Genomic DNA, 288,358 nt, shown 5'->3' on the forward strand with positions numbered 1-288,358 from the left:
AATTTTAGGATTATAGGATATTACAAACCTTTGTTTTGTCTAAATTTGATTGTTAACCGGCGTTTCTGCGGTCTTTGTAATACTGTACTGCAACTGTAATTATACAGACTAGGATTTGGATAGACGCCGGGGAACTTGGCATATGTATTTTCCTGTAGACTGTAGAATACCGCGTAATATAACAATACTCAGAACAGCCACGTCGTTTGTACCTGTCAATGCAACCGAAACGTATTTCCACGGACATATCAGAAATGGTTCACTCTATAAGAAAATGAGCCGGACAAAAATTATCAGAAACATATTTCTCCTACATTAAAACCTCTTCCTGCAAGGAAGTAAGCCGAAAAAATACGTTCAAATACTTTTTTATACTATAAAGGCTCGTTCTACATCGATCTCAGTAAAAAAATAAAAAAAATGAAACGTATGGTTATCGAAAAATGATCCCTTGTGCAAATACGTACTGAAGTACCTTTTAGCATAGTTATTTTTCAAATACCATATATTATGCCAATGCATTGTTGCAACATACACATGGAGTCAGCGGTGGAATTGATCGTCATGTTTTGTCATTATACCTGGTGGTCCACCAGCGCCGTACTATCTACTTATAAGTGTCCCGCATGCACTAATAATAAATGGGATGTATAATATTTGAATTTCATAGGGGTATTATTGCCTCAGGAAGGTTAAATAAGAATACGAAGAGATAACAACCGGATGGCCTCTCGCTGTGCTTGTTCTCAGCGCTACCTGCCTCATACGCCCCCTTTCGTTAGTAAGTCTCGTTTTCGAACGCTAAGTATCAGGCTCGTATTTGGTGCAGCAGTATAGTTGTTGTTAAAATATCGACAAAGGCTGGTGTGTTCAGAAACGACGAATACATAGGAGTGATTTTAATCTATGGAGAATCAGGTCCGGATGCAGCCGAAGCTCGCAGACAGTATTTGCAGGAGTTTTCAAATAGCCGCCTGCCTTCTATATAAGTATTTTACCGAAACGAGTCGCTACTACGAGCTAATGGATCGTTCAAGGTACATACCACATACAACTCTTTGGTAGAGTGAAATGTCTGCACGTGTATAAATCAATGCGTTATTAAATATTTTATACGCCTTTGGCGTATTTACAAATGAACCCTGTTCCAGAACGTGTGTAGTATTTGTTTCACATCCGAAATATGTCAGGTTGTAGCGCGCCTTTGTAAACCAGTGATTAGGCATCCCATTCATCATCAGTGCATACGGAACTCTTGTACCGTAGCAAGTACGGGGATGGAGGGGCATACCTCATCCGAGGTAGAAACAATGCACTAGCCAATGATGTAATATGTATGTGCATAGAAGAAACGTAAACTAATGCACAAATTTAAACTCTACAAAATTACAAACTAAGCTGCGCAAAAATTAAAACAATGCAGTTAACTTCATCCTTCCTTGTATCTCAATCCTGGTTTCAAAACGTCATGCAAAATTCAGCTGAATAAAATGGAGTTTGGGGCATATTTCTCTAGAATTCCCCGTTTCTCCCATTCCTATTAGGGTCTATTCGAATAACACAAACTGTAGTGGATGGGTCCTGTCTCTCTCCTTTACCTTGAAACGCCAAGATTCATTCCTGGTTTATCCAAGGACTTTTAATCCTAATCTAGTAACACTACATTTTGTTTTAAGCAATGGTGGAGAAACTCGCAAGGAGTACTGAATATAACACAATGCACTTTACAATTTAAGGAAAACAGGCTGGCCTCATTGCTACTCCTTTTATCCGCTAACAGCTGTCAATCAACTCGACGTGGAGTTCTGGAATCTGTCCTAATGAACTCGTTTACCGAAGCTCAAAGTTCGTAACCCTGAAGACTACTGAAAGAACATACAGTCGGTGAAGAGCTTGAACCTTTTTTGACTTTGGAATAATGTTGTTCCGTTTCTAGCACCAGCACAATTCTTCACTACTTTTCTCTTCCACGCAGGCAGCGTTCCATTATCCTTAAACATCATTTCTTGAAAATAAGAGAGTTCTTGTATATTATTTTTCCTTGCATTAAACACAAAATTTTTAATACTGTGTTGCATAGGAATATCAAGAATCACGAGAGAAGTTAAAAATATTAACGAATTAGAATTTAAACCGTAGAAATTAACCTTTATTGCATATGTTATAAAGGAATAGCTACAAGTATTCAGAAGGAAAAACATTTACACAAAATAAGAGACGATTGCAGTTACTAGTGATTATTATTTTAAGATTTCAGCTCCTCTGACATAAATCGAACAAGATTTTCAGCTAAACAGAGTCAAAGAAAATAAAAGTCTCCCTCTGCCTTAGAAACCTATTAGCGTCGGATTAAAAGGCGTTGGATAGGAAAAACACATACCAGCCTCGATATTTGTGAGTCTCTGAAAGACTCTCGTGAGATGGGAGGTTTAACTACGCAATAATGTATTGTCCGCGACGTTTGTTTGAAGTGCTCAGCATTAGATTAAATCCCCAATGAGGTTCAATGTACCTCTGCTAATGGGCACTTGGTCATACTCCAGGGGCTGGTATGTCATCTTGATCTCACTCACTGCTGAACCGTGGTGATTAACATTTCAGAGTGGTATGCCAGGCATATTGCGACCCCACTTCAGTCGAGATGGATGCCTGCCTGGAATACTTACGGCATTATATTAATGAACTATATTAGTATATACCTTTAATGATTAATAAGGCCCTCTTGGAAACTTCAAATATTTTGTGCGCTCTTCTGTATAGAAGTGGAAGGAGACAAGTTCGTTCTTAAATCAGAGTAAGAGAGGAAATAATACATACAAGGGAGACATTAAAGCAAGAAATCGAAACAAAAATGAATCATGGCACATACAGGCTAGTGTGAGCCTTAGGATGTCAAGACGACTGTAACTCAGCCAGATGGCCAGCAGGGTCAGCGTGACAGTACCCTCAACCACACTGCTTGTTTTCCTTACTAGGAGTTAATGAATTGAGACCTTTGGATTGGCTGGGATTCCTTAAGATGAGCTAGAGGAATAATACAAAGATGGCCCAGCTAGGAATCGAACCTGGAGCTTTCTGAATCAAAGGCCACTATGCTGAATTTTCATCCAAGGAGCCAAACACTCTTCTTAGTGAAATATGGTGACTATATATATTTTACTATTGCGCACACTAGAGCGTAGACACGTAGCTTAGAGACTACAGTACGAAGCGGCGTTCTCGATATTGTCCTACCTGATGTCAACTGATCACAGGTCTTCATTGAGTGTTTGGCATCATGCTTGGCGTGGTTTACACGGCTTGATTAAAAAGTCAGAGTGAGTTATGAAGATCTTGGTTCATATTCCAAGATGAGCTTACCCAATTCTTTCTTTCCGTCTTTCTTTGGTGGGCTAGGAGCCTCAGTTTGTCTGGCCGTTAGTTGGCTGGTTTGAACTCGGCTCAGTCTTATGGTATTTTGACGTGATACAATATTACAGACTCTCTTTGACACGAACAAGGTACCTCAATTGATCTGCATTTACGACTTTCATCCAAGTGGCAGATTCCCTAACACTTGTGTACCAAGTCTTTTCTTAAATGATTTCGAAGAGTAGTAGTAGTAGTTGTAGTAGTGGTAGCAGTAGTAGTTTTCTTTTCACGGCTAGAGAACCCTGTCTAATAAAAAGCCAAAAATCTGGCTGGCGCGCAACACCATTTGGTTAAGAGATCGACAAAGAAACTGCTAGCTGATCCCTCAAAAATCAACGCACCGGGCAAGTTGGCCACGCAGTAAGGGGCGCCCAGCCGTGAACTTGCATCCGGGAGATAGTGGGTACGAACCCTACTGTCGGCAGCCCTGAAAATAGTTTTTCGTGGTTTCCCATTTTCACACCAGGCAAATGCTGGAGCTGTACATTAATTAAGGCCACGACCGCTTCCTTCCCACTCCTTGCCCTTTCCTAGCCCATCGTCGCCATAAGACCTATCTGTGTCGGTGCGACGTAAAGCAGCTTGCAAAAAAATCAACGCTGTCAATGGCTCTCTTACAAATGCCTTCAGTTACTGTCCTAGAGTCTGCATTGTAGGGGACTGTAAGAAAAGAAGACGCTCAAGAGAAAGAAAAAGAGACAGCGAAATCCATTACCGGCCAAAAGCAAAGAACGTATCACTTCGATATTTTCAAATAATATGAATTTAATGAACCCAAATTTAAGTTCTACTGCTTTCCCCACACTCAAGGGTGCAAACTGTGTCGCCTCTAAAAGGCACAAAGTAGGTTTTAGCACGTAAATCTAACAATATAATTATTCTTTCTTTCTTGGTTAATAGAAAGTCTGTTAAATGGCTTATATTACGTACATGAAGGTTGTGAATCACATGCAAACTTGTCCTCGGTGGAAAGCAAGGCCTATGACAAAGCTGAAGTTATGTAGTTCCGATCGACTAATTTGCTTCAAAGACTATCTGTCTCAGCAGTACGTCATGCACAAAACGTAGTCTAATACACAGTTCCTAATGTTAAAAACCTGACGCAAATACACCTCCGGGTCAAACGAGTAACTTCAAAATATAATGTAAAGAGAGAGAAAGAATATAAAAAAGAGTTCTATTCAGCTTGAGGGTATAAAGCGGGAAGGGGTATGTAAGTAGAACTCGTTTTATTGAAAATAATAAGCTGAGCCTTTAATTTTGTGGTTAGGAGAGCAGACTACTGTATGGCGCAGAAGGAGAACACAAAAGCGGGATAGAGCGAGCAAAAGTTCAACTTCTGTCTCTGTTCCAGTCTTTCTCTTGTATAAAAAGAGACCAGCGTACGAGGGAAATGGAGAATTCGTCGCTTAGAGAATATTTTTTTTCAACAGCAGCAGTTTGAAATTCCTTCCCGTTTTGTGTGAAGTGGGCCCTGCTCCGAGGCAGTGCACCAGAATGAATAAAAGAGCGACAGAGGAGAGTACAGCAGCAGGAGGGCGGGGGTTCCCCCAATTTCTCACCTGACTTCAGCCGAGTTTTCTGAAAAAGGAAAAGGGGTAAGGGGAAGAGAAAGAGAAGAAAGAGAGAAGTCATTCTCTTTGTCTCTCTTTTACTGAAGAAGTAGAAAGACGAAAGTAAACAAATGAAAGATCGACATTCTGAAGTCATGCAAAATTAAAGGGAAGACGTGGTTAGTAGTTGGCAGGCTCTAAATAGCACTCACATTCCCAAACGAGTTGAGGTTTTCCTTATATTAGCAGCGCTCTGTCGTGATGTGTTTTCTACAGGGAGGCTCCTTTAAGAAATAACATACCATCTACTTTAGCACCAGAGGATCACATCTATTGAAACGACGTAATTGTCCAGCGTGCTTCCTCTAAACTATATTATATTATAAACTATAAATCACTGTTCCCTTCCTATGTTATTAAAATTAAATTTTAAATTAATATTAAATTATTATTATTATTATTATTATTATTATTATTATTATTATTATTATTATTATTATTATTATTATTATTATTATTATTATTATAAATATGCATGACTCACAGGGGTGTAATCTTATTTCTATTATAAAATATTTGAATTGTGTTTAATTATGATTCTAATGTATAATAATGTCGGTTTAGTGTAAAAGAGAGCCTACTGGCCTTAATTTCGCCAATAAAGACATGTATATATCTCATTGGTAGACCACCAACGAAGAGGTATTCTACTGTGCTAGGAATTCATGTGAAGTTTCAACCCTCGCAAGATGGAGGAAAGCAGTATATTTCCCACCTTCCGAAATGTTAAATACAGCTTGATTCAAACGATCGTAGAAAGTAAAACTGTAGATAGAAAGGTACGAACTGTTTAACAATTGTAGAAGGAAAACGTGGGCGTAGGTGGAGAAGATCACCCTGGACATGGAACTTCCACCGTTGGTTCTACTATCCACAATACGGCAACCCTGTTATGAGAAAATTCAAAACTGAAAAAAAATTACTTCATGACGGTTACAAACTTTCTATGAGGAGGAGGAGGAGGAGGAGAATAAGAAAAAGAAGAAAAGAAGAAGGAGAAGAAGAATTACGTCGTGTTTCTCTCAATATTCTAGGTCTTAATTTCTCTGGATTTATATATCAGCGTGAAATATAATGTTTACCATTCTTCAGCGTGTGATTTTGGCTGCAAAAGCTATTCATTATCCCTTTATTTGTTTAGCTTTCCCTGAGGTGTCCACGTATTACAGACACTTGGGCAGCAGAAAATGTTCAGGATGTGCAATGTGAAAGAAGTCACTGTAGCTTGGAATTGAACTGACCAAATGTAACTTCCTACTCTTCTTGCGGTACGTGTCTTAATCCTACAGGCTGCGGACATAAGTTTCTACTAGGGAAGAGCTGGTCAAGTTGCCCTCCGCTAACATTCTTTCAGCGCGTGTCTCAAGCTCGTCGATACCGATCGATACTGATGCGATTGCTTGCCCAACCACCGTACGACATTGAAGCAATTTGAAACCTATTGTGAGTATATGATGGAGTCTTCAAGAGAAAATTCTCCCTCTGTATACAAAATTAAACACGTAAATGTGAGGAACACGAATTTGATGTTTATACAATATTACTGGGACTTCAATATCCATAGCAAACGTTCCACGTATTACATCAAGAATACTTTTCTGGAGCTACGAAGTGTGGGGATATAATCGGCCACAAAATGTCACTACTTCAATAAACGGGATAAGAAATAGCACATCGTATGGCTTAAAAAAACTGTTGTGAATACTTAGTTTTGGATACTTTTTTCTTTATATCTTGCTAGTTGTGTGACGTCGCATTAACTCGGGTAAGATTTAGACAAGGACGGGATAAGGAAGGGATAGAATCGATAAGAAATCGGTCGTGGATTTAAGTAAGTTGCAGCTCCAGCTTTTGCCTGGTGTAATAATGGAAAACTACGGAAAGCTAATTTCATGACTCCTGGTGGTGGGTCTCGAACCCACAGTGGCATCTCTCGAATGCCAGCTTACAGTTTCACAGCTCGAGCAGTGCTGCCAACTTGCTCCGTTTCAGCTTCTAAATTCTGTAATGCTATGATAGTTTATCGTTGTTATTGTGGAGGAGGTTGCATGATAGGTGAGTATGAACATCACCGGCTTCTTACCGAGGCAGCCGCGATCCGAATCTCACCCAATGCATGTGAGGATTTTTAAAGGAAAATTCACGTCCCCGTGATTCGGATTCTACGTAAAACTGAAGGTTCGTGGCTGTGACTATATCAACATTCACATACCACTGCGATCTTGTCTCTGTTGCCATTTATTGCTATATTTAGGATTTATATTTATCATGGCCACCAGGTCCATTTTCTTCCATCCGATTTGTTTTTACGTCGTGCCACACAGACAGGTCTTATGGTGACGACAGGTTAGGGCAGGGCCAGCAATGAGGAGGAAATGGCCGTGGCATTCATAAAGATAGATCTGCCTGGTGTGAATGTGGAAAATCAAGGAAAACCATCTTCAGAACTGCGGTACTGGGATTCGAACCCACCATCTCCCGAATGCAAGCTATCTGCTACGTGATCCACACAGCATAGTAAGCTTGCTCAGTGGTCGTTTTTCTTAGCCTTTGTGTAGCCTGTTTGTTGAAAATGAAAACCTACAACCTGTTTTCCAGTCATTGACCGGGTCAGGGATGTAATGAATGAATCATATACTGGCTATTAGTACGATGGGGTCGCCACTCCCAAAATTATTTATTAATGACTGATAGATGTTATGAAATGAGAATGGAGAGTGTTGCTGGAATGAGATAAGATATGGAAAACCGGAGTACCCGCAGAAAAACCTGTCCCGCCTCCGCTTTGTCCAGCACAAATCTCAAATGGAATGACCGGAATTTGAACCAAAGTTTCCAGCGGTGAGAGGCCGACGCGCTGCAGCCTGCTTGTTATTCTTCATTATTTGATTCCTACTGTTATGTTTGAGTTAGCAGTATACAGAACTTGGCTTTAGCAGTGCGTCCATTACTTAAACATTTCGTGTTTTTCTGGTAAGGAGTATGAGGGGTACGCTGATTGGTACTCCAAATCAAACCTCTGACTTAGCTCTCCGGTCCTCTCACGATACACACCAAAGTACAAATTACTATAGAGGTCAACGTCAACAATTTAATACGCACTTCTTCAATTGAGAATGTTTGCCGGCCCCGTGGTATAGAGGTAGCGTGCCTGCCTCTTACTCGGAGGCCCCGGGTTCAATTCTCGGCTAGGTCAGGGATTTTAATCTGGACCTGAGGGCTGGTTCGAGGTGCACTCTGCCTACGTGATTAGAATTGAGGAGCTCTCTGACTGTGAGATAGAGGACCCGGTCTGGAAAGCCAAGAATAACGGCCGAGAGGATTCGTTGTGCTGACCACACAACACCTCGTAACCTGCAGGCCTTCAGGCTGAGCAGCGGTCGCTTCGTAGGCCAAAGAATATATTATTATTATTATTATTATTATTATTATTATTATTATTATTATTATTATTATTATCGGCCATCCCCGTGATGTGGAAATAGCGTGCATCTCTCTGACCCGAAGGTCGCGGATTCGATTGCTGGCCAGAGTTACAACGTACTTCACTCAGCCTCTTGAAATTTAACACCAGAGGCACAGACACGTCAAAAGAATAAAAATAAAAACCAAGTCCAAAGTCCTCACGGGCTGTTGCGCCGGGTCTGCTTTGTTTGTTTACAATATTACTTTTGCTACTGAATTGGATTTTTATAAGTTCAACTCAGAAATGTTTTCTAGTGACGATGGGATAGGACAAGATACGGACCGGGAAGAAGAGACCATGGCCTCAATTAAGTTACAGCCCCAGAATGTACGCCTTTTGTGAATATGGGAAACAACGGGAAACCATAACCAGTGTTGCCGACATTGGGGTTTGAATGCACCATCTCCCGAAGCGAGTTAACAGATACACAGCGCGAACAGCGCAGCTAACTCATCGATATCATCATCATCATCATCATCATCATCATCATTATTATTATTATTATTATTATTATTATTATTATTATTATTATTATTATTATTATTATTATTATTTGACGTACACCGAGAAAGTGGCCGTGCGGTTGGGGTCATGCAGCAATGAACTTGCATTCGGGAGATAGTGGGTTCGAACCTCAATGTCGGCAGCTCTGAAGGTGGTTTCCCGTGCTTTCCCATTTTCACACCAGGAAAATGCTGGGGCTGTACCTTGTTTAAGGCCACAGACGCTTCCTTCCCACTTCTAGCCCTTTCCTCTCCCATCGTCGCCATAAGACCTATCTTTGTCGGTGCGGCGTAAAGCGAATAATAATAATAATAATAATAATAATAATAATAATAATAATAATAATAATAATAATAATAATAATAATAATAATAATAATAATAATAATAATGTTTGACACATCGTTTTAAACCAATACTTCACAGAATTTGATTTGATATTAATTATTTTAAAATGATCATATAAGTACATTTCCTAAAACTTGATCACGTATAATAGCTAGAAACGTGAAACATGATAAAAAAAATTAATGATGTATAAAATAAGAGTGTGGGTTAGAGGAAAAGAAAGGACGTGAACTGTGTGAAGAGAGAAAAACATCCCAGGTCTCGTACATTAACACCGTCGGGCACGGAAGATAACAAAGGAAGTCGGATAGGAAATACTCAGGAGAGGATCCTAGTGCAATTAACTGGAAGCAACACCAGTCTCAAATAGTGATCCATGGTGGCCGCGGACGTCTCACAAGTTACGATGAGCTCATGTTGGATCTGTATTTTGGACCAGAAGGGCGTCGACGATTGCTGGACTGTCCTGGTTAATTCCTCCATTAAAGTGATTATATGTTTATCTTAATACCAACCTCATATACACATAATCCACCACTCTGCTAACATTCACAGATAAACGTGATATCAGATCACTCTCGCTCGAAATACGAGTTTTTGGCATCAAGAAGATTCTCCGGTCATACAACTCGGCCAGATCCACATGTGCGACGCAGACTCACCCGTGACCTTCCGAGGATTTGAGAAGTGGCAGTACGCGGCCAAAATCGCGATAACAATTGGTTGTTATCCTGATTTGTAAAATTTCCATCTCGCTCCGAGATAATGAAGATGTATTAGAAATGTTTTTTATTCCTTCGATTATTAACCAATTCCAAACCCAAATAATAACAGATTGACTGACTAGCAGACACACTCAAACAACAGGAAGAAGTCATGTATATGAATTGGTCCCATTGTCACATAGATTACAAAAACAACATTGACCGAATCCCTCTACAGTACTCAATCGGGATACTATAAACAGTATTGTCACTACTACTGAATTCATGCCCTCTGATATATCGTTAAATAGTTTCCACTGGGCCATCGGGGATGACCACAGTCCGGATAGCCATTTAACCCAGGCATGCCTTCCATTTAGGTTTAGTTGAACATACTCGAACATGTTTATACCTGTAAGTTAATATCCACATTTGTCCCCAACGTGACCGTTAGAGGAGCACCATACAGCACTATAAATTAACAATTGAGTGAAGAAAGTAGAGCCTGAAGATTACCTTATCAAGGGCACGTTTTCGAAAAAAATAAGAAAAGATCAGGTGAAGTGACAAACCTGTTGTGACGTAAATAGAGAAGGACCCTGAAAGAAAACTGTCCTATCCATTTTTTGGGACAAAGTCTCATGACATTCGGAGGAATGGCTTTTAATATTACTTGGCTCTATTAAAGATGTAACGGCCCTACGATCTAAGGGTAGCCAGACTGGCTCTTACCTGGAGTGCCCCCGGATCGATTCCCAGTCATGTCAGGACTTCGTACTTGGATCTAAGAGCTGGTACGACGTCCATTCAGCTTATGTGAAAACAATTGAGGAGCTATCTGGCGATGAAATAGCGGCCCCGGTCTAAGAAGCTAAGAATAACGGCTGAGAAAATTCGTCGCGTTGACCACGCATCATCTGGTCATCCGCAGAGCTTTGGACTGATCACTTGTCGGTTGGTAGGCCAAGGCGTATCAGGACTGTAGAACTATGGGGTATCTGGTTCCTATTCGCTCATCAGTTTAAATCCACTTTAGTAAAAATACGACCGGGCGAGTTGGCCGTGCGGTTAGAGGCGCGCTGCTGTGAGCTTGCATCCGGGAGATAGTGGGTTCGAATCGCACTGTCGGCAGTCCTGAAGATGGTTTTCCCTGGTTTCCCATTTTCACGCCAGGCAAGTGCTGGGGCTGTACCTTAATTAAGGCCACAGCTGCTTCCTTCCAACTCCCAGCCCTTCCCCATCCCATCGTCGCCATAAGACCTATCTGTGTCGGTGCGACGTAAAACCACTAGCAAAAAAAAAAAGTTAATACATATGAGGATCATTCGTTATTCATTACTGGATACATGAAGAAATGTCAGTGTCGCATGGCAAATTCCTGAACACATTTCTGGTGGATTCCTCCTTATACAGTATATTTCTTGAAAATATTTCCACATTTAAAGCACAAGTTATAAAACATCTGGATAAATATAAATTCATCATAAATATACGAGTACACGATAATTCAATGTAACTATTCTTACAAAACCGATATATTTGAAGTCATCAAGCTTTAATATTATCTTTGAGTGATAAAAAAGAACACTCTGTAATTATTTTCTTATAGAATAGCACACCCCATTCTAGGATTAGGATTAAGCGAGTGAAATGCTCTGTCATCACTTTGGCATCTTGTCTCGTGAGGTTGCTGTATATTTCTCCAGAGTGTTAACATCTGAGAATTATGTAAATATTTCATAATACTATAGAAGGAAAAACATATTTATAGATCGTTAATTGTGACAAGAACTTGTGAAACAGAGAGTGGTGGCCATCTCCTAGAAGTGGGGCTCGGGGGCCTTATTCCGGGACGGATCATTACCATGGTGCTGACCCGTGGCGCTGGGGGGGGGGGAAAGGGGGAGTAATATGGGTCACCGGAGGGGCATAAGGCGAGCACCGTGATAATATCTACGCCGGGACAAAGGAGAAGCAGCTATCATATTAAAAACAGGAACAAAAGCACAAGGAATTAGCATGAAAATACAAATGGTTCGAGGGAACTGAAGGGTAAGGAACGTATGTGAAGGGAGGAGAAGCGGAGACATATTAAAATTTAAAAGTGCATGTGTGTAACGATAAAAAGATCTCTGTTTGGAGAAAAGATAAAGCGAGGAAGGGAAACCAAACTAGAGAAAGAGAATGGGAGCGGTTTTAGGGAAACTGTTAATTTCTGGAGACCGCTAGCATACAAAACTAGGAAATCCACAGAGCAGCTCCTCTTCGATCATGAAGGATGCCCCATAAACCTAATACATTTTAATAATAAATTGTTTGTTTTTAACATTTTATCCTTTTGACTTTGTGCTCATCGCATTGTTGCCAGTGTTTTGTTTTTCTCCCCCTCTTCTTCCGGAAGAGAGATTCAGTGTAGTGTTATGTACCTGAAGAATGTGGACGATTTGGTTTTCATTTCTTATATGTACTTTGCACTGACAATTTATATTTTTGTATATGTTATGTGAGTGTTCCTTGTACATGAAGGATGACCAAATGTTGTACCAACAAAGGTCAAATAAATAAATAAATAAATAAATAAATAAATAAATAAATAAATAAATAAATAAATAAATAAATAAATAAATAAATAAATAAATAAATAAATAAATAAATAAATAAATAAATAAATAAATAAATAAATAAATAAAAAACAACATTTTATCCGAGACACTCATAGCAATCCGCATTGGCTCATTTAATATATAATTTTAAAGACATATGCACACCTCAGGAATTTACTGCGTTTATCGTAAGAAGGTACTTACATAAAAGAAAAAATTTGTTATTGTTTGGCGAAAGAATTCATATTTAAACATACTGTAGTTATATACAACATGCAGAAATAGTATTTCGCTTGTTTCATTAGGACATCGAGGTTATTCTTGGATGTAAGTAATGGTGATCAAAATTATGATACAACATGATGATATTTTTGAATAACGCAATTTGAGTTTCAAGATTTTAACGTTTTTTTTTTTTTTTTTTTTTTTGCAAAATTCACTATAATTTTCCCATAATACTACGATAGATGCTTAACTCGAATTTGAGATCTCAAAATACTCACATCATGAACTATGTTTTGAGGTCATGATCTCTTTTCAGCATCCTTATACAATTTTTCAAAGTTTTGTTTTTCAGTCACATTGCTTGAACGAAAAATAAATCCATTACTTACTGCATTACGTTTGTCCTACGTGTGGGCACATCAGCCCGTCCACCTTCACTCCTTTTGGACACATTTCTTACACCACTGACATTTTATCATGGTCCGGATTAACAGATATATCTTTTGGCTTTTAGGAGTGGGAAAGAGAGAAATTGCAAAGAATTGTAACGATTAAGAGAGAAATTGCAAATCATTTTAACGTTTCGCGAAGACTTTGCTGCACATCCTTAGAGAAGAGAATTGACCAACCACGTCTGCGACGGTTGTAACGAACGAACTTAAAGGTTTCTACAGTGTGCTTCTTTTGCACAACAGAACTCCATAGGGTATCATGTCCTCTCGACTAGTTTCATCTTGTTTGAGTCTACACTAATAATAATGTTACTGGCGTTACATCCGGGTGTTCGAAGACTACGGGGTGCCAGAAGTTTCTCCCGCAGGGACTTTTTATGTATCAGTAAGTCTACCGACACGAAGCTGGCGTATTTGAGCACCTTCATATATTACTGGACCCATCCGGAATTGAACCCGCCTATTCGGGCTCGAAAGACCAGCGTTCTGTCCCAGCTTCAGAAGTACAATACCTATCGGACGAAAATTCAGCTCCTTTGTCAACAAATTCTGAAAAATGACAGTAGTGGAGAATATTTTCCTCGTGCCAGCAGTGAATAGTTGATATATAATTCACTCCTGAGCATTCTAGGATTTCAGAACAGACACTTTTCTATTCATCTGGGGATAGAAAGTATTGGATTATTATTATTTTGTACATGCACAATGTAGGGGTGGTAGATGTACGGATGTGCCTCCATCCCTATATGTATGTTTACATAAACTATACTGTGTGGACAACTTTAAATGTACATATTTACACTCCAAACTCTGTACTCTTAGAATAATAATTATCTTGATTTATGCTATGCATCTGCCTGCTGTCATTTCTTGATGTATACAGTACTTTTGCATCCATCTCTTGGCACAGGCCAGAGCAAAGTGTAGCTTCCACTGAAGTCCCAGTCTCATCCATGGCTGTGACAATATGGAAGCTGCTGGGGTATGGGTGGTGCTGATTAACGACATTCCGAGTGTCATGAAAGGTATTGCTCATGGGGTTAGTTGTGCTACAATAGCGCTGTCTGGCCCAGTGAGGAAAGCAATGGCAAATTACCTCACTCCTCATCTTGCCTAGTACGCCTCATTTTGGTACTGCCATTGGTTTTTGCGGTTTCCCTATAACTGCATAGCCTTTGGTGATGCTATTTGAGGATCCAACCAGCCTCTGGGCTGATGACCAAACAGACAGACAGATGCTACAGAGTAAGAAGACCCAGTCATGTATACCCTCGCTCATACCCCTGTATACTCACTCATTCACAACAATTCCAACGCAATACAGATTTACCCACATTCAACTGTAATTACACACATCTATTTTGAAATTCTAATTTTTACCAGTTATGTACATCACATATGGGTTTCTACTTAGATATACATTTTCTTGGGAAGAAGAGTAACTCCTTGGCCTCTCTTAACAGAGTGGTAATTAAGCTGCAGGCGGTGGAAAGGGGAGAAGTGTTTGTTGTCTGTCAGGGATTTCTGAAGGAAGGCTACGTCAATTTGTTTACATAACGAGTTCACTGGTGGCCAATGACCTGGCTGTGTTTAGAGAGATGTGTTTGTTTATTATACGTTCAACAGGCGCTGGACACCTAGTTTCCTCATATTTTCCGTTGGTCGTTGCGTACCAGGAAGGAAGACCATAATATGGGCCGCACCAGGGAAATATAAGCCATTCGTAGGGCTTCACTTCTTCATCCCGAGAGACATCTAGGACTAAGCCTAGTGCTCTGTATGCCTTACACCTCACTTCCTCCATGTGCTTATTCCATTTTAAAGTGTCTGTAATATTAATATGATTGAGTTAAAAGGCGGTAGTTTGATTCCACATAGAGTAGGCTGGTTCTGGAGTGGTTGTCTAGCTCTGCGTAGTCTAGCTAGTCTAGACTAGCTTGAGAAAATCCCTTCCATCCTTGATTCGTTTTAGGGTCTGGGGCTGATGACTATGAAAGTTTGCAAATTCGCTTAATGAGATATCTGTGAAGTTTGTGGGAATTCGGAACTCTAATTAGGTGTCCACCGTATTTGTCTGAGGTGAGTGGATAAATAAAACATAAATCATTATTGGTCAGGGATAGGACTTAAAACTGCAACGATTCAGATCTCCAGTTTCTCTTTTGTCTGTTGAGTAGTAGTAGTTGGAATTAGCGTATATAATTTTGCCATCCATTTATTCCCGAAATAAAATTTTGCTTTCTCCAGGTAAATTAGAAATAATTTGTTAGAATACACACAATTTGAATTCCAAAAAAATTACGTATTTTTCTGCCAGTTGAGGGGCCGGGTGTGGTCAGTTAATGACAACCATGAAAAATCAGATGTAGGCCTACACCTGCAGCTCATTACACAGTTTAAAAACAAAATTGTAGTTATGGTCTAACACCGGCCGTATAGACTACAACGTTATTTTACATTATTGATGAAGGGAATGTGAATCGCTCATATCGGAATCTACATTTCTAGACTGTATGTTTGCACCATCATTTACAGAAAAATCCAGTGGAGTGGAAGTCCATTGTTGAAAATATTTCCTGAAACTGGGAATTCTGGGAAGTTTGATCACATTCATTTATGTAAGAATGCTACTTGTTTTTCGATTTCTGTGTTCAACAGGTATAATACTGGAAATATATCTTGTAAAAAGGACGTTATCCTTACTTTAGTGAGCTATTCTCAGACAATGAAAGATACCAATCATTATGGAGCGGGAGAAACAGGTCACTCTCGGTACGCAAGGGCTTGGAATCATGGGTTATGTACTCAGAATTCGGAAAATTTTTGAAAGGTAATATAATTTCGAAAGTTTAGCAAGTTACTTACTCCTAATATGAAGTTATGTAATATAATTATAGAAGTAGGATCCATAAGGGATACTACTTGTGTTCGTATGTCGAATATGTTCAGATATCACGATGTCCTGTTATGCCCATTTGTTGGTATAGCCTGCGTTAACACATGTATTTAAGCTTTTAGCAAACTCTTGGGCAGTGTCACGTCTATTGTTCATTGTCTTTGGAGCAGAATTTTTCTTTCAAGATGACGAAACACTGAAATGGGAGCCACACTTTATTTATCATCGAAGACTATACTTAGTGTAGTAACAGACAGAACAAAGAGACTGAGAAAGTTGTACTGTGTAGCTGTTATCTCGCATCCGGGAGGTAATGGGTTCAAAACACAGTGTTGACAGCCCTGAATATAGTTTTCCGTTCTTTCTCATTTGCGCACCAATCTGTACCTTAATTAAGGCCACGGTCTTTTCCTTCCTAGTTCTACCCCTCTCCTATCCCATCGTCGCCATAAGATCTGATTGAGTCTGTGTAGCATAAATAAAATAAAAATAATAAACCAAAGAAAGAGGAAGAATTAGCCACTTCTTATATAAAACTTTTTAATTGAGACTAGGCCTTCATCCAGATGTTTTACCCCTCCATAGTGCAACTATTAGCTTCATGATTGGGGCATGGGTTCAATTTCAGGTACTATCAGAAAAGAGCTGCACCAGTTCGGGAAGAGGACACGAATTTTCTTTACTATTCAGGTGTTTGCTTCCAACGCCCCATACAACAATTGAAAAGTGCACAAGAGAAACGTGTATTTAAAATCTGCACTTTCAGCATTTATGTATTCATGTAATATGTTTATTTCACTTTGAGTGTAAAAGGTGTCTTCCTTCAGAATAGGTATTAGAATGCCCTAAACATTAATACCAGCAAAATTAAATACGTAACCAGGAAAACCTATCCCAATACTAATTTTTAATTTAAAATATAATGTCTGATAGGTCTTTTAATAGTTTAGAAACCGATTCTACTTCAGAAGCATACAAAATATATAGACAAGAAGTAATTAACTTGGCTAATATATAATATTGAGACAAGCAAAAACATTTATTTCATTACAATATTTATGAGTAATTTCAAAAAATAGGCACGGAGACTGGGTATAAAGCCATAAATTTTGTTTAGTCTCATCTGGTAAGTGTCCTTCATTTCGACTTTATATTTTATCTTCTATTAGACCCATAAATTGTCGAAGAAGGCCCATTTAAACAGTTACAGCCCTCTTCCACTTTATTTTCTATTACATTGGAGTCTCCATTACATAGCAGCCGTATCTTTCCCTCCTAAGCCTGGAAGACCGCCAATTTAATCCATCCCCTCTCTCTCTGGCTGACTCGGGTGTGCTATATTATATTTTTTGGGTGGCGATGGGAGAGCAAAGCACGACTCAGATGGTCTGTTTGTATGTGGGGTTCTACAGAACAAAAGTGGGTCTCTCTGCTTCTTGATTTTCATTCCAGGAGCGCCTGCCAAAACCACCAGTTGCTATGCTAGCCACAGGAGAAGCCTGTTGCTTGCTTGATCCAACAAGTTGCAGTCACCCTCTGACCTCATTCTACGAGTAATATCCTAGCCATCAAATATAAATGAAGTCACAGTGGGGAAATGGATTATATTCTCAACTATTAAATAATTAATGGATTATATTCTCAACTATTAAATAATTATACACGGTAGCAACTGTGGTGCTAATGAGTTCTGTGGCCCAGAATACTACAGAGGAAATTTATCGACAGGGATGCAGTGTGTTACAATGTGGCAGAATACGTCCATAGTTTCTCCGTACATTTATACGGGTATTAATATATGACATCTTTGATAATAATAAATCATAATAAATAATAATCATTCATTATTGACCCTATCAAAAGAAAGAGACAAAGAAAACCTCCCCGAAGAAGTGCATGAAGAGAAGAGTGTGATATAAAATCAACCATCCCATGCTATCAAGACAAATATAAACTTTTTTTTTTTTTTTTTTTTTGCTAGGGGCTTTACGTCGCACCGACACAGATAGGTCTTATGGCGACGATGGGATGGGAAAGGCCTAGGAGTTGGAAGGAAGCGGCCGTGGCCTTAATTAAGGTACAGCCCCAGCATTTGCCTGGTGTGAAAATGGGAAACCACGGAAAACCATCTTCAGGGCTGCCGATAGTGGGATTCGAACCTACTATCTCCCGGATGCAAGCTCACAGCCGCGCGCCTCTACGCGCACGGCCAACTCGCCCGGTCAAATATAAACTGTTATCCATTTAAATTATAGGATTAATTATTGGTGTTAAAGGGACAATGTCCTTGAGGAATATCGACTTCTGTAAGAAATTTTGTATGAGATGCATTTTAATTTAAGAAGTGTGTCTATGCACTCTAAAGGGTTCCGCAAGTATATACAGGAACCGTTTATATAGCCAATATGGACTTCATTAGCATTAGAGTCAACAAATGAAATTTGTATTTAATAGAGTATTAATGTAATTTCAATATCATGTAGATTAATCTAAACAAATTATTTTTTACATTTCAGTTTTATTTGTAGGTGCTCCATTGTTTTTGCGTCTATATCCTTATTGTTTTTTAAACTTTTTCAATCTTCGCAACAATCAACTGTGATGAAAGCAAAATGAAATTCTAATTATTATTTAACCATCAAGAACATATCCTACAAATATGAAGTCGGATTTACAGATTAAATTATCCCTCGATTTTGTTTTCAGCCCAACTTTCAGTTACAATAGTTAAAGCTGGAAATACTCGAGATATTTTATTCATTAATTGCATGTAAGTAACATAAGATTACAATAATGATTGCTCCGTACTTTCTTCTGATTCTACAGTTTTCACATTTACGACTGAAGATTTGCCGCCATGGCCCCTCAGCTAGTGTTTAGGCCTGCCTTCACGATGAAGCTGGGAATTCGAAACGAGCTCGTCCTGCACTGAGAAGAATTGTATGTAGAAGAACAGAGAGCTCATAGATTTGAAGACACTAGTGCCTTAAGAGGCAGAGATTGTCGTTGTCCTCCTGCATTTTCATGATTTTCTCTTCTTTCTGTAGTTCCCTCTTCCTAGAACTTGTAATTATGTTTATCCTATTTCGCGTTCCAGTTAATGTTCGTACCTTTCTGAAATAATAATAATAATAATAATAATAATAATAATAATAATAATAATAATAATAACAATATAAAATGGACTAGAAAGATCCACAGTGGATGATCGGATCTAAAAAAGTGGAGAAAGCATGCGGATTAACAGAAAAAAATAATACAGTAACAAGTGTATATCCTAGAATGCCAAAATAAAACCTACAACACCTTAGTTAAAACAAAATGCCTGTATGCCAGTGAATGCCTGTTGAAGAAGACAGAGGTCTTAGAGGATGAATCCTCAGAAAAAAATATGGGCGCTGTTCAAACTGAAGGCGGATGGAAACTTCAGGGTAACAAAGAAGTTTACCAGGAGGTGGAGAGAATATCTGAGATTATGAAGAGGATTAGGCTGACATTTCTTGAGCATTTATACAGAATGCATGGAAATAGACTGATCAAACAGGTATTTTATTACTTCTAAACAAACAAAAAACCACTGCAGCATGGACGTCATATATAAGCCATGTATCATTAGTATTATTATTAAGATATTTTCAACTTTCAATGACCAGAACGTTTTTTTAGCTGATATATTTCGGTCAATGTCTTCTATGTAATTAACCCTAAACTGAGTAATCATTGATCGAGTGAATGCAATTTTTAAGCAACATAAAGTCAGTTATGATCACACGGAAGAACAGAAAGAGCAATGGGGTGTAGAGACACATTCACGATGCAAACACAAGCTAACCGTAAACCTAGCGTTACATTCAAAATTGTCACCTAGTTTTCTCTAACGATTGTCACCAATATGTTCAAAGTAAACACAACAGTAAAATCAGGAGCTGCCGTACTTTTACAACCAGATTTACATATAAAGTGTGAGCTAGCCAATCAGAACATTATTAACAAATCACGGATCGAATAAGAGAAGAGTTGGAACATAGGGGAGTTACGACTTTTTGATTTCCCCGCTGAAAAGGAAAATGAAGGGATACAAATCTGATTCCGTGCAAGAAAAATATGGTCATGTCGCGAGTTATGACAGCACTTCAGTCACATATACACTGTATATCTGACTGGATATTCGTTGCCTTACTCTCCTCAATGTGAATAGTCATAGTCTACAGTATGTTCGGTCTGAGAATAAAGGAGAGCTCTGATTGGTTGGAGGTTGGAATGAAATTGCGAATAGCTTATTTTTTCAACCACCATCATAAAAAAAGGGTTGTTGACCTAGATGTCGCAAACCATTGCAAAATACAAGAATGTTACTGAATAAAAATCATCATCATCATCATCATCTGTTTACCCTCCAGGTTCGGCTTTTCCCTCGGACTCAGCGAGGGATCCCACCTCTACCGCCTCAAGGGCAGTGTCCTGGAGCTTCAGACTCTTGGTCGGGGGATACAACTGGGGAGTATGACCAGTACCTCGCCCACGCGGCCTCACCTGCTATGGTGAACAGGGGCCTTGTAGGGGGATGGGAAGAGTGGAAGGGATAGGCAAGGATGAGGGAAGGAAGCGGCCGTGGGCTTACGTTAGGTACCATCCCGGCATTCGCCTGGAGGTGAAGTGGGAAACCACGGAAAACCACTTCGAGGATGGCTGAGGTGGGAATCGAACCCACCTCTACTCAGTTGACCTCCCGAGGCTGAGTGGACCCCGTTCCAGCCCTCGTACCACTTTTCAAATTTCGTGGCAGAGCCGGGAATCGAACCCGGACCCCCGGGGTGGCAGCTAATCACGCTAACCACTACACCACAGAGGCTGATCTGAATAAAAATACAAGAATAAAAACCCTTGGCTTCTAGAACTCTGCCCCATTCTTTGTTCATTTCAGTCCCGTTAGCTCTGAAAAATCTGCGCTGCACGTTGAAGTAAGATAAATATACATTCAGAGGTGATGGTACTAATAATCTGAACATCTATCTGATGTCATATTTTAACTTTATTTGAAATTAACGTGGGATTAACGTGCTGTGTGGTAAGGACTCTTCTTCATTTTATTCCTGGACAGTTTCCCTGATTTTCTGGAGTCGGCACTTGATGGGGATTTGGACCAGTTTTACGGCCGGATACCCTTTCTGTTGCCAACCCTATGTAGAGGGGTGTATTCACTATTACGTGTTTGTGTAATGGTTGTTAGTGTGTTGCAAGCGGATGAGGAAATATGTATTAAGGCAAACACGAAGATCCCCAGGTAGAGTAATTAATCATACGCTGTTCTAATCCGCGAATCGATCAGGAATCGAACCCAGATCCCTCTGAACCGGTGGCCAGTACGCTGACCATTTCACTAGGGAGCCGGACTCTAATCTTGAAAATGCGAGTTATGCATGAGAAAATGTAAGCGTGGTGCAGTATAGTGATGATCATGCTTGTTTAAAGGGGCTTAATATCTCAGACGCAGAGGAGCAGGTTGTAAGGCGAATTTTAAGCTTTAATCTGTAAACTGTTATGATCATCATTTGAAGATTTCTTTTGCTGTTGTGCGCAATTGTTATTTTCATTGTCGACCAGAATTTGTTCAAGGCTGTGCATAAATTGATTGTTGATTTGTTTAAAATATACTAGTTATGCTATTGGTGGCAAGGGCACAGGTGTTTCGAGGTTTCTTCATCTCCCAGACATTGTTTAAAATCGTCAGAAAATCTGATATCCAGGGTATGATTATTTTCTTACAGTCTGAAGATTGTATCTAATAGCATTTTATTTTCAGAATTGATTTCCTGTTGCCGTGAGGGTTATTTTAAGAGTGATTGCATTTCTGTCTCTTGATAGATGACAGTTAAACACAAAATATAGGTTTCTTTAAGAAACTTAACACGCATAAAAAGTACTGAAGAAATACATCGTGCTGCTGAAGATCGAAGATCACTTTTGATATAGATTGCCAACGTCCAAGAGACTGGGAAGAACACGCAGAAGGAGAACAAAAGGGGCATTAAACATTATTTTTCCACGTCATTATTTATCTAATCATCTGTGCAGTAGCACTTTTCTCTGTTATAGTGGATGCACTATCAAGACAATGTTTTTATATGCCGTAATTGTTATGTTAACTACATGCTTGTGCTTAATCATATTCTTGTGTGTATTTCCGAGCACTCTGTGATGCAAAGCTTCGCTCTAATGAACATTCAGATTGAGATAACGAACCAGATATGTGACTACAAGTGTCTCGTATGTTGAGTTCAGATGTGAAGTTTCAACAAGTGGTTCCACCAACTGTCACACGACTTAGAGAGAGAGAGAGGGATTTTACCATTATTTTGTGTTCTATGTGTTGAAACACATCGCGTGATATGCCTGCGTGCAACAAGTAGCCTCATGCTAATGTAGAGCTGTTGAAAAGTTTATCTACAGAGATCATCAGCTGGGCTACATTCCTGACTCCTACTATGATGCCTAATAGAGTGCAACCTTCTTGCATGAAGTACAGAAAGTCCCAAAGGTTGGGTAGCAGGTAATTTAATACGAGTGTGTCCGGGAGGAAAAAGCTACTCGTTATTGTATTTGTAAGCTTTTGACGCTTACCAGAAAATTGGTAGAATGATTAATTAAAACATCGTGAAATTAAAGGTAATAGCGATGCTGCCGTAAAAACTAGTCAAAATAGTTTTGAATGCAATGTGCTATATCGAAGTCATTGTTTGCAATGGGATGTGGGAGGATGATAAATCAAGACATGACAACATCATTGCATGCCTGCAAGTGATACATAGGTATACTTACCATCTTCAGAATGTCCATGTTAATATAATATATAATTTTATTTATAATTGTATTCCCGTATGCCCACTGAAGTTTTCATCGAGACCTAAATTACAAACGAAAGTTGTCCACTCGCAACAGATATTCATTTCATCAAACAAACAAACAAAAAAAAAATGAAAAAACCCTTTCACTAGAAAACATGATACCGTACTTACTAGTTTATATCGTTCTCTGTACCCTTTTATCTTTCACCACCGTGCTTCACTATCTACAGGATGATGGCAGGCATTATGTGGAGGCTTCATTGAACTTTGTGATTATCTGAAGAACTCGAGTACTGTTCGTTAAAACTGATGAGCTACAGTACATTTTTAAAGATGATATCCTCTACTTCACTGTCATAATTACTGACAACTGAAGCCCTAAGTAAACCGTCGTTATTTTGTTGGCTTATCGTATCAGCAGCTGTCCAGCATCAGATGATACTCTAGCCTCATCCTTTTCGAATGAATTGCTTGATATAAACAGATTAAGCTGTCAAACAATTTGATAGAGTTATTCCATTATAAACAACGCTGAAAATGATATTATATGATGTGGTTTTAAGTGTTTCGTTGGGTTAAACATTTCACTGCACAGAACGGAGGGTATTTGAGTACGAATATGTAATGTGAACATTCCAGTTGTTTACACTATGTACATATTGGAACATTATTTTCAAGCCCTTATATCCTGTGCCAACTTAGCTCACCAGGCCTTGATGTGTCTGAAAACTCTTTTTCGCATAAATGTCTTCTAGAGACCGAGCAAATTGTCCGTACGGTTACGGAGCTGTGAGCTTGCACTCGGGAGATAGTGGGTTCGAACCTCACTCTCGACAGCCCTGAAAACAGTTTTCCGTAATTTCCCATTTTCACACCATGTCAAGGCCATTTACTTCTCACTCCAAACCATTTCCTATCCAATCGTCGCCATAAAGCAAACTGTAAAAAAATATTTAAAAAAGTCTTCTAGAGGGAACGGTATGTAAAACTTACTTTGGTAAAATTATATACTTGGTGTACTGATTTAGTTAAGGGAACCATTCCAAGCCATAAAGGGAGACAAATATGATTCATTACATTATTTGGACATCTCTGATTAAACTGATGTGCAACTTATTATGAGAATCGATTTGGATCCAATTTATTTTCATTAAAAATATCTATTTGCATTCCAGTAAAATCTTTAAATGTTGACATGACACTCCTCAAAACGAAATATTTTAAAATGGACTCACTAGCTAACAGTTATAGTTAGAGAATTCTAGTCTTTTAAGTTGGTCGCACTGCCAAATGCAAACGGCTAGCAGTTGATGGATTGTCGTTATGATTTTAAGGCATATTTTTTCAGTGCGCTGTCAATTACAGTTCAACAACTTCCAAATTTAACTTTCTTTTCTGAAAACCTACAGTTTTGAAAACATATCTTACCTTATCTCTGGAGCCATAAGGCATAGTTCTGCAACATTTACAGTGACGAAATTTCAGTACATAAAACTGAAAACTTAGAAAATCTGGAAAATAAATTCATTACTGAAATTTTATTAACAACGTTCTAGATTTCAATCAGATATAACGATTTTGTTTCAAATGTTCAGTATTATCTAAAGATACAGTGTCTCTAAAATGGCTTTAAAAGTCTCGAAATACTGCTTCTCGTGGAATACGGGAAAATTCAGTCTGTCTCACAAGGGGGCAATCCCTACTCGTTACCACCGATTTCGCTCAAATTTATAGAACATGCAGGGCTTGGCTAGAAATGGAAGTACCCTATGTGGGAGCTCCAGATGGCCAAGCGTATGGAAAATAAAAATAAAAATAGAAATGTTGACGCGGCTCTCGCACCGTATAAACCACTTACGTCAATACGCTTGCCGAACAGTTGTTGACGTAGCGGTAAGAGCTCGGACTGGTAATTCGATGGTCGTGGGTTCGACTCGCCGTGTGGAGATTGGTTTCTTCTGTCAATTTTTATATTATTCATTTTCCAATTAAGCAAAGAGGTAATTCATTTAATTTATTTATACGCAAAAGGCACAGAAAAGGTAAAAAAAAATGGGATTTAATTGTAGACTTTTTTCTACCTGCGCCAAGAATCTATTGTTTGTGTACAGCCGTCAGTACCTTTAACTAGATAAATATTCCAAACGTGAACGCCAAAAAGGCTTGATTAAGCATTAATTTTTATTAAGCATCTTAATGTTTATGACAGCCCTGCGGCCTGGAGGCAGTATTCCTGCCTCTCACCCGGGGGACCCAGTTTCGATTCCCGGCATGGTCAGGGAATTTTACCTTGATCTGAGGGCTCGTTCGAGGTCCACTCAGTCTGCATGAATAAACTGAGGATGTATCTGACAATGAAATATTGGCCCCGGTTTAGAAATCCAAGAATAACGACCGGGGAGATGTGTTACGTTGACCACGCGTCACCTCATAATTTGCAGGCTTCCGGGCTGAGCAGTGGTGACTTGATATGTCAGAGCTGTAATGGCATGGGGTTTGTTTGCTCACTCGTTATACTGTATATGCATCGATTTGGAAGGAAGGAAGGAAGGAAGGAAGGAAGGAAGGAAGGAAGGAAGGAAGGAAGGAACGAAGGAACGAACGAACGAACGAACGAACGAACGAACGAATGAACGAAAAGGAAGTATGTAATCACTCATTCTAAACGGATATAATATTATAAAAAACAATCTGAGACTGTGAAGATGTTCAGAAGTTCTGCTAGCATTAATTCAAGTTTTAAAGTTCTTAAGAAAGGTGTTCGCTAAACAAAAAACTGAAATAGTTCATCACATATGGAAAACTAGCGAATATCGTTCGTGAATTCGAAGCACGGCGCGGGTGAACTTAATGCAGTACTAATGCTCGAATTAATACTGATATCTTTGGTGAAACAACATCATCATCATCATCATCATCATCATCATCATCATCATCATCATCTATTTATCCTCCCGGGTCGGCTTTTCCCTCGGACACAGCGAGGGATCCCACCTCTACCGCCTCAAGGGCAGTGTCCTGGAGCTTCAGACTGTTGGTCGGGGATACAACTGGGGAGAATGACCAGTACCTCGCCCAGGCGGCCTCACCTGCTATGCTGAACAGGGGCCTTGTGGAGGGATGGGAAGATTGGAAGGGATAGGCAAGGAAGAGGGAAGGAAGCGGCCGTGGCCTTATGTTAGGTACCATCCCGGCATTCGCCTGGAGGAGAAGTGGGAAACCACGGAAAACCACTTCCAGGATGGCTGAGGTGGGAATCGAACCCACCTCTACTCAGTTGACCTCCCGAGGCTGAGTGGACCCCGTTCCAGCCCTCATACCACTTTTCAAATTTCGTGGCAGAGCCGGGAATCGAACCCGGGCCTCCGGGGGTGGCAGCTAATCACGCTAACCACTACACCACAGAGGCGGACGAAACAACATCAAAGTACATTAACTGAACTTTATCGTGTGTTAACACTGGAAACTTTATTAATACTTCCATTACCACACATGCCACGGACACGACTACATGTTTAATACAACACATGCTATTTAAATGTTAAGACGGAAATACCTATATGCAAATACACTCATAATTTATAGCTGTGTGTGTGTGTAGTTAATAGAAAACATTTACAGTAGGTCAGGTTCAAAATTTTAAGTCACTGATTTCTTACGGCATAAAATAAAATCCATTTCTCACCTGTGTACCATTTTAATGTGATGTAAACAGCGTGTTGTATCACTCCGCACTGCACTTGAGTCCACTCATATCGAGGTAATATCATCTGGTTGGAATCGTACTCAGAGAATATTGGACAATGAACAATTTATGTTTCCAGTTATGGATGATATACAAAATTATATGTTTAAGGAACGCTTAAGTAGGGTATCATTTATAGGATTGATAACTGTATCACTTGATACTCCGCTTGATTGAAAGCTGGGTGGTTACAGGATATTTAATAGAGAATTCGTATACAATTCAGGTACCTTTCATACAGAAATCTGAAAACTTTAGACAGAACTACTGTACACTCAGACACATAAAAGGAGCACTCTGCACCTCAACGTTTTCAACAAATCGATTTGTATACCAGCTATCAGGAATGTCTTCCTTCATGGAAGACTGGATGACAATTTATAATCTGAAACCAGCCCCAGCTACCATACCATTCCTAGACGAAAGCCTCCAGGAAACTGCAGAAATAGACACAGAATTTCTTAACACTCCCGTCATGAAAAATGATGAATGGAGAACAAACAATTTTGAGCTACATCACATCTACACACGAGGAGAAATTTATTGCTTTCTTCATCGTATTTGCATAAAATATGGTTTTCAGCAGGTAGGCTATCCAGCGATTGTGGTTGTGAAATCTGCGGTTCGCCACCTATACCACCTGTTCGACTGCACACGAAGAACACTACATTTTTCTCATTATGCAAAAGATGGAACCTTGTACTGCCAGTGAACTTCTATACTTTTAAAATATTACGTACACATTACGTTTAATATTGAATAATTTCAATAGGGAATTCAGTATAAATATATGAGTGTAGCATGAACCGATTTATAGTAAAATTTGTTTGAAAAGTTCATAAAGAATCTCATAATGAATAAATCAGGCCGGGTTAAAAATTAAGTGACAAAAAATGACAACATAAAGAGATAAGGTGACAAACACTTCAGTGTTAAAAATAAATAATTTTTACCATACATATAGCACATCCTTTTAATATTTAATTCACTAACGTTTGTTATTCGTTATCTAAATAAGGGTTGTTAATAACGTTACGTTTTTCATATCTAGATAGTGTTGTAACGATGTTTAAAGTGACCGCATCAGAAAATTTATATTTACCACATTTTGACCAACAAACATCCCAAATTCTTATATTAAAAATACTAACTTCATATATTGATTTAACTAGGCAACACAGATCACGGTTGCTAAACAGAATATTAAATATAGCAAGACATAAATCTCCATTTTTAATGTAAACCCCCAAAGCAGGAACTCATCCAATGAAACCAAGACATTATTTTGACGACAATTAAACTTCCGAGCTGGAGAATAATGAACTTTTTGCAACAATGCATTATAATGGGAACAGTGCTCTGAATTCCAAAGCCTAAACTAACTCCGAAAATTTGCAACTACAGCATATCAAAACCTTAGTCTAAATTAAACTGAGTGATTCTAAACTATATAACTAGTTAATACATCACATTGTTTGTAATAATAGTGACCAGTTTTAGCTTTAAGAATACAAGGATTCATAAATGTATACTGGACATTTCCCAAAATGTTACTTTTGCACAAATGACTAAATAATGTCCACACTTAATATTGAAAGCTGGTATTACATTCCTACAGCAAGCGAGGCGAACGAATTCTGATGGAAGTCGGAGAGCACACCGCTGAGGAAATCAACTTTAGAACTGAATACTCACATGGAGCAAGGAAGTAGATATGGTTTCTTCATTTCCTATGGAAGTAAGAGACACAGTCATTTATGTGGAATACATTGGATTAAAAACGAGTTCAGGAACGAACAACATTACAATTTCGATCTATTATGAAGAAAATTTGAAAGCAAAGGGAATAAAAATTCGAGATTGTGAAATAAATTTACAAACGAAGGAGTCACAGGATGAAGGGGATTACTTCAGAATCGTCACAAAGATGAAATTTGTGACAGAGGAGATGTATGTTATTAATAATAATGTTATTGGTTTACGGGTTTTCAGAGACGACGGGGTGCCGGAGTCTAGTCCCTCAGGAGTTTTTTTTACGTGCCAGTAAATCTACCGATACGAGGCTGACGTATTTGAGCACCTTCAAATACCACCAGACTAAGCCAGGATCAAATCAGCCAAGTTGGGGTCAGAAGGCCAGCGTCTGAACCGTCTGAGCCACTCAGCCCGGCAGGATGAATATTAAAACATTGTGTGGTTACATTCGTGCGAAGGAAAAACGTTACGTGAATTTGGGTGATGGTCCACTTTAACATTATTATTTGGTATTTAATTTTTAATTACTTAATATTATATTTCAAATATTTGGTTTGAAATATATTGAAATTCGCTATATTGTAGAATCACTTCGATATCAGGTAATACATCTACAAGAACATTTTATGGTAACATTATCGATATCTAGTCTTCATTTAAAGTTTGTAGAAGGTCAGGGTTTTTGTTTATATAACTTATATTTAATAATAATAATAATAATAATAATAATAATAATAATAATAATAATAATAATAATAATAGACATGATACTGTATAGGATTTTGGCCTTATGCTGTGTCAAGAAAATAAGGTGAAATTCTTTACGTTTCGCAGAGAACTGTGCTCTGCGTCGTCAGAAGAAAATCTCGACTGTCCACGAGAAAGGCTTCTTAAACAATGACTTTTTGAAATTTAGACGTTATAACAAAAGTGGAAATGGTACGTTCATTCGTCACCAGATGGCTCCCCAGATGTGGCACAGCGCTAGCGTTCGAAGCGGAAGCTAATCGAACCATCAGAATCAGTCTAAGGGGGTCCCATAACTTGTGTACGTAAAATATGACATTGATACAAGCCTGGAATTAAACATATGACGATGAGGAACGTACAAATTTGGAAAACACCGAGACGAAATAACAATAATGAAGGGACAGAGAAGGGTACTACCTACGTAAATCCTTAATGGCTGGCAACCAGGTATTACTTAATTGATAGCCAGTGTCCCTGTAGAAATTGTTAGGATTTCTACGTATTTCTACAGCTTCCTGTATAGTCCTGGACTTGTAGTGTCTAGTGCGGGTAAGAGCTCGAGCATCTTGGAACATGCCATCATGACCCGATGATAGAGCGTGCTCAGCTATTGCCGATTTGTCTGGCTGGTTGAGACGAATATTACGTTCATGTTCCTTGATACGGGTACCAATGGACCGGCATGTTTGGCCGATGTATAACTTACCGCAAGTACGGGGAATTTCGTATACTCCAGGATGTAAAAGCGGGGACAATTTGTCCTTGATTTTACACAGACTGTGAGAAATTTTAGTGGCGGTACCAAACACGGTTTTTATATTGTGTTTGTGGAGGACCTTGGAAATTCGATCTGTGGTGTTGTAAATGTAAGGCAAGTAAGCAGTTCCCTTCACTTCTTCCTTCTGTGAGCTTTGCTTGGTCCTTTCTCTGGGATGCAGGGCTCTATGAATCTGCAAGTCGCTGTAACCATTCCCCTTGAACGTGACTTTCAGCGTGTCCATCTCCACCTGGATATTTGATGGCTCACAAATTCGTCTCGCCCTCTTGACGAGTGTCGTGAGATTGCCTTGTTTTTTGTGCTGTATGATGGTGAATTTAATTGAAGGATGTTGTTGATTTAGGTGTTTTAGAAATAGATGAAGTTTCTCAGGACTTTATGTCCAGACAACAAATGCATCATCAACATATCTCCACCATCTCATAGGTTGGACGGGTGCCGAAGCAATAGCCTCCTCAAAATACCCCATAAAGAAATTAGCCACTACGGGCGAATGTGGACTTCCCACAGCCACTCCTTCCGTCGGTTCGTAAAAATTCTCACCCCACAAGAATTAGCTGGAAGTCATGCAGTGGTAAAAATAGCTTAGCAATGCCCTCAGGGAACAGGTGTTCAATTAGAGACATGACCTGGTCAATCGGCACTTCAGTGAACAATGACTCCACATCGAAACTCACCAAAAGTGCATTAGGTCGAAGGGTTATTATTGACAGCTTGTTGACGAAATACTGAGAGTCCCTGATGTATGATTCAGTACGTCCTGTGTGTGGCTCCATGTTCCTTGGCACTGCCACTAAAATTGCTCACAGTCTGAGTAAAACCAAGGATCACGCACTTCTTACAGTGTTTAATGTGAGTATAATATTACTGGGTCCTATCATTGTGAGGCGGTAAATACCAAGATAACCGGTTACGTTGACTGAGCATATCGGCAGGGCAGATATTATGAGGGCGGAATTAATATTGTGGGTTGTATAGAACTGCACTGGAAGGGAAAGCTGAATCACACGATATAACGATGTTCACGTCCAGGATTAAAATAAAAATCTTAGAAATTGCAATTTAGAGATCGGGTGTAAATAGTGAGTAGGTGTAATTATAATATATAAGGTAGTAATAGATAAATTAATTTTAGCGAAGTTATGCACTTATCAAATAACTTGGATTGCAATAAATTATTACTCTCTCGACATTCTGGCGATCCGGAAGTAGGGGAGGGGAGTATTCTATTCTATAGAGCTCATCCACGATGCTGTCGAGAGGGACGTGTACGACCTGGGCCCTGCTCCGAACAATCTCTGTGAATTTTAGACACTGTGCAGTGGTCATGGATCAGTATGGCTCCTCAGTGCTTCTGGTATTGTGAGGTCTGTCTCTCACCATATCGCCACCGTGATCATGGCGAAAGGACGTGCTCCACGCTACTAGGAAAGGTATCTAAAATTAAATTGCTCATCAGAATGAAATCTGAGCAGTTGTGATGACTCTCTCGGGGAGATAATCGAAGGCCGCAGTGGCGGATATGAGGTGATACTGCATTTTAAGTGTCTAAGATAGCATTTCTCGAAAGGTGGCTGCCGAGGTATGTAAGCTGTTAACAGAGAAAAACCTTGGCTTCATAGAACCTAACTAATAACGACTTATCACGTAAATATTCAAATGTCTCAGAATTGTAAGACTTGGAAATTGCGTTCTAAGGGAGTCGATTCGAAATTAAGTCGAAATTCACAGTTAGAAAGAAGATGATGTGTTTCCATTGTTGTCAAATTATTTTTTCAGAACTGTAGAAGGGGAGGAGGAAATCATGCCCAACTGAAAAAAAAAACTTATTTGTCAGTAACATGGAGAGTCAGTTGTCTCACGAGAGGCGCTTCGTGGTGGCGGTGATGTGACTTCGTAATAATGCGACGGAGAAGAGGCCACCCGTGTTTACCACACGGCCGCCAGCTATACTCTACGATCGATAGAGGGGGCTTTAATTGCGACACACAAGCTAAAATCCATTATGCCATTTCCTTTGCCCCTCTGGCTGTCACTGTACTTTGATCCAAACACCTACCCTATAAAGCTGTTTCATTACTTTTTTCACTTTTTTTTGACTGGAATAGACTGAAAAATACAAAGGGATCACGAGCCTTCCGGTAAACTGAACATACGTACTAACGGATCTGGCGAACGAACGGATTTCTATGCTGCTCTTCACTCCAGGTGCTCAAAAGCATTCACACTCATCTTCCGCTATTTCAATTTAACTAATATATTATTTTCTATGTTAACGATTGCGGTACGTCAAGGAACATACCTTGAACACTTCAAGTCAGTACTGCTGACATTTTCACGTGGCAATAGACTTTGAAGATACAGTAACACTTCAGCGAACATAAGTAGAAAATATTGGGCTGAAAAGCAAATGTGACTGGGTTTCAGGACAGAATGGTCGCCATCATAAGTTGCATGGAACGGCTTGAGGCGGACAGGTGTAAGAGTGTTTGTGAGTAACACAGGATCAGACATGCAACCGGGCAACCGACTCGCTTGAAATGCGAATAAGAACCTAATATCTCTCTGGGGTCTCTCACAAGCATGCGGTATATAATAATTATATATACTGGCTGCTATGTACACGTCAGTGACGGGTCAGATTTTGCAATTGCAGTAATAATGATACATGGAGGAAATTAATGGCAGCAGAAGAGACAGCAATAGTCAGTGCAATTATATTTTTAATAAGTTTTAGGAGCTTAACATATTGTAGGTCAACACATTTTGTTTCCTTTTGCTGCGGGGATATTACGATGTTGGAGGTCTAGGCTTTTAGCACCCCTTTTTATGATTCGTTCTTCCCTCATTCTTCGAGTGATTGTTTTTAGGGACTTACGGCATTATACGCAACCACATTTAGGTTTTCTTCCGGCTCGGCGATATTCAGAAGAGGGTCTATTATCATACAATTTCAGCAGTAAAGCCATTTAGTAGATGAATGGCAGCAGAATAGCCTGAGCGCATCTCAACAACAGTCAGAGTAATGTCACTGTTGATCAGTTTTATGGTTTGGGACATTGCGGGCTATCACATTTGGTTTTCTTCCAGCTAGGAATATTAGAACATCGAGGGCATGAGAGTCTCCCATTCCCCCACCCCCACTTTCACGACACTCCTTTCTCCTCTTCTTATGATTATTATTCCTAGTTTTTACTATTCGTTTAACGTCCTACCGACACAGACAAATCTTTATTAGTTGCTTTACGTCGCGTCAACTCAGATAGGTCTTATGGCGACGGCGGGACAGGAAAGGGATAGGAGTGGGAAGGAAGCGGCCGTGGCCTTAATTAAGGTACAGCCTGGTGTGAAAATGGGAAACCACGGGAAACCATCTTCAGGGCTGCCGACAGTGGCGTTCGAGCCCGCTATCTCCTGAATACTGGATACAGGCCGTACTGAAGCGACTGCAGCTATCGAGCTCGGTCAGACAAATCTTATGGCGTCGATACGATAAGGGAGACCTAGAATTCGGAAGAAAGCTACAGTGACCTTAATTAAGATACAGTCCCATCATTTGTCTGGTGCAGAGGAAAAAAAACCACGGAAGAGATCTTCAAGGCTGCCGACAGAGGGAGGTTAGAACTCACTATCTCCCGAATTCAAGCCGATAGCTACTGTTTCATCAGCTGTGTTTGGAGCCTGTGTCGACGCGGTTTTAATGATGATACGTATGTTTATAACTGCAACAGTACGGTGTAAGATTGGACTAAATAAGGGTTAAATCAGTATTTTTTTGGAGTGTGTGTTGAAAATCTCGGATAAAATTCATTGTTATAATAGATGCCAAACTTTACGGGGAGTGAAGAATACAACTTTGTCTTCTCTTCCACCGGTGATCGTGTCTTAGCGCGTCGTCTGAGGAGGTATTTTGAAGCAGGTGTTCTATTTGAAAGTCACAAAGTGCTGCATTTCTTGTCGTGAACGGTGATGGAACATCAATAACTGGTCTTTCTCATATGCTTTGGACATGACAGTGATAGATTAACCGTAAGGGGGAGAGATATATGAGCACAGAGAAAGGACGTTTACCGTGTGTCGCGGTTAACGGTGAGAATCAGTCCGGTTCAGGCTGGCCTCGCTGAGCTCGTATGTGATATATTACCACTTTGTAGGCAGACGGATGACTAACGCGAGTACAATGTCTAGAGTGAGCAGTGTCATCTAAAAGTGTGCCATTAGCAGGCAGACGTTTGCTGCAGCACTTGCTAGAATTGAGCAACATTAAATCTCGGCTGAGTCTCATTTCATAAAATTCGCTACACGAAATGCATTAATAGAATAACTACTTTTCTGTCTCTTCGAAGGTTTAACGATTAAAGGTCGATAATTAGGATATTTTTAAAAAGAAGGAAAATCTTTAAGAAAAGGTAATTCCTAGCTCGTTCACAACATATTTAACATATTTAATAATGAAAAATATTTATGAACTAATATTAATGTACTCGATAATAATAATAATAATAATAATAATAATAATAATAATAATAATAATAATAATAATAATAATAATAATAATATTAAAAATAGCCATTTGTGTATCGTATTCGGTTAGGAGCTCACCTCCATTGTTAGTGGTTGTGTAATTGAAACAGGATACCGTAGTCTGAAGACTGCTTTTGTTAGAAGGTTTACGTGCATATTCTACAAACCTCATTTCACGAAAAGATTCCAGCACTCCGCCTTTTTAAAAACTGTTATTGTCTGGTGGGTAGCACAGACTTTAGAGTGCCAAGCCTTCTGAGCTCAATTGGCGAGTTCGAACCAAGCTAAGTCCAGTGGTATTTGAAGTGCTCAAATACGCTAGCCTCGTCATGGCGGATTTATTTGCACGAAAATTAATTCTTGCGGGACACATTGCCGGAGTATATAGAGGGACGTGACAATAGTAACATAATTATTGTTATTACTGTTATTATTATTATTGCATTAAAACTAGTATAGTTTAAAGGAATTTTGAACAATTTAAAATCCTTAATATCTGAAAAGCAATGATGTATATTAATATTTGAGTTTATTTTAAATAATTATAGCCCTTGTAGTTTATGTAACTTCGTTTCTATATAATCTTACAATATATAAAAAAATGGATGTATGTGTGTGTAAATGAAACATCTCCTCCTAAACCACTGGAGCAATTTCATCCAAACTTGGTACACTTATGACTTACTATTCGGAGGCGAGCACTGTTGGAGTAAGCCGTCCCTAGCACCCTTAGGAGTGGGGGCTCAGGGAGGAGGGTGTTAGGTATTACAAAATCGAAAATAATGTGGCGAATCCACAGTTTTCGGGGTCGCTGTGATGAATAGTGACACTCCGGATTTTTTCAAACTTGGCATAGGGATGAGAAAGGGTGAAGAAATAAAATGACCAATATGACCACAATCACCGAGATTATGGGTGTGTGTGTGTACTTTCTAGCATAGCTGTCAACTAAATTTCGTACTTACTAGCTGTAGAAAATGCTGTTGGGGCAAGACACCCCTAGAATACTCAGGGAAGAGGGTGAAATATCAATATAACTAAAAACGACCGTTATTATTGTCGAATCAATTGCTCTGAGGACTACTGATAATATCTCAACCAAACTCGGTACACATATGACTTAATGTCGGAGGACTAACCGCGTGGGGGTAAGACACCCCAAGCAATCTTAGTGGTAGGGGGTGAAGGGGTGAGATACAAAAATAATCGAAAGTAGTGTCGAATCCATAGTTTTCGCTTTCGCTTAGATGAATAGTGACACTCCGGATTTGTTAACGTTCAAGTTCAACACCCTTTGGCATCGTGGGTGAGAAAGAGTGAAAAAATAAAATTACCAAAATGACGGAAAGTATGGATGTACGCGTGTATTTCCCAGCATAGCTGTCAACTAAATTTAGTACAAATATTACCTATTATCCGCGAAAAATGCTGTGGGGGCAAGACACTCCTAAAATCCCCAGGAGAGGGGGTGAAATATACATAGGCCTATAACTACAAGCGTCCAGTAATAGTGCCGAATATATAGTTTCCTGGACTACTGGAGTGATTTGAATTTAATTTGGTACACTTATGACTCACTATCAGGAGACTAACTGCGTGGGGATAAGATACTCCTATCACGGCTAGGGGTAGGGATTGGAGGGGGTTAGTTATAAAAATATTAGAGAATAGTGTCGAATTTATAGTTTTAGTGGTCGCTAAATGACTAGTGACTCTCCGGATTTCGTTCAAGCCCAAGTTGAGCCCCAAACGGCAATGGGGTGGGAAGGGATGAAGTAGAGAAAATTTCCAAAGTGACCGAGATTATGGATGTTTGTGTGTATATTCCAGCATAGCAGTCAACTATCGTACAAATATTACCCACTATCTGTAAAAATATTGTGGTGGCAAGACACCCCTAGAAACCATAGAGAAGGGGGGTGAAATATAACTAAAATGACCTATAATATTGAATTCATCGGGACTACGGGAGCGATTTCAACCAAGCCTGGTACACTTAATACGTACTGTCAGGAGACAAACTACATGGAGGTATGACAAACCTAGCACGAGTGTGGGTGGCAGGGGGGCGAGATATAAAAATAATAGAAAATAGTACCTGATCCATACATTTTAGGGTCGCTGTGATGAATAGTGACATTCCTAATTTTTTAAAGTTCAAGTTCAGCCTCCTTTTGCACAGGGTGTGTGGAAACGTGAAAAAAGAAAATATCCAAACTGGCCAAGATAATGGGCGTATGTATGTGAGGGGGTGAGATACAAAAATCAAAATTAGTGTCGAATCCATAGTTTTCGTTTTCGCTTAGATGAATAGTGACACTCCGGATTTGTTAACGTTCAAGTTCAACACCCTTTATCATCGTGGGTGAGAAAGAGTGAAAAAATAAAATTACCAAAAAGACCGAGAGTATGAATGTACGCGTGTATTTCCCAGCATAGCTGTCAACTAAATTTAGTACAAATATTACTTATTATCCGCGAAAAATGCTGTGGGGACAAGACACTCCTAAAATCCTAATGTTCCAGCATAGCTCTCAACCAAAATTGATACAGATATGACTTATTACCTGGCAAAAAATACTTTGGGGGTAAGAGACCCATAGCACCCTAGGCTAGAAGTGAAATGTAAAACAAACAAATAGAAAACGACCGATATTTGAGTAGAATCCATAGTTTCTGGGGTCGCTGAGATCAACTGTGACACTCAGGGTGCCGTTTAAAATGAAGTTCAGTCCCAGCCGGCAGGGGGGTGAGAAGGACTGATGAAAAGAAAATGTCCCAAATAAACCGATTTTATAGATAGATGTGTGTATGTTCTAATATACCTCTTAACCAAACTTGGTTCACATATGACTTATTATCTGGAAGAAATTACTGTGTGGTAAGATACTGCTAGCACACCTAGGGGCGGGGTTGAATTATAGAAAATACGGAAAGAGGGGTGAAATATAAAAATAATTGTCAACGACATATATTAATGTAGAGTACATACAGTAGTTATCGGGGTCGCTAGGTGAATAATGACACGCCGGATGTCATTGAAGTCCTTGTTCTGGCCCCATCGGCATGGGGATGAGAGGGGGTTAAAAAGGAAAATGTCCAAAAATGTATGTATGTTTCTTCCAGCATAACTCTCATACCGTATTGGTACACATATGACTCATTATCTTAAGAAAATAATGGTGGAGGAAAACACCCCTAGCAAGCCTAAGGTTGGGGAATGGCAGGGGTTGACATGTAAAAGTAATAGAAATAACCTATATTAACGTCGAATCCATTATTTACGTTTCTTTGAGATGAATGTTAACGGTCCGGATACGGTTTAAGTCTACGTTCAGCCTCCACTGAAAAAATGGGGGGGGGGAAGGCTGAGGTGGGTTTAAAAAGTAAACAGTATAAATTAAGGGAGATTAGTGTTGAATCCAATGCTTTTGGGGTCGCAAGGCTGATTGATGACAGTCTCAATGAGAGTTGAAATCGTGTACATCGTATCTATAGTGCCATGGATAAATACGTATAGTTATCACTTATTCTTTTGACGGGATAAAATGCTTTCCATAAGGACAATGTTTTACTTGAAAATTAAATAATCTAAAACTTGAAATCGGACACTTCTAAATAACTCTAAAACTGAATAATAGATCGTAAAATATCAATCAATATTTCAAAAAGGAATGCTATAAAAATTCGCTTCACACATAACTAAGTGGTAATGCAAATCTTAAAGGTAAAGTTTCAAAAACTACCCGGGCAGCGCCGGGTACTACAGCTAGTAATTATTTATATATAAAATGTATGTAAATGACACGTCTCCTTCTAAACCACCGGAGCAATTTCAACCAAACTTGGTACACTTATGACTTACTATCTGGAGACGACTACTGTGGTGGTAAGCCGTCCATAGCACCCTTACGGGTGTAATCTGGTAAATAATGGTCTGCAATATTGTAAACATGCATATACTTCCATATGTGGATGTATATTTATGCATTGATGTCGATTTTTAGCGATCTAGAAAGGGTGTGTCTGCCATTGTAATTAATAGTTTACAAATTTGTAGTGACTGTCAGCAGGAGGGCGTCTACTATTGTAATCAGTACTCCCCACATCGACTTTGATTTGCAGTAGGATGGGTTCCTTCTCCAGCTCCTGTAATGAATAATTCCCTTCTCGATTTGACTGACAGAATGCAAGGGAGCAAACATTTTTTTCAAAACTCCTTTATCCGATTGTGTTTGGCAGTAGACAAGAGTGTACGCCATTATAAACAAATTTACCCACCTAAAATGTGACTAATGTAAGGCATATTGTTCTGGTATTATAATTGAAACTCACCAACATGGTGTGACTGGCATTAGGATGAGGAGATTGTCATTATAATGATAACAGCACAACTCAATTTTGACTGGCTGTAGGGAAGGTGCCTGCCATTATAATAAAAATTCCTTAATTGTAATCTGTCTGGAAGTAGGAAATGGGGTCTGCCATTATAATGAAAAGTCCCAATTCGATTGTGAATGGCAGTAGGCAAGTGGAACTGCCGTTATCATCACAAATCTGCAACTGGCACTAAACATTGGGAACAACGTGTGTGAACCTCACTATGCTGTTTCTCGGATAACGATAAGAGACACGCAATTTAAAAAAAATCTTCACTGCATGTACAGTATTTTACTTCGATATTCATGCACAAGGTAGAATACCGTAGCGAAGCACGGGCACATTTACTAGGCTATAATAATAAAATGAAGTGTTTTTGTGTGTGTGCCCGATGACCAGCCCGGCACGCAGAGATCTGACATTTTTAATATATGTAGATGGAAGGGGGTCCGAATGCACCTCGAAGAAGGATTATTAATTTTTGCTTTCGTTGGTGAGTTATGAGTGAAAAACGGTGGAAAACATGTACTGGGATATGACAATCCAACGTGTTTTCACCAGGATTAAATGCATAGATTCACTGTCACTAGGCAACTTACAAGGATAGTAGATAATGCAAGTTAAGAAGCCATTTTCATTCTCATATGGAGTGAGGGCATATGACGCTGTTGATGGTGATTCGTCCGTCGGATGGGCACCTGACTTGAGCTATTCGAGAGGAGTAGGCTATGTGCCAGCACCAGGTTTCATCCTCTTCATTCTTACTATCTTATCATGTCGATCATTTCAGCTCATTAACTCTTCTAGTAAGGTTGACGTCACATAAGTCATCCTGTCGTAAACATTCGCTACAAAGATTCGTCTCACTTCATACCCAAACCCCGCAGAGAAACGGGACAAGGGTTGGATATATATACATTTAGATGAAAAAAATAAGACACAAGATAGATAATAATAAACAGGGATAATACATATATCAGTCAAGATGTCATTTTAAGTCCGTGTCATAAGAAGCCATTTTCGTTTAGTGTTCGCAAATTAAGAGTTATATGAGTAGAGCGCTGTCAGAAGGAATTAGGTCTATGTTAACTGAATGTGGAAATGCAAGAGTTTCGTTAGAAACGTATAATGAAGTGAACGCAAGGAATATTATTACAGAATTCCCAATTCGACTCCGAATGTTGGCTGTCAGTGTAGGAGAGGTGGCGACATACAATTTCTAATCACTAAATTTCGTGGTAAAAGCCTGGGTTAATTTTCAAACCTCTCCACCATGTTCGTACAGGGTGAGCTATTTTATTTTGCTTTACGTCGCACAGACACAGATAGGTCTTATGGCGACGATGAGACGGGTAAGGCCTAGGAATGGGAAGGAAGCGGCCGTGGCCTTAATTAAGGCACAGCCCCAGCATTTGCCTGGTGTGAAAATGGGAAACCACGGAAAACCATCCTCAGGGCTGCCGACAGTGGGGTTCGAACCCACTATCTCTCGGATGCTAGCTCACAGCTGCGCGCTCCTAACCGCACGGCCAACTCGCCCGGCATATGGGGTGAGGGCATATGCCAATGTTGATGGTGATTCGTCCACACAGGTCGCCCAAGGGAGTCAAATATGAAGATCTGCACCTTGATTCTCTAGGGATCCCATCACACAATCCCTAATCTTCTTCTTATAGTAAATTTCATCCAGAAATTAGTGTTGAGGTGTAATTAAGGTTTGGGAACTATCACTATCCGATACCCGCGTTATTTTATATTCTGCAGTAGTAGTAGTAGTAGTGTATGACGATGAATATGTGGCTGAGTTGAGTAGCTCAAACATAGAAGCATTAGCCTGCTGAGTCGAAGTTAGCGGGTTACTAAGACGTAAAAACAACTGCATTACATTATGAATATGTGGAGTTTAAAATAAAATGTAACTGTCTCTAAATTTGAATAAAACTATTGTCCGTAAAGTTGCCTGGAGTAACTGGGGAAGGCAGCGGACAATTCGAGATATTGAAGGACACTTCTGGGATTGGAAAATTATATTTACCGATGGTCCATCCTCTCAATGGTATTTAGTATGTGAGCTTACCATACGGTAAACAACAACAAATTCTGAGTATTAAAGAATAACAAATAATAAAGTAGGGAACCTTTGTTTCCCAAAATCTAGATCGTTTTCGATTATTCTCCTCTCTGGATAAAATACGAATCCTTTAAGAAAATAGACATAATTTTATACTGCTGAATAAATAGTGTGAATTTGTGCTGGAGCTATCGACAAGTTACAAGTTGAGAATAATGAGACGTGATAAAAGCATTCAAATGGAGACGCGGAAGAGAATAATCGAGTTACTAATGAAGCTAAAGAAAGAAGCCTGTAAGTGAAAAGTGTCAGGCCTAAGTGAAGTGAATTGTGTCGGGGGAGACAGAAAGAATCCGGGAGAGAGGTACGCTATGATTAAGGGGAAACCGTCGGTAAGAAGCGAGTCAACTGAAACCATGAAAATAGAATTAAAAGTCTAATGGATGTTTTATTTCTGATCATGAACATTTACTATATCATTAATAAACGCACATAGAAGTCATAAGTCCATGACGTACAATGGGACACATGTATTGGGTACAGAAAGTAATCTTGCCCTTAGAGAGGTCCTGGGAATGTTAGGAACGACATAACGGACATTTTATTTTATTTACTTTTTAAAAAACGCTCCTGTGAACAACGCAGAACTGACAATCAATGTAGTGATAGTCATTTGTGCACACAGAAAAATTAGACACTGTAATCTGAAAGTTTACAAACCTGTTCAAACTGTCACTCGCCACATCTAATGCCCCGACGCAGTACTTCCTCCCACATTTTACGCTCCTATTAGAAAATTTCTGTATTTCGACTCCTGTATGGGCTATTTCAGTTTATGCGTAACCTTTTGAATCATCGGCACACTTTTTGCAAATCATTTAACGGTCCTTCGTCTGGCAATATTTTTTTTTTATTTTTTTAGAATTTGCTTTACGTCGAACCGACACAGATAGGTCTTACGGCGACGATGGGACAGGAACGGTCTATGAATGGGAAGGATTCGGCTGTGGCCTTAATTAAGGTACAGCCCCAGCATTTTCCTGGTGTGAAAATGGGAAACCACGGAAAACCATCTTTAGGGCTGCCGATAGTGGGATTCGAGCCCACTATCTCCCGGACGCGATCTCTCAGCTGCGCTCCTCTAACCGCACGGCCAACTCGCCTGGTGATGAACTTTAGAAACCCTGAAGCAACTGACGTATATCTCGAACTGAATAAATGTATTGAGACTTATAATTCATGTTCAAATACTTTTCAATGCAGAAGCTGTAGTGGAAGAAGTTCTTCGATTTTGATTTCACGAAGCGAGTGCGTAACTACCGTTCTCCACCTACCTGTAGAAAAAGAATATAATCTGATGGCGTACTCTTACACGTGCATGGAAAGGAAAGAACGGTTTTATGCTGTCAATAGAAGAAGCCATAACAGCAATTTAATGGTTCATTTCTTAAATCCTATTGTTTCCTTTGGAGCAAAGAACAAGCCTGAAAGATGTCCAACTAGTTCTGACTGTGGTCAGTTCTCGATATCATTGAGTCTTTACAGTAACCAGGGCTTCCTCTCAACAATGGCAGTTTTATGTGCCAGCATAGTGGTTCTAGATTTGTTTTCTCAGCCACCTAAGAACCCACATCAGTGAAGTTGATACACTCGAAAGACATCAGACTAGACATCTACGATGGTGATGATGATGATGATGACGATTGTCAACCGTGTGACTTCGGGTTTCCTTGGGCGACTCCTTTTCCGTGCAGCATGTAGATCTTAGTACAAGACCGTCCTCTCAATTGACCCTTGAGTGTAGCCGATCTATCAAACTCCTTTACCCAGCCACTGGTTATCATTTCCCTCAGGGTTGAGATTGCAACTACCGAGCTCGATAGCTGCAGTCGCTTAAGTGCGGCCGGTATCCAGTATTCGGGAGATAGTAGGTTCGAACCCCACTGTCGGCAGCCCTGAAAATGGTTTTCCGTGGTTTCCCATTTTCACACCAGGCAAATGCTGGGGCTGTACCTTAATTAATGCCACGGCAGCTTCCCTCCCACTCCTAGCCTTTCCCTGTCCCATCGTCGCCATAAAACCTATCTGTATCGGTGCGACGTAAAGCAAAAAAAAAAAAAAAAAAAGAGATCGCAACTATATCTGACCATTTTACGTTAATGATACCACGGAGATGGCGATTAATGAATGCTGGAGGCTTTTGGGGAGACTGCTTGCTGACTTTCCACGATTAGAACTCATAATAAAGAACTGACCTTTTGTTAATCTTGAATACTCCGTGAACTTCAAGGGTTTTTTTATTGTATTATAGGAATTTATTTACCACTCAGTTACATTCCAAGTTCACCAGTTCTGGAGAATACTGGTAAGTAAAAGTAAATGTTCCATGTAAGGTTTCTCGGCGTAATTTTGATATTCGCAATGATGAATGAATGCTATGCTCAAAGAAGTATACCTAATTATACTCAATGTGTTAAGGAATTAACTAGCAGAGCCCATATGAATGACAAATAATTGTATTGAATATTAAACAGCTAAATTCATATTTGACGTAGGTATGGATCATATGATGTATACCACTATCGTTACCAATCTAGGGATGTTAGGCATTATTTCTTATAAAATTATGAGAAAAGTATTTTCTAAATCAAAATATATGAGCATTAAGGATATTAAAACTCACTCAATCATGTTTCCATCCATCTCCATTGACTGGTTAGCGTTGCGTCCTTTGGTTCACTGCGTGATGGGTTAGGTTCCTAGCCGGATCGAGAAATTAAATAGCACATGGTTCTAGCTCAGCAAAGGGTCTTTATGTTTGTTTCAATATAATTCTCCTCATACAGAAGCAACTCACCTCACTACCAGAAACACAGTAGTGAATACATCCTTGCACAAAGGGGTGGCGCCAGGAAAGTTATCCTGCCGTAAAACATTGCCACATCAACATCTGCAGTACAGTTCACCACATATACTGTGGGAAAATCGGCATGAGAAGATTTAATCTCGCTGACGTGATTCTTATGCATACCTTCTGACAGACAGACAGACAGACAGACAGACAGACAGACAGACAGACAGACAGACAGACAGACAGACAGACAGACAGACAGACAGACAGACAGTAAACCAAATTATAAACCTGTTAGGTAGTACTTATTTAACTGGAAGTCGACAATGATATTACATAAATGTTTATATATATATTTTTACTAGCTGCTTTACGTTGCCCCGACACAGGTAGTTCTTATGGCAACGATACGATAGTAAAGGGAAAAGAGGGGGTCTTAATGAAGGTACAACGCCAGCATTCGCTTGGCGTGAAAATGGGAAATCACCGATAACCATATTGAGGGCGGCCGACAGTGAGGTTCGAACCACTATATACCAGAAACAAGCTGACAAGCTGACGACCCAAAGCACACAGCCACTTGCTTTATGTTATGAATTAATGAACCAGCACATATAAATAAGGGAGCCTTAAATAACATACCAATAAGCACTACAATATTTATTTAATTTCAATGCACGATTTAATTTAAATATAATATGCTGCTTATAATGTAGAGTAGTAATATCGAACCAAGATTTGGAACTACGCGAAGTTCGAAGTAAAGCAAACACTTGTTGGTTGAAGCGAGCGAGGCGGGCTGCAGCCTGAGTAGGCCTACTTGTAGGGGCTCCAGGGACCTGGTGGTAGGTACGGCGTGACTAGCTTGCCAAACCACACGGCACAGATGATCCAGAGGGGTGAGTCTGCAATCACATCACGTGCCTCCGCTTTGCTTTAGTTTTCGGAGAATAACCTGAGTAGTTTTAACAGTATGACTAGGATTCATTGAAGAGCATCATTCTTATCTATGATTAGTTCTCATTCACCTTACAATGTAAAATTACGGAGGCTGGCTTCTCATCCGAAATTTTGAGGTTTGAATCGCGATCATCCTGGGTTGAGATTTTCATCTTAAAAATCACTCGGCTTCAGCTGGAATAAGCTCAAGAAAGTTTTGTCCGGCTCCTTGGCTAAATGGTCAGCATACTACTCCTCCATTCGATTCCCGGCCGGGTCGAGAAATTTAACTGTGTATGGTTAATTCTTTTAGCTCGGAGAATGGGTGTTTGAGTTCGTCTCAATACACTTTTCTCATCTGTATAAAGTATAACACACTACCAATCACCACAGAACCACGCAAAATTATTAAAGCCGGCTCGATCCACCGATCTGCAGCCCTCGACGGCGGTCTTACATTTAGTTGCTCTGTGCAACTTGTTTATTGTGGTTCTGTGTGTGTTTTGTTTTAGTAATGGCAGTAAAATTACTTGTACCAGACCATGTCCTAATTAATATATACAATGCGCTTAAGTTTGCTGTCCTGATTTGCTAGGGACCCATTTGCAAGTATTATTCTATTAATGCTTCTCTCAACATAAGACTGGTATCAGAAAGGGCATCCGGTCGTAAAACTGGACCAAATTAACTCACGTGCTGAATACAGTAAATTGGGGAAAGGACAGGAAGAAGAAGAAGAAGTATTGAGTCTGGCTCCTTGATTAAATGGTCAGAGTTACTGGCCTGCGGTTCAGAGATTCGCGGGTTCGATTTTCGGGAGGCTCGGGTATTTTATCAGCCTATGGTTAATTCTTATGACTTGGGGAATAAGTGTATGTGATTATTTCAACATGAATCTCTTCATACACACACAAAATTACCAACCAACTCAGAAATACTTAATAGTGCGTGTATTACTCCACATAAAGTTGGCGTCAGGAAGGACACCCAGTCATAAAACTGGGCCAAACACACATCAAGTGCCCAACTCAATAAATTAGTAAAAAGGCCGGGAAGAATTGTGAAGCTATGGAAATAAAACGAACGTCAGTGGTGAAAATTCCAGATTAAGGGTGTGAATACGCAAGTTCGTGACTATGTCATATGTTTCTTGGATACAACGTAGGGAGGCTACCAGGGAAGAGTGATGAATAGAAAGGATATTTGCGTCAAACGTTCAAGTTACGGACTGTACGTACATACACACTTTTTAATAACGTATAACTACATAGTTTTAAGCTTGTAGTCCCGAAGTATAATGTAAACGAGTAATGAAACCGTATGTTTGGTCTGTTACGTTTTTCGCTGCCGGAAACTAGATGCTCAGTAAGAAAAACATCAAGAGGCTGGAAGATTACGAGATGAGGTGTTGGGCTCGAATGAAGTAAGTTGGACAAAGAAGATGAACCGCACTAAGGTGATGTACAAAGTACAAGAGAGTAGGCAGCCACTCAGTAAGATTAGGAAGCGACAATTCGGGGAGGTAGGCCATTGGATTCGGCATGACAGTTTAATGTGTGAAGTGACTGAAGTCAAAATACTTGGTGTTCCCGCAGAAGTAGAACCTTTTTGAAGACATTCCTCGAGACATACCTACCCTATGCAGTTGTTGATAACGCTGTTCTTGTATTATTTTTGAGCAAGTACGTCCTCGAACAAACGTATTACATGCTAATCGGGCTTCTTAACGCCCATTCAATTAATATTTTAAGAGTCGTTGGGATGTCGTTATTTTGTCCCATACGAGTACTTTAACGTACAGAAAATAACAGCGCGGAGTTGCTACATTTAAACCTCTCAGATGCTACCGACCTCAGATGAGACAGAATAACGTTAATAATTTCACTAGAGAGTTACTGTGTCCTTAAAATAATCATGGACTTGTCCAATTATATACAACTTAATACGTTATGTGGCAAGACACTAAAATTATTGCTCATCTGCTGCCCGTGTTTCCATAGTGACAACGTACAGGTATTTATTGTATATAATATTTTGACATATTGTGTATTCAGTCTTGTGCTGATTTCTGCAATTATGGTTCTTGAAACACGGGAGAAGGTGGATATTTCCAGTCATAAAGAGCGAGGCGTCAGAATGGATAGACCGTGCTTCACCAGGAGCGATTTAATAAGGAAACACCAAATAAAAGAACAATGTTAGCTGTCATTGAAAAGTTCCGACATAGGTGTACAGTCATGGTAATGAATGGGGACAAAAGTGCGCCCAAGAACCATCACCAATAACGATAATCATGGCCTTCTCCAGCAGGCATTACAGTCCACACACAACGGGGGAGTCAATTACCCTTCTGCAACGATACTTTGGAGATGCGTAATTTCTCGTGGAACTCCATCCTTTATTCTTCCAGCTCCCCGCATCTCACGACTCCAGATGCTTATATATGGGGCCTGTTGCAAGGAGTATTTCTTAAGAAAGATTGAAAATGAAAATCCTTAGCCTGTTTCCAATCACTCTGCCTGGTCACAAATGGAATGAATATAGCGGCGGGGATAGGAATTGTGCCGGCTGCCGAAGCTTGTCGAACTCCTATGGGGCAATGATTAATGACTGACAGATAACATTATACTGCAGAGTGTTGGTGGAATAAAAGATGACAGGAAAATCCGGAATACCCAGAGAAAATCCTCTCCCGCCTCCACTTTGCCCAGCACAAGTCCCACATGGAGTGACCGGGATATGAACCACGAAACCTAGTGGTGAGAGGCCGGCGCACTATCACCTGAGCCACGGAGGCTCCTTGAAAAAAGATTACCCACCTAAAAATATTCCCGAATTACGCGAGAAGATAACGTCATTTTTTGTGTCCTTGCAGCAACCTTTGTTCACTAAAATGTTCGATAATCTTCAGAAACGTTATGAACAATCTGTGGCACGTGATGGCACACATTTTGAACATATACTGTACTAACTCAATTAAATAACATTTCAGTGTCGTTTGGTTTGCTGTGTACGGTATAATTGAAGTACTACGCTCTAACGTCTCTTGCTTTGAACATACCAATTAAATCAGTGTTTCCAATTGATTAATGCACTGCACTGAATTACTAACCACATGCTTTATATCTCATGAAATAGTTATTACTAAGCATACCGCATTATACATACTATTATTTATTAAACAATCAGAATATGAACTATAACAACAATACTTACAAATGTACAATTATTTACATAGTCTTATATAGCTTGCGCTGTAGAGTCCACGACATCTCCGAGGTTTCCAAGATACGAGGTCAGAAGGCACTTTTAAACAATATATCATATTGCCTCTCTTGAGAAGATGAAGCTACACTGCACACAGGACACCTTTCTTCATTTCGGAAGTAGGTCAGCACATCTGCCATGATTAATTCGGATTCTATTCAGTGTCACCTATGTACTGCGATGTATATCAAGTTCCCATGGTTTGTTATCGACACGGAAAGAACTATGGACATGTGATGAGATGCTACTACACCGTTATTACAACCAGGCCTGACGAAGATTAAAATTATGTTCTGGAGTAAAGCCTATCAATTTGAACAGCATTATTCATTATCAGATGAAATGAGGGTACGTGGCTCAGAACTGACAGCCAGAATGTTGGTGTATTCCTACAATTTCGGAACTTGGCCTGTTTGTTTGCGGGAACTATTGCAGTCTATTAAAACTGCTGGAATCCATTAATATTATCCATGAATATATAATTTAAATTCGTGTTATCAACGAATTGTTCTCAAATATCTGAAATTCGATATATAAGAGAGTTAAACTAGAAAATATAATTGGTTACATGATCGTTTCTAATAACATTTGTAAAAATTATTAAAAAGCTTCTCTTCATGGACCAGAACATATCGACGAGTAATTATTGAGATTCAAATATCCGAAATTGTTGAAATGTAATATAGAATACCTTATTTTCTCTTTACTTCTAATTTTATTTTGAGCTGCTGGTTATGACAGAAAATCTGAGATATGGTTGAATATATTTATGGGAAATTTGTTTGTGGAAAAATTTTGTACAAAATATGTTTACCTAAGTCATTTATTTAGATATATTTATAAACTTTAAATATGACTAGAAAGTCTATTTACATAGAATTAGTATCCTGAAATGAGGATTTATAACATGAAAACGAGTTTTCAAATTGTATATATATTTAGTAATAACAAATAATCCATTACATTTAATGAACTGCGCTAGGATTGTGCTTAAGTTAATGCAATACGCGCTTTACTATACGGTAAAGTCATTCAGAATGAGATCCTTACTGACAGTCTTCTGTACTCGTTTACACTTCTTAAAAGGAAAAAACTGTTAACTTCGGCAAACCTTTCCAGGAATTCACAGTGAAGCGAAAGCAACAATTGTTACCAATGCCTAGAAATTTGACAATGAACAGACTCTGTGATCTTTACCTAAGGTGAAAGAACTAAACACATTTTCACCCTTGGAACTCGAGCCCAAGTCACGCTCTTTCTGGAGAGGTGTGTTAGACCTTCTAAACGACGGCTGACATTATGAAATTAACACCTTGTGGATGTCTAATAACTAACTTAGTAAGTGATATATTGGGCAATTAATTTGGAAAATGCCAACAGCCCAGTCAAAGGAAATATGCAATTAGCTTCAGAAGTAGTGACCGTTTCTTTAAAAGTCAGAGCATGGAGATTAGCGTCTTCAGCGGCGTTAGAGGGATTTTTTCATTAAACCAGACGTTATTTAATATATATATAGCTTACTGAACACAGCTTTGGAAATACTAGAAATTTCCAATTTAGACTACTTTATTCATATTTGATAACGAACAGCAACCATTTAAATGTATACTTTCAATGAACTCTCTTCATCACCTCTGTATTAAAGAAGATATCCACCATACAAGAGATTTATAACCGAACAAACAATAATACACTTAAAGTTTCACTTACACATTATCTAAGAAGAACCTTCAGCATATCTCACAAGGAAAGGTACCCAACTGTTGTCGCGCACATTTTGAACCTATATAGTGTGTTGAATAGACAATATCAAAATATGTATACTATGCAAATCACAACTGCTATGGGCAAGAAACATAGAAGCTAAGAGCTGCCAAATATAGACTAGGAGTACATATAAAGATAGGAATCCTCCTGCAGATTAGTCTACACGCGGCTGAATATTGTAGATGGGCGACTAAATGCATTCAGAAACGTTTACGTACAGGAAGTAAAGTACATAACGCACTTCTAGCAGTTCAAGTGCACCAGACATGAATGTCTTCACAGTGAGCACATCGAATGATGACAAGCTGAACGTAGTCATTTTTGAAAACAAAATTATTCCAAAACCACTCTCGAAGCTGCATTTGTAAGGTGTCTAAAACGATCCTGGGTGTTCATCGGTGATTTGAAGAAAGCAAATGGGATCAATTATTGTTTGAATCTATTTGCCGAAAGTTGGACGTGCACAAACGATTGAATGCGAAGTAATTGTTCTCTTTGCCTTACTTTAATTGTGGAATATAACACTATCGAATCTGTAATGAGGCGTACCAAACTTTTGAATGGACTGAAAAAAACAACGTCCACTGGTTGTACCAATTTTGCAGGGATCGGCTTCTTGTGAAATTCAACATCTTCTGGAACTGTCTCATTGTATAGAACTTCTTTATTTATTGTCCAAGAATAAACAAAAAGGAGAATTCGATCTCTTCCGTGCAAATCCGGCTATAACACCTGTTCCACGAACACTTTCAAATCCCATTTTTTCATGTTTGTTGATTTGCTAGCATATAATTTTACTTCGGGTAATTCAAGTATCATGCTCGCTCGAAATTCCTCACTGGGTTCCGAGATAAGAACATACATTTGTGGAGCAAGGGTGCCATCCATTAGAATAACAGGCATTATCATGTATGAATGGGTGGTTGCTGCAACTGAACCCACGGTTCCATAAATCATCTTTGCTTCTTTAACGGCAAGAGTTCTCCTAGAATGTAACTCTTTATAAAATCTTGACTGATCTGCATCAATTATATCTTCTGATGTTTAATTATACTCGTCAATGAAACGCCTTACTTACTTCCGTCACAAACTCATCAGTTTTCTCTTCTATACCAGCGGCATCACCAACAAATCTGCTGCCACCTTTATGCGTTATCCTGCGAGAAACAATCTTGTTTTTTCTCTTAAACCGCCGCAGCCATGATTTGAAAGATTTGAATGTTAAGGTGGTGTTTGGATCAATTTTAGCTTTAAAAGACATCGCCCAAATTAGTAACGTTCGGTCGTGTATAATTCCTTTTTGTTTTCGCATTGCAATGTATTGATCAAGTACCTCGTTATTTATTCTTTCTTGTAGCACCTTCCTGTTTCTGCTATGTCGTTTCAGCGACTTTTTGAAGTTTTCAAAACTGTCTTGTTTTATATTTTTAATTTTTGTGCCATTACGGTAGTGAATTAGACTCTAGGGGACAACAGTCAAGTAATCTTCAGGACATTTTGTTCTATTCTTCTTTGATGGTGATGGATAATACGAGGAAACACTGCCCTCATCATTGCCACATAATGATGGACCACTTTCTGAAGTCCTCCAGTTTTCATGCTGTATATCGCTGGATTATCCCCCAAATCACTTTTCAATATCGTCTTCATCGGTGAATTCTTCATCTATCATGAGAGTTCTATACTCTTCGTTTGCTATTTGCTTTACGTCGCATCGACACAGATAGGTCTTATGGCCTAGGAATGAGAAGGAAAGCGGTCGTGGCCTTCAGTAAGGTACAGTCCCAGCATTTGCCTAGTGGTTGAAAATGGGAAACCACGGAAAACCATCTTCAGGGGTGCCGACAGTGGGTTCGAACCCACTATCTCCCGAATGCAAGCTCACAGCTGCGCGCCCCTAACCGCACGTCCAACTCCCCCGGTCTCCATACTCTTCAACAAGAACGTCTTCATCAAGTAGCTGTTTTCTAATCTGTTCGAAAACTATGCAATGTAGGACTTAAGGAACACAGCCGGTTTCATTTCGTAACAGCCTATGCATACACCAGGTCACATTCACCTCTAACACGTAACTAGCAGACCGGTTCCGCGTCTAATCCTTTGCGTTTCATACTCCCCTCCTCCTCCTTACACTTCCAGGGTTCCATAGCACGTCAAATTGCATCAAATGTCGTTTCTGATGTTATGAATTATAAATAAACTGATCTCGTCCAAAATTCAGCGACAAAAGCTGGGTACCCTTCGTTGTCAGTTATTTTCGGAATCTCTGGAGCCACCTCGACCCTTCTTTATTCCATGGCTTTTCATTTTCACACCAGGCAAATGCTGGGGCTGTACCTTAATTTAAGCCACGGTCGCTGCCTTACCCCTCCTACCCCTTTTCTGTCACATCGTTGCCATTAGACCTATCTGTGTCTGTGCGAAAAGTAAATTATTAAAACAAATTAATTAAAGAAAAATGTGTATCCATGATAGGTATACAGCTACCGTAATTTTAAAACGTTCAGTCTTTTTTGAAAACCGTGCCTTTGTGATAAAATAAGGTATACCATTCTAATAACGTTCCATAGCACAGTCATTTAGTAAATTGGAATACTGATATTGTAGTACATGCAGTTCCTGAGCACAGTAATTGTTCTCTTCACGACTTGAGACAGGCACTGGTCTGAATCTGTTCTAAGCTTTTACCACATTGCACAGCGACAGGACAGTGTTACATTTGCAAGTTTCACGATGATCTTTTATGCGGGTAAGTTTAGCAGTGGTTTCCCTAGCGTCTTGTCCCTTCCACTTTCATCAGTGTCTACTGCAGGCCAGGGCACTTGCTTGCCATTATATATTCATGACTTGTGGTGAACCCGCAAGCCCGGGGAACCTAATTCCTCAAGTCTCCAACCAGTCTAGTGGTAAGATTTAATTGTTTAATATTCCGTTCTGCTCACCACACGATATATATCTACATTTACAACCCCTCTGAGGAGTGATTTTAGTAAGCGCCTTTCAAGAATCATCTAAACCAAATTTGACCAGACATTCAATCTCACTCTTCATCTCGCGAATGAACTAGGCTGGATAACTTTGCATCATCCTTTAAAACTGAATAATTTTCGACACTTGCCTTTGTTCACCTATCGTTAAAAGAAAACAAGATTTTAGTATACTGGAAATTATGGAGGTTAATTTAAATATAAATGCCTATTGGTGCGAGCATTTAAAAACATTCTCCACTTGTGACATCGTAGTACTATCAGATAGATCCACCGTTTAACTTCCCAATACCTTACGTATCATGCGGAACACTCTGGATCATTGGATTCTTTCCAAGAAGTACGAGGCGTCAAATGCTTTTGGCCACGTGCTATTATAACATACAATGGATATAACAAATTTGAAGAATAAATGATGTGGTAGATATCTTAATAACTTTATTTTAAACGTATATAAATCGAACGTTACCTCCATCTTCCTATACCAATAATGACGTTTTACAAAATTATATCGACCTCGTATATTGGGTCTCTACATTTCAATTATGGAAATTGATGTGGGACAATGGGAATGTAAATTAGATTATTTGTACTGAACTTGGTCAGCATACACCAGTAACTACAATTAGAGTTAAAACTTACAAGGATTCTCATGAATAATAAAGGAATGAAAATCCATTAACAATGTAACAACTCATTTGCTTCTTAATTAGCTTACTTTTTAATGTGTATGTATGTTGAGTGCTCAGCCCGAAGGCTGGTTCGGACCTCGACAGCTCAGCTAATCAAGTGTTATCACTTCTTAATGACATTTGATATTGTAAATATTGTAGGTATCACTGAGCAATAATAATAATAATAATAATAATAATAATAATAATAATAATAATAATAATAATAATAATAATAATAATAATAATAATAATAATAATAATAATAATTTGAAACAATAGTTTCTATATGAGTCGCCTATTTGGAAAACTGGCCACCTCCAAATGGTTAAAATTTTTCAGAAATCCGTGAAAAACGTATAAAATTGAAATAACGAGATTTGGAATTATTTTTATTTGCTTAATCGCTTATAAATAGTATTGTAATGAATATTACAGAACACCAATGTTTTATTTGTATAATTATTTGGAATATTTAAATTTCAAATTTAGAGATGGCCGAGTTTTCACCAGATGGAATAAACTGAAAAAATGAAAATGCACACAAAATGCTTGATTTAAAAGTTAACCATAAAATAAATCAATACATTGTAACAAGCCAATGTATTTACACAAACTGAACCAGAATTAAACATGAATTTATGTCATTGTCTACAGTGTGCTCACATGCAACTTCTCCATCTTCTGGGTTGTTTTGTGGAAGGTAATTATTATGAACGAGTTCTTTGTAAAACTGCAGCACTTCTATTTTTCGCCACTGAGTCCAAAAATGTTAGTCAATACAGTTTCAACATATTTTGCCTAACTCCAATTACTGATGAAGAAAATTGGCTTGTTAGAGGCCGAGTTTGCAGCTAATAGTTTGCTGTCTTGTGTAAAAGTAGACAGAAAACACGTTAAGCACAAAATATTGATTTCAGTTCTTTAGGAGATGTCCGGTTTTGCATATACACGACTCATATAAGCAATTCCCATCCTGCAGACCACGGATCACTAGGGTCGACGAAGAATGATGATTTAAGTTATATTATCAGCTTCTAAAAAGTTTTCATAAATGTTCAAAATACCATTTCATGGACGTAGGACTTAACAGTGTTGTTCCGAGTCCCTTCCCAAAGCCAGAGATGCTTTCATTCTACGTCCCAACTCATCCCCATACTCTGTTTTTGTAATAAAAAAGAAAACGCTATGGTGTGTCGGTTTTCATGCTTCTTGTGTCGTACTGTAGTAAGTTGTTTTGTCGGCAATGAATTTAAGTACACTCACCTTCAGTGTTAGCGATTATTGAAGTTAGTATAAATGTAAACCGATGGTTAAAATCGGGTTCGCTAGGCAGAATATTGAAGAGCTTTCATGTTCAACATACAGTGGACGAAACACATAAGTTCGAAACTACCACGAAAGTTAATGAACATGAAGGAAATTATTTTCGGACCTGTAGGTCTTAGTCGGATCGAGTTGATAATTCCCAATACGAAGCTGAAGCAAATTCAGAATGGCTTTGTACGTATCGTCTTCAATATTGAATCTACACTTATTAAGTTATTGAATTATTCACATATTTAAAGGACCGTGTTTCTTATATGCATATCTGTAAAGATTGTCTTTAACATCTTACTTCAAGACCATACAGTGGTACAAATTAGAGACAGACCAGCTTGCTTGTTGATGATGATTTTAAAATCTAATCTAATCTTTGTTCAAGTCCATTGTTCACATTAATCAAGTGTATGTTCGGGACAGCAGATTTACATCTAACACCTTCAGGTTTCTCAGCATCGTGCATCAAAGTTATAGATAGTCGTGATCTACTAGACAGAATACACTTTAACGTAAGCAAATCAATCTTGCGTAACCGGACGTACTTTTACAATCTCTCATACAACATATTAATTCATAAAAATTCGCCATTAGTAAGGATGTGTAGTACGTTTAATGACTTATTCAAAAACCACGACATAGACCTCTCAATGTCCCTAACAGATTTCAAAAAATGTCTAGTGATTTTCTTTAGTGAATAAACTTAAACAATCTTCACAATTAGCATCTCATAAAAAGAAAATAGACTTCATTACACTATCTCTTTGTCAATAATACAAATAGAATTCAATTGTCTATAAACTTCGAAATATTATTTTTACACTGTTAATCATGCAACTGACCTGTTCACATATGTGTGTGCTTGCACATAAAGTTCTAGTTCTTCCTACTTATGTAAGCAGGAGCCAGTAATTGCAGCACTATCTAATCCAGATATGTATAAAACCTATGGTAGTTCTTGTAATTTTTCTTCTAAATTTGTTTATTACAATTTTTGAAAATCTGTTGTTAATTTTTCGTGATCTTTTTCTGTTTTGCAATATATATCATTGTACTATATTTTGTAATGTCTGTTGTAATTGGAGTGCAACTCTGTTACAGACATGTGTAATAAATAAATAAATAAATGAATAAATAAATAAATAAATAAATAAATAAATAATAAATAAATAAATAAATAAATAAATAAATAAATAAATAAATAAATAAATAAATAAATAAATAAATAAATAAATAAATAAATAAATTTCAATCTCATTTCATCGCAAACCGAGCCCGGCATTATCAAGTTGCCAGCTCTCTTCGAAGGTCAGTTTTGTAATCACGTTTTATAAGACGAAATATGATACCTTAAACTTATATATTTATTTACTCGAGTCAGAAGCATACAATAGAATATCTTTGTTTTCGTTTTTACATTACAACTTAGTAACAATGAAACAGAAGGAATGTTTGCACATATATGCCAAAATGGTATTAAATAGTCTTTGCCCAAAAGTAAGCAACTGCGACTGCATTTTCTTGTGCCTTGAGCAAATCCTCCTCACTGCAAGAATCAGGGCAACACGAGCACTGACACAGATGCTTGGTAGTCTGCACCTCTCCGCATTCACATAGTGGTGACACATCCAAATATCCCCATTTCACTAAGTTATCCTTAGATTTTCCAACGCCTGTTCTTAAGCTTTTCAGTTATCTCCATGTGATGCAGTCCAAGTTGTGTGTGGTTGGTAAGCATTCAGCTCGTTTTGTCCACGTTTGAAGAGAATTGTTCTGGCTGCCCACAATTTTTCTCTGGCTTTCTTCGGCGATGTATTTAGTGGAGATGTTGATTGTAGGAATCTCCTTCTAGATTTAAATTTATCCTTTGGTGCAGTGTGTCTGTATATTGGATGCAGCTCATTTTCTTCAACTTTGTTTCTTTCGGCATTTGCAGCTACTTCCCGGCGTATACCAGGAGGAGCAATTCCTGCCATACGATACAGTTTGTCAACTGGAGTTGGCTTCAAACATCCAGTAATTATTCTCGCCACATCTACTTGCTTTGCATGGGCGGATTTATACCACACTGGGCAGGCACATTCACCGGCGGAGAAGCAAAGTACCATGGCAGAATTACGGACCACCTGAGGTTCAGCACCCGAATTACTACCAACAAGTTTCCGAATTATGTTGTTACGGGCTGACACCTTGTGTTTGGTGTTTAGGCAATGCTTCGGTAGGTGAGGGACCTCTCTAAGGTAATTCCTAGGTATTAGGGTGTAAAACAGTCCTCCAATTCAGTGCCTTCCCAAGTCACTTTCAGTTTCTTCCTTCCTGTCTGTTTCGAAGATGGAAAGCACTGACCTGAGTCTTTTGTTGGTTTGGCTTCAGGTGGTGGCAGTAGTTCGAAAAGGTTCCTGTAAGCATCTGATCTGCTTCTTCAAAATCACTTGTCTGTAGCGTTAAAGCAAGGTCGTCGGCATATATTAAAATTTTGGTTGCATGGGGTCTGGGCTGATTATTTGTATAAATGTTAAAGAGTATTGTTGACAATACATTCCCTTAGGGTAAGCCATTCCATGGGTCCTCCAACGGCTCTGACTTCCTTGGAATTCAACGTAAAATCTTTGGTTGTGCAATAAGGTGGCAATTATTCTAGTGAAACCAAAGCCCAGGGTCAAGCTGTAGATCTTCTGAAGCACTATGCGGTGTTGTACTGTATCATAAGCTGATGAGTGATTAATAAATGCCACTCCAGTGATCTGGCCCTTCTCAAACCCATACCTTAAATTATAAATTTACAGTATTTTGTAGTAGTCCACCAAGGGGGGCGTGACACTTAAAATTTTGGGAACCGCAACTTTATATCATTAATACTTTAGGAAAATGCACCAGATCTATTCTTTGGACAGAGGAGATTGAGCTAATGCCCTGATATTATTCTCTGGACTGAGTAGATTGAGCTACTGCCCGATATTAATTTTTAAGTTCAACGAACTACTGTCGAAGACGTTCGAGAATAATTAAAGCGTAGTAGAGTTGTGTCAAGAGGACATTTCTCCAGACAGCACGGCAGCGAGGTAAGTCCTGTTTGCATTTGCGCATGCATGAGTTTATTGGTAATGAACGATTATGCATGACGAACATGTCCCGCAGTTACAATACCTAACGAGGATGGATCCCTCAATATTAGTTCTGTTGTGTTATCTGAGCGACAGACGACCAAATTATAACACGTTTCACCTAAGGTAATCAGTGTAAGTTTATGACAAACAGATATTTAACTCATATACAGGTGAGCCATAATTGCCGTACCGTTTACTTCGTACTTGAATATTCAACGCTCATTACGTACTAGCAAATAGAAACCTGTCAGCTGTTTACCAGCCCCATAGAACGATTATATTACTTGCGCTCCTCCTCCTCGAACAGTAACAGTACATAGTTGCATTTATTTGGCTTTATAGGTCGAATATTACTGCTACTAAGCAGTCATGTTCCTTTTTTAAAACATCATCATTCATTCACATTCCGTTTCTCTAAATGAAATGAACATGACTGGTTTGGGATTATTATATTTTTCCTAAGACTGCTAACTATACGTAAACTGTTGAAAACTGAAGATTATCACAGCGAAAATTAGACGTAGAAAGAATTCTTCGTCAGCATTTTAATTTCTTAGCATACCATGTCTTTACAACGTTTCTAAATAAAATAATAATAATAATAATAATAATAATAATAATAATAATAATAATAATAATAATAATAATAATAATAAAGGTTTTTCGCCTAATTAATTTCTTAAATTGTTTTCGGAGACGCTGCGTTACCAGAATTTTGTCTGACAGGATGTATTCTACGTGCCAGTAAATATGCTGACACGAGGCTGGCATATTTGAATGCCTCCGAATACCACCGAACTGAATCGAGATCGAACAATCCAACTTAGGCTCAGAAGACCAGCGCCTTAACGTCTGAGCCACTCAGTCCAGCTTTTTATTGTATTTATATAAATACAAGATTAAATAAATAACATAATGAATATGGGTTAATGACGGCGTGCCTGTCTAAAATCGATGAACTGTCGAAGTGAATTCAATCAACTTCTCTGAGCGGTATTGCATATACGTGAATTACATTGGATGCAATATCTTATAATAAAAATGTTTAAAAGTGTGGAGTGACGCATAAATATTCTAAATTCTTGTTAGGTTAGGATGGGCATGAGTAAATGTTATATACAATGATTGGTACACTATAGTTTTCTCCGGGACATCAAAAATAATAAATATTCTTAGAAATGAAAACTCATTTCGCCCATTGATCCATTTTTAGGAAATTACGTAGGCTTAATATCGTCTAGTTATGTTCCTAACTGCAGACATGGGCTTCCTGAAGGCTAAGGTACTTAATACAAATTTATAATGAAGTTAATAATATTAGCTTTGCATTCCCATAAGCTACTATTGCGGTTTTCGGACACACCAGGGTCCCGAAATATTGTCCCGCAGGAGTTCATTTCCGTACCAGTAAATCTACCATTACGAGGTTGGCGTATTTGAATACCTTCAAACATCACCGGCTATGAGCCATGATCAAACCACGGCCGACTTAATGTATCGCTCTAGCTAGCCCCTAACCGGCCTTGACAATCGGGTCCACGCACTGTAATCGGAGTAGTTTCATAGCTCGACACGTGGCGCTGGCGGCCTAAGGTTCTGCGGTAGGAATGCATACCGGTACTCCTCTATGGGAAAAATATTGACTTTGCCGATTTATCGTAGTTTAGTGGTACGGAGAATGTTACATAAGTTAATACTGTTAAAATGATTAATCCTAAAGGTTACTTTCGTTGATATTTGCCAAAATAACGTTGTGAAATGAAACTGCGGAGAGATGGAGTAGTCCAGCTGACGTTCCGATATTAACTTTGATTGCCGAATTGTCTTAATTTAGAAGAATGAAGGCGTATGTTACATTGACTAACACTGATTAAATGATTAACCCTAAAGGCTACTTTCGTTGATATTTGCAAAAATAACGTTGTGAAATGAAACTGCGGAGAGATGGAGTAGTCCAACTGACGTCCCTTAACTGTGAGGAAAAACAGTAATCACTTTTATTATCCATAGCATTTCGATACATAGCAGAACTTACCACAATACTTTTGTCTTCTAATGTTAGTCTTGAGATTAAAAGTCATTGTTGAGTTAGAGTTTTAAAATTCCTTCAAGTGCTGCTGTCAGGAAGGGGACGTGGTCAAAACATAGAAGTCTTTTTTACACTTAAATATTCGCTGTATGGATAACATAAATATTTTGACTCAAACAGGAATATGCTTAAATTTCAATTTCAGTATAATTATTACAGTAGTTTCAAATTACATTTCATTCATACCTCGCACTAGAATTTTAAATAAAAATTCAGTGACAGAAATGTGTTTTGAGTAAATATTTGGTAAACTGTTCATTGCATAGGTAACACTTAGCTTCATACGTAGGCCTTACTGTCATAATAATAATGGTTCCTACTTGTCATTGTTTAAATGTTTAAGTTCAAATTACCTTGGATAAAAATGGTGCTGTGTTGCTGTCATGTGGCAAGTATGACTTCACCTAAAGTATTATTCAATGAATGAAAATTTTGGTGTAATCAATATCCGAAAATAAAAACGGAAAATTAAGCTGAAAGTGCAAATTCAAGGGTGGCTGTAGGGAGTTATAATAAAAACTTATGTGTTTCAGTCATCCTTCTGCTTGTGATGCCATTTCTGCTTCAGGCATGTCTTCACTTGATGGTAGTTGTTCTAAGGTGAACTGACATTTGAAAATGAATTTAAATAAATAAATCATAACAACATAGGGAGTCATCAGATTATGTTTTCGTAGATTTCAACGTAGTGTTCTCAGCTTGTTAGTTGTAGTGGGGGGCAATGAACGATTTCTGAAAATGCAAAAATTTGAAGTGATTTCCTGAATTGAAGGCTACAGACAAAAGAAGAAACGGAATTAGTGTTAGGGGCAAAGTTAAGCGAGAAATTGCTTCGCGCCACTCTTTAGTTTTGTCCTGCTCTACAGAAAATTTGTGAAATGATAGTGTCCTTTTTCTTCTTTTTTTTTTGCTAGTTGCTTTACGTCGCACCGACACAGATAGGTCTTATGGCGACGATGGGACAGCGAAGGGCTAGGAGTGGGAAGGAACCGGCCGTGGCCTTAATTAAGGTACAGCCTCAGCATTTGCCTGGTGTGAAAATGGGAAACCACGGAAAATTATCTTCAGGGCTGCCGACAGTGGGGTTCGAACCTACTATCTCCCGCTACTGGATACTGGCCGCACTTAAGCGACTGCAGCTATCGAGCTCGGTAGTGTCCTTTTGCTCTTTTACCTGTTCGAAGGACAAAAAGGCACACAGCAATACATGTTCGGATATTTCCAAACACAGTTAAAGAAAAACAAATCAAAACACTACACAATTTAAAAAAGAGAATTATCGTATAAATAAGAATTCTTGTTTAGGACGAAGTTACGGAGTGAAATCACTTTGAGCCACTCATTACAATTGTTCTTGTTTGCAGAAAATTTACATTCGAAGTACATAAAGGCGCACAACAATATCACCTATTCCAATATTTGTAAACACAATTTCAAAAATCAAATCACCACACTACACATTAACAGATAACATAATTACCACATATTTATCAAGTCTCAATAACAAGCTAACATACACCTCATTACGAACATATTACCAACACTTACGGCAGCAAAACAATATCAATGAAACTGGAAATGCGGCAATTTGCGGTATACAGCTTCTTGTCAGCGGCTTAGGTGGCCAGCGCACCAGCGGCATTATGGTGAAACTTTCTATTTGCAGCTTTATGCTGGGCTTCACAAGCGACTATCAAGGCCGGTATAAGGAGCGCAGCGAGGGATCCAGTCGGCCGTGATATAACCCACCAATTTGGTCTGTAAAGGCCGGAGCTCTAACGTCTAACCATTGAGCCCAGCAACTGAAATTTATGAATATGTGTAAAATGTTTAAATGTCTTCATGAATGAAGTAAAAAATTACATATCGACATGGCAAAGAGTTGGAGGCCTAAAATAAATTCTAATAACTGATTATCTTTTCAGAAGAAAGGGTTTGACCCGGAAATCTTGGGATCTGTTGGCTGACACTTTACTACTGAGCCACAGTGCCAAAAAAACGTAAAGGAGGGATATCATAAAAGGCATTACATATTCATAATGTCTCATTTCACAGCCTTCTCTATTAAGAATGTACCCCTGGGCCGATGACCTTGATGTTAGGTCCCTTTAAACAACAAGCATCATCATCAAGAATGTACTCTTCACGGCCCGACTTCGTGTAAGGCATGTCCAGGTCACATGACCGGTTTCATTCACGATCGCGTTCCATAGCCCCATAAAACATCACTCTCTTGTGAAGAACATCTTGCTTCAAACTTTTTTTATTTCCCTACCTCTTTTATACCTACTACACAATTTATCGGAGCACAACAGGAATGAATAGCCGGAAGGATACTTGGATCAATGGACCAATAAAAAACGAAGGACAAAATGGAAGGACATAAGAGATTTTTTGCTGTAAACACGCCAGGCTGGAGAATACTAATATTACAAACAAAATTGATGACAGTATAAAGTGCGAGATAAAACTAGACAATGGCAGTACAGTATGACGGTATTAAGAGAGGGTATAACCCAGCAGCGTTTTATAATCAATATTTCTTTTATATCATCACGTGCATTCAGCAAGGGAGATTGTAACTTGCTGTAATGTTATCGCACAGTAACATGCAGGACAATCAGATATTAACCTCAATAATCTGACGTCAGAGCTCAGGAAATGAAGAACGTAGATACATGATTGTCATGACCGTGAAATAGATCAACAACAATATTTATTGCTTGCAACAAAGCAAACATAGAGTTTATACATTCGAAGATTATTATTCGTCGAAGTCCACTTAAATAAAACACCCATGTATCCATACGATGTATTTTACTACTACTACTACTACTACTACTACTACTACTACTACTACTACTACTACTAATAATAATAATAATAATAATAATAATAATCAGCAGCAGCATAATTTATTTATCGTGTCAGAAGCGAGAAACATCACGTTAAAGAGAGAATAATACGTATATACATAAAATACTAAAAAAATGGAAAAAACACAAACTAGTGTAGAACTCCGTTAAGAAATCCAAGGGACATAAAAAATTGTGTCATTATAAACGAGTGTCGTAGTAACCGTGATTCATATTATAACCCTAGTGAGATGGAAAATGGAAAACAAAGTAACATAACTTCATTAGGCTTTACCCACGTCGCTCCGTTGAGGTTTTTGTAGCCACTTAATTTTCGAACCATTCTGTTCAATTCCAGCAACAATTTTATCCTTGCTTTTCCAAATCGTTTGGACTGTGGAATTAGCAAGGCAAAACTCACGACAGACGTCAGATTTTTAAATTCCATTCTCAATTTGGTGAATAACTTTAACTTTTCTTCCAACGTTAAAACTTTTCGAAACCAACTTTCACTCTGTTAGGTCGTGTTACGTACACTTAGTACGTGTTGAAGAGATGGTAGGTACAGAACAAAAATGGCCAACCGGACACCAGTGGGATCCGAAACCACAACCTCCCGATTTCGCGTCGGGAGGTTAATCGGGAGGTTATGGGTTCGTATCCCAATGGTGTCCGGTTGGCTATTTTTGTTCTGTACCTAACATCTCTTCAACACGCACTAAGTGTACGTAACACAACCTAATAGGTTGAAAGTTGGTTTCGATTACAACGCGGTCGTGAAAATTCGATATTTGTTAAAACTTTTCTTTTAGTAATCATGCACTTATAGGAAACTTGCAGTCGAAACTGACCGCACACAGGTACCGTTAATACCGCTAGAATTTGGGCGAGTTACAGTGGGGTAGGGAATCTGGCTGCATCACCAAGGTCTATAACAAAAGGGGACAGGAAAGAATTTGTCAGGTTGCCAGATTTCAACAAAGTATTTCTTAAAATTTATTGGTTCTTAGAAAATCGTATTCCAAACTGAGGTTGAAAATGACGTTATATGCGAGGTAGACGCATGTACGTTTGATAAAACACATTTCTTGTGAGGAATATTTCCGTACTACAGAAAAACATGACATTAGAGACGAGTTGTCGCTGAAACCGATGTCGTTATAACAAAGTTCATCTGTATCTTGTATGGTCTTAGGGTTAGACTGAAGAAGACCAAAAGATGGCCATTTGAAGAGCATCTTAAGCAGGTCTTCCATTAGGCAATGGGCTGGGCATGCACCACATTGCAATAAGTGTGCAGTGATCTGCTCTTCTCCACCTTCACACAAACTGAAATCAACACCGAATACCCACTTCTGCAGGTCTGACCTGTATTTCGTGACACCGACACTCAGTCTGTTGAGTGACTTCGACGAAAGAAGCCGCCATGTAGGATGAATTTCAAAGTGTTAGGTTCACCAATTAAAAATCAGAAAAAACACCCCGCTGAAATAATATATTTTTACTATTTATTCAGAAGAAAAAAAAGCACTTCTATACGTCAGCCATTCACATTTTTTTCAACACCCACACACACACACACTCTAACCCAGACATCTCTCTCCACTGCCAACCCCATCATATTAAATTTAATTTCAAATATGTTACCAACTCAACACAAAGTTATATTGCCGCATCTGGGCGTATCCTGGGCAACGGATTAGGACTGTTCCTAGACTGGTGGTTCTCTACCAGATGGCAGAGAAATGGATCTTTGTTGGGTGATCTATTATTTCAATCACCCCCCTACTTCCACCTGGTCTGAACTCGCAGTCTCCAGGTACGGACGCTGATGTTTTACCAATGATCCACAGTGGGACCTTGTAATATGTTTGTTCAGTCTGCTTGCCCTGGGTTTCATCGCGAAGAAAGCAATGGGCGACCACAGCACAGGTACGTAATAACATGAGCACTAACTACCTTAGGATTAAGAATTCGAAAACTATTGTACCATAATTCTAGCGGAAATAATATACAATTTGCAGCAGATGACCACCAAGGTAGATAAGATGGCTGGTTTTGTGGGTCTACCGATAAGTACGGAAAACAATGCAAATAAATTCAAAAAAGGTACTTGATACCATAACGGTATAGCAGCAGGAGCTGGAAGATACCGACCGATTCATATACCTCGGCAAGATTATGTGTAATAAAGAGAGCGCAGATGCCTATATCACACAGATGCTATGAGCAGAATTGGATAAGTCCTCGCGGTCTTCCAACAAATGAGCTGAATATGGATGCAACAATACTGCTACAGTTCTGTATGTCCAATATTATTCCGATAATTCTATATGGAAGTGAAATTTGGAAGACGTCGGCGATGTCAGCCCATACGCTCACCGTTTCGCTTAAACGGTGCCTCTGAGGAGTTTTAAAAATAAGTTACCATGATCACATTACGAATGAGGAAGTCCTGAGTAGAAGTGGCCGGGGTAGCTTGCATAAAGCCGTTGCCGAAAGAAGCCTGGGACATGCAAGCTATGTTCTGCGGATGAATAATTGTATTGATATAGATACCTTCAGGTGTGCACAGACGAAGGCCATGCAACACTTGGTGCCGAACATTTGCCCACTGGGATGAGGCACGATTCGCTGGAACAATCTCATTGCCCGATATACTACAGTACTTAGTATGGGAGGAACTACGTCTACATCGACAAACCCGAGTGAATGAATCACTCATGTTCATAAAAGCCGGAACACCTTAAAAGACTAGAGATAGGAAGTTCATATTCACAGGACATGTGCATTAGTATGTTCTGAAGAAATGATTAGTATTTGAAATATGTCGAATCTCTGGTTCAAGGTCCACATGGATATCTAGGCGCACCACCACTGACTGGTAAAATGTACCTGCTGCTCTCGTTGTCGCTATAAAACGAAGGTAATGGATCAGTGTGACCTGAGCAGAATGACTCGCAGATGTATGTGAGAACCGTACCGCCGAGTGAATGATTTTGAAAGAGAGCACATTATTGGCATGAGACGAAGGGATGCACCCATCCGGAAAAATGCTCTTCGTGTGGGACGAAGTGTGTCGGCAGTGCAACGAATGTGTACAGAATGGTTCACATAAGGCCGTAGAACACGACGAGATGGGTCTGGTCACACCACCCAGAACCCACCCCCTCCGAGAAGGTCGACATCTCATCCGAATGGCATTGCAGGACAGATCTTCGTCCTCCTCGGCTCTGGCGCAACAGTGGAGCAGTGTAACACATCGTACACTATCAGGAGCGACAGTCTGTCGCCTTTTATTGCAGTCTGTGTTACCGGTGCGTCGTCCACATCTTCGCCTACTTTTGACTAATGCGCACAAACATACTAGACTGCAATGGTGTATGGAACGACGTTACTGAGGACAGGAATGGCAGCAGATAGTGTTTTCGAACGAATCCAGGTTCTGTTTGTTTGAAAATAATGGCCGCATTTTGGTTCTCCGAACACAGGGGAAAGGCATCACATGAACTGCATTCGAACAACACATACAGCGCCAACTCAAGGCTTTATGGTGTGAGGTGCTACTGGGTACAACCACAAAGCACAGTTGATGCGTGTCCAGGACACTGTGGTGAGTTTGACCGACGTGAATGACATCCTGCGACCCGTAGCCATACCCTTTCTGCACCACACCCCAGACGCCATATTTCAGCAGGAGAATGGGCGACCACATGTTGCTGCACGAACACGTGCCTTCTTGTTGTCACAGGATGTCAGACTGTTGGCACTCCCGATCACTGGACTTGTCGACAATCGAAAATGTGTGGGATATAGTGAAACGACGGGTGCGGCAGTGACCCAATGCCAACCACCAAAGATGAACCGTGGAGCCAGGCGAATGCGGTATGGATGGCTATACCCCAGGGAACCATTCGCGCCTTATACGCGTCAATGCTATCACGCATGGAACAAGTTATTTGTGCCCACGGAGGTCCCAGTGCCTACAAGGCAATAGGACACATGCTGAACCTAGGTGACTGAAATGGTAATCGTTTCTGCAGAACATACTAATTAACATGTCTGGTGAATATGAACTTCCTATCTCTAGTCTTTCAAGGTGTACTGGTTTTTATGAAAATGATTGTAGTATACTAATAGCAGGGTGATTTCTGCTCCTGTATTTTATACCTCACCAACCAAGATTATCACCATCTCTCTGTGGCTTTCTTATTTTCCACAGTCAGGTATTCTCCCATTGTTACAGTATACTAAGTTAGACATCAAATGAACAAGTAGGTAAAACAATATCTTGACTTCCCAGGTATGATCAACAACATTTTGTGAGAAGGTTGCGAGCTCACTGATTAATACGTACCTATAATGTTGTGTTTACGACCCATTTTTTCTGTGAAAGCCAAGTATATCTTATTCTTAAAAAGGCTTGATAGCCATGTGGCATGGTGGTCTCGATTCGAATATTTTACCATGCATCTGGGATGTTGGAAATTAAAAGTTACATCCCTGTGTTATTGATTTCACATAAAACAGGAGGTTCTGTAGCTATGATCACGATATCAAACGCCACGTAAAACTACAAGCTTGATTGGTTTTATACTCGGAGGCTGACTGGCTCCACAACAATTTCACCATCAGCTCTCATATACATAAACTAGGCACCACAGAAGAAGCATGCTAGCGAAATATTTTCGTCAACAAGACAACCAGACATGCGTTTGTTAACTAACATGAACACGTCAAGACCCTACGAGTGGCACCTTCATACTGTCCATTAGTGGGACTGGCTACATTAGAAATTGTGTTACTCGCACAGCCCATACAATACCTCAGCTACTTTCAGATTGTCAAATCCAGGCTCAATGAGTTAAGAAAATTATTGTAACCCATGCCAGAAGAAATAGAGTATTACAAATATTATATCTAATCGGTGATAGACCGAGACTAAGGACGACGATAACAGAATGAAAATAGCAATAATATTAATTCGTATAAACTGATGGCAAAGATTGTACCAGGTCCTTTTTTTAGTGAAGAAAGGAAGGGAGATATTATTATTACTATTATTATTATTATTATTATTATTATTATTATTATTATTATTATTATTATTATTATTATTATTATTATTATTATTATTATTATTATTATTATTATTATTATCAACAAGAGCTGTCTTTTACCCTGTTGTAGACCTGAAATAATGTGTAGTATTGTTATTCGTTTTAAGTCCCACTGACTATCTTTATGGTATTCGGAGACGCCTGAAATAATGTAATTTACAGTCCGTTTTAAATGGAAAGCTGTTTCGGTTGGGGTCGTCTTAATGAAGTTAACATATTTTGATCCGGAGAAAGTGAGATTTAACACAGTGAAATTTTCCACGAAGTGCAGTGGAATGAGCGAGTGTGATAACGCGGCTACATACCAAGCTGTTGGTTGGACAGTTCTGAGTAGAATATCGAAGCCAGAACCTTTCCATTTGACACAGATTTTTTTTTTTGTTAGGGGCTTTACGTCGCACCGACACAGATAGGTCTTATGGCGACGATGGGATAGGAAAGGCCTAGGAGATGGAAGGAAGCGGCCGTGGCCTTAATTAAGGTACAGTCCCAGCATTTGCCTGGTGTGAAAATGGGAAACCACGGAAAACCATCTTCAGGGCTGCCGATAGTGGGATTCGAACCTACTATCTCCCGGATGCAAGCTCACAGCCGCGCGCCTCTACGCGCACGGCCAACTCGCCCGGTTTTGACACAGATTAGGTATAATCGTCCTGCATAACAACTTCAATATTAAGATTGCCCTGCCTTCTAACAGCGATGTAAAATCTACTGGATGGCTTGTAAGATTGAATTAATTTCATCGGATGAACTCACAGTGCATCAGAACAAATAGTAAAAATGCCAGCAATTGTAGATTCTTGTCAAATCTTCAAAAACCGTCTACATCGTCCGGAACTGATCGTAGGGCAGAGTTTACTCCACACTTCTTATCAGCCAAAGAATTTTATACAGGTGACGTTAAGAATTAACAGTCTGAAGACACGTGAAGGGAGTGGAGGGAGGGCAGGTTACCTATGAGTGCTATATTCAGTACATTATAATTTCGTCGCATTGAAGTACGATAGGTGCATCTATGGACCGTTGAGGCATTTCCTTAGAATTACATAAAAGATTCTTAATATCAATTATTTTAAAAGACTGATTAAACCGTAAACATATAGAAACATTCTTAATAAGAATTATTTTTAAAGAGCATGATAAAGTGTAAACATATAGAAATTAAGCTCCAATTTGAACCTTGTGTCCAAATATCATATAGATCTTTTTTACTTTGATCAAAAATTTGTAGAGTTGAATCCTCTGAAACGATCATTTATAGAGGAAGTTCGTCATCTAAATTTTAACCGTAGAATCGATCGTAATTCCTATCCTTGACTCTGAATAAATACCTAATATATGAATTAAGCCAGTATTAATTTTTCTTTTGAGATTATGCGAACTTCCTATTGAATTGTATATTATTTGCCTCTCGAAGAATCACCGAGGATAGATATATTATATAAGGCTTCTAATTTTTAAGAATGATCACCGTACGGACAATAATACACAACATATCCAAGAAATGTGTACTCACTGAGCTACCCTTTATCCTACTCGACAGGTTTCATAAGGTATTCACGTTCAACGATACCTTAATTGCTTCATTCCATACAACATCGTTCAAAAATGATTGCATGCTCGATCATCAATATTAATATTTGTAGAAGATAATACGTCTTCCGTCGTGTGGAATACAATACCTTTGTTTCAACTCCTGTCTAGCTTTGAGAGCACAGGAGTGAGTTTGCTGTCCACGGCAACTCATTCCTAGTCACAGTAGAATTTATTCATATAAGCAAAGACTCCCTCAGCTAAGTCACGGATGTGTTTGACTTAAACTTCAGAGAGCGAAATAAGACTTAATCGTATCAGTTTCCGTGCAGTCGAACAAGATTGAAGAGCAGCTCAATGAAACCACGAGAGTTGATACTGACACAGTGAGGCCCACTCCTGCTGCCTGTTCTAGCAACGACTGTTCCGTCAGATTTGAGACCACAGCGTGTGAGGAATCACCGTTTTACAACGCCTTACAAGATCCACCAGTGACGCGGTTAAGTCCTGGAAATCACCCTGGACTGCCTTAAATGTGCTTAAAATTTTCAGTGTAATAGCAGAATGAAGACAACGGTGGGAACGTAATTTTCCCCCTCTGACACCTTTCTGAACAAAAACCAAGCAAAGAACGTACCAGTTTTCCATCTTCCTCCATTAATTATTGAATTTTTCATGACAGTAAACCCTCAACCCCCCCCAACCCCCCACACAGGGAATGAGAGATAGAATTAGAATTTAAAGAATATTTTCCACTCACGTAATTCATAAAACTAATATCAAATTAATAAAATAACCACTGTGTGATTACGCTTTGAAAGCGTTCAAAAAGCAGTGAACAAATTTATATTTCAAGTGCTATAAATAATTGTTTCCCCACTCCAAGTAAACTTAACGTCCCATTTAAAAATGACAGTTTTCATTTTTGGGTAGGATACTGACTTTCAACATTTAAGATGTTCACATAAAGACGCTCCAGACTCCTTCAAATTACCTTCTTCAATTCGTCATAGATAAATCAACAAGAGCAAGAACAGTGATATGAATGAAAGGAAGAACAACGGAAACAAATATGGTTCTCTTTACGACTGATATTACAATTTTTTATAGGATATAACTTACGGTATATCATTGATAGGCTACAAGATTTTCACACTTCGAATTTATTGGCATTCTGATGGATGGTAGACGTGCTGCTAGGCAACTAATCTCTCCACTAACATGAAACAGATGTTGCAATAGTCAAAGTTACGTTTATTTCTACCTCAAGTGAATTGTGAAATTATTTACTGCGTTCAACACATACAAATAATTTTAGAACCTGCCATCCCAATGTGGAAAGATATTCATACGAAAATTTGATAAAATCTAGAGCTAAGATATTTTTCATCTTCGTTTCTAGACGTCTATTACAAAACTGTAAGACATGAGATAACGCACTTTACAATTTCCGTGACCTGCTCTACCGGAAGGCTTTCCAACACCTCAAAAGTGATGTTATAATCTCCAAGTCCATTAATTCTTGAATGGTAAAACAAAAAGTGTTAAAATGCTTGTGCTTTAAAGTTGTTTCAAAACTTTATTATCAAAAAGAAGTTGAGGGAAAGTTGGAATGTTCTGAAATTATGTCATATACATGATTGCAACTCTTGGGTGGATAAAGACAGTCTATTATATCGTTGAGCATAGTGCAGGAGGAAGGGAGACAGGGAACAGGAAAGTATATAAGAGAGAAAATGACACGCCCTTACAGCAAGTGTTCAAGATGGCGGAGCGGCGGGAGGGACACACTATTCGATCGACGCGCGCTCTGGCGTCTGTCCTCAACGGCAACAGCGCCGGTCTTTGTTCTCAGCTCTGTCTCTGTCTCGCACACAGTGTGCAATAGCGTTTTGTAAGCAAGAGCAATCAATAACTCAACTGCAGAAGAGGAGGAGGAGGAGGAGGACGCTAGGAAATGGGACTTACTAAGTGGCTACCTGTGGCGTGTTCCAAGCCAGGATGCAATCAAGACATGGAAATGAAAGTGCAGCAGGACCCCCACAGCAAGCTGCATGGATACGTGAAACTAAAAATAAAATCCCGTTCGGAGGCATGACAACCATATGAACTGATATGTCAATCTCCCCATCGAAGTAACACCACGATGCACGAAGTCGTTGGGATGATTATACTCGCTTCCTTTCTTGCTGTCAGTACTCCCCTTACGGGACATCAATTTGTATTATTTTAAGTTGTTGCTTTTCTTGATCTGTTTCATTCACTACTATGACGGTCAAGGCTAGACCATCTTTTTGCTTGCAATCAAGAAAGGAAGGCTATAATATTTCATGATCGTAGGAAGGAGACCTTAAATACGGCGTGGAAATCGGAAAAAAATAACTTTGCAGCTGGGATTTAAACCGCTGTCAACTATTTTAATAATAATGTTATTTGATTTACGTCCCACTAGCTACTTTTACGGTCTTCAGAGACGCCGAGGTGCCGGGATTTAGTCCCGCAGGAGTTCTTTAACGTGCCTGTAAATCTACCGACACGAGGCTGTCGTATTTGAGCACCTTCAAATACCACCGGACTGAGCCAGGATCGAACCTGCCAAGTTGGGGTTAGAAGGCCAGCGCCTTAACCGTCTGAGCCACTCAGCCCGGCCTCAACTATTTTAGAAGCCAGTGACGACGTCACTCGGCTATCACCCTAGTATGGGGTTGTGTATTTTTTTAATAGCAATATACTAAATCCTGACTCTAAATAGAGTGGCATAAAAACAAATAGAGAGATCACAGGATAAAGTAAATATTTCTGTTATTGTTTCTACGTCACACGGTCTCAGATAGGTCTTATAGGGATGATGGGATAGGGCAAGGCTAGGACGGGGAAGAAAGCGACCGTGATCTTAGATAAGGTACAGCCCTAACTTTAATCTGGAGTGAAAATAGAAAACTACGGAAAATCATGTTCAGTTCTGATAGCGAGGTCCCACCCCACCATCTGACGAGTACAAGCCAACACCTACACGCACCGATTAGTGCAGTAAACTCACTCAGTAAACATGCAGTATAGCCCTTGGATTGACGATGGCATAGGCTGTGAGTGGCCGTGAGTATCTTCATACACTTCATAAATACATAACAGAATTGATCTAAATTTTCATGTTTGTATCTGGATAATGTGGAAATAGTTAAACGTTGACTATACGAAGAAGGAAGGTTAATTAATTGCTGTGTGTTTGTTCTTTAATGACGAAATTCCTTCGCGTGAAATATTCACCGTCGTTATGATTAACTACTATTAATGAAATCTACCTGTTAACAACACCCAAAAATATTCTGAGTCATAGTTCTAATTATACAATGCCTTTGAGATGGCATATTATGGAAGATTATTGTGGATCAGCGGTAGAGTGTCGGCCTCCGGATCCCAAGATAGCGGGTTCAAACCCGGCAGAGGTAGTCGGATTTTTGAAGGGCGGAAAAAAGTCCATTCGACACTCCATGTCGTGCGATGTCGGCATGTAAAAGATCTCTGGTGACACATTTGGTGTTTACCCGACAAATTTCATTACATCTCAGCCATAGACGCCTAATAGAGTTTCGGTTTACTCGGTCTGCCATCTAGTGGGGGCCTAGAGTAAAACGGAACGTCGAAATTGACGAGCAGACAGCCAGATGGCGTCAAATTGAAATGTCTGCACACGGTAGCTGAGGCCATAGGATTATTATTATTATTATTATTATTATTATTATTATTATTATTATTATTATTATTATTATTATTTATTGACGAATATGAGGGCTATATTACTACCAAGAGAGAGACCGAATGGGTGCCTAAATTTCTAGAAAATAGAACTCAGGGAATTTGAGAAATTTAAACGTTATCTGATCCTGTAATGATAAGAGGGGATTCCCACAAGCAGTCTGGAACTCTATGTTTTAATAATAATATTCGCTTTACGTCCCACTTCTATTTCTATGGTTTTCGGAGGCGCCGAGGTGCCGGAATTTGGTCCCGGACGAGTTCTTTTACGAGCCAGTAAATCTACCGACACGAGGCTGACGTATTTGAGCACCTTCAAATACCACCGGACTGAGCCAGGGTCGAACCTGCCAAGTAGGGGTCAGAAGGCCAGTGCCTCAATCATCTGAGCCACTCAGCCCAGCGAACTCTATGCTTTCTGGTATGTATTAACAATATTAGTAAAGAACTGGTGTCACGGATAAGACTTTTTTTAGGATGGTGTAATACTGTATATAAATGAGTTGCAGGAGTGTGAATGACTGCAAGAAGATGTCAAAAAGTCATTAGACAGATAGCAGATGGTGATGGTGAGCGGGGTAAAGTCAGAAGTCCTCTCAGTTTTAAATACTTTGTTGATGGTGGGAGGGGGAGGGGTGGACAGTACCACATGGGGGTCACTTTAAGTACCTAGGTGTTAATATAAAGAAAGTTCTCCACTGGGGTAATCACATTAACGGAATGGTAAATACACGTTACGAATTTCTTCATATGGTTATGAGGGTATTTATGGGTTGTACGTATGTAAAGGAGAGAGTGTATAACTCAGTGGTAAGACAACAATGAGAGTATGGTTCGAGTGCATGAGACAATCACAAGAGTTACTTGATTCGAGAAGGAAAATATACAAACAAAAGCAGGTCGATTTGTTCTGGGTGATTTCCGACAGGTCCGCCTCTGTGGTGTAGTGATTGGTGTGATTAGCTGCTACCCCCGGAGGCCCGGGTTCGTTTCCCGGCTCTGCCACGAAAATTTGAAAAGTGGTACGAGGGCTGGAACAGGGTCCACTCAGCCTCGGGAGGTCAACCGAGTAGAGGTGGGCTCGATTCCCACCTCAGCCATCCTGGAAGTGGTTTTCCGTGGCTTACCACTTCTCCTCCAGGCAAATGCAGGGATGGTACGTAATTTAAGGCCACGGCCGCTTCCTTCCCTCTTCCTTGTCTATACCTTCCAATATTCCCATCCCCCAACAAGGCCCATGTTCGGCTTAGCAGGTGAGGCCGCCTGGGCGAGGTACTGGTCATCCTCCCCAGTTGTATCCCCTACCCAGAGTCTGAAGGTCCAGGACACTACCCTTGAGGTGGTAGAGGTGGGATCTCTCGCTGAGTCCGAGAGAAAATCCGACTCTGCGGGGTAAACAGATAAAGAAGAAGAAGAAGAAGAATATTTCCGACAAAAGAGTATTGTTACGAAAATGTTCCACACTTAAGGCTGGGAAGTCATAGGAGTAAGGAGACGAACAGCTGGACTCTGTAGTGTGTTCCGAGCTGTCAGGGCAGAGATGGGTTGGAATGCCATTATAAGATGAATAAGCTTGAGTGAAGTTTTCCAAAGTAGGAAAGATAATAATATTAAAGTTAAGCGTTGGAATTGAAGATTAAAAATTGGGGCTAATGCTCATTTGTTGGAAGATGGGTTAGGGATTGGAATAATTTACTAAGGGGTGTGTGTCTGTTAAATTTCCAAGTTCTTAGAAATTATTGAAGAAAAGGCTAGGTAAACAAGTGATAGGGAATCTGTCACCAGGGCGACAATCCTACATGCAGATCATTGGTGAATGATTGACTAATTGATTGATTGATTTATTGATTTATTGATTATGATTTCCTGAAACGGAATCATCACATTCAACCATCCACTAACAGAAAATTCTCAGCTATCCAACTGCCCCGCACAGTTGGCTATGGATATTTACTAGAAAATACATCCTAGCTATTTAATAAAAATAATAATAATTTGCACAATTACTGGACTAACTATTATTAATTGTGACCTTTAGGTACACGAATATACATTATATTCACACATATCTCAATAGCACGCGAAGTAGCCGAAACCATAACTGATGAAAATTGGTAAAAATTATTTGTTTTGACTAGTGTTAAGCGTACAGACGTCGACCAAAATGCGCTGATGAACGATATCTAATTTGCAATCAGTAAATTCACCAATGGCTTGGAATGTCTTGTGTTTAATTAAACATAATATTCCTCGCTTTTATAATAATAATAATAATAATAATAATAATAATAATAATAATAATAATAATAATAATAATAATAATAATAATAATAATAATAATAGTAATAATAATTCGCAATCAAATTTCAGATTGCTTTCCATGTAAAAAAATCCATAGCATTCTTTTCTAATGATTATTTTTTTACTTATATGCAGATATTTATTTTATATTTTGTTAAAGATTCCCCTAATATAACTACCACATGGCCCTGAGGTCCATTCAGTCTACACGAGAAATGAGAAGGAGGTTAATTCCTAGGGAAAATAGCGGCTGGGCATTGATCAAATTGCTGTACCGGTAGCCATTTAGTGCCAAAACTATGGGTGGTGGAAGCCTTTATCTTGCATTTCTCCAAGGGCACTCATAGCCTGCACGGAGATTGTTTTGCGTTCGTAATGTAACTTCAGTTCCTTTGTTATTATTAATGTATTTTAAGTTCAGTATTGCAATTCATGGCACACATTTTTAATAGTCGTAACGCTCGCTTCTGTAAATAGCCACATTTATATTTGAGATCGAAATCTCCATACATTAGTGCCTAGACCGTTATCAATAGGTGGTTGCTATTGGTTCCAGACAAGTAGCTTCAACAGGATTCAGGTCTGGACACCTGGCATGGTGATATAATCAGTACTCTCCTCCTCCTTCCAAAAATGTTTTAAGTTGACAGGCTACCTGTCGCTGTAGCAAATTATATCCCTATGGAGGAGAAACACGTACACCAAGTAATCCTACAAAGAGAGTCTGCAGGGGAGGGGGTAATTGGAAATTGAGCATAGAGCTTACAACCGAAGTTCAGAAAACATTCTACGCTACACAACAAGAACACGTAGTTCAAAGAACTATTTAGGCTGAGCCGCTGGATGCGGCCACATTCTAGCAGCAGTATAGAACAGACTTCGTTCTGATTAACTAATAGCACATACTGTACAATTGCTGAAATGAATAACCGACCTAAATCAGAAAATACTATCTTTATTTTTGAATATCTGTAATGTTTGTACTTGAAACGGTAATGGGACCGATGACCTTAGATCTTAAGCCCCTTTAAACAACAAGCATCATCATCATCATCATCATCATCATCATCACTGAAAGGGCAATGAGTTCATTATTAAATTCGAATGACGCACAGAGGGTGACTGGCGTATACTCTACATTGTGCTATTTGTAGTCCAACAACAGCAACAGAGATCTCTGCCAGGGAACAAGAATGACCACGGCCACTGTAGCTCAACCGTTAGAGCATCAGACGCGAAATTTTAAGGTTGTGTGCTCGGTACCGACCGGCTTCCAGCAGGCCACTTTTATACTGTTACACATCAACTCCTTTACATAAAGTATGTGCACTCGACGCGATCTAGAAAGCTGAAAGTCTATTTCAATTATCTCCTTTATTATTTAGGTTAGGACAAAAACAGTCTGGCAATCGAATATATGACGATAACTAGCTTGGAACTATCATATTCACATGGAGTTAGGGAGTACTCAGTTAAACTTTAATAGCTATCATTTTCTTTCGAAATATACCTGACTAAATTCAGCTAGATATAAACAGTATTCCCTTAGACTATTATGAATCAGGATTGTATATTAAATGACACGAATATAACTTACTTAGGTTTTGTTTACTGTTTCATGAAGAATATAATATTTTTGCGTCTGTCTTTTGCTACGGATCTATCAAAATGTGGGTTCCACCAAAAATCCTAAGATCAATTAATTATGGTTGTGTAGATCCAATCAGCCTCCACGCTTATGAATTAACAAACAGCCAGTTCACTAGTAATAGTAATTCCATTTTCTTGATCCTTCGTTATTTGATGTTGTTTATGATTTATTCTATTTTTTAAGTTAGAAAATTCGGCCGCCTGCTCTTGAACATAGTACAGTCGTTTATTTTAGCATCAAAGATTTTGAGCAGACATCTGATTATGAGACAGAATTTATAATTCAGATTCACAATCATTCCCATGTAAGGAAATCAACGTCCAACGTTGCACATGAGGATATCCATTGTATTTACATTTTATTATTTATCAGTAATTCTTTGAAAAATTCTTTCGGTTCATAGAACAATTACCCCTTTGATTCGTCATGAGTACATACAATAAATTAGTTGTACATGCATGTATCTCGTGCAGAGATACAGAAATGTCGAAAAATTTTATCTCTTAAATAGTATAACATTAAAAATACTATAGTTTCAACCCGTGGTTTTCCATTTTCACATCAGGCAAATGCTTGGTCTATACCATAATTAAGACCACGGTTGATCCCTGCCAATTCCCAATCCTGTCTTACCCCATCGTCGCCAGAAGACCATATACAGTAGGTATGACCTAAAACAAATAGCAAAAACAGAACCTAAATGCGATTTATGACACAAGAAATCCAATTCCAAATCACATTACAAATACAAATACTTCCGGTATAAGGTAACTACCAATATTGGAATTGTACTGCTTTTTAGTATGAGATCCCAATGACTTCTCTCTGTAAGAGGCCGGTAGTGTACTGTAGGAAGATGTTTGGCCTGCGCATGCGCAGCCGTAATCTTTCCCCCACCGTGATCTCTTCTGACAATGAGCCATGTGCGAGCTCCTTCGAAGTACTAGAATGAGTTAGCGACTAACGGGGTACAAGTGAAAAGAAAATTGTGTTAACATTTACTGACAATGTGAGAAAATGAATCTTTATTTTCGTTTCATATTATTCCTCGGTGAAAAATGACTGCTTTTTAGTTTGTAATCTATATTTTCCTATCTTTAAGCCAGAATGATATATAACTGTGAACGTTTTCAATCTTATTTGATAAACCGTTAGGAGGGGCGTGGATACTTTTTACACCGAGCTCGACAGTGCAGTCGCTTAAGTGCGGCCCGTATCCATTAATCGGGAGATAGTGGGTTCGAATCCCACTGTCGGCAGCTCTAAAGGTGGTTTTCCGTGTTTTCCCATTTTCACACCAGGCAAATGCTGGGGCTGTACCTTATTTAAGGCCTCGGCCGCTTCCTTCCCATTCCTAGGCCTTTCCTATCCCATCTTCGCCATAAGACCTATGTGTGTCGGTGCGACGTAAAGCAAATAGCAAATAGATACTTTTTACACATGAAAGAATAATTATTATTAATTCTTGGTCTAGCGGGTACTTTGTCTTCTATCCCCTTTCTAATTTCCTGCCAACAGCCATAGCCGTGTTGAGATATCGGATCCCGTGAGATCTCCGAAGTTAAGCAACATTGGGCGTGGTCAAGATTTGGATGGGTTGCCCCACGCAAACGGAAAGGAACTGGCCACCCTACCGTACGAAAACTCCGGCTCAGGCACACCTCTGCGGAGGTTCGGACCTGCCTTCGGGCAGAGTACACCCTGCCTTACCTCTACTTTTCTGATGAACTCTAATTTTTATATTTTACTAGCATCCGTATTATTGGAGTTAGTGACATGTTTGTGAGTCGATGCCAGTCTTGGGTATTTCCACCCAGTGCGCGTGCTGAACGCAAGTTAATTATAGTGATTTTTAATTTTCTCGTTGATTTACGTTCGCAGTTTACAGTGTACAGATTAGCTTAGCTATGGAGTGGCATTCTCGCGCAGCTTTGGTGTAGTCGGGTAAAATGTTGTTGGACTGCTCACGCCGATCCCATACGTTGATGTTTATGAGAGCTATTCAGATGCCGTAAAATGTAGCAGTCACCCTTCCATGCGGATTTTAGGCCTATGTTGCTTAATTCTGAATATCAACGATTACGATTTAAGGTACGAAATTATTAAAAAGAGTGAATATCGCCGGACCTAGTGTCGCTAAGCACAGTGTATCACGTCGTGGAGCAGATGAAAAGCAACAACGGTAGTTTGAACATTAGTCTGTTAGTGTAGTGTAGTTCAGTTACGGTAGAGAGAAGCTCCTCAGAAACCAGTAACTAGGAAATTATTGAAAATTAAAACAGTCATTGCCACTTTTAACAAGAAACTCCCGACGAATTCCAAGTATTATGTTTCGTAACATATTTGACTGTATTTATTATTGTGCATTCCTTCCCAGTTCAAGAGTTACCTGAGATACAGATGTCTACTTTATACCTAGTAATGGCAGTACACAGCTCTACTTAAGGCAAAGAGGGTCACTCTTTCACCTTAACGCTTCCCTTCAGAGGACACCTCCATACGTTGAGGCCACTGTAGTTAATAGGACGTAGAATTATTATTATTATTATTATTATTATTATTATTATTATTATTATTATTATTATTATTATTATTCGTCTTCTCTGTAAAACTATTCAACTAGTTCGTTATATTTATTTGATTAGATCCCCATAACTATGCACGTATTTAAAAGTGAATGAAGTTCCTACACATTCTTTTACAATGTTTTACTCGTACAACTTGCTTATGAGTAGTACAGTAGTAGTAGAAATAGGAAGAGGAGGGGAGGAATTCCGCGTATAAAATATGGACGTACGAGTGTTAAAACAGAATGAAAATGTTCTTTTATCTTTTCAAAGTTCTGTCATACCATCTTTAAAGTATTTCGGAATATTTCCTGTGTTTATATTTAATAATAGGCCTACCTGAGAAAAATACGCCTCAAATTCCCTAATTATGAACCAAATCTACACAACTCAATGACTGAATATCATAATTCTTTTCAGGATTATTACTTAAGTCATATTTAATGTATTTCCTCGTCACAAGGAAAGTTTCTTGAACGATATGTTTAAGTAAAGTTGTAATAGCAGTTAATTACAGCAAAAGGTTTAGAGAAATTAAATACCGAGCTCGATAGCTGCAGTCGCTTAAGTGCGGCCAGTGTCCAGTATTCGGGAGATATTAGGTTCGAATCCCACTGTCGGCAGCCCTGAAAATGGTTTTCCGTGGTTTTCCATTTTCACACCAGGCAAATGCTGGGGCTGTACCTTAATTAAGGCTACGCCCGCTTCCTTCCCACTCCTAGCCCTTCCCTGTCTCATCGTCACCATAAGACCTATCTGTGTCGGTACGACGTAAAGCAAATAGCAAAAAAAGAAATTAAATAGAAATGGATACATCATTTCCAATTTTGTATTGATAATGAAACGTCCAAATCATTTTTAATTTCGTGGCGTAAATAATCTGCACCACAATCCTTGAAAATTTAAGTTTCAATTTATGTAGCTTTAATGCAAGATTAAGACAAGTTCGAAGAAGAAAGAAATGTGATTACATACAAATCTCGTGTAGTATATACCAAAGTTGTAAACAGACTGCAAAATCTAGAATAACTTCATAAGAATTCAAGCACTATAGAGAGAGTGGATATAATTTAATGTAGCGTAATCAAGTATCATAATGAAAAAGGGAAGGGGTGCACTCATTATCTTCATTTATACGCTCGACTTAAGAAAGGAGGGATCAGCAGTACTTAAATAAATTACATTAATCTTGAACTGCATCAATACTGTTAAATTGCTAACAGTCAGCACAACAGATTTGTACTCATAAAAGATGAATTAATGATAGTGAGGATGAGATGAGATAGAAATATATCGGAAACATTGCTGCCAATCGTACTGTATGGACAATGGTCCGGTAGGTTTACAAGGTAGAGGACTGAGATTGGAGTACCGTTAACCCTTTGGAGTCGTACTCTGGATGTGTTCCAACAACACGATTTCTTAAGTCGGTACCCTTTTGACAGTCAAGAACAGCGTGCGTTAACGGGTCTTGCTTTTAGCAACTCTGGCGCATTATTATTCTATAAAGTAGCAGCTCACGATCTTTGGAATAGATACTTCCTGTCAAGACGACGAGCCTCTAAACGAAAAGTCGCACTACATCCAGCCACACATTCAAAGAACCGTACTGTGTGTAGAAACAGACAGAACAAACACCAACAAAATAACCCACTTCTTCTCTAGAAACTTTTTATTGAAACAAGACCCTCATCAGGGTGTTTATACTGATTAATTAACAACGTATAATTCCATGCTGAAAATTTCTACAATAGTAGCACTTCCTGGCCTGGTTCTGTGTGCGGCTGAAAAGTCTGTGAACGTTTAACCCTTTTACTATCAAATGTTGTTCACCCTTATACATGTCCCATTTCATATTTCTCTGGATGTATTGAAAATAATTTGAATAAGCTAATACATTATTTATATTTACGAATTTTATTTTTATGGAGTTTCTGTATATTCATAGAAACGTTACTATCAGATGAAATAACCCCGTGGTGAACAGAAGAACTTGGAGGAATCGCGACATTTGAAAAACACGTTAACTCGTGGTTGAGGCAGTTTAAGATTCGAGTTTACTCGAGAGTGGGATGGAAGAAGTTAATCGAAAGGATCTTCATTATCCTAATAAAAAGTTATAACTGATAAGTGCGTAAATGATGGTATTTTTAAATAAAGCCATGAGTAAATTAGATGAAATCCAGACACGAATTCATCTCACCCAATGTTCGTATAATTGGGAAACATAAAGAGAGATACCGGAATCGAATTTTCACTCCTTTCTCCAGTAATGTAGTTGACGAACTTGTAGTTCAGTAGAAGTCAATAAGAGATCAGGCCTTTTACATTGGCTCAAAGGAAATAATTCCAGGAGTTTCAGAATTAACATAAAATTAAATAGAAAAGAATTTCGCAGGCATAAGGTATAACGAATAATATTAATATTAACAATTTGTTATATACAGCATTCAATTCATCTACCAATTCAACAATGGTACGAGATGAAAAATAAGATTTTCTTGTCTAGAACCACTCTATTTTTAAGCCTTATCAGTTTAAGGGGAAAGGCAAAAATCAAATGTAACAAGATACATATTTTAATTTAGATGGTGTTACACATATACATAGTAGGCTATTATTTATGATCGCAGTAACATTTGAAAATTAAATTACATGGATACAGTCAGTAATAGAATTATTCTGGCAGATACACACCTTGTAATTCCATATCGGTATATCTATCCATACCCCTACATCCACTTCCAAAGTACATCTCATATTAAGATCCGACTTACTAGACAAGTGTGCTGTGAACAGTACAAAAATGGGACATACTGAGTTGAATAGTATTAAAATTGCAGCGGTTTTTGTCTTAAGATAGTGACGGGGAAATTCTAATTATCAATATGTCTGTTATTCTGTAATTATTTAAACATCTCTAAGACCCACAGTATAAATTTAAAGCACCGGTAACACTTGATATTTCCGAAATTGCACTACGATAACAAAGATATGCTTGATTTTAAATGATATACGAGTACACTATGTTCCATAAGGTTCATTTTCAAACCACATATGAAGCGAATTTCTTGCAAGCTTTGTATAAAACCCGCACTTTTATAATTTCATTTTCGATCAACGTCTGTAAACCGTCCATGTTTTGGAATTGCCTTGAGAACGCTAGATATTTAATTAAGAACCAAAGGCAACTTTTGGAGAGTAAGAGAACTAATGGCATATCGAATGCTTAAGGAAAATATTGACCCGCGAAGCGCTCTGATTGGCTACCTTCAGCAGCTGATAAAATGACAACGGTGCGAGATATCGAATTATTTTTCAAATGGTTTATCAGTATGACGAACCTTCTAACGCTCATATACCCCCAGTTTACGTTGTTTCCTACCGGTCTATATATATACAGGGTCTTTCATAAAGAATGAACTGATTTCGTAGGCTTATTGCGCAGTATTCAGGCCACGCCGCGGAACGAGTCGCCTATCGTTACAAAGGAAGTGGCCTCACATTTCTATTAGTAGTCAGTAGAGTGCTCCGCGCCTTCCTCCCCTCCCCTCCCTCCCCCCACCCTACCGACTCTGCTACGGTGAATTGGTCGACACACTGTTACGGATCGTGCTCTACTCGCATGGCCTCTCAGATCCCCAGACCATACTCCTTGTGACTTCTTCCTGTGAGGATACGTCAAGGACAAAGTTTATGTTCCATCACTATCCACTACACTGGATGACCTTCAAGAGCGGATAACACGTGTAATCAACTCAGTGGATCGTGATATGCTGCAAAGCGTCTGGGAGGAATTGTCCTATCACCTTGATGTGGTCCATGCTGCTGTGGTGGTCATATCGAACATTTGTAGGACTAACCTTGAACTCAGTCAAACACATGTGTCTTAGGTTTAATCTTGTACTACTGACTGTTGGGAAAATATAGCTTGATGAAATCGGTTCATTCTTTATGAAAGACCCTGTATATATGGATATATTTTAAAATCACATGTACATTCTCAGTACTTCCCTTTATATTCCCGTTAATGTCGTAATACAGAACATACTTTTCTTTAATTGATTATATGTTCATGTTTTAATGCTCTAGATTGTATATTTTGTTATTAGTCTTTCATTTTTAGAGTTATCTTATCAAATGAGGTTTAACATTATGTGTTCAAACTTAATTCTGTCAACTTTCTTTGATGTAGATAAACTTTGTCCTTGGCAGTCCAGAATGTCTGTAAAGTCGTTGTTTCTCAATAATTAGATGATGAATAATTTCATTCAAATGGCTGAAAATGTCAATGAAACTGCAAACCTATTTCTTGAGGCCAAATCTGTTTAGAAGGACCAAAGATACATGAGTCGAAGAATGAAAGAAATAATTTTGGACCTGCTCCCAACCCTGTGTGGAAATTAGGCTTTGGTAAGCAGGCCGATTCCGAAGTATGATTGTGTCCATAAAGCCAGTTTACGTCAGGAAGGACTTTGCAGACTTTTAAGGGTTATGAGTTCCGTTCATGGATTCATTACAACAACACCAGTGGTTTACAAGTTCTCCTTGCCATAACTACAGCCAATGACATCTGTCTGAAACATCGAGGCAAATACTACTGTGCCTTGCCCAATAATGGTGTGTTGGCAGCCGCATAGTGTCCTGTTGCGTGATGTGCGTCCAACTCTCGATGGCCATTGTAAGGTACATTTCTTACATCTCGTCCAGCAATATACTGCAAATGACTGAACTTTCTTCAGGATGAGCTGTTTAACGTTGGCGTAAAGTATTGAGTAATGTTACCATCGTCCAGTTAATGGCAATCGTCGACAATATGTTTGGAGGGAATTCGGAAATGTTATACGTGTTAGACACATTCTACACCAAATGAAGCAAGGTAAAGGCTTGGTGATATCTTTAGATATTAATACTTTTATAACTTTCCTTGCAATCTTAAGGCTCCCACGTTCTGGATATGTGGCAATATCTTCTAAGATACTGTGGAATATTATTGCTAGCATTGCCGTGGCGCAGTCGTCGTCAATGTCTTCTATTGCAATGTCCATAGCACGTAGCTAGAGTGGCTTACACTTTTTAGAATAGAACCGTATTGGGAATATCTGTGAGCGATTAAAATTGAATTGTTTTGGATATATTGGCAGACAATGAAACAGATAGCTAAGCGCAGAATTAGCATCGATTAGTGGGGAAAATTGTAGAAATTGAAGCTGGTGGATCGGTCAACGAGGATTCAAGCATGTATTAGTGGAAAGGAACAAGATACCAGTATTAAAATTGCAGATACTACGGCGTATAATATAAACTGAAAAAAGAATGTCCCGAAGTTTTAATAAATGTTCGTTTATATTTGTGTTTGTAATAAGTAAGTACTGGTAATATTTACATTAAGGTTGCTCACTGCCACACTTTGGTTAAATGTCATAAACTATTTATTGAAAAGAGGATACAAAACATCTCTTGATGTACGTATATAGTACTTATTTACATGTTATATAAACTATGTTGAAAACTTCCTCACGTAACCCTACTTATGCCTTCACAGAATAAATAACAGCATTATCGTGCAATTGTGAATAAATTCATTCTTACAATATTATTTAAATTATACTGCGAATATTAAATATATCAGGAGGTACTGTGATTCATTGACTCTCATTTGTATGAAAACAGTGTGTCCCATACATGAGATTACCGAATATTATACCACCACTTGTATTATACTCACTTGCAAAAAAAAAAAAATGGTCACAATGAACGAGATGTGCGAGTACAACGAAGGTCGTCACACCTTATTCTTATTATTATTATTATTATTATTATTATTATTATTATTATTATTACAGGCTGATTTGTATTCCATTTGTATCCAGTGCTGATTGCTTGCGTGGAAGAGCCTCTAGAATGTGTACGTGTCTCTCTCTCATTCATTGAGGCAAGACACCAAATAAAGCCTTAATAGCAGTATAAGCTGTGTGAACCACAGAGAGAAGTTTACGGAACACTCAGTTTGCCCCGATGTCACATTCGGCAAGTTTATAACCAGCTACATGCGTTTGAGAGAAGCCACATCATCGGACTATGAGAGGAACAATGCTAGTCACTTGAATCGTTCTGACTGCACTCTGCGGTGGTGTAGGACGCAAGGTTAACACACGCGTCGGGAAGACTTGGGTCGCTCCTGGCAGACTATAGCAGGGAGGAGTGGTAACACTTCACGGACGTCATTGCACACCATCCAGAGTCATGACATGGCAGCTGGCGATACGCCTAGCAAAACAGGGTCTGTCGTCGCGACGTCCCTTATGCCGTCCACCATTTCGACCTAAACATTGCCGAGCACGCTGGAACGCGAAGCACAGCAACCGGCGGGTGGTGTTCAGCGACGTATCACGGTTCTGTTTAGATACAGATTATTCGAGTCTGGATACGCCGTGGTCAGCGCAGAGTTCCGTGCCTTATAAAAGGCACACTGTCCCAGAGAGAAATGTCATTGGGTGTGGTGTCATTTCCTACGATATTCGCTCCCCACTGGTGGTGATTGAAGGAATCCTGACGGCGTAGCCATACGTACAGAAAATTCTGTGGCCGTGTGTTGTTCGTTTCCTGGTGCAGTTCAGCCCCATTTTCAGGCAGGATAATGCCCAGACTCACACAGAACGAGTATTTCTGGCCTGCCTTTGTGATGCGAAGATGATTCTTTGACCAGATTGGACGGCGGTTTCGGGCAGAGGCAACTAAGGCAGATTTGGAGGGTCACTTGCGCCAGCCGCGGCAGGATCATCCTCAAGAGAACATCCGGCGTCTATATGCCTCCACGTCCAATCGTATCACCGCCTATCAACGAGCTACGGCCGGTCCGACATCGTACATAGTGCAAACATTAAGTACTTGTTACCCTGCAATAATTGGTTGGTGTGGTGTTATACTGGATATTTTAGTTTTCTTTATACTATAACTTACGTACTCCAGCTATGACTGCTTTATGTTTATTTTTTTTACAACTGTGCGTAGGCCTACTACAAGTCCAAGTAAACATGATACGAATATAGAAGAAAGTTTCCTAGCTAGGAACAAAGTGGGCCGTGGTCTAAGCCCCGAAAAATTCTGCGATCTTCAGCCTTTTAAGATGTTACTGTATGTTAACAAAATGAAGGTTATTAAATAATTCACATCTGATATCTTCGGTGTCACCTCACAGGTTCATATTCATATTTTCAGTATTTCATCTTCGATAACCAATTTCAAAGCGTTAATATCCCAATGTTTTCTTAAGAGTCCAAGACGGCTCCTCTCCCACGTACTCAAAGAACTGAACTGAACGTAATGGCATTTACAACAATTTTCCACTGAGGCTAATGAACACTTTTATGCAGTGTATACGTTGAATAAAACGTAAAATTTTTCCAGGATTTAAAAACACATACCAACATATCTTATTTAATAATTATAAACACTTAGGTTTTATGAATATATTTGAGCTGAATGGAAGTACATTAACTATATATTTTTAAAAAGTTACACGTGCCAATCTCAAGTATTACAATGATTAAAGATATTCAAATGGTTTAACGTGTTTGCAGTAAAGAACTAGAACTAAACAGATGATGGACCATCATGTTTTTCTTAACTTATGCTAAAGGTAAGAAATCAATTTTCAAGGAGAAATAAACTATTAAGATTTTGAAACATTGTCTATCTTATTTAAGGCTAGATGTTGCAGTGAATAGCAGTGTGCACACAAATTCTTTGCTATATTAATGCGATTGATTGAAATAGACTTGTAATATTAATTCAAAGTGTAGAAAAGAGAGAGAGTCAGAGAAAGTAATTTTACACGACCGAAAGGCTAATGTATTGTCCCTAGACAAACAATATACTCCAAATACCTAACGTTCATAAACGTTTTGACGATTTGAAACTCTAGACAGATAAGCGTTACTTTGTTGAATGTAACACTGCATTATGGCGCTGGCAAGGTAATATCAATAATTATTTCAGATATTTCACAGTTGTAGCAATTCTGCTAAATGAATAACGTACATTTATTGTAGCACTTAAGGACCCACTACACACAGTACCTGTTGGGACATATATCTCGTTTCCAAACATTCCAGTGATAATTTTATTGACTCTGTGTCTTGAAGCATGACGAATCTAGCAAATATACATTTTTATAGCATCCTGTTGCGGACCGGATATCTTTAATTTTCGAATTAATATAGTCATTGTTTGATTGCAAGCTCATAGTTAATATGAATGCAAATTGAAATATGTAGCAAATTATCCCTCTTTCAAAAAGCAACACATTGCAGCCTAGTACAGTTTAGTGAATTTTGGATTTTTATAATAATATATCATACATTATACCCAGTAACTATTTCTCAAGGATAACCCATGTGACTGATTTTAGTTAAAATTAAATTAACATAATACATAATTAGGCATAGATTTCTGTGAGTTAGAGTGCATTATGTAGGCTCCTAGGTATATGTTCAATCATTTATGTCCCTATTAGGTCCACATGAATATAGTGAATAAAGACGGACAAGAAGTACAAAAATATAATTTTCTCAATAAATTCAAAGTTTCATGCACAATAATTTTGTCTAAAATACTGCATGTACTTACTACTTTCCCAAGGTTACAGCAAAACTGGAAACTTACCTGGAAAGAATGAAACATATGGCATTAATTTCTTGTGAAACGTTATTTTGAACATACTTTCTTTGAGGAAAAAATGCAGCAAAGATACAATGTTACAGTAGAATAAAGTGTTAGGTACCTTTCGAAAGGGGATGTCATATGGTAGCATTTGTAGTCTTAAATAGGAAAATCTTGTGTACAAATTAGCGCAATATATAGAAATATTTCTGTAGCTGTTCGCCTAAGTAGTGCAATGGTTGCCGCTATAAGTTCACGTCCTCAGAGGCCTCATACTGTCACACATTCGCAAGAGGGTTGATATATTATGAATAAGAAGGCACACACATCGCACCGGGTGTGCCTGAAAAGGAATACGGGGGCACGAGTTTCGTCCGGTTCCATGCCTGAATGATCAGAGCCCTAGCCCTCGGCCTCGGGGCCCCGGGTTCAATTTTAATCTTCAACGATTTATTCCCTAGGCTAGAGAAGTGTCTCTTTGTTGTCTCCAACATTTCTAGCATACCACACAAAATACTATCCTCCACCACAATAACATGCAATTTCCCATACGCGACAGACGCTATCCACCTTCGTCAGAGGGTTTGCCTTACAAGGGCTGCACTAAGATAGAAATAGTTACGCGATATTATTATAAGGAAAAATATCAAAATATTACTCTACATAAAATCGTCTCAGACATCACTTTAAATCTGCAATTACTGCCGCCGCTGCCGATATCCAGTTGAGGTCGCTCGGACCCCGTCAAGTACCCTCAGATACACCTCTCTCGCTACTATGAGAGGAGTAGTCGTCGTGAAGGCTTTTAACATATTAATAAGATTTCAATGTAAGCACAACCATTTTAATCATGCATTGCCGGTGTCACTCTGCAATGTCATTAAGTTATCTTAGAAATCTGGTACGATTACGGTGCTATTTGAGATATAATCTACCTTTCCAATTCGTACTAATTAAGGTGCGCTTTGTCGGAAATAAGTCTTTAATGCAATTTTCATTTTAATTTCTCCTAAATGTACGTCATTGTGTTCCCAATAGAGAACTGATAGATCACCGTGCTAGAGATAAGGTAACTATGGAGGTACCGTAAGGGTCTATCCAATAGGGGATCGTAAAATACACATTTTTTCAGGAGTCGGGAAGGTTGTCGCATTATGCGATGGATGTATTAACATACTGACATCGTGGGGGTCCATAAATCAATAAATAATCGATCAATCACCGTTGATCTGTATTTATAGCAGTCACCCAGGTGGCAGATTCTCCATCACTTTTTTACATAGCCTTTTCTTTTACGACCTTATGCTCTCAAAGGAGGCCATCCCTTCAATTTATTAACGTTAATAGAAGTCAAATTAATAGTAATAACGATAATAATGAAAATGTAATGGCGTATGGCTTTTAGTGCCGTGAGTGTCCGAGGACAAGTTCTCCCGTAGGCGACCTGCGTGTCGTGATGAGGATGAAACGACGATGAAGACGGCACATAAACCCAGTCCCCGTGCCAGCGAAATTAACCAATTATGGTTAAAATTCCCGACCCTGCCTGTAATCGAACCCGGGACCCCTGTGACCATAGGCCAGCACGCTAACCATTTAGCCATGGAGACGGACATAAAAATAATAATAATAATAATAATAATAATAATAATAATAATAATAATAATAATAATAATAATAATAATAATAATAATAATAATAATACTCAATGCTTAACATTCTTTCGACTAATATCGATCTGAAGAGACAATGAAGCGACAAAATTTTGCTGTTTTTTTCTTTAACGTGATCGTAAATTAACATACATGGCCCACACATTTCAGCACTCTGAAATACCACCCGAACGTATTAGGATTTCAAGGTAACAACGACGACCTCGGGAGATGAGTGCTTAAAACAGCGCTGCTTAACGTCCTTCAAATTAATTTGTAAGCTTTCTGGCAGTGTGATGATGAAACCCTTTATCTATTCAGCCGTGGTTATTATATTTGAAATGTTGTGAGGCAGCTAAAAAGAAATCCCGGTTGTTGCTCAATTCTCCTGAGAGGCACGCAGAAGCTTTACAGTTAATCAATATCGCGCGCTACAGAAATCATATTCTATGTCTTCCCACTAATTGCTCTAGAAAGAACACATTTTGATTTCAGTCTTATTCTCTGGTGCGCAGATGTCACATAATATCTTTTTATTAGTTTTCCAATCATCAGAGCTGATGACAACTATCATTTTAATAATAATAATAATAATAATAATAATAATAATAATAATAATACCCGAGTAGACAAATTCAAATACCTAGGTGAGATAATCACGAAAAATGGACTGGACAAAGGAGCACTTCAGGAGCGAGTACGCAAACTGGAAATAGCCTACCAAACATCCCGCACAATCTACAACAAAAAATGCCTTTCCCAAAACACCAAGATACGTCACTATGAAACAGTTCTGAAGCCAGTAGTTCTATATGCAGCCGAAACCCTGTCTCTAAATGCCAACAAAGGACTCCTTGAAGAACTGGAGAAAAAAGAACGCAAAATTGTGAGAGGAATCTTGGGATCAAAGTACAGAAATGGAATCCATCAAAAGAGATCCAACGAGGAAGTCTACAGCAAAATAGAGAAAATTACCGACACAATCAGAAAAAGACGGGCACGATTTTACGGTCATCTGAAAAGAATGGACGGAAGAAAATTAACTAAAGAAATATTTCACTTTTTTGATTCAAACCCCAAAATACCAAATACCAAAGAAGACCTGCAAATGCTACATATCTCAGCTGAAGACGCCCTTAATAGAGATCTCTTCCGCAAGGAAATATTGACGAACGGGCTAAACCGAGACGAGCAACCGAAGAGAAGACACGGTGCCCCTTGGACAGAGGAGCGCAAGCAGGCCCACTCACAAAAAATGAGGGAAATTTGGGCTCTAAAGAAGGCCAAGTTCAGTGTCAAATGCAACAAGACTTAACGTGGTCCTTGATGGCCCCAGCGAATTATACATAATAATAATAATAATAATAATAATAATAATAATAATAATAATAATAATAATAATAATAATAATAATAATAATAATAATAATAATAATAATGTTTAACGTTGGGTAGACAAAGTAACCAACAGGGATGTGCTCCTTAGCGTCGAGAAATCATATAAATCATATCGATGGCTCTTTTAAAATCTTGTATGTTCCAATGCTTCTCCTACCCCTTACCTATATAAATGAAGTTGTAGGGGTTTCACTGTCTGTAATTTCGTGTTTTTTTCAATTTTTCAAATATCTATCTCTTTTAGGTCAATTCAAGGCCGTATCAGTGGTTTTTAGCTTTCGTGTCTGTTTGTTTACTTGTTTATTCGTTCGTTCCACCACGGCGAAATGGCTGGATAGATCTCAACCAAACTTCATATTTAGAGAGGAAGGATTAGATATGAATATGATCTAAAACTCACTGACTAGACAGGGGTCTGTAAGAAAGCCATTTTCCTGATTTCCTGTAAAATTCGTGGACTATATGTGAATCGTCCCACCATTTTAAAGAACTTTTCTTTGTTCGTAATTTCGCTTACTCTTCCAATGACGGAGAGAATTACTATTTTCCGCGGGGCGTCATGCTTTGCATTGAGTGGCTGACAGATCGACAACAAATCAAAATGTGTTTGGCTCCACGTCAAGTCGCTAGGATTCGAACCAAGTATATTTGGTTGAAGCTGATTCGTGAAGATGTACCCTTCCTTCAAGAAAAGAAGGAGAGAATGCCCCTCAGCTGAGTCCTGGCATTGCTTCCACTTACTTGTGCCAGGCTCCTCACTTTCATCTATCCTATCCCACCTCCCTTCGTGGCCCTTGTCTTCATTTGGCCGACACCTTCATTTTTCGAAGTGTCTTCATTTTTCGAAAATGGGAAACCACGGCAAACCATTTTCAGGGCTGCCGACAATGGGGTTCGAACCTACTATCTCCCGAATACCGGATACTGGCCGCACTTAATCGACTGCAGCTATCGAGCTCGGTGATTTCAATCTCTTAGCGAAGGAGTCAGCATCACAAAGATGTAAATTTTCATTTTAGAATTTCCTGCTGTATTGACTGGGGTTCGAACCGAGGTCACCTTATCGCTCAGCTGTCATCACGCTCCTTTATAGGGAAGGAATTATTATCTTGACACCCGAGATAGATTCCCTCAAGAAGGTGATCTTCAATATCACGCACTCATACAGTCAGTGTAGCACCCAGAGTCAATCCAGAACTTGATCGGTGGCTCAAGTCCGTATCCTCTTTCTTCCACCACTCGCTGATTCTATTGAAAAGGTGACAATGGTTGAATAACTTTGTTGCTAGCTTCTCTGCAAGGTGGTGTACTTTAAATCCTCTTTATTTCAAGTCAGACTTTTGAAAATGGATGTCTCATCTCAGTGGTTTGAATTCGATGTAAAAATGTAGATTCGCAGCTTACAACATAAGGATTAACAGTTACCGGTACGTTAAATCAAAATGTGTTTGGCTCCACGTCAAGTCGCTAGGATTCGAACCAAGTATATTTGGTTGAAGCTGATTCGTGAAGGTATACCCTTCCTTCAAGAAAAGAAGTAGAGAATGCACTTCTTCAATTCTTACCACAATTTAAGTGCTGAAATCCTGACGATGGATAAATTCAATTACTCGAAAAGTGTTCTGTTGACAACTTTTCTTCTGATGTAGCAAATTTTCAGTGTAACGGTACTGCCATCTACCCACGATGGAGTGTTAATTCAATCTACGAGTAATCTCGGGAAGTGCAGCTCCCACTAACTTGTCACACTCCATATGTGTCCTGCCGGTATATCTGATGGCCTTTGTTGGCAAGTTGTGAACACTGCTTGTTTTAAGTTATTTCCATTGTTCACATTATTATCAGGAACACTTTTGATAAAAGAAGGAGAATTTACTTTCCAAGGTTCACTCATAATTTCTGAAACAAAATAAAGACATGACCAAGTAGGTATCGATATGTTCCATGTTAGGTTTGATGTCAAATGTGGCGACTTATATTTTACTACTATCCGTTTAGGGTTGTTCTAACATAAAAATGTTTTGGCAATGATGGGATAGGAAATGTACATGTCCGGGAAGGAAGTGGCCGTAGCCTTAATGAAGGTGTGAAAATGGGAAACCACGATAACTGTTTTCAGGTTTGCCGATATTAGGGTTAGAACTCAAACGCACACACCATATACAACATTGTCTTACACTATAAACCCCTGTTGGTGGGGGTGGTAGAATAACACCCACGGTGTTCCCTGCCTGTCGTAAGAGGCGACTAAAAGGGGCCTCAGGGGCTTTGAACTTTGGAACGTGGGTTGGCAACCACGGGCCCCTCAGCTGAGTCCTGGCATTGCTTCCACTTACTTGTGCCAGGCTCCTCACTTTCATCTATCCTATCCCACCTCCCTTCGTGACCCTTGTCTTCATTTGGCCGACGCCTTCATTTTTCGAAGTATCTTTATTTTTCGAAGTGTCTTTCTCTCCGATTAGTGTTATATAGAGGATGGTTGCCTAGTTGTACTTCCTTTCCTCTTAAAACAATAATCACCACCACCACCACCACCTCTTGCACTATAGTAATATGGAGTTTCGCATTAATGGCAGACGCTGTCCACTCTCTTAAGAGAGTATGTCTTACGTGGGCTGCGTCTGACTGGCAATAGCCACAGGATTTCCTTTTTTTTTTTTTTTACAGTTTGCTTTACGTCGCACCGACACAGGTGGTGGTGGTGGTGGTGGTGGTGATTACTGTTTTAAGAGGAAGTACAACTGGGCAACCATCCTCTGTGCATCGACACAGACAGGTCTTATGGCAACGATACGAGAGGAAAGAGCTAGGTGTTGGAAAGAAGCGGCCTTGGCCTTAATTAAGGTACAGCCGCAGCATTTGCCCGGCGTGAAAATGGGAAATAAGGGAAAACCATCTTCAGGGCTGCCGAAAGTGGGGTTCGAACCCACTATCTTCCGAATGCAAGCTGATAGCTACATTACGTGACCCAAACAGCGCAGCTACCTCCTCGGTCCACACATTATCATTATTATTATTACTATTATTATTATTATTATTATTATTATTATTATTATTATTATTATTATTATTATTATTAATATTGGGCCTCCGTGGCTCAGACGGTAGCGCTTCGGTCTCTTACCGTTGGATACCGTAGTTCAACTCCCGGTCACTCCATGTGAGATTTGTGCTGGACAAAGCGGAGGTGGGACAGGTTTTTCTCCGGGTACTCCGGTTCTCCCTGTCATCTTTCATTCCAGCAACACTCTCCATTATCATTTCATAGCATTTATCAGTCATTAATATCACCTTGGGAGTGGCGACGCCATTGCAATAACAGCCTATATCTGTGCCATTCATTACATCCCCAACCCGGTCAAAGACTGGAAAACAGGTTGTAGGTTTCCATGTTTCTTTACTATTATTATTATTATTATTATTATTATTATTATTATTATTATTATTATTATTATTATTATTATTATTATTATTATTATTATTACCGAACTGAGCCAAGATAGAACCAGCTGATGATATCTTACGCTTCAATATCACATAGTTATTTGTTAGCATTATAAAAAATTGGCCCTTATTACTATCAGGAACAGATAGATAAAGTTAAATAAAATTCCATTCAACCTCCTATTTTTCCGAACAGTCGGATACAGGCAGGCTTCGCACTTAGAAAGAATCCCCGGCGAACTTATATAATCGAACAAGAACCAAGCGTCACTAGTTTCAACATTCCAAGCTGATCTCTAGTGTCAATGTTGAAAAAGAATCGACATTCAGTGAAGAAAAAAAAATGTTACTAGTTAAGCGAACACCGAGCTCTATAGCTGCAGTCGCTTAGGTGCGGCCAGTATCCAGTATTCGGGAGATCGTGGGTTCGATCCCCACTGTCGGCAGCCCTGAAGATGGTTTCCCGTGGTTTTCCATTTTCACACCAGGCAAATGCTGGCGCTGTACCTTAATTAAGGCCACGGCCGCTTCCTTCCCACTCCTAGCCCCTTCCTGCCTCATCGTCGCCATAAGACCTATCTGTGTCGGCGCGACGTAAAGCAAATACAAAAAAAGTTTAGCGAACATATAGAGGGAGTTTGTGAACTTATTTATGAAATGAAGTTCTCAAGATGTCCTTTGTCAATACTTTTAACAGCACTGACTCCTCATTACCAAATACGTCGGCGCTAAATGTGCGTGTTTTTCTCACTAGGGGCAAACAATTACCACAGAAAAGCCGACGATTGAGGTCTAGTGGTTAGCGTGGTAGTTTCTAATACCCAAGACTGCGGGTTCAACCCTGGTCAACGTTGGAAGATTTTTAAGTAGGAGAAATGCATCGCACACTATGTCATCTATGTCGGCAGGTGAAAGAACCCTAGTGAATAAACGAGATGTTCATTCGGCTACATTTTCTCGGAATTCTAATTCATCTGCATAGAGTTTCAGTTCTGATGATAGCAGCACTAATTACAGTTAACAGCACTGGTATAAACTGTTATTGTGGACGAAAAGGCAAAATATACATGCAAATCGCTCAGGTGTTTTCAAATCAGGAGACTTGCATTTCGGTTGCAGCGTTCATACGATTTAACAACAGAAAAACCCACCTGGTGGCCATGATAGTGGTGGTGATGGTGCTTATTGTTTTAAGAGGAAGTACAGCTAGGCATCCATCCTCTATATAACATTAATCAGAGAGAGAAAATTAAGGGATCCCTTACGTCTTGAAATGAAGGTTTCGGACAAAGAAAAACAAGGACCACGATAGGCGTGAAAAAGAAAGGCTCCCTAGGTCTCCATACGGTAGAGTTGACCAAGGGAGGTCGGGTAGGATAGATGAAAGTGGAAGTAATGCCAAGACTCAGCTAAGGACACCGTGGTCGCCAACCCACGCTTCCAAGTCAAGAGCCTCTTACGACAGGCAGTGGATACCGTGTATATTATTCTACCGCCCCCACATATTGGGGGATGACCATGATAGTTAAGGCGTCACATCTATACGATTTAACACCGCGATTAGCTAGTTCGAGTCCCGTTGGGGGAAATCATTTTCGCAGTCAGATTGCTGGCTAACAGGGTAGGAGTGACGATGCTATATACAATTTCTAACTACTATATTGCGTGCCAAAAGCTTGGCTTCAGTTTCAAATCTCTCAGTAATTTTCATATGGAGTGAGGGTGATTCGTCTGTCGGATGGTGGCGTTAAAATTTGAGTAGAAGCCTTGGTGTTATTTTACAAAAGTAGGCTATATGTCGCAATGGATTTCACCTTCTCCCTACCTTATTACCAACATTTCACACTTAGTCGCTTCGTTCGTGGGCGTCAAATACAAAGACTTGCATAAGGTGATCCGAACATGTTCTCTCGGACACTCTCGGGACTAAATATCCTAAAATAAATAAACGAAAATCACCAGAACAACTCCTCTATTCATCAGTGGTAGGGGCATGATAGCCAAGTTTCATAGTCACAGAATTCTCACCAAGGCGGCCGCCGTTCGTATCCTGATCAATGTGAGCAGGACTTTCAATATGATTTACGTCGCACCGACTCAGATATGGCGACGATGGATCAGGAAAGGACTAGTAGTGGGGAGGAAGTGGCTGCGGCCTTAATTAAGGGACAGTCCCGGCATTTGCCTGGTGTGAAAATTGTAAACCATGGAGAACTCTGTTCAGGACTGCCGACATTGGGGTTCGAATGCAAGCTCACAGCTACGTGAGCTAAACCACGTAGCCACTTGCTCAGTGCAAGTAGGACGTATGGAAAGTAAAGTCACTTGCATGAGGATCGGACTCCACGTGAATCTGAAGGTTTCATGGCTATGATCTCGATATGTAGAGTACGAAAAACGCCAGAAAAAACCATCGAATGTTTCCTTCGACGCAAGGATAGGAATGGGCTTGAATGGGAAGGAAGCAGCCGTGGCCTTAATTAAATAACAGCCCCAGCATTTGCCTGGTGTGAAAATGGAATACCACGGAAAACTATCCTCAGGGCTGTCGACGGTGACATTCGAACCCACCATCTCGCGAATGTAAACTCACAGCAACGCGATCCTAACCACACGGGCAACTCGGCTCGATATTATTATTATTATTATTATTATTATTATTATTATTATTATTATTATTATTATTATAACAACATAGATGGCTGCCAACACTTAATATTACCTGGCGAGTTGGCCGAGCGATTAGGGGTGCGCAGATGTGAGCTTGCACTTGCGAGATATTGGGTTCGAACCCTACTGTCAGCAGCCCTGAAGATGGTTTTCCTTTGTTTCACGTTTTCACACGAACCGTTGCTGGCGCTGTAGCTTAATTGAGGCCACGGCCGCTTTCTCCTCAATCCTAGGCCTTTCCTGTCCTGTCAACGCCATAAGACCTATCTGTGTCAGTGCGACGTAAAGGCAAGTGTTAAAAAAACCTTAATATTACCAACGACAGGGAACAAATTATGTAACATATTACCTCTCAAGTTGTTTCAAAGATTCTTTTACTTTTCAGCCTTTGTTAGTTACCTATCTTTTAGGAATGTATGAAATATTTTCTAAAAAATATAGCAGAGATGTGGACTGAGTCAAATCTAAATGTAGAGCCGACCCAAACATTGGGAAATGGCCACGTAGGAGAAAAAGAAGAAGATGCTTGAAGGTTAATTAACGGGCTATTGTGTCATTCCTATAGTTTCTAACTCCTATCTATCGTAGAGCTGTTCATACTAACTCAAAATCACAGAGTTATCTACCAGTAATTATTTACATTAGTAGGGTAGAAAGTGGGGTTTTGTACGTATATGAATTGAAATGTTTCGATACGAATATGTGAAATTATTTCGCCCTTGACATATACACTATTTTATTTTGTAACCTAGAGAACGTATTTTTATGTAAATAATATTATAATATTAAGCTGAACTCATTAGGCTCGCCATTCAAACCTGTTGAAGTGTAGCCATGAGGTAAGTATTCTAGGTAACTGTTTTACATGAATTGAAAACTATTTCTGACGGTATTCTTTATGTTGCCAAAAGCTGAGTGCTGTAATTAGCTATAATATTGTAAAGTTCCACTTTCCACATTGTATTAAACAACGTTAACATATCAGATTGCCTGCCCCGTGCTGTAGGGGTAGCGTGCATCCCTTACCCGGAAGTCAAGGACTTTTACTTGGAAATGAGGGCTGGTTCGAGGTCTACTCACCCTACGCATTTTCAACTGAGGAGCTGTTTGATTGCGGGATGGCGGCCTCGGTTTAGAGAGCTAAGAATAACGGCCGAGAGGATTCGTCTTGCCGACCATACAACACCCCGTAAGCTGCAGGTCTTAGGGTTGAGCAGCGGTCGCTTGGTAAGTCAAGGCCCTCCGGGGCTGTTACGCCATGGGTGTGTCTTAACATGACTACAACATGTTAAAAATAGCTTACAGTTATTTCGTGATTGAAACGTAATACATTCGTCCTGTGAGTTTATAACGTAGGCTGCAGGAAATGTTTATTTTATATTGACCAATGTCACTATTTATTATGTCCGTATATAATTAAATTAATGACGTTTTAGATTTCATAATTAGCTCAACAGCAAAGAAAAAGGATACAGAGAAATAATCTCGCGGCAATAGAATGAATAATAATATTTTTACATAATGAATTCCATTAATAAAACTTAAAAACATACTGGTGGGTATTAAACCGAAATATTACAGAGCCGCATAGAAATAACTGGAGTGGGCTAGACATAATAATTATTTTTAACAAAGGGGCCTAGAATTTTGCAATATCCATTGATATGGATCGGTCGATGAAACAGAGCGGAGGAGGGGTGTGGCAACGACAGAGTTTAGGGGAAAAGGGAATTCGGATTAGTCATAACCAAAACATTTGTGCGGTTTCCAATATGAAATCACATTTCATGTTTATAATAGGGCCAATTAAATTAAACTCCATCATTAAAACAAGAGATGCACAATTAGCAGCTCTGGGGCCGCAGGTTAGTCGACAAAAATAGCTTTGGTATTTGTGCTAATTGGAATCAAAATGAAACCGATATTTTGCCGTGGGCTCGATATCAGTATTAGTTATGGTACATAAAAATGAAATACATATTTGAGTCACTAGGCTAGTTTGTAGTGCATGGCGCAACCTTCTATGTACTGTAGTTCGATTTGAAGTAGTTATGGCATTCCCTATATCTTATTCCGTATGGTACTGGGGATAATGTGATGTACAGTGCTTTAACACCTAAATATGTCATAAATCTTAAGTCGTCTGAAGATAGCAATTTGAAGAAATTTTTTAGAGATTAGTTGATGAAAACATCACGAAGTATCCATAATTTGACTTCTTCTTGAAGTAAGATTATGTCTGGCAATGGTGCTGAAAATGCCAACTGCCAATTTCTAGGAGGTTATATTCTCAGCCGGCCATGAATGTAAGAGATTTTGAGGCACTAGAAAGGGTTGCATTCAATATTACCGAGCTCGATAGCTGCAGTCGCTTAAGTGCGTTAGGATGAGCTTTCAATTAGACAGGTTTCAACCCAAACATAGGGTCATCCTCAGTAAAATACATTATAATAATTTAAAAGCATTAGACACACGATTGTAAAAAATGTTTTAAAAGTTTTACATAAAAATCATGATGAAATTTTAATATGCGGTGATGATCGCTATAAACGCTAACAAAACGTTTTAAAAAACACTATTTACAATCGTGTGTCTAATGTTTTTAGAATATTATAATGTATTTTACTGAGGATGGCCCTATGATTGGGCTTTAACATGTCTAATTGAAAGCTCATCTTAATAAGATGTGTGTTATGTATTGACTAGGAGGATATTTAAATACAATTTGACAATGTATAAAAAAAGTATGGGTGTATTTATGTATGCACGTATGTACAGATGTATGCTTTGTGAAGATCTGACAAAGGTCTACAAACGCAACGAGCAAATAACTTGACAGCAAGCTTTTTGCATTGACGTTTTCCCATACTACTGTATAGTACCCTATGGGGACCCATAACTGTTGCCACATATCTAGCTGGTCTCTACAACTTTCTAGGAATTCTACCAAAGATGTACCAGGTTCCGTCACTGGACATCGTGATCACTGAGTAAACAGCTGCTAACAACAATGTTACGTGAGCTAAGTTCTCCAAACAGTAATATAAATAAAACACGTCGGTTTGCTAAAGAACACAAATACAATTTTGTCAAGAGAACTAACTTCGCAAATTTTACAAACAGTCTTCCAACGGTACCCTGCAATTCCTTTACTTTCTTCTCTTTAAAATGGCACGAAGACTATAGAAGAAATCCAGTCAGCTTCAGGCAATTTGGGAAAAACTATTTGATGTGCACCGCTGCCCAATGTTTAAAGTGACCGCATAAACCAGAGCAGTTCAACACGTTAATTCAAAATACATGCATATGAGTTTGTTTCCATGTTAATGTACTAATACTAATAATAATAATAATAATAATAATAATAATAATAATAATAATAATAATAATAATAATAATAATAATAATAATAATAATAATAATAATAATAATAATAATAATAATAACGGCGTTTGGATTTTTACGATATTTAGGCTACCTATATGACAACGCTGAAAAACTATTTTATTTCACGAGATGGCTGAGAAACCGGAAGTCTGTTCGGCGACTTCCTGCTGACTTGTTACTTGTTATGTGTCACCAACGAATTTTTACATGCCATCATCGTACGGCAAGGAGCGCATAAGGTACTATTTCCGGTCCTTCAACAGTCCGATTTCTTCTGTCGGGTTTGAACTGTGATCTTCTTATCCATTGACTGAAATACGATCAGTATTTCACAAAGGGAGCTTCAGAGCTATAGTAACTTAATATACATTTAGTCTTCTGTATACAGAGTACTGGGACTGGTATTAAATTAGTACTACAATTATTCTTTGGCGTGAGGTCTATAGCTCATCTCAAAATAAACGTACATTAGTAGAGAACAGATGTAGGACGAACTCCGGACAGTGCTGGAAGGTCACGTACGGAACATGCTGTATATCACGCAGCCTCAGAGACGAGCGTAAAACAAACTATAAAAAGAAAACTCAATTCCGAACCGAATCGCTCGGCCATCTCTTGGAATCCCTCTGAACGAAAGGAAAATAAAGGTTTACGACTTCTCTGTTTTATTTTTATGAGCTTTTGAAATGTTTCTGACGATTTCATTCACAACAAGAAAAAAGACACATGACGTTTTGTCGCATGGAACTGACATGTCGCAGTGTCGGGACAACGCAGCTGCTGTTTCAAACGCACGGCTCTCGTGAGGTTAGCTATTTATTCCTTTCTCTATATCGAAATACAAGGCACGTTCAGGTCAACATTGGAGTTTTAAGTGCAATTATTTCATTGTTAATGCTTATCACGTATATGTTAGGAATATTATTAGCCATGATGCATACAATTCCATTTTAATATTAATAATTTACAATCATACCTCTAATAGCAAATCTGTACCAAGAAGATCCTCATGCTGCGCTTGCCAGGAGGAATCTCATTGAAAGAGCACATAAGGAACGAATATGTGTGAAGAATTTCAAGGTAGTACCCATCAGAATAAAGCTAACTAAGACGCCATTAAAGAGATTATTTAATTAAAAATTGACTCTACTGCCACCAGCAACATTGGACGAGATAGACCTCTAGCTACATGAATGTCAACCCTCTAAAAGCACATGAAGACGGTTGAACTAGATTTTTACGTCCCACTAACTACTTTTATGTTTTACGGATACCGGGCGAGTTGGCCGTGCGGTTAGAGGAGCGCGGCTGTGAGCTTACATCCGGGAGATAGTGGGTTCGAAACCCACTGTCGGCAGCCCTGTAAATGGTTTTCCGTGGTTTCCCATTTTCACACCAGTCAAATGCTGGGGCTGTACCTTAATTAAGGCCACGGATGCTTCTTTCCCATTCCTAACCCTTTCCTATCGCATCGTCGCCATAAGACCTACAGTATGTGTGTCGGTGCGACGTAAAGCCAATAGCAAGAAAGAATGGTTTACGGATACTCCGAGGTGCCGGAAGTTTTTCCGGCAGGGAACGAAAATTAAAACTCCAAAATTTATCCACTGATAGGAATCTAAAACGAATGATGACGTAAAAAAGATAGTGAGACAAAAACAATCAGTGGATCCAATTCACAAAGCCTAAATTACTGGGATTATTATCTAAAGGGTTCCAAAATCCAGGTCACCGGCCCCTCATAATGGCACTAACCACTGGGAGAAAGAACCATGGTGTTCCTCCTATAGTGTTACTATTCACAGGTAACGTAAACATATTTTTAATATACGTTCTAAGACTCTTCTTAAGACAGCAATTTATAATAGGTAGAAATTTTGAAGGGTCTTTTTCTCTACTCCTTTGTGCATAAGAACAGTTCTCGCTTCTTTTAGGTAAGATGGGAAAAGCTCTGTACTGGATATTATTGTGTAATTTGCTGTTAGAATACAGCTTTACTATGCTTTAGAGCTCTCATAAGAACTCGATCAGGGCTCGGCGAAATATGGATTTTGAATGCATTAATAGCACGCAGGACGTCGTCAGATGTTATTGTAGGATCATAACTCTCTTTTAAGTACGACATTTTAGCTTCTGTCAGGGGAGATAAATATTCTTCTCTAACAAACGCATTAGCATTAGAAAAACCTTCACTAAGGTATTCAAATATTTACTAGCATTACATGACGACTTATTTCCTTCAGTGATCGACCTAACAGCTTTCCTTCGCTGGTTGTAGTATTAATACTGAGTTTTTCATAAGCGTAATTTTTCACTTGTTTCATGTCCAATCTTTCCCAACGATCGAATGGTATTTGATGATTGTTTATCATTTTTTTAACGCAGTTTCCTTCCCTCTTTTTCATGCTTCATAATACTTATTTTCCGGATATTTTGGACCAGGGAAATATTGTTGATGTTTATGATGATGGTGATACTTGTTGTTTAAAGGGGCCTAACATCTTGGTCATCGTTCCCTAATGGCACGAAATGTAATGGCAATTTAAATCTTCTAAATCACCCACTGTCCAGAACAAAAACGTGATGATGAAGAATGAATGGACCGGGAGAGTTGGCCGTGCGGTTAAGGGCGCGTTGCTGTGAGCTTGCATCCGGGAAATAGTGGTTTCGAATCCCACTGTCAGCAGCCCTGAAGATGGTTTTCTGTGGTTTTCCATTTTCACACCAGGCAAATGATGGGGCTGTACCTTAATTAAGGCCACGGTCGCTTCCTTCCAACTCCTAGGCCTTTCCTATCCCATCGTCGCCATGAGACGTATCTGTGTCGGCGCGAGGTAAAGCAAATAGCAATTAAAAAAAAAGGATGAATGGATGGATATGAATTTAAAACAATCACTGGATCTGACCCACCTTCCCCAAAACTATCATAAACAATAGTATTACTGACCAAGGGGCTGCTTCTAAAGCACAATTCTGAATCGAGGATGCTTGTTGTCTAAAGGGGTCAAAAATAAAGTCCAACGGCCCCTCATAATGGTACTTACCGCTGGCATTTGTCAAGTTGCGGTACTAATCAAAAGTAGCGTAGACTCACAGTGTTCCACACATTATGATACTCACCTAGGTGTACTAATCGCAGACGGCGGTATTCCCGTGGTGTTCCTCACATAGTGGGTACTAATCACAGGCAACGCAGCCCAACGGTGTCGCTCATATAATGGTACTAATCACAGGCAACACCCAGACCCGTGGTGTTTCTCACAATGGTACTAATCACGGGTACTGTAAAACCCATACTGATTCACCTTCCGTTGCCACTAATCACAAACCTATTGTGTACCTAACATAGTGGTGTTACTCGCAAGTAAAAGCCACCCATGATGTACCCCGCGTGATGGTACTAATCACAAGTAGTTTTATTGTTGTGATACAATCATCCCTTTGTCGCCCCTTTTAGTCACCTCTTACGACAGGCAGGGGATACCGTGGGTGTATTCTTCGTCTTCGTCCCCCACCCACAGGGGGTGAGGGGAAATATTGTATTGATTCGACTAGGAAATCAGCAAGAAACTCACGAACTGCTTGGTTAAAATTTTCATATTCAGGAAAGGGAGAAAGGTAAGATGACCATTTGTCCAGTTTTGGTCATGGGGATTTTTGTCTTGGTCAGCATTGTGGTATGCAGATCATGGTGGTTGAGCGTTTTTTTTTTTTTTCTCTGAAGAATTATGGAGTAAATAGTTTGCTGAAATATGCCCGTGTTGCTAGGAAGTGCCCGGCTTATTGTGTATACTAATATGCAGGGTGTTTCTAAATTCCCGTTACAGACTTTGAGGGCTTGCAGTGGGGACCAAGACGGTTAAGTCTATCATAAGAACTTGTGTCCGGAAATGTATCGTCTTCCTGCTACCCGCAAAAAAACCCACCACAACACACGTTCACATCTCCCGCATTTTCAGCGCTCTGTCCGACTCCTGCTGCTTGCCGTCTGGGTCCAATCACAGGTGGGGCTCGATGTGACGACCGCCGACGTCAACACAGAAGCGGTACCTCCGTACAGTTCTCGTACACGCGATCATCAGTACCATCACCAATCCTTGGTCCTCCAACATCCGCCGCAGCCATAACCCGCGCCAGTAGGTCTTCCTCGGATTCCACAGGGGTCTCGTAAATCAAGTTTTCCTATGACCCCACAGGTAGTAGTCTAGCGGTGTCAAGTTGGGTGAACGTGCAGGCCAAGCAATCGGGCCTCCACGACCTGTCCACTGTTGCCCAAAACTTTGGTGCAGATGAACTACTGGGCGTAATGCTTACTGCTGTGTACGTAGTAAAGAATTACTGCTGTACTGTAGAATGAACGAATATCACAAACACTCAACTGAATGGCATGGAATGTTAGCAAACCTGTAGGGCTGACGTACGTACTCTAGTCAGTGGCGACGACAATGCGGGAGATTTGAATGTGTGCTGTGGTGGGTTTTTTACGGGTAGCGAGAAGACGGCGCGTTTTCGGACCCAAGTTCCTATGCTAAACTTCCCACTGCAAGACCTCGAAGTCCGTAATGGGAATACAGAAACACCCTGTATTTATATTGATTTCCACAATATGAATATTTAATGAAGCCTTGTGGTGTAGAGTAAAGGGAGGCATGTTCGAGATAGAGGGTAAGTTTGTAATAAATCTTTGAATAAATATCATGTGTTCGCTAGAGTGTGATGAAGACCAATGTGAGTAGCTAGAGACCTGTTGAGATCTCAGGGAACTAGTAGTGAAGTTGTAATTCTTAGTATGCAATAGGGAAGTTCATGATATCTTAACCGAGCTTGATAGCTGCAGCCACTTAAGTGCGGCCAGTATCCAGTATTCGGGATATAGTAGGTTCGAACCCCACTGTCGGCAGCCCTGAAGATAGTTTTCCGTGGTTTCCCATTTTCACACCAGGCAAATGCTGGGGCTGTACATTAATTAAGGCCACGGCCGCTTCCTTCCCACTCACAGGCCTTTCCTGTCCCATCGTCGCCATAAGACCTATCTGTGTCGGTGCGACGTAAAGCAACTTGCAAATGATATCTTGTTCAAAGTCTTATCACGAACTTACCTGTATCATGAATATACCTCCCTGTATTCTACCTGTGTTTGCATGGAGGAGCCATGCATTAGTTGTGATAGTTCTTTCGGCCATATTAGTGACCATACAATTTTATTAGGTGTGACTGCGTGACATCGGTGTCTTGGAAATCTTGTGTACTATCACTTTTGTCTAAATATTGTGCTAACTGCAGACATCGGCCTAGGTAGTGAATGTCTGTTCGCATAGTTTTCGTCCTTCTCTGTTGCTTACCTTCACAGTATTTGGGCACAAGTTTCTGTCCTTATTTATAGAACAAGATTAAGAAGATATATGGGCTCTATCTAGGTTTACATTCATTCCAAGTGCAGTAAATTGCAATCCACATAAGCTACAAACCACAGTATTTCTTGTGTTAGCGTTAGCTGTTGAAGTCGTTGGAGGTTGTTTTCCGGAATTAATATTCATTGGAAAGGGTCTTTAAAGTATGAACATGGGATATTGGTGGGAAGTATAAAACTACTCAGCTAATATCAAAGTGATGTACCAAGTTGTCATCAATAACTCCTGTGCGATGGCTCTCATAGGTTATGTCACTAAGTAGATATAATATATTATACATAATATATAAATTATATACCGTCGGGCTAGGAGGCACAGACGGTTGAGGCGCTGGCTTTCTCACCCCAACTTGGCAGGTTCAATCCTGACACAGCCCGGTGGTATTTGAAGGTGTTCAGAGACGTCAGCCTCGTGTCGGTAGATTTACTGACACGTAAAAGAACTCCTGTGGGACTAAATTCCCGAACCTCGGCGTCTCCGAAAACTGTAAAAGTTGTTAGTGGGACGTAAAGCAAATAACATTATTATTATAATAATAATAATAATAATAATAATAATAATAATAATAATAATAATTATTATTATTATTATTATTATTATTATTATTATTATTAATGTTATTATTAATTATATACCCTCACCAGCACTGATGTCCGACGCGTACGCTGAATGGTCAGCGTACTGGCCTTCGGTTCAGAGGGTCCCGGGTTCGATTCCCGGCCGGGTCGGGGAATTTAACCTTCATTGATTAATTCCAATGACCCGGGGGGCTGGGTGTTTGTGCTGTCCCCATCATCCCTGCACACACCACACAACACTATCCTCCACCACAATAATACGCTGTTACCTACACATGGCAGATGCCGACCACTCTCATCGGAGGGTCTGCCTTACAAGGGCTGCACTCGGCTAGAAATAGCCACATAAATTTTAATTATTATATCAGTACTGATACTCTACATTAGTATCAAATAAATCTGATTGGACCACTAATACTGTTTAAAACAGGGTACAAAAATACAAAAAAGTTACCATGAAGTGAGGTGCATCTTCGTAGCGATTTTTTAAAATAATCGAATATCCTTCTTGACATCAGCATCATCATAGGAGTTAATGCGACCAAATGAATGACGTGAAATATGATAGTAGGAAAGGAGAGGGTGAAATCTGGTGCCGTCACATAGCCCATTCCTATTGAATAGCACGAAGGGATCTGCTCGCAGATTAACGTCTCTATCCGACGGACGAATCACCTTCAACAGAGTGATATGCCTTCACTCACTTAACTTGATGTAATTATCCGATTCAAGTAAAATCACCAGTAATAAAATAGATCTGTTTGGACAGAAAATACAAACAACTACCTGTAGGATCGATCATATGTTGCCTTGAGCATAGATACCTTAGGGTAAATAATTGCAATTTTTTAATATAAATGGTTGTTAATCCTTTTAGTCTTTTATTCATGTGAAAGAAATATCTTGTTTTAATAATTTCAAAGGTTCTTCTTTGAGATATCGTATAAAACATACTAAATAAATAAATAAATAAATAAATAAATAAATAAATAAATAAATAAATAAATAAATAAATAAATAAATAAATAAATAAATAAATAAATTTTGCAATATTATTTTGCGTTTTACTCCAAGAGAAGAACACTGGATCTCTTCCCGAAAATTGACTTTGAAATACTGCTATTAGTTGTACGCCCTACGAACTATTTTTACGGTTTTCTGAGAAGATGGGTGTTAGGATTCTTTCCCGCTGGAGTTCTCTTACTACCAGTGAATCTACCGACATGACTCGTGTGTGAGCACTTTCAAGTACATATTGGACTGAGCCGGAATCGAACTTGCCATCTTAGCTTCAGAAAGTTAATGCTCTACTGTCTGAACCAACCTGTCCAGCAAAAAATCTTGTTTTAGTGTGTGACCGTATAATTGATATTTTCTGAACTACGGGGTTTGAAGTATATATATATATATTCAATATTATTTTGCGTTTTACTCCAAGAGAAGAACACTGGATATATATATATACTCGCTATTTTTGAAATTGGTTCTAACGTGGAGATGTTATAATGAGTCGCGTTTTGAGAAGACGTACTTCGCACATCTACTCCGCTACACTCAATCATGGAAGTACTGCTACTCAGTTGACTCTCATAACGGAAGGAACAATCGACTCGCTATAATTTGCTTCCAGTTACCACTAATGGAATATGGTGGAATATATTTTCTCGTCTTTAAAACTTTTCCGTGAAACGGTTACGTAAATTCAGCAGTCTATGCCATTTGCTGTGTTATTGCGGCGCTGACATGGGAGTAATAGAGGTGCATTAGTTGATGTAATTGCGTTAGGAAAGGACGTTAGTTCACTGTCATTACCTATCGATCTTAATGCAAATGAAGAAGGCAGGTAAAAGGCGTTCATAAACACGAAATTGAAGGCGCAATAACACGTGGATTCGCGTCGACAAACACGAGGGTAATTACACTCATGATGCAGTTGATCTTGAGACATCATAACCCCACTCCAAGGGCTCCCATTTTGTAAGAAGTACGTGACAATCATAGACGACTTCTTATAATAATATTAAACAAAATATCAATTAATTCCTCTAAGGTATTTATTCCATGTATTATACTTTCAGATGAGGTTTCCACTTCCGGAGGTGCATATGGCCCTGAGGTGCACTCAGCCTACACCAAAAATGAGTACCAGGTTAATTCCTGGGGGCAAAGGCGGCCGGGCGTAGAGCTAACCACTCTACCCCATCAAGTGCCGAGGTTACGGATAGTGGAAGCCTTTACCTTCCACCCCTCCAAGGGCCTTCATGGCCTGTACGGAGAAGACTTTGCTTTGCTTTTTTTTTATTATACTTTCAGACTTGAAAATGCAATCAACATTGAGAAACTTGAGGTACACAGTAGGATATGACTAAATTGTTATCTTCCGTTTCAAGGACTGGCATGAGAACGAACGACATTTATCATTCATTTTTATGATTTTTATTATTATCACCGTTGAATACAAAGCTATAGCTAATTAAACAGTAAGATTACCTCATTATAATCTTCATCATTTTCGAAGTTAAATTATTATTTCACAACTTCACGTAGTTTCCATAAACATTTGTTGCTAAAGGAAATATGCAAAGGTTAGCATGTTAACAGGTATCTAACCAAACAAGGTTTAACTAATGAAAAACCATTAGGAAAAAAGAAACAACTTTTGATTTTTTAAAGTGAATATCAAATAGAATGAATAAATTATGTGATTATGGCACACACACTGGATAGCCTATGCGTTCTAAATCTCAATCGGCTATGCTATACTGAGCAAACCTTTGCTGATCTGCTCTGGAGTTTGACAGTGTTCGTCATCAAGGTCGTTCCATTCCATTGTTGTTCCATACGTCCATCTTCAGACCATTTTCGGCAAGAAAGACATTGGATATTATATGTAATTTCCTAGCACCTTATTCCGACGATATACTCTGTGTTGAAGAAGTCAAACAAGTTAAATAAATCAATACCTGACCGGTTGAGTAGCACACTAGATTCGCCTTCTCCAGTCAAAGTTGCGGTACGTATCCTGGTCCAATTAGTTGGCATCATGTGAGGGACCAGCGACAACAGATTTATTGGCACGTTAAGGAGCCCCTTTTCAACAAAGGAATTACTGCTTCTCCCAAGACCGATATTATTCGAAGAGTCATAACAAAAATTATTATTATTATTATTATTACTATTATTATTATTATTATTATTATTATTATTATTATTATTATTATTATTATTGTTACGGAGTTATCCGTGGTAGTTAGAGGTGAAAGAAGGTGCTGGGATGAATAGGTCTCAATCTACGAAATTAAAGTTAATTTAAAATTTAACAAGGTTATATTTTCTTTTCAAGATCAATAAATAACAAATATAAAAGGTACACAGTAGCCTAGCAACCAATCAAGAATGTACAATTACGGTAGTTACAGGATTTGGGCTCGGAGACCCAGACACACAATTCTTGAGCAATTAGCCCAACTTTACTCGAATATACAAGATTCAACAAAAGGGGGAGAAAACCCCTATCATGCCCGGGGGCACTTACTCCCAATTACACAGTAAAGCCTCCTCGAGGCACATAGAAACCTTTTTTGAAAGAGCAACCCGCTCTCAAAGTTCCAGCATATCAAAGGCCACACCAAACTCAACTTTCAAGCTGACCTCCAAACACATGAAAACAGGGGTAAAAATACCCAACCTACTGAGGCCTATTAAGTAAAGAAACAGGACAATTACATGGCTTCCAAAATACCAACTTGAGAGGAGGCGAAACCGCACTCCAAATACGCCTTATTAAAACCTACTTGGCACTAGGCCGCTAATGCAAGGGCTAATCCCATACTAAAGAGGTGACTTATATAAGAAAACGATTTACTTTACATTAGAAGGGAAGTAATGGTAGTGAAAAGAAGTTCACCTCAAAGCAATATGAGTGGGAGCTCGAGAGGGTTAAGCACTCTCTATCCCCATATGTAGTTACAGAGGCAGAATTTAAATCCAGAGACTTTTACATTTTAGAGGAAAGTTACATGGTAGAAGGTTTCGAACCCGCCCCGAGGGTTAAACTGCTGAGCTGGCAAGAAAATAAGTTATAAGACAGCCATTACCTGGTGGTTGAACTGCTGCCCGAAGAAAGAGGCGTTTCCCGCCCCCTGCTACATAATTTACACACTGATAGATGTTACTGAAGTGGCGCAGAGACCAGAAAATCAGCAGTTTATATACCCTCGCGGAACGTTCGAGACCTTTCAGGAATGATAACACCCGCCGACAATCATTTTATTGGACGGCCAAAAGATTACATGTCAAAATTGAAGAAGAAAACCAGGATTGGTGGAAAACTAATTACAAAAATAACTCATTGGTCGAATTCAAAACTGGCGGAAAGTGAAGGGTTATACAGCCAACCTAAACAATGACTGAAATAAATTTAACAAAGAACAAACTTATGAACACAAAATTTCTCCAAAAACACAGTTCTTTCACTTCGCACAAGGGTGCATAATTGTAGTCCTTCAGTAGTGCCATCTAGAAGAGAATGTTCACACTTCTTGCTACAGAGAAAACAACAATGAATCGAAATTGACATAGTTCAGAACACTTCAAAATTTACAAGTACCGACATCTTCTGAGAAACTTGAGAATTAACACTGTAGTTAAAGTTCAGGCTTCCTCCAGTAGAGGAGTTTCAACTGGCGCAAAGTTTGAATTAACGGCGCGGAGGTGTACCGCCCGGTACAATTATTATTATTATTATTATTATTATTATTATTATTATTATTATTATTATTATTATTATTATTATTATTATTATTATTATTCGTCCAGCTGTTACTGGTAAAATATCATTTCAAGTGTTTTCTTCGATGATATTTAATAAAATTTTCCCAGTATTCCCGCATTCATTTTCGGTTAGCTTCACTTTTCTCTTCAGTCTACTTGCCTGTTTTGAGTTTGGGCTTATTCTGGAAACCACAGTATTCTCCAAGTTCCTTTGTAAGTGGATCACGCTTTCAGATGTCATTACTTATGATTCACACTTCTTACAAGTCATTTTCCAACTCGGTCAAATAGGCTTCATTGTTTTCTTCTACAGAAAGTAGGCAACTATCCGCCCTGACATTCTATCCGAACTAATTCGTGTCAGGTGACCATAGCAAGCGATATTCTTTTTTCGAATGTTGTCCGTTAACTTTTCCATATATGAATGTAGCTCATGGTTGAGCCTTGTTCTACACTCACCATTCTCTTTGGCCGCGCTTAAGACTTACATTACCTCAGAACATTCCTTTCCTTGGCTTCTAGTTTTTCTACCAAACGTCTCTTATTAATCGCGAGGCATTTTACTGTGTACAGGGAATCTGATCCAATGTCTGTAGTTGTCGTTGCAGGGCATAAGAAATAAGAAATAAGTATTTCCTAGTCAGAAAGAATTTTATTGTTGTCCAGTGTATCGATCGACTTGTCACCTGCATATTTCCAGAGTTCGGCGATTGTAGTGTCCTTACCAAGTGCCTCGTTGTTTTTGAACGACTGGTCAATTGAATTTCTTCTCCGGTGGGAGGATATGAGTCAGAGTTAGTGGGTGTTTTCACCTTCGAAGGTATTTCTTTATACTTCGGAGCCTCACAATTGAGGAGAGACTCAATGTACTTTGCCAGGATCTTATAATTGTCTCTGTGAGAAACTTGAACATAGGCTCGGTGAGTTGTATTTTTGAGGTTTTGTAGAAACGTCAACTGTTGTTTTTCTTGCAATCTGGGCCAATATATACTAAATGGGTTTTGTTGACGGCATTTTCTCTCCGAGTATGGTTTTGGGTGTGTGCTTTCTCGCCTCCATATATCCGTTCCTGTTATATTGGTTCCTTAGCATTTTCCATCTCTACCATGCAAGATTTTCTTTATTGTTAGATCACATTCTTGGCTCCACCAGGAACGCTCTTTCGATTTTGTAAACGGGCACTGTCTCCTTTGCCGTTTCAAGCATGGACTTTTTCAGTTGCTTCCACTTCTTTGGATGTAGGGTTACTAGCTTCTGACTGAATTATCCACTACCTCGGTATCTAACCTGTTAATCATCTTCGTTTTAGTCTTCCTATTTTTTTTCCTTTTTGGTAGGAGTTGAAAGTTGTATCGTAGAAGGTTAATGATTCGAATCAAGGTTAGCACTTCTAAGCACTTTCACATTCCAGATCTCCTGTTGCACTTTCTGTAAGAAGATAACATGAATAGTTTGGAACTCACTTAGATAGGGTTAGGAGATGTCCATAATTTATGTTTCCTGCGCAGGTATTTGAAAGCGGTCGAATTTAGAACCAGTTTGGACGCCTTAGAGAGCTCCAGGAACTTATCTTCGTTGCAATTATTATTCCTTGAACTGGGTAGTTTTCGTTAAGTATTCTTCAATTTTCTTTCTTTGGCGGGTTGGGCGTTGAAGTCACAGAGAAGAATGGTTATGTGCATTTTGGGAATTTTAGAGGTTATGTATTCAAGATCATATCAAAAGTTATCTGTCCCTTCTGTGTCCCTCTTCTTTGTTTCGTTAACTGGCGCACGCAAGTTCATATCGGAGTATATTTTATTTGTACTTTGAAAATAAAGTGTTGAGACTCGTGTGTTCGGGGAAGTGAAGTTCTTGACGGAATAAAGAATATTCTTGATGGCAATAAGGCATGTACTGAAGTGGGAGATGGATTGATTTCATTCTGTACTCGTTTGCCAGTTTTTAGTCTTGAAGATCCTGTAACATTCAACATCAAAAGCATGTTCATCTGTAAACCTTCTTTCTTGAATTGCTGTGATTAGAATTTGATGCCGGGACAGGGTGTCAGTGGGACACTTCAGTTTACCAAACTTAAGGAGGGAGTTAGAGTTGAAGATCGCAAAGAAGCTTTACTGTTTGTGTCAAATCTTGTTCGTAGTATTTTCCATTATCTCCAATACCTCCATGTCGTTTCTGCAGACTCCCCGAAATCCGAATGCGTGCATGACACCGAAGGTAACGGTGCATTGGTTACCACGTAGGTAATAGCTTGTACTGAATTTTCGCCCATGCTTTTGACAGTTGAACAATTTTAAGTTGGGACCTACGAGGTTTCGCGGTGACCAAATTAATGCCAAGGTCGTTAGCTTTCTAGAAATTGTGATTCCCGGCTTGGGAATCTTACATAAACTGTGTGTTATGTTATGGAAAGGAGATATCGAGTGTACAGGCAACGACTCGCAGATGGAATTCCCGTCATCGGCTGGTATATATGAGTTCGAGTGTTTCCTGCAGACCGAGGTTCCGTCTTTGGCTAGAGAGATCGGCACACACTGTGAGGATGTGGGTCACGGAGAACTCGGCACCACAAGAACACACTGAGGGAGGGAGGGGATGTCTTCCATCTTCAGCAGGTAAGAATGGGTAGACATTCCATGACCTATCCTCAGCCTACATAAAACTACGTCCTCTCTCCATGAAGGCCGAAAAGAGGACCGCCACACGGAAGTTGTCTTCCTAATTGCTCTTAGTCTATCCACGAAATGTTAGTGGTTAGTAAATGCAACATAGGGTTAGATGATATACACAGAAATTGTATTAGCTACTGAAGTGTGAAATACGGTAACATGTTAGGAAGTTGTATGCAAAAATTTGGAACATAGCCTAAATATATTTATGAAGATATTTATCCGACCATAACATCTGTGAAACCAATATGTTGCACAACATTATTATTATTATTATTATTATTATTATTATTATTATTATTATTATTATTACAGAAAAAAGAAGAGAGCTTCATGTACCATGAAGGCGAAGACTATATTATTTGCTAAAAGGGGTTTTCACTGCTATTTTTAATGTATTTTTTCGGTTTTAAAACGAATATTTAAAAATACGCTAGGGATGTTTGCTGCGGAAAATTCATACAATTTTTAATTGATTTAAGAAGAATATCCTTTTGTAACACTCCCTGTCTGGTAGTCAACGGGAGGTTTGGACAGCCGGGAGGCAAATTGTGTAGCGCGGTTCACTGCTCTGCCGTAAGCCATGAGCAGTAAATACATAATCAGGCGGTATTAAAGTGGGCAGGCAGTAATGTGGTGTCGCGGGCGTGGCTCTAGGCCGAAACGAAGAGGAATCGCCAGCTCACTGCACAAGAAATATAGCGCACATGCCACGCCTGAAGGAAATAAATGGAAGAAGGAAAAGGGGGACCAGAAGATGGAGTCAGGAGTGGAGGCGACGAATAATAAGGTTCTGTGTGTCACAGAAAAGAAAGAAAAAAAGAGAAACAAAAGACAAAGTACAGGAGTGGGCAGAACCATTTGGACCGACACTGAAACTATTTCTGCAGATATCTCTGAAGAACTTTCAGATCTCCCTGTCACTTCAAAGAACAATAATTGAGGGGCTCAGTGGAAGAACTATCCATCCCTCTTTTGGAGATCAGTAAGTGTTTTTTTTAAACTTTGCACAACATGAAACTTATTCTAACACATATTGTAGTCTCGTCCTGCAAATGATGGGTCATGCAACTACAATAATAATGTATGTTGAGTGCTCATCCCGAAGGCTCAGCTATCAGCTATGATAATAATATATATATATATATATTTTGCTAGGGGCTTTACGTCGCACCGACACAGATAGGTCTTATGGCGACGATGGGATAGGAAAGGCTTAGGAGTTGGAAGGAAGCGGCCGTGGCCTTAATTAAGGTACAGCCCCAGCATTTGCCTGGTGTGAAAATGGGAAACCACGGAAAACCATTTTCAGGGCTGCCGATAGTGGGATTCGAACCTACTATCTCCCGGATGCAAGCTCACAGCCGCGCGCCTCTACGCGCACGGCCAACTCTCCCGGTATAATAATAATAATAATAATAATAATAATAATAATAATAATAATAATAATAATAATAATAATAATAATATCCCATACGTCCAAGACGACATGTGGGAAGAAGAACCTCTCGAGGAACGGCAAACTGCGACACTATACGATGACCATCCAGAACGCTGCATTGTACGCTACTGAGACCAAGGCATTGGGCAAAATTGCTTGTATTTGGTTAGAAAAGGAGGAAAGAAAGATCCTGAAAGATGTATGAGGTACTAATAAGCAGGGTGAAATATGGATGCATAGATCAAGGAAGGAGATGTATGAGAAAGTAGAACAAATTTCAAGGGTATTACGGAAAGAAGGTTGAGTTTCGTGGGATATTTCATTAGGATGGATGACAACAGGTTACAAAGAAGATATGGAATGTGGCATACTTAACGGGAAATAACTGGATGAAGGAAGTAAGGGACGATCGAAAGACTATTGGCATAAGATATAAATATCCACTAACGACTGTGCAGTATAGATTTGTTTACAATAATCTCATCGAAAGTCACAAATGGACCGATACTAAGATCAAGATCCAAATCACAGAAGCGAAGAGAAATCGGAGTGACATAATGAAGAAGTTTTGGGAAGAACTAAGACATACTAAACAAGCCACTCGAGATCCTAAGGGTAAAAATAAAGAAAGAAAGAAAGAAAGAAAGAAAGAAAGAAAGAAAGAAAGAAAGAAAGAAAGAAAGAAAAGAAATAGAGAAGACGCCATACAGACAGCCTGCGGGTCAATTTCGACATTTCGTTTAACTTTACGAGAAGGCGAAGTAATACTAACAATACTTGAGAGAGTTGAATTTTTTCTGTGTTGTATACATTTTACAGCAAACTTCACAGTAAAGGCGATCAATGGTAGAGATTTCAGTTAATTTTGTCGGATGAACGCCAAATGCGCCACCAGAGAGTTTTCACATTCAAAATCGCAAGTGGACATTTTCTCCTCTTCAAAATCCAAACAACCACTACTGGGTTTCAATCAAGATCTTGGGATACCACTGCTCCACGGAGGGAGCTATGGGTTTGATTATCCGTCAGGAAGTAGGCTTCACCCAGCCTTCGTCAAAAATGAGACCAAGTTAATTCCTAGAGGCTAGGGCAACCGGGCTTAGAACTAATTGCTCAACCCTGAGGTTACGAATCTATAAGGCATTACCTTCCACTCCTGTAAGGACCTTACGAAGTCTGTACGGAGATGTTAGACGGCTTTGACATAACTTCCTTTCACGTAGTAAAGCTCGGTTTTAGATTTAGGACTAACGGGAATATCCACATTTCTATGCTACTTCACAACTCACTAATAGCCAGAGTTTACAGCATATCAATACTATTCATATGCTGCCATCATTGGTGAGTGTGCAATGGAATTAACTCTTGTTTCTTTATCCGATTCGTTACCACTGCGAAGTTCGACATCTCTGTAAATGAAAAGTTTGTTAATAGCATTTTTCTTGACGGCGCTGGTAGCAGCAGTGATGGTGGGAGCGTGCAGCGGTGGGAAGAAGGAGGTGGAAAGGATTGGAAGGCGTGGTGATGAGCTGTCAAAAACAGGACCCACCATTGCAATTTGAGGTATTAACTTATTTTCCCCAAAAAATTCCAGCATGTCACTCGTTACAACGTTTTAATTATTTCTAATGGACTTTATTTCATATTTGAAAAATTTTAATAACGTGACTATTGATTTGCATTTCATTACACTTGGCTCTGGTTGTGCCCAAGCTTACATTTACTGTGAGTTCTAGGAAGAAAAAAAGTATTATAAATTTTTCTAAAGGGAACCGCGCCACTGCATGTAATGAAGAGCGGATCCACGCCACAGATTAGCAATGTAGCCTATTCATTTTTATATTTATACAGGCCTACAGTAGGAATGTCATATAAAATTCCCCATCCAGCTAATGAGTTCGATGTAATTCACTACAGCTCCCTGTGCTATGAGAAACACACACGGCAATTTTATTGACAACTCACAGAACGTCATAAATAACTAATTTATTACTGATTTTTTTTTTTTTTTTTTACATTTTTGGCATTCGGCCTGTTAGACCATGCAGGCAGCTCTGTGGGATTTTAACTATATATTAATTTTAAAACGACGTAATGATATGAACTTATACGCAAGAGACAAACATATACACTCAGTCCTCGATTCAGAGAAATTAACCACACACAGTTAAAATCCTTGTCCCAGTCTGGAATCGAACATGGGGCTCTCTGAACGAAAGCTAGTATGCTGAACATTCAGCCAGGAAGCCGAACATTACTGAAATCTGCGACTGCTATCCGAGGCTGTAAAAATGACCTGGGTTCACTTGCAAGGACGTGAGTCAGTTCCCTGTCAAGATGTAGGTATATTATGAAACGGAACATCCGCTTCTAGAAGGACAGAGGCACCTCACGACGTTCATTTAGCCCAAAACAGAAATGATTATAATAATAATTTCAGCAAACCTGAAATTAAGCACTCTATCTTGTTTAATGCGTATATATGACACGCCGTCCGGCTCCATGGCTAAATGTTTAGCGTGCTGGCCTTTGGTCACAGCAGTCCCGGGTTCGATTCCCGGCAGGGTCGGGAATTTTAACCTTAATTGGTTAATTTCGCTGGCACGGGGGCTGGGTGTATGTGTCGTCTTCATCATCATTTCATCCTCATCACGACGCGCAGGTCGCCTACGGGTGTCAAATCAAAAGACCTGCATCTGGCGAGCCGAACATGTCCTCGGACACTCCCGGCACTAAAAGCCATACGCCATTTCATTTCATATGACACGCCATGTGAAGCCAAAGTAACATAGGTGCTTCTTACCCGAATTTACTGCCGTGTTCAATAACCCCTCTTTGAAGATAAAATATCGACCTTTTTAAAACAAATACAATCAATCAATCAATCAATCAATCAATCAATCAATCAATCAATCAATCAATCAATCAATCAATCAATCAATCAATCAATCAATCAATCAATCAATCAATCAATCAATCAATCAATCAATCAATCAATCAATCAATCAATCATCTTAATTTAGGGCTGTCACCTACGTGGCAGATTCCCTTTCTTATTATTTAACTAGCTTTTTCTGAAAGGTTTTCAAAGAAGTTGGAAATTTATCGAGTAATTCCCTCGATAATTTATTCCAATTCCTTACTCCTCGCCATATAAATGAATATTTGCCCCAATTTGTCTTCTCGAATTCCAACTGTATCTTCATATTATGATGTTTCCTGTTTTTAAACTGTATTGGTAGAAGGGAGGTCGAACACATTATTAAAATTATCCGGAACGAAAACCAAGTATGACAACACGAGGTGTTAAATTGCTGCAGTAAGGTTTCTGTTTGAGTAAAATAACATTTCATTCTGCTTGTGTTCCACCTTTTCTTTCTTATTTTTCTGCACCTTCTTATTATTATCATCATCATTATTTTTATTATTAAATTGACTGAAAGCCAGGTAGATAATTCGGAAGTGGAACGTGTGGATCATTTCAGGTACTTACATTGCTTATTCTCCCATGATGATAGAATACTAATTGAAACCGAATGAAGATGTAGCAAAGTTAAGCTATTAAGTTGTGATCAACGATATTCTGTAAGAAGGGAGCTCTCGGACGAAATTATCTGTACGCCACTCTCTTTTCAGACCGACTTCGTGGTACGGGAACGAAAGCTGGAAAAATTCAGTACATATAATTCGAAAGTTGGATGTAAGAGACACGAAAATACTGGCACTGATTGCTGGTACAAAGGAATGGGAATAATGAACAGGAGGGTACTCACAATGAAGAAACAAAGGCTAAGTTACGAGTGAACCAGCCCATGTGGTGGGGTCATGTTAAATGAAGGACAGGTTGCCTACGAGAACAATGGACTTGACCATGGAGGGTAAGAGAATCAGAGGTAGATCAAAGGGACATCAGATGGTCATTGAGGATAAGATAAACAGAAGTAGTGAGGAACTGTAAGATGCCAGAGAGTTAGTTTTAGATAGAGGATTTTGGTACTTACTTAATTCAGAGAAACCTACAGTCTGAACGCTGAGGTACATAACTGAAATGAAATAGCGTATGGCTTTTAGTGCCGGGAGATTCCAGGACGGGTTCGGCTCGCCAGGTGCAGGTCTCTTGATTTGACTCCCGTAGGCAACCTGCGCGTCGTGGTGAGGATGAAATGATGATGAAGACGACACATAAACCCAGCCCCAGTGCCGGGGAAAGTAAACAATGATCGTTAAAATTCCCAACCCTGCCAGGAATCGAACCCGGGACCCTGTGACCAAAGGACAGCACGCTAACCATTTATCCACGGAGCCGGACTCCAATGGGAGTGCATTCCAAAGTCTCGATGCAGCGACTAAAGAAGAATGATTGCAGGAATTTGTTCGATTTAGTGGAATTTCAAGTAGGGAACTAGAACGGGTACTCATTTCATGGAATGAGGAAAGGGAACGAAAATCATAAGTAGGTAAGTAGGAATGTTCCTCGAGAGCAGTTGGTAAACAAGTGCCATTAGGTAAAAATTCCTTCGTTCAGTAAACAATGATCGTTAAAACTCCCAACCCTGCCAGGAATGGAACCCGAGACCCCTGTAACCAAAGACCAGCACGCTAACCAGGGACGTAATTAATGAAGATGCATGTTAGTAGCAGCAGCAGTAATAGTAGCACGTTTTCGTGATTGTAAATAATCTCTGTCATAGCTAGCGCATGAAATACTTTATTTGAATTCTGCCGTATTAAATATCTCAGTTACTCTACGGTATTTTATTTCACGAGAATTAACTTAGAAAATATATCTTACAAAACCATTCACCATAAAAATTAATGTAGTAGTGACAGATAGTTTTCATCATCATGGAATGAACGAATACAATACTTTTCTTTCCTAATCACGATTGATAAGAAACTGGGGAGGAAGTATTCATTTAATAATCACTAGTACATTCAGTTCAGAGAGTGTCCACTCAACGTGTAGTATAGGTGTAATGAAAAACCTGAAACTCGGAGTTTAACCGAGACAAAAATGAGATAAAAGAAACAGGGTTAGCATATGAAGGGAATCGCATCATAAACTTCTCCAATTCTCTGGTAAAGCCCCGTTCAATCCCCTTTAGGCAAAATTAATCTAGATTAGAGAGATCACGTGAAGCCCTCGTGCAGCACACATGTGGAAACTTCGTAGGTTCCTTTATGATAAATTCTTTCATACAGTGATAGAGGCAATTGTACTCTTCAAGAGCAGAGCTACTACTACTACTGGTATGATTATCAGCCCCATTTCTTGAACGTATCGCCAACCGCCGTAGTTATTGGGAATCACCAACGTGTTAAAATTCTCCCCTTGAAAGACATTTTTCAACAAGTCAGTAAATTTACAGTTACTGGTCCCTCGTTGCCAGCTGAATCTCCCGGTATTCACACCAGCGACGTCTTAACTCCATCAGAAATTAGTAAATTATTCATAGAGTCTCTGTCATTCGTTTTTCTTATTAGTTTATTTCATCTTGGCTGCAGTTTATCTCGACGATACACCTACGTGTATCACTAATGATGGGCCCGTAGAGTCTGAAAACCGGTTCTGGACCAAAATTGTGTGCTCATACAACTTTCATATTCTAACAATAATAATGTCCGGCTCCATGGCTGAATGGTTAGCGTGTTGGCCTTTGGCCACAGGAGTCCCGGGTTCGATTCCCGGTAGGGTCGGGAATTTTAACCACAATTGGTTAATTTCGCTGACACAAGGGCTGGGTGTATGTTTCGTCTTCATCATCATTTCATCTTCATCACGACACGCAGGTCGCCTACGGGTGTCAAATCAAAAGACCTGCACCTGGCGAGCCGAACTTGTCCTCGGACACTACTAAAAACATTCCCTTCGTTTATCGTTTTAAAATTTAAACTTTTATTCCACTCTCTCCACAGCTGGAAGTTTCTTTCATTGAGAGAGATTAGAAAAAAATGAAAAGGTATTTAAAACATAAAAAAGATAATACTTTTTAAAACTAGTCTTAACGAGCTTAAATGTCATTAATTTAGATTCTAACTGCAATTCATTTACAAATTGCAATGAACGTGATTTATAGATTAGCTATCTTAAATGGTTTCTCAGGATTCTAATAGAACCTTTCATTTGAGGAAAATTATAAGGCCCATTTGAAGAAAAATAATGCGTGTGTTTCTGGCCGAATATTTAACAGAATTATGTGCTTCAAGCATCTTCATACTTTCTGTTGAACTCCTACTAAAATGCAAATTTTATTCGTAAAATCTCGCGTTTAGTTTCTTATCTTCATAATTATGATCATTCATTGAAAACTTGGTATACTGTGTTGGATGCCAAGTGGTCCCGTCTTGTTCAGCTTCATGCTTAGTGCTCCTTTAATGTGCACATTTATACCTCCGTCTCTCTCTCTCACTCAACTTGTATAAATATTAATACCATTCGGCACACGACGCTCTAATTCCGACGCCTTTCTCGGGCGTCGCACTCTCCACCTGCCCAAGTGTTTGTTCTTGTCTCCTTTGTGCACATCACATCCAATCTTGCGCGCTAGCAAAAGCGTCTTGCAGACACTCAGGGCGTTCAAGGGGAGCATAGCGTACTCTGCTTGCCTGAGGGTGGCGCCATGGCGTTGAGGAATAACGTAGTTCTGTTATTCAGCTTTGTAATCTGAAGTCAGCCATCCTTCCTTTAAGGTTCAATAGGAAGTGCAGAGTTATTATTCCTGAACAATCATGAAATGCATTTAACATCACGCATTTTTTTCAGTGTTGTAATTCGGCAGCCAGAAGTTAAAACTGAAATTATTTATTTCTGACTAATTTATGGCGACGTTAATGCTCACGGTCCTCTCTTACACTTAGCCACTTGAAACAATAAAAATTAAACATTTAAACATAAAAGTAAGACAGATATAGTATTTCTACAGAGAAATAATACTACGCACAGATACACTAAGACTAGGTTACAAATTGATACGGCAATTAGAGTAATAATGCTAATAATAAGAACACAAAGAGGAGATATAATAACAATAATAATAATAATAATAATAATAATAATAATAAAATAATCATAAGGTCTGAAGTGCCAATAGATAAAATAAAACCCATTCACACAGCATAGACACCATGACTCACACAACTCAAGTTAAATGTTCCCAGGAAAATCTTTCGGGAGGCAGATTTGAATTTATGAGAAGAAGTAACGTGCCGGATGTCCATGAAATGAAATGGCGAATGGCTTTTAGTGCCGGGAGTGTCCAAGGACAAGTTCGGTTCGCCAGGTTTAGGTCTTTCGATTTGACCCCTGTAGGCGACCTGCGCGTCGTGATGAGGATGAAATGATGATGAAGACGACACATACACTCAGGCCCCGTGCCAGCGAAATTAATCAATGATGGTTAAAATTCCCAACCCTGCCGGGAATCGAACCTGGGACCCCTGTGACCAAAGGACAGCACGCTAACCATTTATCCACGGAGCCGGACTCCAATGGGAGTGCATTCCAAAGTCTCGATGCAGCGACTAAAGAAGAATGATTGCAGGAATTTGTTCGATTTAGTGGAATTTCAAGTAGGGAACTAGAACGGGTACTCATTTCATGGAATGAGGAAAGGGAACGAAAATCATAAGTAGGTAAGTAGGAATGTTCCTCGAGAGCAGTTGGTAAACAAGTGCCCTTAGGTAAAAATTCCTTCGTTCATTTATTCGTAGACATTCCATCATCATCATCATCTGTTTACCATCCAGGTTCGGTTTTTCCCTCGGACTTAGCGAGGGATCCCACCTCTACCGCCTCAAGGGCAGTGTCCTGGAGCTTCAGACTTTGGGTCGGGGGATACAATTGGGGAGAATGACCAGTACCTCGCCCAGGCGGCCTCACCTGCTATGCTGAACAGGGGCCTTGTGGAGGTATGGGAAGATTGGAAGGGATAGGCAAGGAAGAGGGAAGGAAGCGGCCGTGGCCTTAAGTTAGGAGGAGAAGTGGGAAACCACGGAAAACCACTTCCAGGATGGCTGAGGTGGGAATCGAACCCACCTCTACTAAGTTGACCTCCCGAGGCTGAGTGGACCCCGGTCCAGCCCTCATACCAATTTTCAAATTTCGTGGCAGAGCCGGGAATCGAACCCGGGCCTCCGGGGGTGGCAGCTAATCACGCTAACCACTACACTACAGAGGCGGACCGTAGCCATTCCAATGTTTTAAAATATGGTGCAACATGAGCGTCATGTCTCGGCTGGAAGGCATATCTTATGCGTGAGATGTGTGCTCGTTGAAGTCGCAAAGCTCGTTCAGCGTTTGGATTGACTCGTACTGTATCACAGTACTCTAAAATTGGTAATAGTAGTGCTTGGATTAATTTTAATTTAAGGTTTTGCGGAAAACTATAAGATCCATTTGAAGAAAAATAATGCCACTTCTTAGTTACTGTAAAATATTTGATATAGTATTCATTTTACGTTTTTACATGTATTTGTAGCGTTCGTTTTGCTAGTGAAATGGCGTGTGGCTTTTAGTGCCGGGAGTGTCCGAGGACATGTTCGGCTCGCCAGGTGCAGGTCTTTTGATTTGACACCCGTAAGCGACCTGCGCATCGTGATGAGGATGAAATGATTATGAAGACAACAGAAACACCCAGCCCCCGTGCCAACGAAATTAACTAATGATGGTTAAAATTCCCGACTCTGCCGGGAATCGAACCCTGGACCCCTGTGACAAAAAGCCAGCACGCTAACCATTTAGCCATAGAGCCGGACGTTTTGCTAGTAATGTAACGTCTCAGTAACACACAGAATGTTTCGCTGACACACGAATGCGAAAGGGCTAGGATTGGGGAGGTCACATTTATTAAGGTACGGCCTCATCAATTTCTTGTTAAAAAGAGGAAAACACAGAAAACCATATTCAAGGCTGCCAACGGTGGGATTCAAACCCATCATCTTCCAAATACAAACTGACAATTACGCACCCTAATCCACGAAGCTGACTCACTCGGTTACTTTTAGTGTTATAGAAGCAGTTCAATTCATGAATAATTTTAATAGGGGCTACCTGGCCGAAGCGCTAAAGGCGTGCTATTTTCACCCGGAAGGATGTGGATTTGATTCCCCGCTAGGAAGTCAACGAATTTCAGAAACGAGATTTACACTTCCGCAGGTGCACATGGCCCTGAGGTTCACTCAGCCTACATAAAAAATGAGTACCAAGTTAACTGCTGGGAGCAAAGACAGCCAAGCGTAGGGCTCTACTCTCTATACCACTCAGTATCAAGGTTACGGATAGTGGAAGCCTTTGACTTCAAAGCTGCTTTACGTCGCACCGACACAGATAGGTTTTATGGCGACGATGGGATAGGAAAGGGCTAGGAGTGGGAAGGAAGCGTCCGTGGCTTTAATTAAGGTACAGTCCCAGCATATTCCTGGTGTGAAAATGGGGAAACCACGGAAAACCATCTTCAGGGCTGCCGACAGTGGGGTTCGAACCCACTATCTCCCGATTACTGGATACTGGCCGCACTTAAGCGACTGCAGCTCGGTATCTTTAACTTCCACCCCGCCGAGAGCCTTCATGTACTGTAGAGAGATGATTTTGCTTTATTTTTGTTTATATGAGGGATTAATATAATTGTCATTAGGAAATATTTGCAATATCTGCGTTATTGTCCAACATGCGAACATTTAATTGGTGACCTATAGGATAAAGAGACTTTAATGACATTCCAAAGCAAAGTCAGATCGTAGTTCAACTTATATTGACTTTGTTCAAGTCGCACGGGATTTTTAATGATGCGAATTCATTTTACTTATAGTTTTTTTAAAATTTGGTTACGATTTCGGAGGCATTGAATGTAGTTCAATACTTTGAACCCCTTACGAATCTACGTTAGACCTCTTAGAACTCACACAACTTGTACCGTTTGGGTAGCAATGGAACGAAATATACCAAGACAGTTACGGCACGACATATAAATAACCGTCATCAAATAAGTATGATGGTGATGTTTTGTTTTTCTAGTTCTTCGACTATCTGCAGATTCGGGATATTAATTGAGCACTTGTTGAACTTACCCAGCTTCAGCTCCACAATTTTTTGCTGAATTTATACACACTCTGTGTTTTCTTCCCGAAAAAATTCTACAGACTCCTGTCATAAACCACACATTCATTACGTTCGTTTCTTGTCCAACTGTCGCTGCTACTAGGTGCCATTGTACTGGCTAACGTAATTGTACGCTACCTTGTAATACATACCTACGCAATGAGCAGTACACACTTTTCGTATACTTCCATTATAGTTTTCCTGAGTTAGCTTATATAAACTTATACCTTCTGTCTCGTTCAAGTAATTTAAGACAAAGAAAAGTAAAATATTTTAAAATCATACACACGTTACCTACTTCAGTAATTTTGTTAATGTGAAATAGCATTTTATAACGACGCCTATGTTATGAATTTTAATACAGGTAATTGGATTGAGGATTGCAGTTCATTAACGTAATGGGTTAATTTGTTAGGGATTCTCATGGCGTCCGTGGTAATTACTGCCATTGGGAGTAATTTTGAATTAATTTTACAGGATTTTGGAACTTTAAAACATATTAAAGTGTGTCCTACGCCATTAGTACAGCTTTAAGCAAAATGTGTTTATTTCAGCGTAGAGACATTGAGAATAATAATTCTTTCATAGTTTTAAATGTTGAAAAGAGAAATCTATCCGATTTCAAACAGTAGCGTATGTGAGGCACAGAAAGGTGATGACGTTATAGTTTCATTTTAATTATTTGCAGTCCGACTCGTTGGCTGAATGGCCTGCGTACTGGCCTTCGGTTCAGAGGGTCTCGGGTTCGATTTACGGCCGGGTCGAGGATGTTAACCTTAATTGGTTAATTGGGTATGTGTGGCGTATTCAACATTAGAAATCATCCTATGTAGGGCCCTCATCTTCACAGACGTGCAGGTTGCCTAATAGGCCACCTACTCTTCGGAGGCCATACGCCATTATTAATGATTTGCACCATTGTGGTTAGCGATCCTGTGTGCGTTCTGAGTGATACTATGTGCTTTTTTTTTTTTTTGCTCTACGTCGCACCGACACAGATATACCTTATGGCGACGATGGGGCAGGAAATGGCTGGGAGTGGGAAGGAAGCGGCCGTGGCCTTAATTAATGTACAGCCCCAGCATTTGCCTGGTGTGAAAATGGGAAACCACGGAAAAACATCTTCAGGGCTGCCGACAGTGGGGTTCGAACCTACTATCTCCCGAATACTGGATACTGGCCGCATTTAAGCGACTGCAGCTATCGAGCTCGGTGATACTACGTGCTACTACGGCATAAGTACGTGAGTGAGTTTCCTTGAGACCTTAGCCGTTAGCAGGGCATGACACTTCTAATTTGATCACAGTAGGTCTGACATTCTGGTGCCATGTGTGTAGTTTAATGGAGAGGTATAGCTATCAGACGCAGTGTTGGTCCACTCATCAATCTCAGGGTCTTTTGCCACCTACGACAATCATCCGAGAGGTATCAAATTTTTGTGACGTGTCGGGATTATTCGATGGTAAGCCTAAACGATGAACTGGAGGAACCTTTTATTGATATCTCATGCATCCAGTACAGAAGCTTTGGATTGAAGACCGATCCAAGAAATGTGTAGAATGCACCAGTAGTCACACAAATCTAAAGTTTCAATATTCGTCCTATCTGACCTTTTGATTGCCCATGTCTCGGTTGCAGTCGGAAAGGCGGGAGAGTACAACTGTGCAACGAGTATTCAGTATTACAAGAACTGGTCTATCAAAAATGTATCATCAGCCAATTAATTGTTCATATGATGGCTAATATTTAGTTCGTTAGGCCCTCCTTATCCATGGGCAGAATTCAGCTTATCTGATCTTGAAATTGAACACTAATTGCTGATGATATTGGCGATATAAGTTTTAACATCATTGGACCAGGGAGAATTTCTAGAAAACAAAATTAGTACCGTAAAGTGCTGTTATTCTGAGCTCAAGTTTGCGGGTTGGATTCCGGCTCACTTCGGTGGTATTTGGAACCAAAACAAACGAAACCCCATGGCGCAACAGCCCCGAAGTGTCTTTGCCTACCAAGCGACCGTTGCTAAGCCCGAAGGCCGGCAGATTACGAGTTGTCGTGTCATCAGCACGGCGAATCCTCACGGCCGTTATACTCGGCTCTCTATACCGTGGCCTCCATCTCACCGTCAGATAACTCCCCAATTTTTACCTTTCTGAAAGAATGCTTCGCCGGCCCCGTGGTGTAGGGGTAGCGTGCCTGCCTCTTGCCCGGAGGCCCCGGGATCGATTCCCGGCCAGGTCAGGGATTTTTACTTGGACCTGAGGGCTGGTTTGAGGTTCACTCAGCCTACGTGATTATAATTGAGGAGCTGTCTGACGGTGAGATAGTGGCCCCGGTCTAGAAAGCCAAGAATAACGGCCGAGAGGATTCGCCGTGCTGACCACACGACACCTCGTATTCTGCAGGCCTTCGTGCTGAGCAGCGGTCGCTTGGTAGGCCAAGGTCCTTCAAGGAATGTAGTGCCATGTGGTTTTGTTTGGAAATAATGTTTCTCGAGGGTCCACCTTTTCAATACATTATATGTTTTCTACTTACATAAATAATGTTACATCATTACTATGTCTTAAGCGGGACATGCCATGGATGTATTTATAAAATGTATAGTAAATTTTGAAAATGTAATAGCTCTATTACCCGGCGCGTTACTGCCGCAGAAGAAATAATTCTTGCAAATATCGTTTGAAATTTGAAATAGTTAACTTGTTTAATTAGGAATGATAGGAAGAATGATATTTGTTTTTACTCGACAATGAATAAATTTATTGAAATTGAATGGCATATAAAGGAGAAGTATAAATTGTATTTATTCTATTCTCTTGACTTGATATTCAAGTGCTTTAAGACAAAATTTTTCGTTTTTCCGTCTTCAGAGAAAGAATTCTTGGCCGCCCGACTCGTGAGCATCCAACATACAGTTGGCCATTTGAGAAATGGATTTTCTAGGTTCAACCCGCACACTTGAAGTGATTGACCTTATGCCTTGTTGATGGTCATTGGGAATGCAAGTCGAATTGGGAATTGCAGTCGTTTGAAAATCCAAAGGCATTTCGGTGGGAATTATGGGAATGCGTGGTATGAGGACATCTTCTCCATTCGACATTCCTTTAAGAATAGTTGCCTCGATGACATTTGGCATCAGTTTCTTCACACCGAGTCTTGTTCCATTACACAACTGGGGTGGGTTAATGTCCCACAAGAAAATTACATGGTCGCCGAATTTTAGTGACAATTTGTGCGGTGGCACACGAGCAAGATCCAACGACTTTAAAAACTCGATTGGATAATTTACAACTTCGTCCACATTCTTGATGCTGTCAATCGATTTGTAGGTAGCAGAAGCGCTGGAATTTTTTCTTGAATTGCATGGTTGATTGCATTGACATCGGTGTTTCTTGGTGCCAAAATAGCACATTTGCAAAACAATTTATGATTTTTATAATTTGTGGCAATTTGCGGAAAATCTTTCTGAATGAGGTATTCGATGGATGGCACAAAGACGCAAAAGTTCAATGGAAATGAAATACATTTCGTGGTATCAACTGGTACTTTTCCTTCACCAATGTTCAATAGCTGTTTTGAAAATGTGTCTACCGATGCATGGCACTGCAAATGTACGCGCATATTGGTTTTTAATGTTTTCGCACATGCCTCCAAAGATGCGATACTTCGAGGTAAACATTGAGCTCATCAGTTGGTGTTGATGTTGGAATCACTGGAAGAGTTTGTCTAAGGTCGCCAGATAATAAAATGAGAGCGCCACGACAGGTTGTGCATTTGATCGCAAACCTTTAAGAGTTCGATCAAGTGCTTTAGGCTATTTCTTATGATCCATAGTGCATTTGTTCCAGACGACCTTGCATATTTGATGAACTGTAGCCATGCCAGATCCTTTTAAAATGTTACATATTGGAGCCTGCGAGAAATGCATATCCAGTGGTAATTTGAGTACCAAATGCGCTGTTCGTCCACCATCTAATAATGTAGCCGCAATACCTGATGAAGCATGAACCAAAGCAATTCCATTTTGAGATCGAACGTGACCCAATATTGAACCGATGACAATCGTTTTACCAGTGCTACCAGGCGCATAAAAATCAGACAACCTCTGCCACTTGACATGGAATTTATAATTGTATCGTAGACCAATTTTCCTTCCGCAAGGAAAATTTGTTCGTTTGCTTCAACAACTACACGCAAATAATTAGCATTGTGCTGCTGTTCACTTACAAAATCGTAATCACAAAGTTGAATGCAGAACGTTGTGGTGCAATCATGCCAAGTTGAATGAGTTCTTTGTTGCTGATGGTTAAGCATATGTCTTCGATTTCGATAAGAGCTTGATTGAAAATATTTTCCGAAAACTCAGTGGAAATGTCACTGCTAATAGTACGAACATGATGCAACATGTCTTCATTCAAATCCTCTCTGAAATTTTCCCGCACATCTTTAGGATTGGATGGCGCACATATGGTTAAAATGGTGGCGAATTATCGAAACAGACTTTCAACGTATTAGGTCTCGTTACGTACATGTAGTACGTGTTGAAGAGATGTTAAGTACAGAACAAAAATGGCCAGTCGGGCATCAGTGGGATCCGAATCGGGAGGTTGTGGGTTCGCATCCCACTGGTGTCCGGCTGGCCATTTTTTTCTGTACTTAACATCTCTTCAACACGTACTACATGTACGTAACACGACCTAATACGTTGAAAGCCTGTTTCGTTTACAATGCCGTCGTGAAAATTCAATATTCAGTGGCGAATTATGTTCGAATTGGTCGTGGATGAGAACTGGCAAATGCATCCGTCAATGCTGTTTCCGTGCAAATGAAGTTTTTAGCAAGCTACTCTGTACGTCTGACATTCTACGCCATCGACCGTTCTCAAATTTGCAAATGAAGTAGGACCTTTGACATTAACCAACAGCGTTCTCAAATAGCAACACTCGGTATTACTTGGATTTATCGTGCAAATACGGCCCAGTGCGTCCGTTGAATCCAGATTTTGATAGCATGGCCTGCTTATGTCGGAATTTCTTAGATTTAGTATTCCATGAATAGTACTTTCGAACATCTGCGTACAGTAATGTCTTGGCAAATACATCATCTTCACAACGCACAAAAAATGATGTGTTGTGTGCGCTGGTTCAGCAACAACGTCTCGTGCAGTTTCTGCCGTGAAATAGACTCTTTGTCCATTTCCAAGATGAACAGTAAGGCTGATGACACACGGAGCGGTTTTTGCCGAGTCGGCAGCCGCGTCGGCCGCCGCCTGTGATTGATACACAAAGCGGTTTTTGCCGACTGTGACGAAACCACTGCCTGCTCGAACTGCATCTAAAATGACTGCTTATAAGCAGTCATCGGGTGCGTATCGAGCAGGCAGTGGACAAAACACATTAGTGAGCGTGACGTTAGGTGAGGAAGCTAGCTAAAATTACCGAAAAATAAAGGATTGTTCTTATTCTTATTCCAAAAGACTACTTACTCTATATGTCCTTTTACGTGTATATTATTGAATTTCAAAGATACTTCATGATATCTAATACAAGAATACCTACCAATGATGCAATCGCCGCCTAAATTCAGCCACGCCCGACTAGAGCGAAGCATCAAGTCAGCCGTGGTTCAGCTGAATGTAATAAATCTATGGCGCTAGAGCGCGCACAAAGTCTTCAAACCGCTCGCTGCACCGCCAGCTACACGACAGGCCGAGTCGGCAAATTTGCCGCCTGTCGGCGAGCACCGCTGTGTCTGTTTTATCCCATCTGATACAATAGAAACATGCGCCGACGCGGCTGCCAACTCGGCGAAAACCGCTCCGTGTGTCATCAGCCTAAGATGAACAAATTCGGGGTGGCGACTGTGAATTGGGAAACTCAGAATACGCCAAACATCTTCCTTGCTGCTGATATATCGACCTGTTGGAAATTGAGTAGCTTCATCGTGGCGCGCATCAGGTCTTTCAATACTGAATGATGCCATATCGCTGCCATTCTTGACATATTTGCAAATATACATGATAGATTTTACGGAATGACAATATTGAACGTTGATATGAACTGTGAATGTTTTCGATAAGAAAGGAGAATATGGCACAATCCATCTGTTGTTGATTTCAACTTCAACATTTCTCATTACGATTGTTGTTGTGTGACCTCTATCTTCTGGTTTTCTGCGTCTCTATTGAGGATATCCGTCACCCAGTGAGTGTTTCATGAACAAAATTTCTGGGAAACTTTTTCTAGAATTTGTTATCTACCATGCAAAGCGATTGTGGATTCATTGCTCCGCATGGCCCATGCACCATATACTTCGTCACAGTATCGAACAGCAGTCGATCTTCTTCAGGATTAGTAATTTATGCAGAAATGACATCAATTTGAGCTTCATGTATTTTCGTTTTGAGCCAAATGAGAATATGAGAGTTTGAAAGTCCTCTCGTATGCCATTCAATTGCATACATCCACAGTCGAGTTTCACCATAAATGTGATACTTCACAATTAAATCCGTCAATTTATTGAGTTTCTGCTTGAATATTTGTGCAGTCAAATAGTGTCGATCGGATGGTAGCTGACCGGAAAATAAAAGCTCTTTTATCTCGTCCTATGCTGGATTGCATGTAAGTGCGATAAAAAAATTCGGGGCTACCATATGAACGCACATATATCATGGCATCCTTTGCGTATTCATAATATGCCGTGGGCTGCCACTGAACGTTGCTGGAAGTATGAATTTTGCCATTGTCGAAAACATTTCCATCGTTTCAAATTGCATCTCGTAAATGAATGTGTTCTTCTGAACGCAACGATTTCTGATTCGAGCGAATGAATAACAAATGTTCGGATTCAAGTTTGGCATACATGTCTACCACGTATTGATGGAATAGTTGACGGCAAAGCAGAATATGATTTCTTCCATTCTGAGATATCATTATGGGGTGTGAATGATAATTCATCGCTGATACTTTTTATTGATTTGTTTACCTGTAAGAGTAAAGAGAACGAAAGGTATGAAAAATGTCAAATTTACGGATAATGCAGAGTTAAAAAGAAAATTTTATTTTCATTTCTAAACGTGAAATAAAGATATCTGTAGTTACCTGTAATTGTATTAGTTTGCATAATGTTGAAGTGATATTCATCCTGCCCTTCCCATAATAATTTCGTGTGGCTATTTCTAGCCGAGTGCAGCCCTTGTAAGGCAGACCCTCCGATGAGGGTGGGCGGCATCTGCCATGTGTAGGTAACTGCGTGTTATTGTGGTGGAGGATAGTGTTATGTGTGGTGTGTGAGTTGCAGGGATGTTGGGGACAGCACAAACACCCAGCCCCCGGACCACTGGAATTAACCAATGAAGGTTAAAATCCCCGACCCGGCCGAGAATCGAACCCGGGACCCTCCGAACCGAAGGCCAGTACGCTGACCATTCAGCCAACGAGTCGGACTGCCCTTCCCATAAAATTATAGGATACTACAGCGCATCGTATTTTCCATTTGTTTCAACGACACGTTGAATTATATTATCCCATCGCTGAGGAATTATATCACGCGTATCATGTTCTTCGCAAAGCTATGACAGTTGCTACATCATTGATGGCAGGTGCGTTGTAGAGTCCGGGATGCTGTCCGAATGGTGTTTTGTCGGCTCGTATTTGAATTGTGTAATTATCCGCCGGTAAGTTGTCAATTGCAGTTTTGAATAAGTCTATCAATGCATTGAGTAGGTAGAAAAATGTTTGCAAATCCAATATAATGTGGCGTTTGGTGCCTGGAATTGCATCCCAGCGTTGATCAACTTATGCATCATCGTCACCCATATAATATGTTTGCAGAAATTTATGTTGACCGTCCGAAACGGGTAGAAATGAGCCAACACGGTGATATACTTTGTCCTTGTGTTTTGAAAGTAAGCATGTACTGATCTTGAAAAACTTTATCTGCTCCGAAAGATGTCATTTGAAACGCTGAATTATATTTGTGAATATTCTGACAAAGGTATCTGGAATCAGGTGAGTCGGTTGAATGCGATGACAACAATGGATCAGGTGGTGGATGCAATGTTGGTAATTTAACTTTGTCATTTGCGCACAACATTCCAGGTGTTTCATTGCTGAACTTAAATGAACTGCGATGCCCACATGCTTTATCAATTTTTCTGATATTTACACTGGGATGCAAACTGTAATCGTAGTCAGCACAATATTGAAATGCAGAAAGATTCAAATCAACATCTACTGTTCGTCCAGATCGGGTAGATCTTAAACGTTTTCTTTCAGTTCTTGCCGCATGTTGCTCTTCTAATTCTGATACACGTGATTGGATAGCACATAAACGTTGTGTTTCAATTCTTTCCGCGTGTTGATCTTGAGATTCTGATGCACGTGAATTTGCAATTGGTAAATGATCGGCTCCAATGCATACTTGTCTTTCCTCGTTCGTTTCAGAAGCTCGAATTCTCGTATTTCTACGTGCTGCGCTGGTAGATCTACTAAATGATGAACATTTGAGTGGCATATGTTTTGACGAAGCAATGTATAACCTAAAATATCGTCGTTGATTCACTTAAGAAATAGAAAAATTAGTGTTTGCACTGGAAAATGTCCATTAAATATGACTTGCATTGATCGGCATCGACAATAATAATAATAATAATAATAATAATAATAATAATAATAATTATTATTATTATTATTCTATTTTGTATGTTTGAGATGAAGTCCGATTAATATGTGGGAAGACCGAATAATGATGTACAGAAACACAACTTAGTCGTTACTACGTACTTATTTTTATATCTTGTTGCTCCAGGCATATATAGTGAAGATCATTGTACATCTGAACTTGATTCCGGAAGTGAGTAACGTGGTGCTACGTCTAGAAATGTGCCACAGATCATCTCAGCGACCCAGAAAACTGTGGATCGACAGTAATATTGGTCTTTTTCGATAATATACGTCATTTTGGATATTATTCTTTGCACCCCTTCTCACGCCCCATGCCGCTGGGAGATAATGTGCCTGCCGAATAAAAGTTAGTGAAATGAGCATTATGAAATAATTGTCTGATAGAACACGTCTGATCGTATTCCTGTAAATGAGACATTCTATAAAGTCATTTATCTACGACAACGTAGTGATAAGAGTATGGAGATGAGGATCCAGTAACCGTATCTCTCGTGGAGCTACATCTATAAATTTGTCACATTTAATCTCAGCGACCCTGAAAACTGTGGATCGACACTAATATTGGTCTTTTTGATAATCTAGAATCCACGATTTAACGTTGCCATGGTTACCGCGGGTCACTTATTCAGCATTTTCCTAGAGCCGAGGTGCTTAGGTGCCAATATCTCGAAAATGATTGGTTTTATGGCCCTAAAATGTGGTTTTCGGGATCCTAGCAATGTTTGATCTTACATATTAGGTGTATGATGGTGATGATGTTTGTTGTTTAAAGGGGCCTAACATCTAGGTCATCAACCCTTAGATATTAGGAACGGTGTGTGAAGATGCCTAAAATAGGCGAAACATTTCCCGCTTAGGATATAGTAATAATTTAACATTATTTATATAAATAAAAACCATATAAATTATTGAAAAGGTGGACCCTCACGAAGCATTCTTTCTGAAAGGTATATGTTGCTCAGTATGGACCTAAAGATGATATTTATAACTTATGACTCCTCAATTGTAATCACGTAGGCTGAACAGACCTCGAACCAGCCCTCTGATCCAGGTAAAAGTCTCTGACCTGGCCGGGAAAGGAACCCGGGGCATCCACATAAGATGCTGGCATGCTACCCCTACACTGCTGCTCAAATACGTCACCGTCGTATCAGTAGGTTTAGCGATAATAAATCCTAGGTCAAAACCCAAAAATAGCCACGAGGCTATAGTGACCCCAGAAATAAATGAAATAAACGAAATAAATGTTTATTAGACCATATTATTATTTTTGCCGCCTCTGTGGTGTAGTGGTTAGCGTGATTAGCTGCCACCCCCGGAGGTCCGGGTTCGATTCCCGGCTCTGCCACGAAATTTGAAAAGTGGTACGAGGGCTGGAACGGGGTCCACTCAGCCTCGTGAGGTCAACTGAGTAGAGGTGGGTTCGATTCCCACCTCAGCCATCCTGGAAGTGGTTTTCCGTGGTTTCCCACTTCTCCTCCAGGCGAATGCCGGGGTGGTACCTAACTTAAGGCCACGGCCGCTTCCTTCCCTCCTCCTTGCCTATCCCTTCCAATCTTCCCATCCCTCCACAAGGCCCCCGTTCAGCTTAGCAGGTGAGGCCGCCTGGGCGAGGTACTGGTCATTCTCCCCAGTTGTATCCCCCGACCAAGAGTCTGAAGCTCCAGGACACTGCCCTTGAGGCGGTAGAGGTGGGATCCCTCGCTGAGTCCGAGGGAAAAAGCCGAACCTGGAGGGTAAACAGATGCTGATGATGATGATGATTATTTTTAATAATTACAATATTCGTCGAGATATTCCTTCCTGTTCACAAACTTTACGGAGAAGAAAACCAGTCGTACACAGATACTGGTAGGCAAATGGGCGTCGCTCAGCTCCATTACCAAACACTCCATCACCTGTTCCGCGGCGATATTTGCCTTACGTCAGGCAGTTAACCGGGAGCTGCTGGCTATTACATGTCACAGACCCTGCGGTTACAAGAGTACACAGTGATTATGGTTTAATAATTATACTCCTGCTGCGGCTGTTCTGGGCGGGCACATTGTCCACTAATTAATATAACGATGATCAATGCCTGAAATGCTAGGCTATCATGACGGGGACTTTTTACAACATGTATTATTATTATTATTATTATTATTATTATTATTATTATTATTATTATTATTATTATTATTATTATTATTATTATTACTTATTGTCTTTTCCAATTTCTTCTGGGTCGGCAATTTTTGGATATAGTCCAATTTTACGGTGGGATGCTTTTCCTGACTCCAACCCTGTGTGGAGGGAAGTATTCACCATTATATATTTATAATGTGGATTCTAGTATGATCTGTTGTATATAGGTGACGAGAAGTGTATTAAGATGGACACAAAGACCTTGTCCTCAGGCCAGAGAAATTATCTATAAGCAATTAAAATCTTCGGCCCGCCCACGAGTTGAACCTGGGGCTCTCTGAACCAAAGACCAGTACGCTGATTATTCAGCTATGGAGTCGGACTATTACAATTTTAAATAATAATGATAATGTTTGCCTCTGTGGTGTAGTGGTTAGCGTGATTAGCTACCACCCCCGGAGGTCCGGGTTCGATTCCCGGCTCTGCCACGAAATTTAAAAAGTGGTACGAGGGCTGGAACGGGGTCCACTCAGCCTCGGGAGGTCAACTGAGTTGAAGTGGGTTCAATTCCCTCCTCAGCCATCCTGGAAGTGGTTTTCCGTGGTTTCCCACTTCTCCTCCAGGCAAATGCCGGGATGGTACCTAACTTAAGTACACGGCCGCTTCCTTCCCTCTTCCTTGCCTATCCAATCTTCCCATCCCTGCACAAGGCCCCTGTTCAGCATAGCAGGTGAGGCCACCTGGGCAAGGTACTGGTCATTCTCCCCAGTTGTATCCATAGACCCAAAGTCTGAAGCTCCAGGACACTGCCCAGGAGGCGGTAGAGGTGGGATCCCTCGCTGAGTCCGAGGGAAAAACCGAACTTGGAGGATAAACAGATTAATAATAATAATAATAATAATAATAATAATAATAATAATAATAATAATAATAATAATAATAATAATACGCCTAATTTTAAAACCTGGTTGAAAAGACTGAAGAAAACGGAAATGAAAGAAAAGCCAACGGGATTAGATGAATCGACTCACTAAAAATATCTCTCCAAAAAATGCATATGAGTTGAGGATGTCTCGGGCGGCATTTCGAAGGAAATAAGAGAAGCACATTGTCCGTGAACCGTACAGTATTGGTTCATTAAAATGTTTTTTTATTATCTGTTTTACATCGCACCGACACAGATAGGTCTTATGGCGACGATGGAATAGGAAAGGGCTAGGAGTGGAAAGGAAGCAGCCGTGGTCTTAATTATGGTACAGCCGCAGCCCCAGCATTTGGGAAATCACGGAAAACCATTTTCAGGGCTGCTAACAGGAGGGTTCGAATCCGCTATCTGCCGAATGCCAGCTCACAGCTATGTGACCCGAACCGCAGAGATATTTGCTCGGAACACATTTAATTTCTTACACCACATGTACTTACACACAAGCAGTCGACGCCATCGATGAAAGATTCGATATCATTCAAATATCAGTCGATAGAAGTACAGAATTGACTCGCCAACATGACGCCGCGTAGCCCTCTGGTAAGTATCCAAGTAACTATTTTATATACAATGAAAACTATTTATGAAGGTATGTTGATGGAAGTTCAGTGCGGTTAGTAACTACAGCATTGTAAAGTTGTACTTCATAGTTTTTTTTCCGGTCCATGGCTAAATGGTTGGCGTGCTGGCATTTGGTCCGAGGTGTTCCGGGTTCGACTCCCGGATAGTTCGGCGATTCTAGCCTTCGTTGGTTAATTCCGATGGCTCGGGGGATGGGTGTGAGTGCCGTCTTCAGGATCGGAATGAAGTATAGCTAGGGCCCCATCCTCACAGACAAGCAAGTCACCTATAAGTCGTCTATACGAGAGACCTTTACTAAGCCCTTCCACAGGCCATATGCCATTACTACTATTATTGCATTATTTTTAAGAAAGTAAACAAATGAAATTTCACATAATATACAACAACTACATTTCCAAAATATATTTCACAAATATAATGCATTACAATACGGCCATTAAACCGGGAATTCTTTATGGATCGTAGACACTAAATTCGAACAGTGAAGCTATGATGTCGAAAATACTGGGAAAGAGGGACGCAAAATCATTAGGAAAATTCTAGGCTCTAACCCATAAGCGAACAATACACTATCATAAATGTATAGGAAATCTCATAACACACAGATAATTACAAGGACACCAGAAAACATAGATCGAAGGTATGAACCACGACATACACACAAAACCAATAGGGCAGTAGAAGTCTATGGACACGGGAGGATATCCAAAACAGACACTATGAAATATATCAGGAAAATCAAAAAGGACTTTAAATTGGCAGGACTCACACTCGAAGGGATCCAAAAACGGGAGATTTTAAGATCTGTTTCACAAATGTCAATTAAACTAAGAAGAAAAATGGAAGGAAACGACCGGAAAAATTTAGAGGGCAGCACCACAGCAGAGGAATGAATGAAAGGTCTGCATAATAGAAGGCCACAAATCCCTGAAGTAATTTTCGTAGTTCTAAATAAGTTTGTCTCCGAATAATACTAATACTAATAATAATAATAATAATAATAATAATAATAATAATAATAATAATAATAATAATAATAATAATAATAATAATAATAATAATAATATGTCCCATGAACTGCTTTTACGGTTTACGCTTTTCGTCTCGTGGGAGTTCTTTTAGATAGTCGGGATCGAACCAGCAAACTCGGATTCGCAAAGCCATTGCTCTATCAACTGAACGCTCAGACTGGCATGTCACTTCTTGTTTTTATGATATATTCTGGCCAATTATTTGCTCCCGGCAATATATGCCGAGTTGGCCCAGTTTTACTAATGCATGACTTACAGTTGTTTGGTAGTATGATGTGTTTTGTGTGTGTATGAAGTGTTGTGTATTAGTACGAACACAAACACCCAGTTCCCGAGCCAGAACAATTACGCAGAAGTGGCCAAATACACCAGCATGACGGGGAATCGAATCCGCAACCCTCTGAACCGGAGTCCACCACGCTGATCATTCAGTTAAAGAGTCGGCCTATTATTATTATTATTATTATTATTATTATTATTATTATTATTATTATTATTTACTTTACGTCGCACCGGCACAGATAGGTCTTACGGTGACAATGAGACAGGAAAGGTCTAGAAGTGGGAAGTAATCGACTGTGGCCTTGATTAAGTTACAGCCCGGAATTTGGCTGGTGTGAAAATGGGAAACCACGGAAAACCATCTTCAGGACTGTCGACAGCGGATACGAACCCACTACCTCCCGAATGCAAGGTGACAGCTACGTGATCCAAATCGCGTAGCCACTTACTCGTTATTATTATTATTATTATTATTATTATTATTATTATTATTATTCATTCATTCATTCATTCATTCATTCATTCATTCATTCATTCATTCATTCATTCAGCTTCGCTAATCGGACAACTAGGGACCACGATAAGCCTCACTTTACATTCTGGCATTATTATTATTATTATTATTATTATTATTATTATTATTATTATTATTATTATTATTTATGTGTATTATGATACGTCATATTAATAGAAGAAAATAAATGAACCGATATCGATCTAAGTTACAGAACTCTGGAGAGTTGATGCGTAAAGAGCCGAGTGTGGGTTAGTAAATTCGTGGAAGTGATGAGGAATAGGAAAGGAAACTTGTGTTTTGGAGAATGAGATCTGGGAGCGCGTGGTCAGATGGAATTATCCTGACATTAATGGACTTAGCTGCAAGAGAGTTACATTGAAACACAAACCATGTTAAAATAATAATAGAAGAATAACAGCTGGAGAGTTTTCAAATAAAAACAGCAGCAACAACAAAGGCAACAAACAATGGCAGAAAGTTAAGAAAACAGAATTAGCAGCAGACTGTAGTGAAAGGGGAATAGAATGTTGGTTGTCTCCTGCCCTCCACGAATAACAAAACTAGAGACCTCAGCCTTCGGGGACATCACGACCAGCGAGTATTTGAATCACGTTTCGAATATATTCTTGATATCTCTACTTACTCAAATTAGTAGAATGTCCCTCATTCTTGACGATTATGGAAGTCCTATTTTATGAGATAGTTGCACTGAGATTAATAAGAAGCAAAACATTGTGATGAGAAATACTGTATCACGAATAGACTTTAATAGATAGTACTAAATAAATCTTTGCCATTTCACTGTTTTGTGGCATAATTCAGTTGACAGTGTAAACGAACGCGTTGCATTACATATCACAGGTTTCCGACTGCCTTGATTGGCTTCGTAACTGAGTTGGTTAGGCTGTTGTCACGTTCTAATCGTTACCGAATCGAACCTGGTGCCATCAGACGGCATTTAATAGTGCTTAAATACGAAAGACCCGCGTCCCATTGGCAGGTAAAATGACCTCCTTTTATGTCAAAATATCGTGAACGCGGTGTTACATCACATCGATTGTGATTACAGGGCCATTAAATCATATAATTATTATCTTTATTATTATTATTATTATTATTATTATTACCTTTATCGATTTTGCCACCCAATAAGTTCACGGTTAGCGAAGACACGAAGGTGGCGGAAATTTGTCCCGCGGGACACGAAGCTGGTGTACTTAAGCACCTACAAACACCAACGTACTGAGCAGGTGTCGAACCCGCCAACTTGATCTCAGAAGGCCAGTGATCTACAACGTCAGTTATTCAATCTGGATTATTATTATTATTATTATTATTATTATTATTATTATTATTATTATTATTATTATTATTATTGAAAGTGTGGTTGCACAATGATCAAGCCTCTAGTCGGAAAATACAAGTGTTTAGGTTCGAATCCTGGTGACTTCGGACGGGAATTTTATTAGGACCAGCGCGTAGCGGTAGTGAGGGTATCCCGTCTTAAAACTCCAACCAAGTTCAGTCGGGGTCCTCCATAGACCTAACATAAATGTGGAAACGTGACTTTATAAAATACCTCCTTCCTTTTTCTTATTATTATAATAATTAATTATTAATGAATTATTATAAATAGTAATTATTACCGAGCGAGTTGGCCATGTGGTAAAGAGCGTGCAGCTATGAGCTTGCATTTGGAAGTTAGTGAGTTCGAACCCCACTGTCGATAGCCCTGAATATGGTTTTTCCGTGGTTTCCCACTTTCACACCAGGCAAATACTGGGGCTGTACCTTAATTAAGGACAAGACCGCTTCCTTCCCACTCCTAGTCCTCTCCTATCCCATGGTCGCCGTAAGATATATCTGTGTCAGTGCGACGTAAAGCAACTTGTTAAAAATGATGATTGTTATTTACTACAATGTGAATTATCAACGGTAGTTAATAGATGGTTAAAGATAAAATGTATGTATAAGTGTTATTCGCTCTCCCTGTTTCTCTCTTAACACCTCTGTCGGGCAATTGAGAAAACACCTCCCCGCTACTCTGAAATAGACGCAATAAGAGGCGAGCTACTTAAACGAAGACCGGAATTTAATCTCTTAGTTACCTGAAAGGCTACTCCCAAGCGTGTGAAATTTTATGGCTGAATCATTCCACTAACAGTATTGGAACATTTAAAGTGAGCGAAGCTACTGCAGTTCATCCATGATGTACTTGGTATTATCACGATAGAACACTTTGGATATTATTACATTATACCTGTGAGAGCATACAATGAACTTCTTCACTAATTAAGTAACAAATTCATTAATTTCTGTGATCCATAATCTGCCATTTGCCTGGTGTGAAAATGAGAAACCACAGAATTTAATCTTCAGGGCTGCCAACAGTGGGGTTCTTTGTCATATTTTTAGCCAGTTTTATATTAGGGAATAATTTTTATAAAGATCTAATACATTCCTTTGATTTTAAACTGTAAGCTGAAAAAGAGAATATTAATAGATTCTTGAAACACGTACTTATATATCTTTACGTATTTGATGTGGTAGTAAATACACTAGGCTTTGAATTGTATTGACAAGGCTGATCTTTAAATAATTAATAATAGTGATTTTTTTTCTAGGGATTTTACGTCGCACCGACACAGATAGGTCTTATGGCGACGATGGGATAGGAAAGGCCTAGGAGTTGGAAGGAAGCGACCGTGGCCTTAATTAAGGTACAGCCCCAGCATTTACCTGGTGTGAAAATGGGAAACCACGGAAAACCATCTTCAGGGCTGCCGATAGTGGGATTCGAAACTAATATCTCCCGGATGCAAGCTCACAGCCGCGCGCCTCTACGCGCACGGCCAACTCGCCCGGTAATAGTGATTTAATTCAATACGGGCCATTGGTGGCCATTATGATAAAATTATATATAAAGATTATGAATGCATAAAAGATAAGAAGAAAAAGGGAACGAATGTGGTGAAATATTTCGGTGTCGTATATTTCTACTAATCCCAGGTCCATTTTTGGTGAAGCCCTATGTTTACAATGTGTTCCATGTCTTCTGGATTGAGACAGAACAAGCTTGTTGGTTTCAATGACTTAGACTCCTCATCTTAGACTTTAACAACGTGAATGTGACTGATGCATGAGCAATGCTAATATTATCACACCCTCTGAAGCCAGCCCATGTTGTGAATGGTGTGAAAGTGTCACCAATAGTGTGCATTGTGTGAACTTGGCAGAATGATATACAATGCATCTTCTAACTCAGTGAGGAAAATAACGGTAAACTATTACACTCTTCATTTCCCTAGTACACCTCTTCAGTAAAGCCTAAGCTGTTTATAGACAAGACACTTATTTTTACCGTGAGTATTTGTATAAAATGTTTAAAATCCACAGTAGAAATTTCATTGTCCTTAATATTTTGCCACTCTCGAGAACTGATGGCAGCTGAAACCCGCCAAGACGACATCTTCCCTACACTAGATGGGCTGCGGATATTGGAGTTTCATTTAATCAGTGTAACTACATCGATAGCCATGTTGCTTGACTTTCTTGACCGTTTGTTCTTCTTCACATGTCAGTCAGGTGCACGAGGCTGAGAAAACTCTGCTCCAATCCATAGTCCAAGATTGAAATCCTTGAACTAGTTGGAAATCGAAGCATGCACGGTAATCTTACTCCATGTGGCTAGCGTTACTTGAATAAACATTTAATACATAAATTTGTCATACCGCTGCTTCATGATGGAGCCAAGGCATCATAGTTAATAACACCGTGGCTGAAATGCCCATCTGAGATGAAGATGATCTACCAGAATTCACAACAATGGTGGCTGAGGTTGGGATTTTTCTTATCTCGGTTGTATTAGTAATACCCAAACCTGAAATAGAATGCCAGTAGAAAGTTATCCTACTAACCCCCAGACCTCACAAAAAAGATTCTTGTTATAGTGTGTAAGTTACGACGCCCAGCTGTGGACATGGATTAAAGTACGATAAATATATTAACTATATTTATGAAGAAAATATCCAACACATTCGTTGCATGTATAGGAAGTATCTCTCGTCGGTCGCCGGTGGGCGCACGATGCCTGCCTGCCGTTGATGCATCATCCCCCGCTCGGCGGCACAACACGCACGGCACTTTGACATGACAAAAGAATTATGAAAATAAACACGTGCCTTATGACCTGAGATGTTGGATGAGATGTCCTACATCAACACATTTATGGCATCGTGTTACGGAACTCCGAATCACATTAGTTCGTCTTCCGTATGCCGAGGCCTTCGAAATCCCAGTTTGTTATCCAGGTTATCGTTGCGATTTTGTAGGCGTAGCCTATGTTCTAATTTTCATGTGATTTTGTTCACTTTCTTCTCATAAAACACACATTCTTTTACCCTTCTCTTTGGTGTAGGCTGAGTGAACCTCAGAACCATATGCAACTCCGGAAGTGGAAAGTAGCGTTACAAAAATGTTGCAAAGTTTGGGCTGGGAATACTTGGGAGAAAGGGGACGAGCTGCTCGACTAAGTGGTATGTTCCGAGCTGCTAGTAGAGAGATGGCGTGGAATGACATCAGTAGACGAGTGGTGTCTTTAAAAATATGAAAGACCACATAATGAAGATAAAGTTGGAATTCAATAGGACAAATTGGGGCAATATTCGTTCATAGGAAGGAGAGTTAGGGATTGGAGTAACTTACCAAGGGAGACGTTCAATAGATTTCCAATTTCTTTGCAATCATTTAAGAAAAGGCTAGGAAAACAACAGATAGGGAATCTGCCACCTGGGCGACTTCCCTAAATGCAGATCAGTAGTGATTGTGTATCTCGTGTATCTTAAATGTTTCGCCTTCGTGACGGGAAATAGAACCCATGTCCTTTGGAGTGAACTGAGCGCGCCTTTACACCCTCGGCCAGGCAGGCCCTCTATTTCATAGCAACTATCATCGAAAATTTCCCTGAATACATAATTAGTTATTTCCTGGTTTGCTGAGATAACAGAAAGAGAACTGAACAACCTAACTCGTGAAAAAGCTACGTAACGCTGCTCATGGCTAAAGAATGGCTTTTAGCAAACTAAGACAGACTTTTTTAATCCAGCGACTACACGTCACCTCGTAATACGAAGCCCTTTAGGCTGAACAGCGGTCGTTTGGTAGGCCAAGCGCCATCAGGGTTGTAGCACCATGGTGGTGGGGGCGACAAATTTGATCAAATGTGGGATGCTGAGAAATGTTATTGTAGGCTGGGCTAAGCGGGTCTGGTGGTAGAAGTGTTGGCCTTCCGAACCTAAATTGACAGAAATACTCACCGAACTTGTATGATTATTTTACTACCGAATGTTTCGGCACATTTAATGAGATCTTTGAGAAGTTCGTCTACTACTAGCCTTACAATACAAGCGCATGCCTAAGTTGATCTATATGCTACTAATTTTGTATTTGAGAGGGATCTAAATTCAGACGTGTTTGGCGTTAGGTTGCTGGTAGAATTAGCTTTCAGAATGTACAGTATTTTTCAAAGAGAATGAGCAGTTTATCCCCCAGGTAAACATGTAGGTGCTGTTCCAGTGGATAATGGTGTGCTAGCATAATTTTCATTTCCTTTGCTCATGTGTGTCAAGTAAAGGAACGTTTTTACCTTACCTGTTGCTCTTCTGTTTTAATGTACGTGTGTGATATTCATGAATTGCACCAAGGACCGCACCAACAACTATTAATTGTTTTCCATCAACTTTTCATAGGGATATTTATGAGGAGGTGTATCCTGGACTCTGCAACTTAGTCAAAGTCTAGGTAAGGTAAGGTAAAGGTGTATTCTGCCCGAAGGCAGGTCCGAACCTCCACAGAGGTGTGCCTAAGCCGGAGTTTACGTACGGTAGGGTGGCCAGTTCCTTTCCGCGACTCCATTCCCTTACCCCCCAACAACAGCGCGTGGCAACCCATCCAAGTCTTGACCACGCCCAATGTTGCTTAACTTCGGAGATCTCACGGGATCCAGTGTTTCAACACGGCTACGACCGTTGGCTCAAAGTCTACGGAGTACCTAAAATGCTTTGTCGAACTATTAAGGATACGTACAAAGAGTATTCACTGGATGAATTTGAGTGTATTGTGTGCAATTATCTCTTGTTACTTTTTGATACTAGAATATCTTCTGTATTTTTATAATTAATACAAACTAACTACATATAATACGTAGTTAATGGTTACAGGAAATGAATACTCTCTCACCAGTTGGTGGTTTTCCATGATTGGAATAGAGAAGTACTCTATTCATTAATTAATTCTTTTTAATGTGCTCAAATACGCCAGAGTCGTGACCGTACATTTAGGACCACGTACAAGTATTCCCGTCGGGCAATATTCCGGCCCCTCGTCGTATCCGAAAACCGAAAAAGTAGTTAGTGGTACGCAATGCAAAAAATTATTATTATTCCACTTCTGTAAATAACGTAGTCTTACAACATGATTAAATAATGTGTGGGAGTTACGCGAGTTTGAAGCGACGCTCATGCAATACTAGGAAAATTGTTCGTGGGTGGATGTTGCAGTTAGGTGTTCAGTTTTCGGGTAAGGGAAGGTACGCAGCTCCAAGTATCTAAACTCAACATCACTTATGTATTACCACGGCCTCCTTGCAGCAAACAGCTCCCTGGAGGTCAACTGGCAATGGCCCGCACCTGTTGAATAGCCCAAGCGTGCCGTGTGCTGTTTGCTTCTGGGTACGGAAAATGTGATCGTTTTCTTTTCTCACTCTTGTCGTGAAGAAATATTCATAAACTATAGTCATTTTTTGTTTCCGAAGATTGTAATAGGATGATAAAAGACCCGAGGAGATCTTTTGGGTAATTATCTGATTGTTTACGTATGATCGTCTCGTAAGAAATAACTAAATTACATTAAAATATTTTATTCCTGCTATTTGATGTGTTCTAAATTATTCACCATCACTAACTTTATAGACCCTTGTGGGCCATGCCTTTCTTAAATTTTCTCCATTCCACTTTCCAGTGTCGAACTCCCAGAGGCCATATATTACATAATCTTCCCTCCTTAGCTTGCGTCTTCGAACCTTCCTAGTTCCTTCTCGCATAGTTTTTCACATAGCCTTTCATACGCCGTATGTGTCCGATTCATTAAACAATTCATAAAGTTGAAGTTTGTATCGCCTTCTTCGCACCCCTTTTTTCTCCAATTGACTCATAAAATGTACTTTAATAATCACGCCAAAGTGACTTTAATCAGGGTTTGATTATATTCAAATCTCAGACACACCTGCCAGGACTGGTCACGTGGTCACGCAAGAATATTTTGTGCTAAAGATTACTTTGGAAGTTCTAAGTTCCCATGCAGGGAATTAGATATTTTTCCACCAATAGAGCATATCAAAAATCAGATAAAAATCAGATGTAATGCCTGATAGCAGACTGTGCCTCATATAGTGGGCTTCTGATGGGTTCACCTGCATACACCCCAGCGTCAGTGGCTAGGGTCTGACACATACCACTCTGATGAGTCTAGTGTCAGACCTAACGAAAGGCTGGTTAATGGAGCAAACGCCTGAAAGGCCTTACATCTGATTTTTGATCTGAAAGATAACTTTGTTAGTAACATCTGGACCTTGATAGTTAGCGACCAATAACGTGATACTATGTGGTATCACAGATAACGGTCTGGCCTCTACTCTGCGCGTCAAACGATAGCATTTGGCACTGATGTATAAAAGTGGTGCCTTAAGTGACAGACTGATGGTAGATATTTGGGGCCCGGAGGTGTGGTGCCAGTATCTCGTGAGTATCCGCTCTTACTGGCTGTCTCCGTATCAAGGCATCGAATTTACCAGGCGGGCAGGAATCGAGCAGAACATCACCCTGGAATGATCGATCAGCAAGGCGAGTTGTGGATGCTGCGACTGGTATCACAGCAACGACTCTCCACCGTGGAACATTTGACCAACCAATACAACACAAGGAAGGTATGTTCGGTTTTCTCAATGACTATGTGGCGTACCTCACATGAGTGGACCCGTACATCAACCAGGTCGCCCCCGTTGCGTGGGCACAAGAAAGCCATCAGAGGACATTGTACGTATTGAAGAGGGTTGCTTTGATTGACGAATCCCGTTTCCTCTTGCAGATGACGGCCGTTTCCACACATGGCGAAAACTGTATGCGATGGCCTCCTCCGCCTGCACCGTAGGCGTTCAACAGGATGGTGGTGGCGGTGACATGGTCTTGGGAACATGTCCTCAGGCCATTTTACATAGTACCACAAAGTTTGACTGGCAAAAGGCTGCAGGAATCTGTTAGCCGAAAATCTGCATCCGTATCTCCGAACGATGTCATATCCCAACACGACACTCTGCCACGTCACCGGGCACAGGCGACAACAGACTGATTGGAGAAAGATGACAATAAATACTCTACACTACCATGTCCACCAAATTCACTGGATTGTAACCCAGTTAAACACGTCTGGGATATGTTGGAACGCTGTTGGAAGGCTGTTTCTATGCCTTCACAAAACGTATTTCAATTGTACGAGCTGCTACAGCAGACATGGCTTGGATTGGGCATAATCGATGTGCATTGCCTGTGGAAATTGTCCCCCGAAGTTTGGAAGACGTGATCGCCAGAAAAGAGGGACCAATACGTTATTAGCTACAGTAGGTGTTCAAATAAAGTGATCGTTCATTGTACATTGTTATGTTAGTTTCCTGGATATTAATCGGGTCTTTAGACGTTTCCCGGGACCATAAAGGGATCTGTTCGGAGACAGTATTAATTTTTGAATATCGGTACCGATATTAATCCATAGATTTTATTCTCGTTCCCAGCCAAACATCTCAGTTTTGCTCCTAAGGTTGCTAGAGCACGACGTTACTGATCCATGGAATATAGTAATTACTATTTATTACTATTATTATCATCATCAACCAAATGTATAAAGTTGTAAGGGAAGGATGGCTTAAAACATTGCAGGGTAATGTGTCTTAAGGTTGATATTTTTTAATATTATCACGTTAAATTTAATGAGAATGTGGAGGAAGCTCCCCAATCGATAAAAAAAATACAGTAAAAACAAAAAGTTGATACATAAGAGCTGAAATAAATACGTCGTTAAATAAGCGCGTATAGATTATTATTATTATTATTATTATTATTATTATTATTATGATTATTATTATTATTATTATTACACTGACTGACAAAGGAAATGCAACACCGAGAAGGAGTGGTCAGAACTTTATGCCAATTGCAGGGTAGACTGACGTCACTGAGGTATGCTCATGATGTGAAATGCGCCGCTGTGCTGCGCACGTAGCGAACGATAAATGGGACACGGCGTTGGCGAATGGCCCACGTCGTACCGTGATTTCTCAGCCGACAGTCATTGTAGAACGTGTTGTCGTGTGCCACAGGACACGTGTATAGCTAAGAATGCCAGGCCGCCGTCAACGGAGGCATTTCCAGCAGACAGACGACTTTACGAGGGGTATGGTGATCGGGCTGAGAAGGGCAGGTTGGTCGCTTCGTCAAATCGCAGCCGATACCCACAGGGATGTGTCCACGGTGCAGCGCCTGTGGCGAAGATGGTTGGCGCAGGGACATGTGGCACGTGCGAGGGGTCCAGGCGCAGCCCGAGTGACGTCAGCACGCGAGGATCGGCGCATCCGCCGCCAAGCGGTGGCAGCCCCGCACGCCACGTCAACCGCCAATCTTCAGCATGTGCAAGACACTCTGGCTGTTGCAATATCGACCAGAACAATTTCCCGTCGATTGGTTGAAGGAGGCCTGCACTCCCGGCGTCCGCTCAGAAGACTACCATTGACTCCACAGCATAGACGTGCACGCCTGGCATGGTGCCGGGCTAGAGCGACTTGGATGAGGGAATGGCGGAACGTCGTGTTCTCCGATGAGTCACGCTTCTGTTCTGTCAGTGATAGTCACCGCAGACGAGTGTGGCGTCGGCGTGGAGAAAGGTCAAATCCGGCAGTAACTGTGGAGCGCCCTACCGCTAGACAACGCGGCATCATGGTTTGGGGCGCTATTGCGTATGATTCCACGTCACCTCTAGTGCGTATTCAAGGCACGTTAAATGCCCACCGCTACGTGCAGCATGTGCTGCGGCCGGTGGCACTCCCGTACCTTCAGGGGCTGCCCAATGCTCTGTTTCAGCAGGATAATGCCCGCCCACACACTGCTCGCATCTCCCAACAGGCTCTACCAGGTGTACAGATGCTTCCGTGGCCAGCGTACTCTCCGGATCTCTCACCAATCGAACACGTGTGGGATCTCATTGGACGCCGTTTGCAAACTCTGCCCCAGCCTCGTACGGACGACCAACTGTGGGAAATGGTTGACAGACAATGGAGAACCATCCCTCAGGACACCATCCGCACTCTTATTGACTCTCTACCTCGACGTGTTTCTGCGTGCATCGCCGCTCGCGGTGGTCCTACATCCTACTGAGTCGATGCCGTGCGCATTGTGTAACCTGCATATCGATTTGAAATAAACATCAATTATTCGTCCGTGCCGTCTCTGTTTTTTCCCCAACTTTCATCCCTTTCGAACCACTCCTTCTTGGTGTTGCATTTGCTCTGTCAGTCAGTGTATTATTATTTTAAGTCAGAACTCCCGCGATTAATGCATGATACACAGAGTGCTGGTATGAAAGTGTGACTTACTCAAAGAGTTCGTATGTTCTGTAAAGTTGGCTATCGACGCACTGTATATTCCAACAGCCAGTATCGACTCCGATCATTCATTGCTTACGGCGATAATTGCAGGATATTTCCGCAGTGAACCCATTTTAGTAATTATTAAGGGAAACATACACTTGTTTATTGCACAGAATATGAACAGTCCAAGCAGCTACAGATTGTTTCCTCAGCATAAAATCTCCTGCGAGGCCATAAAACAAGTCTTAGACTACTGTGTGGACGCGCGAGCAGTAAATTACGTCTGGGACCATACCATGCATGTTTGTTGTTAGAATGAGTCATAAAACAGAGAACTCATATAGTGAGCTAGTGTGTAGCGGCGTTCAAACAACTGCAATAACGACTATACTCTCACATTTTCGATTTAGACGCAGCCCTCCTATTTTAACAGTCCCTTTGTTCAGTATGTTTAAATGTCAAGTTTAAAGTGTAATTAAAGAACTTTGAACATTATTTCTGACTTTACATCCTAATTGTCAGTAACTGAAATGTTTTGTCGTTAGCCACTAGGTGTAGTACTGTGTATTGTAATGTTAGGTATCGGAACACCTTGGTTGAAGCCACACTGAACTAGAAACCTCTAATACAGGTCGGGGATCATAATGACATATTGACTCCAGCACATTTCATACTACCGTACTTGAGACAGACAGACAGACACATTTATTTATTTATTTATTTATTTATTTATTTATTTATTTATTTATTTATTTATTTATTTATTTATTTATTTATTTGGCTTCTTTCAAGTGGCGAAGTTAGGGCGCCCGACCCTCTCTTATCCTTCTTCTTCTTAATCTGCTTACCCTCCAGGGTTGGTTTTTCCGTCGGAATCAGCGAAGGATCCCACCTCTACCGCTTCAAGGGCAGTGTCCTGGAGCGTGAGACACTGGGTCGGTGGATACAACTGGGGAGAATGACTAGTGCGTCACCCAGGCGGCCTCACCTGCTATGCAGAACAGGGGCCTTGCGAGGGCACGGGAAGATTGGAAGGGACAGACAAGGAAGAGGGAAGGAAGCAGCCGTGGCCTTAAGTTAGGTACCATCCCGGCATTTGCCTGGAGGAGAAGTGGGAAACCACGGAAAACCACTCCCAGGATGACTGAGGTGAGAATCAAACCCACCTCCACTACTCAGTTGACCTCCCAAGGCTGAGTGGACCCCGTTTCAGCCCTCATACCACTTTTCGAATTTCGTGGCAGAGCCGGGAATCGAACCCGGACCTCCGGGGGTGGCAGCTAATCACACTAACCACTACACCACAGAGGCGGACCTCTCTTACACTTATCCACATTTACAACGCTTACCTGCATAAATATTAACCTGTGATATATTAAAGGTAAGGTAAGGGTGTATTCTGCCCTAAGGCAGGTCCGAACCTCCGCAGAGGTGTGCCTGAGCCGGAGTTTACGTGCGGTAGAGTGGCTAGTTTCTTTCCGCTCCTCCATTCCCTTACCCCCCACCAACAGTGCGTGGCAACCCATCCAAATCTTGATCACGCCCAATGTTGCTTAACTTCGGAGATCTCACGGGATCCAGTGTTTCAACACGGCTACGGCCATTGTCGTATAATATGGTAGAGTTGCAGTAAACTTTCACACCCTCACATGTAGAAAAGAATTATGAAAGTAGCATACTGCACATTAAACAACTTGAAATTATATTGCTCTCTCCCTCTGACTTGACTTATCCTTACCCTTATTTTACTGAGCTCGATAGCTGCAGTCGCTTAAGTGCGGTCAGTATCCAGTATTCGAGAGATAGTAGGTTCGAGCCCCACTGTCGCCAGCCCTGAAAATGGGTTTCTGTGGTTTCCCATTTTCACACCAGGCAAATGCTGGGGCTGTACCTTAATTAAGGCCACGGCCGCTTCCTTCCCACTCCTAGCCCTTTCCTGTCCCATCGTCGCCATAAGACCTATCTGTGTCGGTGCGACGTAAAGCAACTAGCAAAAAAAAAAACAACAACTTTATTTCATCGATACATACTTTCATCAATCAATATTGTCCCCAGATATTTTTATTTCAACTTTTTAGTCTGTTTCCCTATAAATATTCAGGTTCCCAGGCATCCTTGTCAGAGAGACTACCATAAATCTGGTTTTACGGACATTAAGTGCTAAACCGAATTATTCACCAGTTTTCATGGATCGATGGTCAAACGCTACCAATCTTCAAGATTTTCTTCACTACGTAGGCTGCCTTAAACAGCATAAATCGATTACATAAAATTACATACAAGTTTTTAGGTAAAACGAAATTAATATTTTGATGCAAATTATCATCATGTGAACATAACTCGCACTGTAGGTCGAAATAGAACGAAACCAAAATATTGAAATGAAAATTAAGATACCTATCTTCATAATCAAGGGGTGCCTGGCCGAGGCGGTAAAGGCGTACTCAGTTCGCCCGGAAGGGCGTGGGTTCGAATCCCTTTCAGAAAGTCGTAAAATTGAAGAAATGAGATTTCCACTTCCGGAGGTGCATATGGCCCTGAGGTTCACTCAGCCTACACCAAAAATGAGTACCAGGTTAATTCCTGGGGACAAAGGCTGCCGGACGTGGAGCTAACCACTCTACCCCATCAAGCCCTTACCTTCCACCACTCCCAGGGCCTTCATGGCCTGTGCGGAGATGACTTTGCTTTGCTTTACTATCTTCATAATCATGTTTATCAAGATAATATAATATTTACCTAATAGATACAGAAGATAGGTATTCATCGTCCTGGCGCACACGTATAACTGGTAACAACTTTACAGCTTGAGAAATAATAGACATAGAGGTGAAGTTATATTGGTGTTCTCAGCAAAGTACTGGCAGGGTAAGATATTCATGACGTGTATACTTGTATTCCAAATCAAGCGTCCCGGTTCCTATAATAATAATAATAATAATAATAATAATAATAATAATAATAATAATAATAATAATAATAATAATAATAATAATAATATGGGGGCGCGTTAGCTTAGCGCTGTACTGGCTCTTCTAACAGGGCAATGTTCAGCCTTAGAAACCAACCATTAGATTTTTACTTTGTTTATTAGAATAAGTAATTATTTTAATCTTTTGTGAACATACTAACAAACTTGTTCTGCCTTTAAAATTGTATACATTTCTCAGAGTACTACAAGTTTTAGGTTAGGTGAAGAAGGCCACAGAATAGGCAATTTGTACACCGTGGTATTGAACTAATATCGATCTATCGACTAGACAACGCATGTCTGTAAGTGAGGTGTGACATCAAGGAAGGCGTTCCACATCGCATGCAGGCTGTCGGCGAATCACTAGAAGCAATAATTATTTCAGCCAGTGCTCGTGGTGGTGAGTGACGAATCACTTAGGTAGCACGAGAAACCTGGACACGCAAGCCATTATACTACCCATAATTCAATAATAAAATAACAAAATACCAGCGCTTGAAGTCACAACAGGTACCTGTTGCTTTGGCTGGCTGACTGCCTGGCTGGAGCGGGGCCAAGCGTACTGTAGGCTCTGCCAACTTGTTCTCAGCCTCATTATGCTTTTAATACCCTCCAACTACAACTCAAAGTATCAACGCGGTTGGTTAAGGCCACCTCCCACAGATGTAAAATATCTCCGCTTGAAGGAGAGCGTTAGGAAGTGGAGCAAGTAGACAATGATGGACGCTGCGTTACTCAGAGTTTGTCTTAACGTCAGCTCTAAACCCTTATAATAATAATAATAATAATAATAATAATAATAATAATAATAATAATAATAATAATAATAATAATAATAATAATAATAATAATAATAGCCGTCCTCGTGGTATATGAGTAACAGGTCGGTCTCTTACTCGGATTGCCGGGCTGAGTGGCTCAGGCAGTTGAGGCGCTGGCCTTCTGACCCCAACATGGTAGGTTCGATCCTGGCTCAGTCCGGTGGTATTTGAAGATGCTCAAATACATCAGCCTCGTGTCGGTAGATTTACTGGCATGTAAAAAGAACTCCGACGGGACTAAATTCCGGTACCTCGGAGTCTCCGAAAACCGTAAAAGTAGTTAGTGGGACGTAAAGCAAATGACATTAAATAATTAATTCTTATGCGGACGACCCAGATTCGATTCCCAGTGAGTATAGGCATTTTAATTCTACACTGAGGCCTGGGTTTATACAGCATCGTGAGACCAACTTGAGTTTCTCTGATGTGAGAGGTAGCGTTGCAGTAATGAAGAACGAACACTGCAGTTAAGGACGTCGTCCTGCTGATCAAGTACCGTTACATATCTGCATGTCGTCTGGTTGGGCTCAAATACGTCAGCCTCGTGTCGGTATATTTACTGGCACGTAAAAGAACTCCTGCGGAACTAAATTCCGGCACCTCGGCGTCTCCGAAAACCGTAAAAGAATAGTTAGTGGGACGTAAAACAAATAACATTATTATTAATGAAGGTTAAAATCCCCGACCCGGCCGGGAATCGAACCCGGGACCCAGTACACTGACCATTCAGCCAACGAGTCGGACACGGAAGTACATTAACTATATATTTAAAAAAGTTACTAGACCTGATTGATAAACGATGAAAGTACAATGGAAAAAATTACGAGGGCAGAAAGGAATAGAGGTGATTAAAGAATGAAGTTGATAGAAACTGCAGGACAGCTAAGGAAGAATGGTTGAAGGAGAAGTGAAAGGATTGTGAAGGTTGTATGGTCCTAGGAAAAGTAGATTGCTGCATACAGGAAAATCAAGGAAACCTTTGGAGAAAGGGAAACTAGGTGTATCGATATTAAGAGCTCAGATGGAAAACCACTTCTATGGAAGGAAGACAAGGCAGAACAATGGCAGGAACATATCCGACAGGTGTCAAGGTAAAGACGTAGATGATATGGCTCAAGAACAAGAAGAGGTTGTTGATGCTATGAAATTGGAGACCCAATTTTGAGGTCAGAAGTTGACAGAGCTTGGAGCGACCTAAATAGGAACAAGGCATCGGGAATTGATGACAATCCCTATGAATTACTGACTGCCTTAGGTGAAACCAGCGTGGCGAGGTTATTCAATTTAGTGTGTAAGATCGATGAGACAGGAGAAGTGCCATCCGATTTTCGGCAGAATGTTGTTATACCTATTGCCAAGAAAGCCGGTGCTGACAAGTGTGAAGACTACCGCACTATTAGATTAGTATCTCACGCCTGCAAAATTTTAACACGTATTGTTTACAGAAAGACAAGTTGAAACTGAGTTGTAAGAAGATCAATTTGGCTTCAGAAAAATGTAAGAACATGCGAAGCAACCTTAACTTTACGTCTGATATTAGAATATCGAATTAAGAAGGACAAGCCCACAAACATGGGGTTCTTAGATCTTGAAAAGGCATTCGATAATGTTGATTGGGCCAAGCTATTTGAATTCTGAAGGTGATTGGGATCAAATACCGAGAACGAAGAATTATCTAAATCTGTACAAAAGTCAGTCTTCAGTGATAAAGAATCGAGGGATTTGAAAAAGAAGTAGCAATCCAGAAAAGAGTGAGGCAAGGTTGCAGTTTGTCCCCACTATTTTTAATGTTTATATAGAACAGGCATGCCGTAGCTGGCAGGACCTAGTATTTACAGTGCACTATGTCTTCTGGTATGGGCTAGAGCAATTTTGTTACTTTCATTGATCTGTCTCTGGGTTATCCTTGGCTTTGACAATATGAAAGTGACTGAGGAATGAGCGATGCTAGTAATGCCATTCCTTGTACAGCCAGTCCCTGCTATGAAAGGTATGAAAATGTTGCTGATAGGGTTGGTCGGTGCATGCATTTCAGTGGGTTGGCAGACTGATATATATAGTAGCAACTTCTGGCTCAGTGAGGAAAGCAACGGGAAACTACATCACTCCTCATTTCCCTAGTACGCCTCTTCAGTGATGCCTAGGCCATCTATGACAGCTGATGGCAGAGCTGTTGAGGATCCAACCAGCCTTAGGGCTGAAGACTGAACATACACATACATAGAACTGGCAGTAAAGGAAATCAAAGAGGAATTTGGTAAGGGAATCACAATCCAAGGAGAGGAAATCAAAACCCGGAGATTTGCTGATGATATTGTCATTTTATCTAAGACTGCAAACGATCTGGAGAAATTTCTGAATGGTATGGACAAAGTCCAAGTACAAGTTGAAAATAAGTAAGTCCAAAACAAAAGTAATGGAGTGCAGTCGAACGAAATCAGGTTATGCAGGAAATATTAGATTAGGAAATGAAGTCTTAAAGGAAGCGGATGAATACTGTTACTTAGGTAGTACAATAACTAATGATGGCAGAAGTAAGGAGTACATAAAATGCAGACTAGCACAAGCAAGGAAAGCCTTTCTTAAGAAAAGACATATGCTCACTTCGAACACTGATAGAAGAATTAGAAAGATGTTTTTGAAGACTTTCGTGTGGAGCGTGGCATTGTATGGAAGTGAAACATGGATGATAACTAGCTCAGAAAGAAAGAGAATAGAAGCTTTCGAAATGTGGTGTTGCAGAAGAATGGCGAAGGTGAGATGCGTAGATCGAATACATAGATCGAATCACGAATGAAGAGATAGTGAATCGAGTTGGTGAGAGGAGATCGGTTTGGCTAAATTTGACCAGAAGAAGAGATAGAATGATAGGACACATCTTAAGACACCTATGACTTGTGCAGTTGGTTTTTGAGGGAAGTGTAGGTGGTAAGAACGGCAGGGGTAGACCAAAGTATGAATATGACAAGCAGATTAGAGCAGATGTAGGATACAGAAGTTACGTAGAAATGAAAATGTTAGCACAGGATAGGGTGGCATGGAAGCTGCATCAAACCAATCTATGGACTGATGACTCATACAACAAGAACAAGAACAAGAACAACAAAAACATATATCTTCCTCCAAAGTCCATTTAAAGTTTAAAGTTTATTTTATGTCAGTTACCGATGAGTTAATACTGTTATAGCCTAGATTTTTTTTTTCCCTGTAAAATTGATATTTTGCAAACTAAGGAACATTATCTCCCAAAATATCCTTGAAGATGTAATACAATTTTTAGGAAGGTAGATAACGGTTCGTTTGTCAAAATAAATTGATTTGTTTGCAAATATTTCAATATATTTTACATATTTGCAAAAAATTCGCGGACATTTTAGGATGAAAATTTCTATTGTTTACGGTTCGGAACCAATAAACGTAGTAGAATGCAATTATGTGAATATGATAGTAAATGTTGTGAAATTTGATATGGTTCTTGGAATTCCTTCTGAGAAATGTGTACCTAAAAATGAGCTAAAACTTACTAACAAAAATGGGCTTATGCCGTGTCAAGAAAATAAGGTGAAATTCTTTACGTTTCGCAGAGAACTGTGCTATGCCGAAGAGCCTATACAGTATCACGTCTATAATTGAGGGCCGTGAAAGCAACAATGCCAACAAACTTTTTTATACATTCTCTCTTTATTTTAAACTAGCTGATGTAGCCGTGCTTCGCTACGGAATTCTACATTGTATACAGTATTCTAGGTTAGGTAGTGTACACGTTGTGAGCAAGATTGTATGAAATTGCGTAGAACTTAACGTTAGCATAGAAACACGATGGGGAAGTCACCAAACGTCTTTTCTCATATAAAGACTGGGTTAGGGAATGTTCATTGTGAGGGTAGACCCCCCCTTGCCTACCACCAGTCACAATCAGGTTGGGGAGTTTTCATTTTAATGACAGACACTCACTCTCCACCTGCCTGTTTACATCCTCAGAAAGATCGTCTTAGTACCTTTCCCAACTGAAATGAACATAGGTCATTACAATGACGTCAGTATTAATGGCTAAAAAAGCAATGTTTTTATATGAAATACTCGATCAAATCAAAAACCACACATTTTCTCACTTTTAACGAACAGTACTACGCTGCCGATCTAACAGCCCAAAGTTCCAGGGCTGGAATAACCAAGCTGCAGAGAGCCGTGATCCGTGAACACACTTCGTCTTATCTTGGGCCGGGTTGGGGTGTCGAATAGTGGAGACACCCAGGGCAAAAACTATGCCCTCTTACTAATCTGTTTAATCTGTTGACAAATTTTTCCTCCAAGCCAGAGGAGAAACCCCCACCTCATTGCTAATTTGGAATAAAATGCATGTAGAATTTAATAAAAGTGAAGATGAAGAAGCTTTTCTTAAGAAACATCTCTTTTCAGGTTTGAATTTTGAGTTATTTCGTGAATTGTGGTACTATAATTTGGATTAGTTCTAAATTGTAATCCTAGACCAGGTCATACTACTACTACTACTACTACTACTACTACTACTACTACTACTACTACTACTACTAAGTGAGCGTCCGCCTTAAGTGTGCACATTGCTCATTCAAAACAGTACGTCAGAGTAGGGATCGAGTAGCTGGAATACTATGATGAACCAGTCTGTAACGTACCGGCAGTATCAGAAAAATATATGAACCAGAGGAATGGCATGCTAAAGAAGAAAGTTTTCTAACTCCCTAGCTATTTTCCGCTAATATTCAGTCAGGCTGTTATACTCGTTACGCAGCAGTAATCCCATCTATTTGAGTTGAGCAGCAGCAAGAGAGACAAAAAACATCACAACAAACAATGGTCAGTGTAATGTTATTGTTGATCATTGTTATGCACTTTCAATATTGTAGGCCTCCACATTTAGTTTTCCTCCGACTCTGAAATACCACTCTTATCATAGTCGGTACGCTAAAACTGAATAAAACATAAATGATTGGAAATTGTATTCTTTATAACTTATGTTATGTAGTACTTTTCGGTAGGACCAATAACATGGGTATTTTAAGCACCTTCCCCCAAACTACAATTTCATCCAGGGTGAATAAAATTGTTTATATCTTAGACTGTACTTTCTTATTCCCCGACTCCATATACCGATTTTCACTAAATTCTGTTAACCCATTTTCTCGTGGCTCGGCGTTGATGTGGACTTGGCAACGAAAATACATATTCATGAATACCTGTGTTATCGAAGCCGGTACGGTAACAATGTATGACATAAATAATCGGAAATTTAATTATATATAACTTTCGTTATGTAGCATTTATCGATAGGACCACTGATAAAATAAATATTTGAGAATTAAATTTTAGGCCTTCCCCTAAACTACCATTTCACTCAGCGTGACTAAAATGATTTATAGCCTAGATTGTAGCGACTTAATCCCCGACTTCGCATACCGATTTTCATTAAATTCTCTTTAGCCGTTTTCTAGTGATGCGTGTACAGACAGACAGACAGACAGACAGACAGACAGACAGACAGACAGATAGACAGACAGACAGACAGACAGACAGACAGACAGACAGACAGACAGACAGACAGACAGACAGACAGACAGACAGAAATTACGGAAAAGTAAAAAGTGCATTTCCTTGTTACTATGGACATGACCGATACAGAAATACCATTCTTTTCAAATTCTGAGCAATGTACAGACAAAACTCTTATTTTATATATTTAGATAAATTATATTTAAAACAGGGTTTGCAAAACATTTTGAAACAAGTGCGCCAAATTTTGTTGAAATCAAGTACTTGTTTTTTGAAAAAAATTGCTTAAAATTATTGAACTTTTGACCAGGTTATCAAGTCAATACCCCGCTAGAATCGGCGAGATAGGACATTGTAATTCCCATTAATGTGGTTCATTTCATTTCCCTCTCATTTGTCTAAACAGGCGATGCTATTAATCTTATGTCTCCTTTCTTTCTAACGAGTGTTCCTTCATTATTCAGAACGAACACCTGCTAAATTAGCTCAATTAATTTGAAATTACATCACCGTGTCTACCGACTGAAACGTCTTATTTATTACACTGATTTTTTACTGGGCAACACAAACAGTTAGATCTTCTGAACAAACTTACTTTTACTTTAAGTCTGAATGAAGGTAAGGGTATTGCCTTCGTCAGGCACAATGGCATTTCCTTGTAAATATCATAACTACTGATTTACGAATACATTTTGTCTCAAGAAATGTTAATAGAATGTATTCATGCAGTGAATTCATGATCATCATGTCCCAAATTCAACAAGAAACAACAAAGATTTCTTCTCCCTGGCCTGTTCACAGTTACCTGGGATCGGCATTTTGAATGGACTTAATTTTTATCGGCCGGATGCTTTTCCCGACACCAACCCTATGTGAGCGGATGTACTCACTATCGCACATTTATATGTTGGTTTGTAATGTGAGGTGTGTGTACGTAACGATGTGTAACAAGTCGAACACAAACACCAAACCTCCAAAGATAGGGGAATGAATCAGATGTGATAAATATTCCCAGTCCGGTCGAGAATCGAACCCGGGGCCCACTGAACCAAAGACTAGTACGCTGTTCAATTAACCAAATCACTGGACCAACAATGGCTAGAATGACACCTACTATCTATGGAAATCGTCTGTGATTTGACAAAGGAAGTTTCTCCAGTAATAGAGACGCTAATTAAGTTTAATTTATACACTTTTCACATATTGTTTTCCTGCTAACATTACAGTTTAGAAAGAGGTCCCAAGTCGGCTGTGCGTCTACTAAATATCGCCAAATGACCGCTGCGTCAGGCAAGTTCGTGACGATGGGGATACTCTCCCCTTCTGCCAGTTCCCAGTCTAGTCTCACGGGACGCATATCTCGTAAAACGTCCGTGGACTGTCATAAACACTGCTCAATACGTGCTTCTTCAGCACGTTTTTCATATGGAGGAAAAGGCTTCTTCACATACTTTACTGGGCAAAGAAAGATTCTCTCAAAAAGTGAACAAGGAAATTCATGCAGTTAAAGTATGCATTTAGAGTATGCGACGGTAAACATCACAAGACTACAGTTCGATTAAGAATGCTAAGAAATGCACCTGAATTCTATTAACAATTAAAATTCCGATGATATTATTATTATTATTATTATTATTATTATTATTATTATTATTATTATTATTATTATTATTATTGATCATAAGAAGAAGACTGACACACAGGAGAATTACAGTCACTTCTTTGATGTTTTAATAGGTTTTAATACACTGACTGACAGAGCAAATGCAACACCAAGGAGGAGTGGTCAGAACTTTATGCCAATTGCAGGGTAGACTGACGTCACTGAGGTATGCTCATGATGTGAAATGCGCCGCTGTGTTGCGCACATAGCGAACGATAAATGGGACACGGCGTTGGCGAATGGCTCACTTCATACCGTGATTTCTCAGCCGACAGTCATTGTGGAACGTGTTGTCGTGTGCCACAGGACACGTGTATAGCTAAGAATGCCAGGCCGCCGTCAACGGAGGCATTTCCAGCAGACAGACGACTTTACGAGGGGTATGGTGATCGGGCTGAGAAGGGCAGGTTGGTCGCTTCGTCAAATCGCAGCCGATACCCATAGGGATGTGTCCACGGTGCAGCGCCTGTGGCGAAGATGGTTGGCGCAGGGACATGTGGCACGTGCGAGGGGTCCAGGCGCAGCCCGAGTGACGTCAGCACGCGAGGATCGGCGCATCCGCCGCCAAGCGGTGGCAGCCCCGCACGCCACGTCAACCGCCATTCTTCAGCATGTGCAAGACACCCTGGCTGTTCCAATATCGACCAGAACAATTTCCCGTCGATTGGTTGAAGGAGGCCTGCACTCCCGGTGTCCGCTCAGAAGACTACCATTGACTCCACAGCATAGACGTGCACGCCTGGCATGGTGCCGGGCTAGAGCGACTTGGATGAGGGAATGGCGGAACGTCGTGTTCTCCGATGAGTCACGCTTCTGTTCTATCAGTGATAGTCACCGCAGACGAGTGTGGCGTCGGCGTGGAGAAAGGTCAAATCCGGCAGTAACTGTGGAGCGCCCTACCGCTAGACAACGCGGCATCATGGTTTGGGGCGCTATTGCGTATGATTCCACGTCACCTCTAGTGCGTATTCAAGGCACGTTAAATGCCCACCGCTACGTGCAGCATGTGCTGCGGCCGGTGGCACTCCCGTACCTTCAGGGGCTGCCCAATGCTCTGTTTCAGCAGGATAATGCCCGCCCACACACTGCTCGCATCTCCCAACAGGCTCTACGAGGTGTACAGATGCTTCCGTGGCCAGCGTACTCTCCGGATCTCTCACCAATCGAACACGTGTGGGATCTCATTGGACGCCGTTTGCAAACTCTGTCCCAGCCTCGTACGGACGACCAACTGTGGCAAATGGTTGACAGAGAATGGAGAACCATCCCTCAGGACACCATCCGCACTCTTATTGACTCTGTACCTCGACGTGTTTCTGCGTGCATCGCCGCTCGCAGTGGTCCTACATCCTACTGAGTCGATGCCGTGCGCATTGTGTAACCTGCATATCGGTTTGAAATAAACATCAATTATTCGTCCGTGCCGTCTCTGTTTTTTCCCCAACTTTCATCCCTTTCGAACCACTCCTTCTTGGTGTTGCATTTGCTCTGTCAGTCAGTGTAATTAGAAATATATTAATAGAAATCACCAGTTTTAGCAGTGCTCTCTGCCAACCTTTTCAGACTATACTTTTGGAAATGTGGATAATAATAATAATAATAATAATAATAATAATAATAATAATAATAATAATAATAATAATAATAATAATAATGTCAGTGCGTCGGATGCGGAAAATTCTTGATGGTGCCACCGGAGATGTACTCCATCGGAAAATTATCTACTAACAGCGCTCCTATGTATGAAACAGAGAACTCTATGTAGAACTAATGAACGAATGAAGGGACAGTTTATTATTTGAATGCCGGGATGATAGGCATTTCTTCTTCAGAAGCTGACTCCTTACAGAATTTTGGCGACAATCATGGAAAAAGAGAATGGGAATTTTTCCAATTTTTGTGTTTCCTGTACCATCGGGGTTGCCGCATCGTGGATGTCGAACCATTAATAGATGTTTCACGTCCTTGATAACCTTCTCCACTTGTATCTATGTTTCTATTCTATCTTGTCTTCTGTGATCATTTGCATCAGGTCGTTATCTGTTATTTCGTACGGATTACAGTAATCTCGTAGTGATCGAACCCTTGGTGTTGATCAGATGAAGCAAGTACGCTATTCTTTCGTCTAACAACATAATACTACAAATAGTTTAAATTGTAGTCCCACAGGAGACATATAAAACTACAGGCATCCTTCAATATGAGATCTTTACCGAGCTCGATGGCTGCAGTCGCTTAAGTGCGGCCAGTATCCGGTAATCGGGAGATAGTGGGTTCGACCCCCACTGTCGACAGCCCTGAAGATGGTTTTCCGTGGTTTCCCCATTTTCACTCCAAGCAAATGCTGGGGCTGTACCTTAATTAAGGCCACGGCCACTTCCTTCTCATTCCTAGGCCTTCCCTATCCCATCGTCGCCATAAGACTTATCTGTGTCGGTGCGACGTAAAGCAAATAGCAATATGAGCTCTTTTTAAAAACTTGGAATTCTCCGAGTTATTTTCATCGGTTTTATCATGGGATAAAAGTTACAGTCTTTGAACATTATTTGGTCTGAAGCCAGTGATGGCGAAGTTCCACACAGGATGGTGACTAAACTGGTGATGACAAGGATGTTAGTTTGTGGGTTTTATATGTAACAGACGCCAGCTGAAATTTCAGTGACATCTTAAGTTAATGCAATCCGACTCAGTTCTTTGCTGGATACACCCATAGAGAAAATTGGTGTCATGTTGGTTGAGTGTTAGGGGTATTAACAATGACGTCGACAGCGCCACGACTAAGATGAAAAAATACTACAAGTCCTCCGATAAATAAATTTAAGGACTATAAGGAGCAACCGTCCCGACAGAGCTAACACAATTGAATATGCATTTGTATTATTATTATTATTATTATTATTATTATTATTATTATTATTATTATTATTATTATTATTATTATTATTAACAAACACATCCCAATCGAGAAACACCTCGGTGGCAATGGTCACTTACCGTAGTGTGATGATAAAGTAAAGTTAAAACATAATTACATAACAACAACAACAACAACAACAATAAAAGTCGGCAAAGAAAATGTTTGGACAGGAAAGATGGCAAGTGGGCCTTCTACACGTACGTGGTAACATTGTCAGACCGGGATGGGGGGCTTCGTGATCACCACGCAAGAGAGTGGATTAGAGGGAGATATACTAAGTTCAAGACGGCTTTTCTCTGTTTACATCTTACCGCTACGCACACACACACACACACACACACACACACACACACACACACACACACACACACACACACACACACACACACACACACACACACACACACAGAGAGAGAGAGAGAGAAACTACCTAACATGCTCAACAAATTGTTTGCGTTGCTATGTCATATTTCACAAATATGCGTGTAAACATAAGAATGGAAAAAATAGGGAAATGGAAACATTTGTAGGTGAAATGCAAAAGCTGACACGTCCAAAAATGCCATTTTTGAAGAGAGAGATTTGGAAGTTTTCAGGTATCATTTAAATCAGGTAGGTATTTAAACTTAACATTTATTTAATACGTGTTCATTTTTTACAGGTTGTTTTACGTCTTACCAACACAGATAGGTCTTATGGCTACGATGGAACACGAAAGAGCTAGGAGTCTTCTGTCCAGAGCTTTACAAGTCTACACTTACTGATTCACTTTTAACTTTTCTCTTTGGTTGGTTGTGCGCCTCGATTGAGTAGGTCCAATCCTGATTTCAAGGTTTAGACAACGGCGCAGGATAATCTTGGAAGGATCACTTCAGTTATTTTCCTCTTGTGATGAGTCAGAACATGCTTACTGGCTTGTGACAGACATGACTTTTGACAGATAGAAAGGATGGTGTTGTGGATAGTAAAATGGAAGGATAAATCCTTCGTTTTTCTTCAGTATTAATAAGGACAGGCCCATTATAAGCTTGTGGGCTAGAGCGCAAAATGCCTGGCATGCTGAGTTGGTAGTCCGTCTTACCTCATCGCAAGTCAAGTAAACGAAATGACACTTAAACGTCTAGGGAATGTGTAGAATGTGTGGCACCTTTAAGCCCATTTTGGCAAGTTATATCTCTATAATTCATCTTCTTCTTAATCCGTTTATCCTCCAGGGTCGGTTTTTCCCTCGGACTCAGCGAGGGATCCCATCTCTACCGCCTCAAGGGCAGTGTCCTGCAGCTTCAGACTTTGGGTCTATGGATACAACTGGGGAGAATGACCAGTACCTCGCCCAGGCGGCCTCACCTGCTATGCTGAACAGGGGCCTTGTGGAGGGATGGGAAGATTGGATGGGACGGGCAAAGAAGGGGGAAGGAAGCGGCCGTGGCCTTAACTTAGGTACCATCCCGGCATTTCTGGAGGATAAGTGGAAATCACGGAAAACCACTTCGAGGATGGCTGAGGTGGGAATCGAACCCACCTCTACTCAGTTGACCTCCCGAGACTGAGTGGACCCCGCTCCAGCCCTCGTACCACTTTTCAAATTTCGTGGCAGAGCCGGGAATCGAACCCGGATCTCCGGGGGTGGCAGCTAATCACGCTAACCAGTACACCCCAGAGGCGGACATATATCTATAATTACAGGAAGAAAATGTGTACTGTAGGTGTGACTCTTCGAGGAACGAAGGCGCGAAGGGCCACTAAGACATGAATATGAAAGCCTCCGCAGGCCTCGCAAACTAATACTGTCGGGGTCGAATGAAAACGAGAGTTGACCAAGGCAGATCAGACAAGAGAGACGAACATAATGACCTGGCATAAATAATTTAATACGATATCTGACTCTGGCAGGGGCCTCATAGACACGAACTCACGTTCCCAGAACCGAGTTGCCTCTACAACAGGAGGGGATATCGTGGATTGTTCCATGTCCCCCATACACATCCGAGTCCGATTCGTTGGCCGAATGGTCAGCGTACTGGCCTTCGGTTCAGAGGGTCTCGGGTTCGATTCTCGGCCGGGTCGGGGATTTTAACCTTAATTGATTAATTCCAATGGCTCGGGGGCATTGAAAATCATCCTAGGTAGGACCCTTATCTTCACAGACATGCAGGTCGCCTACTAGAAAGGACCTGCACCAGGCCTCTCCGGAGGCCATACGCCATTATCATTATTATCCACATCGGACACCTGAAATTATATTTTGTTACATTAAAGTCATATTCTGCAAAATTAGATGCTGATAATCTGCTTGCTTTTTTCCTTACAACAGCACTTCACTACTTTTAGACATTTTAATAGGTACAGATGGACAATATATCTTTTCACTAAACATGGTCTTAAATTGGAAGGTTCATTCCCTATCGTACAGGCTTTTTACGAAGAGTCTTCACTTGAAGCGATTGTAGAGAAAACAAAGTTAAATGATAAAATCTAATGAGTTGATAGAAGACCTGCTATCACTCCCAGCCCGTAAAATGAGTCAGGCAAGTACAATGAGCTCTAGCGCAGCTACTCTAACTGGATTCAATTCATTTTTACGAGACACCCAAATGCAGGAGAAGTGCAGCGATAAGATCGTCCAATTGCTCCACTCGCCGCGCCCGAATTAAGACACATCGTCTGTTGTGTCCATCTCAGTGTTCATTCTCATTGTCTCGTTTGAAAGAAGTGATTTCAGTGAGGATGTATAGAAATCTAATCTTTTATTTCTTCGAGTTCTTCAAGACCGTATTTTTATTTCTTATTATTCTGTCACTTGACATAACACGTGGGTCGTCACGACTGTGTTTCTTTGAGTTTAAAATTGTCTTGCTCTCTCTGATTTGTCAATGAGCTAATTACACTGACTGACAGAGCAAATGCAACACCAAGAAGGAGTGGTCAGAACTTTATGCCAATTGCAGGGTAGACTGACGTCACTGAGGTATGCTCATGATGTGAAATGCGCCGCTGTGCTGCGCACGTAGCGAACGATAAATGGGACACGGCGTTGGCGAATGGCCCACTTCGTACCGTGATTTCTCAGCCGACAGTCATTGTAGAACGTGTTGTCGTGTGCCACAGGACACGTGTATAGCTAAGAATGCCAGGCCGCCGTCAACGGAGGCATTTCCAGCAGACAGACGACTTTACGAAGGGTATGGTGATCGGGCTGAGAAGGGCAGGTTGGTCGCTTCGTCAAATCGCAGCCGATACCCATAGGGATGTGTCCACGGTGCAGCGCCTGTGGCGAAGATGGTTGGCGCAGGGACATGTGGCACGTGCGAGGGGTCCAGGCGCAGCCCGAGTGACGTCAGCACGCGAGGATCGGCGCATCCGCCGCCAAGCGGTGGCAGCCCCGCACGCCACGTCAACCGCCATTCTTCAGCATGTGCAATGTTTCAATATCGACCAGAACAATTTCCCGTCGATTGGTTGAAGGAGGCCTGCACTCCCGGCGTCCGCTCAGAAGACTACCATTGACTCCACAGCATAGACGTGCACGCCTGGCATGGTGCCGGGCTAGAGCGACTTGGATGAGGGAATGGCGGAACGTCGTGTTCTCCGATGAGTCACGCTTCTGTTCTGTCAGTGATAGTCACCGCAGACGAGTGTGGCGTCGGCGTGGAGAAAGGTCAAATCCGGCAGTAACTGTGGAGCGCCCTACCGCTAGACAACGCGGCATCATGGTTTGGGGCGCTATTGCGTATGATTCCACGTCACCTCTAGTGCGTATTCAAGACACGTTAAATACCCACCGCTACGTGCAGCATGTGCTGCGGCCGGTGGCACTCCCGTACCTTCAGGGGCTGCCCAATGCTCTGTTTCAGCAGGATAATGCCCGCCCACACACTGCTCGCATCTCCCAACAGGATCAACGAGGTGTACAGATGCTTCCGTGGCCAGCGTACTCTCCGGATCTCTCACCAATCGAACACGTGTGGGATCTCATTGGACGCCGTTTGCAAACTCTGCCCCAGCCTCGTACGGACGACCAACTGTGGCAAATGGTTGACAGAGAATGGAGAACCATCCCTCAGGACACCATCCGCACTCTTATTGACTCTGTACCTCGACGTGTTTCTACGTGCATCGCCGCTCGCGCTGGTCCTACATCCTACTGAGTCGATGCCGTGCCCATTGTGTAACCTGCATATCGGTTTGAAATAAACATCAATTATTCGTCCGTGCCGTCTCTGTTTTTTCCCCAACTTTCATCCCTTTCGAACCACTCCTTCTTGGTGTTGCATTTGCTCTGTCAGTCAGTGTAATTTACTTTTCTTCTTCAGCTTTGTTAATTTGCTAGCAATATAATAGAGAATAAAAAATAAGATGGGAAAAAGTAAAAGTCTCCCTATCCAACTCCTGGGCTGAATGTTTGGCGAAGTGGTGCCGGGCTCGATTACCGATCGTTCCGCAGATCTTAGCCACATACGATTAACCCTTCTATCTCAGAGGATCCTGGTTTCTGTTCCCTTTAATACGCACCTTCATTTATATACAAAGTCACACTTCAAACCGCCACAGAAGCATGCAATAGTGAATACAGAAGGTCGTTCGTCTGGAGGCGATGTTTGCAGGGTAATTAGCTTATGAAAAGCTATGTCTCTAACAACGATCATGATCAATTGGAAAGCCAGCATTTCTAGCTATATCCATACAATGTAATTTCCATTTCACCAGACTTTTTTACAGAGGTAGCATGTCTATCTTAGCCCTTTCCTCTTGACAGGCTTTCCAGAGGCCGTTGACAGTGCGTCGACGTCTTTTCCTAAGGTCCTATTTAGGATTCCAAATATACAGAAGTCCATGGGTGACCCATATGGTGCCTTAATCGGAATGCTAGTAAAATGAATTGCACGGATTACAGTTTCCATCTTCATCTCCCCTAAGAACAGACGAGTCGAACGAGAGGTGTGGCTAGATGCTTCACCTTGTTGTTCCCCTACCCGATTGTAAGACCTCCCATACGGTGCTGGATTATCTGTGTTGTAAATGGGTGTTAAAACCTCTTGCTGATAGTATGTAGAGTTCATATTCACATTATTAGCGACACAGCGAATGGTTAATTTGCCATTGTAGTAGTATCCAGCGATGATCATGAAATCCCTTGGAAAAATTCCCTGGCATTCTTTGTACAATGTTTGATTAACTTATTTCCTTTAGGGCGGTAGTATATCGATCGGGATTTGTTACAGTCACTAAAGTACACATATGCTACGTCTAATGTCGCCACATTTATCCATCTGTCCTCTGCCAGATAGGCCTCATACATTTTTCTTTCCTTAGTGCGACGTTCCGAAATGTTTGTGGACCCAGCGCTTATGCCGCTTTTCTAATTGCAGGCCATTGTTGATTAAGGCGTTAACTGTTGAAACAGTCGTGCCCAACTTACGTGCAACAGTCCTTTGGGAGTCAGGGTTACAACCTGAGACAAGGCCTTCACTTACCCACCACTTCTGGTGTACGGCTGGTGGCTGGTCGTGGATTCGCCTGCTTTTCCCCCCTCTGTAATTAACTCCAGTCCGACTTCGCCTTTTTTATTGAATACAGCATTGATCTCCTTCTTTGATATCAAGAATTTACGCTTCCCGAACATTCCTTGGATTGAGGAACAGCTACATTTATCATCGGGAAAGGCTGGTACCTAGCCCTCCCAGTAAGAGTCAATCCGCTTCGGCATCGAGACTCTACACACACATTCTCAATACTGACGTGAATCTCACTCCCCGTTTTGACGTGCTGAAGTTGAAAACAGCGCCGTCAGCGGTCTGCAAACTAGTCACCAGAGATCCCGAACGATCTTCTGTAAATCCCCGCATAGAGTTGGCGTGAGGAAGGGCATCCACCCGTAAGTCTTGCAACATGGGTGACATAAATCATGCCCATGACCTCTCCAGGGTGTGGGAAAATGATATAATTCTTTTTCTTATTATTACTGAACCCGATCTGTGATCTACGGGTAAATTGCTGGAATGGGAGACACTTGAGGCCCCAGTTTCGATTTCCAGCCAGTCGAAGGACTTTAACTCTATACTTAAGGGCTAAAACGCGAGTCGCAGAAATGTTGGAGACAGTGTACTCATCCCGTCTCAAACCATAGGGACTTAATTGTTCCCAGCTCAAACCCCATGGCCCAGCCTGGAATTGAGTCAGAGATTCCGAGGCCTAACGGCTCAGACGTTCAATAGCCAAATGCAGAACCGGACATTTCGATATTTAAAAGGAAAAACACCGGGCGAGTTGGCCGTGCGCGTAGAGGCGTTCGGCTGTGAGCTTGCATCCGGGAGATAGTAGGTTCGAATCCCACTATCGGCAGCCCTGAAAATGGTTTTCCGTGGTTTCCCATTTTCACACCAGGCAAATGCTGGGGCTGTACCTTAATTAAGGCCACGACCGCTTCCTTCCAACTCCTAGGCCTTTCCTATCCCATCGTCGCCATAAGACCTATCTGTGTCGGTGCGACGTAAAGCCCCTAGTTAAAAAAAAATTAAAAGGAAAAACAAATAACAAATTTACAGTTAGTCAAAAATACTAACCTGGCACAATGCAATAACCGTGGATTTTGGATTGAATGTACACAAAAAGTACAGTGGCATTCGATTCCAATGTTATTGTTCCTAATATAAAAAAAAAAAACGGCAACAACACACATTAGACCCTACAACGACAATGTGGAGAAACCTCGTTAATATTCTCCTTTCACTCATAGGATAAAATAATGTTCTTGCGACCTTTGACTCTTATTAAACATTCTATATCAGAAAATCAATCAAGGAAGCAATTGATTAAAGAATGGATCAAAGGAAAAAATGCAAAATTTTAATACCTCCCGGCCTGTGTTGGAGACCTTTGAAGTGAATCTCAAGCTTTTGAGCATCATGGTATGGGATTACCACATCTACACATCTCGGACTAATCAGCTTAGAAGCATATAGTTTACTGGTTGTAAACTGAAAACCGAAAAAAAGTGGTCAAAGGATACACAGTTCTTTAATATGGTAATTCATTGCAGTTTATAATTTTTATATAACGCCGTAATATTCTTGTAATAGTAATTGAAAATTTCTTTCTTGCAAGAATTTGGGAACTCCTGGAAATATAAATTCCAGAGTATAATGGAAAAACTGCATAAGTCAGTGTTTATTTGAAAATATAGAATACTTCATGCACTTCTACTGTGTACACATCAGTCAGTACATAAAGGACAGGAATCCGATTGTTTATTTGTAAAGTATGTATACGTGCGACTTAAAGGTAGGTTTTCTATTGATGTATACATGCAGCATAACATGGCACGTTGAGTTTCATATCTAGTTCTCATCCAATATTCATGGAGCTCGGTACAACTTTCAATTAAGTAATTTCAGAAACAATTAATTGAAAAAGGAATTCTCTAGTAATAATAATAATAATAATAATAATAATAATAATAATAATAATAATAATAATAATAATAATAATAATAATAATAATAATAATAATAATAATAATAACAATAATCGTATGGCCCCAGCTACCGAGCGCAGGCATTTTTATTTGACGCTATCTAGGTTGCCAGGCGACGTTTCGTTTTGCTATATCAGGTGACAGAGTAAACTAGATCTCCGGCGGACGAAATACAACTGTTTCTTTTTTCGCGTAACCGTTAAGTGTGTCTACAGGGGATCGTACGACATGAAGTGTCGCATAGACTTCTTCCAGGACCGAGCGAGTTGGCCATGCGATTAGGGCCACGCAGCTCTGAGCTTGCATTCGGGAGATGGTGGGTTCAAATGGCAACATCGACAGCCCTGAAAATGGTTTCCAATTTAAACACCGGGCAAATTCTGGAGCTGTACCGTTTTTTTTCTGAATTTCCTTTACGTCACACCGAAACAGACAGTTCTTATGGCGACGATGGAACAGGAAAGGGATAAAGGGCTAGGAGTGGGAAGGCATCGGCCGTGGCCTTGATTAAAGTAAAATGGGAAACCACGGAAAACAGTCTTCAGGGCTGCCGACCGTGGGGTTCGAACCCACTAACTCCCGATTGCAAGCTAACTCAAACCGCAGAGCCAGTCGCTCGGTGTGTATCGTAATTAAGGCCGCGCCGGGCTACCTTCCCAATCCTGGCTCTTTCCCATGCTTGCTTCGCCGAAAACCTTCTGTGTGTGTTTTCCGCCCTACATACATCCGACCACCATGCCGGGTTTGAAACCGCGTTCTTGGGATTCAGAGGCCGACACTCTACCACTGATCCATTATTACTACTATTAAATATTAGTAAATAGAATCAAAGACAGGCTTTGAAGATTTATCAACACTTCCAAGTGGCATAAAATTAATTACCATAACAGACTGCGATTTAAGGCCATGAAAGTCTGCCCATTTTTCGTTTACTTTGCCCCGTTATTTTTAACCCTCGGGAGTTGAATTTTACAAAAAATGCTTCACTATGATCAGTTTGGTGATTCCAGAGATATCGCAATGAGTTAGTGACTGAGTGTGTTATATACAATCATAATGATGATTAACTTCATTATTTAAATGAATTACGAGTGCCTTTATGAGACCTGTTGAGTAAATGCTCTCAATTTAGTACCTACGTCCAACCTCACTGATTAATACACATTATAAAAACATATCAAGAAACCTTCCTCGTATAATATTAGATCCTTTGTCAGTATATATTTTGCTTCAATAAGTTATAGACGCATACATTTTTTATGTGGAACAAGATTCGATTAAATTAAAAACTAATTCAATTCTGCTAATGGCTTACAGACAATATCTATGTGATTTAAAGGCTGGGAAATTAAAAAAAGCTGTATTGATTTTCTCTCCCCATCGCCATACCTCCCAGCAACAAATTGGAATTTTGTATGGTAGAAACTAAAAGTAATAATTACTATACGGAAGTACTTTCCATTTATTGTTCGCGGAAAGCGAATGCCTGTTACTTCGTCATCGCCAAGAATACTGCAATATATTTGTTATTAGAAATGGTAGCTCTACCAATTAATAACAGTTCTCAGCGATCCTAATAAAGTAATACATAGCTCCTTGAAACAAATTTTACAGTTCCCTACAGCCATCATAAATTGTATGTTATATTCTGACAGAAAATATGGAGGCCTAGGTTTTTCCAAAGCAACGTGGGTCGTAGCATTCAACACATTAATGCTTTCAGCATTCTAAACAGAGCTGCCGTTGCATATGTTTACGCTAGTTGGGAACAATTAGATAAAATTTTAACTTGTCTACATTCTTTGAACATAGCTAATTATGATTAGAATTATTAATCAACGAAATAGTCTCCATGATACAAGGAAAATACTGTACGTCAAGAGCTTCAACCGCATGGTAACCTCACAAAGGCATAGGAGTTGAAGTTTATCCGCAGTATGCTGTACGCCTGCCAGTAATTGAATGAAACAACATGAAGGCCTGTAGGGAATGGCGGGAAGCAATTAAAATGACGGCTAATGTCACTGCAATAAGAACTTTGCCGGAGGTAGATCTCTGGATGGAAACCTTTGTCGGTGTTGGCACAAAGAGAAAGAAACATTGGTCCCGTCTTCGGATCGGTCCCGCATAGTGAAGTACTGAGGAATTATGGGCACCATCGAGTAATTTCTTTAATCGTAGAAGAACTTATGAGGAAAGGTTACACTGTTTATGAAGTTACAATGATATTTTGACGGGGTGGTCGCATATTCTTAACTGATGGTATATATTTTCAGGGGACAAAGCTTGCAACTGCGAACCATTTCAAATACCCTGGCTCACCTTTCCCAGTCGAGGGGATACATTCACAGTACATGTACGAGAAAAGGCTTCAGCTGCATATTGTGATATTCCGCACTTAAACTAGCTTTCTCTAGAAACAGCGCTTAAACTCTTCAGGATCAAGACTATACCAATTATAACATAGTCTAAATTTGATATGGGATCGCGTCGTCTTGAGAGACAAAAAAGAAACCGAAAAGTTGAAGACCAAAGAGACTACTTTGCATCTACAAATATACACCTTCGAGGATGGCTTGTGAGTTAACGAGGGTCTTTCTTTTTAGAACATTTGAATCCATGATGATGTTACCATCTGACAAATTGAAGCAATATTGCGTGAGATGAAAGAGAAGAAGGAACTCATCTGGTTGGAGTTCAATTCTACGGCGACTATGACTTCTGTTGATTTGAATTGAGACACACTGTAACACATTTTGCAGTGCATGAATTTTACCACAGAAATTGTAACAAAAAGAAATTTCATGAACCGTCTCCAGAATGTATTTTTGCATGGTGTAAATTATTTTGCGGCAGATAAAACGCATTACAGTGAAAAAGAGGAATTTCCGCAACTATATCGTGAGTCATTCACTTATATAATTCAAATTTCTTGCTTTCCATTTCATTGTTATCTTAATATTGTCTTTCTTTCCCTTATACATATGGCCGTTGGCTGTAATAATTCTAAATAAGAAGTAGTCTATGGAGTATCATCAGATGGCAGCGCTAGACGTATAGGCATGATTGCTCTTGGAAATTGCAAGGAAAAAGGCTAATAGACCCGGCCATTAGGTTTGAGCATTATAAATGCCAACCAAAAGATATCGACGCTGATCAGATGAACATTTACATTCCGATAGTACCCTTCTACATAAATAAATAACATCTACAAGAGATTGAAATGACCGGGCTGATGTTTGGAGCACGCGGTACGATACCAGCTTTCTTCACGAAGTTCTGGGAGAAGTTTAGCTTCCCCCAACCCCCACCTTCGAAAAAATGGAATAGTAGCCATTTTACTTAATGTAACTCGCAGTTCATTAGGAATTGTAAAATCCCACCTCTGCAGTTAGTAACTATACAATAAATCTACAGCAATGAAGGCTTCTATTTTATTTTGTATTAACTCACTTTCTCCATAGTGACAACCAGTATATTCATTAAGCTGATGGTTACACAATAAATTATCTTTCTCTCTAATAATAATAATAATAATAATAATAATAATAATAATAATAATAATTTAAAATATACTGTGTATTACAATACACCATTGGCGGGCTGAGTGGCTCAGACGGTTGATGCGCTGGTCTTCTGACCCCAGGTTGGCAGGGTCGATCCTTGTTCAGTCCGGTGGTATTTGAAGATGCTCAAATACGTCAGCCTCGTGTCGGCAGATTTACTGGCAAGCAAAAGAACTCCTGCGGGACTGAATTTCGGCACCTCGGCGTCTCCGAAAGCCGTAAAAGTAGTTAGTGGGACGTAAAGTTATTATTATTATTATTATTATTATTATTATTATTACAATATAACATGATGTTTGCCGGGCTGAGTGGCTCAGACGGTTAAGGCGCTGGCCTTCTAACCCCAACTTGGCAGGTTCGATCCTGGCTCAGTCCGGTGGTATTTGAAGGTGCTCAAATACGACAGCTCCGTGTCGGTAGATTTACTGGCACGTAAAACAACTCCTGCGGGACTAAATTTCGGCACCTCGGCGTCTCCGAAGACCTTAAAAAGTAGTTAGTGGGACGTAAAACAAATAACATCATTATTACATGATGTTTATCATCAATGGCATAGAAATGAAGACGATTCAATTCTTACGTCGTAACAGAATGAACGATAATTAAAAACGTCTGAACAGGGCAGGTTTTATTTCTTTGAATGTGCAAATGGAATAAACCTCAGCTGGCACCTAGTCCCTCGCCGTCATATTTCACCACGCAGCTCCAAACAACAGACATTACTCAGACCAGCCGGCTGATTGATTGGCTAATTGCAAGTCGGACTGAGCGTGATTAAAGGGGAGCCTCTTTCGGAGCAGATGACTACAATGTGTGTCGAAACTCAGAGCCCTCATCCACTCGCCCATTCTATTATCTATTATCTATGGAGCAAGTAATTTATGTTAATACGAGAAATAAATCCTGTTGCATGAAGACATAAAACGAGTTCTACTGTAGTGAAAATTGTTCGTGGCTTATTCTTTAACTAAAAACTCAAGATGCACATGTGGTTATAAGTTTTCCTGACATGGAATTCCGGTACCTCAGCGTCTCCGAAAGCCGTGAAAGTAGTCAGTGGGACGTAAAGCCTTTATTATTATTATTATTATTATTATTATTATTATTATTAACTTCAAAAAAAATTCCTTTCTATTTTTCCATTTTTAAAGTCATTTTCTTTATTTATATGACTCTGTTGACGTTTTATTCCTTCTTAGCGTTTAAACCTGCTACTGTCAATGTAACCAACTCTCATTCAGTCACAATCTCGGAACACGGTCAAAAACGGATACACACTTTTCGATAGCATCCCATCGCACTATAAGGTACACAGTTATTATTTTGTTGTTTTTTCAGCACGACCGTGGAAAACAGGACCTGTCTTTGTCAGAAGGGCCTGATAGTTACAGGCAACGTTGTCACCAATATTTATTAGGTAATAGTTGAAGTTCTGGTTTGTTGTTCATATGTCAGGTTAATATGGTATGATAGCCTTTCTCAAAGTTATGGACGGTATTTAAATAAAATGTTATAATGAAGAAAACTAGGAATTACATGTTAATATTTTTTGAAAACTATATTCATATTATAATAGTGCACATCATCCTCCTCACAACCTATTTTTTTAATTATAATACTGTATTTATTAGAAATTTCATTTGTAGTCTATTTATTTTATGTGTGCACTTCTTCTTCTTCTTCTTCTTCTTAATCTGCTTATCCTCCAGGTTCGGTTTTTCCCTCGGACTCAGCGAAGGATCCCACCTCTACCGCCTCAAGGGTAGTGTCCTGGAGCTTCAGACTCTGGGTCGAAAAATAGAACTGGGGAGAATGACCAGTACCTCGCCCAGGCGGCCTCACCTGCTATGCTGAACAGGGGCCTTGTGGAGGGAATATTGGATGCAACAGGCAAGGAAGGGGGATGAAAGCGGCCGTGGCCTTAAGTTAGGTACCATCCCGGCATTTGCCTGGAGGAGAAGTGGGAAACCACGGAAAACCCCTTCGAGGATGGCTGAGGTAGGAATCGAACCCACCTCTACTCAGTTGACCTCCCGAGGCTGAGTGCACCCCGTTCCAGCCCTCGTACCACTTTTCAAATGTCGTGGCAGAGCCGGGAATCGAACCCGGGGTGGCAGCTAATCACGTGTGCACATGTAAGTATGTAATTTTCTAGTCCCTCTAAGTACTGCTCAAATCGTACTGGCAGAAATATTGTACCTCATGTTAAGTCGTTATCACGTCATGTATATTTACAAACATCTTTGCTAGAGGTTTAACGTTGTGAGGTTTTTGGTGATGTGGATGGGAAAGGGCTACAATTGAGCAGAAAGTGGCTGTGTACTTCGTAAAGGTACATCCTTAGTTTTACCTGCTGTGAAAATGAGAAGCCATGGACAATCGTATTTACGGCTACCGAAAGACAGAGCTCGAACCTACCACCTCCCCAATGCAAGCTCACAGTTACGTGTCCAAGTCACACAGGCGACTAACTCGGTGGAAGTACAATTTATTTATTTACTTATTTATTTATTTATTTACCGGGCGAGTTGGCCGTGCAGTTAGGGTTGCGCAGCTGTGAGCTTGCATCCGGGAGATAGTGGGTTCGAACCCCACTGTCGGCAGTCCTGAAGATGGTTTTCCGTGGTTTCCCATTCTCACACCAGGACAAGGCCACGGCCACTTCCTTCCCTCTCCCAGGCCTTTCCTATCCCATCGTCGCCATAAGACCTATTTGTGTCGGTGCGACGTAAAGAAAATAGCAACCTTTCATTTATTTATTTATTTATTTATTTATTTATTTATTTATTTATTTATTTATTCACCCCTAATTGTTTTAAATCATGTCTGTTACTATGGGAATATGACATGAACAATGATAAAACTAGGGAAGTAATTGTTGAAGGAAATAACATGCCATTTACTGTACGATGCTGTTAATGAATTCCGTAACAAAACGTTTTTTTGTTTTATTGTAATGTTATCATTAGAACTTCGGTATGGTCCCTGAATCTCGCTACATCCTCTGTGGTGCGGGGACATGAAGTAAGGGGCGCTCATAGAAGAGGAAGCCACATACCATTAATTATTCTAGTTAGAGACGAAGAGGTAGAGGAAGGAGAGGCATTAATCGATAAAACGAATTGAGAAAGAGAAGAAAAGAGAGAGAGAGGCACGTTTTCTAAACCACGAAAAATCAGTTTAAAGGGAGACGAAAAATAGTAAGGTATTCACTTACACAGATTTATACAGGGAGATTTTTTTTGCGCTTGTTCACAATCTCCAGCACGCACATATATCACTACGAATTGTACGGTATTGCGACCTGCTCTCTGGATTCATTGTACTGGGTCTCTTTTCAGCCTGACTCATATGCTGCTGCAAGCCTATTGGATCAGACATAAATGTTCCATTAAATGTGTTTTGTTCAGTATTAAGTGAAGCATATCAGATTATTGCTATGTATGTATATCTATTTATGCACTGAATACACTATTCCCCATTGTTTTGAATACAATTCAATTCGAAAACATTACACAGGTCATCTGTGTTCTCCTAGTACACATGGCTTTATTGTAATGATTAAAATGATCAAAATATACCAAAAATAACAAAAATGGTTAAAAAAGAAAAACATATTTCACAAATGTAGGATTAACAGCCCATTGATGTTTTACTTATGTTGAAAATTAATTTTGTACATATTATTTAATTATCTGTATATTAAAGCTCTTGCAAGTTTTAGGTTATTGGAAAAAACGTTTGGAATGGAATATTCTGTAAATTTTGAATACATTTCACAGTAACTCCGGTTTTTACGCTACATACAAGGGAATGTTTAAACTTATTTTCTGCAAAGTTTTCCTTGCGGCTGTTTTTAATTACTATGTTCCACTCCGCATAATTTATTTTTAATTATTACGATTTTTTTGTTCCTTGTATTCATGTAATTCATTTTTATTCTCCTTTAGTTGCCATGAACTTACTCATTTTGATGGAACTTATTTTAAGCTTTTGTTTTCATATATTGGTTTGTTGTATTTTATTGTTGTTTTTCTGTCATTAATATTTAATTTAATTTCGTTGCTATACCTCAGTAAGTACGAATTTTCAACGAGATGTCTCACAAATTTTTAAATAATAATAAAAATGATATAAAGGTGTGTGGCCTCTGGATAGCCTGGAAAATTCATTCAAGTTGGCACCTTATAGGCGACCTGGGCGTCCGTGCAGATAGGGAGCTACGTGTGATGAAATCCAGTGCTGTAGGCAGGAGAGACACACACACACACACACACACACACACACACACACACACACACACACACACACACACACACACACACCTCGAGGCATCGGAATTAAACAATGACATTTAAAATCCGCGACCCGGCCGGTAACCGAACCATGGACCACTTGGACCAACAATTTTGCCATGGGCCTGGATAATAAAATAATGAAAATGAAGTGCCGTATGGCTTTTAGTGCTGAGAGTGTCCGAAGACATGTTCGGCTCGTCAGGTGCTGGTCTTTTGATTTGACGCCATAGGCGACCTGTGCGTCGTGATGAGGATGAAATGATGATGAAGACGACACATACACCGAGCCACAGTGCCATCGAAATTAACTTATTAAGGTTAACATTCCCGACCTTGCCGGGAATCGAACCCGGGCCCCTGAGACCAAAGGCCAGCATGCTAACCATTTAGCCATGGAGCCGGACAATAAAATAATAAAATAATTAGATGCCTGGTTAGATGGAAGAGAAGGCCTGAAGGCCTTAATATTGTCAGGTAAAATAAAACATTACAAAACTAAACTATGTCTACGCCTTAGTCCTTTTCCCTGATATGGAGTTAGGGATGAAGTGAGATGAAATTATATGGCATGCTTTAACGACCGGATGCCCTTCCTGTCGCCAATCTCTATAGAGGATCTAATAAAGATGAAATGTATTCTAAACGAAATTGGGTAAGAAAAAGTAAGGAATGGGCTGTGGCTTATGAATAAGAACTGTCCCAGGATTTTCCTGGTAGTGAAAATGTGAAACGACAGAAAACCATGCTCAGAAGAGCCTACGGTAAGGTTTGAACCCACTCGTCTACCGATTTCTCGCTCCCTGGGTAATAAATAAATAAATAAATAAATAAATAAATAAATAAATAAATAAATATTTTTTTTACAAGTTGTTTACGTCGCATCGACACAAATAGTCTTACGGTGACCATGGGAAAGGGGCCGCGGTTTTAATTAAGGTGCAGCCCCAGCATTTGCCTGGTGTGAAAATGGGAAGCCAGGTATAACCATCTTCAGGGCTGCCGACATTGGGGTTCGAACCTACTACCTCCCGAAAAATAAATAAATAAATAAATATATAAATAAATAAATAAATAAATAAATAAATAAATAAATAAATAAATAAATCAAATAATCAAATAACGAGGCGTTTGAGAATCAACAAGCATTTGAAAACTTTTGAATACCAACTAATTGCACCGGGATTCAATTGCACCTGTAACAAGAGTATAGAAGGCGAATGACTAATTACTGTAAATACGCCACTAAGTTGAATACTACTACTACTACTTCTACTACTACTACTACTACTACTACTACTACTTTTTTGCTATTTTGTTTTACGTCGCACCGACACAGATATGTCTTATGGCGACGATGGGAGAGGAAAGGCCTAGGAAGTGGAAGGAAGCGGCCGTGGCCTTAATTAAGGTGCAGCCCCGGCATTTGCCTGGTGTGAAAATGGGAAACCACGGGAAACCATCTTCAGGGCTGCCGACAGTGGGGCTCGAACCCACTATCTCCCGATTACTGGATACTGGCCGCATTTAAGCGACTGCATCTACTACTACTACTTCTACTACTACTACTACTACTACTACTATTATTATTATTATTATTATTATTATTATTATTATTATTATTATTATTATTAAATGATACAGTGATTATCCCAGGAAAGTCTGTACGATACCTTGGGGTTCTTATTGACAGGAATTGCACATTTGGTGCACATGTGAAGGCAGTAACCCAAAAGGCAGAGAAGAAGGCATCGGCATTAGCCAGACTTGTGCCTAACATCGGGGGACCAAGAACAGTTAAGAGACAGATTATGTGCTCTGCAGTATTTTCCATTTTACTTTATGCTGCACCTATCTGGCACAATGCACTCAGGAGGAAGATTCACCGAAGAGCTATGGAAAGAGTACAGAGGAAAATGCTGCTCAGAGTTACCTGTGCATATCGAACTGTTTCGACAGCAGCTTTACAAGTTGTAGCTGCCAGTATTCCCATTGACCTCCTCGTTGTAGAGAGAAAACTTTGGCATGAAAGGGGTGCGACTATATCTGCTGAAGAAAAGAAAGCCTCGAGGAACCAACTCTTACTAGACTGGCAAGACCGATGGGATGGCACAACCGATGTTGGCCAATGGACAAAAAAGCTAATACCCAACATAGGAGACTGGCTTAAATGTAGACATCGGCAGGTAGATTACTATCTGTCGCAGATCCTGACAGGACATGGAAGATTCGGCGTATACGCCATGAAGATGGGAAAGACGCAGGGAGATGGTTGTCGGTACTGTTCTGAAAGGGATACAGTAGAACACACTTTTTTCTACTGTGTTCGATGGGAAGAAGAACGAAGGAAAGCCTGCCAACAACTTGGCCGACGACTCACGCCAGGGAATCTGGTTCAGATTATGTTAGAGAGCCCGTTTGCCTGGAACACAGTAAAGGCAATGGCGACAAGCATTATGGGGATGAAGGAGAAAGAAGAGAAAGGAATAACTTAATAATATACATCACTCCATTCTGATGTCATGCCGACAAGCAGTTCCAGAATGGTCTGAGTGAAGAGGGCAGGGGTTTTTAGTTGGTGGAAATCCAACTCCCACATAGAGTGGTGTCTTTAAAAGATTTTCCCCTGTCATAACAAAAAACTACTACTACTACTAATAATAATAATAATAATAATTAAGAAATCAAATAAGGAAAATAATAATTGGACTTTAATATCTCATAAATTGGTTTATCTTTCAAGAGGTGTTTGAGAATCAACAAGCATTTGAAAACCTTTGAATACCAACTAATTGCAACGGGATTTAATTGCACCTGTAACAAGAGTATAGAAGGCGAATGACTAATTACTGTAAATACACCACTCAGTTGAATAATAATAATAATAATAATAATAATAATAATAATAATAATAATAATAATAATAATAATAATAAATCGTATGATAAGTCCCATTTCCTTCAATAACCATTACAATCCTCTATCGTACAGAGTATTCAGTAATTTATATTTGGTGATTGTGATGGTTGTTGAATTGTAGATTAGCAGGTAAACTATCCTTTCTTCGTTCAGATTTATGAACAAGAATTAACGTGGATAAACGAATAAGAGTTGGCGAAATGAGGTTGCACAAGAAGGATTACAGGAGGAGCCTAGCACAAGTAAGTGACACCAATGCCGAACTCAGCTCGGGGGTCGTACCGTCACACCACGTCTCTCAATAATATATTACAAAATAAGTAATAGAAATATAAAATAGAAACGGGAGACTGTTAAATATAACTGAATGATGTGAATACTAAGGCTAGCATAAAATGAAATGTGAAATCTCTACCTACTAAATATGAATACTAAACTTACACAGTATTACAAACATAGAAATAAGGACTATAAACATAGTATGATCACGATTATAATGACTAAAAAGAAATGTCAGTTATAAAGCCGCTAAATATGAATCTTAAATCTACGTAATGTTACAAGGATAGCAATACGGAGTATAAATATGATGATAATGAACACCACTGAGTAAATAACCTGCAGCCCACAGCAGTTCTCAAAGACGGGTAAGCATGTTTAGTACTCTCAAAATACAACTGAAGCCTCCAAACGCTTTCCGCAGAATGGCGTATTCATTCCTCAGATGGTGTTAACAAACAAACAAAAATCGACTTTACAAGAATGATGTCGAAAATTGTTTCTCGTGACCTCTACTTCCACGCGAAATGAGTTGCCTATTCATTATTAAAGGCGACCACAGCCAAAATCACAAGAAAGCTAAATTTTCTCAAAATCCCTCAGAGTTAAGAAGAAAATGCATATGACGTTTCTTGTTGAATGTTTAATTTTAAGGCCACATAGTGCACTTCATTTTCTGTTAGGTCCAACTGATTACTAGTTATTTTAGTTGACGTAGGAAGAACTGCCCATATTTTGGATATACCCATGCAAAACCCCCACTAGTTGGAAACAGCGAAATATGCGTGACTCGGGATTTCAAGTTATATTTAAAAACTTCAGCCCAATCAGTCTATTCGGAACAAACAAACAAAGAGACAGACGGACTGACACCGTCTTAGTTTTATTAATAGAATGAATTTATCGGCCTCAGGATCGGCAGATGCCCGATGTCTTGTATCATTGTGGAAATATTAAGTGCAAATCTGTACATCAGCTAAATAACAAATTATATTTCTCTTCTGCTTTAGCTGTTAACATCAGTTAGTTCATCTCATTATTTACAGCATATTATCAGTAAACAGAATCATCAGTTTACGTGGAAGAGAAACCTTTTCGTAATTCAACATAATATTGTGTCAGTGAACCTGATATTATAAAAGTAATCAATGAGGGTATATATTAATTAAGAACGATGACAAACTGGTTGATGATCCAATCAGAGAAAATATATTATCCTATTAAGAGAACGCTCGCCGACAGGTTGGGAGATAATTCAATTTGAAGCGGATGACAGATGAGGAAGTTTTCAACTCCTTTTACGACTTTCTTCCAAATGCTTTTCACTATTATAAAAGTGATGGAGATATCCATCTCCAGAGTTCCAGATAGTATAATTGAATATAAAAGTGAAGAAACGGCGAGTCACTTCCCGTTTTACTAGCAACGGTCTGCGATCAAGTATAACGTTACTTTTCTGAATTTCATTAAGTTTGAAAGTATTTTATAAACCGGTGTAAAAATCAGCAAAATCTGTGAGAAATGAAAAGATATTTTCACGAAGTAACCTGTGAGTGAAAACCTTGTGTTTTGGAATAATAGCACTGTACACGAGAACTACAAAACGTCCAACAGGTAGATGGATCCTCTGTTACCAAGTCTGACCACATTAATGCCCATTATATGACTAATTGTACAATAGAAAGTATGCTGGAATTCTTTACTTTTTAAGTGTGTATGGGGTAATGAGTGGTAGAGTGTCGGCCTCCGGATCCCAAGATAGCGGGTTCAAATCCGGCAGAGGTAGTCGAATTTTTGAAGGGCGGATAAAAGTCCATTCGACACTCCATGTCGTACGATGCCGGTATGTAAAAGATCTCTGGTGACACATTTGGTGTTTACCCGACAAAATTCATTAAAATCTCAGCCACAGACGCTCAAGAGAGATCCGGCTTACTCTGTCTGCCATCTAGTGGGCCTAGAGTAAAACGGAACGTCGAAATTGACGAGTAGACAGCCAGATGGCGTCAAATTGAAATGTCTGCACACGGTAGCTGCGGCCATACGATTTTAAATTTTTTTCCTGTTCAGTAACTTGATTGTGTCGTGCGATGTTTTCATATTTTTGTTACATGTGTTTAGACAAACTATCCTTTGGTGAACATGCTGAATATTCCCGTAAACATGACCTGTACGGAGATGACTTTGCTTTATGTAAATATATTACTGGACTGGCCTAAATGAACAACCAACCTCTACGGCCGTCAGCCATTTCAATTAAAAAATACACGTCTAACAGTGCAGTACATCGAAGAACGACTTGTATTAGGCAAAAAGCGCGTTATTTAGTACCCTGTATAAACTCTGAGCGTTTAGTCTAATATTGTGTCAGCCTGTATTTGAGATTGTCTTGTATTTCCAAGTCAAATCACAGTTGAAGGTCATTTTATAATTACTGACAGTAAATCAATGGACTAGTGCCGTACCCATATATGATACGCTGTTATAGAAACTACAAAGCCTACTAATTGGTGGCACGCAGGCCATCAGACAGAGCTCCTTCAACTTGGAAGTTGGGCGGCTTAATGTGCCCTGAGTGATTGTGTGTAAGACCCATCACTAAGTTCACTTTGAAGACGGCTTAAAGCTTCATCTCCTATGACTTGCTTCGTAGGAACAGGGCTCACTCGAAATTCCCTACCTACTTTCCTTGCGTCATTAGAAACTGACGTTATCCCCTGGTAATACTAAAGTCTAGTTTAAAAATTTGGCTGCTGCTGACTAATGCTGTAAGTGATTTTTGAAAGAGTAAATATTTCAAATATGCTATGAACTTAAAATAAACCAACTTATAGGTATCTAAGCATTGTAAAGAGCGTCGGCCTCCAGATCCCAATATCGTGGGTTCAAACCTGGCAGAGAAATGCATTTGGTGCTCACCATACCACTAAAAAGAGCATGCATGCACTTTTCCATTGAAATTACTGATGGCCAGTAGTATTTGGTTGAATAACTTGACTCAGTGAAGTAGCAATATACCAGTAAAGTTAGGCTTTGAAAGTAACTTTTCTTCATCGGTGACTAAAATATTTATTTTAAAAAGTTTAAAAACTAAAGGAAAAATCGTGTCCTCATCGCGACGTGGTGCAGCTCTTCTCAGACGCACCCCCAGTGGAGGTGAGCTGCATGTACCTTTCCAACCACATACCAGCCCTCCTGCCATTCTTAAATTTCTGGCAGTACCGGGAATCGAACCCGGTCCCCCGAAGACGGCAGCTAATAACACTAACCGTTACGCTACGTACGCGGAAGTTACAAAACATGCATGTATATAAATAAATATCAATGATTTTTAAATCATATTATTTGGCTATTTAATTCTGATAAATTATCTGAAGACAACAGTACCAGTAAAACTGACGATATGGTCTTTATTTTCAACGCAATATCTGTCGAAAATAATTGGGGTTTAATCCTACTTTACTATAACTTTTAAGTCTTCCAAGATGCAAATTTATGAAAAGAAAAGAAAACAGTTCAATAATAATATAATTACATATTTCTTTCTACTGTATACGAACATCCTGTATCCGAGCTAGAATCAGACGTGGCAAAATCTCCAGTCCCGCAACAAGTATGACTTGATTTTCACTAATTGGTAAGTCCTCATTCGTTTACCAACAGTCAAAGTCGTATAGTTTATGACAAAATGTATGTAAATTTTCATAATTGAAGTTAAGGCTTTCGTTGTGTTGACCCTGTAAATCAGCGGGTACAATGCAGAGATATTTATAACTGTCTTTATACCTACATCTGTAAATATGGCACTCATAAATAGAAAAAATTTAAAATAATACATTTTCGTTTCATTGGTTAAAAAAGACATCTGAGTTCCGTATTTCTAGTTACTTTTATTTCAGAGAATCTATCTATCTCACTTTATTTATATACTATAATACCCCTAACGTTATTGAATATTAAGAGGAGAATACTAGTTAAAATAAAGCTTTATCATCGGCCAATGCAAATATTATCACACATTTCAAACACTTAAGATATAGTCTAAGAAAGCAACAGGAACGGCACATGCCACAGAGTCTCCTTTTAAACCTCGACAATTACCTTCCTATGAAACCTTGTTTTCTTTCAAGGAGAATGTTGAGAGAAGGAAGCTTAATAATTTTGTACCTGAGGAACAATTCTTTTTTATAGTGCAAACGTTTCAAGGGGTTAGATTCTTTAAGCATTCTTACTTCAGTCCATGTTATGTATTGTACTGAAGAATGATATCGATCCTTTATAACTTACTACCGTCTATTTGCGTTGTACTATAGTTTAACATACGAGCTTATAATTTAAAAACAGGATCTCTAAACAGGAATCTATAATGCAATAACTCTGAAAATGTGGATATTTGTAGTCCAATCACAATTCAACGACTTGATATCTCTCGATTAAATTTCACAAAAAATTAGAGAAGAGCTTGAATAACATATAGACTGCCTACTACAACACTGTCTCTGAAACGGACCATGTAGCAAAAGAAAATATAAAGCAAGTCAGAGGAAAATGAAATCCTGTGACCCATAAAACTGAATAATCTGCCTACATATTCATTTCAATTAAAAAGAGTGCCTACCAAGTGTATTAAGAATTCAACTTCCGAGAAAATTTTTATATGCATTTCTTTCCTAAACATAACAGATCTCAAGGAAAAATTCTTTTGTTTCTGTTTTGGAACATTGTTTGCCTGATGAAAATCAAAACGAACGCTTAAACTGTTAGACCTACAAACTTACAAGTTCTGGTATAAGTTTTGTTCATAAATCTAATGATGTACGCGTTGTACATTCGGCCAGGGACGGTGATACGTCCAGCGTGGAGTCAAAAGAAGTGTAGGTAAAATGCAGTTTAATAATATTTTACAAACCTCGAAAATCTTCTGAAAGTAAATTACAACGTGGGGAAGAGTACGTAATTGAGATAAGCTACGATTTTCGATCAGTAGTATCGCACATATTTTACGCCAAATTTAACTCACCTAGCGTAGGTAAGGTGGTGAGGGGAAATGGAATGATTACCCCTCCTACTTGCGCGGTGACGAGGGCAAAGAGTGAACAGTGGTGGGTAAGTAATCTACTACTATAAGGTCCTAAACTTGCTTGATCTTCTCGCGCGACTGCCAGACGCATCGCTTCCGTCAGTTAGACCATAGTGACAAGATTCACAAACTGTTCAGTGGAGCACTGAAACATTGCCGGTTTTTACATGGGAAAGCAGTGCGAGCTACTACTGGTTGAAATTCATATCAAACTGGAAATATTTCCACGCGAACGAAGCCGCGGGTAAACGCTACTTTTCTCCTTTCTTCCTGCGTCCGTAGCAGTCAAATGTTTGGCTGACTATATAACTGTAACTGCATTTTTATTATTTCTGTATAAGTGAGTTTATAGCTACAGTCTATAAGTTTTATGATAATCTCTAACAAAATACATTATATTATTTTGCTTTCCTGGACTTTTCCCAAGTTTTCTTTGGTCGCCATTAATGTGAACCAAGCATATTTTTATGGCCAGATTCCTTTCCTGACCCGACATGTTGGAGGTGGAGTTTGTACTCAGTATTGCGTGTTTCTGCGATGTTTGGTAATTTTGAGTGTAAATGAAGAAGTGTATTAAAATGGTAAATAAACACCCAGATCATGAGCTAGAGAAAAGAGCCAAGCATGGTTAAAATACCCGGTGTGTCTGGAAATCTAACCCGGGGCCCTATGAATCGCAGTTGTCAATGTTGACCATTTAGCCAAAGAGCCGGACAAAATAAAACACATTACATTATTTCATAAATAATAGAAAAGGAAAATTTGTCGGAATGCTTCTCTTATTCGCTTTTACTCCCTCACAGACGGTCTATTTTAACAGCAATGAAATGGTTGTGGATAAGGAGTAGATTTCTCTATAAATTTTTATAAATTTTCATTGATACTCTCATCAGAGTCCCTTGTAATCTTCTGGGTGTGAGGTTAGATGAATTGTAACTCTATTCAGTGGCTCCTCATCTTGACAGGAAACTTCTATTCCAAAGACTATTGTGAACGTGTCCTGGAGTTGTTAGAAACTTAAAATGCCGTTAATGGAGGTTTTCTTTTGGAGAAAGGCGCATGTTAAAAGAGATACAATATACCAGCACAGCAGGAGATTGTGATACAAGCGCAAAGGCTTAGGCAGAGAATGCTAATTTGGTTTGAAAATATGAACAGGTGGCGAAGGTTCAGTTAAATCCACAGTAACTGAAATATAACATTGTGACTTTAACCTAGCGTGAGGAAATATGATCGATTTATTACGTCATCTGAAAATCTTTTACTCTGATGGTAAATGTTCTACAGTTTTAGTGGATCCCTTTGGTGGTAATATCATGAAACTTGTCTACTTATCATGTGTCCTGCGTTTGCAAGACAGGCTTCTTCAACGTGAGTACTTCTACGTTTCTTTATTATGACTTCCAAGTAGTATTTGTTGCAGTGTTATTGGTAGTATGTGTACGGACTACTGTAGATTACTGCGGAATTGCTAGACTGGTACAGATTTAGATAAAGTATCACTGTTTCAAGTTAATGAATTGAACAAGTAAATCATAATAATTTGAAGCACTAAATAAATATAGCATAAGCAACCATATGAATATTGACTGTACACTTCATGGTTCCAATGACCAATCCGGTATAGGAATATCAGGAACTTCAACCAATCAAAAGCTGTCCCACAGTTTTATCGTTTTCGTACTATCACTTCCATTTTGTTGCACTTACGTGCACTCGTTTTTACACAAATTCGTCAGAATACCGAGCGCACTGAAGCGATTTCAGTAATAAGTTCGACTGATGAAGCCGACATATTGGGAGACTGCACCTCAAAGATTTTAAATGGAAACTGTTACCGAGTTTTTGTGGTAGTTAAGCATGAAAGAAGGTGCTGGGTGGTGAATAGGTCTCAAGCTACTAAAGAGAAATTAAATTTTAAAATTTAACAAGGTTATATTTTCTTTTCAAAATTAGGTAACAACAAATAGAACAGGTACTTAGTAGCCGAAATACAACTTGAAATGTACAATTACAGGGATTAAAGAATTTGGGCTTCGAGCCCTGAAAACACAATTCTTGAGCAACTAGCTCAACTTTACGATATACCAATTTCAACAAAAGGGGCAGAAGACCCCACTCAAACCCTGGAGCCCTTGCTCCAAATTACACAGCAAAGCCTCCTCGAGGCATACAACTCTCAGTTTTAGAAAAGAGCCACTCGCTCTTAAAGTTAAGCCTCTCCCAGGCCACACCAAACTCAACTTTCAAGTTGTCCTCAAAGGACATATACACAGGGGTAAAATACCCAACCTACTGAGGTCTATTAGGTGAGAAAAGATTAATACATGACCTCTAAAATACAACTTGAGAGGAGGCGAACTTGCACTCCTAATACACTTTGCTTTTAAAACCTAATCTGGCTCTGGGCCACTAACGCAAGGGCTAATCCCATACTACAGAGGTGACTTCGAGAAGAACACTTTACATTACATAAACGAAGAAAAGTTTGAGAAAATAAATTCACCTCAAAACAAATGTGAGTGGGAGCTCGAGAGGGTTAGCACTCTCTATCCCAATATGTAACTTTACAAGAAAAAGATGAAAAGAGTAATTACATTTTAGGAAAAGGTTACATGATGGAAATGCTTCGAACCCGCCGCGAGTGTTAAACTGCCGACCTAGCAAGAAAAGAAGTTATTAAAAGGCCATTACCTGGTGTTGAACGGCTGAAGAAGAAAGAGGCGCTTCCCGCCTCCTGCTATGTACTTAATACACTGAAAGATGGAACAGAAGTGGCCCGGAGACCCCAAAATCAGCAGTTTATATCCTCTCGCGGAAGATTCTAGGCGTTAGGGGAAATAAAACACCCTCCCTCAAAGTTTTTATTGGTTCGGGAAAAGAAACCCCTACATAGAGGAAAAAGAAACACATTATTGGTGGAAAATTAATTAAAGAAATTCGGGATTGGCTAGATCCAAACTAAGGGGAAAAAGAGGGGTATAAAGCCAACTTAAACGATAACAGAAAGAAATTTAACAAGAAACAAACTTTTGAAATAAAAATTTCTCCAACAAAATAGTTCTTTAACTCCGCACTAGGTCGCACTATTGTTGATCTTCAGTAGTGTCCTCTAGAAGAGAAAGTTCACACTTCTTACTTCAAGCGAAACAAAAACACATCAAAAGTTACACAGTTCACAAACTCAAAATTTTCCACGTGGTGACATCTTCTGAGAAAGTAGAGAATTAATAGAATAGATAAAGTTCAACCTTCCTCCAGAAGAGGAGTTTCAACTGGCGCAACTTTTAAATAAACAGAGTAGAGGTGTACCGCCCGGTACAGACCTCCCCCCCCAAAAGTTCCTCCAAGGGGTAACACAGAAGAACATAAGCTTTGTTTCCAAAATAAGGTCCAAGTTTTGATGTTGATATTAAGATTAATTGCGGAAGCATTTATAAGATTTTAGTAATTTGGTTGGTTGCAATTTCAAAATTTTGTTGTTGCAGGTGCAGTAAAGTTTTTCTGTTGTAGTAGTTGAATTTCTGAAGATAAACCTTTAATGCTTAAAAGTGAAGAAAAGTTTTGCAATGTCCACCAAATATTGTTGTTAAATTCCCAAATGTAATTATTGCTTATGGTGACTGTCCATGTAGTTGATGTAGATTGAGTCGGATGGCCAGACCGGCCGTTGCAGCATGCGTCCAACGGAGGCCGCTCGGACCCCTCAAGTACCCTGAGATACCGCTCGCCCGCACTATGAGGGGAGCAGAGGTGTTGAAGTACGCCGCGCCCGCGGTGAACAGATACAGGCTGCGGGCATGTAGCAGGTCGTGCGCCGCACATCAGCCTTGGCCGGGAGGTGAGCTCCGGCTCGCCGTGCACATGTCGTCCTCGCTGGAGAGGAGGGGGCCCATCCCCCTCCCCAGTCGCTGCACGGCGCTGCGCGGCTGCGGGGGCGCTGAAACATTAAAGCTAGGCGGCAGAATTGTGTTGGACAATTATTTTCTTTGAGGGTACAGGCTAGTGGAGAGGTTGAGGGGCCAGCGGCGTGTAGATATAAATGGCATTTACTATTATGAAGCCACAGTGTAAGGTGGAGCAGGAGACGGGAGCGTGGTAATGGCCGTGGCAAGAACAGGATGGCAGTTTAACGGATCGGGGTGGGTTTTACAAAAGGCTTACATCTAAAACCAAAATATTACAGAAGGGGCAGAATGCCTTAAAAGTGAAACTCAAAAAAAATATAACCTTCATATCCTTTCAAAATAATATGGAGCAAGTTAACACAGAAATTACACCGGTTTCACCTGGGACAGGTGAACTCTAAATATCCTCTCGGTGGCTGGATTACTTAGCAATAAGGTAACCGGCGTAAGAAAATCGAGAATGATACAAGGCCCATGAAATCTGGGGGCAAGCTTGCCCGCGGGAACAAAATTTTTGACCATAACCTGGTCACCTACCTTCAAAGTGGTGGGTCTCCGTCCACGATCATACCTTTCCCTAACCTTTTCATGAGACACTTTAAGATTGGCTTTAGCCTTCTTCCAAAGATCTTTAATGTTGTCCGGATCTATTGTCTCGGGCAGAATGTCATTCAGAGACCAGAGGTTAGAGAGCGGCGTGTTGGGAACAAACTTAAACATCAAAGAAGCTGGAGTAAATTTGTGAGATTCATGAACCGCCGAATTCAAAGCAAAAGCTAACCAATGCAGGGACGTGTCCCACCTAGAATGATCTTCATGATGATAGGCAATAAGTGCGGACCTGAGATTACGGTTAACCCGTTCAGCCAGAGATGGTTGAGGGTAATAAGCAGATGTAGTTACATGAGAGATGGACAAGTCAAAACAGAATTTACGAAACAGATTTGATGTAAAAGCTTTAGCATTATCAGATACAATGTATTGGCACGGACCAAAAGAAGCAAAAATGGAATTTAGGCAAGTAATTGTGGACTGAGCGGTAGCCAGCTTAGTCGGAAATAACCAGGAAAATCTTGTAAAACCATCTACACACACAAAGATGAACTTGTTGGCATTACCCTTTGACTGGGGGAAGGGTCCCACATAATCGATATACAGGCGTTCCATGGGGCGCGACGCTTGATGAGAAGACAAAAGGCCTACTTTAGTGGACATGGTGGGTTTACTGATCAAACAAGATTTACAAGCTTTTACAAGTTCCCGAATTTCACCGTCCATACCTTTCCATATGAACATTTCACGAATCTTTTCACGAGTTTTAAAGATTCCAAGATGCCCCCCCAATGGGGTCTCATGATAGTATTTGAAGATCATAGGTACAAGAACCGCTGGAACAACAACTTTCATCAACTTATCATGCCTCGAAGGGCAACATAGAACACCATTCCTCAGAACATAAGGGACAGCATGTTCCCCAGAAGAAAGGGTTTCCATTATCGGAGCCAGCGTCGGATCTTCACGTTGGTATTTCTCAATATCCCTAAAAAGCATGGGAGCATCTGTTAAGATGGCATTAACACCAGATAGTATGGACTCGGAAGGTGATGAACTGTCGACCGGTTCGTGGGTCTCTACGTCGTTATGAAACATACGGCTGAGTCCATCGGCAACAACATTTTCAGTACCTCTGATATGCCGTACATCGAATTGGAAGGCAGAAATACGGATGGCCCAACGGGCTATACGACCTGTACGACGCGGCCTACCTAAGACCCAGCTTAAGGCTTGATTATCTGTCTCCAGATCGAATTTGACGTGTTCCAGATAGAGACGGAACTTTTCTAAGGCGAATAAGACTGCCAAACCTTCAAGCTCATATATGGAGTACTTTGCTTCTAGAGCTGACAATGTCCTAGACGCATAGGCGATGGGTCGCCTCCCTAGTTCAGTCTCTTGAAGAAGAACTGCGGCTACTGCTGACGACGATGCGTCGGTTTGGACGATGAATTTCTTCGAGAAATCAGGCATAGCAAGTACAGGGGCATTACAGAGAGCTAATTTTAGATCTTCAAAAGCGGCTTGTTGAGAAGGTCCCCACTCGAATTTGATGCCTTTCCTACGAAGAAGGTTTAAGGGCGCCGCTCTATTAGCAAAGTTAGGAATGAACTTCCTGAAGAAATTCACCATACCAATGAACCTGGCGATACCTTTGATGTCCTTGGGAGGTTTAAAATCACGGATGGCCTGTGTTCTAGAATGATCGACAGATACCCCATCGGGTGACACAATATGCCCTAGGAATGACATTGAGGGCTTAGCAAAGGCAACCTTGGACAACTTAACAGTTAACCCAGCCTTACGAAGGCGATCGAGAACTTCTCGCAGATGATCTAGATGTTCTTCAAAAGTTTCGGAAAATACGACGACATCATCCAAGTAGTGATATAAGTACTCAAATTTGATGTCGGAAAAGACCCTATCTAGTAGCCTAGTGAGCACAGCTGCCCCCGTGGGGAGCCCGAAAGGCACGCGGTTGTATTCGTATAAGTTCCAGTCCGTGGCAAACGCTGTAAGATGTTTAGACTCTTCGGCAAGGGGAATTTGATTATAGGCCTGATTCAAGTCCAAGATGGTGAAGAACTTGGCCTTACGAAACCATGAAAAGCAAGAATGAAGGTCGGGAAGGGGCACAGATTGCAACACCACCTTCCGATTGAGAGCCCTGTAATCAATGACAGGCCTGAAGCCTCCTTGGGGTTTCGGGACTAGAAAAATAGGCGAAGAATACGCTGACTTAGATGGCCTAATAATACCATCCTTCAACATCTGATCGATGATTTCTTTCAGAGCCTTCATTTTAGGTGGAGATAGCCTATACGGTGGAAAACGGACAGGAATCGAGTCCGTGACCTCAATTTTGTATTCAATAAGGTCAGTAACACCAAGAGTATCAGAGAACACCTCGGGAAACGACTGACACAGTTTGCGAATACTATCAGCCTGCTCCTCAGGTAGATGTCTAAGGTCTAACAACATCTCATCCTGGGTAGGCGAAATAGATGAACATGATACAGAATTACACTTTAAGAGTGGGATTTTATAACTAGAAGCAAATTTGAATGTGCACGACCTAGACCGGAGATCGAGCACAAGACCAGTGTGAGAAATGAAGTGCGCTCCCAATATGATGGGGCAAGACAAGTGTTTAGCCACGAACAGTTTAATTTTCCAGGTAAATTTAAAAATACGAATTTTGACCAGTAAGGAACCTAGAATTTCTAATGGAGATGAATTAGCCGAAACGTATTGAACAGGAGAAGAGACATAGTCAGGGAGTTTACAAACAGATTTCAATTTAGAATACCAATCAGCCGAAATAATGGAACAAACACTGCCTGAATCTAAGAGAGCTGTTACAGGCTCGTTATTTAACTCAATCTTAAGAAAAGGAACAGGTGCGGGGGTATCCGCCGCAATCCTAAGACACTCTTTAGGGCATTCAAAAGATGAATTTGAAGGCTGGTCGTTCTCTGCATTTACAACCTGTTTACTAGGGGCTGAGTCTCGGGAATATGGATTAGTCGGCTCAGCCGACGCCACTAGTCACTTTTTATTATTGGCATAGCTGGAATTTGCACCAGAAGTTGAGCAGGAGGGGGTGCTATTTGAGTTTGGGCAATTCTTGGCGATATGTGAGAAGGCCCCACACTTAAAACAGCCTTGTGATGACCCTGCTCCATTCCTTGTCCCACTTGACTTGATCAGAGGACACTTATTCCGCAGATGGTCAGGCGACCCACAAGCATAACATTTACGGGGATTGACTGGTCGGCGAGGTGGAGGCCGAGTGTTACTGAAGGAAGGCGGGGGTTCTTTCGCCACACGCAAGGAATCGGCATACCTAACTCCTTCCGCAGAGACGGCTAATGCTTCCAGTTCAGAGAAGGTTTGCGGGCACGCCGCGAAACACAAATATGACCTGTAGGGTGGTGAAATCCCTTCAACAATAGCTTGCACGATCTGATCCTCAGGGAAGTGGAGAGCAAACACCCTAGTATAAAACTTAATATCTTGGATGAAGTCTGCCAGGTTTTCATCCAAGCGCTGTACCCGATAATAGTATTTCTGAATAAGGGAGGACCTGGCCCTAGCCGGGATGAAGTTAGCTAGCAAATGGGCATGGAAATCCTCAATAGAAGATTGCTCGGCAATGGCTCTAACTATCTTGTCAGATAGAACACCAATAGCATAAGGATAGATAATTTGCAAAATTTGACATGGGGAAAGAGAAAACACAAGGGCATGATCCTGAAATTCCACTAGAAATCTTAAAAATGAAATTACGTCACTGGTGGTGTTGACGGAAAACTTAGAGATACCTCTAAGCAACATTGCCAATGGATGAGGCAAGCTGCTGAACCCAGGTGTCATGGTCGTTAAAGGTTTCAATGGCAAAGAAGTTAATTCAGAGCGGATGTTACTCAATGACGCACGGTGTTCAGATTCGTTGTTCGATGGGGCAGAGATAGTTTGAGCAGCAACGGTTATCCTATTGACTTCTCCCTCAGGAGGCTCTTCCTCGTTACCTACATTCACCGTGGCGGGTTGATCAGTTTTGGGAGGAGCTTCGCCGGTTAGCAATTGAGTGACCTTATTAGACAATTCAGAAATAGTTTCAAGGAGCGTATTAGCGTCCTTCCTCTGAACGTCATTCACCTTTAGAGACAACAGATCATTAACTCTATTTGCAAAGTGATACAGCCTGCCTTGCACACGCTTAATTTGATTAGGAGACGGATCGTTTTCATCAAAAAAGCTGACTACAGATGCTAGCCCAGTAATATTCTCGACGATCGTGGAAAGAGAGTCATCAATTTCTTTCTCTCCCAAATTGGGGATGGAAATGGGCAAATCAAGGGACTCTCTAAGCTTGTTGGTGTCGATTGCAACCGTGCCTCCAGATTGCACATTTCTGATAGTTAACTCGTATATCAACTCCTCTTTGCGCAAATAGTTAAGGAGGAGAACATCGCGAGGGCCGGGCATGATGACAGAACAATTTTGAAAAACTCAAACAATTCCAGCAACTGAGACAATTGTTAGAGTTCGAATTAAAGCAATGTTTAGCCGTCAAAAGGGGCTAAATTGAGACCCATTCAACCACGCTCTGCTACCACTTGTTACCGAGTTTTTGTGGTAGTTAAGCATGAAAGAAGGTGCTGGGTGGTGAATAGGTCTCAAGCTACTAAAGAGAAATTAAATTTTAAAATTTAACAAGGTTATATTTTCTTTTCAAAATTAGGTAACAACAAATAGAACAGGTACTTAGTAGCCGAAATACAACTTGAAATGTACAATTACAGGGATTAAAGAATTTGGGCTTCGAGCCCTGAAAACACAATTCTTGAGCAACTAGCTCAACTTTACGATATACCAATTTCAACAAAAGGGGCAGAAGACCCCACTCAAACCCTGGAGCCCTTGCTCCAAATTACACAGCAAAGCCTCCTCGAGGCATACAACTCTCAGTTTTAGAAAAGAGCCACTCGCTCTTAAAGTTAAGCCTCTCCCAGGCCACACCAAACTCAACTTTCAAGTTGTCCTCAAAGGACATATACACAGGGGTAAAATACCCAACCTACTGAGGTCTATTAGGTGAGAAAAGATTAATACATGACCTCTAAAATACAACTTGAGAGGAGGCGAACTTGCACTCCTAATACACTTTGCTTTTAAAACCTAATCTGGCTCTGGGCCACTAACGCAAGGGCTAATCCCATACTACAGAGGTGACTTCGAGAAGAACACTTTACATTACATAAACGAAGAAAAGTTTGAGAAAATAAATTCACCTCAAAACAAATGTGAGTGGGAGCTCGAGAGGGTTAGCACTCTCTATCCCAATATGTAACTTTACAAGAAAAAGATGAAAAGAGTAATTACATTTTAGGAAAAGGTTACATGATGGAAATGCTTCGAACCCGCCGCGAGTGTTAAACTGCCGACCTAGCAAGAAAAGAAGTTATTAAAAGGCCATTACCTGGTGTTGAACGGCTGAAGAAGAAAGAGGCGCTTCCCGCCTCCTGCTATGTACTTAATACACTGAAAGATGGAACAGAAGTGGCCCGGAGACCCCAAAATCAGCAGTTTATATCCTCTCGCGGAAGATTCTAGGCGTTAGGGGAAATAAAACACCCTCCCTCAAAGTTTTTATTGGTTCGGGAAAAGAAACCCCTACATAGAGGAAAAAGAAACACATTATTGGTGGAAAATTAATTAAAGAAATTCGGGATTGGCTAGATCCAAACTAAGGGGAAAAAGAGGGGTATACAGCCAACTTAAACGATAACAGAAAGAAATTTAACAAGAAACAAACTTTTGAAATAAAAATTTCTCCAACAAAATAGTTCTTTAACTCCGCACTAGGTCGCACTATTGTTGATCTTCAGTAGTGTCCTCTAGAAGAGAAAGTTCACACTTCTTACTTCAAGCGAAACAAAAACACATCAAAAGTTACACAGTTCACAAACTCAAAATTTTCCACGTGGTGACATCTTCTGAGAAAGTAGAGAATTAATAGAATAGATAAAGTTCAACCTTCCTCCAGAAGAGGAGTTTCAACTGGCGCAACTTTTAAATAAACAGAGTAGAGGTGTACCGCCCGGTACAGAAACTAAAACAGTACTTTATATTTTCGTGCTAGAAGTTTTATTCTCTGTACAGGTTATGATGATTTGTTTTATACAACATTTAGGCACTTTTTATTATGATTAATTATTTAATTTTGTGCATGTTAACTAAATAATTAAAATAAATATTACTCGTCTTCCAGGTTCTCTCAAAATAAATTCTAGACAGATAATCATTTCCAAAATGCGTCATATTCCAGGTTTTACGTAATACTGCGGATTAAGCCAGGTCTCCCCTACGGAAAGTAGAAACACGTTTAGTTTACAAAGCTTTGCAAATTTCTACAGTACTTATCATACACACTATATAACTCGAATTAATTTAAAAAAGGAAACAATCAGAATAATCCGACAGAGAAGTGGGCTATTGTGCACTGCACAAATATTCACTGTCTTCACCACTTCGAAGTAGTTATCTCGTCATATGATAACTATAGCACGCAGAAGACGACGTGCAGCTGTAACACAGGCCTAATAACTCGTGCTTCAAGGGAGAAGGAAGCGCGCACTTTAATTAAAGAGACCGAGCGTAACCTGAGCTGAGCGGGACTGATTTACGGAGGGAGTGAGGGGCGCTCGCAGAGCCGACATGCCACCAAACCTTATCTCGAGTGCTGCGTAGTTACATAAATACAAACTCAGATCAAATCAAATCATACATATAACATACATCTTCATTATAGAACGTTATGACTTTCAGCAAACCCCCCGTTATTTTACTAAATGTCGCCACGATTCTCTATTTGTTACTAACTCTGAGGCTTCGTTTAGTTCCGTACCTCTCATATTTAAATCATTAGAAACTGAGTCTGACCATCTTTCTATACTTCTCTCACCCTTCATAACCGACCCCGTTGTCCGGCGCTATGACTAAATGGTTAGCGTACTGGCCTTTGGCCACAGGGTTCCAGGGTTCGATTCCCGGCAGGGTCGTGAATTTTAACCTTAATTGGTTAATTTCGCTGGCACGGGGGCTAGGTGTATCATCATTTCATCCTCATCACGACCCGCAGGTCGCCTACGGGCGTCGAATCAAAAGACCTGCACCTGGCGAGCTGAACTTGTCCTCGGACACTCCCGGCACTAAAAGCCATACGCCATTTCATTTCACCGACCCCGTTATTCTCCTAGTTAAACTATCTTCCTCCATTCGCCTCACATCACCCCACAACCGAAGTCGGTTTATGCGTACAGCTTCGTCAATCAAGTTCATTCTAACTTAGTCTTTATCTCCTCATTCCGAGTACCACCCTGCCATTGCTCCCACCAGCGATCATTCTCGTTCTGTTCCTTCTAATTTATGAATAAGACTAGCTGATTTACCCTTGCTTCTCTACGGAATTCTACATTGCATACGGAATTCTCGCGTACGCGTTGTGAGCAAGATTGTATTAAATTGCATAGCCCTTAACGTTACCCTAGAAACGCGACGGGGAAGTCATATGAGGACTGAGTTAGGGAATTTTCACTGTAATGGTAGACCTGCTTGCATAACATCAGTCACAATCAGGTTGGGGAGTTTTCAATATAATGGTAGACACTCACCCTCCACCGCCCTTTTTACATCCTCAGAAAGATTGTCTTAGTGGTTTTCCCAACTGAAATGAATATACATTACAATGGCGTCAGTAGGAATGGCGCAATTAAAAACAATGCTTACACATGAAATACTCGATCAAATGGAACACCGCACATTTTCTCACTTTTAAGGAACAGGACTACCCTGCCGATATAACAGAGCTGGAATGATCAAGCCGCAGAGAGCCGTGATTCGTGAACACTCTTCGTCTCTTTTCGGCGGGGAGAGGGTCGAATAGTGGAGACTCCCAGGGCAAAAACCATGCCCTTTTACTAATGTGTTTCCTAGGAGTAGTGGAGACTCCCAGGGCAAAAACCATGCCCTTTTACTAATATGTTTCCTAGGAGTACTCCATGAGTCGTAAAATATCAATTCACTATACTGGCGGCGGAAAAATATATCTGACATGAAGGCTAGAGGAGAAACCCCCTCTTCACTGATAATTTGGAATAAAATGAATGTAGAATTCAATAAAAGTGAAGAGAAAGACGATTTTCTTAAGAAACGGCTCTTTTCAGGGTTGAAGTTTGAGTTATTTAGTGAATTGTGGTGCTATAATTGGAATAGGCCTAAATTGTTATTCTAGACCTGGTCATACTACTACTACTATTACTAAGCCAGTCTCTGCCTAAGTATGCACACTGCTACTTCAAAACAGTGCGTCAGAGTAGGGATCGAATAATTGGAATACTATGAAGAACCAGTGTGTTACGTACCACCTGTATCAGAAAATGTATGAACCAGAGGAATGGCAAGCTAAAGAAGAAAGTTTTTCTAACTCCCCGGCTATTTCTCGCCAATATTCAGTCAGGCTATTATACTCAGTACGTAGCAGTAATCCCATCTATCGGAGTTGAGAGGCAGCATAAGAGACACATAACATCACAACAAACAATGGTCAATGTAATGTTATTGTTGATCAATGTTATGCGCTTTCGACATTGTAGGCCTTCACATTTAGTTTTCTTCCGGGTCTGAAGTACCACTATTATCATAGTCGGTACGGTAAAACAGAATAAAACATAAATGATCGAAAATTGTATTCTCCGTAACTTCTGTTATATAGTACTTTTCGATAACACCAAAGACATAGGTATTTAAAAATTAAATTTTAGGTGCCGTCCCCAAAACTACAATTTCATCCAGGGTGAATAAAATTGTTTATAGCTTAGAATGTAGTTTCTTATTCCCCGACTCTATATACCGATTTTCATTAAATTCTGTTAACCCTTTTGCTCGTGGCTCGGCGTCGATATGGACTTAGCAAAAAAATACAAATTCATGAATATCTGTTTTATCACAGCCGGTACGGTAAAAATGTATAAGACATAAATTGTTGGAAATTTAGTTCTATATAACTTCGTTAATGACATATTTATCGATACGACCACTAATAATATAAATATTTGAGAATTAAATTTAAGCTTTCCCCTAAACTACCATTTCGTTAAGCGTGAATAAAATGCTTTATAGCCTAGATTGTAGTGGCGCATTTTCAGACTTTGTATACCAGTTTTCAATGAGATAGGACCACTAACGACGTAAATATTTTAGAATTAAATTTTAGGCATATCCCTAAACTACCATTTCACTCAGCGTGAATAAAATTGTTTATTATCTAGATTGTAGCGACATATTTCCAGACTTTTTAAACTAATTTTTATTAAGATAAGGACACTAATAACATAAATATTGGAAAATTAAATTTTAGGCCTTCCTCTTAACTACCGTTTCCATCAGTGTGAATAAAATTATTTATAGCTTAGATTGTAGCGACTTAATCCCCGACTTCGCATACCGATTTTCATTAAATTCTCTTTAGCCGTTTTCTAGTGATGCGTGTACAGACAGACAGACAGACAGACAGACAGACAGACAGACAGACAGACAGACAGACAGACAGACAGACAGACAGACAGACAGACAGACAGACAGACAGACAGACAGACAGACAGACAGACAGACAGACAGACAGACAGACAGACAGACAGACAGACAGACAGACAGACAGACAGACAGACAGACATTGCGGAAAAGTAAGAAGTTCATTTCCTTGTTGCTGTGGAACATGACCGATACATAAATACCATTCTTTTCAAATTCTGAGCAATGTACAGACAAAACTTATTTTATATATATAGATATTCTGAAACCCCAGCTTTCACTCCCGCACAGCAAAGGTGGTTTCAAACACACCAGTGTAAAGAGAATTTCGTCGGAAGCTGACTTTTTTCTTATAGAATACTGTTGATTCCAACTGTGAGCTCATTTCATCAGGATTACTGCACCTTGATTCGTTCTCACTAACTATATTACCATCCTGGGAAAATACACATCCTAAATAGTTGAAATGATCTACCTGATAAAGTTTTGTATTCCCAAACTGGCACTCAGTTGTCTTAAGTTTCTTCTTTATCGACATCACCTTAGCCTTGGTAAGGCTAATTTTCATAACATGTATATTGAACTTATTTTCAAGTTCAAAGATATTAGATTACAAAACTTCATTACAGTCTGTCATTAAGACCAAATTGTCGACACAAGCTGAATTGCTTACTATATTTCTGCCTAATTGAATCCCTCCCTACCATTTTATACCTAGGAATTGTTAACAACAAAGGTAAATGATTACATAAATGTCTCTGATTTTAATGATCTACTCTTAATCCCATAATCTTTCAGTACGGGTAACATCTTTGCACCAGGTGCTCTCTCATACGCCTTCTCTAGATCTACGAAACATAACTTTCTGTTCCTCTAGTGCCATTTTTCTATCACCTGGCTCATACTGTTCCTGAGATCCCCTCTGTGGTCTGTAACCACGCTGGATTTTATCCAACTTACTCTCAACCACTGATCCACCGATCACACACTCCCTATACCAAAATCTCAGTGAACACCTTGCCTGGTATTCTTGCAGACCTTCATAGTCACTGTAATCCTTCCTGTTCCCTTGCTAACAGATAGTGCAATTACGTGTACTGCTTTCGTCCAATCATAAGGTACATTTCTAAGATTGCATACTAATTTTACTGTTCAATGAAGACATATTTTTCGTGCCTTTTCACTATATTTAAATCATTTTAGGTCTAGTTTAATCTATTCCTGTTGCTATATGACAATGGAATTTATTTACCATACTGTCCACTCCCTCACGCTTTTTAACCGAACAACCTTGTCCTCCCTCTCTTGAGCTCGATTGATCACCACGTTTCCAAAAAAGTCCTTTTACGTCGAGAAAATTTTCAAAATATTCCTTCCACCCGTCCAATATGGAATCTATTATGAGTTTACGTGATTCACCTGAAACACTACCTGTATCACTTTCCTTTCTCCACCTCCATTTCTATATTCTTTATTAGTGTCCAAGAAGTTTTACCTGCCGTTGACTCAGCCGGTCTACTTTCTTTCTACAATTAGCCCCATTAATAAAAATAGTTATCCATCGAATCCAATTTCATTCAGCATGTTGTTTCCCAGGAGTCCCTTGCCTGTCAAATGGAAGTAGGACGACATTACTCCCTTGTTTAAAGCGTTCTGAGCCTGCTCGGTAAAACTTTTGTGAAGCTGGATACTACCCTACTTACACATAATCCCAATGATGATCTCTCTTCTAAGGGGTTAGCAACCGCCAGTGGACTGTTTAGCCATAGCGGCCTGAGCAAAAGGAGCGCCATGACTCAGACTCTCAGGACCACTTACTAGGAAACTCAGCCCTTGCCCATCGTTCACGAACTAGAACTTGACTACAGTAATCCACGCACGAATCAAATGAAATTAAATCAAACCAAACCGGGCGAGTTGGCCGTGCGCGTAGAGGCGCGCGGCTGTGAGGTTGCATCCGGGAGATAGTAGGTTCGAATCCCACTATCGGCAGCCCTGAAAATGGTTTTCCGTGGTTTCCCATTTTCACACCAGGCAAATGCTGGGGCTGTACCTTAATTAAGGCCACGGCCGCTTCCTTCCAACTCCTAGGCCTTTCCTATCCCATCGTCGCCATAAGACCTATCTGTGTCGGTGCGACGTAAAGCCCCTAGCAAAAAAAAATCAAACCAAATCAAATAGAATCATTTCAAATCGAATCGGTTGTGTCGTTATGTTTCTCAAGGATCGATGTAAAGGTGGTCTGTCTATTTGGCATGACATTTCTCCGTTCATCAGTCCGATATCACTAAATAATTATAACTCTGTCATTTACAAGTGTATCTCAAATTGTAGATAAGCGTCAAGAGCACCCTATTCTTCAATACATTTCAAAAGTTTTATTAATATTCTGATTTAAAATTTCAAGAAATAGTTTTAGAATGTATCTAAGATGGATTTTCTTAAGAATATTTAAAAAGTATAAAGGCCATAGTTCTAAATGACTAAAATGCAGCTTGTTACCCTTGAGTGGATAAATATGTCACTGTGTCGACCATGAGTCACCATGCTGACAACCTCATTGCAGTCTGGTGTCATCGATCTCATCCTGTGCTGAAGATGAGCGGCAACTATCTCCGTGCATGTGCCACGCGGGTTGCCGCATGAATTAGGTCACGGCGCTCGCAATAAAACCCTTCGTCTGCTTGGGTAGGACTGCTTAAGAGTCCTGCTTGACCGAGAATGAAGACCATAGTTCGACGCCCTGCTGCACCACCAACCCATCAACCATTCCTGTGAAGCAGTATTATATACGACAATTTAGTCCGGTCTGAGGGTCTGTGTCAAATCTGTTTCTTCATGTAATTATTTTGTTTGCCGTAGAATTATACCACCACCATCGCTATCCCCAATAACAACAAAAGTAACAAAGTCACACAATATCCTGTTGTTTCCTTATCTAATTCCCATGTTGAGTGAGATTATGTTTCAATTATTAGACACCAGTCATTCATTAATATTATATTTCTTAACGCAATGGAAATGAAAAAGGACATTATTTAAATAATGTAGAACATGAATAGATCTCCCGTTTATAACATTAATCTTTGGAGTTCTGAGTGAAGAACAGCAAATTCATATGGCCATAATCTAGAGAATCGCTTAATAACGAGTAGAACGTAAGGACAAATTTCTTATTTCACATGAAGTGTGACATAAAACAGTAAAAATGTTCCAGAAGTCTTAGTATGTGGTCTCTCTGTAGTATGCTTCACCTCTCAAGCAAAATGATGAAGTATATTGCACGACAGAAGTTGAAGGTTGCCCTGTTATATCAGATGATAAAATATCAACTATTAATAACTACCCAGGGTAAGTTATCCTGGAAGCGACGAACTTTATCTGTGGACATGAAAGCTTTAATTAGCATAGTCATTAATGACAGAAAAAGGGTGTATACATATCAAATTCGTGAGAAATAGAGGAACTGCAGAACAATTATTGATTATTCAGATTGCACAAACATATAAGATTATTAAATGTTTTGTTAATGCTTGATTATCAGGATTTACTATGAAGCTGTAATGATTTACAGTATTTGTTACAATTACTGAATATTGTATCTGTGGCTTTACCTCCAGTCTTGAAATTTTCATTTCCCAACTCATTCCTACTATTTTACGTTAAAATCGGCATTGAACAAAAGTATCTGTATTTAAAAGTCAGGAACTATTTTAAAAATAATGGTTAACGTTACAGAAATCAATTTAAAAGTGCTACTCAAGTGTGAAAATATTCGGAAACACTGATTTAGAGGATCCATTGAGCGTAAGTCTATGTACTTCCTCGTATAGGCTAGTATTCTGACCCACCCTTAAGGAATCAGCGTTCTACCTATTTGTAACACCTAACGAAAGATTACGAAGTTTGAGTTGACAAAATCCAGTCGAAATTAGTCATGTGTTTACCATTTATAACGCTGCAGCATTTTACACATAATATTATATGGTGCAGAATGTGTTCAGGATTTATCTGCTTTTGTATCATCTGTCACGGAACAAAATCAATATAAATATTCATGCATGGTGTGGGTAGGGTGTGGGTGCTTCAAATCCATACCCAGACACATGTACACATGCACACGCATACACACAGAGCTTACACTAATTGTGCAAGCGAATATATGGACTGGACTGTACACATGGAAGATTATTTAATGAAAGTGCATCACATAATTCAGCGAGCTCATAAAACGTTACAGCTTTACTAATTACAATATGAAAGTGTGTGGATCCGAGAGCGCGTTAATTTTTCGTGTTAAAATATTGATTATCGTGCAATCGACGTAATGAACTGACGAGAGTTTTGCCGAGTATATCGGAACTACGTGATTTTCACCATCGTGAAATGATACAAAATACCGAGGGATATTAATCGTACCAGCAATAAGAACCATATGCTAAACGAATCCATTTATCCGCTCAGTTTTCTAGGTAGTTTTATACACCAGCCTTTGCAACTGAATGGGTTCTTTATGTAAAGTGTTATGGCCTTGATAGGAATGATTAACATAGACATGCAAGGTCACAATACACAGTTAGAAAAAGGTTATGAGTAAGAATAAGAAATACACGCTACAAGTGAAGAGCACACTATGACTCACATTAATAAAATAAATATTTGGTAGATAAAGCCATTTGAAGTTTGGATGATTACTTATAATTTAATGCAAAAAACAGAGAAAGACTGTTCTCAGTATATTATATAAAACAATAAGATTTTGAGAATAGATTTATTTATTTGCCAGAAATGATAATGTAAAACCACCACAATTGTATCTTATTACCTTAAGACCTCGATATAGATATAAATTATATATAAAGACGCGATGTCCAAGAAACATTTTCACTACCTTCCCAAAAAGGCAGATGCGGTTCAGATACCGACCAATATTTGTGCATTTGTGGTTGAGAACATCACGTAAAATTGCAGACGTCGTGGTGACATAAGATCACAATGTCAAGAGTCACATAAAACTACAAGATTTCTTCTCGTTCTATATTAAAGCAATTTTTGACAAATAATTTAAAATGATGTATGGAAATATGACTAATGTTCATCCTGTATTTGCATTTCTTAAATGCCTAATATTTTAATTAAGTAAAAATACCCAGTTCATATACAGCGTTGTCGCTTCACCGTCATGGGCTATCAGACTTCACACGTAAAGCATTTCGTTTAATAACCTAAATGTCCTGAACCAGTAACATTAATACAGTTAATTGTGCTAATTTGGGCTAATACTAAGTCTTACTGTATTGCCAGCATCATCTTGAAGTGGAATTGATAAATTACGGTGAAATACTTATCTCGTGTGTTGATATAAGGTTAGGCCATCAAAATTTCGCAGAGAAACGCGACGCCATAAACAGGGCAATCTATCTTATCAAAATCACCTCTATGTATAGCACCATTAATGGAGTCTCTTTTAAGTCGAAAATATATGTGAAAGTAAGCAGGTAGACATCTTATGAAGTGTTATTTCGATCTTGGTTGGAAGCGGAGCGAGTTAAGCTACCTTTTGCCCAGATCAGTGTTGTATTTGTGGCCAGTCACTGTGCAAAAATGGTCTATGTATGTAAACACATTTCCATGGTACTGGTAGAACTACTGTACACTTTAAAATATTTTAATTTGAACGTTATAAAGTACATTCGTAGTTTGATGTGACGAAAAGAAGATTGTACGATTCCCTAATACCAAAATGTACTAATAAGAGAGAATTAGAAAGCTAAGCAACAGTGAAAGGAAGATATGTACCGCAGTGAAACGCTAGGAAACATATAATGTTTTAAACTTGTCGTCGGCAGAACTTCTAATCATGTGGCTAACAGAAATGCAGACTCTTTTGAATGTGTTTCACTGTTGTTTGAGCCGATTCCTGCAAAAGGAAAACGTTAAAATATTGAATGTTGTTGCAGGATGGAGGCTATGATCTATTTCAAATTCAGAGAGGATACATTTGCTCATTGTTCCATTGGGTTGTTCCTGTAAACCTATGCAGTTCTTGCATGGGATATTCAAAATTTGTGATCTATGAAACTGTGTACCACGAGATAAACCCTTGATCTTTCCACATTACAAATGTTATCTAATAATAATATTCAGTTGAATGTATGGATTCAGTTCGTTATCCAATTACATCGTGGCCCTATGAAACACTAATGTCATTAAAATAAATTGAATTGTGAATCAATAGCTCGTTTAAAATAATATAGCATGAAACAATTTTTAACGCTTAAATGTGTAATCGAAATGTATCCTTCATTTTTAAATGTATTATTCCATTCTATGTATTTACATTGAATTGAACTGCAATATGTTTACTGATTGTATATGCGCTGTCGATTACAGAAATGATGCCAGCATTAATTTAGTCCATACAAATGCAGGAAGACGTCGGTAGATGCGAATCGCAAAGGGTTGACCGCAAATATTCATGGACTATTTAATGATAATATGTGTCCAGTCTTTTACTTTCTGGACAAATTTGCATCCACGAAGGCTGAAATATTCGATATATAGTTTTATACACGTGTAAAGGAACATTTACGATTAACCATTGCGTAACTAATGTCGCAATGTTCCACTTACTGAAATCTGAAACGAATCTATTCATCACGTTGTGTTCGATATGAAGTATTTTGAACCGAGCTCGATAGCTGCAGTCGCTTAAGTGCGGCCAGTATCCAGTATTCTGGAGACAGTAGGTTCGAACCCCACTCTCGGCAGCCCTGAAAATGGTTTTCAGTGGTTTCCCACTTTTCACACCAGGCAAATGCTGGGGCTGTACCTTAATTAAGGCCACGGCCGCTTCCTTCCCATTCCTAGCCCTTTCCTGTCCCATCGTCGCCATAAGACTTATCTGTGTCGGTGCGACGTAAAGCAACTAGCAAAAAAAAATAAAACAACAGTATTTTGAAATATTTTCTTTAATAATAAGTAATAAGGAATATATTTTATTCGATGTGAAATATTTTGAAATATATTGATTAAACGTATTTTTGAAGAGTTGCTGGAAATATCGCCAACAGTGAAGATAATTATTATTACATCACAAAAACATTATGCAAAGGTGATGACAAAATTTACGAATTATGGGTTCATTTCCCCGTTGGTGTTTCTTCCTCACTTATAGAGAGAATAGAGATTCGAGAACAACAAGCTCCGCTAATCTGTATGATTTTACTCATGTTTATATTCGTAGTTAAATTTGGGGAGGGGTTGAACAAGGCCCGTATGAAGTCCCCGGATTTATCAGAGAATGGTGTGATAAACTGCAATAAACTACTTCTAAGACGACCAGTAGTGGTATTTCGACCCACATTTCTTCTCTGTTGTCCCCTTTAGGCCCGTTACTAGCTCACACCAGTCTTGATATCAAAGCACGGCGAAGAATGGTGCCTGGATAATTTGGACTGGAAGATCACAGTTTATTATATTTTCTCTAACCAACACAATAATCTCGCCGGCCCTGTGGTGTAGGGGTAGCGTGCCTGCCTCTTACCCGTAGGCCCCGGGTTCGATTCCCAGCCAGGTCAGGGATTATTACCTGGACCTGAGGGCTGGTTCGAGGTCCACTCAGCCTACGTGATTATAATTGAGGAACTATCTGACGGTGAGATAGCGGCCCCGGTCTAGAAAGTCAAGAATAATGACCGAGAGGATTCGTCGTGCTCACCACACGACACCTCGTAATCTGCAGGCCTTCGGGATGAGCAGCGGTCGCTTGGTAGGCCAAGGCCCTTCAAGGGCTGTAGTGCCAAGGGGTTTGGTTTGGTTTTTGATACATTAATCTCATAACGATCATTTTCATACACAATCACTCGTTCCACTCATCCGGGCACCTCGCTGGAGGTACTTAACGAGGATGTGCTGGTAAGAGGTTTTACACGAATCGACATTTTAGATGGGCGTAACTAACGATTTGGTCTAATTTCAGTGTATTTTGCACATTTTGGAATCTTTAAATATAGGCCTACCCACGGTTACTAGACTAGACGGTAGGGGTGATCAGTTGGGTGCGCAGTCGCAAGCCACGCCTCCTGACGTTACGCGGTCCCCAAGTTCGCTAAACCAAGCAGAGCGTCATTAGTCTAGTGATGGTGTTTACCTTCGCAACAGTGTAAGAGTTTAATTTTTCTGCACTGTGCTGTGCTGTGCTGTGCTGTGCCATGGTGTGTTGTTTTGTCGCGGGTTGCTTTAACCACGATAGACACCAGAAGGACTTATACATTAAATGTCATCGTTTTCCAAAAAACAGTCGCATTAAATTACAGTGGATTAATTCCTGTAAACGGGCTGACTCGGTTACTGTCGAGAATGCCCGTGTGTGCTCTGTACACTTCGACGACTACATAAGGGACTTGAAGAGTGAGTTATTAAACCTTCCTATTAGACGTGATTTAAGGCCTGACGTAGTATCACATTTATATTTGCCACTGAGTAGTAGGCAATGGTTTAGCGAGTCAGTCCAGTAAAGATCGTGAAATAAGGGCACAAAAGCGAAATCATCGTAAGGCGATACGGCAAATTTTACAATTGTAGGCATCGGTTGAAGCAGAAAATGTTAATAATGCAATATTGAGGAAGGAATTAGATAACAAAAGTATACATCAATGTTTCTGTGATGAGAAAATTGTTGAAGTGACTGCAGAATTGGAGTTAATTAGACAAGAAAATTGTGACTTAAAACAGTAATATAAGGATCTTCAGGACCGTCTTGGTGCAGGTAATACCGAGATAATAAAATTAAAAAATAATGTTCAAGTTTTTGAGGGTACTTTTTCTAAAAATCAACAGCAAGCTTTAGTAAACGGCAGAAGCTCAAGCTTGTCATCTGAGGACATTGCTAAGGCGGTTACCTTACGGTCTATATCATATAAAACATTGTGTTTTGTTAGAGACGTGATTAATTACCCACTTCATAGTGAAATTACTATCACACGTGGGCTAAGACATTTTTCTATTTCTCCTGGATTCATTGAGTTGAGCATTAATATCTTAAAAACACAATCAAGTATTTTTACACATTGTGAAAGAGTTGTTGTTCTCAGTTTTGATGAAATTAAGGTTAACAACGACTTGTACTTAGATCAAAATAAAGAAATGTTTTAAATGGGAAACTATGGAAAACCATCTTCAGGGCTGCCGACAGTGGGATTCGAACCCACCTATCTCCCGGATGCAAGCTCACAGCCGCGCGCCCCTAACCGTACTGCCAACTCGCCCGGTAAAATGAAGAAATGATTACAGGACTCCATGATAATGTCCAAGTCACTGTAATGAGAAGTTTAGCTCAAAAGTGGATGCAACCTATCTACTACAACTTTGATACAGCGATGTCAAGAGAACTGTTAGTAGAAGTAATTCATGTCGTAGAAGGCACTGGATTTAAAGTTAGAGCAGTTGTATGTGACATGGGACATTCAAACAGGAAATGTATGAATGATCTGAGTATTTCGTTGGACAAAGCGTCGCTGGAAAACCCATCAAGTAAAGAACGTAACATATGGTTTTCTTTTGATATGCCTCATGCACTTAAATTACTGCGGAAGGTCATCAACTGAAAAGTGGGCAATGTGTTACAAAAGAAGCATTTAAAAAATTAATTGAAATGCAAAGTGAGGGCGAAGACCTGCAATATGCGCATACGCTTTCAATGAAGCATATTCTTGTGACTGGAACGGAGAGGCAAAATGTATGGAAGCCGCTGAACTGTTATCACTGACTGTGGGTAAAGCAACATGCCATAACTTTCCAGAGCTCAGCTGTGTAGGAGAGACTGTAATCACGATTAATAATGGAGTTAACGTCCTAAACTCCCGTGTCCACGTGTGTGGTACAAACAGCTTAAAAAGAGCATATGGGAATTGTATAGAGAAACAAAATCGTGTTCTTGACAAATTATTTGAATTAATTTTCACCATGGGAAGCTTCTTTCCCCCCCAAAAAAGAGTGACCCCTGACATGGTGGAAGAGGTTGACGTTTCTTTAGGGGCTTTTTACCAACATTCCACCGGCCAATACACATTTATAAAAAAATACTTATACAAAAATATCATATATTAGGTTTTTACAATACTACTTAATACCAACAATCCACCAAAACAACGGTAAAAAGCATCCCGTGCGATTGGTCATGTTTCTTTAAATTTAGTAACTAGTTTTAGAAATAAAACTGCGTAAAAAATCGTTCTAAAATCACTGGATGGATAGAAAATACGAAAACCGAAACGTAAATACTTTTTTTGCAAGGCGAAAGATAATTTAGTACTGAGAAAGCTACTGTACTAATAGTTCGTGTTAAGCAGTGTTATTATATTACTTGTAATGTTCTGAAAAATACTGAAATAAATTACAACATAATTATCTACACATAACTGGCAATTATATTTGAAAAATTGAAAGAAATTAAGCGAATGGTTACATAAAAACAAGCAAATCATTAACATAAACGCACGATTACAATGGGTCGTGTTCACTGCAAGCCCGGCAGTGGGGGCCACATGACGTCACCAGCCAAAGCGAGCCTGCGCGTTAACCCCTACCGTGGCCTACCTTTTATTTTTAAATGCGCTGTGTTTATGTTTCAGGTTGGGTGAGGACTGACGGTCAAGGATGGCAGATTGTTTTAAACGGCCTTATTTTGTTGACTCTGAAGAGACAAAATGAAAACCCAGAAACGAAAGAAGTTAACTTCTCAATCAGTAACCATTGCAATTTATTTACTCCCATGAGAGGAAAGGTTAAATCGAGGGGTATACTACAGTAAGTGGCATCATCAACCTAACTTTCTTCATAGTTCTTGGTTCAGTGACACCACTACCACCATCATCACCGTCATATCCAACTTAAAAAGTTCCGATTAAAAAAGCAAAGATACAAGACCTGATGAAAATCCAGACCAACATTCCTCACGTGCACAAGAACTTATACACAGAAAACTTTTCTTGGCCAACCGAACATGAAAATGACACAGAATAAGAATACTGAGAAAAGAGCAGTTTGAATAAAAGTATTGATGTTAATGTCATCATTTTGCTTGTCTAATTTTTGGATGGATGGTCAGCGTTGAGGCCTTCAGTTCAGAGAGCCCCGGGTTCGATTTCCGCCCGGGTCGGGGATTTTAATCCTGACTGATTAATTCTTCTGGCTCGGGGACTGGGTGTTAGTGTTTGTTCCAACACTTTCCTCTTCATATTCACTCAACATACTTCACTACCAATCACCACAAAAATACGCAATAGTGATTACATCCTTCCATATAGAGTTGGCGTCAGGAAGGGCATCCGGCCGTAAAATATGACTAAATACGCATGTGCGATACAGTTCGCACCCGTGACCGCACAAGTGTGGGAAAAGCGGCAGAAGAAGAAGAATTCCGGTTAATTCTGACCTGATTTCTTAAGTTAGAAGTTGTATTTGTAAAAGGGCGTAATTCAGTTTATAATTACTTAAAAAATAGGATGTTCACTTGATGGTGAAAATTGTTTTATGCAACGTCACCTTATAACTTAACACTCAGATAAAAATACGAAAATGCATACATAGTACTTAGATTAGTCTTTACGCAGGTTTTCATTTTCTCAAAAGTTTGGTCAGTATAACACACGTCCCTTTGGAAAACGTCGATTCAAATATACTTTTCGATGCAGCATCCTTGATGTCTTTGGAGAGACCATTCTACTATCCTGAGTCGTTAACAGTGAATAATCGATAATATGAGGCTGCTCGGTGGACAGCTATTTCTAGGGGGATACTGAGCGATTATTATGAAGATGTAAAGAACCATGATGACGAATATGTCTGAAGAGAGAAGCAGGAATGTCTTTCAAATGTACCTGGTACACAAGAGTAGTTGAATGTAGTTTACGTCTGTCATATAGAAGTAGTCAAGATATATTTTTAGTGGGGAGATACTCCAGTATCATAAGACGTGTACTGATGAAGAGATGTGTCAAAGGCAGAGATATGTGGAGAGCCAATAAAATGCGAGACCTGTCCGCACTCTATGTACTCTATTCCACATAAGTGACACCCGGCTAATTCCACAGTAACTGAAATAAATTTCCTGTCAATTTACCGCAGCGTGAAGAGAAGTTTCTATCGGCTAATTATGTCCTTTCAATTTTTTACTTTGATGTTAAATGATGTAAATTGTGCAGTGGTTCCCTTTGCACGTAACATCAGGAAACGTCAGTACTTATCCTGTTTCCTGTGTTTGAAGGCACCCTTCTTCTTACATACATGCATAAATACATACATACATACATACATACATACATACATACATACATACATACAATATATTGTAGAACCCATGACTGCACCCTCAGCGGCATGTAACAGTGTGTTTGTATCTCCTCATAACTTAACTTGATTTAAATTCCTGGTACTCGTGAATGACACTCTACAAATATTTTCACGTCCATCCAAACATTCTAAACGTTACTTAGTATCCACTCCTATTTAATATGAGCTCTCATAATACTAGAGCGCCAGGCACTTTTGACTGATGTATTAATGCAGTGCTGTGATGAACAAATATTTACACACGAGTGCATACGTAGTTAACTCCAGAGGTAAATACATGGCATAATTATAGCGTGTACTTGGTGTACAATGCGGGACGTCAAGTAATGTCTAAGGCTTGCATGAAATTTATGGAAAAAAGGAATGTCAACACGCGCAGCTACCATCAGATATAGCATTGAATAGAATACTGGGGAAGTTGTTACCGATGTTCCATGTAAGTGGCTAGAGGCATCTTAGGGATCAGCCTCATGCATTTACTGTTTCGCTTCATAACCTGTGTTCATGGTGTCCTTATCAGTGTGTATATTTCCTTGCAATTTATTTGTATTCCGATAGTGACACACTTTAGTTTTCCGTTAATTTATTTCAAAAGTTATTACTATTGTTCACAAATACATTTAAATAACTTTGTCACTATATTCTACCTAGATAGGGGAGATTCGTCTAAATACGCCGTAGGTTAACTCCACAGTAACTAAACTATACATTTCCTTTGACTTTACCCTAGAGTGAGTAGGACTGATCGGCTTATTAAGTCCTCTAAACATCTTGTGTTCTAATTATAAAGGTTGTAAGTTATGCAGTGGATCTTTTTGGAGATGATGTCAAGAAACGTCGGTACATATCCTGTTTCCTGTATCTGAAAGACACACTTCTTCAACACGATTACCTCTACAATATTTATTAATACTTTCAAATTTTCAGTGTTATTGGTAATGGCTTCATGGACTTTTTCGGAATTAGCTGGAGCATGCTATGGAATTACCGAACCGCTGTGGATTTAGCTAAAATATTATAATTATCCTCTCTTATCGTCTTCAAACAATACCACTGCACAGACTACCAACAAAATTTCTGTCGGATGCTGATGTTCTAGATAGAACCACGCTGCACCACTACCAACAGATAGCCCAGACAGCACAATAACATCCCAATAATAACATTCCAATTTTCACAGTTCTGTAAGCTGGACAATCAACTTATGAACCCGGGGGTCATAGTTGCTGGAAAGGCTTCTCTTACTATTTTGAGGAATAATTATTTGTATAACTAAATTACGACTGACATATAGAAAACTCATTTACCATCTGATTGTGAGAGATACTATAACCGGTGTTCGGAGTGCTTTGTCTACTCGGAAACATCTACCTAGGGGAAGCTGAAAAGCATTTGCTGTCAGTAGCAAAAAATAAGTGAATAAATTTAAGAAGCAAGTTATAATATTTTCTGACGTACTAAATATCGAACCCTATCAACCTGGGCCCATTGTTTTAGGAAGCCAGGCTCTGCCTGTCACAAGTCAGGACAGGACCAATGACTTTAGATGTTATGCCCCTTTAAGCAACAAGTATCACAAGCACAAATCAGGACAAATGGTGAGTGATAAAGGAGTAACACTTTAAAGAATCCTTTATCCAGGTAACCGGGCTGGCAGCACCTTTGTAAGGGCCCCTTACGATTGGTTACAGGCGAAATCTGGTCAACGGTCTTAAAAAGGCGGAAGAGGAATCTCATTTCTAACGGCAGAGACACCGAAAGGATGTAGTGGAGTAAGTCAAGAAAAAAATCCTTGTAACGACTGTTATCCAGGATATGTCCAGGTACAGAGGGCATCTGTTCCCTAAGTTATGTAGGGGTGACCTAAATAAAGTGCAGAAGGCAGGGGGAAATCACAACACTACTTCATCCCAAGTTAAGCATCGATGTAGAATACCGGTAGCATGGACAAGACATTGCCTTTATAAATCTATGACGACAATGATGAAATGCATATCGCATAAATAACAGTTCTTCCAGTGTATAACCTCTAATAAGTTTCTCAATATGCGTCATACTTCAAATTTTGATTAATATTGCGGATTTATCTCAGTCTCCCATACTTATCTACAATGTTCCCTACTCGAGCTGGAGATATTTCAGCGTGTTTCTCTGCAAACCTATTGAAGAAGAAAACCCGTGACACACACAACTCACCCTGACCTGCTAAGGTGACTGGTTCTCAGTCAGATGACCTACAGCCAGTGGAGTGCGGAGTGGTTAGCACGCCTACATTTTCAGAGTATTTATTAGCATTTGCGACCTAGTTGGCTGTTTCTCATCAAAACTCGTCAGTTGGTCATAGGAGGCTTCGAGATACTCAGTATAGAATTAAAATTCCTGAACTCGCCGGGAACTGAACTCGGGACCATCCGGCGAGAGATAGGCTCTCTATCTCCAGTTTCTCTACATTTGGATCAGTGGATTAGCGATTACGACATCCCCAGCTGAGTCTTCTATTGTGCCAGTCTCCGCATTTACAACTGGCTCATTCTGTAGGGACGCCATGATGGATGCTTGGATTTTACCCACGTGTCAGAGTATGTTGGTATAGTGGGTACAATGAAAGAAAAATTGTAAGACGCTTGTAGTGTTTGAGTAGAACCCGTGTATCGCCGAGAATATTTAACGTACGATTATGTTTAATGTCTCAGTTGACGGATAAAAGAGGAGGCTACCTTTTAACCAAACAAAAAAAAACACACACAAAAAAACAAAAAAACAAAACAAACTGAAATGTAGTGTTCATGAAATAGCGCTTCAATATGAGGCAAAATTTGTGCTAAATATGTGACGTCACACGCATACTCTGTTATAAGATGGCGCTGTGTTGTCTCGCGGGCTGAGTTGAAGGTTAGTTGTCGTTGTGAATACATCGTGGTCAGTTGTATTTCTAACATGTAAGTGTACGAAATCCTCAAAAGCCTGCGGCAGTTACAATAGTGGCAGCGTATTGCCAATTATTTTTCATCATTGTATTAGATCGTTTGATTAATGATTATGCTACCTTTCCCCAGTTAAAATACCACAGCCCTTTAATATACGATAAAGGTAGCCAGTGTGTGTTAGTCAGTCGTATACATCCTGTGATGAGGTTGCCTACGACAAATTGAACTTGTAAAAGGTAACATTTACTGGGAGAGTTGGACGTGCGGTTAGGGCTGCGGGGCTGTGAGCTTGCACCCGGGAGATAGTGGGTTCAATTCCCAATGTCGGCAGTACTGAAGATGGATTTCCGTGGTTTCGCATTTTCACACCAGGTAAATGCTGGGGCTGTACCTTAATTAAAGGCACGGCCGCCTCCTTCCAACTCCTAGGCCTTTCCTCTCCCATGGTCACCATAAGACCTATTTGTGTCGATGTGACGTAAAGCCACTAGCAAGAAAAAAAGGTAACATTAATAAAATGAAACCGAATATAAATAATACATCAATTTGTAAAAATTTAGATTGTAGAATAATAATTTAAATTATATACATAGTACCATATTTTAAAAAAGCAAATTGTAGTAACACGTTTATCTTCATCTTCTTCTTTCCCTACCACTTTTTTCCCACCCCTGTGGGGTCGCGGGTGCGAATTGCGTCACATATGTGGATTTGGCCGGTTTAACGGCCGGATGCCCTTCCTGACTCCAACCCTACATGAAGGGAGGTAATCACAATTGCGTGCTTCTGTGGTGGTAAGTAGTGTGGTATGTTATGTGAATATGAAGAGGATAGTGTTGGGACGGACACACAGACCCAGTCCTCGATCCGGAAGAATCAGAGGCGATTAAAATCCCCACCTGGCCGGGAATCGAACCCTGGACCCTCTGAATCGAAGGCCAATACGCCGATCATTCAGCCAACGAGTCAGAAAATAATAACACGTTTATATTAAAGAGAAATGTGGGATATGGTTTTTCAGAACAGATCTTATAGGACCGTAAATTCTGCATTAGTGGGAATGCATTCCGCGTAGTTTATTTTACCCATTTTTAACAATAACCCTTCGGAATGGAATACTCCCCTGCTGCAGCGTCCAACTGATATTATCGAATATGTGTCTGCAGCTGTAATGGTAAAGGGAATAATGAGTGTTCTGCCAGGTGTAATTGACAGTGACACAACAACATTGAAAGAAGATAAAATGAGTAATGGACAAACCATGTAAACAAACTAACGATGATTACAGCTAAGATAATAATGTGAACATAAACAACAACCACACATCTTATTGCGGCAGCTTCGGTTTATGTTCAAGTCTTTAATTTTATAGCTAGATTTAATTGTTAATGAACAGGACATTTTGTTACTTTTGTCTTCGGAGGCTTTGTCAAGTGTCAAGAGAATAAACAGAAAATATTTTAGAATCTAACTGTTGAGAATACATTCTGGAAATAGTGTAATTTTATTTATCATCTCTTTTTTTGCAGATAGGTCTTATGGCGACGATGGGACAGGAAAGGGCTAGGAGTGGGAAGGAAGCGGCCGTGGCCTTAATTAAGGTACAGCCCCAGCATTTGCCTGGTGTGAAAATGGGAAACCACGGAAAACCATTTTCAGGGCTGCCGACAGTGGGGTTCGAACCTACTATCTCCCGAATACTAGATACTGGCCGCACTTAAACGACAGCAGCTATCGAGCTCAGTATTTATCATCTTATGAGGATGACTGTGATTACAAGGGAACAAGATAAAGGTCATAATCGGAGCTATATATGAGAGACTACCTGCTGTCATTTCTTGATGGATACAGTATTTTTTCATCCATGTTTCACCACAGGCCAGAGAAAAGTATAGCTACCACCGAAGTCCAAGTCTCAGCCATGACTATGACAATATTGGTTTTTTTTGGTTTACCTATAACTGCACAGCCTTTGGTGGTGCTATTTCAGGATCTAACCATCCTCTGTGCTGATGACATAACAGACTGCATCAATCTCTTCCAAAATACGTATATATTTATCCTTCTATATTTCCTGTAGTGAGAGCCTAGATCTCTTGGGTCATCGACTGATGATCATCCATAGTTATATTCTAGAAACATGTCAGACATGTGATGATACTTCGAGTAGAACATGTTAGAGGGGAGATGATAATAATACTACAAGATTTTCCGTATATAAACTGACCGCTCGCACGCAGCTCTGCCAAGATCACAGCCGGCCTGTATTCAGTGCTTCTTAAAACTGTAAATCTGAATATACAGCATAAGAAACTAAACTAAACTAAACCCTACTCTGAACACTTACCTCATAGCAAATGATGGAAATATCGTCCTTCCGCAGCTCGACAGGCATTGCTGTTCGTATGTTTTCCTTAATTTTCATATAATTTTCCTTTCTTTTAACACTTCGCGTCTTCGCGTGTGTTTCTGGATTACCACAGAACTATTAGTCTCAGACTTATTCACAAGATTGTGGATTGACATTATGTAAGAAGGCAATTGCTCGAGGAACCTCCTGATTAACTCCACATAAATGTGACGAGCCGGTACGTATTTGTAACATTTACGTACAAAGTACGTTGCTCTAAATGCAAGTGATTTCCCATCTTCGCAAACGAACGCGGACTACTGACTACAGCGTGAAAAGTGAAAGACAGGAAGCGATCCAGCCAGATGGAGGGAAGCCAGCCAGGCAGCCTTGGATCAGGTGCATGCGAGCGGTCAGGTTTTATAAGGATATCCCTATAATAACCATAACAAATAATTGAAATGAAATGGCGTATGGCTTTTAGTGCCGGGAGTGTCCGAGGACATGTTCGGCTCGCCAAGTGCAGGTCTTTTGATTTGATTCCCTTAGGTGACCTGCGTGTCATGATGAGGATGAAATGACGATGAAGACGACACATATACCCAGTCCCCGGGCCAGCGAAATGAACCAATGAAGGTTAAAATTCCCGACCCTGCCGGAAATCGAACCCGGGACCCCTGTGACCAAGGGCTAACACGCTAACCATTTAGCCATGGAGCCGGATATAACAAATAATTATAATACAAAAGAATACTACAACAAAAAACGACGAAATCAAACGAGTCCTAAAATCTAAATGTCTTGATGAAACAATTTAGGGAAACGGCGTCAGATGAAGTGAGATACCAACAAAAATTGAACCGGCAATAGATTAATATATTTAAAAACACGAAACGAAGACATTAAAATGAGTTAATTAAACTAAAAGGTCTTCTTAGATCGGAAACACTAATTTAAACAGGGGCAAAGACCTGGAAAACATTGAGGACAAAGAACGCAAAATCATAAGGAAGAAACTAGGCCCAAAACATAGTGACTCCAAAATAAATATTAAATCAAACAATACAGAGACATTCACAGATACATTAGAAAACGTAGAATAAAAATGTTTGGGAACCATCAAAAGAACGAACGCTGATGGACTCACGATTCGACTCTAATTCTATGAAAATAGGTAAACTGGACGGTTTTTTTTTTTTGCTAGTTGTTTTGCGTCGCACCGACACAGATAGGTCTTACGGCGACGATGGGACAGGAAAGGGCTAGGAGTGGGAAGGAAGCGACCGTGGCCTTAATTAAGGTACAGCCGCAGCATTTGGCTGGTGTGAAAATGGGAAACCACGGAAAACCATTTTTAGGGCTGCCGACAGTGGGGTTCGAACCTACTATCTCCCGAATACTGGATACTGGCCGCACTTAAGCGACTAAAAAAACTGGACATTAGGATCAGCAAAATCAGGGACGACTTGCAATTGGCGGGAATCCCGTAAGATGACAGTAAAACCAGAGAGATATATTTAGATCCAAAATTCACGAGTGTCAAACTGGCCATGGTGAGAAACCGAAGAATACGACCGGAACAGCTTGGAGCAAAGAGAGAAAAGAAGCACACAGCAAAAGCATGATACGTTGGCAAAAGTAAGGCAAACAATCTCCTCTAAGTAATTTGTATAGTCCTAAATGGACTTATTTGAAAGTAATGTATAATAACAGTCCTACGAAGCAACTGATGCTCAGCTCGAAGACCTGCAGATTAGGAGGTGACGCGTGGTCAGCGCGACGAATCCTCTTGGCTTATATTCTTGGCTTTCTAGACAGGGGCCGCCATCTCACCGTTAGATAGCTACTAAAATGTAATCACGTACGCTGAATGGACTTCCAACGAGCCCTCAGGTCCTGGTAAAAATCCCTGACTTGGTCAGAAATCAAACTCGGGTCCGCCGGGTAAGCACACACCAACACTGGTGCCAACCGTATATGGAGAGATGTAATTTCTATTGCGTGTTTCTGTGGTACTTGGTAATGTGGTGTGTTGTCTGAATATGAAGAGGAAAGTGTTGGGACAGACACCAACATCCAGTCCCGGAGCCAGAAGAGTTAATCAGAAGCGATTAAGATGCCCGACCCGGCCAGGAATTGAACCCGGGACTCTCTGAGCCGAAGAGCACTACACTAACCCTTCAGCCGACGGGTCGGATAATAATAATAATAATAATAATAATAATAATAATAATAATAATAATAATGAAATGAAATGAAATGTCGTATGGCTTTTAGTGCCGGGATATCCCAGGACGGGTTCGGCTCGCCAGGTGCAGGTATTTCTATTCGGCACCTGTAGGCGACCTGCGCGTCGTGATGAGGATGAAATAATGATGAAGACAACACATACACCCAGCCCCCGGGACATTGGAATCAACCAATTAAGGTTAAAATCCCCGACCCAGCCGGGAATCGAACCCGGGACCCTCTGAACCGAAGGCCAGTACGCTGACCGTTCAGCCAACGAGTCGGACATAATAATAATAATAATAATAATAATAATAATAATAATAATAATAATAATCGTATAACCTAAGTTACGGTGTGCAGGTTATTTGATTTGTTACCAGTTACGTTGCCTGTGCGTAGGTTTCGACATACAACTTTATTCTACTAAATGGCAGGGGAACAGGCACCTATTGAGCAAAATACTGTTGAGTTAATATCGCCAGGTGAACACAGAATGTGACATCAGAGATATTTTACATTTCGACATTGTATAGGATGCAGTATATTACTTTATTCCTCCGTAAATACGACCTCTTCATGATCTAAACTGATCTACGGAAGTGAGTCAGAGGGGAGATAACTTTCTCCAACCGTGAAGCCTAATATTAAAACTGGCACTGCCTGCAGATACATTCAAATGTCGATATGAAGGTGGTATTAAAATATAAATCTCGGTTCATAGAGTCTATTACCTCTTAACAAGGGTTAATTTATTCACCACATGTTATGCAGCTATAAATCCCCAAAGAATTGCTGCAACACAACACGGTGCACACACACACACACATATAATTTATTCCATTCATTTTGAATCTGGAATGGGAGCGTAATTTCACCAGTTTGAGGACATAAATATTAATTATTATCTTATGGTAGGTTTTGTAAACATTCACAAATGACCAACATCGAATGTGTTTTAATTACGAAACTATGATGCATTTATCCAAAAGAAGTCCAGTTTGTTTAATTAGAGCACTTCGATCAGTTTTGAATACCGGTAAATCTGTACCGGGGAAAACATAACCTTTCACTAAGAACATTTAACCTAATATAATTAACGCTTGATATATATACAGGCCTGTGTATGTTCAGTCCGTCAGCGATTCCGCTGATGGGATCCTCAACAGCTCTGCCATCAGCTGTCATAGATGGCCTAGGCATCACTGAAGAGGCGTACTAGGGAAATGAGGAGTGAAGTAGTTTCCCCGTTGCTTTCCTCACCGAGCCAGAGATGCTATTACATATCAGTCTGCCAAGCCCACTGAAATGCTTGCACCAACCGACCCTATGAGCAACAGTTTCACACCATTCATAGCAGGGACTGGCTGCATAAGGATTGGCATTACTAGCATCGCTCATACCTCGGTCACTTTCATATTGTCAAAGCCGAGGATAAGACAGAGACAGATCTATGAAAGTAACAAAATTGCTCTAGCCCATACCAGAAGACATAGTGCACTGTAAACACTAGGTCCTGCCAGCAAAGGCATTATACAGGCCTATAAATGCGAAATACCACTACTCCTCACTCACTCATTACAATATCCTGAGAGACATTTCACAAATGAGAGTAAAATTTGGCATACAGACTTCTTTCAGATCATAAGTAACAGCTAATAAACTAAAAACATAATCCTTCAAGAAGTAAGTATCAGTGAGTGATTGGTGGGAGGCTCCTTTGATAATTATCTCGTTATGCTCCACCCCGCACCCCCATTAGCTTTCTTATTTGATACAAGGCTCAAGCACATGCAGCCAGAGATTGGAGTTAGTGCAGTCAATCAAGTATTTTCAACCGGTGTAGATCCAAGCCGTATTCTATAGTATCTATCCGTGGTTCCTATGTGAAAATGGCGGCACTGAAAAGTAAATATTTCCAATCTGATATCTCCAGATAACAACAGTTAGTAAGAGGGAATGTGAAGTAAAAGAAAACTCCACAAGATAAGGAAATAACAGGCACCTTCTTGTGGTTTCCCTCTGGACGCCTAAATAACCAAGAGAATATCTTTTAAATGCAAAAGAGAAATACATTTTATTAACAATAAAACACTTGCAACAGGTAAATTCCTTAGTATTTTATCAAGGTAGTAGGTATCACACGTAGGTCTCCCCACCACGCTTAGCCGTCGGTGACGTCATCGGGACCCTCAGCTCCTTGTCCTCTGTATGAGGTAATACACAGCTGTGACCGATTCTATTTTAGCCACAAGTTAGAGATAAGAGAGCTATATTGATATTTTAACCTCACCTCAGAAAAGGCATTTTTCTATTACATTAGAGTAGTGATATGAAATCAAATACAATGTGAATTTGGCAGCGTTTCTGAAATATTTAGGTCTGTATAACAGGTTGAAGTTGTGATCGTTGCGGAATGTCCATTCCATGTGTTCATGAAAACAATAACAACGAACATTCGAGTTTGGACTACAAGTAATCGATTGAGCCTCTCAGATCGGCACTTCACGAGTATATTGGATATGGTTTATAGCGAGGTTCTTCCATACTAATTCCAGACAGATTCCGGGACAACATTTTCTTTCAAGTACTTTAGCTCCTTCCCTAGACTTAGGTCAGTACATGATTAAAGGTATTCCTTGCTCTGGTTGTTAATTTATGATTCCTTACAACCATGATGGATGTTTAAATATCTTTGAATGTCAATAATGTGTAGCTTTTTACAGGTATTTTATCGGGATTAACTGTAAATCAAGTATTTCTTAAATAAAATACGTCATAAATAATTTATAAAGCATTAGCGAGTGTATTTTCAGCGCCAATAAAAACGAAGTCTCGCAGGAGCAAGTAGTCAACCCGCCTCAAAAATTACCTTCATCCCACAGCCAGCATGAGGCGAGGATAGGTTGCGTCATACGATCTGGAAACGTCCATGCAAGAAATTTGCCATGTTATAAACCAATTGAGGTATCGAGTCAAAAATAACGGAATCTTAAAGAAAACATTTTAAAGGTTACCTCGTGTTATAATTTCTGAAAAATCGATTCATGAATTACGGAGATATTCTAGATTATATAAAACATTACGCCAGAGCTAATTTGTATAAAAGGCCGCAGCTCATGTGCCTTTTACTTCAGTTCACACCGGCAACACGACGATGTTGGCTCGCCGCATGGTACGGAGTCGGCCTGCAGGGCGAGATTATGTCTAACAAGGGGAGATCACGATGTCCGCATCACCGATTTTGTTCAAACTTTGTAGGTAGGTAGTACTAAATCACAAAAACACACTGACAAAGTAGTAGCGCGCAACTGTGAAAATTTTTGGAAAAAAGCGATCTTGAAAATGTGAAAAGTTACGAGAGGTTTAGCATGCCAGGTACCCCAGAGACTGTGGAATGGTGGTCCAGTGGTTGAGGTTCATCACTTCAGTTATGAAGATGGCGAGTTTGACTCACGCTCGTCTCAACTTTTTCTTCTGACCTTTTCCTCGTGTAGCGAATGAGAGCAACAGTTAGTCACTGTGTAACGGTTGTGTGCGAAGTAACCAGACGTGCTCATCATAAGTTTGATCAGCATGGAGATCTCGCATGTTGAATTATGTTCGAACGGAAATGTTTTTGAATGTGAAGATACGCAACGTGCAAACAAGTTCCGAGGAGAACAATCAACAAATAAACAGTTGGAAAGAGCCATGGTCCGCCTCTGTGGTGTAGTGGTTAGTGAGATTAGTTGCCATCCCCGGAGAACCGGGTTCGATTCCCGGCTCCGCCACGAAATTTGTAAAGTGGTACGAGGGCTTTAACAGGGTTCGCTCAGCCTCGGGAGGTCAACTGAGTAGAGGTGGGTTTGATTCCCACCTCAGCCATCCTGGAAATGGTTTTCCGTGGTTTCCCGCTTCTCCTCCAGGTAAATGCCGGGATGGTACCTAACTTCAGGCCACGGCCGCTTCCTTCCTTCTCTCTTCCTTGTCTATCCATTCCAATCTTCCCTTCCCCCCGCAAGACCCCAGTTCAGCATAGTAGGCGAGGCCGCCTGGGCGAGGTACTGGTCATCCTCCTTAGTTGTATCCTGACCCAGAGTCTGAAGCTCCAGGACACTGCCTTTGAGGCGGTAGAGGTGGATCCCTCGCTGAGTTCGAGCGAAAAACCTACCCTGGAGGGTAAACAGACGAAGAAGAAGAAAGGGGCAATGGCTTACGGCGTGCACCTTCTTTGTATAAATAGCGTACTGGATCCCGGTGAATCTGTAGAGATTACAGAAGAGGCCGAATGATCGGGAAAATATTTAAATATATGTTGACAATAATAGAAGAAAATACATTTGTAATAGATGAAAAAGGGGGAACAGTGGTGGGGGGGAGGGGGTGGAGTAAAAAGGTGGTAGCAACGTGACTCGAACTCACCGTCTTCATAACTGAAATGGAGAACCTTAACCACTCGACCACCTCACCACAGTCTCTCGCTTGCTGGTACCTGGCATGTTGAACCTCTCGTAACTTTTTCGACATTTACAAAATAGCCTTTTCTGAAAATGTTTGAGAGTTGCACGCTGCTACTTTGCCAGTGTATTTTTGTGATGTAGTACTACCAACCTACAAAGTTTGAACAAAATCGGTTATGCGGACATCGTGATCACCCCTTGTAAGTGACGTGCGAATTGTAGAACATGGAATTATTCCGGCGTTACGGTACTTATAAACTTTCAGTAAGTAGAACCATGTTGAGGAACTAAGACTTGTATAACTGACATTTACGTGTACGATAGAAACCAGAATAGTGATTTTTCCAAGTGAACTCGACTTAAACTTTAACATTACTATGTGAATAACAGAATATTCAGAGGCTTTACTTTTCGTACAACAAGTGTTTAATAATTCACTTAGACATTATATCAAATGCTGTAGTGAAAGTGATATGTTTTCTTCTGCGAACAGAATTTTCATCATAATAATAATAATATAAAAATGATTCGCATAGAAAGCAGTAATTAGGAATGCTAGTAATTTTTCCAAGTGATTTACACAACACAAATAGACAGAAGTGCACTCATAGACATGCGTGTAAAACGCAAGTGAAATTTCCAAGTAAACTGTGCTTTCAGTAGGTCGCTACAAATATTTTCTTTAGAATTATGAATAATTCTAAGAGTGCAGTTATTCCGTCAGACGTTCTAGTTCTCGACGTGAATAGGAATAAACTGTGTTGTGATGAGTACCAATGAACAGAACAACTTTCAACTTGGTGTAAATAATCTACGCTTGTGTGTGCAAAGCCACGACAAGTTTCCCAAGTGCAACTTAGTTTCAAATTTTACGTTTTCGCTTGTAAGTCAGAATCGAGATCACGATTACAATTGACAAAGTGCTGTGGTTTATGTGAATCATTCCGATGCTCGGGGGACGCTTAAATGTTGACACTCGCGTAACATAATCCCGCGCCGGGACCTTCAAGTATCAACGACGACCCATTGCTGCCTACAAGGGATCGTGGTTTCATAGTTTGGTTGCTGCAGACGAGCCATCGTGTTTCTGTGGCTGGGTCTCTGTCCATCAAGGAGAATCTATGGAAACAACTTCACTGTAAACAACGCAATTGTAAGGTGAATCTTTTGTGAATAAATTCAGTTAAAGGAATTTGGAACTCATTGTAGTTAGGACCTCTCTCTGCGCCCAGGTCCAGGTCTACACTCAGTGTGCCCTGCGATAAGGTATCATTACTCTCCGAAATATGTAGTCGTGCCTTATTATCAAATAATTTCCTGGTACAGTACGTTATAATGTACAGATGAAAAGCGTTCAGGTTACATTTAACTGGGCCGACAGTGGGAAGCAGTATGGCTTCATTCGTAACAAATCCCATGTCTGTTACTTCTTTCCTGGTTTTGGTTTAATGTCGCACCGACTCAGACAGGTATTGTGGAAATGTTAAGATAGAATTAGGAAGGATCTGACCGTAGAATTAATTAAGGAATACACGCAGTATTTGCCTAGTATGAAAATGGGAAAACCGTTTTAAAGACAATGCAGCCGTCAGTGGAGTTAGAATCTTCCCTCACAGTTGCCTCAGGATTTTTCATAAAGTACAATTCTAGCAAATATTTTGCCGTCTTCCCACATTTCCTCCCTTCTAATCTATATATAATGTGGCTGAAATAAATCCAAGACAAATTTGGAAATAAAAAGGTATCATAGAAAGAAGGAGAAGATATCAACATTCTAAGAGTTGTCATTTCCTGAGTTGTATGTTGCGATATGAATATTATGGAGACAGTTTAGGGGAAGGATAACAGGAGGGAGTATAGATAACTGTAAAACGGAAGTAATAAGACGTTTTCTAATGAAGGTAACTAAAGTGGAAAATATCATTTAAGTCTTATTCTCTTCCGACCTCGAAGGTATTAGTTTTCAGAGGTCAAGGGTTTCTTCGATTTTCACGCACTTTGCGGCCTTCCATTTCTTGTGCTAATATCTTCAGTCTGCCCAAGTGTGGACCTGTCGTTGTTTCTCCGCTAGTAACAACTGAGAGAGGATTGTTGCTAAGTTGTACTTCCTTTTTAAAAAATAATAACCACCAACACACCACATCTTCCTCCAATTTTATTTAAGAAAGGATCGTTGCCCATTTACACTTCTTCCAAAGACAAACCCACCACCACCACCATACGAAGTAACGTTCATTAGATTATTCACTACCCCTGAAATTCAACATTTTAAATCTCTACAAAACACTACACTGTGACAAACAATGCCTCGGTTCCCGTTTGACTCCATTTATCTATTTGAGGGATTGGCTTCATTTTCCGTCATGTGAATGAGGAAATTTCACTGGTCACATTCATGACATTTCGTTTTGTTTTCAGCTTAATAGAGCGGGTTGTCTCATGCGGTCATTGTGCTGAAACACGGTTCACCTTTGATCATGTTACGAGCTTACAGCGGTATTCATGGCTTGATCGGTGTACCCTCTAGCGGCCACGGCCAGAACCCTAAATAAAGAGTCTTGTATGTGTGACTGTATGGAGCGGAAAGCTATTCTGCATCGCTAACTCAATTGAGTACGGCAACAGCGCCAGAACGTGGCAATAATTTGATTACGCATGACGTCTCGTCGGACAATTACTACCTTAGTAGCAGTAGGAAGACTTGGAAAGTTCGCACTCTATTTTAATTTCCCCTCACTCGCGTTCCCCTCTCCAAAACTGTTCTTTCACTTCCTCATTTGTTTACATTCTCTGCAGCCGAGTTGCATACATAATTCGGCCTTCACTCTTCTGCATTTGAGGAACATTGCGAGCTGCAGTAGATTTAATACTTTGACTCTTGATATTAGCACATGCCACAATGAAAACTCTTGAAACTTCAGAATCCCCCCCCCCCAAAAAAAAATTAAATTATAGAATAGCACTTTTTCCTTACAACATTCCTTTAACTTTGTGAGCTTACCTTAAATATTTCTCTGTCACAGGTGTATGAGAATAAACACCCTATGGGAGAGGGGAGTGGAATATACCCCCGGTATCCTCCGCGTGCTGCAAGAGACGACTGAAAAGGGAACCTCCAGCGGCTCTCCTCCAGGTAATCTTAGTTTCCATTCGAGGAAAAATGAGCTGAGTCTTATGTTCCATCCATTTACTTGTATGAGGTTCATCACTTTCATCTTTTATTCGACATCTCGGGCAACTGTTTCCTCTTCCGTCCACGACGGTATTAGGGAGACTTACGTTTTCACATCCATCGTGGCCCTTTTATTTCTTTTGAGTTAATTTAATTATCTAATTTTATTTTTTTTAGAATTTGGTTAACGTCGCACCGACACAGATAGGTCTTATGGCGACGATGGGATAGGAAAGACCTAGGAGTGGAAAGAAAGCGGTCGTGGCCTTAATTTAGGTACAGCCCCAGCATTTGCCTGGTGTGAAAATGGGAATCCACGGGAAGCTCACAACTGCGCGCCCCTAACCACACGGACACCTCGGCCAGTGCCGAATAATGTAGGCTCTGTGTCATTAATATTAATTCTGTAGACTTATCGACCGTGTAGCTGGAGAGCTATGTGTAACAATTCTAAAATAATTTTCATAGCAACATCAGCTGACAGCAAGGGGATGTGAATTACAATCCACAGACAAATGTGACAGTGTATAGTAAGACTCATGACGCATGTAACCTGTAATAATTTGTATAACTAATATGTCACTCAGGATATTCTAGTGTAAAAGTAGTCTCGATTCAAAATCCAGTCAGTTCGTACGCGGTGTTTAACATAGAATGTCGCGTATCTTCGGTTCAGGTTCACAAAAAAACCATAGGTCTTGTACTTTGCAATACCAAGATGAAGTTACTTAAACAGTGAGTTTATTTGACTGATCGATATTGTGCACCGATAATAGGTACTACGAAATGGCATCAAACCCTCTCAGAGTAACAAGAATATTCGGATTCAAATCTCTAGGCCGTCTATATTTTTGCTTAAAAACTATTTCTTAAAGTACTGGTGTCAAAGCTTGCCCGCTGTAGGCGCAGTGCCCGTGCTAGAAATACGAGCGACCGAGCTCGATAGCTGCAGTCGCTTAAGTGCGGCCAGTATCCAGTAATCGGGAGATCGTGGGTTCGAGCCCCACTGTCGCCAGCCCTGAAGATGGTTTTCCGTGGTTTCCCATTTTCACACCAGGCAAATGCCGGGGCTGTACCTTAATTAAGGCCACGGCCGCTTCCTTCCACTTCCTAGGCCTTTCCCGTCCCATCGTCGCCATAAGACATATCTGTGTCGGTGCGACGTAAAGTAAATAGCATAGTAGAAATACGAGCGCAAGTCTCTTCCCATCACTCGGCTTGTACTTCCCCATGTTGCCGACTCAGGGCTATGCACACCTATTATGACGGTTGTGTCTTGTTTGCGAACAAGGCTAAAACCGTCCAGATTCCGAACAACTAAATATACCCTGTCCCGATTGCGAACAACAGATTAGTGTTGACGTGAGATACATAAATCAGATACAATTTTCAAAACAGTCTCATATGTAATTTTTGTTAACTGGTACATTGGGATGTTTTAGGTAACCTAACCATATTTTTAAAAATATGTTTTATTGAAAATGTTAAATAATTTAGCTTGAGGTAATCTTACCATTTAGAAGATTATCTTTTTAATTGTATAACATAACTAGACGGGTAGTTATTTCTGGTGGATTAGTGAGAGTTGTATTATTAATAGGTTATTATTATTATTATTATTATTATTATTATTATTATTATTATTATTATTATTATTATTATTATTCAAAATAATACATAAGTAAAATAGTTTATTTGGAAACATGTGGTTTTTTTCTTACATGCTTTTAACTTTTTTTGTGTATTACCCAGTATTCCAATTGTGTGTACCAGAACTTGGTGTACCAACTGAGGGTTAATTTTTCTGCAGCCCGTCAAATTAGAATTTTGTTCATATCCAAGTCAACATTTGTAGTCAAGCGCGTTGGACAACTTGGTATTTCCCACTGTTCTCAATCAGGGCGACACCATTATGGCAGGGTCCACTCACATGCTTTGGTATACACGTAATGGTGGAAACATACAGTTACATAGGCTGTGGCATAAGGATTGGTACAGTAATTTGTTAGTGTGTGTTTGTATTTATGTACTTCTGTATCAGTACGGTTGCTTGAGGAGACGTTACATTTATCGAAGCCCACTTATCTTTGTTTAATTTAATTAAAACGTGACGTTTTGCCACAGAAGCGGCTTAGTATTCGGCATTATTCTGTTTCATAATGAAGTTGTTCATAGGAGATCTGAGCATGTTAAGCCAAAACAAAACAAAACAAAAAAAAGCCTTTTATTTTGCACTTCATATGTTATCGCAAAGAGCCTCCGTCGCTCAGACGGCAGCGCGTCGGCCTCTCACCGCTGGATACCGTGGTTCAAAATCCGGTCACTCCATGTGAGATTAGTGCTGGACAAAGCGGAGGCGGGACAGGTTTTTTCCGGGTACTCCGGTTTTCCCTGTCATCATTTCATTCCAGCAACAGTCTCCATTCTCATTTCATTGCATCTGTCATTCATTAATATATCACTTTGGGAGTGGCGACCCCATCGTACTAACAGCCTATATGTTTCATTCATTACATCCCTGACCCGGTCAATGACTGGAAAACAGGTTGTAGGTTTTTCATTTTATCGCAACCTTTGAATAGTAATTATTTATTTTTCTAGCACACGGTGAATACGAAATATGCATTTTTTAATTAAATTGTTCAGCATGGCGTTTGTGTAAAATTGAGTGTCTTATATAAAAGAATATATGTACATGTATTGGTGGAGTGCCGTAGTTACGAAACGGTCATGTACTGTACACCCCTCCAGGCTTGTAGTGTTGGCTACCGAATGCATGATTCGAAGCAGTGTATCGATTCATTCAAGTGTCCGAGTGAATCGATTCACAGGAACAGCGAGCTCACGGCACACGATTCAGCTTACTCCCAGCGGACAGTGCTGAGTGGCGCACTCTCTGGACGTTGACGGGGAGCCGAGCTTCCGCTGCAGCGAGACAGTGAATCATGGCACATCGAAAGAATCGTGAACGAGCGCGGCTCAGTGAGACACATGATACACACGGCTCCTTATCGGCTCACTGGACATGCGGAGAGCCGAGCTTCCGCTGCAGCGAGACAGTGAATCATTGCACATCGAAAGAATCGTGAACGAGCGCGGCTCAGTGAGACACATGATACACACGGCTCCTTATCGGCTCACTGGACACGCGGAGAGCCGAGCTCCCGCTGCAGCGAGACATACAGTGAGCCATGCTACACTGAAAGAATCGTATGCTATAATGGACTCTCGAGCTCAGCTCATTTGAAAATAATTTGCATTCACTGTCCTTTTCTTACAGGGAGGTTTAAATAATAGATGGATTTATTTGCAGTGTTAAAAAGGTAGTCACAACATAATTCTGAAGTAGCTAGTAAGTAGGTAGGCTACTAGGTTATACTATTTATTAGTTTAATGAATGTTAGTATTATAACTTAGTTGACATTTGACAATTAAACTTGACTCTAGCCTGCCCTATGACTATGAGTCATGCTCATGACCACTCAAATGTACCTGTTTTATATTGGGAAGAACGGCTCAGTATTCTCTCAGTTCATATGTCACATCGTTGCACAAGACTTCAATCATATGTGGACAGACGCAATAACAGTATGTTGAATCAGAAAACCAGCGGGTTACTGTACATCTCGGGCAGCCTATACAAAATATTACGATTTAAAAAAAATCCTCAGCTGATAGAAAAATACTTTTTTTTAAAAAATGACTGAGCGAGTTGTCGTGCGGTTAATATCGCGTGGCTATGCGCTTGCATTCGGGGGATGGTGGGTTCGAATCCCATCGTCGGCAGCCGATAAGATGGTTTTTCCGTAGTTTTCCCATTTTCACACCAGGAAATGCTGGGACTGTACCTTAATTCAGGCCATGGCTGCTACCTTCCTAAACTTTCCCACCCTGCGTCGAAGGAAACCTTCGATGTATTAGAATAATTAGCATTTTTTCTAAGAAAGGAGTTCATTGTATGAAGACCAGATGGCAGCTGCGAGCACTGAATGCTGTTGCTGCTGTCTTACCAGCACATACTACACAGATGCAGTAGGAGCGGTGACCAATGAGCCGTGAATCGGATCACTGTATCGATTCAGTAACGTGAACGGAATCAAATGAATCGATTCAGTAAAATGAATCGAATGTCCCATCACTACAGGCTTGCACTATCTTGATGACGTCCTGGGCTAGCACTCGTAACAGCTGTCTCGCGTGCACGTGAAACTGTCAGTCTGCTCGTGACCTTGACATGCGTGTCTTAAGGAAAGTATCAATTGCCGTCTTTAGCTGATCTCAGGCTATTATTACGTAGAGAGGGTGGCAAATAAATAACTTAGCAAAGACAAGTTTCAAAATGTTAGATTGTACCTATTTAGGATGCAAGCACTGTTTCTTTACGCCTCATCTCGTGAATTTGTAAGGAAAGGAAGTGAAGCCTGCCTCATTTATTGTACGATAAAGAAGTTGAGGCAGAAAGGAAGGAAGGTAAAATTTAAGAGGTGATCTTTGATAAATGCTAGTTAATAGCCGCTATGTTCTCACTAGAGGAACTGGTTGAAATATTTAAAGGAGGAGATAGAAATGCGTGTCTGGAGATCAATACAGCCAATGAGAGGGTAGCAGGCTTGTTCGCCGGCCCGTCTGGCATACAGACGACCTGTTGGAAGCAAGGGTGCTTCTACGGCAGATACTCATGCAAATTGCATGGAGACGAACACAGTAGAGAAGTGGAAGAAGCTGTTCACGAAGAAAACGAACGTTGAATAGAAATAGATATATAAGAGCTTTTTTGGTAATGGAGAAAATGTTCAAGGGAAGACGCGTAAACGGGATAAGGAGTGATCACAGAAAGCAATCAATGAGCTGGAAAGAAACAAGGAATTGCCAATGTAGTGAACAGAACAACTTACTCTCTAGATATCCAATTTGGGAATCCCGTTTTTCCTTGTGTTTAATCATAAATTCTATTTCGTTACGCCAGAATGAAAGCACATTGTTCCCTAAATAGTACTGGACTGGACCTGCTAGTCACTCCAACCAAGTTCCGTTTTCTAGATGTACTGGACGATGCTTTCTCTCAAATAAGGAGAGCTATCATGAATGTACGACTGACTGACTTACTGATAGACTGGTTGCTCAACGAATGACTGACTCGCAGACTGACTAGTTAAATATAAACATGGATATAAATAAATAAATAAATAAATAAATAAATAAATAAATAAATAAATAAATAAATAAACGTCTTTATCTTACGATTAAGGAATTTCGGTGATTGAGGGGATGACAGCTGTGATTCTAGTTTAAAATACCTGTTATATGTCTCTGCTAGTCCTGTGCGTTGCAATAGCCTGTCTGACTTCGTGTAAGATTCCCGGCCTGTCCAATCATTGAGCTCAGTTGTGGAGCTGCTTGATGTGGGGGGAAGTGTACGCAGACAAGGAAGCCAAGCAATAGACTGAAGATATCGCTATGCTGATCAAGTGGCACTTCTATACCTGCGGTCCATTTGACTGGGCAACAGTTGTCATAGTAAGTCAATGGACTCAGTGAGCTCTCTATGACACGAGCTTAAAATCATACTTAAAATACGCCTTTGATTTTTAGTGTTAATATAGACTGCTTAATGTGCTAACTATAATCCAACATCCTTCTAATACAGGAAAAAGTTAAAGAAATACGAAGAAATGACATAACGTTACTCGTACTTTGTCTCCAAACATTGTATTCTGTTATACGCATATTTAAAGTTAACAGCTGTTATACGAGCTACATCTGTTCTGCATGGATTCCTCCATTCAACTCATTTGCCTTGTTCTTGAGTCGTATTGTAGAAACTAACACAAGCAAGCTTATGGTTTTACTCTACAGTTGATCTCAGTATCATAGCCGCGTGACCTCCAGTTTTACATAGAATCCATAGGGATATTAGTGGACTGTTCATTTCAAAATCTCACATGCATTGGTCGGGATTCAAACCGTAGCTGTCTTGGTGATGCGCCAGTGACAAAATCACTCAGCATCACGTTCAGTATTGTAAAGGACTTTGATAGTAAAAACCATTTACACGACTTTCCACGCCTCTTAATCCTTAAGTAAACATATAATTCCTAAGCTTACATTAAAACAATTGTGCTCCTTTATGCCAATATTTTATCCAATAACAGCTTCTGTACCTTTAAAGTATTTTGGTATATGCGCTTCTTCCGCCTCCGCTCTGAAAAATAAATTTATATCAAGCCCAATCCTCCAGTTCTCTTAAATATTACACTACCGAGCTATTTAGGCATGCGGTTAGGGTCGCGTAGCTGTGAGCTTCCATACGGGAGATAGTAGCTTCGAACCCCAATGTCGGCAGTCCTAAAGATGGTGTTCCGTTGTTTTCCATTTTCACATCAGCCAAATGCTGGGGCTGTACCTTAATTAAGACCACGGTCGCTTCCTTCCCACTTCTAGCCCTTTCTTATCCCATCGTCGCCATAAGACTTATTTGTGTCGTTGCGACGAAAAGCAAATTTTAAATTAGAAAAATCACTAACCAACAGATCATTCTTCTTGCTTATCTTATTTTATATTACTTATCTGGATTATCATATTAATTCATAATCTACGAAGTTCATCTATATTTGTAGTTCTGCAGTCGGTTTGCTATAGTCAGGACCTTTCATACCCATTAAATAGTTATTTCGAAATTTACATCTCTGTTCTTCAGAATCAACATACCAATTTTATCGCAGTCCCAGTCTCTGTATATTTTTCAGTCCACTTAGGCAGTGATCTTCATGATCACAAGGACCATTTTATTGCCTTCTAACATATGGCAGATGTCGACGAAATTCTTCGTTGAAATTTTGTGTACTCCTTAAAGTACTCCAGCACACTTCGTCTTGACCTTATTTCCAATTTATTGCTGCCAAGTTTTATGGCCGAATGCCCTTCCTCACGCCATCCCTACGTAGAGGGATGTATTCATTATTGCGTGTTTCTAGCAGGCTAGTGTGATTTGTTGTTTGTATATGAAGAGAAGTGTGTATTAAGGAGAACACAAATACACAGTCACCAAGCAAGAGGAATTAACTAGACAAAGGTAAAAACCTTCGTTTGGCCGAAAATTGAATCCAGGGTTGTCTGTACGGAAGACCAGTATGCTGATAATTCAGCCAAAGAGCCGGACAATTTACTCCAGACACCCTGTGGGTGAAGGTGGCAGAATACATCAATGACATCCCCTTCCTGTCATAATAGGTGATTAAAAGTGGAGCCAGCGTCTCTCAACTTGGGAGACACAGTTCCCGTTGCTGATCCTGGCATTTAGTTTAGGCTCCTCACTGAAGTTTTCCTATCCGACCTCCCTTGATCAATCAGCTCTTTGAATTATGAATAATTTAGAAGACAAGATGTTGACATTCTTGTGAGCATGTCCTTAAATGATTCTCTCAATCCCAATCTTAATGCACTCAATAGCTGAATAATAACGTATATTATAACTGTTTGAATACGAATTACATGCTACTAAATTCTTCATTGACAACTAAAATAAAATTAATTTGTACATTTTATGTGCAATTCCTTAAAAATATAGAGAATAAATATCACGTTATTGTTAAATATTTCATGGAAGTGATTTCTGAACTCAAGATGATTACGCCGGAACAGGACAAGTAGTTTTCACAAGATACACTTGAACATTAATCTCTCTGTCTTCCTCTTTTCTCGTTCTTTGTCTCCTATACCCTTCTATATTCCGCGTCTTATCTCAACCCCTCTTTGTCATCTCATTCATTTTTATTACAGCTATTTCCTGTCCTTTATTTTTCATTTCCAGGAAAAGAAGTACTACAAGAAGGACTTCTGATAGTGTTCGATAAAATGTAAGAATCTTTCTTTTTATCTTTTGTTACTCTTTTTGTCTTCCTCCTTTTTATTGGGTTTTCCTTCGGCCTCTTTGAGGCAGTTAAAAGCTATGTCGCACTCTTGTCGTACGCCAGTCCGTTTTCTTAACACCAGTAGACAATAAACAATGGAAACAAGAGTAAAAGAAAGTTCCACAGTTTTCTTTTGTCTCTTGTTCTGTTTCGTCTAGCTCCCCATCTCATCCTTTGAGCAGCACGTCTGCAGTACGTTAGTGATGTGGGGTTAGGCAACCCACAATACAAGCTGCGACGTCGCTTTGCACTTCATTAGAAGTTTACTCTTCAATTCGTGAAATAAACCCTGCATTCACAAGGAGTCTTGCAATGTTTAGGACTATCCTAAAAGCAGCCAGCGTAGCATCAATACTATGAGGTTACTGGGTATATACAGGACATATAGTAAATTTACTTTAATCCGATAATAATAATAATAATAATAATAATAATAATAATAATAATAATAATAATAATAATAATAATAATAATAATAATAATAATAATAATAATAATAATGATAATAATAATAATAGAGTTTTGAGGACTTACTGAAGTACACAATATATTTCCTGCAATGTGGGTCTTCAACGTGTATCTTGTCTAGTGTAAGGATTTTCTCATTTAAACACTCTTAAGTGTTCGCCTATCGAGCTGTAATTCGATACATCTGCCCAGACGATACTAGATGAACAAAGAATCAACTGTGATACGAATTTCAATACAAATTTCCATTTCTGGGTATGGACATTGCGGTTATCGGAGGAGAACTTGTCCCCTAAATCTGAAACTCCGTTGCAAATTTACAGAAACATGTATCAGTTTCTAGAATAATCACGTTAAACTTTGAAACAGATAATACTATGATAAGGAAGCCTCCATGGCTCAGGCGGCAGCGCGCCGGCCTCTCACCGCTGGGTTCCGTGGTTCAAACCCCGGTCACTCCATGTGGGATTTGTGCTGGAAAAAGCGGAGGTGGGACAGGTTTTTCTCCGGGTACTCCGGTTTTCTCTGCCATCTTTCATTCCAGCAAAACTCTCCAATATCACTTCATTTCATCTGCCAGTCATTAATCCTTGCCCCAGAGGAGTGCGACGGGCTTCGGCAGCCGGGACAATTCCTTTCCTCGCTGCTAGATGGTGGCTTCATTCATTCCATTCCTGACCCGGTCCAATGACTGGAAACAAGTTGTGGATTTTCATTTTCAATACTAAGATAAAATAATGCAAACTACGTTATATTTACTATCTACTAATATCCTATCGCTCTACCCATCCATTGCGATATTTTAGCGAACGAATAATATTATGCCTAATGAACTTTAACTTCGTTTACTGGAAATTTGTTAGATCATTTGTGTAGGAGTTAGTTGAGTTATAAGCCACTTGCTTGATTTTAGCTTTCAACAATTCATGAAATTTGAGATGGTGCTTCATTTTTAAAGCTAAGAGGAGATGGCCATCAAACTTGAGTACTTAATTGTGTGCATATAATCCTAGGAACTGGGGTTTCCTTTGAAAGCTGTGTTCATTAAATTATTTCGAGCTAGACCTACACCAAATTATTAGTCATTTTCATCTTAGAATACCTGATTAGTGGCCACTGACTTAGATGCGGGCAATGATTAGCTCCCCAACATCTAAGATTTGATACGGAGTTAACTCTGCTATGACTAAGGGTAACGTGTTATAGTATCCAATATCACTTTTCATCCGGGAAATTATGGATGTAAACAGCATGCATCATGGTCATTGAATCATCGTGAACTTGATTCGAAATGTTCACGTTTTTGGGACCTTCTTAGTCTTAAGTTCCCTTTGCCACCTATACATAGCACAGCTACTGGGTGGCAGATAATCTGAATGGTGTGACTTAAATTACCTGCACAAACTTCTCGATGTTCCAATTGCACTGTTATCCAGGAACAAAAAAGAACCCACTCCTTTGGAATATTTCTATATCAATGTTAGTTTATAAAGAATGGGAATTCTATCTGTTGCGATGATCACGCTTTGAACAGTCGTTTAAAATATAAGCTAGCTTTCTTACTTTATAAAAAATTTAACTTTTAGTAGAAGACTATTTTCTCATCAGATACCGATAGGGACTTTAATGGAGTACAGGGTGTACAGTGAACGGTGTATTCATCTCAAAACATGGGATTTTCGAAGTTCGAACGAATAATCCAGGTGTTTCTGTCGGCTTGGAGAAGGATGGGGAGAGGGGAAGACTGACCACTCTACAAAAAGTAAATTTCAGCTCAGAATGCCTGATTAGGGGTCACTGGTTTAGAGGCGGGCAATGGATAGCAAACCGACATCCAAGATTTGATAAGGAATGCATTCTTCTATAACTAAGGGTAACGTATTTTAGGTATTATAGTATCTAGTCTACTAATGATGATAACACTTTATAACTTCAGTTAGTGGATGGCAGACAATCTGAAATGGTGAGATTTAAATGACCCGCACAAACTTCTAGACGTTCCAGTTTCACTGATATGAGAAAACAAAAATCAAAAACTCTTTTCGACGATTTCTAAAGAAATGTTAATGTTGACAGATGGTTCTAAAATGTTCCACTGGTATTCGTTTGACATGACAATAATTACAATATTGGCTTTTAAGATTTTTGTTTCTCCTTCAAATATCGATCAACATAACCAGGATCGAACTCACGATCACAAGAGTCAGAAACTCTATCTCCTCTACTGTCGAAGTAAGTGAAGGATTAACCATAGTCATTATTTCAAGACTTTGGGATAGAAAACCCATCTTCTTTTCAAGAACATCATCTCCAAGAGCGAATTCAGTCTACGTATTTTGTAAATTGATCGGCAGTTGAAATATTTTGTTTGTACCTCTTATGATCCTGTAATTGGCTGTTGAGCGGGATACAAAGGCCCAGAGTGGAGGGAGTTTCAGGTACTTCTAGGGAAGAGCTGATGGGACGAGACATAATTCTAACTTAATTGGTCTAGTATATGATAAAATGTTTATACTTAAGCACTCAGTTTTCCTCGAGGGCTATCGCATAAAAGGTATTCTTATCTTTGGGGAGGAAAGAATCGCTTTACATTTCTTACTTCAGATCAAGTAAGTTTTTACCGTATTATGGCAAAAGTTAGGAGCTGCAATGGTTGATAAATAAGAGAACTAAAAAGAGTGTATTTTGCTTAACAATTATAAGTTTATAGGTAGTGGAGAGAAGAGGCTCAGTAGGGGGAAATGAATCCTTGATTTAATTCAGCTTCACACAGGCTATAGAAACGGAGCAGGGGGCAGGCAGGCAGAGAGGGAGACAGGGAACTAATTGAAATTTCATATACGTCAGGTCATATGATATAATCCGTAGCTCCACATACTGCTGGAGATGCTACCGTTACAGAGAGATGAATGTAGGAGATGTGAACAGGCATAGCTAAGGTCACGATATTTTAATTTGACCATTAGTCTGTTTTATGGTAGAATGCGGTGTTACTGTACTTAAATTGCAGCGTTATACTCTGATAAGGCTTAAAGAAGTAAATCATCAGCCACTATGTATCTTCATCAGTGTTCGTTGTTTGTCAAGTCATCAGAGTGGAAACTTCTTAGAACACAAGAAAGCAACATAACCGTCGCAGTATACGCGCTTCAAAATTACGAGCTGCATAGGTATTTTCTTTTTGATAGCAGTTGTATTATTTTTGTTTCTATTTAATTAATGGAAATTTCAATTAGTTCCCTGTCTCCCTCTCTGCCTGCCTGCCCCCTGCTCCGTTTCTATAGCCTGTGTGAAGCTGAATTAAATCAAGGATTCATTTCCCCCTACTGAGCTTCTTCTCTCCACTACCTATAAACGTATAATTGTTATTTGACGTAGAATACGTCTATAGTTTAGGAACCGTACTTAGGCCGATGAGCGTTATAAAAATTTCTAGACAACGTGTGCTACGGCAGTGATCAATATCTCAATTTAAATAGCTCAATGCTTATATCAACAAGAGTTTCACCTTGGTACGTCGTCTTCGGATGATGCAGTAGTGCTGCCATCTTAAGGTAGTAAAATCGCCATGCCACACGGCTAATAATTACTGTAGCTGGACTCTGGTGTGATTGTACGTCATGTACGGTGCCATTTGATTCACCTTAGTAAGTTCTTCTTTTTTTAAATGGATGCAATTTCTTTCCTTAGTGGAATGTCGTGACATGCGGACAACAAATGGCATTAGAGATGATGCACTGGCATGTCAAAATTCCAAAATGTCCAAAATCACCAATGTCGAGCGCCAAAAGGCTTATCGAGATCGTCTCAAATTTAAGGCAGCCGAGCACACCTACTGCCTCAGTTGTGTAAAATGATGTGGAGATAATGATCTTGAAGATGTAGAAATATGTTTAGGATTTAGAAATAATGTCAACAATAAAATTCCACACCCACTTTACTTCGACAATACATATAATGTGATACGCGTGTATTGTACACCAAAACGTTCAGATGTGACCAAGACATAGCTCCTTTCAAAGTTTTCAATTTCATTTTCATAAGGCTATTTTTTTCAGAAGCCTACGTGGCTCAGGCGGCAGCGCGCCGGCCTCTCGCCGCTAGGTTTCATGGTTCAAATCCCCGTCACTCAATGTGAGATTTGTGCCGGACAAAGCAGAGGCGGACAGTTTTTCTCCGTATACTCCGGTTTTCTCTGTCATATTTCATTCCAGCAACACTTTCCAACATAATTTCATTTCATTTTTCAGTCATTAATAATTGATTCAGAGGAGTGCGACAGGCTCAGGCAGCTGGCACAATTCCTATCCTCGTAACTAGATGGGGGCTTCATTCATTTCATTCCTGACCAGGTCAAATGACTGGAAACAGGCTGTGAATTTTCAAGACTAATTTATTCAACTTGTAACATTTCCATTAACATTGCATGTTTTATCAAAATAACTGATAAGTGTTACAAATACGTAAATTGAAGTTATGTCCTAATGTACCTCCAATAAAAACTTCATCTCATAATTTCACTGAATTACTGTCGATATTCTGAACCAAGTAGTTTAGAAAGCACCCTTACTTTGGGATTTTACTTGCTTGTCTCATTCTTCTGGTTCACATTCCTAACTTTGTTTCTGGGACACCATTCACAATTTGAGTTTCTTCCACATTCTGGTTTTCACTGAGCAGTTTCCTTATTCCCACATTGAAAGTTGAGATGTCAACGCTCAATACACTACTGAAGCAGAGCTTACTACCTACAGTCTTTCAAAAATGAAAACAATAAAAAACACAGAAGTATAAATTACAGTTTAAATTTCGCAATTATGAGAGAAAGTAGCAACAATAGGTCTACGCATCTTAATTAAAAGTAATGCACCGAATATATTCTTTCAATAACCCACTCAAAAATAAATTAGCACTGAATAGAATTAATATTTCAATAGACGCAAAGATTTTAAGTATGGTATATCTAGAGAAAGAAACTCTCTTCTTCTCCTTTTTATTCTTCTACCGTTTTTCCCACAGCTGTGGGGTCGTGGGTGTGAACTGTGTCGCACATGTGGATTTGGCCCTGTTCTACGGCCAAATGCCGTTACTGACGCGAACGTTGTATGGAAGGATGTAATCACTATTGCGTGTTTTTGCGGTGGTTTGTAGTGTAGTGTGTTGTCTGAATATGAGGAGGAAAGTGTTGGAACAAACAAAAACACCCAGTCCCCGAGCCCGAAGAATTAATCAAACACGACTAAAAAACCCCACCCGGCCGGGAATCGAACAAGTGATCCTCTGAATCGAAGGCCTCTGACCATTCAGCCAATGAGTCGGACTAAAGAAAGAAAGTGTATTAGTTTAAAATTCTGAGATATTAAAGTTTGGAGTGAATAGGGATAAGCAGAGCCTCATGTATGCTGCAAGAGTTCATAGGTTATAAGTTCGTTCTTCTTATAACTTGTGTTCCACGTTTCTAAGGAATCGTGGTTGTAAGACCAAGTTGGGGCGTAATGAAACATGGGTCTTCGCTTAAGTCGATCTTCTGCTTCCCTTGAAGAAACCTGAATAGGTTTTTCGTTGAAATGTTATACTGACGTGTTCAAGAAAAATGACATAATGTCCGGCAATATATGTGTATCCTTTTCGAGACTTTTGGATATGCCTACGTTTCCGATTCATTCAATCATATTAAGAGGTAGTTTCCTCCAAAATTATTTCGATTCATATTTTTACTATGATATTCCTTAAATCAGTTCTGAGTAAACAGTCTGGTTCCTTGGGTGAATAGACTGTGCTGTGCTCTTCAGTTGAGAGGTTTCGGGTTCGATTCCTGACAAGAAGCAGATTTTATCCATGTTCACATGATTACTCCCTGCCAATCTTAAGCGGTCACTTGTTGTCCGCTACAGATATGAAAAGCTGTCACAACTCTATAGATACTCAAGAACGGGATGAACACGAGGGTTGGACTGTATATAAAATCTAGTACAAGAAGAAAGTTTTCCCTTTTTGGAATAAAAATATATTAACAAAATATTCAATATCTTGGATGTTACATTTTGGAAAAAAAAAGAGACTAATGTGCAGTGTTTAATTATTGAAATGAAATAGATGTAATTACGTATGGTCTTACTTTCCTTACTGCTGGGTTTAATTGCGATTAATGCAGTTCTTTTAGTAACAATTATCTACCATTACATGGTGCTCTCCAAACCATCAATACGAACAAAAGATTCCATCATGGTCCTCTTTAGATACTGTGTAACGCAAACTCACAGGAATGTGAGTGTGAAATCCATTACATTTCGGATAAGTATTCTAACAAAGACACTTTAGTGGTAGGAAGTGTGTGTGGAGGGTGAATTTATCATACAATCCTCTAAATTTATCCCCTTTATCCTTCATCTTCCTCCTCCTCTTCTCTTCTTGTTCCAAACACACACTCACACTCAACCCCCCCTACACACACATGCGTGTTGCAAACACATGATTCACCTACTTACGGAACACACACAAACACACAATCACTCACTCTCATACACAATCTCCTGCAGCCGCTAGAAATGTGATACACCATACACACAGAAGGGAAACACAAAACCAGCGCTTACACCCCCACACAACGAAGCAGTGAAGGAAGTCTAATCTGCCCTGGGGCCAAGAGAACACCCCCCCCCCCCCTCACAAGTCCTATATCTGATGATGTAGCTTGCTGAATAAACATAGCCTCATTAAGAGCGAACTGGACAGAAAAGAGCACGACAATAATTAACATGGAGATTGAGCTGTGCACTACCTGCCCCCTCCCACAACCCCCTCCATCCTCCCCACCCAACTCCCAGGAAACCGAAACAATGAACCTGCCCGCGTGCGAGAGAAGTTGAAGAGCGCGAGCCGAACGAGGAAGTATGGACACCCTCGGCGCAGATGTCAATTTATATTCAAAACAATTCTACAAATTTTTCTTCCTTTCCCACCGGTGAGTAAACAAAACAAGAATTCCGCCAAATGTAAATCTATGTTAATAAAAAAACCGAAACAAAAAAGATTATTTCCTACTGATGTCAAAATTTTAATTTAGTTTACTTTTGTCTTTATATCATAAATTTCAATGTTTTATGAAAGAGAAATGTTTTAATTCAGAGCATTCCAGTAACTCTACATGAAGCTCTTGGGTTAGCAACTAGGAACTTTGATTGCAGCAGAGTGCATGGTGCCTTGACCTGGAGAAAGATTAACGAATTCTGGAATTAAATAAAATGTTATACAATAGCTCAAAACTTTTACAATCGTCACTGAGGCCATGAGGATTAAATTCCTGTTCAAAAACAAAATGAGCCTGGGTGGATCCAGCGACCCCAGAATATAATTCGGATAAGCCGAAGAAATTATTATTATTATTATTATTATTATTATTATTATTATTATTATTATTATTATTATTATTATTATTATTATTATTATTATTATTATTATTGACCACATCAAGAAAAATTTAGCGAACCTGCCTCTTACCCGGATGACCTGGGCTCTATTCCCAGCAAGCCCAGGACTTGCAACTCTAGACTCCAGAGTTTATTAAACCACATGGGACCAACTGAGGATGAGGAGCTGACTGATACAAAAGGCAGCAGACTCGGTCAATAAAACTGAATAATACAATAATTTGTCCTCACGCTAACCACACAGCACCCCGTATCTGCATGCCATTCAGCAGGGAAGCATTAATCTTGGCAATCCAGGGCCCTTAACAGGTTTTTCTTGCGTTAGTTCCCATCATCATCATCATATTATTATTATTATTATTATTATTATTATTATTATTATTATTATTATTATTATTATTATTATTATTATTATTATTATTACGGTCGATCCTTGGTTGAATTTTCACCTTAAATATCACATAGTGTCAGGAAGGATATCGAGTCTTAATACCCGGTCAAAACCAAAATAACCGAGCGAGTTGGCCGTGGCACCCTATCCGTTGCAGAAATGTTTCTTTATTAGTAACTGTCCAGGAGAATGGAAAGATGGGAAAGTTTTTGCACGAGATTTACCCATCTAACTGGCATCATTCTGGCTCCATGACCGCTTGAAAGATCCAGACAGATATTTCTGCACCCTCTTCTTTACAGAATGGTTTTATTCCTTAGTAATTTTCCAGGACCATAGACACCATAATAGTAACTGCATCGAGGTCTCTTAGCATGTTTCCTTCACCAGCGTTCAAGAATTCGTTGTGCATAATATCTCTACAGAGATATCAGATATTAGAAACTGATTTTCACTAGTATTCACTCTCAATAATAATAATAATAATAATAATAATAATAATAATAATAATAATAATAATAATAATAATAACAATAATAATCGTATGGTTTCTGTTACTTTGTCTACAGGCATTCTGACTCGTCACCCTCAAGGCTTCCAGTGTATCAGTTTCAACCTTATGCAGTATTTTATCACATGCAGGGAAACCAGAATTCGTTATGATGATCTCCTGATGAGATTATAACCAGTTTTCTACGGTGAACTACAATCTCTTAAATGACATTATTGTTTAACATGTAGTGTCGAAAGGACCTTTTTCGACGAAGTCCACCATATATTAAACTAAGATCATTGGAACGGGAGGCTGACATCTAACAATGAGCCACTACAGGTAAACTCAAATGAAAGTTTAGAACACCTTCATTTACGGTACAATTCGTTACTGGTTCTGCGATCAACTACTGTCCATAGTTTGAAAGTGTTCAACAGGCTCTCCAACATAGGAGCCGCCCTAATGATGTGTTTATGGTAAAGGGAAATGCTTGATACCATGAGCACTCATCACAAAAGATACTCTTACACGTCTTGACTGGGAAACACTGATCTATCCCCGTATATTCTCCTGACCTCTCACCTACGAACTAACACTTGTTTTGGACAATAGAGAACCATCTCTGATATAACAATGTTAATGACAAATTTATATAACGGATCACTGTACAAACCTTTGTCGAGCCAAACTGAGTAGGTAAGATGGTAGAGAGCAGGTCTTTCGATATCTATTGTAGTTGCCGGTTCAATTCCAGCTCAGTCCGTTGGTATTTGAAAAGTGAATTCCTGCAGACCAAATTACACCACATCGAAGTCAATCAGTCGATCAAATAGTAGATAATAATCTGCATTTAGGGCAGTCGCTCAGGTGGAAGATTCCCTATCTGTTGTTTTCCTAGCCTTTCCTTAAATGATTGCAAAGAAATTGGATATTTATTGAACATCTCTCTTGGTAAGTTATTCTAATCTCTAACTCCCCTTCCTATAAACGAATATTTGCCCCAATTTGTCCTCTTGAATTCTAACTTTATCTTCGTATTGTGATCTTCCCTACTTTTAATGACACTTTTTCAAGATCTTTATACGTAGTTAGTGGAATGTAAAATCAATAATATTATAATCAGACCTTAATAGAAACAAAGAACAGAGAATTATATCTGGAGCCTGTTTATGATTTTACAAGGGATATGCCTAGGATCTTTAATGTAGTGGTGTCCCGTTGCCTTCTGCATCCTAATGTTGTTAACCAGATCAAGCAAGTTTATCCGCCTTTAGGAATGATTTCTCATCCCAAGGACAAGAGGGTGCCCTGGACCTTTACCTGGCCATCCGCTCTCCAAGGAGCCCGTTGGCACTTGGTTGAAGGGGACCACTTAAACCGGTGGTCACTCGGTAGACGCAGTTCAATGTCATGCCCGGGACAATTGCCTATATCAGTCTATTATTTTTATATTTTTATATCACCCCCTGTCACCCCCCCCCTCCTTGAATTGTTTTGAAAATAAAAGACAGTCCATGTTACTCACTGGCAATGTAGCTTTCTATAGGTGAAGTAATTTTTAAAATCGGTTCAGTAGTTTTTGAGTTTATCCGTTACAAAGAAATATACAAATTTTTCCTCTTTATATTAGTATAGATACCACACTGGGAAGAAGGGACTGAGTTGGACCGTACGTATTTTCAGTAGATAAATATGTGTTTAAAAATCTGTGGCCCCTGATTTCAAACTGTTCAAAGCAGGAATGGCTTTTGCGGCTGTCTGATACATTAATCAACTTATGGAAGATTTCTGATGTTCAGAGGTTTCCGAGACACAAATTAAAAATAGAAAAGGGGAAGACTTTGCGTACACGATATGGGTTACTTCAATCCCCCTTCAGGTACTAATTCTACGCTTAATTGTTGCCATAAAGCTACTTTAACTGGTCACACCGTCCTCTCCTCATGGCCGTGTGATGTTGTTTAATGTCTGTGATCTGATGGTGGGTAATTGTACCGGTCTATCACGATAAAGTGTCGATCCCAGGCCTCATTAAAAGTGCTGAGGGTGGACCGAAGCGGGAGAAAGGAGAGCTCATTACTGGCCGTCATATTCCCTTCTCCCATCGCGCCCGCCACGCCTGACAAGTCCATTACGGAACATTTTTGGAGCCCCCGCTCATCCACCCACTCAATTTGCATATCAGCGCCGGCCAGACCTCCCTACACACATGTGCTCTTCCAGCACAGGGAGGGCATGCAATAGAATTGTAAAACTACTTTACGATACATGCCTTATGTATACAGTATACGTGTTTGCTTTAATAGAGCGAGATGTGTTACTGTGCTGAAGAAACTGCGGGTAATGGAGTTATTAACAATGATACATTGGTCGGTGAATAGTAATAGCGATTGGTAGAAATTTAAGTTAATGCTCCCAAATAACATAGAATAAAAGGTTACAGGGCAGATGTTTGTAATAGAGTAATTTAGTCGTTGAATTACATTGCCAATACCACAGGTTTAAACTCCTTTAGATCAGAGCTATTTAAGTGTGGTGAAGAGCGACAACACTATGTAATTAGTTCCCGACAATTATAGATGTCCTCAAGGACAATATGATCTGTCTCTTCGGGTGTCTATTTAGATCATTGATAGTTAGAAGGGAAGTTAATCAAATAATAATAATAATAATAATAATAATAATAATAATAATAATAATAATAATAATAATAATAATAATAATAATAATAATAATGACAAACATAATAATAATCATAATGTACTATTAATTATAAGTGCATTATTATTATTTATTATTATTATTATTTCTTGTTTGTTTACAATTTGCTTTACGTCGCACCGATACACATAGGCCTTATGGCGACGATGGGATAGGAAAAGCCTAGGAGTGGGAAGGAAGAGGCCGTGGCCTTAATTAAGGTACAGCCCCAGCATTTGCCTGGTGTAAAAATGGGAAACCACGGAAAACCATCTTCTGGGCTGCCGCTGGTGGGATTCGAACCAACTATATCTCGAACGCAAGGCCACAAAGGACGAGCTGACTGTTGTAGCGGAAGGACGTACGTGCCTCTCGCTCTGCTTCCGCTCTCCTTCCCAGGTGCTCAGTACTTCTTAAGTGCTAACCAGGCTGCTGTACTTATTAGTACGACTTCGAAAGAGCTTTTGTCTGAGCTGAACACTTCTAAGTGCTCGCTTTTCTCTTTCAGGAGTTTATTTCCAGGAGGACCAGGATGGAGAAGCTCAATGTTCCAGTGAGACCGGCGAGGGAGCCATTGAGGAACTACAAGACGCGATCTGCTCCGTGGACTCCCTGCCCCGACCTTAGACTCCCGGCGCTGGCGGTGTATAATCGTTGGGGGGAGCAAACCTACCAGGAAACGCTCCGCGTATACGACCTCGTTAATGCGACCGCGGAGTCTATCGGGGAGTCGGTCATCCGGATCATCGGCCCGATAATCACCGGCTGGGCGGTCATCATTCGTCCTTGCTTCAAGGTCTACGAAGAGCTTGCGTCCCAGCAGCACCAGGTTGTCCGACTACCAGGACTAAGGGAGCAGCACTACGGCTCAGGCTACCAGGAGGCAGCCACCCAGACGGAGCCGAGGACCAAGGACGGCGGCGCTCCCGGCGCGACCCCAGTTGGAACGCTGTACTTCACGAAGTACACGCAGACCAACAACGTCGCCAACCAGGGTCGTCGACCACCTGCCAGCGCGAAGTGGACGCAGACGCAGGCTCACCAGGAATGGCCTGTAACCCGGGCGCAAACCAGGAAAGCGGTGGATGGCAGCACAGCAGTGGGGAAGGACGCCCCATGACGTTCTGAGGCTGCTGTCTAGGCCCAACCTGCCAGCATGTCTGTCTAGCTACAGACCTCGATGTGCGTCCCAGAGGACTGGAAACGCAGTCGAGTGTTAGTACCGACCGACGCCGCCGCCGCCGTCGCCAACCAGGAGAAGGAAGAAGACGGCGACGAAGCGGTGCCACCAGCTACCCCGGGGGTCACCAGGCCGGGAGGAGGGCCACCAGGACGAGGCCTCTTCCCCTGCCAAGAAGCAACCCCCGAGAAGAAGAAGAAGGCGACGCCGGACCAGGAAGCAGTAGGGGACGCCGGCCCACCAGGAGAGGGCCGCCTTGCCGCAACCCAAGACTGCTCCCAGGACAGCAGCCGAGCGAGGAGTCAACCAGGAGAGGACCTCAACGGGTAGCGGCAGTCAGGTGAGAGTAAAACGTACCCCTCAGCAGCTCTTGCAGTATTTCCGCTGTCTGAGTTGTGGCCACCGGCAGGAGAGGTGTGGGCTCCAAGTAAGGTGCAACCGTTGTGGTGGTGATCACTGCTACACGGCCTGCACAGTGCTTAAGGAGGCGCCGGTGTGCGCCAACTGCGCGGGGGGCCACCCGGCCACCCATCGCAGTTGCCCTGTCTACCGGGCCATGGCGCTGGCAGAGAGGAAGGAGGCCCGACGTCATGACGTACCCCCTTCCAGGAGGCCCCCGCCTCGGCGCGCTTGACCTCATTCTCCGGGATCGGAGACTGGGTACGAGGGACCCCAAGGAGGTGGCGCTGTTCGGCGGGCCGTAGTGGTACTCGACGGGTGGCTCCGCAGCCGGCAAGGCCCGCGTTAGTCACGGCAGTGCCCAGACGGACTGATCCCCTGGCAGATGGAACGGCGAGACTACGGTTCATGGATTGCTGGTGCATGATATCTCTTCTCAACTAACACTATCACTGGACCTTTCTCCAGTCCACATCCTTGCATTTGCTATCAAAAGATGTCAGGTTTTGCATGTAGGATATTTCTCTTTTCTGCCTATGTGGTTTTTCCCTGACCATTCAATACCATACCTTAACACTATCCAACCAATACAACCTCACCTGGTAGCGTGTGTGACATGGAAACAGGAAGATACTCCTTGTATCATTTCCCACTCTTTCCTGCTATCTCTTTATTCTTAGAAATAATAGCATGTCGGAGGCCATGTAGATTGAGTCGATGGTCACGCAGGGGAGCGGGCTTCGTGCCCTCCCCCCAACAAAATCAAGCCCACAGCTGCGCGACCCTGATCACACGAACAACTCGCTCGGTAATTATTATTATTATTATTATTATTATTATTATTATTATTATTATTATTATTATTATTACCAGTTTTTAAAAGACCAGAGGCCTGGAATTCTCATTCAGAGAATCTAGTAAATATATTGACGTAAGTTTGTTGCATTTAAGCACTTTTAAATGCAAATCAACTGTGTAGAGAAGCGCTTTCGCGACTTTTACGAATGCGAGTGTCCAGTATGCTAATACCTCACTAGCCGCATGCTCGTATTTCGATGGGCGTTTACCTTCTAGGATAAGGACGTTCATTGACACTTTATATCTCGTTGATTTTAAGTTAAATCTGTTGCATTCCATCGAGCACTCCATGCTGTACATGTCTGAAAGCAAAACAGTCTTAGTGACACATTCTTTTTTATCCGATAAAATTAATTAAATCTCAGCCCTGGAACACCCAAGAGAGTTCTGGTTTATTTTGCCACCTTGTAGAGTAAATAGGAACATCAAAATCGAGATGCCGCAGCCGAAACGACGTCAAAATGACGTGACAGTATGCAACGGAATGTGTATTTCTGTATCTTAACTGAACTCTATTTTCAAGATTACGAACAGTCAATGTGTAGCATACATATCAAAACACCTTGTACCAAGTCTGAATCTTTAAAAAGAACGAGAGACAGAGTTACTATATCAGAATTGTTTTTTGCCCAACAAAACCAACAAGAGCTTCTAAAACAATGCAACTTTGCTTTTTCAATTTGAGTTAAGACAGCACGCATCAGTAACTTTAATGCATGACTGAATTACTCTTTGCAAACTGTCCACTAGTTAATCATGATAATGTTGATCCAAATTATCCTACTCCTCATTGGCGATTCGGCGTGAATATCACAGAGTGGCTGGTGGTTCGTAACGTCCACAAACAACCTTCTTTAATTTACCAGTCATGTTCGATAGAGTCTATGTCCAGGAAGCACGGCAGCTAATCCATCCGAGCGATATCGTAATCACGAAACGAATCATTAACGAGACCCACACGATGGATGTGCACATTTATCTCCATAGACAGATTCTCCTCCAATATGCTGGCAATACGATATTACTATGGGTCGGAGGATGTCGTCCCTATACCGTATAGCCCTGAAATTTCTCTATATGAGTGGATTATGGTGGTCCCACATAATCCTACCCCAAAACAACGATCGTCAGGAACAAGGCTTATGCAACACTCAGCGTTCAATTCTGAAAAAGAAAAAGAAACATTCAGAACAATTCTGGGTCCATCTATACCGTGGACCATGATGTCTAGGTTTGATAAATTGCCCTGGGCGTCGAGAGTGAAGTAGTGCCTCGTGCAACCTGTTTGTCACAGCCTGAGTTGAAACGCAGTAACCTGTGACTGTCCGAAGATCATTACATAGCATGGTGGTAGCATGTTCAAGGAATCCTCCAAGTTTAAATTCCAAGGGAATGGTCAAACGCTCTCTCAGTATTATTACTTGTTTAACATCGTACCAACACATCGACGTTTTCCGGTAATGGAGGGATGGGAAAGGGAAGGTACTGGCCATGGCCATGGCACTTTACGCATGACCGATGGTAGTACCGTATATTTCTTCTTGGAGACAACCGGTATGGTGAAAGAATATTAGTAATTTCAGGCGCAAAGGGAAGAGAAAGTTTCAAATCGCATACGACATTTCTAAAGGATGAACGACGTGTGCGAGGCATGTCATCGATAGTTCCGGTCTCCCTGTACCGTTTGTACGTTCAAACTATATCACTTTGATTTACGGCCCACACGCCAAGCAACTGCCCTTGTTGAGCATCCTTATTGACATAATGTAAATATGCGCACACATTCACATATAAAATTGCACCTCGTGCTACCTAAGACGCACTCTTCACTGCTTAAAACAAACCTCTAATAACATCATCGTCATAAGACATATCTGTGTCGGTGCGACGTAAAGCAAGTAGTTTTAAAAAAGAACACCTCTAATACTTCCACTAGAGCTACAACTTCAACTGAAATACTGTCTCCCATTAGAGTGTAGCGATCTGCCTATGGGTTGGGGTACGTGCAGTTACGTTTGCAAACGTATTAAGGGCTGCCTTTCCGATCAGCATAGGCCAGGCCAAGAGAGCCACATAGTTGAATGGCACACAGTGGCGATGCAAAACTTTTTTTAGGTGTGTATTATATTACAGTTTCAGCATTATCAACATAGTTTATGCTGTAAATCAACATTCCTCTAATATTATGGAAATTAATTTAGCGTCAACATTCATTTCGCTTACGCAGGTGCAGTGTTCTAGCTACTCGACTGCCGACATTAATATCCCAGGTTTGAATCCTGACGACTTCCGTTGGGATAACCACTTCGACGAGTGTGTAGGAGTAATAGAAGCATTCAGTCTTAAGCCCCTGATCAAGTCCTCAAGTTAATGAGGGTGCTTCGTCCAAAATGGGACGCTGGTTTTGTAGAAAATAAAATTATAAAAATACAGTGTGTATCAGAACTGTACAGAAGAAAACCGCAGTTTGTCTTCGTGTTATGTTAAGAAGGTCCGGATTCATGGCTAAATGGTTAGCGTGCTGGTCTTTGGTCACAGAGGTTCTGAGTTCGATTACCGGCGAGGTCGGGAATTTTAACCATCATTGGTTAATTTTACTGGCACGGGGGCTGGGCGTAGATGTCGTCTTCATTATCATTTCATCCTCATCACGACGCGCAGGTCGCCTACGGGACTCAATTCAAAAGACCTGAACCTGGCGAGTCGAACATGTCCTCGAACAATCTCGGCGCTAAAAGCCATACGTCATTTAATTTCATGTTAAGAACGATGATGCAATCTGATTGGCGGAGACTATTTTTCTTTTCCGAGAAAATGAGATTTCTTTGTTACTTCCTGGCGCGCAATTCAAATTGACGAACTTCCGCATTTGCTACGCCAGAGAGCGGGCCGCTGCGTCAGAGGAGGGAAGGGAAGGGAGGGGAAGTTGGAAGTGGGTGACAGAGATGATGCTCGGTGCGAATGCACAAGTTTCTCGTGCGTTTCGTGTAGTCGCTTGCCAGCCGCAGTAGGCAGTGCACAGTTGGTTCTGCACAAATTGACTACTATGAAAACTCCGCAGAAAAGAAGATGAACTTGAACCAAGAATACAAGCAGCTTTCCAGGTCGTTTACGACGCACCACACATTCTGAACAGTGTCCAAAGGTCACTACTACACCGTTGTGAACTGTGCATCGAAGTAGGAGGGGTGCATACTGAGCATCCACTGTTATCAATCCATAGGGCGTATTGTTTCTTTCGTTCAGTATTTCATTCCATTTACAATGTTGTGAGTGAAGGTATATATCGTCGTTGCCGGGACGAAACCTCCTATGTGATAATATTTTTGGAGATATACTGACCCGTCGAACGAGCAAACTTGTGCATACGCGCGGAGCATTGCCAGTGTCTCCATCATACCCCAATTCCTCTCCCTTCCCTTCTCTTCCCTAAAGCACGGCAAGAGCGTGTACTCTGGCATAGCAAAAACGCGGAGTTCGTCATTTTGAATCGTACGCACGGAAGTAACAAATCAACTTCGATTTCTCAAAAAGAAAATTTTCTCCGCCAATCCGATTGCACGATCTTTCTTAACATAACACGAAATGCATCCTTGACTTTTTGTCGGTATAATTCTGATACACTTTATAATATAATATAATATAATATAATATAATATAATATAATATAATATAATATAATATAATATAATATAATAATGATAAATTATAGGCTGAGGAAATGAAAAACGTACACATATTTTAGTAAGTAATATTTCAACGTAAATGGTCAGAAATTTCATACAGAGTGTTCCCACAAATCTAAGTAAACGGGGCGTGGACACTACACTTTAGAAGGACGCAAAACCTGCCCAAAAATACATTCTGTAGTCGATCGTTCACGAGTTACAGATGATAAATTTAAAGTTGTACTGGAATTATTGGAAATAGCCCTACATAACACATCCCATTTCGGGTATATATAACAATATTTGTGCATAAAAGGTGCTCAAAAAGTATCAAAACTTTGAGATGGGTTTTCAGCTACTGAACAGTGAATTTGTTTCCGACGCCCCGATTATTTCTTTTTGTATATTAAATGCACACAAAATGCTGAAGGGGAACACTACATGGTAATATAACTAGCACTGACTTCAAGAACTGATGATATCGAAATATAAGGATCGATAGCCTGCAGGATACATGAACAGTGATTAGTTCTTACAAAATTTCCTTTTTCCTAAAGGATAAAATTATCTTATGAAAGTTCTCAAATATTATTGAATTTCTATAAAGAATAAGTTGAGGCCAAAGCAAAATTTGTAAGGCACTCTTTGCCTCCGTGGCAGCCTGCAGGTGCTACAAGAAGAATGGAAAATAAAATAAACAAAATGTATGTTTTGCAAAACATAAGGAATGGCCAATTCAGGCGAGGTTTGTTTAGAAAAAACTATTTTCAGTTTCCTCAAATGACATTTGATATATTATTTTCGACTGTTTAGCCGATCAAATGAGATACATTTTCCTATTTTTAGAGCAGATAATCGTAATATTGATCAATTTTATAACATACAATTATCATTGTTGTTCCACCGTCATTTCTACTTTGTTTAAGCTGAGAACACGCGTAAATTAATTTGAAATTCATTTTAGATGCTGACCGACTGAACATTCCAAATTATACTAAGTAACAACTATTTAGCCCCCCTTCAATCTAAGAACACGCGAGCTGTGTCAATGTGACAATGATTATTCAGTCTCAAAATAAATAAATAAATAAATAAATAAATAAATAAATAAATAAATAAATAAATAAATAAATAAATAAATAAATAAATAAATAAATAAATAAATAAATAAATAAATAAATAAATAAATAAATAAATAAATAAATAAATATTTAAAATTTTCAAATTTGGTATCAAATTTCTCTTTGGACAGAAAGTGATCCTTATATCTCCTTCAATAAAAGTAACTCAAATTGAAAACGATTAATAAATTCGTATCTAACGAATCATTTTCTAGAGACATCTCTGTGGAATTTGGAGTCTGCATGTGTATGATTCAGTGCATCGAAAAGGGGAGACTGACTCGGGGCCTCTGAAACTACCAGGAATGAATCAGTTTCTAGAGTATGACGAGATGAGGTCTCTTTGATGAAGTACATCCATTAATACTTCATATCACAGCCTGCAAGATTGCATCGACCATCTGTACTCTAACGCCCATTTTTGATAATATATCCTCTTCAGACCCAACGCCCACGCAAGTGGACAACTATGATGAAATCCACATTTCTGAGCTCTTATATTCCTAAATGAACAATATGTACCAGTGTTTATATTTTTTAACTTCAGACGTTTCTAATATAATTTGTCCACAAATGTGGACATTAGGTCTGCATTATGTCTATGCATCATGTTCACTTTTGTGAATAAATGGTGAAATCCACTAATATTTCAAGTATGATAATGGGTTAACTTCAATAAAGAGTGGAGTCAACTTAAATAAATTGTAAATGTATTGTATATTTTGAATCAGCTGACATGAACACATAAAAGAAACACATATTTACATGTTATTTCAGTAACAGACTGTAAGTTTTCTTCCCCTTTATCTATGGAAATGCACAAAACAATTCCTGTCCTTAAGACGGCACAAGTAGACTTTGCATGTTATGCAGAGAATGCAGCTTTTTTTCATTGCAGCCAGGATTTCGGCATTTTTTCACGTCTTTAACATCTATGGCTAGAGGAAGATGACCGGTAAACCTAGAAACAAATTGATTGTGTAAGTAAATAAGTATGATGATTTATGAGAGTTTCCCCTGTGTGTTCTAGATTAATGTAGATTTAGTTAAATTAGGTACCATGGCAACATGGTCCCTACATTACCTTGAGCAACTTATTGTTGGTAAGACCAAATGTCCACATGTGTGGACAAAATAATTTGCATGCACACACAGTCGACACCAAATAAAAATAATAATACATTTCTGCATTATTCGTCAGTTCGGGTCTTTGATTACCAGAAACTAACTGAAAGAGTTTATCAGACAAGCCCGTAAATGAAGTATTAACAAGTATTTACCTGTAAGTCGGCTGTCCTGTAATGTATCCATGTCTTCACTTCCCGCCAACTTGCTGAGTGCTACCAAGGAGGTTATAGAATTTTGAAAAACAGTCAAGTTTAAAGAGAGATCCTTTGAGAACACACTCAAAGTAAAATTGGAGGGAAATTCGAATTTCATTGTTAGTCGGAGAATAAAACATATTTGTCCACATATGTGGACATTGGGTCGGAAGAGGATATATCACAGTCATTGCCATCCATCAATATTTCACATCACAGCCTGCACGGTTGCTAGGTAACATCGCGTCACATATTTTGTACCATTAATTTCGTGACGCGAATTTTCAGATGACGCCCAGTGATATGACATATTCGTCTAAATAAATAAATAAATAAATAAATAAATAAATAAATAAATAAATAAATAAATAAATAAATAAATAAATAAAAAACAAATACATAAATAATTTAAAAAATAAATAAATAAATAAATAAAATATGTGTACCTCAGAGTTTTTCTGTTAGCACATTGATAAACTAGATTGATTAAATAGTAGGTTATATATTTTGGCCCTTCAGTGCATGCTCACAAATTAGTCACCTGAGTTAACTATTGTTTACTGAGTTGAAACCTAAGTAGAAGAGCTCAGCTCGTTACTATCAGACAAGCAATTAACACATCAAATAGAAGATGTTTGCTGCAAACTCACGTGACATCCTCAGCCCAGCATTCAAGTCAGTCCATACTTACCTGCAAACAAAATACACACTAAAATATTGACATTGCCTAACATAGAATAAAGACTGTGACTCGCTGCTTGCTTCTCCTAGGATCGGACTTCATTAAATTATTTGCTTTGCTCGTGAGGTGTGATATTCGTACTGATGATTCACCTGTTTGTGTAATTAATCTAAAACCCTAATAATGAGAAATTGTTTTAAATTAAAAGACCCATTTTGAGTATCAGAAATAAGTTTCTTACTTGAAAATAAATATATTTACCCAACCAAATAGAAGAAAATCGTTCAAAATTTAATGAAAAACTGTAAACAAGTCAGGATGACATGCTATTATACTGCAGGTCCCCCTAAGATTTACAAGCAGCGAGTGAAAATATATTTCTAACAAAGTTTATGATAATAAATAGGCTATTCAATATAAAACATGAATTTTGCACAAATTATGTCACTCTTTACATCAATTGAAGGAAACAAACAAATCTCAATATTAATTATCTGCTGATAAAATTGTTATATATACATATAATAACAGAACATTTTTGACTACCTCCGTAAATATATTTTAAATCTCAGGGAACAAAATGACATTTGACTGCTCCTGGTATTAAAGGAAACTTTATAGCGAGTGATTATATTAGTATGAAGAATGCGGCGAAACAGCTCTGAAATTACAAACATGCCCTGAACATAAATCAATACTGAATATTGCCAGGAACCTGCCACTGCAACAAGAATGGATGGACCTACAGCCCACACCTTCTTCAGCAACACTTCAGAGATCACTTAGTTTCCTGTGGGACGGAATTCCCCTACCCTCCCCACTCCCTGGATCCCATGCCCCCGAATGCCTATGTATGAGACATGCTGAAATAATCCATTTTCCGTTTTCAGTTTTCGTTACAAGCCACTATCCTCACCAAAGCCAAAGGTTTCTGTTCTGTTCTGTTCTCTGTTTTCTGTTCTGTGTTCTGTTCTGTTCTGTTCTGTTCTGTTCTGTTCTGTTCTGTTCTGTTCTGTTCTGTTCTGTTCTGTTCTGTTCTGTTCTGTTCTGTTCTGTTCTGTTCTGTTCTGTTCTGTTCTGTTCTGTTCTGTTCTGTTCTGTTCTGTTCTGTTCTGTTCTGTTCTGTTCTGTTCTGTTCTGTTCTGTTCTGTTCTGTTCTGTTCTGTTCTGTTCTGTTCCAAGAGAGCAAAGAAGAGCAAACTTTCGGACCAAGTCATAAACTAAAACTCTAATGATTTCATGCGCACATAGAAATGTATTTCAGTTATTTTAGCTCTCGGTGTTCCTGAATGTGAAAGTCACAAAATTGCATTTCTTGTGCAACAACCTGATACCTACAAGGAAAAGTCTTTCCTTGCGCATAACATTGAGAAAATCATTCCAATATTCGGGTTCTCTGATTTCGAATGATGAATACACCACAGAGGAGATGAACTTAAAAGTCCAATTCGTCTTTCAGAAGATTTTATACGTCTCAGGATATCTACCAACACGAGGATGATATTGTATACTTAAGCATCTTAAATTCACTAGACTGAGCCAGGATTGAACCTACCAGCTTGAGCTCAAAAGGCCAGTGTTCTGCTGACTGAATTACTCGGCATGGCAACTGAAATTTTTCCCAGGAAAGAGGATGCTATCATTGAAATTCAGAGACCTGATTTGTAAGAGCGATGTTTGTCTTGCACTACTCTATGACCTACAAATAGTAGCTATCACCACAGGTTTTGAAAGAGATCTCGAGGTCGCAGAAATGAAACTCTCATGTGGGCATGTAGATTGATAAGAGTATATATGTCGAGTTTCCAGGCTGAACGCTAACTGGATCCCCAACAGGTTCACCATCAGCTGCCACAGACAGTATAGGCGCCACTAAAGACGGAAATAAGGATAACTCTGCTTTACTCACCGAGCTAGAAGGCGCTATTACATATCAGTCTGCTAATCCTACTGAAATGCCCACCCTAAAGAACCCTATGGGCAACACTTGAACACCATTCATCACAGGGACTTGCTGCAGTATTACTAGCTTTCCTCATAGCTCAGCCACCTTCAAATAACCAAATCCAAGGATGGCAGTGAGATAAATCAATGAAAGTGACAAATTCTTGCCCATACCACAAGACATAGAATAAAAACACTATCTTACTGGGAATGGATCTGGGCCTTGATGAGAGTAGACAAGGTAAGAAAGGAAACCATAATATGCAAGATGAGCGTGAATGTAAATATGCGAGACTAGATCAAAATTTGGTGGAAAATTACTCCTGATGACTCCAAGTGATAAAATAAAAAGACTTCAAAGTCGATGAAGATATCCTGCCAACTACACTACGAAAGAAGCGGAGCACTGGAATCTCTACTGGACGACCGAAGGACACGGGGAATAATAACCCCGATATGAACCTGAATCTAGAGCAGGACTAATCTTCTTCTATCTAATAAAATCGTAACTACCATGTGTCTCTATATTAACTATTTTGGCGAAATCTCCATACAGTTATCCGTTTCAGGTGTAATAATGACCATATGCATAATTTTTAGCGTTGGTGTCTGTTTGTCTCTTTGCCTGTTTGTCGGTTTGTCTGTTTGTCTGTTTGTCTGTCCTTCTGTAACTTGAAAACTACTGGATATATTTCCACCAAACCTCATATTTAGAACCCACCTGTGCTTGGGTAGGGTTTAGGCCAAATATTGCTTCTAAATCCCTGAACATACAGTGATTTTGCACTCCCTCAAAATATACACAACCAAACTTAATGGAAATATACCTGCCTTAATGGAAATTAATTTCTAAACCTTTTTTCTCATGCGCATCATTTCTATACCAGGATTAATAAGGGAGATATTATTGAACCTTTTTACGGTACAAGTCCCACCTGACTTAACGCAAGAGCGGGTGCGTGTAAAGCGTATTTCTTACAACTTGAAAACTACTGAAGATATTTGAACCAAACTTTACATGTAGCATCTACCTATCCAACGGTAGGTTTTAAGGTCAATAACATTTTAAATTCCCTGAATGGACTGGGGTTTTATAGGTACCCGAAACGGTGAATTTACTCTCCCACAATAAAAGACCAACCTGATTGGAAATCAACCAAACTTGATGGAAATCCAATTCTAAATATTTTCTCATGTGCATTTTTTCAGCAGGAGGATTAATAGGGGAGATACCATGAAAGGTTTGTTTCTCAGGCAAGTCCAGCGGACATAGCCAAAAAGATATTATACGTGGAGCAGATTCCTTATCTATCCATATAAATCAAATCGTAACGACCGTGTGTCTGTGCGTTGACTATTTTGGCCAAATTTTTGTACAGCTTTCCGTTTAAGGGGTAATAATGACCATCTGCATATTTTTTAGCTATAGTTTCCTGAAAGTCCTAAAATTTACCCCCCACGTCACAAATCAAGATTGCCTCACAATCTGCCTTACGAGCTGGAAAATTCAAATTAAGCAAAATTATACGTTTTAGCCGGTAACCTACGGAAAATTTCCGTGATCTTTAAATTTTTCACTTTTTATGCCGAAGAGCATTGAAATATGGAGGCAGTTTAATGACGGTGCAGACCTTCGTTTCGAGGTTTTTCGCGGCTAAACGGTAAGCCCTATCACTAAACGGATGGCACAATCTCCGTTCAATTTGAAGTGATCTACAACTTTGGTCCTGTGACATTTTGTCGTCGGTCTGTCTCCCTTATAGTGTAGATTTGACTGTATATTTCGATTGTTCATAAATTTTGTGCTTTTTACACGAGTGTTACTCAGTTTGACACACTTATAGGAAAGATAGCGTCATCGAATTTGGCACGCACATTGACATGGTCAATGGCTGGCTATATGCGAACCAAATTTCATGATTCTAGCTTCCACATAAGTATGCGAAAATTAATGTAAAATGTTAAAAATGTATCAAAATTTCACCCCATTCAAATATTGTAACTCAATCGAGCCCATAAATATAGGTGATAGGAGAAAATATTTTAAGACCAAACATGAAAAGCGATAAAAGGGCGTCTGTGGGTGCAAACCGTTTGTTGGTATGATTTACCGTTTAGGAGCAGTAAATTTCGAAATGAAGGTTGCACTTACAAACGTGTCCATGCTTATCTGTCATCTATATAAATATAATCGTAAAGACCGTGTGTCTGTTCATTGACTATTTTGGCGGAATTTCCGTACAGTTATCCGTTTTAGGTGTAATAATAACCATCTACATATTTCTTAGCATTAGTATCTGTTTGTCTGTTTGATTGTATGAGTGCTTATAACTTGAAAACTAAATATATTTCTACCAAACTTGATATTTAGAATCCACCTGTCCTTGAGTAGGTTTGAGGGCAAATATTATTTCTGAATAAAATTTGGTGGGAGTTTATCCGAAACCGAAACCATGATTTTGCACTCCCTCAAAATATGCACATCCGAAATTAATGGAAATCTACAATCCTTAATGGAAATCCATTTCTAAAACTTTGTTTCTCATACGGTATGCATTTTTCGACAGGAGGATTAATAAGTGAGATATCATGAACGGTCGCTTTTGCAGGTTAAGTCCAGCGGATATAGCCCAAAAAGTGTTGTACTTAGAGCAGATTCCTTATCTATATAAATGAAATCGTAACGACTGTGTGTGCCTCTACATTGACTGTTTTGGTGAAATTTTCATACAGCTACCCATCTGAGGGGTAATAATGACCATCTGCATATTTTTGGTGTAGTTTCCTGAAGGTCCTAATTTTTAACCCCCTCACCCAAAATCCAGATTGCGGTATAATCTGCCAGACAGCAAGAACATTGAAATTTGGAAACATTATACGTTTTAGCATGTAACGGACGGAAAACTTCCGATATATTTGAATTTTTCAATTTTTATCCCCGAACAATATCTAAATATTGAGGCAATTTTAATGATGGTGCAGACCTTCGTTTCAAGGTATTTCGTGGGATAAACTGGAAGTCCTTTCACATAACGGATGGAACAATCTCCGTTCAATTTGGAGTGATCTTCAGCATTGGTATTATGACTTTTTCTCGTATCTGTACCCCTTATACGTTAAATTCGTATCTATTTCTCGATTTTAAGTAAATTTAGAATTTTTATATGCACAATTCATACTTTCAGTCACTTACAGGAAAGTTAGAAACATCAAACGCTACACGAACATTGGCCCACCCAGTACCCAAATGAGCCAAACGCTATGTCACATAATTATGCGAAAAGTAATGCAATGCAAAATAATCTTACACAAATTTCACCCTATTCAAAGTTTCTAACTCAATCTCACCCATGCATAGACGATATACGAGAAAATATCATAGGACCAGCCATTTAGGCCGCTAAATACTGCGTTTTATGGGTCAATTCTTTGTCGATATGACGTACCGTTTAGCAGAAGCTAATCAGTAAATGAAGGTCTGCAATATTATAAACATGCATATACCTTCGTACCGGTATATCGATCTATATATATTCATTGATGTCGACTTGTAGCGATCGAGAAAGGGTGTGTCTGCTATTGTAATCAGTGCTCCCCACACCGACTTCGACTGACGGTAGGAATGGGGTTCTTCTCCAAATTCTGTATAACTAGCGTTAGTAAGGAGGGCGTATAATTTTAATGAATAATTCACTTCTCGATTTGACTTGCAGAAGGCAAGGGAGCCTGCAATTTTGTTCAATACTCCCCTACCCGATTGTGTTTTTCTGTAGGCCAGGGTGCTCGCCATTATAAACAAATCTACCCATCTAAAATGTGACTAGAATTAGGCATAGTGGCCTGCAAGTTTAATGGAAACTCACCAACTCTGTGTGACTGGCAGTAAGCTGGCTGGTAGAAGGAAAAAGGGCCTGTCATTATAATGGTAACTGCACGACTCTATTTTGGCTGGTAGTATGGAAGTTGCCTGCCATTATAATACAAGCTGCTCAACTGTTTTCTGCCTGGCAGTAGGAAAGGGGGCCTGCGATATACTGTATTATAATGTAATCTTCCCAATTCGATTTTGAATGGCCGTAGGCAAGTGAGCCTGCCGTTACCATTACAACCCCGCAACCCACACTTTACATTGGAAACAACGTATGGGGACCTCCCCATACTATTCCTCGGATAACGCTAAGGGTCAAACAATTTTAGAACAATCTTATTTACTGCACGTACAGCATTTATTTCGATATCCGTATAAAATGTAGAATACCGTAGCGAAGCACGGGTACATTTGCTAGTACTGTAATAAGAAGAACAGGAAGAGAAAGAAATAGTAGCTTATTATTTATTTATTCGTATCAGAAGCATTAATACTATAAATACATATACATATATACTCTTACTGAATTAAATACATTATATACAAAGTCAATCTTATCAAAAAAACAAAGGTCTATACTACTTTTGACCAGAAATTGGCGACATCCAGTGCATTTTCTGTTGCCTGAAGTAGATCTTGTAGTGTGCATGTTTTAGGGCACTTACTACACTGCAACAAATGAGACGTCGTCTGGATTGCACCACACTCACACAATGATGACTCGATGTTGAAACCCCACTTCTGCAGGTTGCTTTTACATCTAGTCACGCCTGCCCTTAATCTGTTCAGTGATCTCCAGGTACTCCATTTCTCCATGTGACCAGGTGGTAATTCTTCACTTGGTGTCAACCATTCTTCGGAGCGAGTGCAGCTTGCGCGCCACATAGCAGTTCGGGATTGCTGAGGTGTCCCATTAAGAGCCTCTGTTGTTCTGAGGAAACTTTTCCTTGATTTGAGTCTTGGAGTAACTGGCCTGTATCCATACAGAGGGTGAGCTTCAGAAGTTTCCGCCTTTTTCCTCTCGTTTTTTGCTGCAACCTCTCGACGGATATCAGGAGGGGCAATACCAGCAAGACTATACAATTTGTTCAACGGAGTTGGTTTTAGACAGCCGGTAATGATGCGACAGGTATCGTTTAGAGCAACATCTACCTTCCTGGCATGACTTGACTTGTACCATACTGGGGATGCATATTCCGCTGCAGAGTAACATAGAGCAATGGAAGAGGTTCTCACAGTATTGGGATGTGCCCCCCAGGTAGTACCTGTTATCTTCCTTATAATATTGTTTCTGGCAGCCACTTTTTGCTTGGTGTTCGAGCAATGTTTCTGGTAAGTTAGAGCACGATCAAGGGTAACTCCAAGATATTTTGGTGTGCTGCAATGTTCTAATGTGGTTCCTTCCCAAGTGATTTTGAGAGTTCTGTTTGCCATTTTATTTTTGAGGTGGAAGGCACAAGTCTGGGTTTTATTGGGGTTCGGTCTCAGCTGATTCTCCTTGTAGTAAGTAGACAGCACTGAAAGTGCATTAGATAATTTCTCCTCAATAGCTGAAATACAATAATAAGCATCTTCAATTTACCGTTCTCTATTTTAACGTACTTTGTTTTATTTCCTCGAATATTTCTTGCATGGTAGAAAATGCATCCTATACTTTTATTTGTCACGCGTTCTCTTCGTCTTAGAATGGAGGATTCATATTCGACTTTCGGAAAAGATCTCATCATATAAATCTACTTTTAAACCCAGCATTTACATGAATATTTCCCATTTAACTACTTAATTGAATATTCCTTACTCTGGGTTTGAATTTCAAGCGTACATCTGTAATGTATGGTGAGCAATATTTGTTTATAGAAGAGAAACCAATGTTGCGATTTCATCGTATGAGTATGTTCTGTCATAGCGTGTGACAACAGAGAACCGATTCCCATTTGTGGCAATAACGACAGTTAGAGTTTCCAGTCAATACGCCCGTGTTTCTTACTCATTAACTTGCCATTAAACGCAATGTTAGTTCCAGCCAGTAACAGTAGCTGGGGTGTGATGGGGATATGCAACCGAGCGGCAACAGAATTTACCAGGTGATTGGACTGCGAGAGAACTAGCAATATGCAGGCAGTCTGCTGTCGACTGATGGAGAAGGAAAGATGGATTGTATTTTGATATGATGTAGACACTTCACTCTTCCAATACACACCCACACACATTCACCTCAGAGCTGGTCTTGAAGGAAAGAAGTAGAAGTTTGATGCCATTTTTTCCCTATCAAAAGATGATTGATATGAGGTAGTTTAGTTTCCACCTTTAAACTGATACTTTAACCAGCGAAAGTCTTCAATATTTCGAAGTTTAAGGATTATCAGCGATTTGTACAGTTTACAGTAAATCCATTTATTACGTAACAAGGAAGGTTCACGGTTCAGTGTAGATGGTAACAAGAATCAAATAGTTCCATTTTGGGGGCGTGGGGTGATATTCAATTAAGAGACTCGGATAATTGTAATCATAACACCCATATATTTACCGTACCTGGAAATTCTAGGAGACAGTTTTCTTTAGCATCTGTTCGTGAATTTTCGTGTAACGCAGTTATAATAATAATAATAATAATAATAATAATAATAATAATAATAATAATAATAATAATAATAATAATAATAATAATAATAATAATAATGTCTTTGCTGGTGAAATGTAGTGTTTAAAGTGCACTATGTCTTCTGGTATTAGCTATATCAAATTTGTTACTTGGATTGACCTGTCTCAGTCCCTCATCATTGGCTTTGACAATATGAAAGTGACTGAGGTAGGAGTGATGCTAGTAATACCATTGCTTATGCAGCCAGTCCCTGTTATGAATGGTGTGAAAATATCACTCATAAGGTCAGCTGATGCATGCATTTCAGTGGGCTTGGCAGACTGATATGTAATAGCATTGGCTGGCTCGGTGAGGAAAGCAACGGGAAATTACCTCACTCTTCATTTCCCTAGTACGCCTCTTCAGTGACGCCTAGGCTATTTATGACAGCTGTTGGCGGAGCTGCAGAGGATCAAACCAGCTTTCGGGCTGAATACCCAACATAATAATAATAATAATAATAATAATAATAATAATAATAATAATAATAATAATAATAATAATAATAATAATAATAATAATAATAATAATAAACATCAATGGAATGAGTTTAATTACTGTCTGTAAAAATGTTCAACTGAAGTGAGTATCAACTTTCTTCAAGAAATTGCCAAGGAAAGCTAAAACATGGATTCTCCAAATCCAGGTGAATTGCAACGGGAACGTGTAGCTATATCCATTAGAAACATGAAAGAAAGTATGAATCTGAAGGTAGTAAGAAGCAGAAAATTTGATTCCGATTACTATTTGTCTAAAATCAAACTAAAATTATTACCCAACAGAAATCACAGAATAGGAGAAAGAGTGAACAAATATAACACAAATAGATTCAAATTACACAAGAAACATTGGAAATATTTCAGGTAGATATAAAAGTATCTCATCATGGAAGTGGCAAGCTTTATCTAAAGAAATAACCAGTGCAGCCCAGAAAACATTTGAGCTAGTCAAACCTAAAAAGAAACCTTACGTTAATCAAATACTTGAATACGCATTACAAGAGAGAATAAAACAATGGAAAAAGTGGAAATATTCTGCAAAAACTGAGCACCATGACCAGTTCAATCAGCAAAGGAAGGACACTGCTAGGATAATAAGGGGAGTTAAAAGAACTTTCGAAAAATCACAACTTATTTACGTGCAATATAGCTTTGTTAAAAAATAACTCTTGAAACTTCTACCAGACTTTCAAGAGTCAATTAAAGGGGTATTATGCGCCTAGCATATGCTTCATTGATAAAAATGGTAGACTTGGCCTAAGCAATGCTGAGAATTGTGAAATACTTGAGAAGCACTTTGATCAACTTTTAAACTGCGCTGAACCCGACCATAAGTTGGAATTCACTCAAACAACTGAAAGTCTGGAAGAAGATATAGCACTCACTGCTTAAGAAATTAAAGCAATTAACAATATGAAAAATAGCAAAGCTAGTGGAGAAGACTGTAAAACAGATGAACTTTTGAAGTGGTCTCAATAAAAATCATTGAAGAGCTGTAGTTAGTCTCTGAAGATAAAAAAATGGACAAACAAAAAGTAGATATCTATAGAGGCATCTTTCTTCTGCATATTGCATACAAGGTATTCTCAAAAATATTGCCTAAATGGAGTAGAAACATCACTTGACAAGCAACTGGGTGAGTATAAAGCTGGATTTCGGAAAGGTAGATCTTGTTCAGTACAAATATTTAACCAAAAAGCAGTAATTCGCCATAGGATATTGAATTCAAAAGACGTTGTTGTTACATTTGTAGATTTTAAAAAGGCCTTTGACTCGGTTTATAGAGAAACCATAGATAAAACAATTCGTGAATTTGGAGTGAAAACTAAATTGGCAAACCTAATACGTGAAACACTTACTGACACAATTTCAAAGGTGAAATTTATGGTTGAGATATCAAAACCTATTAAGATAAATACAGGGGTACGGCAAGGTGATGGTTTGTGATCCCTTCTATTCAATTGTGTTTTAGAGAAAATTGTAAGACTTTGGAATGTAAAGCTTAAAGAACATGAGATTTTGCCGGTAACTTTGGGTGAAAAAACAAAGGCATTGAAATAAATTGCCTAGCATTTGCAGACGATTCTGCTATATTGACGGAAATCCTAACAAGTTCAACAACACAAATCAATCTCTTGGAAGAAATAGCCAACAAGACAGGTGTGAGAATCTCCGTAGAAAAAAACAAAATTTATAACAAACATCAAGAATGCTCCGAAATTTCTGGCAACAGATGTTGGTCCAGTGGAAAGAGTAAGGAAATTCAAATATTTGGTAGTAGTGAGTCAAGAAAATGGTTTAGACAAATCTGCAGTAGAAGAAAGGATACATAAGATCGAAATAGCATATGGTATCACAAAGAATTTTCATAAAAGATAGTGTCTATCGAAAATTTTTAAAATAAGGCACTGCGCTACAGTGGTGAAACCGAAATGAATATATGCAAGTGAATGCCTGGTACTAAACTATAGATTAGATAAACTAAGAAAATGGAGATTGCAATTCTTCGGACATATTTACAGAATGGATGATTCCAGATTAACCAAAAGTATTTTCGAGTTCCTTTAGGACCAAAAGTTAACAACTAAATTGATTCAAGAAGTAAAGAAAAATTTAGAAAGAGATAATACAAGAGAAGAAGAAACCAAGGACATATAAATTTTTAGAAAGAGGGTAGTAAGTATGGAAGGATTCCAAGGAAAATTGAACAAGAAGCCTGGTGCTAAGTGGACCGAGGACAGAAAGAAACAGCATAGTGAAAGGATGAACGAATATTGGAAGGAACGGAAGAGAAAACAACAAAGTATGAAGAACTGAACTGAAATGGGCACACGGTCGTTAGCAGGTCTCATCGGAAATAATAATAATAATAATAATAATAATAATAATAATAATAATTTCTTGACAAGAGTAAGAGGAGAAATGAGGGAGATATGAACCTTTGAAAAATGAGTGTATCAACAAGAGGAAAGCAACAGCTACAGAGGGCGTGAAAATGAAAGACTCCCTATGCCTCGTAAAGCTAATTCAGAGAACAGACGTTCACCAAGGGAGGTTGGATAGGAAATAACAAAGTGGAAGCAATATCAGGCCCAGCTAGGAGCACTGTGGTCGCATGTCGAGAATCCGCGGGGTCCCGCTTTCGGCCACCTCCTACGAGAGGCAGGATATATTTTTTCTACTGTACCCCTCCGGACATCACTCTCTATGATCCGCGTTCTATTCTCGACTCTGCCACGAATTTAAGACTAGGCTGAGATGAAGTGGATTCTGTCTCTGTTAACTGCAATTTTTTCGCACAACATATAGGGAAGGACTGGCTCTTTACAGCCTCAACCCCCAGTTAATAACAAATACACACGTATTTCGACACATGTCGTCATAAAATGTCATGTGCACTAAATACATCAAGTTGCTTAAAGAAGTTATCCCAATTTCTTTATAAGTACAGAGGGAGTTGGCAACGGCGTACGCGTGGTTTGGCTCTTGGCTTTTATCCGGGAGATGCTGGACTCGAACACTTCCGTCGGTAGCCCTGAGGATAGTTCCCATGGATTCCTATTTTCACAGCAGAAAATGCCAGTGCTATACTTTAAATAAGGCCTTGGCCACAAGCTTCCCAGTTCTAGCCCTCTCAGTCTCCAGCGTCACCGAAACCTATCACTGTTAGTGCTACATTAAGAAGAATCAGTGAAGCAACAAGAGTTTTCTGTCGAGTAGTTCATGCAGCAAACGACTACAGTAGTGGAGAAAGATTGCACCCCAGTATGTCACCACACCCTTGGCAAGGGAGTGAGAAGAGAATGAGTTTATCGCGTGATGCATATGTTTAAGGGAGTAGGGGCAACGAAGTTCCGTGAGGAAAGTGTGAACGAGGAGTAGTATCCACTGGCGATAGAAGAAAATATGCTACCGTCTGCAGTAACCTTCAAAAAGGTCACAGCATCCTGGAGATAGCAGGTTCGAATCCCACTGTTAGCAGCCCTGCCAAGATGGTTTTCCGTGGTTTCCCATTTTCACATCAGGCAAATGTTGGGTCTGTACCTTAATTTAGATCACAGCCACTTCCTTCCAACTCCTAGGCCTTTTCTAACCCGTCGTCTCTGTGTCGGTGCGACGTAAAGTCACTAGCAAAAAAAAAGGTCGCAAGTCACGAGTGTAGACTGATTTGAGAGGAATGATTTAAGTGCATATTTTTAAACATTTATTTATTTATTTATTTATTTATTTATTTATTTATTTATTTATTTATTTATTTATTTATTTATTTATTTATTTATTTAATGTATTTACTTATTATTTAATTGTTACTTATGCTTGTAACGGATTTATACTACAATTCTCTCAGATATTACATAGTGTATTATTGCAATAGTAAAATTTACGAAACATTTTGGCAAAAAATGATAGAGTACTTTAAAGAAAATGGATGATGGCAGATCGGGGTCGGATTTTACTTTAGTACTCATTGACTGGCTGTTAATCACAGAGACTGCCTAGTTGAGATGGTAAAGACGTGCTTGGTTTCCCGTCAGGCAGTCAAAAATCTATAGAAATGAGACTTCGAATTGTGACTAGACACATGACCCTGAGGCTCATTAGGACTAGCCCTATACCAAACCTGAAAATTTGGTTAATTCTTGAGAAAATGGAGGCCAAGCATTGAGGAAACATTGCCTAGCACTTAGTGCTGAGTTTATGGTTAGCGGAAGGCTTAAAGTTCCACTCCTTCAAAGGTCATCGTGGTCTGAATGAGGATGGCATGTTCCTTTTTGGTCACTAATTACATAGGTGAGCAATATAAAAATGCCTGAGCAAGCGAAGGAGGTGACTGACTAATAAGATGCATCATTAATTTAGTAAAATACAGTACGAAAACCTACACATAATTGAAAATCATTTTGAACAAACAAATATTAATTTAATTTCCTTTTTTACAAAATTCATTTTGTAAATATGTTTTAATGTTGATTAGATGAGGTTAGTAAATTCTGAAGCCTGATTAGGACACTGAGAAATCTAATTCATCCAATAACACAGAATTAGAGGTTATTCGAAAATTGATTGGGCACTATTGGAGCAAGACTTATAATATTTAGGACTATCCGTTTGGAAGTTACTTGCCGGAACGATCAATTTTAAAATTTCTCAATTTCTATGACAGGGTATAGAACCCATGTCCTGCGAGGTAAAGCAAGCCCAACTTTACCATTTCACCTAGATCGCATCCCACATCGTAAGGACAGAAAGAGAAAAATGTACTCGTAAAAATAAGGCCATTTTTATCAACAAGAGGTTGTACAGGAAGCGCAGAACTAAAAATTAAATGAAAAACCACTGTACATGAGTATTTTTTAAGCCAGTGCATCTAAAGCCATTAACAGTGTTACCAGTTGCTGGCGTGTAATTCCATCATACATGTAACATTTAATTATCTTCTTCTAATTGACATAAAATATGCACACGCGCGAGTTTTTGTGGCAATGCAGTGTAGTGGAACTGCATGGCCATTGTTTTACATGAGCCATGCGGCCGTAACACCCAATTCCCACACTGCACCACCCTTGTATGGGAAAACATTGCTGTGATACCCATTGCCTACGGGCTACTTGTACATTCCACGCCAAAACTCATCACACCCTTGCATTTTGAAAATGTCATATATCGCGTTTTCCACCAATACGACTCTATCACACGCAGGAATAATACTGCCATCAGAACTGGCTTTACCCCTCTCACAAATGAATAAACAAGTGAAATTCAAATTCAGGATTAGGTAGAAGGTGAAATATGCATTTAACGCATTATCCTATACATTGTACGTAAGAACATACGGCATAATACTCAGCTCCCTCAATTCCATTGCCTAAGCGTTAAGGGACTCAGACTTTACAGTGTTTGAGGTCTCTCTATTACAAGCAGCACCCGTCGAATCGACATGATAGTCTTCAAGGGCCACCGAAAGTGCTTTATAATAGATCCGACGATCAGATTCGAGACACCCGGAACACAACCCATTGAGGTACATGAGGGAAAGAAAACAACGCATGAAGCAACCATCCCATTCTATCAACAAGAATACCGGTCGGATGATATCGAAGTCATAGAATTAATAGTTGGTGCTAGAGAAACCATTCCTCTCTGTTTCGTCTAGTTCTGCAAATCATTTAACCTAAATCGGGCATTAATAAAATAAATTGCAGTGAATGCCTTGACATATTCCGTCCACATCCTGAAGAACCATATTCCCAAACTTTTAATGCAACAACATACAGCATGTCAAATGTGCTAACCAACTCATAATTACTTTCAATACTTTTTGTATACTCCGTCCTCAGGGGCAAACTCCAGTTGGGAAAGTCGAAATAAATATAGTCCATTTTTTTCTACTCAGTGACATTCAATGACGTGCTCTAACTAGGATTTGTGCTCTCCAATAATAATTCTCTTCCTACCAGTATCTGATTGTCGAATGTCTATAAATACTTCATATACACGTATTACTGATAAAATAATACAGTGCCTCATAAAATACAACTAAAAATATGTATTTAACTTTAGACTTCTAACTTTGAAATCTCAACGCACAGTGCTCCCTTATGTGTTATAGTGCTCCATAACCTGCATCTGACAGCATCATTTAAACATTTTTACCTGTGCATCTTATTTCTGTTTTTTGGCTATATTTCAACGCACAATGCTCCTTAAAGATTTTTGTGCTTCACTAGCAGAAACCAAACAGAATTATTTAAACTTCGCATTTTATTTTTCTATGCAATGTTTTACACTTATTTGTGATTGGCTGACGATGACCACGAATACTGGTAGAAATCTGTACCAATTTTAATTAAATAGGAATGTAAACTTACATTTCTTATTTTAATAGTATTGAAAAGAGGAACCATTATATACCTTCTTTTAACTTATTATCTATAAATACTTCTCATTATCATAGGCTCTTTTCTTAGTTATTATGTTCTTTTTAGTAACCCATGTTTGACACATATAAAAGTTAATTCAAATTGTGATATACAGAAAGGCCATGTGGGGAAGTGAGGTGATAAGGGTAGTGATTTACTTGTTCGCTTTACCACAAAGTTATCTGAGATTCGAATCCCGTTATATCCAAACGTTGAGTTTTCACATACTTCACGAGCTTCAGGAATATAGTCATACCTTTTTTTTTTTGCTAGGGGCTTTACGTCGCGCCGACACAGATAGGTCTTACGGCGACGATAGTCATATCTTTAACGTCGCACTAACTCGTAAAGGACAATGCAGTAGGAGGGGGCTAGGACAGGAAAGATATTTATCATGGCTTTCATTAAGATACCGTCCCTACATTTGTCCAGTCTGAAAATGAGAATTCACAGAAAATCAGCTTCCAATTCTGAGCTGCTGACAGTGGGGTACAAACCACTACCGCATAGCCATTTCACTCGGTACGGTAGGGTTTTTTTTTTTTTTTTTGCTAGGGACTTTACGTAGCACCGACACAGATAGGTCTTATGGCGACGATGGGATAGGAATGGCCTAGGAGTTGGAAGGAAGCGGCCGTGGCCTTAATTAAGGCACAGCCCCAGCATTTGCCTCGTGTGAAAATGGGAAACCACGGAAAACCATTTTCAGGGCTGCCGACAGTGGGATTCGAACCCCCTATCTCCCGGATGCAAGCTCACAGCCGCGCGCCTCTACGCGCACGGCCAACTCGCCCGGTACGGTAGGTTTTAGCAGTAGGTATGTGATGTAATATTCTTTCTCAGTATGTATGTACGTATGACTTGTATGCAAGGAAGAAATCACATTTCTTACCACCTGAGAGAAAACTGAATACCTGATATCAATTTGCAAAATTCCAGGTAATTTTTCAGATGGAGGAGACTGTATTTCAAAAAATATCACTCCAGTAACAAATACGATCTCAACAATAATGGATATATAGACAACGGCATTGTTATGACACCGGAACTTTCTACGAAGATGTTGAACTCCTAAACAAAGAATGATCCATAGTCCAAAATAGAGTGCCTTTCTAGTTTTCAATTGGTCAGTTTTGGACCCACAATATCTAAACCTCTTCACCAGGGAAGTCCTTGAAGTACAAATTGTTCTAGAAGAAAGCTATCTGCAATCTGTGTGAAGTATTAACTTGTAAACGTTCACAATAATGGACCTTATCCACCGAATCAGCAAGGAAATTGTTTGAACAGATGCCTTCATTCATCTCAGATAACATGCTACATATTATTAACATTCACTGTGATTCAATGAAGTTTCATTTTTGTAACCGTTATCGGATTGAAATATTATCAACAGATTTAATACTTAAAACGCAGACTTCGAAGACCACTAAATGGCATAATTGTATACTGGGGATATCAGGTCGAAGTATTAGTTCGAGTAGGCGAGAGAAGGAATCTGCTGAAAACAACTGTGGAAAAGAGGAATGGTATGGCTGGTCACTTCCTGCGACCATCAAGATGACTCATGACCTAGCTGGTGGTAAAAATAGAAGGATGCAATGCAAGACAGAGAGACCACGGCAGGAATTCATGGACGAAATCAAGACAGGAAAAGATACAGTAAGGGTAAGAGACTGGCCCTAGAAGGAAGGAATGTGCAAGCTCACCAACCACTGTGTTGAGAAAAAGAAGAAAGAGGTTGTTTAATAATTAAATAAAAGCTGACGCGTTTCGATCTTGAGACCATGAGGTCTATAATAGTTCATTCCGGGACCTTCAGAATCAAGGAGAAATGCGATGATCTAAATAAGGAGGGCAGTCATGATCTACTCAGTATATAGCCGTCATCTGTTAACCTTTTCCATCTCACGCGCAAGTTAACTCGGGACTCAACACATATTCCACCGTCCCAACCATGAGTTAACTCGGATTTCAGATGTCACACTCTCTCCCACTTTAGTGTGACGCTGTAGTTTTGTTGCTCAACACAAGGTTGTATCATATGACAGTGCCTTGTGAATAATAGTAATAATAATTTATAGCCTTCGGACAGGCCTGGTAAAGGTCTTTACGGGTGCTTACGGGTGACCTCCACGTCTATGAAGATGGGGTCCTGCCCTCGGTGAAATATAATACTGAAGATGGCATAAACACTTAGTCCTCAAGCTAGAGAAATTAACTAATGAAAATTAAAATCACCTTGCCGTGCCGGGATTCGAACTCCGGACCCCTTGTCCAAACGTCAGCGAACATCCAAAGTGAAAATATGATTGTAATAGTTCTAGGTGATAACATGGTTTGAGTAGTTAGGCCTATATCCTAGTAAAGTTCTTGAACATCCCAAAAGAGTACATGTTTTGAATAGTTCAGTCCAAGTACATCTCTTGAAAGTCCCGAAAAGGCAACACGATTGGAATAGTTATATAAGTTATAGTTATATTTACCCACGAAGCTGGGCAGTGACATATGAAGACGACAGCCGATTCGATTCATTCCTTTACAATATTCTCGCCATAATTCTACGCCTTGTGTTCAACATTGACATCTTATGTAGACAAACGACGCCTCAACAAAAGTTGCAGTTATTATGCCACTATTTATAAAGGAAGAGTTACTTTTAATCTACGTCTCTTGTGGCATATTAATCTCTATTCATTCATCAGTTCCCCTTTTGAAGCTTTCATTGAAGTTAGGATCCACAGGATTGGTATAGTTCTATTAAGATTCGTTTTTCTGAACATCTGGAAAAAACACGACCTTAGATAATTCTGTTGCGGTCCACGTCCCAAGAGTCCACAAGTAAAACGTCCAAGTACGTACCTCGAACATAAAACAAGATCACATGATAGAAACTGCATGTATAGGATAGTTATGTCTATTTCACGAACGTCCAAGGTGAAAATATGACTGGAATAGTTCTATCACAGTGCATTTATTGAATGCACCAAGTGATAACATCATTGGAGTAGTTAGGCCTATATCTTAGTAAATTTCTTGAACGTCCCAAAAGACTACATGATTTGAATAGTTATATAAGAGTACATTTCTTATACGTCCCATAAGATAACAAAATTGGAATATCTCTATACGAGTAAATTTTCTTGACAGTCCTAATGGACCACATAAATATATACAATTGTTCCATTCTATTCGATCTCTTGAACGTCCCAAATAACGATAAAATTAAAATATCTCTGTACCAGTGCACTTCTTGGACGTCCTTAAAATGACCACAATAAAAGATCACACGTTTAGAATAGTTCCATCCCAGTCAATCTCTTAAATGTTCCAAAAGATAATAAAATTAGAACAGTTCTCTATTATTATATTTTTGTAACATCCCAAATGACCACAAGATTAAAACGGGTCTATCCTAGTCCGCTTCTTGAACATCGATGAGCAGTTTTCCTGTGCTACATTTACTTAAACATCTACAATAACTTGTTACTTTGGTGTCATCTGTTCGTATACTAATTTAAGCGAAACCCTCTCCCCCTTCCCACAAGAGCGCGAGGTGGTTGCGTCATACCTTCGGTCATCAATTTACGTCGGTTGCCACTTTTGTGGCATGTCACGTGGACGACAAGGCAGAGCATGCTTATTGCTTGCTGCCACTGCCATTGTGATCGACAGTCCCCCTAATCGATAATCGATAGCCTTGCTTCGCGATAAAGGCATAACAAGGTAAATGTCACACTTATGACGAATGTTTCTCAGCTCAGAGAATGGTTCCAGGGGACGAGGAAAAATACTACAGACGAGAGAGATGGAAGATAAAGAAATAAAAGGCAAACAGTCCTACAAAATCAAGTTGCATGTTTCCTTCCTTTTAACATACAATATAAAGGACGGAAGATATTGGTAATAACTATTATATCAGCTGACTATGCGCCTTACCGGAGCCTAGTGTTGTTCCCATTTACTTGAAATAACGTCCTACTTTTCATCTACTTTATCTGACCATCCTAGGTCTACTGTTTCCAAGTGCACATCAGTTTTATGTTTGAGAGACCTTTCGTAGAATTTCCCTTTCCTGTACGAACAGTCGGAACAATTCCTATTTCTTCTAATAAAAATTTTGAGATAAATTAATGGTATTCTTCTTCCCCTTAAATATTACCTCCTTTCTCTATTCTTATCTCCAATTTTGAAGTCGAAATTAGGCCTGAGTCTATTTAGTTACGCCGAGTATGTATAGTAAAATGTCGAAGAGATGTTAAGTGAGCTTGCATCCGGGAGATAGTAGGTTCGAATCCCACTATCGGCAGCCCTGAAGATGGTTTTCCGTGGTTTCCCATTTTCACACCAGGCAAATGCTGGGGCTGTACCTTAATTAAGGCCACGGCCGCTTCCTTCCAACTCCTAGGCATTTCCCATCCCATCATCGCCATAAGACCTATCTGTGTCGGTGCGACGTAAAGCCCCTAGCAAAAAAAAGAGATGTTAAGTACAAAGCAAAAATGACCTAGAAGATACTGGCGAGAATCGAACCTACAACCATCGAATTACGCATCCGATGCTCTCAATTACATATTCAGTACCTTCCATCCCCACAAGATCTCCCTTCTAACAATGTGTATTAGATAGAACGAGTGAGGTGACTATGCTGTACAGGCCACAGAGGTGTGGGCTTGCGTTTGGGAAATCGTAGATTCAAACCCCACTGTCGGTGGGCCTTGATATTGTTTTTCACGTTTTCCCATTTTCACACCAGGGCCGTACCTTAATTACGGTGAAGGTCGCTTCCTTCCCAGCCTTAGCGGCTTGCTATCCCACCGTCATCATACCAACTGTCTGAGACTGTACGACATAAGTCCTATAGTGGAAAAAATAATGAATAGGTTCTGCCCATTATTAGGATACACTGTGCTAGATGCATTCTGTAAGATCTGTTATACGTTGACTGCGTGTCTAATAATGTTAAAGATTGAGTGTTAATGTGTGGTGGTAGTATAGTAAGAAACGATGCAATGAAGGAAGACGCTGCAATAGAAATAGTATTTGAGACCAGAATTACACATGAGAATACATTTCAACAGTTAAAGTAATAATTATGTACGATTGAGCAGTTACCTTCACTTCGTAATTTATGAAGAACGACCGTTAAAATATACCGAGATCATACGGGATAGTAGAGATTGATGTTCGCAAGGTATACACGAAAACTATTTGTATTTTTCGGACATTCTGTTAGTACGTAATATGATGGTGCAAGTATGACGTTGTAAAACTCAATACTTCTATCTAAGGTATGATACAATAATGTAAGAACACGTTTCTAACTGCTGTGAGCCACTCTAGTCACACGTTGAAGCAACCTGTTGTGACAAACACAGCACACCTGGACAAAGGTCACAGTAATAGAGTGATTCACAACGAGCGCACGAACTGGTTATTGCTAGACCGATAAAAGACCTGCTCTGTCTCTGGACTACAAGTACAGTGAAATCTATTCTTACTGAAAAAATATGAGTTGTCTACAAATGAGTTGGTAGATATATTTCTTATTTATGGTGAATAACGCCATAATTCAGAACATGCCGTCAGAATATATAGAGAACTAGCATGACACCCGTAATTTGCTATGGTTTTAAATTGAAAGATATTTTTCAAGATTTTACATTTTAGAGAGTCGACTGTCGACTGAAACTGTAAAATACACCTTCAGTTTGTACGTCAAACGGTTTTGGGGGAATGATTATTAATTTTCTTATCTAACAGATATTTGAAACCTGTACAGAACAATTGGAATATTTTAAAACCCTATCGTATTTAACATCTAAGGTGTAAGAGCGTTTAACCTGTGAAATTTAGATGTTGTACGTCGGACATTAATGGAGGAATAAATTATTTTTAAGCGGTGAATGTTTTAAAAATGTTATCTAACGTCTAGGACATAGAAGACTACCCTTCATGTAAAACTTTAAGATCGTGCCTGAAACGGTTTGGTTTTTGAGAGTCAACCACCATCTAAATCCCTTAGGGGAGAAATACTTTGAAGTATATGATATTTTACATCTAGGACACAAACGAAGAAACATCTCGTAAAATTATGAATTTGTACGTTAAACGGTTTTGAAGGGATGAATAATTGTGTTTGCGGAGATAAATCCATTTGACACCTTAAAGGGTGGGATGTTTCAAAATATTTCTTAATTCAGACCTGGGATTTGGAATATATATCGCTATTTGGAATTTTGTCCTCGTAGTTAAAGGGTTTCGGAACAAGGAATGAATATATCTGTTTTCGGATCAAACCCAAATTTAAATTTAAATTTGTCTCAAACTTTATGTTATTTAACATGATTTGAAACTTCGTAATTCAAACGGTTTCATAGAAGTGAATATTTTTGTCATCATTCCTCATCCCCCAGTAAAAACCGCTTAGGGGTGTGTTGTTTGAATACCACTTCTTATTTAAAAATTAAGACATGGAATTTAGTGTGTATAGATGTTGACACCAATATCTGATAAAAATCGAGACGAAACCTCCTTTATTAAGCTTGTGGAAAGTGATTAATTATTTGAGAGATTTAAGTGTTTAAATATTATGCATTCAACGTGTGCAAGAATTTGTAGGTACCATGAATGGTATACAGTCTCAAAAAAGAAAGAAAGAAAGAAAGAAAGAAAGCAAGAAAGAAAGAAAGAAAGAAGGAAAGAAAGAAAGAAAGAAATATGTGAAAGAAATATGTTCCTCAAGTTGTGTAAGTTCAAGATTATTTCAGTTAAACCCCCGAGTTTTACAAATAACTTTTTTGGCAATAAAGGAAAGAAGTCGGAAATTCTGTGGAGTACCTTGGCTGTTGTACAGACTTAGTTTTACAACTTCAACAACTTCTACACAATCCCAATCCGTATACGTGAAATATTTTGAGTTATACCATATTTGACACCTACAACATCCAAAGATCTTGTAAAATGTCAAATCCATATGTCATACGGTTTGGTGGGATGAATAATTTCGTCATAAGTCGTCACCCCGCAGCCAAAGCCTGTTAGTGGTTTATTATTTTAAGAACTTTTCTTGTTTAAAATCTAAGACATATAGTAGTGAGCGTCGTGTAAAATTTAACTTCGTATGTCAAACGGTTTCATAGAAATAAATATGTTTTTCATTGGACATCACCCCCAGTCAAGACCCCTTAGGGGTGCATTGTTTCAAGACCAATTTTTATTTAAAATTTAAGATATTGAGGAGTAAGCAATATATGAAATTGCAATGTCAAGTGATTTCAGAGAAATTTACATTTTTGTAATCAGGCATCGGGTATTAACCCCCGTTTTACTCTTAAGGGATGAATATATTTCTAAACTTGTCTTATTTAACATCTAGTACATAAAAAGCAATCATTGAGTGCCATTTCAACTTTGTGTGGTCAATGGTTTCGGATGAATGAATATTTTGATTATCAGGGCTTTACCACCGTTTCATCCCCTTACGGGTGGCCTTTTTTGAAACCCTTCCTTAGTGGGTGTCAACTGCCTTATATATATATGAATTTTCACACCTGTAACTTCTTCAGTTTTAGAGATAGCCTGTAAGTATCCCCATAAAAAGAATTCAATTCCTTCACTCCTTTTCAACACCCCCTCCGCCCCTTAAGTGGATTTTCACAGACCAAAAAAAGTGCTTCTTTATTTTTAAGGGGATTCCAAATACCATTTTTCACGTCTACATAATCTCTGATATAAGTATCCTCATAAAAGTAATGCAACTCCATCCTTTTCAACACCCCCTACCCTCGGCCCCTTATGTGGATTTAGAATTGTTTCTTTGTTTTTAAAGGAGATTCCAAATACCAGTCTTCATGTCTATAACATCTTCAGTTTTTGAGATATACTGTAGATTTACTCGTTTTAAAAATTCACCCTTATTTTCAATTCTTTTCACCCCCTTAAGTGGAATTTCCGACTTGTTTCTTTTTTAAAGGAAACTTCAAATACCAATTTTCATGTCTGTAATATCTTCAGCTTTTTATATACAAGCATCCTCATAAAAGGAACTGAACCCCTTTTTCAACTCTTTTACAGATAATTTTCAAAAAAAGAAAACACCTGTTTCTTTATTTTTAAAGGAGATTCCAAGTACCAATTTCTACGTCTCTAACTTGTCAAGTTTTTAAGATATAGATATACTCATTTAAAAATTCCACCACAATTTGACCCCCTTAGTGATGGAATATCCAAAATTCCTCTCTAAGTGAGCACCTACACTGTAATGTAAATTTATTTCCAAAATTTCATATATTCCTCTCCAGTAGTTTCGGCTCAACGATGATGAATCAGTCAGTCAGTCAGTCAGTCAGTCAGTCAGTCAGTCAGTCAGTCAGTCAGTCAGTCAGTCAGTCAGTCAGTCAGTCAGTCAGTCAGTCAGTCAGCCAGGACATGTTATTTTATATGTATGTTGGGTATTCAGCCCGAAGGCTGGTTTGATCCTCCACAGTTCCGCCAACAGCTGTCATACATAGCCTAGGCGTCATAGAAGAGGCATACTAGAGAAATGAGGAGTGAGGTAGTTTCCTGTTGCTTTCCTCACTGAGCCGGAAGTTGCTAATAGATATCAGTCTGCCAATCCCACTGAAATGCATGCACCAACCGACTATATGAGTGATATTTTCACACCATTCACAACAGGGACTGGCTGCATAAGGATTGGCATTACTAGCACCACTCATACCTCGGTCACCTTCATATTGTCAAAGCCAAGGATGAGACTTAGACAGGTCAATGAAAGTAACAACTTTATTCTAGCCCATACCAGAAGACATAGTGTACTGTAAACACTAAATCTCGTCAGCAAAGGCATGCTATTTTATATATACAGATTTTTTCCTGATTGCCGCACGCCCTATAAGAGAACGTTCGTTGCTGCGTACCAGGGGGTACGCGATACTAGTAATGTTTTACCATCCTCTTGAGAATGTGGTAGGCGGAGATCGCGCAAGAGTTATCAGGAGGAGCCGACATTCTGGACATCATTGATGCGCGCGATTTTGGTGTGTCAAAATGAAGTTTGCGAAGGGTCTTGTGTAAGAGAACCTGAAACCGTGTCACCTACAACGTGTACAGTGCCTGAAAGACAAAGACGGGAATTCTGTACGTAGTTGCTAATCTGAACATCACAACAGCTGCTGTTTCTCTTCCAAGTGCTAGCCACATACGAAGCCTGTTTCGGAAGGAATGGGGTGTTAAATTTCTATAATACCCATACATGGGCTGTCCTTTACCCACATACAATTCGCCAGGGACAGTATCAGAGGTGATTTAAGGTGAACATGTGGGCCGACATCATTGGTAATTGCCTAATTTGGCCCCACGTATTACCCACGAGCCTGGCGGGTGTAAATTACCTAATGTTCCGCAGAGATGAACTACTGATGTGTCATGAAAAGTCACTGTCTCAATATTTAACACATTTTCCACTAACACTACGGACTCCCAGCTAGCCTGTGACTTCACTTGTATTACATACTCTATCGATTTGTTTACCGCAAATAAATTGCTTGTGCAGTGACAAATTTAGTCTGCTTATGAAAATAATCGATTCGCAGAGTGAAAGCAAGCAAGAAAGAAATCCATTTGTCACGTACACATTTAGGCGACTCAAGAAAAGGACACATATTTTTAGTAAACATTGGTCGTGTCTCAGGCATTTGAATAATTTATGTTGTTCAACGAAAATGCATTATTCTTCGAAAATAACATCGTCTAAATAGTTTTATAAATTAATGAGCTGATGCATTAATGCCAGTCAAAAAAGTGGAATTATGAAATTTATTACTCCAAGTCATTTCACTAAGATTGATATGCACTGAGCATTCGAATCACACAACCACGTACATGTATGTTTAATGCAATCTAAATTCAATATTGGATTGAAGATATGAATCTTAAAGGAGTGAAGAAAAATTTACTTGTAAAATTCTTCCTCAAACCTGATTTATTTAAGACACTATTCACTTCAGATTGCAGATGGACACCGTCACTATAGTAAGGGGTTAAGTAAGCTGCTATTGAGCGTAAGCAGCTTAACCAAGTTTCTCGATCCGTTCAGTAGCTAATGCCAATTAGGTTTCTGATTAATATTACACCTAGTTTTCTTCATTTATCCATTTATTTTCATTTCCGTTTCCTTCTCGGTATTCGTCACTCTTCCGATATGAATTACGTCTTTCAGTGGAAATGCAATGTAAGCTTGGTGATTGTGGCTTGGAGGGGAGAAATACTAAGATATAGACTCCCGATGTGACATGATCACTGAAACAGAAGTTGCCACATGGTTCTTGTTTATATCGAAATTTCGTTCCCAAAATTCTTTTTCACAGACACCTTATTCGATGATAATTAAAAATACTGTGACTGGAAATATTTTTTCTATAGCTTATCCTCAGTTTCTTGGTTCTATATCTTAAACAATATGATTGAAGGAAAAAATAAAGGGAAGATTTCTCTCCCTGTCCTTAGTAAATATTGATATTTTTGTGTTATTAGGGCTATGAGTATCTATGTTCATCGGACTCAGACTGCTGTGTGAAATAAACTCATTTTTGGTAAAACTCTCAACCGTCAGTCGATCAGCACGTTGATGTTGGAGGACTACTGCTTTGGCCAGATACAATTAAGTTAATAAATATTAATGTATGAGCAAAACACACACTCAAAAATATGTTCATTTGGATAAATGAATATAAAGTGATAAAAAGAAAAGGAAACTAAGTTACAAGTTAATTGAAACCGCACACATGTATTAAAAAGATATTCAGTATATTTTAACAGTCATTCGTGAATAATTCAATTCCAAAAACTAAGCAGTTACCTTTCTAATATCCCTTGTTTCTCTCGTGGAGGACTAGTAGAAGCCCAGTTTAGTTCAGTTCAGTTCAGTTCCGTTCCGTTCAGAATAGCTTTATACCAACCAAAACATCTTTTCCCACCACAGTAGACAAGTACAATAAGTAATGCCTGTTGATAAATTATATGCATAGAGATTAAGCAAGAATTCCATGGTAGATAATATAGATTTAGCTTATGGCTCCAGTAACCAATCCTGTATGAGAATATTTGGAATTTCAAGCAATCAACAGCTTTCTATCATCACAGAATTATCGTTTTAGTATTATCACATTTCTATTACTGCACTTACTGATGAGGGCCGAATATAACAGCAAACGCCACTTTCTGCCAGGACTTACTACTACATAAATAGGTTTGTAAATGTGCCTTTGCTTTCCTTGCTATAAAATGGTGCTTCAGTAAGTGAAATAATTATTACTTCAGGTTACAACACATCATATTGGTGCTGGAAATTTCGAATATATTTTAATCAGGTAAGTTATCAGGCCACCACGAGGCAAATTACTTTGAACATTCTTCGAGGAAATATCGAGAGGAAGTTGAAGTGTTGTGCAGATTACACGAACTAAGTCACGGGAATTCACGACACAACACGATTGACGCCAGCCACTCGTATCTCCAACACACTGGATAATTTCAACAGATACCTATTCATTTTGTAAAACAATTACGAGAATTTTATTTTATTTTTGGTTAAAAAAGCGTGATAGCAAGGTCATTTACAATTACTGAATTTACTGAGTCAGAGGTGTAGGTGCATAAATGAATTATAACCTAATAGCAAGGGTAGACACCATGTAAAAGGATAATGCACGGAACTTTTAATGATCTCTAGAAGTCTTCACGTGAAGGTGTGTAACAAGTGCTGCCATTTATCAAGGACTGCTGGAAACATACTTGCATACACTTCGTTATCTACGTCTCAGAACCAGTGAGAGACATCTGGAGAGAGAAGGTCTAGAAGTAAAATCGGAAACACAAGCTCTTCGTGTTAAATGGAACGCAGAATCATATTATTTCTTCGTAACTCCAGTCCGTATGACCAACAAACTAATTGACAAACCAGCAACTAAACGAAAAATTCGGCAAATTACTGTCATAATTTATGACCCGCTAGTATGTTTTCACCTGCACTGATCACAGTTACGATCATCTTTCGGGACACTTGGTGTAAGAGATTGCAACGGGATAAAATCCTACCACCTAATCTTGGCCATAGATGAAAAGCCTGGACGTCGAATCAGCCATATTTGTCCTCCATACGAATTCCAAGATGGACTGGTATATCATCATTAAACGATAATTTATCTGTGCACGTGTTGTGTGATATGGTGCTGTACTGTACTTTCTGCTAACAAACGCTAACACTAACACTGCAATACTGGTTTGCATCAAAAACAGATTGTCACCAGTGAAGAATGTAGCATTTCCCAGGTTTGAATTATTTACAGCCTCGGCTGGATCATGACTTCTCTACTAGTTTGGTAGGAGACTGGAACTGAGTCCCCTTGCGTTACATTATTGTGTGACTCAACATTCGAATTAGGATGGATCCACAAAAATCCAAACCACTGGAAGATATTTGTTTGCAACCGCATGGCCGAGATTCAGACATGTACCATGTCCAGTCCTGGCTTCGATACTCCTGCCGACTGCCTCTCCAGAAGACGTCACTGTCTCTGACACGGTCCTGATCGAGAGAAGGAAGACATTGTCTTACTAGTCACGGCTCCCTAACCATTGCTCATCGCTTCACGCTTCAGGTTGTACTGAAAACTGTTACACTGGAAAACTCCAGAATGTACTGGATACGTTAGGATCAAGAGGAGTGATTTACTACATAACTAGTGGCCTTGAAGGAGAAAACACTGTTGTCAAAATCTTCCTCCAAGAATCTTACATTCAATCCCTTTCTGAAAAATTGTATTATTCGCCTTGGTGGCCGTTTATAATTTGCAGACTTCATGAGTGGTGAGAAACGTTCAGTGCTTTGGGAAGGATCACATCTACCCACATCTTCAGACCCACATCAGATTATATCACATAGAGTACGTGTTTTCCTTAATGAACTTCGCGCTGAATTTTAGATACTATGAGTCCAACAGAGCATCAATAAGGTGTTTAATGGATGTCTACCGTGCATAATATTCCATAAAAAATTATGTCAAGAATAGAAGCTCCAGTGCTTTTAGATATTGTCCGCACTGTTCGATCTTTTTCTGTGACTTGAACCAACTTTGCAAGCCCATTCTAAAGAAAGTCAGGGAACACGGTGAGAAAGCTTACAACGTTCTGTTCGCGCGTTTTACTGTGAGAGCTGTACACCTGGAACTCTCAATCGACTTAAGTACTAACGCGCTTTTAATGGATTTCCAACGTTTTGCAGGACGACGAGGTTTACCGCATAATTTTCATACTGGCAATGCCCAAATTTTCCAACCTGCAAACAAAGAACTTCATCTTTGAGATATTTTCATAAGTCCTAAGACACATGCATATCGAGAAAGGCCCTAGGTCACTCACAGGTCGAGGGTGTTTTAAAAAAGTATGACCATTGGAAATTCGGATATTGTAAAACTCGTGGTGCAGGTAGCAAACTGGCTCGTTAAAACGTACTCTGGCTTTAGTACGCCGTGCAAAAGATCTTGTTTTGTTGAACGTTATTTGTGTTTGTTATCAGCTTGCCGACATACAGTATTCGACAACGGATATTTTCAATATGAGACATTTCTCCTAGAGAAGAAATCATATGACAGAACCGTTCGCAAATTTGTACGCCATTTCGCAATTTTCAACAGCTGATTTAGTGAAAGATAAGATCTACATTAGTTTTCAACATTTATTATTAAGTCTTATATTATAATTTAGGAGAGCCTCCGTGCCTCAGACGGCAACGCGTCGGCCTCTCACCGCTGGATTCCGTGGTTCAAATCCCGGTCACTCCATGTGAGATTTGTGCTGGACAGGTTTTTCTCCGGGTACTCCGGTTTTCCCTGCCATCCTTCATTCCAGCAACACTCTCCATTCTCATATCATAACATCTATCAGTCATTAAAAAATCACTTTGGGAGTGGCGATCCCATCGCACTAACAGCCTATATATGATTCATTCATTACATCCCTGACCCGGTCAATGACTGGAAAACAGGTTGTAGGTTTTCATTTTCATTATAATTTAGGCCTACCGTAACGAACGCATCCTCGCACTGCTGCAGCTTAGCGGCGACTCTAGCAATGGATTGCGGGTGGTCTGTTCTACCGTCGTCCCCTCCATATTGTAGTAACTTTCCGCTATCACTCCCTGCAGTATTTCTGCAGAGACGTGTTTAAATATTACATTTTTAACGGTACATAGAAAACAGCATTCAGTAACCTATGGTTATGGCCAAAGAATCGCGATTAAAACTCAACCTGTGATCTTTTGCTTACGACAGCTAGTGAGAAACCCTTACCGCACATTTACTACCGACCTCGATAGTTGCTTAAGTGTG

The sequence above is a fragment of the Anabrus simplex genome, chromosome 3 (assembly GCF_040414725.1).
Source record: "Anabrus simplex isolate iqAnaSimp1 chromosome 3, ASM4041472v1, whole genome shotgun sequence".
Taxonomy (NCBI): domain Eukaryota; kingdom Metazoa; phylum Arthropoda; class Insecta; order Orthoptera; family Tettigoniidae; genus Anabrus; species Anabrus simplex.